Source organism: Diabrotica virgifera, chromosome 5 (genome assembly GCF_917563875.1).
Source record: "Diabrotica virgifera virgifera chromosome 5, PGI_DIABVI_V3a".
Taxonomy (NCBI): domain Eukaryota; kingdom Metazoa; phylum Arthropoda; class Insecta; order Coleoptera; family Chrysomelidae; genus Diabrotica; species Diabrotica virgifera.
In genome coordinates, this window is record NC_065447.1 from 202,904,671 (window position 1) to 203,162,892 (window position 258,222).

At 32.5% G+C, this 258,222-nt stretch overlaps 1 protein-coding gene and 1 long non-coding RNA gene across 7 annotated transcripts; both read left to right on the plus strand.

The window, feature by feature from the left end:
* The first annotated feature begins 33,953 nt into the window (after positions 1 to 33,953).
* On the plus strand, positions 33,954 to 242,764 carry LOC114324193 (uncharacterized). 5 transcript variants are annotated; one of them, XM_028271954.2, is made up of 11 exons: positions 71,347 to 71,370; positions 76,891 to 77,002; positions 179,514 to 179,610; positions 190,193 to 190,349; positions 196,775 to 197,038; positions 218,547 to 219,100; positions 227,611 to 228,066; positions 230,920 to 231,109; positions 235,037 to 235,254; positions 237,330 to 237,543; positions 238,496 to 242,764. In XM_028271954.2, exons 1-11 carry the CDS (start codon positions 71,362 to 71,364, stop codon positions 238,742 to 238,744), a joined length of 2,520 nt encoding a protein of 839 aa, XP_028127755.1. In that variant the 5' UTR covers positions 71,347 to 71,361; the 3' UTR covers positions 238,745 to 242,764. The 5 variants fall into 5 exon arrangements, with proteins under 5 accessions (XP_028127757.1, XP_028127755.1, XP_028127759.1 ...); XM_028271956.2 differs by lacking the exons at positions 71,347 to 71,370; positions 76,891 to 77,002 and adding an exon at positions 33,954 to 34,247; XM_028271958.2 differs by lacking the exons at positions 71,347 to 71,370; positions 76,891 to 77,002 and adding an exon at positions 105,669 to 105,872.
* LOC126884562 (uncharacterized) lies at positions 44,771 to 53,007 on the plus strand. Of its 2 annotated transcripts, none has more exons than XR_007698093.1 (2): positions 44,771 to 45,193; positions 52,002 to 53,007. It is a non-coding gene; the product is annotated as an uncharacterized LOC126884562 (long non-coding RNA). The 2 variants fall into 2 exon arrangements; XR_007698092.1 differs by lacking the exon at positions 44,771 to 45,193 and adding an exon at positions 45,200 to 51,390.
* Positions 242,765 to 258,222: the final 15,458 nt, after the last annotated feature.

A 258,222-nucleotide genomic window follows, 5' to 3' on the forward strand; every position in this document is an offset into this window, starting at 1 on the left:
ATTACTGGACTGGGACCCGCGGGGAGGAAGACTGAGAAGAAGACCTGATGTGAGATGTAAACATAGGAAATGCTATGATAGATAGAGACTTCAGAGATGGTGACTGGAAGAATAGAGTGCTACGGAAAACGAAAACGGAAAACTCATATTGGGAAAATGCCAACAAGAATAAAGTAATTCAGCGAAATAGTACGGCTTAATATAAATAATAAATTGAATAAAATACTTTGCTCTTGGAAAAATAATCATTTTTTTTAATTATAATTATTCGTAACAAACAAACAATATTATTGAGTAATATTCGCGGTCGGACGGACAGACAGCCTAGGCCAAATTTCTCGCCTTTAGTACCATCCTTGGATTATAAGTTTTTATTTGACACCTCATTTGTTATTCTACCTGGTATAATGACGGAGGAGTTAAGTTCACGGACAGACAGACACGGACGAACGGACGGACAGACGGACGTGGATAATTCAACGTTTTCACATTTTTTCAAAATTGGTGAAAACAATGTGTGTGTTTGTGTTTTATTGGCACTGGTTTTAGCAACAAACTAGCCAGTCAATGTGTTTTGAATTCTCTATTTTACAAAATTTCTGCTTAGTATCTACATTAAAACTATTACTACATATTACTAAATTGGTTACCTTGTTTTTTTTATGTCTTTTTATTATATTTTTTACAATTATTTTTGAAGTTATACTTCTTTAGGCGCGATTTCATTGAGGGTGAAATTTTATTAATCTGCGCGCATGCGCACACCGACAGTATGGTATTAGTTGTTATACGGGCTCTGATTGGGAGTTGAAATGATCTGTCAATAATTGTTCAATATGGAGGTTATCGGTAAACAAAAATATTGTATATATTAGTTTTTATCGTTGTGAGGACAGAAATAAAATCAAATTTATAATTATAGTGACTTTTTAAATAGTTTTGAAAAGCCGCAGGTACGTAATTCTAAATGTTTCAGTTGTATTCCAATAAAAAAATATCTTCATACCTATCTATTTGGAAAATATAAAAAAAATAAAGTTACCTATTAGTAGGCAATGCTTTAATTTACATAACCTGATTACGAACAAACTTTCTACAAATCTTCATCTAATATATCGTTTTCTTACTCTGTATTTTGTTGTATTTTAATTCGACAAAAATCAAACTAATAATTTGATTTAAATTCATATAAATAAACAAAATGTCAAAAAGTTTATGATGTAAACGTTTAGTTTGTGTATATTCCCACATGACGTATACGCGATGGTGGTGCAGTAGGAAATCGCTTCGACTTTCGTACGGCGCGATAGACGTGAAGTGGGTTCAAACCCCAAGCAAGTTGTTATTTTTTTATTTTTTTTATTGATTTTATGATTGTAAGTATATTATTATATAATTTTTTTCAGAAAATACGTATTTAATTAAAATTTGTGGCAACAATTATTGTTCAGAAATCATTTGTGGCATTTTTCAATGTGTTTATGTGTGTTTTATTCTTTTATTTTTTTAATTTTTGGTATTGTTTTAATAAAAATTTTTGGAAAGTAGTAGAGAAACTGTTTAAAGTATATTGATTTCGTTGAAATCATATAATAGAAGTATAACTTCTTACATGCGTACAAAGTACACACATTCTTTTTTTTTTATTATGTTTTTGTTAAGTATATTTTTTTATTATTTTTTTAGGTTTTTTTTGTTTTGTTTTGTTTTATGTATTTTTTTGTATATTTTTTTTTATTATGCTAAGACCTAAACCCGATTCAACACTTCAAAGGTTTAGAGCTTCTTATTATTTAGGTGAAAACAATATTAATTCGTACTCGATTTTATTCGTAAGTGTATCATTTCTTTTAATTTTTGGAGAAAACCTCATCCTTTTATTTATTATTTTTAATATTATTTAATTATACAAGAATATATTGATTTATAGCATGTATCAATATCTTCATTCGATGTATCGTATGATACAATATATCGATGTATAATTTGTTTTGCCATCCCTGTTGGGACTTGATTTGGGAATTCCCCGCATGTAAAAGGCCTTACATGTTCGCTAAATTACTTTCGCCTCGGCTAAATTGGTTTAGACTAGGCCATACTAGTTTATCCTGAAGTGTGAATCTTTATTATATCAGGATAAACTGGTTTGGCCTAGGCCAAACTAGTTTGGCCTGAAGTGTGTGTATTTATATCAGGATAAACTAGTTTGCCCTAGGACAAACCGGTTTGGCCTACGCGCGATAGGACAAACTAGTTTATCCTAACGCTCTTCGGAGAAACTAGTTTGGCATAGGCCAAACTAGTTTGTCCTGAAATCGGGTTTGGCCGGTAACACATATATTAATAGTTTACTTTCATCGTTATCGACACTGACTAATATTTCAATATATTTACCAACCCCTCGGTGCGTTTTGATTCAGTTAAGTCTTTTTACGAGCTTCTTTGATGCCGAGTAGACCTATAAACCAGTATCAGAGTGAGTTCTCACTTGGTAGACGTCAGTTGATGGTTGTTTGAGATTTCGGGTATGGTTTCTGCATGTTCCCGGAAGGCACCCACTAACATTGGTTTTAACCCTCGCAGGACCAACCTTTTAGTAGAAACAGCGAGGACCAAGGAGGGTCAATAAATGTCCACACATAAATTAATCAAAAACGTGCTTCTTTATTCAAACTAATTTAAAAAATAACACTTTTATATTATAGTCCAGGGCGCATCTGTTTTGAGATGGACATTGAGAGCTGACTCAATTTTTTTTGCAGAAATTGCTTGAAAATAACTCGTATAATAATATTTGAGTTATCCTCCCACTCAAAATGGTCCGGAACATTGTTCAAATATTCAAAATGTCAAAACATGAAGGAAAAATTCGATTATTTATTGGTTTTTTGATTGTAACTTTAAAACTGTTAATTTCTGAGAAAAGTTGTACTGACATAAAAGTTGCGTAATTAAATTTCCTATAATATAGAATTGGTTAAAAATTTAAAAAATGGTCACTTTTGTTGCAAAATAGCAATAATTGCGAAAAAAACCATACAAAAACAAGTATTCACATTTTACGTTTTTCAACCATTTGTGCTACACTTAAGACCTTCATATTTTACCCAGAAAAACTTTATGATATATTAACACAACTGTAAACTTCATTAAGATTGGTTTAACAGATTTTGCAAAATAAATTTTGCAATCCGTCGTTCGCAAAAAAATTATTTTTTTTAAATGTTGCAGGACTGAAAATAAAGCAGATAGCAAGTTGAATTTTTATTTGCTTATAGAAGTGTACTGTGCCTTTCATTTGCAATTTGCAAAATTAAAATCGATTAATTACCACGGCGTCAGGAAATTTTTTAAATAAACATTAATATTTGGTGCTACGCGCAGGACAGCGGTGTTCGATTCACACAAGTTGATTTCTACCAAAATTTCTTCCAATCTTTATCTAATATATTATTTTCTTGCTCTATATTTTGTTTTATTTTAATATTTTAGTTCCACAAAAATCCAACTAATTTTATTATTGTTTGTGAAATATTGCTTAAACAGTTGCATATGTTTAAAAATTATAAACTTTTATTCTCTAAGTTAAAATATACGAACAAAGAAAGTTTTTGCTAAAAAAAGTGTTATTTCAAAGGATAGAGTATGTGTTTTTATTTTGCAATAAACAAATTTATTTATTTATATCGAAATGTAATAAAAATTAAAATGTATCAATCATTATCAAAGGTCATTGGAATGTACAATCAGAGCAAACTATCCGCTGTCCTGCGCGTAGCACCAATAATTAATGTTTATTTAAAAAAATCCTGATGCCGTGGTAGTTAATCGATTTTAATTTTGCAAATTCTAAATGAAAGGTACAGTACACTCCTATATGCAAAAAAAATTCCACCTTCCTATCTGCTTCATTTTCAGTCTTGTAACATTTTGAAAAAATGAATTTTTTGCGAAAGCTGGATTTCAAAATTTATTTTGCAAAATCTATTTAATCGATCTTAATGAAACTTACAGTATTGTTTTACTGTATCATAAAGTTTTTCTGGGTGAAATATGAAGGTCCTAAGTGTAGCATAAATGGTTGAAAAACGTAAAATGCGAATACTTGTTTTTGTATGGTTTTTTCGCAATTATTGCTATTTTGCAACAAGGGTGACTATTTTTTAAATTTTTAACTCACTCTATATTGTAGGAAATTTAATTGCGCAACTTTTATGTCATACAACTTTTCTCAAAAATGAAAACTTTTAAAGTTAAAATCAAAAAACGAAGAAAAAAATCGAGTTTTTCCTTCATTTTTTGACATTTTGATTATTTAAACAATGTTCCGGACCTTTTTGAGAGGGAGGATAACTCAAATATTATTATTTCTGAATAATTCTATTATTCTGAATCCTATATTTTGAAGAATTTCTAAATATTATTATTCAAACAAGTTCTGCAAAAAAATTTGAGTCACCTCTCAACGTCCAAATGTACTAATATTTTTACAGATGCGCGCTGGTCTATTATTCCTAGACGTTAATGAAACAGTTAAAACATACGAATTTATAATTTACCCGGAGTCTTCGCCTTCAGTGGAATTTACACCATCGTAGGATATAGAAACATTTTTGACTTCTTGCTATGTTTACCGCATACATACTTGCATTTTGAACAAACTGTGGTTGTTTTTACCCACTTATTGGGCTTTTTTCTTTTAGATTTTGCTAATTTGACACATGAATGATATCGTCCCTTTCCATTTTGGGATGGTGTTAAAGGTATTCATGGGGATTATTTATGGTCCGTTGTCAAGTTTTTATAAAAGTATGAGGAAATGAATTAAATTATAGATATGCTAATTATGCCATCTATTAGGGCAGTAGTACGCCAACAACTACTAATTATTTGAGATTTTTAGGAAAAAAGGTATTTAGAAAATCGGATGTAATGCAATGTTGTTAATACTTTTTAACCGTCCTTAGCCTTCTAGGGTTAAGGCTTTAGAATTATTTTACAATTTAAAAATGTAAATTGAATACTATATTTATATTAACCACTGTTTGGTTTTGGGGCTATTTTGCAAGTACATGAGTTCACTGATGATGGACTGATAGGTCCTAAAACGTTCGTTCTGAACACATTTAGTGATCCATTTGGATATTTAAGATTTTTAATTAAATTATACCTACTACTAAGGAGTTTTTTACTTCGATGTTAGAGTTTTTCAACTACATGAGTTGGAGAAAAAAAAATTCAAGAAGCTGGTAATGTATGTACCTAATAACAAGAAATGAGGAACGAGGGGCCAGTAGTTAAGGAACCTAGTAAAATTGAAGTAGTAGAACATATTTACCTAGTTCAATGTTAAGTTCAAGGCAAGTAGCAGTTATAGGTACCTAGAATCAATCGAACTAGCGTCCAAGCCATTTTGAAGGAAAACAAATTCCATCTATGTCTATAAAATACACTTAGTGCAGGAATTGACAATGAGCGCGGTTTATAATTTTGTGAAATGATCAGTGAGGAAGCACAGTTACCGATCCACAGTTTCACTTTAATATTATTTTTTTCGATGAATGCACTTTTTTGATAAATAAAACGTAAGAAAAAGGAGAAGTAGAACATCGAATGGCCTCCTCGGTCACCAGATTTATCTATATAGCTTTTTTGTGGGGACACCTAAAAGTAAAATCTTTCGAAATGCTTCGGAATATGGAAGAACACCAAACAAATCTTTCTCATTGTATGGATACCGAAGGTCACCAGTTTCACCATTTGATCGGCTAAGAAATTATCCGTCAGTTGTTTTGATATAAGTTAAATCGCACTACGACATAAAATGTGTCTAATTAGTAACTAAATAATAAAAAAAGAACATAAAATAAAAACAAAAATAAATAAATAATAATAAAGAATAAAAACAAAAAATGCAGTAGTATGATAACATAATATAGAATAAAAATATTATTAGGGTATCTCTAGTAGTGTAGGAAACAGAGGTTGAACCTCACAAAATGGACACATGGTACTTATTATGAGACTAACTGTTTCTTAAAAAATTTCGTCCCGTAGCCCCCCTTTTCATCTCTTTAAAGGCGGTAATGTGTGGTCTTTGCAAAACGTAGCACTTTCTGTACGTTTTGGAAACATTTTTTTTATAGAAATAAGAAGAGGACCATATTTTCTACTATCTATTTCCCGACAGCATATGTCTATCACCCACCGTTTAGCGGAGGTGATTAGTTTTTAAAAAAGGTGTTTTTAAAAAAAAATTATTTTTCCCTAACTGTAATGGAAATCAAGAAGAAACCCTGCGTCAATGAATCACAATTAGGTGGCTGATTTTTTGGTGTAGGTTTCATTTAAGGGTAATTTTCCATTTTTTAAATACAGGGTGTTACATTTTAGAGAACCCCTTTTTATACCATCTGAACCGCCTACGCTAGAGCAAAAAAACTTTCAGCGATTACACATGTACTGGTGTAATTCACAAATTTGTATCATTCACCCCTTTTTCATCAGCCACCCCAAAAAAAGGAGAATTAATAAAGAAAGTGATTTTCTTGGAATTCTTCACACACCATGCCCTTTATTAAAATGCTTCATATATCATTTTGCGCACGTTCTTATTACCCATGCATGGACACCAAAAGTGATTTCTTGGTGCAACCCCTGTAGCCAAAAAAATAAAATAAAATGGGGGTTTGAAAAAACATTGTTTTTGCTTTTTGGCCCATAGGGGCATATGCTCCATCAATAGGGTTTGTCATAAATATATATGGTTATTACAACATGCCTGCGGAAACTACCCCTATCCCTGAAATTAAACTGCGGAAACTCTACCTATCCCTTGACGAGCATGTTTTTACGATTTTCTCGTTACCTATGCATTTTTTTGAAACAAAATTTATACATAATTAAAGAACCACTATTTTCTCTACAAATAAGGTCCTATGCATTTTTTTTGTATAAGCAACCGTTACGGCACAGTGGCGCCGTAAACCTCAGAAATGCTTTGGCTGGCTCCAGTTTTAATTTTGTTTTTTTTTTTTCGTCACATATTCATTTTATTGATAACGTACGTATGGAAAATAAAAGAACACATTGGCTGCTACACATTATGACCAATGCATATTTTACTTTCTTTGCACAGTAAAGCCATAGTGGTGGCCCAATATCAATTTTTGATTCTTTTCTTTATTAATTCTCTTTTTTGAGGTGGTTCCGGGAAAAAAACTTGGGGGTGTATTATACAAATTTGTAAATAATACTTATACATGAATCCCTAAAAGTTTTTTTACTCTAGCATGAGCGATTCAGATACCTGTTGATCGCTACTGTTTCCTCTTAAAAAGGGTTTTTTTTTAATATAATACCCTGTATTCAAAAAATGAGCAATTGCCCTTAAATGAAACCTATACCAAAAAATCAGCCACTTATTTTTCATAAATTGCCGTAGGGTTTCTTCTTGATTCCCATTACAGTTACGGAAAAATATATTTTTTTTAAATCTTTTTTAAAAACTTGTCAAGTTTTTGGCGCCATCCCCGCTAAACGGTGGGTGATAGACATGCTGTCGGGAAATAAATAGTAGCAAATATAGTCCTCTTTATATTTCTATTAAGGTGATACAGTAGCGATCAACAGGTAGCCAAAACGCGTTCCAAGATTGCGGCTGTAATTTTGAATATTTTTTCGATATATTTGGCACACGTATTCGTAATATAATAAAGAATGGCGGTACAGAGCCCAATTTGAAAAATATATTAATATGTGGAAATTACTCTGTAATTAAATATAATATTAAAAAAACGAGCCTGTACCGCCATTAAGAAGAAGAAAAAAATACACTTTCTTCAAATAAACTTTTTATCCGATGCCTAGATTTTGTGTCATTTTGGAATTACTAATGAAATAAAAAATTTTAGTAGTTCCAAAATGACACAAAATCTAGGCATCGGATAAAAAAGTTTATTTGAAGAAAGTGTATTTTTTTGTTCTTCTTAATGGCGGTACAGGCTCGTTTTTTTAATATTGTATTTAATTACAGAGTAATTTCCACATATTAATATATTTTTCAAATTGGGCTCTGTACCGCCATTCTTTATTATATTACGAATACGTGTGCCAAATATCTCGAAAAAATATTCAAAATTACAGCCGCAATCTTGGAACGCGTTTTCGCTACCTGTTGATCGCTGTTTCCTCTTAAGGAAATTTTTTGCAAAACGTACAGGAAGGGCTACGTTTCGCAAAAGCCACAAATTACCCCCTTTAAAGAGATGAAAAGGGGGGTTTTGTGGCGAAATTTTTTAAGAAAAAATTAGTCTCATAATAATCACGCCTTGATATACCAGAAAAAAAAATAAAACCGGACTTGTGTCCATTTTGCGAGGTTCAACCTCTGTTTCCTATACAATAGTTATAAAATTTCCATGGAATATGGAATGATATATTTTTCATTATAAATGGACCATTTTCTGGTGTATTCATAACAAAATATTATTTATTTGTTATTTACCGATTGTTGATATTAATGTAATTGTTTGATTTTAAAATAAATATTTATAATTTAAAATTTAAATTTCTTCTCCATGAAAATTCATATAACGGTATCTACTGCGTCACCTATCACTCGTAACGCAAAGTACGAGAAGGTAATTGAGCAGCTCCAATATAAAATAGAGTAGCATAAAGTTCCCTAACATAATTGTGGAACATGAGAGATGAGTTTGGTCATCGCTCGGTAGATGGCACAAGATGGATGCGAATCAATTTTTTATTTTTTACCATCGAAAATGTCATCAAAAACTTCCTCAATCTAAATCTCCCGTCCATGCTTTATTTTAAAATGAACAATAAATAATAATTAATCAAAAAAAAATTTGTTTTATTTCTAAAATTCTGCTATCTATTTTTAATATGATGTCATGAAGAAATAGCTATTTGTATAACAAGGGAGGAAAGTGCTACTTTTCCTCCCGAGAATGAAGTTTACTGCCCGACGCGTAGCGGACGGCAGTAATCATTCAAGGGAGGAAAAGGCACTTTACTCCCATGTTATACATATGGTTTTTCCACCTTCCTCAAATAACAAGTCATTTTTTCATTTTTACTTAATTTATTAATGTAACTAACCAACAAAATTTATTAGAACTAAAACTAACAAGTAGGTACAATATAACTGTCAACTGTCAAATATAAGTCAAATTATGAATGTAAACATTGTTAAATTAGAATAACAATTTACTGTTTTTTACCATTCTGCAAAATACAGAGTGTTTTTAAATAAACGTTAAAATGTATAGATACTTACGTAATAGAAAATAGATATTGTACAGGGCGTCAATAAGTTATATTTCATGAATGAAATACCATGACGTCACTTTCACTTTTCCTCCCTAGGGAGGAAAAGTACAACTTTGCTCCCTACAATCAGGTCCGGAAAAGTATACTTTCGGTAGAGGTAGGTGGAAAAATATTTATTCGTTAATATATTATAGCTTCTTAAAACCGTTGATAGATGTATTGTGACCCTCAATACACCAATCAACGTTAAAACGTTCCTCCCTATAGTAAAATTACTATATTATCCAAGACTATTATCCAAGATGTCCTAGTAAAAGTAGGTATGAATGATTCATAAAACTCCCATTTTGTGGTGATCAGAAAAAAAAACGAAAATGATACTTCAATAGAAAACTAACTCAATTTACTAAATGTAATATTTTCTACAGGGTTGTAAAAACAAATTTAAGACTTACAATATATTATTTTCACTTCAGTGTTCAAAGTAAAAAAACTGCTTCGAGCCATTTTACCCACCTTCCAATAACTGGCTTAGGTGGCAAATGGACACCTGAAAATCTTTTTCATATATCTGCAGACTGAATGAAGCCTTTGCGAAAAGTTTTTCATATTTACAAGTCTATTCACCAACTGTAACAGATTTCTTATTTCATTTACAATTCTATGGGCTATGTAGCCCGCATGGGCTACACAAGTGCAATGAATTATGTTAGGATAAAAAATCTTTAAATTTAGAGCAGCTTTTGACATCTATGCCATTGTATTTGAGAGCATTAAAACTATTTTATTTACTGGTATAGGATCATCATTCTCTTTGCCTTATCCCTATGCGGGGTCGGCTTCCCTAATTGCATTTCTCCATACAAATCAATATATCAATATATGAATCCCCTTTACCAACATGTCCTGCCATCGGCTCCTCCCACGTCTTCTTTTGGTCTTCCTCTCCTACTCCTTCCAGGAATCTGCACTTCAACAATTCTTCGTATTGGGTGATTAGCGTCTCGGCGTTGAACATGACCAAACCATCTCAACCTATGCTCTCTCATTTTGGCATCAATTGGTGCCACACCTAGACTTTCCCTAATATACTCATCTTTAATTTTATCCTTTTTTGTCACTCCACTCATCCATCTGAGCATTCTCATTTCCGCCACATGCACTCGTTGTTCCTCTTTCTTTTTCACTGCCCAACATTCACTTCCGTACATCATAGCCGGTCTTATGACTGTTTTATAGAATTATCCCTTCAACTTCATTGGAATTTTCCTGTCACACAGCATACCCCTCGCTTCCTTCGACTTCATCCATCCAGCCCTAATTCTACTGCATGCATCTCCATCTATTTCTGCATTACTCTGTAATTCCGATCCCAGGTACTTAAAACTATTGCTTTTTACAATCAGTTCACCATCCAAAAATACCATTTTATTTGTAGTAACCATCTTTAAATGAACATTGCAAATACTCTGTCTTTGTCCTACTAAGTTTTAAACCTTTTTTCCTACAGAGATTGTCTCCACTGTTCCAGTTTTTGTTTTAAGTCTGGTATTTACTGGTATAGGATATTGGTAAAAATAGGTTTGTTAAACTATCTTGTATAATGTTTTTCTAGTTCTAAAGCTATTTTCTTGTGGCATTTTTGCAACTAACTAGTTTTGATGGGAAGTAAGTCACAATTTTACTAAAAAAATGATTTTATTAACGTTTCGACGCCCAAATCGGGTGTCGTTGTCAAAATACAAAAATATTAATGAATTAAACAAAAATGTTGTTGCTTAGTAAAAAATTCTTCTAATACAGTCAAACCCACTTATTAGAATACCGGTTATAGGAATATCCCGGTTTAAGGAATAGAAATTTGAGACACCGAAACGTTTCTACTAGCCTCCAATGATAGGTTATTAGAATACCTTGGTTATAAGAATACTTTTGCTTGGCACAAAGGCTATTCCAAGAAGAGGGTTGAACTGTAATTTATTTAATCTGACTCATTTATATCGGCCATTCAGACATATATTATACATTTTAAAGTAGAAGACTTTAAAATGATCAATGGGAAAGTCCCCGTAGCTGGCTGTATACCATAGTTAAAAAACCATACTGAAGTAAAAACTTCTTTTGTATATTGGTATAAAAAGTTTTATTAAAAAACATAAAAGTCCTCCAAAAGGATTTGCAAAACGTTTTCAATCTGAATCAGATCATCCTCAGTGCCTAGAACGAAGTATTTCCACGTTAAAATGAATGCAAAAGGTTTAAAATTGTGACTAGGTTAAAGAAAAATGTGGCAATACTTACGTTCTGCTTAATTGCCTATGTTTATTTGCGTTCCTGGGGCGACTTTATTGAAAGATAATTGATTCGTTAATTTTGTAAAATAATTAATATTTTATTAACGTCGAAACGTTAATAAAATCATTTTTTTAGTAAAATTGTAGCTTATTTCCCATCAAAACTAGTTATCTTGTATAAATCTACTCCTAGTTAAATTGTTTGTTGTTTCCAAATTATTTAACGGCAACTAAATAAAGATTTTTAACAAAGTTTTCGTTTAAAATTAAAATTATCAAATTAGTTATATACCTGCCGTATACATATTATATACAGGGTCCATGATTCTTTACCCGTGCGTCTTCATTTAAAGCATACGAAATAAGTCGGAAATCTGTTCCACGCAACAGCTAGCAAGTAACAGAAAGTGGATAGTGCTCCGATCACGAATTATATTACAAAATTTGACATCATCAAATAAATATAATTTAAAATTTTGGTGCAGAATTACAGCTACATTTGAAGTAGCTTAATAAATTCTTTTAACATCATCAGTGATATTAAATATTTGTTATAATATAAATATTTGAAAACGAAGTATTTTCTTTTTGTTATTTATTTCACTTTTACGGAAACTTAAACAAAACCATTCCTTAACTGTGAATGAGGTTAACTTTGTATGTAAAGTAATGGCAAAATAAAATACACTTAGGTACCCTAGAATTTCAAACTCGAGTATAAAATTAGTTATGAAAACAATGGTTTGTTTAATATAAATAATGCAATAACAGGACAGAAAAACAGGAAAAAGTCCAACAAACTCACAATGACGTAAACAAACCAGAAACGTCACAAATTATACTTAAAATTTGAAAACGCCATCAAGCGTGTTTTTTGTACCTATCTCTTTTCGATATACTGAGTGTAGAGCGTTTATAAAAATAACACGTGTGTTTACTTAATAACAGGTGGTAGCTGGTTTTTAGTTTCATGCGTGGAAGACAATTATGCTAGATAAAAAGTATGTGTTTAATCTCTCCAGGTATTAATGACGCACGGGTAAAGAACCCTGGACTCAACTTCCCTAATAACACAAAACATTCCAGGAATGTTCCTAGAAGGTACACACAGGACATTGAAAACATTCCTGGAATGTCCCCAAAAGCACACGAACGTCCCTGGAAAGTCCCAGGAAAGTGCTGTGTCAGCATTTTAAACATTCCTTGAATGTCTTGTTGGACCATTCCATGAATGTCTACGAATGTTCTTTGAACAATCACAGTATATTTTTTAGACTGAATGTCTTGTTGAAACATTCCATGAATGTCTACGAATGTTCTTAGGACATTCAAAGTATATTTTTTAGACATTCTCTGAAATATATCGTCAGTGATGTGACAATATCTCCTATATGTTTTTTCATGAGTTTTGCAGGAGACGAAAAACATTTTTTAAGGTCACCTCCTGTTTTCATGCGTAAGTTTTGACTTGTTTTGTAGTAAATAGATAGTTGAATTTACTACAAAACAAGTCAAAAAATATATGAAAACAGGAGGTGGCCCAAACAAGTTTTTCATCTCCTACAAAATTCATGAAAAAGCATATAGGAGGTATTGTCACATCACCGACGATATACCAGAAGTATATGTGGCCATACCAAATAATACATCCTTGATAAATATAAACATCTTTATTGCACAAAATCTTGTCATATATTTTTTTCCATAATCATCACTACCATGACGATTTATTGTATTGAATTGTACATTACAATTACAATCTGGTCATAACTCTGACCAATGAACAATTTTAATTTAACCTAAATTACTACTGTTCCTTAAAATGAAGAGCTTACCCCATAGCGTCCCTTATCTAATCTAACAGGCACACAAGCACTATGCTTTGCTTTTCTAACCGCACTATTCTAACATACACAGACACACAAGCATTATGCTCTGCTTTTCACTGTCACCTATCACTCAAACTAGTTCAAAAGGCTTTGTCCTCTTCAATATTCTAGTTTTCCCAGTAGTAGGTATCGAGGAGCTGGATTTCCTCAATATTCTTGTAGGTACTTACAAAGTTGTTGCTTGTGACTTCCAACTTTACTCCAAATTTAAAAAGAAATCCAGCTGTAAAATATTTATGTGCCTGAAGGCTTTTGTATGCATTCATCTGCTGCTTAGAGTAGTAGTAACTGTGAGACTCCACCAGATATGTATAAATATCTATAATAGTAATTTGGTGGAATGCACTTTATGGTAAAATCCAATTCTGACTGAATTGTATATGGATCTAAATTCCCAATTATTTTCAGCTTCAATAAATATCTAAAACAATAAAAGAAATAATGTTATTACTTGCAAAATTCATCAAAATTGATAAATATCAGAGAAAAATGAACAGTAAATCAAAATTGTTTCCCCTACCTTTCTCCAAACATCTGGAGTTTCCAATAATAATTTCCTTAAATAATCACTTTGCAGTGTGGTAAAGTTTATAAAGTTCACAAAATACAGCAAACGAAATCCAAATGAATCCAAAATAGACAAAATACGACGATAAACAATGAAATGAAATGATATTTCAAACATAACCTCTGTAACCTCTAACTTTTTGTATGCCAACCAGAACCAGAAGTCACGTGGTTTGGATTGCCTAAATACATATATACACGAGCGGCAAATTTAAAAATGAATGCAAATTGAATAGTAAATGGCCTCTCTTAAAATATAGGACATTGGTAGTATGTTCATAGAATGTCTTGTGGTAACATTCCATCAATAACTTAATCAGATGTTCACCGAATGTTCCTTGAATGTCCAGGACATTCAAACATTATTAGAACTTTGATAGTACATTCCTGGAATGTTTTGTGTTGTTAGGGTTTATGTCATTTTATCCACGATAAATATGCAAGAAATTAACCTCTAACTCCTGCTGCTTAATTTTTGAAATATATTCAACTCCCAAAAAATCAGCCTGTACCTATTTTGCAAATGCCGAAGCCTACTGAATAGGATTCACTGAATAACTGTCAATATTATTAAAAGGGCATTTATCCTTCCATGTATATAAATCCACATTAACCTCAATTACATAAAAAAATTATTTATATAACATTAATACCATTAATAACGTGTACCTACACATAAAATATTTCAAACAACGATTTTGACATGTAAACTAAATTAAACTTATCAGAAAATATTATTTAAAGCAATTAATATCTGTACCTAATATAAATTAGTAGGTATTTATATATCTTTAATATTTGTAAAAGCTAAAAATTATAGTAAATGTTATATTTTATATAGTAGTTAAAACAAGTGGGTCCTTTTCGTTGCACTTGTAAGTACCTATTTGTAAGTATTTTTTGTTTTTATTTAAATTCACATGTCGCGATAACTAAGTAATGGTCATTGACACAGGAAAAACAATGTTTACAATAGGTATAAAGTTTTGGTAATACTATTGTTATGCATACAAAATTGATAAATATTTTATATTAAATTGTATAAGTTGCAGTCTCCCAAAAATTTAATTAAAGAGTTCATTAAACCAGGTAAATTAGTATACAATATAACTAAGAGTGCCACAAATATTATGATGTCATCCGATGGAACTGAAAGTACTGAAAGTACTGCATTCAAGTAGACAATACTCGATAGAAAGGCGTGTGTCGTTACAGCGTTCACAAACTGGTGGATTTCCAGAACTGATCTGATGAGGTAACCATGCATGAATGGAGTGAGGTATATTCTTATTCTTTTGATTGCTTTTTCTCTACGTTTTTCTATAGGCATACAATATGGTGCTCGTATTATTGGTTGTATTTGGTGTTATTTGGATGTGCTTTTACACCATAGATCTTGCCAATTTTTCAATACCAATTGCTTAAAGAGATATTTGAGGCGCTCAGAGCAACAGTGGCCTAACCCACATCCCACAATTTTAGCAAAACGCTTTTATTACATTAAAGTTATCCCTTATTTTAGTATTTTCAGATGCAAATTAGCTGAAGCAATGGTTGCTTGAGCCAATCTGCATCTGAAAATACTGAAGTAATGCATAACTTTAATGTAATAAAAGCGTTTTGATAAAATTGTGTGATGTGGGTTAGGCCACTGTTGCTCTGAGCGCCTCATTTTAGGTCTTGATTTAGCTGTATTCTTTCGACTGGAAGATTGGGACAATTGCTTTGTTCACTGATGATCCACTTTCTCATTACCAGTGACACCTACGTGTGAAGGGACCCAAATTGTGGAGAATGAGGTGCCCGAAATTAATAGCTGGTGACAATTATTGTGTAACTCGTTCATTATAATGTTCGTGAGCACTTTGTAGATCATCAAGTCATAGTAGTCCACCACACGCTACCAAAAATTAATCCATCAAAAAGAGAGTATGCCGGGGTAGAAGTTGAAGCAAGGTACTAAGATATGTACAATCAAATCGAAGTTATTTATAACCTTAAATATCTCAGTAAATATCTCATTACATTACAAAAGAAATAGTAATGAACATTGGACAAGGTACTTCAGAAAGTGTCTATCATGCAATAATTCATTGGAATGCATTGGAAAATAAATAAAAACGCTGGACGGAAGGGCCGCCCGAGAACTTTATCGTACCGGTCTATTATCGTTATCGTACTAGATACTGGCATTCTATAAAAATAACAAAATTACTCGTTATTTTGATATTTTAGAAACACCTTGTATACTTGAAAATATTTTATGGTTCTACGCATTATTAATTCCTGCATTTGAGAAAATGTTCGGGGACACACTATAGATTATTGTATAAATTAATAGAATATTAGTCATACTTTCATTTCAAATTAGTTCATTTTTCTGAGAAATTAATAGTTAACAATATTTGAATTTTACTGCATGGATTTTAATGAAATTTTGGGAGTAGCCCAATCTCCTAATTCAACTATGGCGCTTTTATCATGGGGGCGGTTCCCACCACTTCTCGGGGATAGAACATTTTTATTTTCGAATTGCATGGAGCAAAAGGAAGAATTAAAAAAAAAATTAAAATGCGCTCTATAATTTGATCTTATTTTTTCACCCGCCCAACTTTTTGAAAGTAGAAATAACACTATATTAAGAGGTATGGCAAAAGAAAAACAATGCATTTAAATTCTGGTGGATGAGGGGTTAAATGTATGTACTTCTTATTTTTCCTTAAAATACATTAGTCATATATTTTTTTGCACCATATCTTGCTTAGTTTGAATGTAACCGACATTTAACGGTGCTCGTTTTAAAGGCCTTTTCAAACACTACAAAAGCATGAGCACTTTGAACATGCACCAAAAAACAAACTCTTTTTACCTACCATATCTCTTTTTGTATTATAAATAGAGAATTTACGAAGGAACGAATCTCTTTGTTATTTATAATCTAAAAAAAAATTTATATGGTGTTTTTAGATTGATGCATAGTTTTTAAGGTATTCACAAAAAACCGTCCGAAAACGTGTCATTTTTAAATGAAAATGGCCAATTTTCAACTACGCATAACTCAAAAAGTATTGAGTTCTCAAAAAAAAGTATAGATCAGTTTTTGCTTAAAAATAGGTTCTCTAGCCACTTCCATGCTTATTTTGACCAACAAATTTTCCACCCCCTTGAAGGGGTGGGAATTGCCCCAAGATAAACGCGTCATAGTATATAGGGTAGATATTGTTCCTTGAGCTATTCCCTACTTACTGTGAAAATATCAAGTACATCGATGTAGTAGGATGGAATTCGAAGCCAAATACCCTCATTGACTGCCCTATAATAATGCTCTGCTATGATCGCGTGAGAGAGGACACACACAAGATTCTAGCAAACTTTCTATTTTCTGTAACTTTTCGAGTTTTTGAGTTACAGCAACGAGTTGTATGTCTTTGGAAAGGTAATTTTACATTGTTTCAAAATATGAAAAAATATGCAGGGCGTATCTAAAAAATTAAGATTTTTTTTAATTTCCGGTTCAACCGGAAGCCATATTGTGGCTAACATTTATTGTGCTAATAGATAATAAAGTACTATATATGTCTGCCAAATTTCAAATTTTAGTTTATATCACAGAGGAAGTTACGGGCACTCGAATATTTTTTTATAAAAAATAAATAACTCCCCTCTTATGAGGAGTTAAGAAATCTGACTAACGTTATTCAATTTAACGATAGGATATTAAAAATATTTCAAAAAATAAACAAATTCCTTGGAGCCATTTTTGTGAAAATCTAGTTCAAAGTTATATCAAATTTTGACCCCTTAAATATAGGCAACTCATAACTTTTTCTGAAAAACCATAATATTCTTGTTATAGCCCCATCTTTAGGCTATATAAATGTTTTTTCAAATTAAATTTATCTTAAACAAGTTTTTAGATTGTTAGGGAAATGTCTCGAGTGGACGGTCGGCCATGCTAGCCGCCATTTTGGATTTGGAAATGTAAAATTCCGTATTTCTATTTACCTATCGATGGGCTAACTTTAAGTTAAATTTCATTCGTTTCGGTCAAAATTTGCAAAAATGGGCCCCAAATAACCCCCCTATTTCGGCCCCCCTTTGAGAGGTTTTTTCGACAAAATTCTCTTAAACTTACTCATACCGAATTTCATCGAAATCGGTCCAGTAGTTTTTGCTGGGCGGTGGCGACATACGTACGTACGTACGTACATACTTCCGACATGTTTTTTGTTTTCACCCAATTTTGAAAAAATGTGAAAACTTTGAATTATCTACGTCTGTCTGTCCGTCCGTCTGTCTGTAATCACAACTCCTCCGTCAATATACCAGCTAGAATGACAAATGAGGTGTCAAATGAAAGCTTATAATCCAAGGATGGTACTAAAGGTGAGATATTTGACCTAGGCTGTCTGTCCGACCGCGAATATAACTCCTCCGTCATTATACCAGGTAGAATGACAAATGAGGTGTCAAATGAAAGCTTATAATCCAAGGATGGTACTAAAGGTAAGATATTTGACCTAGGCTGTCTGTCCGTCGGTCTGTCCGACCGCGAATATAACTCCTCCGTCATTATACCAGGTAGAATGACAAATGAGGTGTCAAATGAAAGCTTATAATCCAAGGATGGTACTAAAGGTGAGAAATTTGACCTAGGCTGACTGTCCGTCTGTCCATCCGACAGCGAATATAACTCCTCTGTCATTTTACCAAGTACAGTGACAAATGAGGCGTCAAATGAAAGCTTATAATCCAAAGATGGTACTAAAGGTGATAACTTTGATCTAGGCTGTCTGTCCGTCGGTCTGTCCGACCGCTAATATAACTTCTCCCTCATTATACCAGGTAGAATGACAAATGAGGTGTTAAATGCAAGCTTATAATCCAAGGATGGTACTAAAGGTGATAACTTTGATCTAGTCTGTCTGTCTGTCAGTCTGTCCAACCGCGAATATAACTTCTCCGTCATTATACCAGGTAGAATGACAAATTAGGTGTCAAATGAAAGCTTATAATCCAAGTATGGTACTAAAGGTGATAACTTTGATCTAGGCTGTCTATACGTCGGTCTGTCCGACCGCGAATATAACTCCTCCGTCACTATACCAGGTAGAATGACAAATGAGGTGTCAAATGAAAGCTTATAATCCAAAGATGGTACTAAAGGTGATAACTTTGATCTAGGCTGTCTGTCCGTCGGTCTGTCCGACCGCTAATATAACTCCTCCGTCATTATACCAGGTAGAATGACAAATGAGGTGTCAAATGAAAGCTTATAATCCAAGGATGGTACTAAGGGTGAGGTATTTGACCTAGGCTGTCTGTCCGTCGGTCTGTCCGACCGCGAATATAAATTCTCCGTCATTATACCAGGTAGAATGACAAATGAGGTGTCAAATTAAAGCTTATAATTCAAGGATGGTTCTAAAGGTGATAACTTTGATCTAGGCTGTCTGTCCGTCGGTCTGTCCGACCGCGAATATAACTTCTCCCTCATTATACCAGGTAGAATGACAAATGAGTTGTTAAATGCAAGCTTATAATCCAAGGATGGTACTAAGGGTGAGATATTTGACCTAGGCTGTCTGTCCGTCGGTCTGTCCGACCGCGAATATAACTTCTCCGTCATTATACCAGGTAGAATGACAAATAAGGTGTCAAATGAAAGCTTATAATCCAAGGATGGTACTAAAGGTGATAACTTTGATCTAGGCTGTCTGTCCGTCTGTCCATCCGACCGCGAATATAACTCCTCTGTCATTTTACCAGGTAGAATGACAAATGAGGCGTCAAATGAAAGCTTATAATCCAAGGATGGTACTAAAGGTGATAACTTTGATCTAGACTGTCTGTCCGTCGGTCTGTCCGACCGCGAATATAACTTCTCCGTTATTATACCAGGTAGAATGACAAATGAGGTGTCAAATGAAAGCTTATAATCCAAGGATGGTACTAAAGCTGATAACTTTGATCTAGACTGTCTGTCCGTCGGTCTGTCCAACCGCGAATATAACTTCTCCGTCATTATACCAGGTAGAATGACAAATGAGGTGTCAAATGAAAGCTTATAATCCAAGGATGGTACTAAAGGTCAGATATTTTACCTAGGCTGTCTGTACGTCGGTCGATCCGTCCGACCGCGAATATAACTCCTTTGTCATTATACTAAGTAGAATGACAAATGAAGTGTCAAATGAAAGCATATAATCCAAGTATGGTACTAAAGGTGATAACTTTGATCTAGGCTATCTGTCCGTCGGTCCGTCCGACCGCGAATATAACTCCTCCGTCATTATACCAGGTAGAATGACAAATTAAGTGTCAAATGAAAGCTTATAATGTAAGGATGGTACTAAATCTGCCAAATTTGACCTAGGACTCCCGGTTTTATAAATGCGACCAGAAGTACTGTTTTAAAGTCACCGGAATAGTACACGTGATATATTATTCGACGCTACTTCGCAAGAAGAGAACAAATATATACTTCCGGTTTCATGACTGTCTGTTCTTCTGTCTTTACGTCCGCGAATACAACTCCTCCATTATTAATATAGATAAAATGACAAACGGGGTGTCGAATGAAAGCTTATAACCCAAGGATGGTATTAAAGATGAGAAATTTGACATCGGATTTTCGGTTTTAGAGTTCAGCCGTATGAACCATTCTAAAGTCACCGAAATAGTATAAGCGATATATCATTCGACGTGCCTTAGCAAGATGAGAAAAAATTTTGGTTTTGGTTTTTATATCATTGCCGCTTAAAAAGGTCTATCCAGAAGTGCCGGTATAGTCGCAGAAATAGTACATGTAACACATCAATCGAAGCGTATTGAAAAGTTGAGTTGTAATCTTTAATTCCTGTTTTGAAGTCATTTCTGTTTAAACAATGATGACCAAAAGTTTAGTTAAAATGACTCAAAATTAGTAAAATCGTATATCGATCGACGTAAAGTTACACGAAGCGTTCAAATATCGACTTTCGGTTCTACTTTAGATTACTTTGGGTGAAAACCTAGGACTTACGGAGTACAATTACTTGTTTTTATTTGCTTTATAGACTATTTACGGGGGACTCAAAACGTCTAAAAAAAGTGAAATCTGAAAAAAAAATTTTGCACGATCCTATAACTTTATCTATTATACTCATACTACGCATGTAGTATGAGTATAAAGTAAAAAGAAGCATCCAAAACGAAAGCAGTGAAAAAGACGAACTGTTTGCAAAGTAAAATTAAAAAAAAGTTTTATTATAAATTTAAATGATTTCATTATTTATATACAACCTATAAAATTGTAAAGTCCTTTCTATTTTGTTTTAGTGGTTAAGTATCCCTTTTTATCGTGGACCTGATGATGGGTTCAAATTATAAGGCCCGAAACCGATCATCTAATAGGTTATGATAAAAGCAATTGCTAATGCGGCAAAATAAACAGTACCTACTAGAATTCGTATGCCCCAAATTTGTATGTGTCAAGCGCCTAAACGTACTGAGCGGTTTGCAGACGTCGTTATAGGGTATGTGAATGTCGTGATAATGTTGGTGCTTCAGTCAAAATGGTTCTCAGTTTTGCAGAAAAATTTATGTGGAGTACTTTTTTGGTTATACGGAAAAGGTCATGAAAACGGCCCCAGCTTAAAATCAACAATGGCTTCAGCAGGACGAGTCAACCTGTCACACTGCCAGGGAGTCTCTTCGAATACTGCGCGATCGTTTTGGGAGTTGTCACTCATCAGAACTAACGCCACCGGATGCGTACATATGGGGAATACTGAAGGAGTCAGACCGATTCACCGTCTGCCATTTCGGAATTGTGGACTGGAATTAAAGATTTTTCATGCCAGAGGCAGTGGCGAATCTAGAAATGTGCCTTGGGATGGGAAATTTGCCATAGGGGGAACCTCCAATGAAAAACCAAACAAAAGACATAAAAAATATAAACTCAGATTACCTACATAAAAAATATAAATAATAACTTATAGGAACTAAGTTCCCTTACTTTTCCTAACTAGCGTGTATGTTCGGTTGATTTTTTCTTCTATGGTTTCGGTTTCATGTCAGCTAATATATTTTTATGTTTCAACCATTTTTATTCTTTAATTTTGTACCTTATTAGGGGATATTTCCTCATTTTCTCTCCCCGTAGATCCGCCAATGGACAGAGGGCATCTTTAACATCTCTTTTATGGGAAACGTGCGTCGTCGTGAATAATGTTTGCAAGTCTATATCGTGTATTATAGATATATAAATAATCATAAACACATTTTAACATTCATGTCAGTACTGATTTTTTGCCGCCTACTGTACTATATTTTTTCTTTTTCCTTGTTACCCTTTTTCAATGAAAATGAATTGTTGGCGTATATGTTGCCAAATTGCTAGAAAATGTAGAATCATAAATATTAAAATCAGAGAGCGTTTGGGCATGGACATCTCAAGACAGAGCTCACAAAGAACTAAACGGTGCAACGAAAGATTGATAATAGGTTCGTTCCAAGACGACACATTTGTATGATCCCTTGAACCGTCACGAAATCGATTGGACTGTTTTAGAGAATCGCCCTTGAACGGTTTTATTTCGATTCCGAACCGATTACCGGTACATAACCCTCTTAGAATGTATTTGTGTACCATTTTAAGTTCGAGTTGGGAAGTAATTTTCAGTACGAGTACCACTAGTAGTTTCCCACATAACAATTTTATGTTCTTAGTAGAGTCTTAGAACATACTTTTCAGAAAAAGTATATGCTGAGAATATGCGTAATTACCATTACGAATGTGCAGAGCAGATGCTGAGTATATACTACATTACAGTACTTAAACGTTCTATTTATATACTTAGAATGTACTACCGCACTTCTTTTCAGTATATACCAAGAATATACTTTTTAGAATATTCCAAGGAAGTGCTATAAACTTTCTATTTATATACTTTGAATATACTACTGCACATATTTTTAGTATGTGGGAAAAATATACTTTTAAGATTATTCCAAGCAAATGCTATATTGCTCAGAAGTATGTTTTCAGCATCACCTAATCTTATCCTAGGTTCTACCAGCTATCATATTTACATATTCAAATTGCATACGAGAATGTAATTAGTACATTTTAAAATATTACTTAAAAAGTAAGTAGGTACATACTAATTTTAGTTATTTATATAAATATTATATAGGTAAGTATGTAATTTATACTTACTTAAATTATATTTAGGTATTATGTGCATATCAAAATAAACATGCTGAATTTATAAATATAATACCTAAATATAATTATTTTATAATATTTAGTGAAACTAAACCATAACTAAAATTTATATATTTTGTACTTACCTACTATTTAAGTAATATTGATTTACCAAAATGAATTTAATATTTTCAAGCATCACAAACAAAATAAAGATATTATGTATGTTCCTAGTCCTAGTTCCTATGAACTTTGTCGTTCGTCTTTCTCCTAACAGCATCAAGCATATATTGGATACAAACAAATACAAATAATGCCTGTTCACTGTGCCCTGTGCCTCTTTAATGTTTGTGTTTTCATTTTCATAACACCTTTGTTAATTCCTACGCAGGTAGAATGAGAAGGGTCATTTCCGTTTGCATTATTCCGATCTTTTACGATCTGGTGATGGTGTATTCTTTCCAAACTTTAAGTTCCACCGATGTAAAAATACTCATGGTAAAATCAAAATGAAAACGATATTTTTTTTCTTTAATACAAATTAATTTTTAAACTTTTTTACCATACCTACAATAATTAAACCAATTTTGAGAATTGAATTCGTCTGGGTATCTATGTACATACATTTTTATTAATTATTATAAAAATAATAAGTTGATAATCTATAAGGCTAACATTATTCTTCCTATACATACATATTTTTTTAAGATATTTTAAAAGTACATACGTACAAGTATGTGTAAAGCACATACTTTTAAAGTATATTCGATGAAGGTATATTCCAAAAATGTACTTTTACGAATATTCTGAGATACTAGATACGTACACGAATGTGCTCAGTATATTCAGTACGAGAATATTTTTTAAAGTATATGCAAAGAACATGAAATTTAGAATGTTTTTTATCGTACATGCTACACTCAACGAAAAAGGTACGTAATATCAATAAAAATGTTAATTCAGACAACAAACGCAATACTTAAAATTTGTCCAATTCTTGGTTTTATTGGGACAACAAAACGATGTTCATCAATTCATTATTTTTGTTCGTTGAGCCAATGTATTACGTTTATTGAATGGATGAACATTCATTATGTATACCATAATATCACTTTATTGGTATTACGAACTCTGTTCACTGAGTCAACGAACACTATTTATTGAAACAACAACGTCGTTAATTGACCGACGAAGACTATCCGTTGTGTCAATAACAGTGTTATTTCTCGTAACGTATTTCGTTTATTTCTACAATTATTTCCGTTTATTGTTAAAATTAATTCCGTTCATTCCCACAATAAATACGGTTTTTCTTACAAGCAATTCTATTCATTCTTACAATCAGTTTCGTTCATTCCTACTATGAACGTATTTTATATTAATAATTACTGAATGCAATAGCCCAATGTATGATATTAATTGATTAGTAATAATTTTTTAATCCCCCTTTTTGTCCTTAACCTAAAGGACTTTACACTGTGTGATTTTTCATATGATTTCACTTATACAATGTACTGGAATAAGTGTTACACTCCCCCCACCCCCTTATTAACTTATTTATTTTTAGCACATGAGCAAAACGCTCAGATAGGTCGATTTTTAAAATAATCAAAGTATATTATAACATCAATGTTTCGAACTTTACACGATCCCTCTTCAGGTGACACGCGCGGCGTAACTTTGATTTTTTTTTAATGGGAAAGTACGTCATGTGACAGCTTATTTAAAAGCGTTTGAAATAGTGATTCCAAAAATGTATAACACTTTAATCCTTTTTGAGAGCGCAGGTGCAAAATTTCGATCGAATTCTTTTTAAACGCATTAATTTTTTTTGGAATTCTGAGAAAACTAATAAGTATTTTTGAAAAATTTAAACGCAGAATAAAATATTACTCTATTACCGAGGGCAGAAAGTCCCTTAGAATAAACAAAAAGTTTCTGTTGAATGGTATGCCTATTTGAAATTAAAAATTATACTAAATTTTCTCTTTTTCACCCCTGTGACTTATTAAAATAATCATTATAGAGGTTCTCAGGGACTTCAGACCCTCGATAATACTGTAATATTTTATGTTGCATTTAAATTTTCAAAAATAATAATTAGTTTTCTCAGGATTCGAAAAAAATGAATACATATAAAAAGAATTCGACCGAAATTTCACGATAATAGACACACAAAAACTTCCTTCTACTACGGACTACACTTGAAAACGAAATGCAATTATTATTCGGCACTTCGGTAACACAGAGAAGCTAGGGGTATCACGATAAGGAAAAGCCGTAACTTTCAAATGGTCAAGCAAAACATTTATTGTCTCAACAACTACGATTATTGTCACAATGAACGCATTGATTGTGGGTATTAAATCCAGTAGTATATTGATTAATGCATTCGTTGTCACAACAACCAATTTACATCTATTCAATAATAATATATTACTCTATATTAACAACATTTGTACATTGATTTAATGAAATATGTACGTTGTCACGATAAACCAAGGTAATTGCTTGTCATCTACGAAATCAAGAACGTGAGTTGCTGCCAGAATTAACAGTACAGTAGAACCCCTATTATCCTTGCTCCTCGGGACCGAAGGGTGGCACGGATAATTGAAGAGCACGGATAATCCAAACATGTATTTCTTATGTATAATACATATGTACGAATACACATACATTTGTACCTACCATAAAAAATAACAGAAAAAAATAAATCTTTCATTATGAGTCTCTCTTCCGTCATATAGAGTTTCCGTTAAGCGATTTACGATGACGCTATTTAGATAAAACCTCAAAAACGCAACTTGAGTAATAGAAAATCATAGCACGGATAATCAGCAGCACGGATAGTCCGCACCCGGATAATCGGGGTCCTACTGTATTTATTAAATATACGAAACTAAGTTATTGGCTGAATAAATTGAGTGTTATTGATTAATGTACTCTAGTTATTCTCACAATTATTATTCAATCATTGTGACAATAACCAAATACATTCGTCAATGTCTAAAAGTTCGTTGAAACAACAAATTAAATTGTTGTGACAACGAAACACTATTCAGTAATCACTGTCAATCAATATTACGAACTAAATTTTTTTGAGTGTACGCTTGTACTACGCATGTACTAAAAAGAATATACTCTGTCGAATGTTGGTAGTATATGCTTTGAACATGATGCGAACATCTTTGTTACGTGGGTTGCTAGATGGTTAGAAATTATTATTTCTAACATGTTCATTAAACATCAGTTCAACTTCAAAATCTTCCTCAGAATCGATATCTAACATAAAATCGCTGTCTTCTATGAAAAAAAATAATAATAAACTATTCATATTTTTAAGATTAATTTGAAAAAAAAAAGAATTAATAATTATTTAAACGAAAATCAAGATTCACAGGTACTAATAGCGGGGATTGTGGATTATTCTATTATTGAATCATCAGCTGATCTCATAGCAGTGACCAGTAAAAATGAAAACAATCCTAACTGCGCAAGTCAGTACAAATAGTTTCTGCTTGAAGGCATATATCAAAAGGACCGTTCAGCTACCGATTTCGAAACGGTACAGGGATCGCTTGGAGCAACACAGTGTACGATACGAATCATCGTTCATGTTCGCTTGGAACGCATTTTTTCATGCGCATGACGAGGGCAGTACGAAGGACTGCATGTCACTTGGAACGCGCCTATTATGATGTATGTTCAAGCAGATGCGTTTAAAGCTAATTAGTAACTAGGTTAGATATCTCAAAGCATATATTTACTAATAAGTTGTATGAGATGGCTAAAGTAAATTTCGGAGATGCAGTTTTTAGAATTATTATTTAAGAGGGTAGGCAAATTGTACAGTATGTTAATATGTGGTTATCTACGATCCGTAGTCAGATAGGTTATAAGCGAGACATTTGCGGAGAGTCTTGGTTTGAGACGCAAGTTTGCTACCCACAATTGATAACAAATAAAGGAAATGCTACTTGTTTGGGTAGGAATGCAAAATGTAGATGAATATGTACACTCGAGACATAAAATAAAATATGGCAAAGAAAACCTACCCAAGTAGCAATTTGTCGACGCGACAACGTTGTCTACCGCGTGGCAACGTTTAGAAGACGACCCTATTCTGCACTGATTTGGTGGACGATTTTTGAATTGTCTTGACGTTGCCTAGGCAACCTCCTGTTTAAGCAACATCGTTTCGTAAACGTTGCATAATACAACCGAAGCGACTATAAAAAGCATCTGCGCCTGCAATGGTTGCTCAAGGAGTCAGACTAGTTATGTTTTTTTTACCTATATTTTTAACACCTGAATGGTAAATGCGAATACCAAAAAGTAAACTGTTTTGACATCGTATTGGGTATTTAAATTTATATAAATACATAAAGGACTTATTACCTGATGTGAAATTTATAAACGCATCTCAGATTACCATCAAATATGGATATTTCACCTTTAAAAAACACACGCGCTCCTTTTTTTATGACATTTTTGACAAAAAATATGCAAATTTAAAAAATCAAGTTTTATTATAAAAGTCAATATTTATGTTAAAGATGTTCTGTATAAATTTAATGTATTGATGGTGCTTTTAAAGGTATCAGAAAATGCCTGCATTTTTTATATTCTGTGTTTTCATTTTCTTTACATCCCAAAAATCTCAAGTAAAGTCAAAATGGCGCATTAATCAATATTACCAATATTACTATGGAGACCTACACAGAGGAGAGGAATCGAGATAGGACGACCTTGAAATTTTTGTACACGATTTTGCCTGTTTGCTTGGTTTCTCGCTAGGGCGGCGGTGGCGTAGAGATAGATGCTACTTTTGCATTGGAGTGAATGTGAAAATTTCGAAAATAATTAATTATTCGTAGTTAATATAAGATTATTGGTTTTGGTGGTTAATATTATTTAAATATGAGTGCCAAGAAAGCTTACACTAAAAGAACTTGCTTCGTACCGGGATTTATATCGAGTTATCGTTCCGATAAAAAATTCAAAAGGGAACTTAATGAAGTTAATAAAGACTTTTTATAAATATTTGTCTTTATGTTATTTATAACGTTCATGGATTATACCTATTCGTTTGTATGTTATTTCCTTCGGTGTAAATAAAATTTGTGCCTATTATTGGTTTTTATTTTAACCTGAAAATTATAGTGATAATAGTAGGAGGATCTTGGAAAGTTTTTCTGTCGAAACAATGCATTTTTTGAGACAAAATATTTCACAAAAATTAACATTAATTTTATAAAAGTCAGACTATCGTCTGCGTAGTTTATAGACATATATTTTTATTAACTAAATTTAAACATCTGATAGGTAAGCTTTCAGAATATAGATAAATGATAGTATTCAAAAGAAAAAGCAGTTTAAATTTTGATAAAAAGAATAATAAAAAAAAATTGATCAATAAACTTCAAATTATTTAAATAACTTTTTAAACTTTTTAAAAACAATTACGTACAGTTAAGTCAATTTTTTCAACTAACAAACTTTTTGATATCAGTTATAAAGATATTAAAAAATTAATTTGCAGTTGAAATACCATTGGTATATAAATGTGGCAGTTAGATAATGTGACAAAATATTTCCGCTTCAAAATAAGCTGTCCTACATATTAAAGTAATGACAAATTTAAATTTGATGTCACATCTCCATCTACAATGGTATAAAAAGAATACACTTTTTACCACACGTCGATATGTTATAAGGTTAAAATAATTTATTTTTGGCTTAAAACATATTCAGCTACAATCCACCAATACATTAATGTCTAATTACGCTAAAAACAAAAATAAAATGAGTTAAATATTAAATAAGTCCATAAGAGCTAATGTATTTGTAGCACCTATTCGAACACTTGCGCCTCTAGCGGCGATTGCTGAAAGTTGAATTAGAGGTTGAAAAGTTAGCCCACAAACGATGCATTGCGTTTCCACTCCTTCTTACAGGTCTCCATAAATATTACTAAAAAATACCTTATTACCAACCTTAGACGGATAAGACAACTTAGAAGTCCAATCGCCAACCAAACCCGGCCGCGCCGACTATCAAAACCATTTTATAACGCACCCTCTTATTGGGTGACAGAGGTCATGAGACCAGTGTCAAAAGTGTATCATTCTCCTTAACAGCGTTGCCACATTTAGTAGATTTCTACTTTTTTGGTAGATTTTTGATATTTTTTAAAAAATTCTAGTAGGCAATATTTTTTAGTAGATTTTTGGTATATTTCAACAGAATTTGATCCATTTTTTTTTAATCATGAGGAAACTATAATAGGTATTTTTGAAAAATTTAAACGCAGAATGAGAGACTGCATTATTTAGAAAAACCAAAACGTTTCTTTTGAACGAGATATTTGGAATTAAAAGTCACACTAATTTTTTTCTTTTTTCACCCCTGTAACTCATTAAAAAAAAAACATTATAAAAGTTTTCAGGGACTTTCGGTCCTCGGTAATAAGGTAATCTTTCTTTCTGCGTTTAAATTTTTCCAAAATACTTATTAGTTTTCTAAGGATTCGCAAAAAATGAAAACATTTAATATACATTGAACATTTTAACAGACGACATTTTGCGCCTATCCCCTTAAGTTAGCTGTTGTTTTTATTATAAAAAATCCCAAATATATCCCAAAAATCCTTAAGTATATTTCAGTTTTTGATTTAGTAGATTTTAGCTAAAAAATGGTAATTACCAGTTGGTGGTTTGGAATAATTAGGTTTCCAATTTTGTGGAATTCCTCTTGGGACATTTAGGACGGATGTGCATATCACTGTATTACTGTATTTACATGGCCTAAAAAGAATCTCCTAATTTTGTGAAAACAAAACTACTGAAAGAGTAAAAACTGACGTGGCAACCCTGCCTGCCAAAGCTGATACAAATATTAAAAGGTTATCAAATCTCAAATCTGCTGATAAAACAATGGAATGGAAACCAGCTATTAAAAGAACAAATAAACAGGTTGTTAAATAAATCGAAAATTTCCATCAAAATAAAATATATAATAATAAGAAAAAATAAGGTTATAAAGGAAATTCTTTTTCTCCTCTGGAAGTTGCCGCAAACGTGTCGCACCTCTAGAACAACACCTAGGGCCGTGACGTGACAGACAACTACTCAACTAGAGAGTCGGCCAGGGCGTAAATTAGTTTAGCATTATAACATTTTTAAGTCGTTGCGATTGTTGAACAACCTGAACTGTGCTATGTAGTTGTCACAATGGTAATAAATTAGTTGCCCGTATAACTAAAACTAAAGGTATTACTTAACGTTGTAACATCGTAATGTCAGTCGGGGTAGGGGACGTTGGACGAAACAACTGAAAATACTCTTATACTCTTAAAATACAACGTTGTATACAGTGCATTTGTTTGTACTGACAACCAATGCGTCGAAAAATTGCTACTTGGGCAACTACATAAATAACCAGAAGAACAGGAATATCTTGGATAGCAGTAGGTTAAGTTTTATTATAAAAAAATTCCTGTTAATTTAAAACGAAATGTTTTTGACACATATGTATCCTTCCGGTCATATCTCATAGAATGGAGACGATGTCACTAACTAATTTCTTAAAAGAAAACTCAATGAGCTATTGAGAGGCTTATAATAAATGTAATTTTTAGAGAGCATATGAGAAATGAAGATCTAAGAAGAAGAACCAACCGTAAAAGATGTTCGAAGTTAGGTATCGAAGCTAAATGAGCAAAGAGAATAATACAATGGCGACCAAGAGCACATAAACGAAGCATAAGAAAACCGCAAAATGGATGTTCGATATTAAAGAAAAGGCAGGAAGATACTGGCACTAGATTGTTCAAGACAGGTGAATATGGAAAAAACAAGGCGATGCCTAGCGATGAAAAGTAAAGATGTATCAAGTCAAACTAGTTTCATTTTATTTAACAAACTTGACTTGACTTGAAAACCAAACTTTTTTTGTAAAAAAGTTTGACTTGACTTGAGTTCGATATCTTTAGGTTTGACTTGAAATCAAACTTCTTCAAATAGTTTGAAGTTTGAATATCATATTGCGCAACGTGTTTATTTCCAATTCTAATTGAGAGCGTACCTACTGACTTTTGAACGCGCTGTTCGAACCCCCCTCCCCCTGTATGACGCACCGTAACGTTTTACATGACCCCCTTCCCCAACTTCATCATCATCAGTAGCTCGACAATCCTTTTTGGATCCTGGCTTGTTCTAGGATTTTCCGCCATTCTGTTCTGTTCCTTGCTTTGTTCTTCCAATTGGTAATCTCAAGTGTTTTCAGGTCTTGTTCCACTTGTTCCATGTATCTAAGTTTGGGTCTTGGGTCTTCCCTTTGACTTTCTCCCTACTGGTGTTTGGCTCATTACCTATATGTTTTGGTGTTTCGGTCTCCAACATGGCCCATCCAGCGCCGACGTCCGATCTTTAAGGATGTTATGACGTCGGGTTAGTTGTATGTTGCGTATAGTTCAAAATTATATCTTCTGCGCCATACGTCATTTTTTTTTTCATCCCCTTATAATCGCTTTTCGACAGTGTCCATGTCTCTGATCCATATATAACGACCGGTTTTATCAGGGTTTTGTATATTTTGCATTTGGTTTTCCCCCAACTTCATCATCATCAGTAGCTCGACAACCCCTTTTGGGTCCTGGCTTGTTCTAGGATCTTCCGCCATTCTGTTCTTTTCCTTGCTTTGTTCTTCCAATTGGTAATCTCAAGTGTTTTCAGGTCTTGTTCCACTTGTTCCATGTATCTAAGTTTGGGTCTAGTATCTTCCCTTTGACTTTCTCCCTACTGGTGTTTGGCTCATTACCTATATGTTTTGGTGTTTCGGTCTCCAACATGGCCCATCCAGCGCAGACGTCCGATCTTTAAGGATGTTATGACGTCGGGTTCGTTGTATGTTGCGTATAGTTTAAAATTATATCTTCTGCGCCATACGTCATTTTCTTTCATCCCCTTATAATCGGTTTTCGACAGTGTCCATGTCTCTGATCCATATATAAGGACCGGTTTTATCAGGGTTTTGTATATTTTGCAATTGGTTTTTCTCGTGATGTTGTTAGATCTTAGATGTTTAATTAGTCTATTTACTAACTTGGGTTACCCTCCCCCAACTTGCGTTACGTAATACTTTAAAGCTTCCAAAGTAAATTAAATTACACTTGGTATGATAAAAACTATCCAACAAATTCTTTGTTTTAATCTAGTGACACTCTAATATAAACAAATTATATCGATAAAACGAAACTTACCAGCAAGCAATTCTAAGCATACAGGAATCATTTTCAAAAAATTTACCCTATTTTGATTATAATCGCTTCCTGTATCAAGATACTTTTATGTGGCACTCATTGTATTATTAATTTTCTTATCTTAATTGGCAACGAACATGTCAATCTCGACAAAAAGTATATCTACTAGATAAATTATTTTTCAAACTCTTTCAAACTAGTTTGACAAACAGTTTGAATTTTCAAACTTGTACGATTGACCAGTTTGACTTGACTTGAATTATTTGTCAGAAGGATTGACTTGAGTTTGACTTGAAATAAGTTAAACTCAAGTCAAGTTCAAACATTCAAGTCAAACTTGTGCAACTCTAATGAAAAGCTATGTCCTAAACTGGGCTGGACTGGACCTCAAGAGTTTGCTAAAGAAAGTAGCTGTGTTAGGCACCGAAGTCGAAGTATGATAAAGACACCAAAGTTGGAAATATTAAAACTTGTAGCTACCCGCACGTCGTAAACCATCACGTAGATCATAAAATGACAAAATTGTTACTGGTGTGAGCACATAATTAATATGTTATGAGTATAATAAATAAGACGTCTAATACTCATAATCTTATTGAAGGTGTCTATTTAAAACAGTTTGTGGGCGACTGTTTTAAATAAAGACCTTCAATAAAGCGAGCTCTACACTCTCGCGAAGATCCTCGACGAAGTACTAGGAAAAGTTGTCCGAAGAGCATCTCTACACACTCGTTTAACTTCGAGGAACACATTCACGCAGGGATAAGCTAACTTCGAGTCCTCTAACTCGGTCGTAAAAACCGACACAGAGTGGAGGTAGCCCAAGGAGAAGCGAAGTCGCATGAAGTACCTCTCTACACTCTTGTGCTCGCTGAACTTCGATCAACTTCGCGCGTAGTATAGACGACGCTTAAGATTGTGAGTATTAGACTCATTATACCCTAACTTATAGATCATAAACTTTATAAACAGCTACGGACATGTCAAAAATATATAATAAAAATGTTAAATATCACAAGGAAAAATTCACACTAATGATGGAATATTGATTCCGAAAACGTTTTGTTAAGATACAGCCCTTTTTAGGGATTTTAAATAAGTATAGGTACCTTTTACAAGATAAGGTTTTTATTTTCTTAAATATAGATGTCTTTACCAACTCGGTAATTTGGGAATTCATCAACAGATGGTGCCTGAATCTAAAAAACATATTCTGTTATATAATTTACTAACTTCTTTTAGCATTTAATACGAACATTGTGAAATTTTATTTATTAATAAATTATAAAAAGCGACAAAAGATAAATATTTACTTAAACGTCATTGGAAAAATCTGATTAATTTCTTTTTTAACAGTTTACCTCAAAATCCAATCATGGTTTTTGTTTTCGCTTACACATTTGACGTAGTGTTTTTACATTGTGTCGAGATATTTCAATTTATTTGCTATTAATAATCTCACTGAACCAAAATAAGAAGTAATTTTGATAACGAGGTCATAATGTCGAATTCACCGATCTAAGAGATTTATCGCTGTAGTATTTCATATCGTACCTACAGTACTAGTTATACACTAAAACGACCAAACTGTGCGCTAAATTATTGTTATAGGGACTGTTTGGTTCTAGGTAAAGAGACTTTAAGTAGGTAGTTCCCAAACATGGTACTACAGCGTAAAGATCAGTATGACAGAGCGAAGTACGTTTCCATTTTGAGAAGGGAGCCGACGAAATTTTATCTTCAGCCAGGTGAGTTTCTTTCGTTTTTATAACATACCTTTAACACAAACATATATTTACGAAGACATACGTGTGTTACTATACTATTATAAGTAACATTGTAATGCTAAGCTGCAGCTTACCTAGTACTCCCGGACAATAAGAAAAACGTAAACGTTTTCAGGACATCGCAATGGCCAGAGCAAGCTTTTGACGAGCTTTTTTATTAGTACACACCTACAGTAAACCAACCTGTAGGATATAGGCAGAATTTTAGTGCTAAAAATGCGATTTTTTGAAGTTTCGCTTGCGAATAAAAAAGTATCTACTTATATCTAAATGTTAACATTTTATCTGTTAAGAGATGATGTAATCCAGGTTGTGAGTCAAAAATGTTTCTGATTCGGTTTCATTGCTTATTCCTGTCCAAAAATGTTCCCTTTAAACAATCTGACGGGGCCGGGGTGAAATTTTTAGGCAGAAGTTGTAACCCACAAAAGTATCTAGACACCAAGTATATTTTAATTAAAATAAAAAGTATTAGAAAAACTTCAATTATTCCAATAAATTATTATTATTGTATGTTCAACAATCAACCATGAAATGGAAAACAAATTCCAAAATAACGTTTAGTCCATTGAAATGTTACATTTAGGGTTGCATTTCTTAGAGGAGTCAATTTTATTTTTCCATACACTTCATAGTTTCACAGTGTATGGCACTTACTACTTCATAATATTATAATGTTATTATTATACTTATGACATCCCTCAGATAATTTACTGAGAACAACACATCTTAAATTAGATTAATTTATTACAACAATTTCCTATATGTCATTTCCTATGCTTTGACCTCTGCCCGCATCGTATAACATCTACGAGCTAAGACCATCACATTTGTACAAGAGTCTAGAATAACATTTCATACTTTGCTACAATTAATACGCAACCCCTGGAGCATTGTCTTTCTCCATTCGAACAAAACATCACCCGTTTCACATACGCATCTTCCTTCAGGATCCATTCCAAATTCGAAATCTTACTGTGTTTTAACCTACGTAACATGTCTGTTTACCCTATCACTATCCCAACAAACCAATTAGCATAATTTGGACGTACTAATATGACAACAACTAAGTTGCAACGCAATCCTTGTAACGGCATGTAAGTAGATTAGAACAATATTACTATCTCTTTTATTATTACTACTTTGAATTTGGAAGCATATTTAAGTCAGCTTATGTTTATTTTGTTTTTTAATGGTTAAAAATTTTAATCTCAACAAATTCACAAACTGTATGCACCCATTTGCACATACATGCCTATGAGCATTTTTACTCATAGGTGTGCCTTTGTATATACCAATATTCTGAAATGTCAACATTTGCAAACCTTTATTTCAAAAAATTTTATAAATTTTTTAAAAATATTTAAATTTGGCTTTCTATTAACATCTCTTCAATCAGACACTGTTCTAACACAAGTTTTCTCTTATTGTAGCATTTAACTACTTGTAACGCCGACCTGAAGATGATCTGTATATTGTAGAGATCGAAACCGGTCGTCAAAGTATAATTAAATGATTGTGAGTAGGTCTGTGTTTCATTACTATATTTAATATGGACTCACATATGCAACCCATTCAATATTTTTATTTTTTTAATTTGTAAAGGGGTTCAGTAGAAGCTTAAGTTCAAGTTTTTGGGGTCGTCACCCTTGTCCCCCGGCCGCCATATTGGAAAAAGGGGTGCAAAAGGCTTTCGCACTGTGTCTCCTAAACTAGCAATCCTACAGAAAATTTAATTACACATATAATGTAGCAAATTCAATTTCCTACAATTTTATGTCGATTACTTTTTATCGTCAAGTGACCAACAAAGAAGTTATAAACAAAAATAAGAGAAAATTTTGTAAGAAGTTTCCTTTTGGAGGTTATAACTTTCTTTCCGTTCATTTCGCAATAAAATAACATCATAGCGATATTGTAGAGGATTTTTCAATGAACAATTTTCACTATAAATTTGTTTAATTTTATTTATTATCTAGGTTTTACAGCGCTCCAAACTTGACCAAATTCTCGAATTCTCATAGGAATACAATACTTTTCTATCTATATAATATTAGGCGAGCGGCGTCAACCGTTATGCCGACCACGAAAATCAAATTTAAGGTAAATGACCAATTTTAGTCTATTTTTATGATTTCGAGGTCGCTGAATCCGAATATGAAGTTTATTTTTATCTATAGTTGGTGGAACATGTTCAAAAATCAAATTTTATACAAAAATCAATTTTCATGATTTTTCAAATTTACCTCGCTGTATCTTTGGTCGCTGTAAGTATTTACTTTTGAAAATTTTACTGTATCATCTTTAAAGTATGTAGATAATAATGAAATTTGTCCAAAATGTTTAAACACATTAAAAAGGAGTTGTTAATTTTTAAACATTTTGTCATCATATTTCGTTAGTTTCATGTTTTCTTAAAAAAGTTGAGTAACAAACTTTTTAGTTTATAATTTTAACCAACACAACAATAAAACATAATTCATGAAGAAGTTTTTTGGAAAATTTTAAGTCAAAATATACAATAGGAAAAAAGTTATGTTACTTCATAGACAAGCGGCACACCCCAAAAAAAGCTTATATCTCGAGATCCTGACCACGGTGTGGTGAATGACTAATTTTGATCATACTTTATGATTTTGATATCAAAAATCGATTTTGTGCTCTAAGAATTTTGCATTTTGCGGTTGCGTCATTTTTCTTCTGAGACCGGCGAATTTGTCCTCAAACAACTTCTTGGGCGTTTTCTATAATATGCTTAGGGTTATAAGTTTTATAGTGGGGAGAAAGGTCAAAAACAGATTAATAATAGCATAGGAATGTTAAAATCATAATATATAATATGAATAAAAAATATATATAGATAGAAAAGTAAGCCTAACTTTTGTTTTTATTGTATCCCTATGAGCATTTGAGAATCTGGTCAAGTTTGGAGCGCTGTAAATCCTATATAAATAAATATAATTAAACAACTTTATAATGGAAATTGTTCGCTGGAAAACCCTCTACAAAATTGGTAAAATGTTATTTTATTTTAAAATGAACTGAAAAAAAAGTATAACCTCCTAAAGTAAAAAATTTTTATATATTTTTGTTTATATCTTTTTTGTTTGTCACTTGACTATAAAAAGTGATAGAAACGAAATTGTAGAAAATTTAATTTTCTACATTTTATGTTGAACTATATTTTCCGTAGGGTTGGCAGTTTACGAGATATAGCGCGAAACCCCTTTGCACCCCATTTTCAAGATTGCGGCCGGGGGACAAGGGTAGCGACCCCAAAAACTTGAACTTAAGCTTCTACCGATCCCCGCTACACATAAAAGAAATAAAATTGACTCCTCTAACAAATGCAAGGTACGGCTTAAAAAATGTAACATTTTAATGGAGTAGTTACAAAAAAAAATATTTTTTTTTAGATTAAGATATTTTTCAAATTAAAAGCATTAAATTTTTCGAAAATACGGATAAACAAATCAATTATTTGTTTCTTGAGCTCAAATAACAGCACTCATCCTTTCAGGCATTATGAATCAAAGCAACAATCTCATTCCCTTTCGTATATTAGCGCCTGTTCTAACGCTACCACAGTTTCAAGCTCGCCATGATTTTGTAAAACCACTCGCCCCAAGTTGTCCCTCAATTTCTCTATCAGGTTAAGGTTTGGAATGCTAGGAGACCAGTCTAGTAACGGAATACCAATATCTGTAAAATATTGCATTGTTATCCTAGCTATCTGAGGCCGAGCATTATCCTGCCTTGAGAGAAATTTTCAGCTACAAAATTCATATAAGGTAACATGTTTTTCGAGACAATCCTTAAAGGCGTAGGCGCAAAATTCCGCGCCAATGTGTCTTAAATGCATTCATTTTTTTGGAATCCTGAAAAAATTAATAAATATTTTTGAAAAATTAAACGCAAATTTCAACGAGATAGGAAAGTCCCTTAGAATAACCAAAAATTATCTCTTTTTTCACCCCTGTAACTCGTTAAAATAAACATTATAGAAGTTTTCGGGGACTTTTGGTAATAACACACTCTTTCATTTTGCGTTTAAATTTTTCAAAAATCTTATTAGTTTTCTCTGGATTCGAAAAAAATGAATGCGCCCTAATGAACGTATCAGCATTAGGGTCATCTGCCCCTAGAAGAGCCAGGTCTGTATGTGCCTTCAAAAGAATGACGCTTCATGCCATTATAATACCTCTACCGCCAAACTACTCTAGGAGTTAAGCAAAAGTAAAACGTTCTCGAAGCCTTCTCCACACTCTCTGATAAATTTGATGATAAAGATGATAAATTTTATACTCTTAATGTTCAACGTACGGTGTCAGGTAAAACTATGGTACTATGAACATCTGCCAGTATCCTAGTTAAAAGTGTAGCAGTAACTGTCCAGTTTCTCGAAATCTTTATAAGCATCGGATATTGTACTTCGCGGAACGTGAAGCATATCTTCGATATATCGTATGGAACGCCCATCATTATGAAGATCAACAGCTTGAATCTGGCCTTAGTGAATATTTTGAGCTATTTTTACTCTTACTCATATTTGGTTTCAAAAATACTCTTTTATTGTTTTCAAAAATATTTTGTTACAAAAAAATCTTTTGTTTATGATAAAACATTGTCAAACGATGACGACAGCATGTATGTACATACTTTCAAAACAATACATTATATTCTTTTGTAAGTACTGATATAGATCACAAAGTTAAAACTTATGCAACAATTTTTGGCTTTGCTGTTTATAGCCAAAAAACATAACCAGGTTTTAAAATGATATACCTACAAATTTTCTTGCGGATGTAAATCTTACTAGACTGCCATAAAATTTTAACAATATTGATGTAAACAGTTTCCGTGCAGCATTAAAACCTTAGAGAGATTAAAAATATTTATTTTTACTCATTGTTTGTTATTGGATAATTATGGCAAATCTATTTAAGTTTGCATATTAAAAAAATATATATAAACTGAAGCAGCAATAAAGCAAGGAGTGTGGCAAGGTTATGTATTCATTCCGAAAGCTTTTATATATTACTATACAGTGCACTGCGTATTTAGGGCTATATGTATTATATTTATCTCTTAATATTATGGTTAGCTGCATTTATTTTAGTTTAGATGGTGTTTTTTAATGGATGTCGTTTTTTATGTAGTTGCATTTTATTGAATATTGCATATAAATCAACAATAAGACCGAGAATGACGTACAGCAGAAACAAGAGCAGATACGGCAAAAACAAAAAGACTGCTGGAAACAGCAGAAATGAAAGTCTTACGAAACATAACAAATTAATCTCTAAATAAAAGACAGAGTAAGAAGTGAGGAAATACGAGCGAGATGTGGTATAGAAGAAATAAACATGTGGACCAAAAGATGAAAAATAGAATGGAATCAACACATAGAAAGAATGACAGAAAATAGAATAGTACAAATAGCAAGCGGCAAATCACCAAATGGAAGAAGATCATTGGGACGACCGAGGAAAAGATGGTCAGACAACATCAATTGAGGGTAACAACGGACGTAAAACAGGCATGAGCCTATTTATAAAGTAGGAAGAAAAAGAAAAAGCATTTTATTGACATTTTAATTTGTTGCTACTGCTTACCACAGTTTCTCTAAACGATTTCTTTTTGTTTAGTTATACAGTGTTCTGGAATAAGTGTTACCCCCCCCCCCCCCTTATTAACTTATTTATTTTTAGCACATAAGCAAAACGCTCGGACAGGTCGATTTTTAAAATAATCATAGAATGTTAGAGCGTACATCACGTGACACTTGATTTAAAAGCTTTTGAAATACTGATTACAAAAATTTATAATGCCTTAATCCTACTTGAGAGCGTAGGTGCAAAATTTCGGTTGAATTATTTTTAAATGCATTCATTTTTTTTAATTCTGAGAAAACTAATTAGTATTTTTGAAAAATTTAAACGCAGAATAAAATATTACGGTATTTTCGAGGGTCGAGAGTCCCTAAGAAATTCTATAATGTTCATTTTAATAAGTCACAGTGGTGAAAAAAGGAGAAAATTTAGTCTGATTTTTAATTTCAAATATATCATTCAAAAGAAACCTTTTGTTCAGTCTAAGGGACTTTTAGCCGTCTGTTATAATGTAGTCTTTCATTCTGCGTTTCAATTTTTTAAAAATACTTATTAGTTTTCTCAGAATTCGAAAAACATTAATGTGTTTATAAAGAATTCGACCGAAATTTTGCGCTTACACTCTCAAACACAAGTAAAGTATTAAATACATTTTTGTAATCAGCATTTTAAAAGCTTTTATATATTAAATGAGGTGTCACATGATGTATGTACTTTCCCATTTAAAAGAGTCAAAATTATGCCTGTCACCTGAAGAGGGGTCGCGTAAAGTTCGAAACATTGATGCTATAATATACTATGATTATTTTAATAATCGACCTGTCCGAGCGTTTTGCTTATGTGCTAAAAATAAATAAGTTAATAAGGGGGGTGTAACAGTTATTCCAGCGCTCTGTATTTATGTTATTGCGATTTTGGTTACTTGCTATTGCTTGTTTTGTACTATAATCAGCTATCTCATTTTTGTGGACACTCATATTATATAGAAGGAATAATATAAGCATGATCAATATTTATTTTTAAATATGGTGACAGCAAATGTAATATATCCTTTATACGACGAGATTTTCTAAAAAGTTGTATGGTCCAATAATGGTTTTGAAACATTTTTCTTGTAACAATTTTTACATTAGTAACCCTTAACTACTGACATGGATATTTCAGGACGCAGATTCTGACATGCGGTATGTCATACGGTTGCCTATTCTCCTTTGTTTTCAATAGGAAATTTTCTCATATCACTGTATTTGTTTTTTGCATCAACTAAGAAATGACCCTTCTCACTACTGTAGAATAGAATACTGCTCCAAATTAAATAAATTTTAATTTTTTCAAGAAACTTATGAACGCATACATTATGCATAATATTTAAAAAATGGTGGAAGGTCTTACAAAATCCTTTATAGACTGAATTACAAAAAAATGAGCATTGGTAACTCCAAAATAGCAAAATAGTGCTTTTCACTTGAAGGTAGAAAATCTGGATGAACTTGCTGGCATACTAATAGCGAACGAATACACTGGACTGCTTTTAACTATAGCAACGTAAACACTGACATGCGGTATGTGATACCGCAAAAAAACTTTACGTCAACGTAGCTCAAAAACTAAACCATACTAAAACTCCAAGAGTTGGGGGTAGAGATGGGAAAAACCTACGGGTTATAACCTAAAACCGGTTTTTCCTTTGCAATAATCGGTTTTTCTGGTTGTTTTTTGTCCCGGTTATAACCGGTCGGGCAGTAAACTTCATTCTCGGGAGGAAAAGTAGCACTTTCCTCCCTTGTTATACAAATAGCTATTACAACACTGATGACTGATTTCTATATTTACTGATATGGACTGATATGGATTCGAATGTAGTATCGCAAACTATAGCGTAATGTACATGTAACTTATTTGGTATTGGCTATGACTAAAAAAACCTAACACCGGTTTTTGGAATAACCGGTTTTTTTGACCGGTTAAACTGTAGGTAAAAAAAAAACGGTATAACCGAAAACCGGTGTTTTTGTCAACAACCGCCATCCCTAGTTGGATGCAGGTACAATTACACCACCACTTGAAGGTATACAGATAGTGTTCGAGAAATATTTTATAAAACACGTTTTACAACAAAATAATATTTTCGTCAAGGTATGACATACCACATGGCAGGGGTCAAGGGTTATTGTTCTTCTTTTTCCTCTTCTTCTTCTTCTTCTTCTTCTTCTTCTTCTTCTTCTTCTTAACTCAGGCAAGACTCGTTAATCTCTGGCACTTGGTCATAAGACCTTTGTATCACACCCTGCTCTTCTTCTTAAACTTTAATTAGTACTGTGGCCTCAAGGAAGGCCAACAGTTTTCTTATTGGTAGTTTTAGGATCTCTTCTGGTTCAAACTTCATTTGACTAGTGAAGTCCTGCCTTACATCACCTAGCACACTGCAATGGCATAGTATGTGTATGGCAGCCTCTTCTTCCATTTCGCACTTTCTGCACCATGGTCCATTCACCTTACCTAGTTTGTATAGGTGATTTCTTAAACGGCAATGTTGAGTCACCATTTAAGTGACCGTTTTGATCTCTCGTTTATTGAGGTTCATCAAACTGTTCGAGAGTTTTTTATCATTATTCTTGATTATTTTTTTAGTCTGGATTTGCCCTTGAGCCCCATTTATTTGTGACTCTTTATTAGCCATTTACGAACCTCGCTTTTCGTAGCATCTTTAGTGATGCCACAGAAAGGTTCCGGGCTTTCAAAAATTTTTCTCGAGCCTTGTTTCGCTAACATATCTGCTCGTTCGTTCGTTCCCATGCACCCCTTCATGAGCCAGGTACCCATATTAAAGGTACTTTATTGTCTTTTGCCAGGTTGTTAAAAAGATCTTTGCAGTTTCTCACTAGTTTTTATTTGCTGAGATGGTTCTTTTCAGCCAGAAAAGCCAATTGGCTATCTGTGTAAATGTTGATTATCTTTGCTTTAGAGTGTTCATTAATGATTTCATTAATACAGGCCACCAAAGCAAAAATTTCAGCCTGGAACACAGTTTTATGTTGACCTAGGCTGTAAGATTTATTATAGTTGCATGTTTGCCAAAAGACTCCTGATCCAGTACCATGGGCAGTTTTAGATCCATCAATGAACCATACTGTCCCCATTAATATTTGGGACTTCGACAACTATGTTCCATAATGACGGTGACAATACACCGCCTTGAGGGCATCCCTTAGTTGCCGTTATATGTATGGTATCTTCATACAGTGGCATTACAATTTCTTTAAAGATAAGACTTCTGAGATGCTACGTATTCTCCGTATTATTCTATGGGCTGGAGGCTTGGACATTAAAGAAGGATGTTTCGGACAGATTAGAAGCCTTCGAGTTATGGGCCTACAGAAGAATATTAAGAATAAGTTGGGTGGATAGAGTCACGAATATCGAGGTGTTGAGAAGAATGGGAAAAGAGAAAGAGGTTTTAAATACAATTAAAGTCAGAAAACTGCAATATCTGGGACATGTTATGAGGGGCGAGCGTTATAACTCGTTACAATTAATATTACAAGGCAGAATACAGGGTACAAGGAGTCGCGGAAGAAGAGGCATTTCCTGGTAAAACAATTTAAGAGCTTGGTTTAATTGCACTTCTGCTGATCTTTTTAGAGCAGCGGTATCGAAAGTGCGAATTGCCGTGATGGTTGCCAACCTTCTTAGAGGAGATGGCACATGAAGAAGAAGATCTTCATACGTATCTGTGGATATTATTCTGCTCTGAAGCATCTGAATAATCCACTTGCATGTTGTATTGTTGATTTTGTCGATTGAGGTATTATCAAATGCACTTTCTATATCTGAAAATTCAGCATGAGCGACTTATTTCTGATGCAGACTCCTTTCGAGTTCCGTCAATAGATTGTGCAGGGCGGCTTCACCTGATTTCCCAGCCTGATACGCCCATTGCCGTTGGTGCAGTGGACTTATAGGCCTGTAGGATTTTGCTAAGGTGTAATCTGTTTTTCCTGGTTTGGGAATAAACGCCACCCTTTCCCTTCTCCAAGCTTTGGGAATGTATCCCAGAATATGGCTAGCTCTAAATATTGTGATCAGGGTACCCATAATTATGTATTTCCAGACCCTCCTGGAGAAGCTTAGGAAATATACCATCCGATCCCGCAGTTTTATAAGGTTCAAAAGTTTCAATAGCCCATCTGACCTTGTGAGAATCAAAGATCTCGTCAGAGGTCAGCCAGTCCCTTTTGGTTGGGCTATTGTTTACTTGATGATTGTTATTGCCGATCAATTGCCTCGACCCTGGAAAGTGAACACTTAAAAGATGCTCTACAGCCTCATTTTCTGTGTCCGTATACTTCCCATTGGGCAATTTCATTGACTTTGGTTTGTTAATGTGATCACTTTTGAGATTAAGGGTTATTTTAAAGCAAGGACTTGCTGCCTATAGCTACATTTTTCATGTTTTGGGTTATTGGCTTTAGTGCTAAGATGACTTTTTATAGTATACGGTTCACTTGTATATATTGACGGTTGCTGGTGAAGATCGATTAGTGTAGATAACTCAAAGTACCGGGGTCCTTTAAAAGAACATTGAGGATTCTTGTCTATAATGTCGTTCTAAAACTAGGAGGAGTAATTCAAATTTACCGCGCCGTTATGTTTGTTTGTAATTGGTCCAACCATAGGCAAGTTTACTCCACCAAATTAGTAAATTTTGACAGTATTGACATTAATTAAATTTTGACATTATTGGCATTTAATATTCATAGGTTAAATAAGTTATATCGGCGATTTTTGTGCCTTCTGCGTTATTTTTTAATTTTTAGATTTATATAAAAATCTGCTTTTATATAATAAAACAGTTGTTTTTAGAACTTGTAACGGTCCACCCGTTATATTATCATTTTTAGCGCTGTAATTATTTTTAAAAAGATAATTATTTTCTCTTGACCTCCCATTTAAATTCTTTAATTTATCGTAAAGGACTTCTCATGTGACGTCACACTGTACGGAACATAGTTGTTGAACCGTTCCTTGTCGTTTAATTCGTGTTCCGTGAGAGTTTGACGTTTTCCTCGCTGACTGTGGGAGGAATGAGAGGCACTTGGCCGGTGGCTGCGAGGTTGACAGGTTGGTGTTGGTGGTTAGTACCGTAAATGGCGGTTAATTTCTTCGAAATTAATTTTTATTTCAACTAAGTTTGGAAGTATAGTAAAAAGTTACCACCACTTGTTTCCTGGAGTACGGGTTTCCTGGAGTAAGGATGGGAGTACCATCAGTGGAAGAGGAATAAAAAATTAACCGGTAAATCGTTTTTTCTACTAATGTTTTTTAGTTAACCTTGAATATATGAAATAGTTGGTTCATTGTTAAATGTTCTTAGCCAGTCCCTTAGGTGAAGGATGTAGATTATTTCGATCTTTATATTATCTTTATATCGATCTTTATATTAATGGGGTTTTTGGTTTTACATAACCAAACATTTTTGAAGTCCTCAAATTAATATTGGAAATAATTACCATTTCTCTGTACGTTTTAAACCGATTGAACATCCAATATATCTATAAATTTTCATTTCCAATATATCTATAAATTGTCATGTAACTATCTTTGTCTGGTTCAATACCATTTCATTAAGGTATATAAAATGTATGTAGATGGCTATTACTATCTTAATCTCATGTTATTTCAGATAAGTCATATTTTATATTCCTATTTCAAATGCAATGCCATTATTTGTTCATGTTTTCAAACTCAAAATAGTTCAAGGTTACCTGAGATTAGTTTTTGTTCCATTTTTAATGGTTGTTTTTTTTATGTTATTGCTTCTAAAAAGTTTTCCTCGATTATTTCTTCTTCTCTTTACTTTTGTTTACCGGTTTATATGAGAAATCAAACGAAGTATATGTTTTTAGCCGTTTGGAAGAAAACTAACCCTCATGTGATGTCGTACCCACCTTGACTACCTAGGGAAGCCACCTTGACCTTATTGCAGCTACCGCCAAGTCAAACTGGGAGTATGTTTTGGGAACAAGTTTTTGGGGGACATTCCAGCTCCTTTTCGTCCTGCCACCTGGGCCTACGGGGGGGGCATGGAGGTGCATCATAGTGATGCTCATTTTCTAGGATGCAACCGCAACCTCGTTTGGGAACATTTAGTGAGGAGTTTTAGTAACTATTGGTTTTTTTTATATTTCAGACTATCTGTTAAATACACTATGTTTTTTTTTTCCAGATTTAGGTTACCTCTGTTTTTTTTGACATATGTATTTGTATATTAGATTATTTGGTTCCCAAACTTTGTATCTACGGTAACTTCTTGTGCACAGGAATAAGCCTAGAGAAAATTAGGTTTTTAATACTTTATTATTGCTTTGATATTGGTTTATGTAATTCGGGTAAATTTATTTTGTAACATTACTTGCTTGTTTCCCAAATATTGTATTTATTCGCTTTATTTCGTTTGTTCGGTTACTTCGTCGTTACTTTATTTCATTGCATTTGCTCGGTTAATTTAGGTCATTTTGTCGGTATTTTTCTTAACTTCACTTCTATAACGTTTATTCATTTGTATATTTAATTTTGCTTTATTCAGTATTGTATTTTCTCTTAGTGAGGCTTGGGCCTATTTATTTGTATTATTTTCATCTTCGTCGGTTTCCTTTAGTTGTACGTAGCAGGCGTACTATAACCATTTGGTAGAAGACTTATGTAATTTTGTACCCTATATGTTAGTAAGAGGTACTTATATTTAAGTTTGTAACAGATAACATTATTGTTGTTATCTTTAAAATATATATATATATCTTCTTGTATAACCTATGTCATTTTAGAGTCACAGCATAATATGAACTTGCTTAACTCAGAGATTGTTAAAAATCTGGTAGTTATTTTTAATAAATATGTTTATTTATTTTGTATATCATTTATTTTTATTATTCCTTTATGTTCATTATTACAGGTTTGATATATTTAATATCTGACAGCAGTATAAGATACCTGGGAGAATGATCGAAGATCATTTTCATGGCGCCCATGATTTGTTAGATTTATTTATCTTGTTCGTCTTTAGAAATTATTCATCTTCATTCCTCTTCAGTACATTATTCTTATTTTATTATTTCATATTTTAGTCATTATTACTATCTACATAGAGCTACTGTTCTTCGACAGGCATGCAAACGAGCCGTATCCATCCTTGAGTGTCAAGTTGCTCTCTTGCATCTATAGCTAGCCAACTCTATTCAGTTTGCCTCTGTCTCTTCCCACGTCTACTTATTATCCCTTCTAATTCCCCTTTCTTCAGTACTACTGCAAAGTAGTATTTTTTATTTTTCCTACTTCGGCTCAACCGCTGAAGCCCCTTCATTTTTATTTTCATAAGAGGCCCCAACTAGTTACCTTAGTCTTTTCTTTTCTTCTTTTTTTTCCTTACTTCTGTTGGAGTATATCTTTCTTTTTACTTTCACTCCAACAGAAGTTTTCTTATTTTTGTTACACTGGCTGCCCAATGCGTGGTGCCAACCGTTTTATGGTTCTAAGACAGTAGTTCTTTTAGTTCAATTTTCTTTTATTGGAATTTTCTGTTTTATTAACTTTTTGATATCTTTGTATATATGTTATTTCTGATTTATTTTTGTCTTTAATTTTTATTAATAATAAACAGGTAGACTTATACTGCTTCTTTTGGTTTTGATTAGTTTATTTTCGATACCTCATTTTTAGTTTTAGTGGTACAGCTCATATTTTAGTTTGAATTTTGTATTTTTATTGGAAACTTATTTGTGTATTTAGAATGAGTATACATGACTGACATTATGTTCTATTATTATGGATTTTTAGTCCTTCTACCAATGGTAGTATGTTTGCACGTACAATTAATTATTGACTATATGCATATATTTTTTTCTAGTGTGGTTATATTTTACACCTAACTAGAAATTATTTTCAGTATTTAGGTATTTTATTTACTTTATTGATTTGATTATTTATATATTTTGCTGGCATTTTTGATTTGTTGGTGTGTCGCTAATATTTTCTCCATATGTATCTTTGTCTTACAAACTTTAGATTATATTTTATATTTGTTATTTTGGATATTTGGGTTGTTTGGTAAGACAGGCACACACCACAAAGCACAATCAGTCCACAACATTAGCTTCTACACATGATACGTTGAATTCGCATGGTTCGGATGATTACAGATGGTCATCCAAATTATTTTTCTTTAATTGGTAGTGTTAAACATAACAATTATAATTATTGTATAGTAAAGTAGTTCCATTATCCACCTCAGTTTCTAGTTTTATTATTGTTGATAATAATATTATATCAATGTGGGTACCATAATATAATGCTCATAGAAATCAGATACTTTAGGTTGAGATTTAAATATAAATTCTTTATTAGTTAGGAAACATTGATACTATTTTCCTACTAAGTTTAGAACAATCCTCAGAAGAAGATTAACTTAACGGTGTCGTTCAAGCTAATCTCTTCTTCTGTTTGTCTTTAGCTTAGCTCAATCTTTAGTATGGTTAGAAATTTTAGTCTGATATTTTTTTTTTGTCATCTGATAATGCAGGTACCTACATACATTGCTTGATTTCATCTTTGGCTTTGTTGTTGATGACTTTTAATTTATTACTTATTAATTTAATTATTATGTAGTACTTTATGTATGAGTTTAACTTTTTTTTTGGTATTAGGCATGGTGCATTGTAATTATTATTATGAGTCAATGTTATTAATTGCTAATCCTGTCAGTAGGATTATACAATTAATCAGAACTTCACTTGTATTTTTGTTTAGTTTTTGCACACCTAACCCCTTAAGTTAGAAGGGTTGTTGAATTATTATATATTTATATACTTATTTGGACAGGTAAGCTCATACAAGTACTCTTGTTTAATATGGATATTATTATGGAACTGTATGATATGCACTACTTATCTCAGGTTATGTGTTATATTATTTGGAATATTTGATTACTTACTAATTTTTTTTTTGATCATATTTATATCTTATTATTGAATTTGCCATATTGGAAAGATGTGGTTTTTAATTTGTTATTGGGTTACTCTATTAACATTATTTGTCTCCAATATCTTAAACACTTTATAATAATTTATATCCTTCTATCCTACACAGTATGATTCTGGAATTAGTTTGGAATTTTGATGTAAGTATGTATGAATTCTTGAGTCTTTCATATTTCTTCTTAGAAACTACTTAGTCTGTTGATGCTCAAAGTTGGTGAATACGTGGGTTCGAAATTCAGCAACTGATCACTGCTGTCCGGTTTCGTAATCTATGTCCTCATGGCAGAGTAGGCAGATGTCTTTTCATCATTACATTTCCTAAACATTTTTCTGTAATCAGTTTACTTATTTCAGTTTTTTTACAATTTAATAGGGAAGTATTTAGTTCATATTAGGCCTTTTGCTTCATAGTATGTTTGTACTTTGAGTTGATGAGTAAACATGGATAAATATCTTGCGCACTTGTTTATAAATCAATGCTTAGGCCATCCCTATACATAGTAGGTTCGTTAAGTCAGTATTTGGAGTGTTTAGACAAATGAGTTGTTCATCAGAGTATATTCCCACTTCTTTCCTTAGGCATTAGTTGCTACTCAGATTTTGGAACATTTCCTGAATAATTCCATGTATGTGAGAGCGCATGAATTTGCAGTTTTATTTAAAATTGTGCTCGTTCTCGTCAATTTTTTTCCCTATCACTTATCATATTTTTTTTTCTTCCTATTATTTATCATAGTGCCATAGACCTTGTAAGTTCACCATTCATTCTGTTTTCTTCCTTACTTATTCTTACATTATTGGTACCTTATCTGTGTCTGGTTATTCTCATACATCTGTTGTAGCAACATGCTATAGTTCGCGAATACCAGCATGAATTAAGTTATGTATTTTCTAGAATACTTTAGTCAATACACTTTAGGTATTTATCTTACCTTTGATTTAGTTTGGTTACATCTCTGTTACTTAGTCTGTTAGTAATTTTTTTCTGACTTATTTTGGATTACTTAGTTCAGATAGGTTCATATTACCGGATGAGGGTGTATGTAGACCTAATTTATTTATTTTGTTCAGTATTAGTTACCATTGGATCCAATAATTTAGTTTATTTAGTATTAGTAAGAATTGGTCCATAAATTTGCCTGATCGTTCTTCTTTGGATATACTCCTATATAAATCTGGTGTCCATTGATAGTCCGATTCTGGATAAGTGTCCGATTCTTCATTTATTTTGTGTATTTAGTTGGATAGGTTCGTATTACCGGATGTGGGTGTACATAGACCTGATCTGTTATGTGGTTTAGTATTGGTGTGAATTGGTCCATAAATTTGCCTGGTCGTTCTTCTTTGGATATGCCTTTTATGAATCTGGTGTCCACTGATAGTTCGACTTTGGATTAAGTGTCTGATTCCACATTTATTTTGGTTATTGAGTTTTGAATTCCTTTGGTATGTTTATTATTGGTATTATTTGACATTAGTGAGAATTGTTCCATAAATCTTCCTGATTGTTCTTCTCTGGATATACTATTATGAATCTGGTGTCCATTGTTAGTTCAGTTTTGGATAAAGTGTTCAATTCTTTACCTATTTTAGTTACTGATTTTTTTTATTCACTTTGGTACATTTACTTTTGATATGGTTCGAATTGGCTCACACCTTTTCCTGGTTGTTCCGTTCTTGGATATACCCTTTATAAATCTGATGTCCATGGATAGTTCAATTTTGGTTTTAGTGCCCAATTCGACACTCAGTTATTATTATGAACTTAAGTACAATATTTAGTTTTGTTTTGACTTTTGAGCAATATATGTTAATATTTGGTAGCAGAGAGTAACATAGTAACATTTTAGTATGAGTTTGAGTCATGTATTGATTTATTTTTCCTTGACCATTAGTTTATATTTAGAAGTAATCTTGCGAATCAACGTGGATTGTTAGACTATTGTAAATTTAGTTGTTAATATTTTGAAGTTTAAAAAAAAAAAAAAATTTTTTTTGGTTAAAAAATTTTTTTCCCCGAGTAGGAGGGGATTGTAACGGTCCACCCGTTATATTATCATTTTTAGCGCTGTAATTATTTTTAAAAAGATAATTATTTTCTCTTGACCTCCCATTTAAATTCTTTAATTTATCGTAAAGGACTTCTCATGTGACGTCACACTGTACGGAACATAGTTGTTGAACCGTTCCTTGTCGTTTAATTCGTGTTCCGTGAGAGTTTGACGTTTTCCTCGCTGACTGTGGGAGGAATGAGAGGCACTTGGCCGGTGGCTGCGAGGTTGACAGGTTGGTGTTGGTGGTTAGTACCGTAAATGGCGGTTAATTTCTTCGAAATTAATTTTTATTTCAACTAAGTTTGGAAGTATAGTAAAAAGTTACCACCACTTGTTTCCTGGAGTACGGGTTTCCTGGAGTAAGGATGGGAGTACCATCAGTGGAAGAGGAATAAAAAATTAACCGGTAAATCGTTTTTTCTACTAATGTTTTTTAGTTAACCTTGAATATATGAAATAGTTGGTTCATTGTTAAATGTTCTTAGCCAGTCCCTTAGGTGAAGGATGTAGATTATTTCGATCTTTATATTATCTTTATATCGATCTTTATATTAATGGGGTTTTTGGTTTTACATAACCAAACATTTTTGAAGTCCTCAAATTAATATTGGAAATAATTACCATTTCTCTGTACGTTTTAAACCGATTGAACATCCAATATATCTATAAATTTTCATTTCCAATATATCTATAAATTGTCATGTAACTATCTTTGTCTGGTTCAATACCATTTCATTAAGGTATATAAAATGTATGTAGATGGCTATTACTATCTTAATCTCATGTTATTTCAGATAAGTCATATTTTATATTCCTATTTCAAATGCAATGCCATTATTTGTTCATGTTTTCAAACTCAAAATAGTTCAAGGTTACCTGAGATTAGTTTTTGTTCCATTTTTAATGGTTGTTTTTTTTATGTTATTGCTTCTAAAAAGTTTTCCTCGATTATTTCTTCTTCTCTTTACTTTTGTTTACCGGTTTATATGAGAAATCAAACGAAGTATATGTTTTTAGCCGTTTGGAAGAAAACTAACCCTCATGTGATGTCGTACCCACCTTGACTACCTAGGGAAGCCACCTTGACCTTATTGCAGCTACCGCCAAGTCAAACTGGGAGTATGTTTTGGGAACAAGTTTTTGGGGGACATTCCAGCTCCTTTTCGTCCTGCCACCTGGGCCTACGGGGGGGGGCATGGAGGTGCATCATAGTGATGCTCATTTTCTAGGATGCAACCGCAACCTCGTTTGGGAACATTTAGTGAGGAGTTTTAGTAACTATTGGTTTTTTTTATATTTCAGACTATCTGTTAAATACACTATGTTTTTTTTTTCCAGATTTAGGTTACCTCTGTTTTTTTTGACATATGTATTTGTATATTAGATTATTTGGTTCCCAAACTTTGTATCTACGGTAACTTCTTGTGCACAGGAATAAGCCTAGAGAAAATTAGGTTTTTAATACTTTATTATTGCTTTGATATTGGTTTATGTAATTCGGGTAAATTTATTTTGTAACATTACTTGCTTGTTTCCCAAATATTGTATTTATTCGCTTTATTTCGTTTGTTCGGTTACTTCGTCGTTACTTTATTTCATTGCATTTGCTCGGTTAATTTAGGTCATTTTGTCGGTATTTTTCTTAACTTCACTTCTATAACGTTTATTCATTTGTATATTTAATTTTGCTTTATTCAGTATTGTATTTTCTCTTAGTGAGGCTTGGGCCTATTTATTTGTATTATTTTCATCTTCGTCGGTTTCCTTTAGTTGTACGTAGCAGGCGTACTATAACCATTTGGTAGAAGACTTATGTAATTTTGTACCCTATATGTTAGTAAGAGGTACTTATATTTAAGTTTGTAACAGATAACATTATTGTTGTTATCTTTAAAATATATATATATATCTTCTTGTATAACCTATGTCATTTTAGAGTCACAGCATAATATGAACTTGCTTAACTCAGAGATTGTTAAAAATCTGGTAGTTATTTTTAATAAATATGTTTATTTATTTTGTATATCATTTATTTTTATTATTCCTTTATGTTCATTATTACAGGTTTGATATATTTAATATCTGACAGCAGTATAAGATACCTGGGAGAATGATCGAAGATCATTTTCATGGCGCCCATGATTTGTTAGATTTATTTATCTTGTTCGTCTTTAGAAATTATTCATCTTCATTCCTCTTCAGTACATTATTCTTATTTTATTATTTCATATTTTAGTCATTATTACTATCTACATAGAGCTACTGTTCTTCGACAGGCATGCAAACGAGCCGTATCCATCCTTGAGTGTCAAGTTGCTCTCTTGCATCTATAGCTAGCCAACTCTATTCAGTTTGCCTCTGTCTCTTCCCACGTCTACTTATTATCCCTTCTAATTCCCCTTTCTTCAGTACTACTGCAAAGTAGTATTTTTATTTTTTCCTATTGCGGCTTCTCAACGTAGAAGCCACTTCATCCTTTTCTTTACTACATCCCACTCTGTCTTCATTTTTAGTACCTATATCTTTTTTTTTTCATTACTTCTGTTGGAGTATATCACTCCAACAGAAGTTCATTTTTGTTACAAACTATTATTTAGCGACGTATTAGTATAATATAATATTTATGGATTACTGTCAAAGGCCAATATGATCAACCAAAACAATTAATCTGGTGATTTTTCTAGTGACGTTATTGGTTGTATCGGTCTTTTGAGTTTACTCCTCCTAGTTTAATAACAGGGTATAGTCGTGAATATTCTGGAGCCATGTTTGTTTTTTTAACTTCTCTTCGTCGTTCCATCTTGGCTGTTATCACTGTTCTGAAGATATTTTCTTTCTGTATCTTATAGGCTATTGATTATATTCAAAATAAGATAGCTAAAAGGAACTACAACGTTAACGGGGTTTTATTATTTCATATGGTTAATGGACATCTATATATGAAAAAACCGCGGAGTGCTACCATTTAAAGGGGTGCGTTTTTGAGAAATGGGTGAATTAGTCCCTGGGCACAGGTTACATTAGGGTGAGTTCTATGCACTTTTGGTACAAACATACCTACATAAAAATTGTTCCTGGTTAAATTTCCTATCTACATATCACTTTTTAAAGTCAATGATACTTTTTTTTACAAAAATATATTCAAGAGAAAAAGCACAAAGAAACCCAAAAGAAATAAATTTTGTTTTTTGTCCCATAACTTTGTCCACGAGGATATAGGTATAGACATTGCTTTACAGAAAAAAAAACCTACATATTTCTTCTTTAAAATGTTGTTTAGTAAAGGTAATTAGGATTTATAGTTTTCGAAATATAATTTTTCAAAATTCGTCACTCACAGCAATTTTGGGAATTTTCCTTGTTATTTCGCAAATATTGTTCTGTAACTTTTTTCTAAGTAACTTTAGGTATATGCAATGGTACAGGTAATAGGAATAGAAATAAATTACCTTTAAAATGGTCTATTGTATAAAGTTGTACGACTTTTTCTTTTCGAAAGAGATTATGGTTTTTCAAGGTTTTATACTTTTAACGATTTTTTATAATATAATATAAAAATAAAATAATATTATTATATAATATATTATATATTATATAATATTATATTATATATACTATATATAATATAATATTATATTTTATATTATATAATACCTAATATAAAAAAATATTATTTTTTACATTTTTTACGATTATTTTTGAAATTTCTCATTATAACTTTTTTTCTTCTACATTTAGGTATATATTATATTATATAATAAAAAAAAGCTTATTTTGTTTACTTTAAGTGTATTACAAAAAATTCTAGGATTATTTTTGAATAAGATATTATTTTTCAAAATGTAATAAGTACTTGCAACGATTTTTGATTTTAGGATTATTTTTTAAATTTCTCATTATAACTTTTTTTTCTTGTACATGAATATACTATATATTGCTTAATAAAGAGGGCTTATTTTCTGTTCTTTAAAATGGTGTATCATCTATATTTAAATAATGGAAACCGAGTGATTGTTTGATATTTTTTTTACCTGTAATATTTAAAATTATTTCTTTTACAAAAATTACATAAACATTAGTCTTAGAAAACATCACTTTAGTTAAAATTATTTAAATGTTCACATTTAAAAATTTTTTAAAATCAAAGTCCGTCTCTTTGTTAGCATTAGCTTCAATATATTCCTCTGACACCTCAGTTATCTTAGAGTTCCCACAATTAGTACCCATGCACATGCACCCTTTGCAGAATATTGAACAACTTATTCCTATCTTCCTACAACCGCAGTTTTTTGTACATCCTTTGGTACATTTACATGCTATTTTTTCAAGCAAAGCTTGTGGTGCAGGAGCTTTGTCAGTCCATATTTTGAAGTTTGCCCTGCCGAGTCAAGTGGATCCAAAGTATTAAATATAAAAAAAAAGATTCAATCATAACACACAATCACATAAAAAAGTTGTAATGAGAAATTTAAAAAATAATCCTAAAATCAAAAATCGATGCAAGTACTTATTACATTTTGAAAAACCATATCTTATTCAAAAATAATCCTAGAATTTTTTTATAATACACCATTTTAAAGTAAACAGAATAAGCTTTCTTTTATATTATATAATATATACCTAAATGTAGAAAAAAAAGTTATAATAGGAAATTTAAAAAATAATCGTAAAAAATATAAAAACTCGTTAAAAGTATAAAATCTTGAAAAAGATAACCTCTTTAAAAGAAGTCGTACAACATTATACAGTAGAACGTTTTAAAGGTAATTGATTTCTATTTATTTTACATGTACCATTATATATGCCTAAAGTTGCGTAGAAAAAAGTTACAGAACAATATTTGCGAAATAACAAGGAAAATTGCCCAAAATTGTTGTGAGTGGCAAACTTTGAAAAATCATATTTCGAAAACTGTAAATCCTAATGACCTCTACCAAACACCAGTTTAATGAAAAAATATGTAAGTTTTTTTTCTATGAAGCAATGTCTATACCTATATCCCCGTGGACAAAAGTTATGGGACAAAAAACAAAATTTCTTTCTTTTGGGTTTCTTTGTGCTTTTTCTTTTGAATATATTTTTGTAAAAAGAAGTTTCTTTGACTTTAAAAAGCTATATTTAGGTAGGAAATTTAACCAGGAACAATTTTTATGTAGACGTGTTTGTACCAAAAGTTCATAAAACTCACCCTAATGTAACCTGTGCCCAGGGACTAATTCACCCATTTCTCAAAAACGCACCCCGTTAAATGGTAGCACTCCGCGGTTTTTTCAAAAATAGAGATTCATTGACCATATGAAATAATAAAACCCCGTTAAAGTTTTAGTTCCTTTCTATAGTACATAATCAATAGCCTATTAGTATTAAATTAAAACTGATATTGTGGTAGTTCCCATTTAGATAGTAAATTCTGTTTTATTATTAGTTGTTGAAAGATACCGTAATGAATACCTTGAAGCATGTGACCTAACAAGTAAATTTTTCGACATTTTATAGTTGTTAACGCCTTCTCATAACATATGAAACATACACTGGCGGTTCTTTATTGGTCTCTGCACTGCTCAGGAAGTATCGTATGTGCTAAAAGTGCTTCTCGTGCTCGTGTCCCAAAACTGTTGCGGAAACCAAAATATGGACTGTAGAGTGCTTCTTTGCATTTATTTCTTAGTGAGCGATGTGTAATTCGGAGAAACGCTTTAAACTGTTATAGATTTTATTAGGGTATAACCATAATCTGAACTTTGTGTTTAATGTACGTAGTATTTTAAGGTGGTTCCATACTCATGTTATCCGTACCAGGTACCTATTTGGTTTTAGCTGTATTCATCGCCTATCTTTCTTATGACGGTATAATTTCTGGATCTTTTTCTAACTGATCTACATTTTGTAAGCCTTCCACTCTAGTACTACAAAAATTTAGAGGTACCTACACTGTTTGAATAAAACTGACAATTCTTATGAATAAAAAATGTTCAATGAGTTGCACATGTACATTCTAACCAGTTGTAAAAAGAACAACTATATTCTATTACTGTATTCCTTGGACTGGCATAATTTTAAGTTGACCTTACTGGAGACTTGAAGATGAACAATCAATTATAGTGTCCGAAACCAGTCGTCCTATTGTTCAATAAAACAGGTTCTAAGTGGGTGTGAATTTTATTTCTACAACCCACTCTTATGAAGATATTTCACACAAGATATAATTTTTCTATATGAAAACTAAAAATCTTGCATATCTGTATTACAGACAAAAAATATCCGCTATATTAAGGCTATGGGTACATAATTCGCAAATATTTTACGTGTATCCCTACTTTTTCTGTCTTTACATGGCAAATTACGTGTAGTAAAATTCACACTGGTATGGATATGTAAACATTACTAGAATGTCATTCTACTTGAAAATGTCATCATTAATTTAAAGAGATGGGTTTTGAATGTTCTTGGATAACTGTTATTTTTATAATTGCATATTATTAATTCAGTTAATAAATGTGATAATTTTTTCACTAACTATGTATTCAGTTATTGTAATAATTTATTTGCACAACAAAGACTAATACTCAATCGAGAAAAGAGGAAAAGTGTTAAAGTGATTTTTTAATAATATATTGTTATGGAACTCTTACAATTTTGAACATCTGTATAATATTATAAATAATTCCAGAGACAGTTATTATAGTTCTTTATTAATAGTTAAATAACAATGATCCCGCACAAGAATGAGTAAACAAACGAGTGCCATAAGGCAGTGACTAATCATCCGCCGGACGGTATACGGTATCGGATATGTTCCGAATACCAACATTATAATACATCTCCCCTTTTAAATGACAAAGGTCTTTAACATTAGGAGTAAAATAAAACTGGTTTTAATTCACAAATTAAACCTACTAGGTTTCTTAACCTGTCTACCAGACTAGTTATGACCACAGCTGAAGGCTGAGCCGCTTGATTTAGTGCTACTTCCTTGTTTACATTATCCTTTAAAGGTTGAGCAAACGGTGTGGGAGACAGGATGTTTTGCTCTGCGGATCTATTTATTACAGGTAACGTCTTGGGTGGATTGTTATCAGAAGAAATATCATCTCTTTCAAATTCTTCATGCAAAATGGGGTTCTCCACCCTGAATGTATTGGGTGATGGTCGAAGATCCACACGATTTCTTCTAATAACATTCCCCTCTTTATTTTCTACCAAGAATGACCTAGGTGAATCATGCTTTGCTACAACCCTGCCTGGTTCCCAACATTTCTTTACATGGTTATAAACCGTAATATTATTATTAATATCTAACTCTTTTAAGTCTCTCACATGTTGATTATAATAATCTAAATTCTTTCTTTGCTTAGCGATCAATTTCTCTTTAATATTTTCACATAAACTTGGACGTAGCAACACATTGGAAACCGGCAATTTTGTTTTGCAAATACGGCTTATAAGGAGCTGCGATGGAGAGTAGTCCATATACTTAAGTGGTGTGTTTCTATACTGAAGTAACGCAATATGCATGTCAGTGCCATCATTAAGGCACTTTTTTATCATATTCTTTGCAATGGATACCGCTTTTTCCGCTAATCCATTGGCACGTGGATAATTTGGACTTCTTGTCACAATGATAAAATTCCATTCCTGACCAAAGCTTCGAAAACAAGAGCTATTAAATGGGATGTTATCAGCGACAAGCGTATCAGGAACTCCAAATTTGGAAAACAATGATTTTAGTTTTGATATTATGGTTGGACCAGACTTATCTTTAATATGAATTATCTCTAACCAGTTTGAATATGCGTCCATTACTACTAGATACGATTTATCTGAATAAGATAAAATATCAACTCCTAGCCTTTGCCACGGACGTTCTGGAATATCAAACGGATGTAAACTTTCTTTACAATTTTTTCTACTTTTTACAATGTTTTCACATGTTTTGCATTTTTTTATAAACAATTCTACATCATCACTTAAATTTGGCCAGTAAAAAATTTTCCTTGCACGAGCTTTACATTTTTCGTTTCCTAAGTGCCCCTCGTGAATTAATTTAAGCATCTCTAAATGTAAAGAACTAGGTACTATTAATTTATAATCCAAAAACAAGAAGCCTGACGACATTTTAATTTGTTATTTAAGTTTAAAATAATGACGCAGGTTTTCAGGGATATCAGTTTTACTCAAGGGCCACCCATTTTTAACATAATATAAAAGCTTGTTTAATTGTGAATCATTTTCTGTCTCAATTTTAAACTTATCCTTTTTTTGATCAGACATTGGTAATTCTGTTACTAAAGAATGAATAGCAAAATCAAATTCCTGATCTGATTTTAGCCCGCTGCAATTTAAAAAGGCCCTAGATAAAGTATCTGCAATGTATAAATATTTACCAGCTTTAAATGTCACATTCAAATCATAGTTAAGTAACCTGATTAGCATTCTTTGCAAGCGTGGTGTAACAGAATGTAGATTTTTACGAAAAACTGACTCTAATGGCTTATGATCACTAGAAACTTTAATATTTTTCATGCCATAGAGCCAAAAATGAAATTGTTGTATGGCAAACACGATAGCCAGAGTTTCCTTTTCTATCTGCGCATAATTTTCCTCAGTTTTATTTAGACTTCTAGACACGAAGGACACTGGGTGTCCATTTTGTAACAGGCAAGCGCCCAACCCATTCCTACTAGCATCAGTCTCTATCTCAACAGGTAGATTGGGATTAAAAAAAAATAACACCGGAGCGCTTGTTAGTAGGTGTTGAAGTCTATTTAAGGAATGCTCGTGTTCTGTTGACCAGTGCCACGGGACCTTTAAACTTGTTAATTCTCTCAACGGCGCAGTGATTTTGGACATGTTGGGTACAAACTTACTCAAATATTTAGCCATACCTAGTATTCTGAGAAGATTAGCCTTTGATTTTGGCACAGGCATATCTAGAATTGCTTTTACATTATTATCATTAGGCTCAATTCCCTTACCTGAAAAAATTTGACCCATGTACCTAACACTCTGCTGCTTAAATTGCACTTTTGAAATGTTAAATTTAACATTAAACTTATTAGCTCTTTCAAGTACTATCTTAAGGTTTTGGTCATGCTCAGCCTCAGATGAACCTGCAATAATGAGGTCATCAAAATATACTCCCACTCCGTCCAAATCACCAAATAGTTCATAGTTGTACTTCTGAAAAACTTCCGGGGCGCTACATATTCCAAAAGGCAACCTATCAAATTTAAACCTACCAAAAGGTGTTCCGAAAGTGCAATATTCTGAACTTTTTTCATCCAATTGCACATGAAAATACCCATCTTTTATATCAACAACTCTAAAAATATTTTTACCACCTAGCTTATTTGCAATTTCATCGACTGTGGGGATCAAAAAATGCTCAAAAAAAATAAGTCGGGTCCAAGCATAACCTTAAATCTCTATTTACATTATTCTTTTCAACTATGACAAGAGGGTTTAACCATTTAGTGGGCTTATCAACTTTCGAAATGACACCTTGATCTTCTAATTCTATTAATTTTAATCTAACTCTAGCATATAAAACTCTAGGAACCCTCCTTACACGTTGAACCACTGGTACAACATTTTCTTTTAAAGTTATATGATGTTGACCTGGAAACTTGCCCAACTTTCCATCAAAAACAGTTAAAATTAGCACCCTTATTTTCATAAACCTGTGTACTATTAATTCTTTTAATTAAATTCAAGGTTACACAAGCTTCCAGGCCTAACAGAGGTATCTGATCATTGGCTTTTACAACTTCAAATGTCAAAACATGACCTACATTATTTTTATTATAACAGTTTAATGCAACTTTACCAAGAGATCTAGTTTTAAAATCAATACTACCATATGAAACTAGAGTCACTTTTGACTTAAGCAAACAAGCATCTGGGCACACCAGATTCAGTACATTTAATGGCATTACGCTTACCTCAGCACCAGTGTCTAGTTTGAACTTGATTTTCCGCTCATTTACCTGGAGCTCCTCTGTCCACATGCGGTTGCTGCCCTCATGAACCGCCCCAACATGCCTGCCTAATGAGCTTACATAAAACTCTTCACCTTCGCTGTCAGTCTGTTCATGTTCTTCGACATGATGTACCCTTCGTTTGGACCCACTTGCCTCGTCCGATCCAAGTTTTCCCTTACTTTTGCAAACATTAGCAAAATGATGTCTCCCTTGGCATTTGGCACACGTTTTGTTATACGCCGGACACTTTCTTGGAGGGTGAGAGTACCCACAAAACCTGCATGATTCTCTGTTACCTGAGCTGCTACTGTTACCACTAGCACTATCTGCTTGCTTAGATGGTTTGCGGTCAATTTTCTTAACCTCATTCAACTGTACTACCTCCTGTATCTCTTTTGATACATTTTTGCTGGTTTCTGAAGCACGACAAACGTTTATTGTTTTTTGTAGAGTTAGAGACGGTTCTCTAAGCAATCGTACTTGGGTGCCCTTTTCAAAAATGCCCATGATTATCCTGTCTCTTAACATGTTATCTTGATCCGGGTACTCTGTGGTTTTTATGGCTTTACGAAGTTCCGTCACGAATGAGTCAAAAGACTGACCCTCTTTCTGCACAACGCTATTGAACAAAAATCTTTCAAATATTACACTTTTCTTGGGTGCACAATATGCCTCAAACTTGTCCTTTAATTTTTCAAGAGTCAAACCACCTTCAATGGTAAATGTATTGTACAACTCCAATCCATCATCTCCTACAAGACTTAAATAACAAGCAACTTTCTTTTTCTCAGTTTTCTCGGCTAATCCAGAGGTCTCCGAATAAATTTCAAATTTCTGCCAGAACTTTCTCCAGTTGGCCGAAACATTGCCATCCAAACTTAGAGGCTCAGGTGGTCTAAAAACAAGATTTTCCATTTTCTTCTTAATTGGTCACTTTACCTTTAATCACATGAACACCTGACACCATGTATAATATTATAAATAATGCCAGAGACAGTTATTATAGTTCTTTATTAATAGTTGAACAACAATGATCCCGCACAAGAATGAGTAAACAAACGAGTGCCATAAGGCAGTGACTAATCATCCGCCGGACGGTATACGGTATCGGATATGTTCCGAATACCAACATTATAATACAACATCTTTAACAACAAAATACTTGGACCACAGAATATATTATCCTGATGTATTCTCTGCTTGGATCTTCCACAAATAATACACAATAAATAACTTTTTATTAAGTTCACGTTTTAAATCAATTATTTATCAAATACACTATATATCAATAATATTTAATCAATAACTCAACATATTCCCGATGCAATGTCAAATATTTAAAATTGTCACTGATTGTCAGTGTCTGACTGACAGTATATGCTGACAATATTATATTCGGCTGAGTGCGTTGTAAGACAAAGATAGATTTGGAAAATATTACCACGGCATTGTGTTCATTTTTTTCGAATCGCTTTTAGACGCAGAATGAAAGACTAGATTATTACCGAGGGCCGAAAGTCCTTTAGAATAAATAAAAAGTTTATTTTGATTGATATATTTGAAATTAAAAATCACACTAAATTTTCTCTGAGTTTTTCACCCCTGTAAATTATTAAAATAAACATCATAGAAGTTCTCACGGACTTTCGGCCCTCGCTATTAACGTAATTTTTCATTCTGCGTTTAAATTTTTCAAAAATACTTATTAGTTTTCTCAGGATTCGAAAAAAATGAATCCCCATTTGAATAGCCTTGCAGCCGAAAATACGTACCGATCCTCCTAAGTGAATGTAAATTAATATCTACCAACATAAAACATACCAATCTTAAATCATGTCAATATTGATTTTCGTTATTTTTGCACTATTTTAAATAACTATGTTTCTTCATACAATTTTTTTCTGAAAACCAAAACTATGTTAACCTTGTGTCAAGGAGAGCTGTTATTATTTAAGTCAAAGCCATCTCAACTCTTCGTGATTTAGATTAGACCTGGACGTCAGAAGCAAAGTCTGTCAGTGCACCAAGCGCAAAATTGGTTTTAATTATTTTTAAAACTTTCATTAAGATAACACTATCATTAATAGTATTTAAAAAGTATTTGACTAGTGTTTTGGTATAATTATTTTTAGACTACGTAAAAAAATAAGAAAAATAATAAATCTTTCAATTGTGATTCTCCACAATTAACACACTACCTTTAATTTACTGTAAGTTTGAAGCGATTTTTCTTCTGAACCGTTGATTGGATTTTGATGATTTTTTTTTTCACATTATAGGTATCGCTTCTTCTTAACTCAGGCGAGACTTATTAGTTTATGGCACTTGGTTATAAGACCTTTGTACCATACTTTGTTTTTTTTTTTCTTAAACTCTAATAAGTTCTGTGGCTTCAACGAAGGCCAACAGTTTTGTTATTGGTAGTTTTAGGATCTCTTCCGGTTCAAAACTCATGAATTTCTATCTTACATCACCTAGCACACTGCAATGGCTTAGTCTGTGTATGACAGTCTCTTCTTCCATTTCGCACTTTTTGCACCATGGTTTATTCACCTTATCTAGTTTGTATATGTGACTTCTTAAACGGCAATGTCCAGTCACCATTTCAGTGACCGCTTTGATCTCTCGTTTATTGAGGTTGAGGTTCATCAAACTGTTCAAGAATTACCTAAAGAACCTATTACCTATTACCTAAAGAATGGCTTTTATCAACATTCGTGACTATACCGAAAAAGAGAAACGCCAGACAATGTTGCTAACACCGTACCGTCAGTCTAATGTGCCACATCCTCAAAGTATTTCTAAAGATTATTCATCGTAGAATATACAAAAAGTTAGAACAAAACATTGGACAAACTCAGTTCGGATTTAGAAATGCTCAAGGAACCAGAGAAGCATTATTTGCAGTAAATGTGCTAATACAGAGATGTTTAGATGTAAGCCAGAACATCTATACCTGCTTCCTAGATTATAACAAGGCATTCGATACCGTGAAACATAATCCGTTAATAAAACTACTGAGAACAAAGAACATCGACACACGGGATATAAGAATAATAAATAATCTGTATTATGAACAAGAAGCTGTCATAAGAATAAATAATTTATACACCAATTAAATAAAAATCAAAAGAGGCGTTAGACAGGGCTGTGTCTTGTCGCCATCACTGTTTAATGCATACTCAGAAGAAATATTCAAAAAAGCATTAGAAGATGAAGTAGCAGGCATAAAAATAAATGGCCTACTCATATGTGAAATTAAATACGCCGATGACACAATACTAATAGCAGAAACTATTACAGATCTACAAAGAATTTTAGATAAGGTTGTTGCAACGAGTGAAGAATTTGGTGTGTCACTAAACATAAAGAAAACGAAATCCATGGTTATATCAAAGAAAAATATTAGAAACATAAATCTACACGTTAATAATAAGACGATAGAACGAGTTCAGAATTATAACTATTTAGGGACAAACATTAGTTAAACAAACGATTATACCAAAGAAATCAGAATTAGAGTATAAAAGGCTAGAAGTGCATTCATTACTGTGAAACAAATATTATGTAGTAGAGACCTCAGCCTAAATCTTAGAAATCTTAGAAAGCGAGTACTAAAATGTTATGTATTTTCTGTTCTTTTGTATGGCGTGGAGACATGGACTCTCAATAAATAATGCTTCAATAGATTGGAAGCATTTGAGATGTGGACGTACGAAGAATGCTAAGAATCTCCTGGACAGACAGAATAACCAATGAGGAAGTACTAAGGAGAATGTAGAAGAATGCTGAGAATCTCCTGGACAGACAGAGTAACCAATGAGGAAGTACTATGGAGAATACAGAACAGCAGGGAGATACTGGATTCTATCAAAATAAGAAAACTTCAATACTTGGATCACATAGCACGTGGTGACAGATATGAACTCCTAAAATTAATTATGCAGGGAAAGATTCAAGGAAGGCGCAGCATAGGTAGGAGGAAAATGTCCTGGCTGAGAAATCTCAGAGAATGGTTTGGATGCAGCTCAACTGAACTCTTTCGGGCTGTAGTGTCAAAAGTGAGAATAGCAATGATGATTGCCAACCTTCGTCGCGGAGACGGAACGTAAAGAAGAAGAAGAAGAAGAAGAAACTGTTCAAGAGTTTTTTATCAATATTATTGATTATTTTTTTAGTCTGAATTTGACATAGAGCCCCATTTTTTATGACTCTTTATTAGCCATTTCTGAACCTCGTTTTTCGTAGAATCTTTAGTGATGCCACATAGAAAGGTTCCGGGCTTCCAAAAATTTTTCTCAAGCCTTGTTTCGCTAACATATCTGCTCGTTCATTCCCATGCACCCCTTCATGAGCCAGGTACCCATATTAAAGGTACTTTATTATCTTTTGCCAGGTTGTCAAAACGATCTTTGCAGTTTCTCACTAGTTTTTATTCGTCGAGATGGTTTTTTTCAGCCAGAAAAGCCGATTGGCTATCTGTGTAAATGTTAATTATCTTTGCTTTAGAGTGTTCAAAAATTATTTCATCAATACAGGCCACCAAAGCAAAAACTTCAGCCTGGAACACAGTTTTATGTTGACATAGGCTGTAAGATTTATTATAGTTGCATGTTTGCCCAAAGACTCCTGATCCAGTAGGTACCATGGGCAGTTTTAGATCCATCAGTGAACCATACTAAGTCCCCATTAATATTTGCGACTTTTTGTTCCCTAGATGGTATAATTGTTTTAATCTTCTCAGTGAAGATTAGTTCTGGTGTCACCATACCTGACGTATGATTATAGGTATATTTCTACGGAATTATTATATTATTATTTTCTGAGAAATGTCAGGGGGTTTAGTTTTTTTTTCATTTTATTTAAAAACCCCCTGTAAAATGGATTAGAAACAAATGCTACTTATTATTAATATATTGCGAGATAACTTCGTATTTTCTCAACATTTTTGTAAAAAAATGATCTTGAGATCTCTATTCTCAAAAAATATACAAAACTTTGAATGTAATAGTTATTTATGATATAAGTGTTAAAAGTTCAATTTTAAGGCACACATGTGAAAATTTGCAGAATAAGCGAAGCGAATTCTGCAATTCACATGAGTGCCTTAAAAATGTACTTTTTAACACGTATATTATACAATATTTTTTCTACAAACGTCTTATATATCAACAAAATTATAATTTATTTATTCTCAATTACAGGACAATATCTACAAAAACTTTTACTTGAACTTGGCTGACAGTCCATTTTTATATTTTTCTTGACATTACATCAAAACTGCCTATACTGTCAATACGTAAATCATAACAACTATTCGATAATAGAATAACATCTTACTTTTTTTGTTGTATATTCTAACAAATTTTAATAGTTTTTTTCTACAAACGTGTTAAAAATGCAATAATACAGTTTAAATTAAATTTTAAAAAACCTTTTAAACCACCTTTTTCAAATTGCGCAAGTTGTACCATTAATATTAATGTTAATAAATAAAATATAAATATTTTGACGTTCCACAATTTGACAATTCACTTTTAACTGCAGTGCCTCAAAATTTTTAAAGCACTAGTGCTTTAAAGTAGCATTTTTAACGCTCCTATGGAGTGCTAAAAATTGCATTTTTAACAAGGTTGTAGAAAAAAGTTTTTATGAATATTTAAAGCAAAAATCACTACTTACATAAACTTTATAGACCGCTGAACAACTAAAGTCTAAGTACTAAAACCTAAGAAAATATAACCTAAATAATCTTCAACAAGTTCCCTCTTTCAAAAATACAAAATACTTATTAATTATTACTTTTTTTATAAAATCAAGCAACTTATTTGGTCTTGAACAATAATTGCATCCCACCGACTTCTCTCACCATAACTTCTACATCGTCGTGGTGGTTGTCGGCTATTGAGTTGTCAATCAACAATATCCCACAAATTCTCTATGTGATTTAGATCAGGGCTGCAGGGTGGCTATTGTTTGTATACCAACCTCGTCAAAATAATCATGGACCACACGGACAATTTGCATAATTTGCATATTTCCTATGTAAGGAATAAATGGAACTACACGGTTAGACAAAATGTCTGTAGTAATGCCTTTCACTTGTTAGCGCTTGTTCACAATGGGCGTAAAACGTAATTTACGCATATTGTATCCGTAATTCACTAAGTTGAACATGTAGAAATCAAATGTAAGTATTCACAATGGACAAAAGTAAAATTTATGGTTATGGTTGTCTTACATTTTTTATTAAAAGCAGAGGTCGTGTATGTTTTGGAGGTTTTAAAATCCACGATGAATGAATCAGTGCATTATTGTTAGCGGAATTCTCAGAAAAATACCCGCCAAAGATCATGACCACAGAACATTCTGGAATTGCTGTCAGAAGAACTTAACAAAAATCTAAACACGTCTTTTTTGCCTAATCTGGATCCATAACCTAATATAAGGGGACGACAGTTAAATTAAACACGATTCGTTGAGTTCTATGTACAGACTTAACTTTATATCAATGTTTTATGATGTACGAAACAGAACACAATATTTAGAGTTGGTTAACAATAGATGGTGCTACATGTCACTAGTTATTTCTGGATATTTCAACAGATTCAAGTGACATTTTGGAAACCCTTCTCAAACGATAACAAAAACACAAAGATGGAAATCTTTATTATAGTTGGCTTAGGCAGCTTCTCTTCTTTTACAGTCAAGCTCATTAATTTTCCTTTTCTTTTGTGATAGTTATAATTGCGATTTTGATATGCTATATAACATGGACTAGTATACAGTATTATCTATATAAAAGTTTACTTCAAGCAGCAGCGAGAAGCGGACCTACCTGACTTGACAATGGCAAGTGAGATCTTGCCGAAACGTCGTCAAAATAATGGTTTTTCTCAAAACCAAAATTATTCAACGCGGAGTCAAACCCGGAAAACAACAGAAAGCACATATAGCTCCCGCGGAAACTTCAAGTGTAACATATATATATATATTGCTTATTTCCTGACCGTGAATTTTTAAATAGTTGGTGTTTAATTCCTGGGTTTGCGGTCTGTTATAAATAAAACACTTGATTTTGCTTAGACGTTTCGGCTGTTTGCCATTTTCAATAAGCACTTTTAATTATTAAACATTACACTGTTAACAAACATATTTTATATACAATACACGTAATATTTTGAAAATTTAAAAAAATGCACATCGTGTTTCTCTAAGATGTTATGAGAGAATGCCAGGCATGGGCATTGGCATATGGTAAAAGCACTTCACAACGGTTTTGGATGGTGGTCGTAAAACCAAAACGATAATATACAGGAGATCAAGTTACATAATATACGAAAGAAATAAATGTGACTAATGTTTAACTTTTAATAATGGGAGCAAGATTTTTTGTAGTTATGCTCTGAGTATGTAACTCGAAATATGAATACTGAGGTGCGTATTTTTTTTTGTATTTTATATGGAACAGAGGCTTGAACGCTAAAACAAGGATATTCATTAATGATAGAACATTATAATGGAACACAGTATTTGATATGTGGGCATATAGAAGATTTTTAAAAATAACATTGGTTCAAAAGATTAAGAGACAACCACGTTTGGTAACCGAATGAAATAAAGAAAAATGAGATATTAAATACAATTAAAATAAGAAATTTACATTATTTGGAAACATGTTATGAGAAATGAGATATGTGTTTATGTAGATCGTTATATAGGAAAAGATACTGGACAGAAGAAGCTTAGGACGCTGACATATATCCTGGCTAAACAAAATTGATGTAATGATACAAACTGCATCTCTGTGGAGTTGCTATAAGAGGTAGCACGTAACAAAAAAAAAAAAAAAAATAAAAATGCCGTATTTAAAGTGTACTTAAATTTGCCGTGTATTTAAATGTGTGTATTGTAAAATGCACACAAACATAGTGTACAAACAAACAAAATAAACACCACAGCCTTAGCCAAACATTCAGTAGAAAATAACCATAGTTTTGATTTTGAAAATGTACAGATTCTGGAAAAAGAGCAAAATTATAACAAAAGATGTATATTGGAGATGATCCACATAAAGAAAGACCAAAATTGTATCAATAATAAAACTGATATTAAAGATCTCTCCAATATATATCACAATTTGATAAATTAAGTGTGGTTGTAAGCACACCATTGGTAAACACTTTAAATACGGCATTTTTATTTTTTTTTTTTTTTTTGTTACGTGCTACCTCTTATAGCAACTCCACAGAGATGCAGTTTGTATCATTACATCAATTTTGTTTAGCCAGGATATATGTCAGCGTCCTAAGCTTCTTCTGTCCAGTATCTTTTCCTATATAACGATCTACATAAACACATATCTCATTTCTCATAACATGTTTCCAAATAATGTAAATTTCTTATTTTAATTGTATTTAATATCTCATTTTTCTTTATTTCATTCGGTTACCAAACGTGGTTGTCTCTTAATCTTTTGAACCAATGTTATTTTTAAAAATCTTCTATATGCCCACATATCAAATACTGTGTTCCATTATAATGTTCTATCATTAATGAATATCCTTGTTTTAGCGTTCAAGCCTCTGTTCCATATAAAATACAAAAAAAAAATACGCACCTCAGTATTCATATTTCGAGTTACATACTCAGAGCATAACTACAAAAAATCTTGCTCCCATTATTAAAAGTTAAACATTAGTCACATTTATTTCTTTCGTATATTATGTAACTTGATCTCCTGTATATTATCGTTTTGGTTTTACGACCACCATCCAAAACCGTTGTGAAGTGCTTTTACCATATGCCAATGCCCATGCCTGGCATTCTCTCATAACATCTTAGAGAAACACGATGTGCATTTTTTTAAATTTTCAAAATATTACGTGTATTGTATATAAAATATGTTTGTTAACAGTGTAATGTTTAATAATTAAAAGTGCTTATTGAAAATGGCAAACAGCCGAAACGTCTAAGCAAAATCAAGTGTTTTATTTATAACAGACCGCAAACCCAGGAATTAAACACCAACTATTTATATATATATATATATATATATATATATATATATATATATATAAATATATATATATATATATATATATATATATATATATATATATATATATATATATCTTATATAATATACACTCACCGGCACAAAATTCCGCCACGAAAAATTTTTTATTAAGTTTGACAATCTATAACTTTATTATTTGTACACACATTTTCAAGATTCTTGCATCAGTTTGTATGTACATGTATTGATGTCGTTTGTTATTATTCCGGCAACAAAATTTTCATGCTTAGATGGCATTATACGGGGGTGAATGGAAGCGTTGTTTTTTCTCCTAATTTTAAAAATTGCTCTGGAAAAATTGGAGGGCTGATTTTGTTCATACTCCTTTTGTATTATCCTGAAGGTATTACTAAGGTTTCGTTTCTTCAATTATCCAAATATCTCTTTTCTTGTAAGAGCTGTAATAAAAATGTTGCTTTGAGGGTTTATTTAATTTAAAATATCAAGTGCACTAAAATTAACAAAACAAAACAAAATTAACAGCAAAACAAAACAATTCAATGGCGGGTACGTCCACCTCTTGCAGCAACGACTGTTCGCAATCTGTTTAGCATCGAATAAAGATGTGTTATCCTTGCCTGGGGAATAGCCCGATATTTCTCTACCAGGGCCATAACGGTACCAAATTTTCTGGAGGTTTAGGATGACGGCAAATAGCTTTTTTTAATTCATCCCATAAATGCTCAATAGGCTTGAGATCTGGGTTGCATGCGGGCCATTCTAATCTTATCAATCCAACCTCTATTTTATGAGTCAATCAGTGTTTTTATTTACAAAAAATGGTACAGCTCTTACAAGAAAAGAGATATTCGGATAATTCAAAAAACAAAATTTTAGCGATGCCTCCGGGAGAATATGACAGGACTATGAAACCAAATTAGCTATTCCATTTTTCCACATATTTTTTTAAAGTTAGGAGAAAATATAACGGTTTCATTCAACCCTGTATAATGACATGCAAGCAAAATTTTTTTGTTACCTTAATAATACCAAATAATATCAATACATGTATCTACAAACTGGTGCAAGAATCTTGAAAATCGAAGAACAAATAATAAACTAAATAACCTAATCAAAAATTTTGGGTGGCGAAATTTTGTGCCGGTGTGTGTAGAAACCATTTACTATGATATATATCCTTTATTTGTCAAACTCTCAAATTACTTTAGGTTAGGAAAATAAGTGTCAGTGTCAAAAAATTTAAAAATGTTTTATTGAAATTTTACGTTAGATTTATACCTTTAAAATTAATCAAAAAGTTTATATTTAATTTATAGTATGATTTCCGTTAGAGAAGACACATTTGGTTTTTATAAAAATGGCTGCAGTAAGTAAAAAGTGTTAAATATTTAACATTTTCTGATATTCTCTTATATTTATTGCTGTTGGTTACCTTTTTAAAAAAAATACTCTCTTCAATTTCTCAGCTACGACTATTATTATTACTTATTACATTATTAAAGATTTTTGTTACTACATAAACAACTACACTACAAAATAGGGTATAATATCTTGCTTATCTTCCTTATGGTAATCCAGCTGTATCAGCAACCTTGATGTTGGACATTTAGCACTACCATTTTTTCTTCTTTAGCCCATTTCTATCCAACATTGGACATAGGCCTTCCCCAAAATCTTTCCATTTCCGTCTGTCCTTGGCTGAGCTTTAAAGTTAGTTTCTGCAGCTTTTAAAATATCGTCCTTCCATCGCATCTGAGGTCTTCCTCTTCCTCTTCTTCCTGTCCACGGTCTCCAGTTTTGTATTTCAGCATTCCATCTTTTATCTTCCTGTCTCGCATTGTGGCCCGCAAATCTCCATTTTCACCCAATTATATGTTCAGTTACATTTTTTACTTTTGTTTTCTCTCTTGTCCATTTGTTTGACTTTCTGTGTTGTAGTTATATTATTAAGCACTACAATAATAAGTCATTAATTAATATCAAAGTTTTCTTTCCTATATTTTTACAGCTATATTTTCAATTGTTCGTGATAATCTTACTTACTTACTCCGCGGCGTTACAAGTTCCAACCCTTCGTGGGTTTTAGCCGACTCAACAACATGCCTCCATTCCTCTCAATCTTGAGAAGTCTCTATCCAATTATCCACGCCCACATCTTTTAAGGTCTCCTGGCAGGACTCTCCTGGAGGAGACTCCTGCTATATTATCTAGATACCGGAATCGAGGTCGTCCACGTGATCTCCTTCCATTTAAGACTTCTTCCCATGTCAGCCTTACTGTTCTTTCATCAGAGTGTCTTCTGAGGTGTCCTGTCCCTTGGAGTCTTCTGGACTTTATTTTTACACAAGGACAAGCATACATTTGGGAAATGTACAGATAGAAAGGGTTGATAAATACAAATAGGTACCTATGAACCAGAATTTCAGACAATAATGATCTGACAACAGAAATAAGGACCAGGATAGAAATAGCAAGAAATACCTTTGTAAAAATGAAAACAATTCTCTGCAACAAAGACAGAATTATAAATGAGAGTAAGAGCCTTGAGATGCTACGTGTTTTCGATACTGCAATGTGAACTTGAAAGCTGTACATTGAAGCAAGGACACATAAATATGCTACAGTCATTTGAAATGTAGTGTTACAGAAGGATACTTAAAAGAGCATGAACACAGAAGAAAACGAACACGGAAGCATTGCGACAAAAGAGCAAAGAACACGAAATAATAAACACAATAAAAATAATAAAGTTACAATATCTTCTTTTTCTTCTTCTTCTTCTTGTAATAGGACTATGTCCTGTTTCTTCTGTTAGGGGTCTTCCTATGGGTCGCTTGGTGTTGGGCTTCTGTGTTTTCGCCCAATGCGCCATACGTTCAGGATCCATCCGATCTACGTGGTCTCTCCACATGCGTCGCCGCGCTCTTGTCCATCTCACTACGTCTTGAACGCCTAGCTCTCTCAATGTGTCTTTGTTTCGTATTCTATCTCTGAGTGTGATACCTCTTATGGATTTTAGAGTTTTCATCATTGTTGTTCTCATTATTTGTTTGGTCTTTGTTGTATCGGCCCTTGTCTCAGCTGCGTATGTCAGTACGAGTCTAACACATGTCTTATAAATGCGGACTTTGCTTTCGGTGCTCATATATTTATTCCGCCAGATTATATCCCTCAGGAAACCAGATATTCTCGCTGCTTTCGTTGCCTGCTGTTGTGATTCTTGCCACAGATGCCTGTCGCTAGATATTTCCACACCTAAGTATCTACAATCCATTGCATGTTCGATTATATGGTCGTCCACTACTAATTTACATCTAATTGGGTTCCTGGATATTACCATCGATTGGGTTTTCTCTTTGGATAGTGTCAGGTTATACTTTTCGGCGGTTATTTTGAATTTTTTTAGTAGGCGTTGTAAGTCATCTTCGTTTTCGGCTATTAAGGTGACACAGTAGCGATCAACAGGTAGCCAAAACGCGTTTCATGATTGCGGCTATAATTTTGAATATTTTTTCGAGATATTTGGCATACGTATTCGTAATACGAGTATAATAAAGAATGGCGGTACAGAGCCCAATTTGAAAAATATATTAATATGTGGAAATATTTCTGTAATTAAATACAATATTAAAAAAAACGAGCCTGTACCGCCATTAAGAAGAACAAAAAAATACACTTTCTTCAAATAAACTTTTTTATCCGATGCCTAGATTTTGTGTCATTTTGGAACTACTAATGAAATAAAAAATTTTAGTAGTTCCAAAATGACACAAAATCTAGGCATCGGATAAAAAAGTTTATTTGAAGAAAGTGTATTTTTTGTTCTTCTTAATGGCGGTACAGGCTCGTTTTTTTAATATTGTATTTAATTACAGAGTAATTTCCACATATTAATATATTTTTCAAATTCGGCTCTGTACCGCCATTCTTTATTATATTACGAATACGTGTGCCAAATATCTCGAAAAAATATTTAAAATTACAGCCGCAATCTTGGAACGCGTTTTCGCTACCTGTTGATCGCTACTGTTTCCTCTTAAGATTACATCATCTGCGTAGCAAAGTATTCTCATGGTTCGGTTACCCATTTTGTATCCCTGATTCATTATGTTAACACTACCTATAACTTCATCCATTATTAAATTAAATAGGCATGGACTGAGGCTGTCGCCTTGTCTAATGCCTGCAATGATTTTGATTTCTTCCGTGAGCCCGTGTGTGGTTTTAATTCGTGTTTTGTTGGATCTATTGAGCTCTCTGATTATGTTTCTATACCTCTGACCTATGTTTTTCTTTTCAAGGATAGTGAGCACGTCCTTTAATCGTACTCTGTCGAATGCTTGTTTCAGATCTCCAAAGCATGTGAACATGGGTTTGTCGAATTCTATTGATTTCTCAACTAATTGTCGCATTATGAAAATAGCGTCTATTTTAGATCTGTTTGGGCGAAAACCCTGTTGTTCTTCCGATACACCGGCTTTCTTATATATTTTTTGGGATAGAATTTTTGTCAATAATTTTGATGTAGAATTGAGTAGTGTAATTCCTCGGTAGTTCGTAGGATCTGTCTTTACGCCTTTCTTGTAGATGGGTATTGTTATACTCTCTCTCCATTCCTCTGGTACTGTCATGTTGTTTACAATTTTTTGGAATAATGTTGTTATCTCTTCTATTATTTTTGTACCTCCGTATTTAATTAATTCGTTTGGTATATTATCCGGACCTGGTGATTTTCTATTTTTTGATCTTTTGATTGCTTCGTTTACTTCTTCTTGGGTGATGTTGTCATTCTCTGTTTCTTCTTGGTGAATGTTTTTAGGTCATTTCTTTGTACTTCATTATCATAGTCGTTATCGTCTTTGTATAGATTCTCGAAATGAGTTACCCATTCTTCTGGTTTTATTGCGTTAATTTGTAATTCTTTGGTAACCGGCTTCTTCCTGTTCCTCAACATGTTCCATACCTTCCTTGGACCTCCTCGTAAATCATGTTCCATTTCATTTGAGAATTTTTCCCAATATATTTGTTTGATTCTCGAAATGAGTTACCCATTCTTCTGGTTTTATTGCGTTAATTTGTAATTCTTTGGTAACCGGCTTCTTCCTGTTCCTCAACATGTTGCATACCTTCCTTTGACCTCCTCGTAAATCATGTTCCATTTCATTTGAGAATTTTTCCCAATATATTTGTTTTAGATCTTTGATTCTGTTAGTTGTTCTATTTCTTTCTGATTTATACCTTTGATACTCTTCTGGCGTCCTATTGTTAATATATCTTACGTATGCATCTTTCTTCTCTTTTGCTAAATCTTTGACTTCCTGTGTGAACCATGCTTTTTGGTTTCTGCCGCTGTTTAAGTCAATTGTTTTTTCTCCAATGGCTTCTTTTGCACTACTAGTTATATGATTTTTTATTTTTTCCCATGCTTCGTTTATATTGTCTGTGATTTCAATAGGGCTAAGATTGATCTTTTCCTCGAGTCTTTCCTTGTGTTAGTGAATGTATATTTATGTTGTTCTTTGTGGTCAAAGTATGTATTGTTGATACGCAACTCGTTGTGTGCACATATATCTCTATTAGTGAATCTCCATTATCATTTGTTGGTGCTTCGTTGAACTTGTGCATTATTCCTTGGATGGGTGTATTTCCTATTCTTGAGTTGAAATCTCCCAACAAGAATATTTTTTCTGTTTGTGGCAATATATCTAGGGTCTCTTGAAGTTTTTCGAAAAATTCGTCTCTCTCGTTCTTGGGTTTGTTTACATCTGGTGCATAAATGCTAACAATATGGATTTTTTCATTAGATAACTTCATTATAATATCCATTATATGCTGGTTGGTGTAATTAAATTCTTCGATGTTATTTTCAAATTTCCTGTTTACTAATATGCCAACACCTGCTTGTGCTCTGGTGTTCTTGTCTACTCCGCAGTAGAATATATGATTTCTATATACTGTGTTACCTTTACCCTTTTTCTTTGTCTCTGAGACTGTACATATGTCTATTTTGTGCTTTTCTACTTCTAATATAATTTTTGGTCTTTAGCGTTCCACGCTGTAGTATTCCAGCATGCCAATCGTAGAATATTTCTCTTCAGGTTTTTTTCCACATTCCTTTTTGCCGTTTTCTCGCTAGGTCGTCATCGTTATTCCATCCAGTATCCGAGGCTACTGTTCCAGTTCTTTGAGCATTTTTTTTACGAAGGGTAGGTTGCTAGCCTTGATCTTCAACCCTCCTCCTTTACCCGGGCTTGGGACCGGCAGTGATGGTGACTTCTGAGCTACTCGATTCACCCAGCATCACCACCCCAGGCGGAGTTCGGAGGCGAAGTTACAATATCTGGGACACGTAATGAGGGGACAGCGATACGAAATGCTAAGACTGATAATACAGAGAAAGATAAGAGGAGGAAGCAGTATAGGAAGAAGGAGAGTGACATGGTTGAAGAATTTAAGGGACTGGTTTAAATTCAGTTCTATAGAACTGTTCAGAGCAGCGGTAGATAGAGTAAAGATAGTGATGATGATATCCAACCTCTGATTGGGAGACAACGCGTAAAGAAGAAGAAGGACTGTATTTATTTTATTATGTTAGCGTTTGGATATAGTTCTCCCTGCTCTTTGTTAGTTCTTATCCTAAATTCTCCTGCTGAATCATCAAGCACAGGCGCAAATATCCTCCTTAAGATTTTTCTCTCCTAAATACGTAGTCGCTCTTCATTTGCCTTTGTTGTCGTCCAGATTTCGCTACCTTACATTACCTTACAAATAAGATAATAACTACTATAAAATTATTTTAAAAATACCTTTAGGTCCCTTTGAAGATACTTCTTTCGTTGACTTTTAAATACTTTCCACGATAAAGCAATAATAATTTTAATTTTAGAAGGACATTATTACAACAAGAATAAGTTTGGCACTAGTACATCCAATACCGTCTAAAATAAGGGAAAATGAATTAGTTCGGGATATATACGGACGGATAGTCCTGTCACCGGGTGAGTTTATTATTCTAAATAATTATAGATTAAAAAAAAACAGTAAATAGTCCAAGTAATGAAACTTAAAATATGACAAAACCTCGCAATTTTTACAGAATGGATCGATTTGCTTGAAACTTTGAGAATAAGTAGTGGGTAGTCCAAGGATCAAAATCTATATGATGCCAAAAGGCGCTTTTACCATGGGATGGTTGCCACCCCATCTCGAGGATGGAAATGTTTTATTATATTTTAATCACAAAAGTTGGTTAAAACGTTCATTCTTAGCAAAAAACGTTCTATACATTTTTTTGATAAAATTGACAGGTTTCGAGTTATTCGCTATCGAAAGTGTTAGTTTTATATCGAAAAAATCAATGTTTTTAATCAGTTTTCTGCTAAGAACTCAAAAAGTTTTCGTTTTATCAAAACATCTTTACTTAACAAAAATGTACCTTTTGAACAAATATACAAAACCGTTTTTTTTTTAATTCTCTTTAAGACCAATAGTAATCGAACTATATGTTGGCTCTTTTTCGTCAAATGCTAAATATTGCAGTTTCAAAGTCAGAAGACGGGAAAACTATGCATTTTTCGTGGACAACTTGTTCAAACTAATTTAAAGTATCTATCTCCAGAAATAAAAAAAGTCTCTAACTCAAAAATTAAGTGACTTATAATGAAAAGAATGTCAGTCCCCATTTTTTTCAGCTAAAAAGTGAAAGAAAGCAACCACCTAATCACCACCCTAATTAAAATTAGTCATTAAGCTTATTTGGTCTTTTTTATTTATGTATTATTAATAGGTTCTAGAAGTTTGACCGGCTTAGAATGATTAGTTTTTAAAAAGATGGAGCTAAAAGCGAATAACGAATTTTTGTAGTTTGAAAACAAATGGCATTTTCTTCAGAATAGCAAGATTAGCATCAGAGACACGAAAAAATATTTAAATATGAAATTTTAGATTACAAAATTTCCAAGAACCTGGTTTGCAAATAATTTTTCTACGGCAAAAATTGAGTGAGCTATTGACAATTAAAGCTTGTAATAACATGCAAAAACCACCTTTACCAACCCTTTCAAAGTCACCTCTTTTTGCGACTGCGGATTTTGAAAAGATTTAATATTAATAGACTTATAGATCTTGTAAAAACCTACAAAATTATTTTTTAACAAACTTTCTAAGATAAAAAATAAAAAAGTGACGGTTAAAAAATCAATATATTTTTTTGAAAAAAAGAAGGAGAAATCCAATTGGAAGCATAATAATGTAAGTTAGCGGTGTTTTTAGTCATTGGCCTTAGTCATTCTTATTTATTTATGTATTATTAATAGATTCTAGAAGTTCGACTGGCTTAGAATGATTAGTTTTTTAAAAAACTGGAGTTAAAAGCGAATAACGAATTTTTGTAGTTTGGTAAAAAATGCCATTTTCTTCAGAATACAAAGATTAGCATCAGAGATACGAAAAAATGTTTAGATATAAAATTGTAGGTTATTAAATTCCCAAGAATTTGGTTTAAAAAAAATTTTTCTACAGCAAAAATTGAGTGAATCGTAAATGAGTATATCGAAAAACATTGATTTTTTCTATACAAAACTAACACTTTCGAAAGCGAATAAATCGAAAACTATTAATTTTATCAAAAAATGTATAGAACATTTTTTGCTTAGAATGAATGTTTTTATCAACTTTTGCGATGAAAATATAATAAAAAATTTCCACCCCCGAGATGAGGTGGCAACCACCCCCATGGTAAAAGCGCCTTTTGGCATGATATAGATTTTGATTGTTGGACTATCCACTACTTATTCTCAAATTTTCAAGCAAATCGATCCATTCTGTAAAAATTGCGAGGTGAAAAGCTTCGTTTCCTGGCCTAAAAGTCCTGTATAAAAGGTATATTTAAAATCCCTCAAAAGGGCCACATCAAAATCACATAACTAGTTTTTCGACTGGTTTACCAGTCATCATCAGTGCTTACGTGCAATGACATGCTAACCACCAAGATATTATTTAACAAAAATATGTGGGTCAAAGCCCAGTAGTTCACTTGCCGTCATACTTTCAACATGTAAACAAGTCATATCCACAGCTCAGATGCAGGGCCGCGCCGTCCACGTGTGCAATGTGTGCGGCGCACATAGGCGCCAGAAATTAAGGAGAGCTACTAGAGTTGTTACAAAAATTTTACGCCGGTCAAAATAACACTTACCCAGTTACCGGTCTTGCCACCCTGTATAACTCAACTTCAAAGGTAGGCACATTACGTATTGATTTAGCCAATCTGCATAAACAAAAAAATCATGTAGGTACAGATAAGCAGCCACCAAGCCACCGGTCCAGCAGAATTTATGCTTTAAAACCATTGTACAAAAAATTGGCAGAAACTTATGATGCTTTATGTGATATAACACATTCGGATAAATCTGATTTTGATTCAAAATATCAAGCCAGATACTAAGAAGATAAAATGTCAATATTTACATTCATATGCTCAGTCCATATATTATGATATGGTATGAAGTTCTGATCAAAGTTAACTTCGTTAGCAAAATTTTACAAGCAAAAACAATAAATATGCAGCTGGCCTTAAATGCTTTACAAGAGTTAAAACAATTCTTGCTCGTGTTTCGGACAGATAGCTAATTTAATTTTGTTATTACCATAGCAAATGAAACTGCATAGAAACTGGATGTGGAGCTCAATTTTCAACCAGCCACAGCTACGGCATCGGAATAAAAGCAGACAGTTCGATTACGAACATAAAGACGAACTGATTTTGGATTCTAACATTTCATACAAAGTTCATTTCTTTTATTGTGTTCTCGATCAAGCATTAATTTCACTAAATGTAATATTTTCCATATTGGAAAATCATGTTGATTAAAATTTTTATATAATTGGAACAACATTTCAGAACACTCACAATAGGGATTTTCAACAACAGGCAGTTCAACATACGACAGAAGCTCGAAACAAATGACAATCGATAAAAAGCCCTATTAAAACTTTTTAGAAATATAAAATGAGATTTAATGATCATCTAGATGTAGCCGGAGACGATTTGTTTGAAGAAGTTATACAGCTTCGGCCTTTGTTACAAGAATAAAATATTGATGTTTGTAAAATTTTAAAATTAATAGTTTTAAACGAAATTATGACCCCTTTGAGGCTGACACCTCAGTGGATACAGGAAGTAGCAATAAGGGATGAAAGAGGAAAGTTAGTGTAGTCATTAAAGGTTTTCACCTCCTATTTTGTTAAACCTCCATCGATTTGCATGAAAATTGGTGACTAGTTAGAGCATACCTCAAGAAATAAAACTGATTTGCAGCCAACTTGCCCTTTTACACTGGGGGTGGATACCACCCCTTCTCGTGGGTGAAAACCATTTTATTAAAAATAACCCCACAAATCGATAGACGGACAAATTTTAGGTAGAATTTGTTATATCATGTTATTAAAATAAATTAATACTTTCTGAGTTATTAAAGATCAAAGATTTGTCTATTTAAGAGCACATGCGTGAAGTTACGGATGATAAAAAGAACATATTAATTAATTGTATGTTAGTAAAATATTATTTTTATATTATTTCGATATTTAATTGAATTTTTTCTATCAATATAAACTGAATACGTTCAGAAACTGAGGTTGTCCAATAATGGGTACATTTGACATATTCGAATACACTTTTGCTAAATTTATAATATCGATATAATATAAAAATAATATTTTAGTAACATACAATTAATTAATATCTTCTTTTTATCATCCGTACCTTCACGCATGTGCTCATAAACAGACAAATCTTTTATCTTTAATGACTGAAAAAGTATTGATTTATTTTTATAACATGAGATACTATCGATTTGTGGAGTTATTTTTAATTAAATAGTTTTCACCCCCGAGAAGGAGTGGTATCCACCCCCAGGGTAAAAGTGCAAGTTGGCACCAAATCAGTTTTATTTCTTGAGGTATGCTCTAACTAGTCACCAATTTTCATGCAAATCGATGGAGGTTTAACAAAATAGGAGGTGAAAACCTTTAATGACTACACTAACTTCCCCTTTCATCCCTTCTTGCTACTTGCTGTATCCACTGAGGTCTCAGCCTAAAAGGGGTCATAATTATCAATCCACAGAGAACGGCAGTTCTCACCAGTGGCGCACAACACCCCTACAAGCGACACTATATATACACGAAATTTTCGATTTTCTAAACCTGACTGAATTGAAAATTGGGCCACATCCCATCTTAAAGAATAGGAAAAGACTCGTCCATCCATATGTCATATCTCCATTTTGGTCCAAGGGTGTGGATTTTACGGCCCTTCCCATTTAGAGTCTGTTTTTCGTTCTCGTCCCCAAAACTCCCAAAAATTTCAAAAACTTAAGCCCGACCTTTGCGGCTTCTGATAGCACAGATCATTACCTTTCCAACGCCTGTTTAATTTTGAAAATCGGTTATACCATTCAAAAGTTATCGAGCTCAGAAGTATGACTCAATTTTTATTTAAAAAAGGGAAAATGTTTGTGGATATGTATGTATGTATGTATGTATGTATGTATGTATGTATGTATGTGTGTGGAAAAGTTACACCGATCTGAATTTTTTTTTCTGTGTTTCAAGAGGGTGTGAGGGCCGATTCAGAACCGGTCTAATTTTTGACTTCTGACTACCGGTAAGCCAGCTAGAGGACTAGATAGATACAAAATAGCATATTTTTTGGGCGTATATATCTTGGGTTCAAGGAGAGACAGGAAAACCGCAAATACACCAAATTAATAGGGATGAGTTAAGATTTCAAATGGTGCTTAAGCGATCAACCTGAGACATACACACTGCTCACCATAGCCGAAAAACTGAAAAATTAAACGTTGAAAATTTTGGTTTTTCGACAATTACTCAAAATTTCAACCTACGAATTGCGCCAATAACTGAGCGTTTGTAGGAGGACTCAGGACGCGTCTAACGGTGTATATCTCATATCTGGGAAAATTCGAATTTTTTAGTTATAGGCTTCATAAGTATAATCAAATCTATTTCTTATGGGAAAAACCGTTTTTCAAGCTCAATAATTCCTGTAATACGTTCAGTTATCATACTTGATCTTGGATGCATCAGATAATACTTGTCAATACGTTTTAAACTCATATTTAGTGATCAACATCAGTTCAGCCGTTCAGAAGTTATAGAGCTCCAAAAGTATAATTAGTCCAGGAACTGAAACTTTTCACTTCGCAATTTTTACAGAATGGATCGATTTGCTTGAAAATTTGAGAATAAGTAGTGGAGAGTCTAAGGATCAAAATCTGTATGATTCCGAAAGATGCTTTTACCATGGGGTGGTTGCCACCCCGTCTCGAGGGTGGAAATTTTTTATTATATTTTGACCGCAAATGTTGGTAAAAACATTAATTGTAAGCAAAAAAAGTTTTATATTTTTTTGATAAAATTAATAGTTTTCGATTTATTGGTTATCGAAATTTAGTTTATATCGAAAAAATCAATGTTATTAATCAATCATGGTTTATGTACCTGTAGTGGTTACGATGCTAGTTTGATTGGGCAATCCGAGTTCATTTGCCGGCCATAATTACATAATTATTAGGATGGCTGGGATATGAACTCGGATTGTCTTATCACTGGTGTCGTAAGTTCTAGATCATTTGGGAGAGATTGCGACCAAGGTTCTCGTTCTCAAAACTACCAAAAATTTCAAAAATATTAGTTCGACCTTTGCGGCTTCTGCTAGTACTGATCATTACCTTTCCAACGCACATCTAATTTTGAAAATTACCAGAGAACGACAGTTCTCGCCAGTGGCGCACAACCCCTACATGCGACACTATATATTATATACACGAAATTTTCGATTTTCTAAACCTGACTAAATTGAAAATTGAGCCAAATCCCATCTTAAAGTTTAGGAAAAGACTCCTAGAGCCATATATTACTTCTTCATTTTGGTCCAAGGCTGTGGATTTTACGGCTTTTCCTATTTAGGGTCTGTTTTTCGTTCTCGTCCCCAAAACTCCCAAAAATTTCAAAAACTTAAGTTCGGCCTTTGCGGCTTCTGATAGCATAGATCATGACCTTTCCAACGCATGTTTAATTTTGAAAATCGGTTATACCGTTTAAAAGTTAGCGAGCTCAGAATTAGAACTCAATTTTTATTTAAAAAGGGGAAAATGTTTGTGGATATGTACATATGTATGTATGTATGTATGTATGTATGTATGTATGTATGTGGAAAAGTTACACCGATCTGAATTGTTTTTCTGTGTTTCAAGAGGGTGTGAGGGCCGATTCAGAACCGGTGTAATTTTTGACTTCTGACTACCCGTAAGCCAGCTATAGGGCTAGGTAGATACAAAATGGCAAATTTTTTGGGCGTATATATCTTAGGTTCAAGGAGAGACAGGAAAATCGCAAATAAACCACATCAATAGGGTTGAGTTAGGTTTTCAAACGTTGCCTAAGCGATCAAGCTCAGACGTACACACGGCTCAGTATAGCCAAAAAATTGAAAAACTAAACTTTGAAAATTTTGGTTTTTCGACAATTACTCAAAATTTCAACCTACGAATTGCGCCAATAACTGAGCGTTTGTAGAAGGACTCTAGGCTAATCTAACGTTGTTTACCTCATATCCGGGAAAATTAGAAATTTTAAGTTATACGCTTCATAAGTATGATCAAATCTATTTCCTATGGGGAAAAACAGTTCAAGCTCAATAATTTCTGTAACAACTTTAGTTTTCATACTTGAACTCAGATGCATCAGATACTACTTGTCAATACGTTTCAAACTCATGTTTAGTGATCAAAATCGGTTAAGCCGTTTAGAAGTCTTAAGTTAGAAATGTATAATCCAATTAACTATTATTCCCGAAATGGTTTATGTAGTTGTAGTGGTTACGACGCTAAATTTGATCTGTAACGGATAATCTGAGTTCATTTACCGGCCATCCCAATATTTTTATTTATTCTATTTCGACTAGAAAAAAAATCTAGTATACATTCGATGGTCACTAGATCATTTGGGAGATAATGCGACAAAGGTGACCATTTATAAAGCTTGACGTGTAATCGAGAAAAATTGCATTCAACTTCATACATTTAATTTGTATATAACTTGAAAAACTCCTGATACAAGAATAAAAAACCGCTAAACGCCGTAAAAATGAGTGGCGCATACAATATTCCAGCTACAAAAGATCTGATATGAAAATTACGTGGCGCGAAAATGTATTTTCATTTTGATGCAAAACAAAATTCTAGTTTTATTTTAAAAGATTTTTCCATAATATTTGCTAAATTTGAAGTAAACGCGCCACAAAAGAGTAAATTTGATACAGTTTGAATTTTGAAACTCTTTTGTGGCGCGTTTACTTCAATTTTAGCAAATATTATGGAAAAATCTTTTAAAATAAAACTTGAATTTTGTTTTGCATCAAAATGAAAATACATTTTCGCGCCACGTAATTTTCATATCAGATCTTTTGTAGCTGGAATATTGTATGCGCCACTCATTTTTACGGCGTTTAGCGGTTTTTTATTCTTGTATACAATGGACACATTTCACATGCCAAACTCCATATTACTTATGACGATGATTTTTCGGCTCTAGCTCTTAGACTATTAGTAAAGAGCGATTGACAAATTTATCTATCATTTCTATACAGTCAGTATTAAATGAAAACTCACCATATTATAAAAAGATATTCCGAACTGAAGGCGCAAAAAGTTAATATTTTATAAAATAGCCATTTCATGTTTACATCTTTATTTTATATATCTCTATTTTTTTATGTTGTTACGCCAAAGATTTGTTTTTATTTAATTATTTTATCATACTTTATTTTCCTGTTGAATGTGAGAGAATTTCTAGTTATTTTTGTTTGGTTATAATCAGTAGCGCACCTAGTATTTTGTTCTGGAGGGTGTTGGCTTGGGCACCGAAATTTTTTTGTATTGTTTGTGAAAGACAAGTTACGTTTTCCTACTATTCTTTATATATTTTACATATGCCGTAGAGGGGGTTTAACCCCCAACAACACACCCCTGGGGCGCCACTGGTTACTATAAATAATTGTTAATTTTGGGCGCCGTTAAATGTTTTGCACACAGGCGCTACCACGTGCTGGCGCGGCACTGCTCAGATGTTACCTGGAGCAGATTCGCTAAATATTTTAAACATCCACACTTAATATAGCATTTTAAACCAATGTTTCCGTGACGGATTACTTTTACTGGGCTTTGACCCACATATTTTTGTTAAATAATATCTTGGTGGTTAGCATGTACATTGCACGTAAGCACTGATGATGCCTGGTAAACCAGTCGAAAAACTAGTTATGTGATTTTGATGTGGCCGTTTTGAGGGATTTTAAATATACCTTTTATACAGGATTTTACTGTTTTTTTGTATTACATGGTATACAGCCAACCACAGAAAAACTTTTTCCTTGTGAATTATGAGTTAATTAAGTTACCACTAAACTCAAGAAACTTGTTAATTACCTACTAGTACCTAATTTTTAAGGTAATATTTTTCAGTTGATAGTAGGTACAGGAATGTAAACGTTTTCAGTTAGCTAATTTTTGAAAAAATCAATATTTCCTTACAGCTAGGAGCAAAATTATGGATTAAATTCATTTTTTCGGAATGAACAATGTTGGATAAAAATCTAACATGTCGATTTTCATTTTTTAAATATGAATTTTTGGCTTATAGATCATACTATTGACGTCATCCATCTGAGAGTGATGACGTAATCAATGATATTTTTAAATGAGGGATCGTGTCCTCTCTCATTTGAAAGGTTTTCCAATTCTCTATTCACTAATATAAACATTAACATAATTTTTATACAGAGAGGCCAAAAAAATATTTTTTGGATTAAATTAATTGACACAACAATAAGTATGTATTGTTATATAATTTTTATTGGAAAAATTTAGAAAATTAATTTATGTCAAAGACCACGAGATCATTGATTTTCATCGCCCTGTATATGGCCAAAAATTGTGAATAGTATTAGTCATAAGCAGTGTTTCGTCGAAAGTGAAAATAGTTCAGTATTAATAATTCTATGAACGGACTTATACAATTAATACGGTCGGATTAGAAAGTACATGTATTCGCTTTGAAGTAAACAATAGGATGTTTATAAATGCTTCTTAGAAGGAAAGACAATAAAACACAATCGTTGAGTTTTAGAATATCGGTTTTATTATAGCATGTAGAAACACAAAAGTAATTTTGGGTATCTCCTGGAATTTGACGAAACGGGAAAGTTTTATAAAAAATTAATTTGTTCTAAGAAATGAAAGTACGGAGGTAATGGGTAGAGAGGATGTTTTGTGATTGTCGTGAGAGACGTTTGGAGGGAGAATAGAGTGTTTGAGTCTGGTTTTGAGGAGAAAGAAGGTCACTGTGTAATGAACATCTGGAGAGAGCAGTCCAGTTTTTGAAAAGTAAGAAGTCGGTGTAAAGTGGTGACGTTGGCGGCCGTGTAAGCAGAATCGTGTTGAAAAGAAATCGTTGATCGAGTTGAGAAGTTAAATCTCCTTGTGTCCAAAGAGATTCCTGTTTCTGTCTGGAACGAGTAGCCGGCTGATATCAATTTGCACAAGATATCGAGCAGAGATAAAACTGAGGAGAGTTTTCCAGCGAGTGCTATTGTTTGTTTGTGAAGCAGTTTGGACGAGAAGAATCGTTCGCAGCATTCTAGGAGCACATGTGGGAGAATCGAGGACTACACAATCCATGAGAACAAGTAAAGAAGAGAAAAAAAGGTTAGTCAGATTATTTGTGAAACGGAGAGAGTTGTTTTATATCACATACCATATTTGCTTATTTTTTATTGAACAGTTCTATAGCATAATGTACTCATTCATAAATTCAAAGAAGAAATAAGTAATCTATTCAAAAGGTGAAAAGTAAATTTTGTTGTTTTTTATATAATAGTAAGAACGGTCTAACGAATTATTTAAATGAAAATTTTGTAAAAAAAGGAGATAGCAGAATTAAAGATTAATTTCTTAGATAAGAAATAGTTGCAACAAAATTGACTTTTAGCATACGTTTAAATCTTATATTTATGGTATATTAGATAAATAAATAATATTTATAGAATTTATATGACTTTGAGTATATTTATTTTCCCTGTTTTGTCCTGGATGAAGTAAGCAACTAGAGATACTAGAAGCCACAAACCAAAAGTAATACATTAAAATAAGTTAGCCCTGAGAATAAATTTTATTGAAAAGTTTTATATCATTTTGGTTTTGTTTTCCATAAGTAATAATTAAAATAATTAATTAATTAATCAAAATAAGAATATGCTGATCAATCTCATAACAGAGAGAAAATACAGAGCATAACAGTATGTAATTTATTTAATCTAAATACATCCAGAAACATACATGTTAATGTCACCAAATAAAAAAAGTGTTTACTTAATAAATAAACATTGCTTTTCGCCTAAATTGAATATTTAAACTGCCACCCATCTGCCTCTTGGCAATAATTGAAACGATGACGAGAATGTTCTTGAATATTAATTTGTAATCATTTCTCGAGTTATGTTACGAATTTCCAATATTACTCTATTTTTAAATCTTGTAAATTTTATGTCCGATCTATGATCCAGATCATCCCCATTGATTTCTTAAAATAAATTGAACTTAATGGGAAGCCAATTAGTCCCTAATTTTGTCTATTATTAAAACACTTGAAGAAGTTTATTAATAAATGTACTTATATTCTTTCTATCAGTATGAAAGACAAGAATAAATTCCAATATTAGCCACATAAATAATGAGAACTGAAAAGAACTATAGCAAATAGTCTACTTTTTACAAAACAGGATGGCATGTGTCATACTTAAGTTGTTTGCAATTTCTTATAAGGGCTAGTTTATTGCATGAAATAAATAAATAAGATCCCCATTAACGGAACCGCAAAGAATCGAAGCATAAGTTACAGTTGGAAATGAAGATAAAACCAGAACACAACAAGAAGTACTTATGTAATTTATTAAATATAAAATATCCTAATACGCCTATCATACAGTTTATTGTTAGTAAAATTGGGAAAAAATTTAGAGAAGCTGGATACATGAAACATGTAGCGAATGATGGTCGTGATGGTAATATACACCTTGGTGTATCTATCATTAAGTGTGGCAGAGAATCGTCAAACTAATTCAAGGTAAATTGCAGCTGATCCAAACATTTCTAAGAGGTCCGTTTTACGTGTACTAAAAAAGAGAAATATCATTCGTATAAAATTTCTCATGCCAATGAGGATGATGCAGATTACCGAATGCAGTTTTGCGAAATAATTATTTTGGATATTTGGATGAATGATGGATATTTGTAAGATAACTCCAGAAATGATCCATACCGTCAAGAAGATTATCGTCCTTGGTTCAATTACTGCTAAAAGGCAGGTGAGGGCAATGTTGACATTAAATTTAAGACAATGACAAAGTTTAATTAGTCAAATAAGCATTTTTCTGTTTTCTGACAGCAGTAAAACATTTTTATATTAAATACATTGCATAAGGAATTCAAAAAATATATTTATTTTGTGTACCTTATATAAATAATTATGTTTATATTACTATATAGTCCTGTCGCCAGGGGGGTACAACGGCCTCCTTTATTCAGATGGACTTACCCAAGTTTATTTTATTTATTTTGACCCGTAGAATACGAATTTTTTGGGTAACAGTCGATCCGGATGTCGATAAGATTGTTATACACAAAGAACTTGAGGAATCACATAACAGAGATTTTTCGCAAAACAAAACATTTCTTTGTGTTTTTTGGGGCATTCTAAGCAAAAAATGTTCCTACAAGTTTTTTCGTAGGATTCATAGTTTTCGAGATAACCGCTGTTAAAATTTCAAAAAATCGAAAAATTGCAATTTTTGAACCCGAATAACTTTTGATTTAAATATAAAATAGCAATTCTGCTTACCGTATTTGAAAGTTCAAGTTAAATTATATCGGTTTTGATTATTTACATTGCTGAAAATTTATTTTTTTTTTTTTTATTAGAAAAATATGTCGCATCCACCAAAAGGTTATTAGCGACGGAACAAAATATAAATAACAAAATTAAACAATTACAGATTGTACAAAATGTTTCTGGATCTGAGATAATTAACTATATTATTGTCACAGGAACAGTTTTGACCTAGAGCCTGTGGTAGAGCGTTTGGGATCTTGTAGCGCTGTCTTTCTTGGTCATATTTACTACATATTGTTAAAAAGTGTTCGACTGTTAATCGGACGTTACACTGATCACATATAGGTGGATTTTTCTTTGTGAATAGGTAAGAGTGCGTTAATCTTATATGACCTAGACGTAAACAAACGCGTAACCACAATTTGTTCTCGTCTATTACGTGACGACGGGAGCCACTGAGACACATTATTTTTAATTTTATTTAGCTTGGAATTAGTTTGAAACCACTCATTTCGCCACAAAAACAACACTTTATTTTTAAAATAATATTTTAAGTCACTGGAAACACACTTGTCTATCGGCTCTGAAAAATCACTTAAAATTGCCTCTCGTGCATAACCCATAAAACCCATAAAAATTGGACGCTTCTTCCATGTTCATGAGCTTGGGAAAGCTGGTATTGTAGCAACTTTTCAAAAGGATGTTTCGGAAAAATATGTATTAATGAGTTTAGAGAGCTAAGGGAATCTGTTATGATCAGGGCTTTTGTGAGTGTAAACTCGTTAAGAAGTTTCACAGCGCGGTATATGGCGTAGAGTTCAGCTGAATATGTGTTACATGCTGGGGGTAAACAAGTGAAATGTTTTGAATTGTACAACTGATTGGTCTTTAAGTTTGTCTCCTGTAGACAAATAATATCTGGAGAATATTCAGATAAAAGAAGCTGTAGCATAGGGAGACGATGGAAAAATCTATCAATGTTCCATTGAAGTATCGCGTTGAATGTTGTTAACAGATTCGGAGTTAGATGATACTGAACAATTGTCTACAGAAGAGTCACTGTCTAAGTCAGAAATCTCATTCCCTAAATAGTTGTGTAGTTTCTTTTGAAGTTTTGTAAACTTGGTTTTTGTAGATCTATCATTTGCATATTGATAGCTGCTTTGTAAAAGATAGAGTAAACCAGCCATATCAGTTGTAAATGTTTTAACGACGCTAATAGTGTCGGGGGAGCCTTGGACATTATCAATAAGTAAAGACAATTGGTGGTAATTTAAAACGAATGGTGGGGTATGATTATCAATAAAATTTTCAAGAGTTACCCGTGTAGATGGGACTTTAGATGAGCGCGGTTTTTTTGGTTTAGATGATTTGGGTTTTGCAAACAGATTTTGTGATGAAATTGCTGAGTCTGAAGGAGGCGTATCGATCTCACCAATACTGCGTTTTATGGAAGAACTTGCGTTTTCGCAAGTGCTATTAGAGTTTTCACTTAGATGCTGTGACTTTATTACATTTGGAGGTACTGGAGCAAACTCATTGGTAGTGGCAGAAGTCGAGCTTGAGGTTTTATTTGTAAGATTGGTTGAAATGGTTGTTTCAGAAAATTGTGGTGATGTATCAGTTTTATTAGAGTTTTCTGCAGTTGTATCTAATGGAAAAGGTGCTGATAGATTGGAGGGTCTTGCCTCCGAAGTTTGTGAAAACGGTATTGCCGCTGAATGAGGTTGATTGAAAGTGTTGCTATGAGTAGGAGTATTAGTAATTTCTTGGTCGTGAAGATTTGTAGGTGTAGGTGATATGCTCGGATTTGATAATGGATAACTTGATGACTGCTGAGTGTTTGGTACCTTGTGTAATATACTTGTTGGATCTGTTGGATTTGGTACTTCATTGTTTGACTCAATATGAGTTGATTCCGTTACTGAACTGTTATTGCATTGGGATGATATGTGTCCTGTATTTTTGCAAATAAAGCAGGTGAGTGTACCTTGTGACAAAAATATGCGGTGAGGTGTTTGGTCAAAATTTATTAGAATAGAAACTGGAATTGCTGATGTTATAGGGCTTACATAAACTTGCCTCCGAAAACTCAGTATGTGACTATATTCGGGAAGAGTGGAGCTAATTTTCAGAAATGTTATTGGGGAAATAAGCTTTAAACCGATATTCTGTAATTCTTCAACTAATACTTGATGAGGAATTGACGGGCATACACCAGACAAGACTAGTCTTTCTGCTGGAGAGACAAGTCTCCGTGCTGTTACAACTTCGCCGAGTACTTTTATAGAGCCATGTTGTGTCATGAAATTATCTACTACGGTTTTGTTTGCTAAATACATGCAGATTCTATTATGAGATAATCTAGATGAAAATATAATATTTTTTGGGTTGATGATTGTGCCCAAAGGAATTAAATAATCCTGCAGTTTAGCATTATCGATACAACTAAATACAATTGCTTGGGTCTTACTCGGAAAAGACTGTGAAGCGGCTGAAGCATAACTGTTTGTGATATTTGAACGTTGATTTACTGGACTGGTTAGATCGGAAGGTGTGTTTACATTGTGTGAAGACATTTTAAGCTGCGGTGGCGAAAGCTTAAGTCCGACTCTGGTAAGTGACAAACCAACCGCATGCTAGCTAACCTCACAAAATGATTGTACGTTGGTGTATTTTTCTTATTTGACGTTTCCTTTTCACAATAATAAACTAATAATTACGTATAGATGACTTACGTAGTAGTATCTAGTAGATAAACACTTTAGTTTTAAAAAACTATTTAATAATACCACTTGTTTTTAGTAAAAACTAGGAGTACAATATCACTACAACTTTACCATAACTTGCCAGGGCCGGTCCTGAAAATTTATTTTTTTATTGTTAAACAAAGTTATAAAGACATAGTGTTTCCCGTACCTAATACATGCGTTTTAGAACATCCTACGTAGATATTGCCTCGCTTTCACTAGTACCTATTCTACCTACTTGTTCGATTTTAAATGAGAAATTATTGAAAACATCACTCACGCACTAGGTGTTTATTACTGTTTATAGCTTTGTTTAAGAGTAAAACAATTAATTTTTAGCAATGCAAATAATCAAAACCGATATAATTTGACTTGAACTTTCAAATGCGGTAAGCAGAATTGCTATTTTATTTTTTAATCAAAAGTTATTCTGATTCATAAATTGCAATTTATCGATTTTTTGGAAGTTCAACCGCGCTTATCTCGAAAACTATGTATCCTACGAAAAAACTTGCCAGAACATTTTTTGCTTAGAATGACCCAAAAAATACAAAAAAATATTTTGTTTTGCGCGAAATCGCTGTTATGTAATTCCTCAAATTCTTTGTCTATAACAATCTTATCGACATCCGGATCAACTGTTACCCAAAAAAATCCGTATTGTACGGATCAAAATACATGAAAAAAACTTGGGTAAGTCCATCTGAATTAAGGAGGCCGTTGTACCCCCCCTGGCGACAGGGCTAATACAGCGTGTGTCAGCCAAATGGAATAAATTCAATAGTTCAAATACTAATTGTTTTTTTTGAAAAATGCTGAGACCTGTCGATTAGTATTAGTATTTCAAATCTAAATGTTTTACATACAATCATAATGTATACAGGGTGTCCCTATTTAGAGATATGACGTCATCGTTAATTTTCTTAAATGGCAACACTGTTATTTTAATGGCTATTTAGATAGAGCGTGTAAAGTTATACATAGCTGCAAAATATCAAATTTTTATTTTCTAACATTTACAAGAAAATAAAAAATAAAGTTATGTCTGTAATGTGGAATAAACTTAATAGTTCAAATAATAATTATTGTTTTTCTAATGTTCAGACCATTCGATTAGTATTTCAAATCGAAATTTTTTACATACAAAATAATGTATACAGGGTGTCCCAATTTAGAGATTTAATGTTATGTTTATTATCTTGTAAATGTTGAGGAATAAAAATTTAATATTTTGTAGTTATGTATAACTTTACACACCCTATCAAAATAGCTATCAAAATGACAGTGTTGCCATTTAAGAAAATCAACGATGACGTTATTTCTCTAAATTGGAACACCCTGTATACACGATTATTGTATGAAAAAAATTTCCATTTGAAATACTAATTGACAGGTCTAATCATTTTTCAAAAAAACAATTATTATTTGAACTATTGAATTTATTCCAAATTACATACATAACTTTGTTATTTTTTATTATCTTATAAACGGTATAAGGAATAAAAATTTGATGATTTTCAGTTATGTATAACTTTACACACCCTATCAAAATAGCTATCAAAATGATAGTGTTGCCATTTAAGAAAATCAACGATGACGTCATATCTCTAAATTGGGACACCCTATATACATGATTATTGTATGACAAAAATTTTCATGTGAAATACTAATCGACAGGCTTAAGCATTTTTCAAAAGAACAATTAGTATTTGAACTATTGAATTTATTCCATTTGGCTGACACACGCTGTATGCAGAATTGGATACCGTTTCAAATGAGCTAGCCCAGAAACTCTATTCTCCTTTAAAAAACCATTTATTGCGTTATCACACCCAGATGGATAACGGCACTAGTATGATGTATATTAGGGTGGGTCGAAAATATTGTTTTGCGAATTTCGATTTGTAATAGTCCGGAAAACATGACCTGGGTAGAGACTTAAAAACGTGCATATTTATTTTTTATTTATATTAACATTAATTACCCGCGCATGACGTTTGAAAATTCGGAAAAATTGTTAAAATTACATTTATTTTATCAGAGTTTATTGTATAAATTACATGGCATAAAATGATATTACATTCTTATATTCAGAGATACACGTAATACAAATAATAATCAATCCAAAATATGAGAATAATCGTGCGCATACTGCGGAGGAAGGAGTGGGGAAAGAGGGCGTAAGCGGTCGATCACGCGTCTTTGCCTCAGTGCACCTAATGAGTTCCGGGCGAAAGGTCGCGCGCACTTATCTAATGTTTTCGCGATTTTAAGTAGTTTTTGTTAGCTTTGTGACTTTGTGCATCATGGAGATTTCAAATAATACCCGAAAATCCACAAGTTGTCCCATATTTGGTGCTCCGGAAGAAATTAACGAAAATCAACTACCCACTTACAAACAAGTTATAAAATATTACAATTTAGTAAGACATCAGCTTAAACTGGAGAACAATTAAAAAAAAAAGAGCCATCCATTAATGAAGTATCTGAAATAGTGTCATCTAAAGTTGAATATTTATGGAGAAAAGCGTCTATTCCTACTGTGTCTCATAATCGTGTGATGCAATTGATAAAAAGTTATCACGCGATGTGTAAAAATTTAATAAAATCTTTGAAGCTTTTATCAGAAGAAAAAATTCAAGATTTTCATAGAAATTCGGAAAAACTGTTTGATTTGAGTTCATGTTAAGTGTAAAGATTTAAAGTTATGCAAATGTTCCAAAGACCAAAAGATTCCTAAGGAAGAACGAGCTTTTTTAATAGATCAGAGAACAGAGAGAAATGATTATGGGAACTGTTGATTTATTGAAAAGTAAGAGGAAAAGAAAACTGAGTGATAGAAAAATTAAGCTTAAATCATATTACGATTCTAGCGTTTGTGAACCAGACCCTTCTCACGAAAATCCTAATACCTCAATAACGTCTGGAAGTAGCGATGAAGAACAAACTTTGCCCTCAAGTTCTCACGAAAATCCTAATACTACAATAACGTCTGAAAATAGCGATGAAGAACAAACTTTGCCCTCAAGTTCATCAAAACCAGCATCAAAAAAACGTGAAATAACATCTCTCAAGAATTTATCAACTATCTGTGACCGATACGGGATATCCGATAGAGCAGCTGCTGCTGTCGCTTCTGCTGTTTTGCAAGATGTGAAAATCAACAACGAAGTAATCGATAAGTCGAAATTGCGACGAGCTAGACAAAAATTACGAAAAGAAACCTTATCTCAAAGCCAACTAGATACTATTCCTGCCTTATTTTTTGATGGACGAAAAGATAAGACCCTGAAAATTGTTATGAAAGGGGGAAAAATACCGCTCAACATCTGTGGAAGAACATATTTCAATAATTATAGAACCAGGATCAGTTTTTGTCGGATATGCCGTTCCAAGCCATGGAACTGCAAAAGGATTGGAGTCTGCCATCTTTCAAACAGTAACAGGTTAACTGAATATGTCTCTAGAGGATACTCTTGCCATACGTTGTGATGGGACGGTAACTAATACGGGCAAATACGGCGGAGTCATACGGCTCTTAGAAAAGCGTTTACACCGACCACTTCAATGGATCATATGCCTTTTACACTTAAATGAACTGCCCTTAAGACATTTATTTGCAAAACTTGATGGCACCACAACAGGACCTAATACTTATTCAGGTGCTATCGGAAAGTTATTAGATGATTGCGAGAAGCGCTCTGTTGTCGTGTTTGAAAATATAGAAGATATGTTACCAAATATTTCAAATATAAAAGACCTCAGTTCTGATCAACGTTACCTTTATCATATCACATCTGCCGTCATAAGTGGTAAGTGCCCTTCTGATTTGTCTAATCGCTCTCCGCGAAAAATGTCGCATGCCAGGTGGTTAACAAAGGTAAATAGGATTTTGCGCTTATATGTTTCCACTGAGATACCTACAAACGAACTCAAACAACTCGCTACTTTTGTAGTTAAAGTATATGCTCCTATTTGGTTCGAAATCAAATTAAATCCGACATGTAAAGATGGAGCAAGGCACTTTTGGAAGTTGGTATTTTATTCTCGATATATTCCGCAAGAATTGAAGAGTGTCGTTGATCCTGTAATAAAGCGAAATGCTTAGTTTGCGCACCCAGAGAACTTGCTCTTATCTATGTTATCTGACGAACAAAAACATGTGAGAGAACTTGCTGCTAGACGCATTATAAAGGCAAGGAAACCATCTGAATCCCTTCAGCTTCGAGTCTTTGAAGTGCCTAAGATAGATTTAAACGCTTCGTCTTACATCGATTTGATAGACTGGCAGCAATCTTACTCGCAACCACCTATCTTGATCAATGTTCTGGATGAGACTCTTCATTCCCTAGTTGAGTCAGGTGGTGATGATGAAGTCCTTTTTCTGAGGCTACCATGTCATACTCAAGCTGTGGATCGGGCTGTAAAAACAGTAACAGAGGCATCTATGCAGCTTTGCCACAAAACAGCAAGAGAAGCTTTAATTAAGAATAAAATTATTTCACGAAAGCTTATGCCTAAGTTCGAAAGTAAGAAAGATTTTAACGTGATTTGAAGATTTTTTATTTTGTCATATTATTTGTTTATTTTTCTTTCTTTATAATAAAATTTAGTCCAAAAGCACTTTATTTTATTAGTTTACGTTGTTGTTATTCCTATGAGCCACGATAAATCGATTTTCAAACAATTCACAAAAAAACAAAAATTTCAGTTTTTCAAACTCAATGCGCGGGTAGAAGGAGTTAAACTAGAAAAATTCTTTTTTCATTGTTTTTCATGAATGGATGTGGGTCACGTTTTTTTTTACTATTACAAAACTTATTGGACAATTTTATTTTTTTCCATACAAAAGTGACCCACCCTAATGTATATGCCAAAAACTCGTAATATAAAAATAAAGATTGACTTCTTCGGGGATTTGTCTCCAAAATCTCTCAATCTCAAAAAAAAACGAATTCATTCCATCGTAATTTTGCTCGTCATTATATAGTGAAGGCATAAAGTCTTACCCCCCCCCCCCCTACTCATTTATTTTAAAGATAAAATATCTAACGGTATCAAAGTTTCGGTATTTCCGTGAAGACCCATCAGGTGACAGCCCCCAATTTTTTTATAGCAAAGGGGGCCATGTGAGAAAGGTTATCACCATATAATTCCAAAAATATAATTTAATTTTATATATAATATCTAACACTATAATTTATTTTAATAGAATTTTTGCTTATTTATTAACCGATTAAATAGTAAATATTAATGTTTTTTTATTTTCGCTATCTATAATAAATATCTAAAAAAATAATGTGGGACATTTTTTCCTGTCCTAGTTTCCTATAGGTTTCCTACATTTCCTATTATTTGTTCAATAAAAATGGTTAAAAAATAAAACGAATAATAAATATTTCTTGTAATATAATATATAGGTAACTACATTACTTTTTTTAAGTTTTTGAGTTAAAAATATGAGGAAATTATGATTTTTGGAGATGTTCCCATTAAGAGAGTATTAACTACCACGAGGTAGTAGAGGACATCCACCAACCAGATGGACCGACAATCTGAAGCATGCTATCGGTAACTGGATGTAAGCCGCACAAAACAGAGACAGATGGAAAGAGCTGAGGGATACCTATGTCCAACAGTGGACGCGTACGGGTTGATGATGAGGATGAACTACCACGAAGCTGTAAGAAGTTTTAACCAACGATTTCCTGACTATCAAATTCAGCGTAAATTTGGACAATATTGTACTTATACTCCATACAAAATTATCGCATCCAGAAGCCTTTCACACGAATGAGAAATTTTGATATTACCTCGCATACACTTTATTTTATTTAAATTTAAAAAATACGAAGCGCTTAATGAAAGACCCTACATTAGTAGTGCTTTTCAGCAAAATATATCAATCATGAGAACTTCCGAACGACTGTCTAACATCAATTTTCATAACTATTTAGAAAAAATTTCACCTATTTCCTTTATGATCTTTATCAAACCTTGGTTGAAACGAAATAACATGTGCTTTCGTAATATAACAAAACTATCTATTGGCGGAAAAGTACATACTATATGTAATATCGCACCTTGAAAACCATATGGCAATATCTGCAATTTTTTCATGAAATGACCTTTGAATGCAGTCTAATAGGAAAAAAATATATTTTTTAATGCTATAATATAGCAGCATCTTCAAAAAATTTTTAAGTTCGGCACCAGAAAGATACGTCCCTATGACTTTTGTCAAAAATCGATTCTTCTTTTTAGACTATCAGGCATTATCTGCAGTTGATCCTCTACAGTTCTAAAATTGGAACAAAAACTCAGATCTATATGGCAATATGTGCAAAATGTGACCTACGCTCGTAAAATAAAAGCAATATGTACTGAGGAAAAATGCTTTGAATACAACAAAACATAGAGTGTGTAAGCACAATTTCATTGCAACACTGGAAATAACCGACAAGACTATAATTAGACAAGACAAATTAATATACAACGTCGTACTGCAGATGGGTTTATCCCAAAAGAAAAGCGAGGAACTCATAAGAATGGAAAAAGAATCAACGAAGTCGTGAAACAAAACATGTTGATTTACATCGAGTCCATTCCTAGAGTGGAATCTCACTACTATACCTAAGAAAACAAACTAAATACCAGATAATTCGTCAGCGATGACAAAACTCTTGTTGATATTCATCGCGATTATATAAAATTTTGCAAAGAAAAAGGTTCGGTGTTCGGAAATTACGCTAAGATGATGACCATATTTCACACGGAATTTAATATAGACTTCTTTAAGCCCAAAAATAGCTTTGCTCGCTGTGAGAAAGTTACAGAAACTAACTAGATAAATCGACATTAGAAACAGCCTATAATACTCACCGTCAAGAAGTGAAACTCAATAGGAAAGAGAGATAGGTAAATGACTTAAAATCTGCAAAATCCAACACTTGCATCACTGCTTGTTTTGATTTACAATTATTACTACCGACGCCTTCAGGCGAAGTCTCCTTATTTTATTACAAAAGAAGATGGTCAACATCTAATTTCACAATTTTTTACCTGACCACAAATGCAGGACACTGCTATCTTTGGTTCGAGCGAATTGCTAATTGTGATTGAAATGAAATAGCGTCGTGCCTGTTACAATTTCTGAGGAACCATGCCAGGGACAAAGAAATAATATTACACTCAGATAACTGCAGTGGACAAAATAAGAACAAGTATATTGTCTGTCTTTATCAATAAGAAGTACAGAAATTGAACATACCTAAAATTACCCACAAATTTTTGATAACGGGTCACTCCAAAAATGAGGTAGATAACGTGCATTCTTTAATTGAGAAACAAAAAAAAGACTTTAAAAGAGGACCAATTTACGAGCCTGCGCAATGGGTCACAGTAGTCCAAGCAGCGAAAAAAACAGGCGAACCTTATAAAATTAATGAAATGTGTACATCGGATATATTGGACTTTAAAAAACGATGTAAGGAAATGGGGAACAATTATAACTATAACATTGTTGAAGAAGAAAATCAGGTCGTCTGGAATGACATAAGATGAGCAAGGTGGAGAAGACACTTGAAAATAAGTTTCAGGTTAAGGCAAGTTTCAACGATAAAGAGTACAGAACCATTACTATTAGGCGAAGACAACGAGGAATGGTGGCTATGTGGCTAATATGGAACTAAGTAAAGCATATTCGCATTCACTAGGAATATGCAATCTCAAAAAACAAGATATAAACAGACAGATTATAATATGCAAGACTTTGATTAAGTGTTAACACTAAAAATTTGTAACAAATAAGTACAATCTTAAATAAAAAAACTGTTATTTGATATGCATTTTTACTACATCATTTGCGATAATTGATATATTTTTTAAAGCCATATGGCCGTATGTGCTAAAATACCTATTTCCTGGAGGAAGTTTTAAGTACTTCCTAATTCCTATAAAAATATGCAAAATTAAAGACAATTGTGCCAAATACCAGGTTTGTAGCTTAATTTTTGGAATTGTAATAAATAAAACTAACTATATAAAAACTTAAAATGCTCATAACTCAATATCATAATTTTTGCAGTTACCGCCCTATGGTTTTCAAGGTGCGATATGTATCTCATAAGGAAATTTAAATCCTGAATGCAGAATTTTCTGCAGAACATAATACAATATTTTAACGATTTTGAAAGAACTTATTAAAAACAACTTGTTCGGATTAAGAAAATAAATTGTTTTGAAATTGAAATTTCTTTGAATAAGCTTATGAATAAAAAGCGCATTCTCCAGTATTAAAAGTTTGTCCATTTAGCAGAGTTGCCACGCACGTTGAATAATAGGAGATTTAAAGCAATTCAACTGTTTTAACTTTTATATAATTATTCAAAAAATGTTAAAACGTACCTAAGTGTAAACAAACATTTACCAACTTTCTCTTAAATCTTCTTTCTCCGATCCGTCTCCATAAACAGGATTAGCGACCATATTTCCAAAAATTTTTCTGTCCAGTTCCAAATATTTTTTAGTCATAATCTTTTCTTTCCACCTATTCCCAATTTTTTCATCTACTCTACCTGCATGAGGAACTGTAACAGAATGTATTTTTCAATTCGCAGTTTGTGTTTAAAGTGTGCGGTTTTACGTGTTTACTTATTCTTAACAAATGGTGTTTCACTTATCCTTCTCAGCTTTTCTCAGTTGCTGACTGGCCGACCATGGAATTCTCAGCATTCTCCAGTATATCCAAATTTCAAAGTCTTCGAGTTTCTTAGCTCTTGGCACTTTTAACGTCCATGTTTCTACTGCGTGTAGTAGTTTGGTCAGTCTTAACATTCAACAAACGTCAGTCTCAGCGCAGTATTCAGATTTCTGTCAGATAATAATATCTTGAATTTTAAGAAAGTTGTCTGATCTGCTGTTTTAATTTTCAAGGACGCTTATAACACATGATAAACATTAGTTCTTACAGATAAAAATCATCATATTTAAGAGCGTAGGCGCAAAATCTCGGACCAACGCATTTTAAACGTATTAATTATTTTTCGAATCCTGAAAAAACTAATAAATATTTTTAAAAAATTTAAACGCAGAATGAAAGATTGCATTATTACGAAAAGCCGAAAGTCCCTCAGAATAAACAAAAAGTTTCTTTTGAATGAGATATTTGAAATTAAAAATCACACTAAATTTTCTCTTTTTTTTTTTCACCCCTGTAACTTATTGAAATAAACATTATAGAAGTTTTCAGGGACTCTCGGCCCTCGGTAATAATGTAGTCTTTCATTCTGCGTTTAAATTTTTCAGAAATACTTATTAGTTTTCTCAGGATTCGAAAAAAATGAATACATTTAAAATGCATTGGTCCCAGATTTTGCGCCTATTCCCTTAAGCTATTAGATCAAGGATGCTAGATTATTTTACCTACATTGACTATTTGAGCTTTACATATGACATAGTTTGTTAATAGACAGGTGTCATAGAACCACAGTAAAACAAAAATAATGAGCCAGGAGCAGACAAATATAACAATACAAAACCATATCATACAAAATTTTGAATATTATGTATACCTAGGCAAATCAAGATGCTGACATTAAAAGAACACAACTGGACCACTTTCAGTAAACTAGAATATATCTTGAAAAATACCTCCATTTATATAAATTCAAAGAGAAGGTATATATTATAACCCCTGCATTTTAATAGTTTGTTTCTGCGGCTTGGAGACCGTAGCCCTTACCAGAAAGTCTGCGAAAGAAACTTATAGAGAAGGACAGAGCTGCATTCTTTAAGATGAAGAAACTGTTATGTGAAAACAATATTACTTTGGGTCTGAAAATTAGATTAGTGAGATGTTATGTGTTCTCTTAGGAAACAACGCAACGGGCAATGGAACGAATCATATTTGGGATATCAATAAGAGGCAGAGAGGCAATTTCAGAAGCACCGAGATAAGACGTAGAACGAAAATCAGGGAAATCGTGGAAGATATTAAAAAATAAAATGGCACTCGGCCGGTACATAGTCAGATATGATAATAACAGGAGGACACGAAGAATCCTAGAATTGAGATCAATATAAAGAAAGATAAATGCAATTTATAAGATACTTTCATTCAAGAGTGGATGGGAAATGGCTAACGAACAAGAAGAATATAAGGCTACAGGCTACTATTATTTTGGCATTTACCTACCTACATTTGGGACTTTTCTTAAAATTTCATGAAATTGAAAAACCTGCAAATAGTTATTAAGGTACCAAGGGTATTATAAGGATAGTGGCGACGCGTGACTTTTTCTAAAGTGTTACCAAAACCAGATGCAAAAAATCTTATTTAAAAAAATGAAGATATGGCTAAATGTATATACATATAGCTTCAATAATATCATTTTGTATATCACTTGAAACTCTCGAAAAAACAGTTGATGTTTCTAGATGTTGGCAAAATTTTTGATCTTTTTTGGCAATTAATGTTAACAATTCCCTGTAATTGCCTCGAATGTCAGAGCCGTGGCCCTCAAAATGTTCATACGGTACATATCTATTATAAGTAAGCTAAGGATATACGAGTACCTATCTATTTTTTTAACAAACTCATGTTCAGCAATATTTGCTTTAAATGCTTGGTGAAGAGAACTTTTGATTTTTGTTTTGCCAAACTGAATCAAATTGGGTATACATCTTACATGTAGGTAACGGAGAAATTTCATGTCTCTTTTTTAAAACTCTAAAACTATTTAAATCGTGAACCTGGTCCACCCATTTTTCTGTAAAAACCAGAAGACATGGCCAACAATACAGTCTATTTTTCTTGCAACCACATAACCAAGGATTTTCACTGTACCAAATAAATTTAAAATATCGAGCTAATTTTTTAAATTCCTTTTTTAAATTGTTTAAAATAGGTCTTTCATTTTCAATAATCTCATTTTATTTTTCAATCAGAATTACTTTTCAAGTAGTTGATCGATTACGCAGCGACACTCATCCATGGTGAACTGCACGCACACTTTTTATTATAGGTACTGTTAGCAAATTTAAATTTGGTAACAGCCCTACTGATTAGTGATGTTGATTATAGTTACTTTCGAGTATTCGTTCCAAATCGTTACTTTTGTATAAAGTAATCATTTACAGTATTCGTTACTTTGATTACTATGATTACTTTTGTTACTTTTGTATTTGAGTAGGTACAAACATACCTACTGAGAAATACGATTCTCGATATGATTACCGGTACTCAAAATACAAAAGTAACAAAAGTAAGCATAGTAATCAAATCATTTTTATCTCTTAAAGAGATCGGTGAAGGTCGTTGTTATATCGGAATACCTATACAAAATACGTACCTACCGAGAAATACGATTCTCGGTATGATTACCGGTACTCAAATACAAAAGTAACAAAAGTAATCATAGTAATCAAAGTATCGAATACTGTAAATGATTACTTTATACAAAATACCTTCTTCTTCTTCTTTTGCCCTTTAATTCGTCCAATTCTGAACATAGGCTTCCCCCAGTTTCCTCCATTCGCTTCTGTTTAGTGCTTTCTGTTTCCAGTGCGTTCCTCCTATCTTTTTAATGTCGTCTCCCCATCTCATCTGGGGTCGTCCTCTTGCTCTCTTTCCTGTCCATGGTCTCTATTGTTGTATCGTGCTATTCCACCTATTGTCCGTTTGTCTAGCGTTATGACCTGCGAAGCTCCATTTTAGCCTGGTTATATGTTGACCTGCGTCTTTGACTTTTGTTCTATTTCTGACCCAGTTGTTTTGCTTTTTGTCTGTCAATTTTACTCCTAACATTGCTCCCTCCATGGCTCTTTGTGTCTTTATTATTTTATCCATGTTTGCCTTGGTCAAGGTCCATGTTTGGCATGCGTATGTGAGAATTGGGAGTATGCACTGGGTATGTTATTTTGTATGTTGTATTGTAGTGCATACAAAATACCTACCTACTGAGAAATAAGATTCTCGATATTATTACCGGTACTCAAATACAAAAGTAACAAAAGTAATAATAGTAATCAAAGTAACGAATACTGTAAATGATTACTTTATACAAAATACCTACCTACTGAGAAATACGATTCTCGATATGATTACCGGTACCTATAGGTAATCCGATATAACAACGACCTTCACCAATCTGTTTAAGGGATTAAAATGATTTGATTACTATGATTACTATTGTTACTTTTGCATTTGAGTACCGGTAATCATATCGAGAATCGTATTTCTCAGTAGGTAGGTATTTTGTATAGGTATTCCGATATAATAACGACCTTCACGAAGTACGAAGTAATCAGAGTAATCAAAGTAGATAGAATAGTCGTTACTCGCTTTGTTACGATTGGTACGAAGTAATCAGAGTAATCAAAGTAATCAAAGTAGATATAATAGTCGTTACTCTCTGATACGATTGGTACGAAATAATGAAGTAATCAGAGTAATCAAAGTAGATACAATAGTCATTACTCACTCTAATACGATTGGTATGAAGTAACGAAGTAATCAGAGTAATCAAAGTAATCAAAGTAGATACAATAGTCGTTACTAGCTCTGATGCGATTGGTACGAAGTAAAGAAGTAATCAGAGTAATCAAAGTAACGATTTACCTCTGTGTATAGTAATCGTTACTTTCGGTATTCGTAAGTAACGGGTACTTTGTAACGAATAGTTACTTTTTCAACATCACTACTACTGATATACACAGCGTGCTTACGCCCATCGCTCCTTCAAAATTTTCACACTAGCCGGTCCCGAGCCGCCCGAGCGACAGCGAGATAACCATTCATTGTCACCACAAATGAGACTGGTAACAGAATATAATAAAGTGCAACTGAGTCACATAAACTCGCCAATATTTTCGTGTGTCTGGCTATTTACTGAATTAGGTACTATCAACACATAATATAATAATATATTTCTATTGGTAAAAATAAAATAAAATAATAAATGGAATTATTCATCGTCATAAAATACATATTTATTTGCAAAATTTTTAACTGTTACCAATGGTAACAGTGGTTACATGGACGCTTCGCCAGTGGGATAATAACGCTTGAGGTCAATGGTGTATATACCGAGGTCCTTTGGCCCGAGGGATATACGTTGACCTAAAGCGTTATTATCTATAATACCCGTGGTGCCTTCAACGTTTAATGTCCGACGAAATTATTCTTTATATGCAAAAAATTTGAATGAATTTTGAATTAATTAGTTTTTAAATAAGTACATTTACCAGCAATAGTTGTAACGTAATTGTGGTAACCGTAGTTTCACTTAGGTTGTTATTTGTCAACTTAACAGTATTTAACTAGTTACTTAAATTTAATGCCCTAGGGCATTATATCATACTTAACTGACTTCGAAATCATGTCATTATTTGTCAAATAATATACCAGTCGGACATTAAAAATATATTAATAATAATTTAATATAGGTACCTAAGTGTTCCATTCCTTTATAAAGTAGATACATCACATACTAACTAGTTCCAGTGGTGGATCTAGACATTTACCTTGGGGGAATTTTCCTTGGGGAGGAGAAACTTCCAATAAAACACCAACCAATCGCCATAAAAAAGATAAACTCAAACTACATACATAAAAGACATATAAATAATAACTTGCGTTCCCCTTAATTAATTAATTTTCCTAACTAGCGGGTTTATTGGGTTGATTTTGACTATCTACGTTTTAAGTCTAAGCTAATATATTTTAGACAGCCAATATGTTTTAACAATATTTTCTTTTATTTTGGACCTTCATGAAAACATGAGAACTTTTGAACTTCCCCTATTTCCATCCCCGCCTCCCCTGTACCAGCAGATCCTCTACTGTACGATGTGAGATGAGTTTTATGTGTAACCTACTTTATTATTCGATTGATCTTATTAATGTGCACCCTTCTGACGTACGAACAATGACGTCCCTTCTTTTTCTTTGCACGAGAAACATGGCAACACTGCCTTCCAATCGGGCCAATGTAATATCGTAATATCATTTAGGTGAGCGCCGGTAAACAGTGTCACGTTTAAAGAAATAGTTCAAGTTGCAAGTGTTTTGGCGGTGATTTTTTGAAAAAAAAAATGGGTTTGTGGAGACGGTATCCGCGTGTGCCATCAGTGAATGACTTTAACAGTAAGTTTTTAAGTTAAATTGTGGGGAAAATGTTTGTTTATGTACCTAACCTATCGCAAGCACGACTTATAAATATCGATTGGAGGAAAATTCCACGATTTTGGGGAAGAGACGCCGGTAAACAAAATTGTTATCGCTTGAATAACAAGACAAATTAGCATTATTAATGTGGAATTTTTTATTGAGGACACGGGTAGTTAATTATCTATGCTGTTACTTTAGATAATTCATTAAATATTTTTCTAAACTTTTCTGGGTTCATTAGTTTTATAAGCGGAATTTTTCCCGCTGCTGAACTTAATGAAACCAATAAAGATATAATAAGTAATCAATCAGTACGTTATTGCTTAATGGAATGCAATTGGGAATTGTACAGAGGTGTAAAGTTCAAGTATTATTTCACAAGAATTTTGCTGCATTTCGACAAATGCGTCTAATGATTTTATTGAAACTCCACATCATCTTTAGTAGACAGATTATGCGATATATATTTTTTTCAAAAACACGAGTTGTTGTGTCTTGCTTTGTTTTTCCTGTTAATCAGAAGTGGCCATGGAGCATTTGATATTGTCTTGGTATCCGGTTTTTCGGATCTTCAATATTTGCGATCTTTTTTTTGCAATTTTTTATTACTAAGTTCTTGTGCAATATTTAGGTAGCTTAATCCAATCTGCGAAAAATCAACGACTTCACGTAAAAACCTTAGAGGGCAGTCAATGAGGGTATTTGGCTGCAAATTCCATCCTACTACATCGATTTACTTAATATTTTCGCAGTAAGTAGGGAATAGCTCAAGAAACAAAGTCTACCCTATGCCGATGTGCGCTTTTATCTTGGGGTGGTTCCCACCCCTTCTCGGGGGTGAAAAATGTTTTGGTTAAAAGAGCCACGGAAGAGGCTAGAGAACCTAATTTTAGGCAAACATTTTTCTATGATTATTGTTTGGCCATTGGCCATTTTGGCCAAAACATTGGCCATTTTCATTGAAAAATGACACCTTTTCGGACGGATTTTCGAATACCTTAAAAACTAGGCATCTAACAAAAAAACTATATAAAACATTTCTGTAGGTTATAAAAATACAAAGACATTCGATCCCTCATAAATCTTCTAGTTAAAATACAAAGAGGCATGTGGTAGGTAAGAAGAGTTTGTTTTTTTGTTGCATGCTCAAATCGGTGTATTCAACTTGAAATAACACAGAAACTGTCGATTTAAGGTGTTTAATGATACTAATAACTTTTGTAGTGCTTGAAAAGACCTTTAAAATGAGCAATACTAAATTTTATTACATTCAAACTACGCAAGATATTCTGCAAAAAATTTAATGACTAATTTATTTTAAGAACAAATGAGAAGTATATTTAACCCCTCACCCATCACAATTTAAATACATCGTTTTCCTTCTACAATACTTGTTACTATAGAGTTATTTCTATGTTCAAAACGTTGGACTGGATTCAGATGAATGGTTTTTGAAAAAAAAAAAGATCAAATTATAGAGCTCATTTTTAAATTTTCTTAAAAATCTTCCTTTTCCTCCATGTAACTCGAAAAAGATAAGAGATACGAAAAGAAGATACCACACAAAAATGTAGGGCTTTTTCAGATAAAAATTTCTTTTTTATTTTTCATTACTGTATCTCTTATCATTTTCCAGTTACATGGAGACAAATGAAGATTTTTAAGAAAATTTAAATTTAAGAAAAAGGAAGATTTTTAAGAAAATTTAAAAATGCGCTCTATAATTTGATCTATTCTTTTTCGAAAACCATTCATTTTATACCCGTCCAACTTTTGAACATACAAATAACACTATAATATAAGGTATTGTAGAAGGAAAACGATGCATTTTCATTTTGGTGGATGGGGGGTGCATTTACATTAGTTATCAATTTTGTTTGCAGCATATATCGCTTAGTTTTAATGTAATGGACCTTTATAATAGCTCATTTTAAAGGTCTTCTCAAGCACTACAAAAGATATTAGTAGCATTGTACACCTAAAATCGACCGTTTCTCTGTTATTTCAAGTTGAATACACTAATTTGAGAATGTACCAAAAAACAAACTATTTTCACCTACCATATCTCTTTTTGTATTATAACTAGAAAATTTATGAAGGCAAGTGTCTCTTTGTTTTTTTTTTATAACCTACAAAAATGTTTAATATAGTTTTTTTAGTTAGATGCATAGTTTTTAAAGTATTCGCATAAATCCGTGCGAAAAGGTATTATGTTTCAATGCAAATGGCCAATTTTCAACCACGAATATCTCAAAAAATATTGAGTTTTCAAAAAAAAATTATAGAACAGTTTTTGCTTAGAATTAGGTTCTCTAGCGAATTCCATGGTAATTTTAACCAAAAAATTTTTCATTCCTAAGAAGGGGTGGGAGCCACCCCCAAGATAAAAGCACACATCGGCATAGTGTAGACTTCGAATAAGTAGATAAGTAGAGGCTATTCGCTCCGAGCGTTAACAAAGTGTCAAAGCAAAATCGACCGACCTGCTCATGGTGGCGGTTTTTTGAAATTTTATAAGGACGCTTTGTGTATGTTTAAATGAGACATTTAAAAAAATTTCGTGTCACGCTAGTGATATTATGTATTAATATAAACAGAAAATAAAAACGCACTATAAATTCTTCACTTTCCAATATTGATTATCAGTTTGATTTTGTATGCATAACCTCACTATCGCAGTTTATGTCAATAAATATTTATTAACGAAAAAGAAAATATTTTGTTGCACTATAAATTACAGTATAAATTAATAACTAATGAATTCTAACAATTGTATTCGGTTATTATCACTACAAAATAAAATATTCAAGTTTAACAAAATAATCCCATAAGACTCAATGTTAAAACGTCCTTACAAAATCTGACAGCGTATCACGTGACTGTACGTAGAGGGGAGACGCACGGAGCCAATTCCCAAAATTTCATTAAAATCCATGCAGTAGGATAGAATTCGGAGGTAATATTAATATCCTATTCTTGCTCCCATTGACTGGCGTATTATACAGGTTTTCGAAGGTTCTAAAAAGTATATGCAGGATAGCTGATGGATGACAAATCCTTAAAGAAGTCCAGCTCATTTTACTCTATTGTACTATCGCTCAGCGCAGAGCTACCTCAAATTTTATTATTCTGATCTTTAAGGGGACTAACATTGTTGTAAATGCTATTTCCTACAATATCTTTTTCGCAGAGTTTTTCGTGCGGTCGATATTTTTCAAGTTAAGGGGGAAACAGTGGAAGGGGTGGGAAAGCATAAGTGTTGAATTATTATTATTATAAACTTTACGACATATCTTCAAATTATATTTTATACCACTTTCTTTCTAAAATGAATATTTAAGGTCGTACATATGCGGAAACTACGGTGAAGAAGTGACCAGTGATAATGGAGAAAGACTCATTAGTCTATGCCAACAATTTAACTTAAAAATTTTTAAACGGTTTCTATCCCCACAAGGACATACACAAGTTCACTTGGCATCAAGATACAAGCCAACTACGATCGATTATAGACTATATTATAATAAAACAAAAATCGTAGAAAAAAATAGAGGTGTAGAATGCGGATCTGGCCATTACCTACCAATATCTCGAATCCAAATTTCCTTCAAACATGCAATAAATAAAACGTCGAAAGAGAAAAAAGAAATGATCAAACAATCCAAATTTAAACTAATTAGGCTACGTGACGACAGCACCAGGTTCCTATACCAGAACAGACTGGATCAAAAACTTGATCAAACTCAACATGTTGCACCAATACAATATACGACAAAATAACATTTGCGATAAAGGAAGCAGCCAGTAAAGCACTAAGCATGGAGGAGATAACAAATACTCAGAAAAATAACAATATAATCTGGAGCAATAAAGTTGAACAACAGAAACAAATAAAACAACAGAAATATCATAAATGGTTGAAATCACAAAACACATAGGTGTGATAAAACCCAATACCGCCAAGAATTAACCAAATATAAAAAAATGTTAACAAAAAATGAGAACGATACCTGGGAAAAGAGATGTAACGAAGTGGAATGTCATCTAGGTGGAAGCAGATCCTCATAAGCTTGGAGTTTAATTCTAAATCTAAGAAATGATAGAAATAATACAAACCTTCAAATTATTTATGGATTTAAAGAGATGGAAAACCCACTACAAAGAAGAGCTTCAAGAAAAAAACTGCAAGAACTATCGCTGTATTATTGTAACCAGCACCTTTAGTAGATTATGTGGAAAAACTTTAAAAACTCTAATAGAAAATGAATGTGCACCTTTAGAGATCGAACAACAAGCAGGATCCCGATCAGGAATATCCTGAATCGACCATATCTTCACGCTTAACCAACTCAAAGAAAAAAAAGTAGGCAGAAACAGAGAAATACATTTACTATGCGTCGATCTAACTAAGGCATATATGATACCGTACCACTTTCTGTAAATCATGGCAAGTCCTGAAAAAATCCCCTATTAATATAACTTTAATAAAAGCAGTGCAAAAATTCTATAACAACATCCAAGCAAACATAAAAATCAACAAGAGTTTATCCAATAGCTTCATGGTGAATAAGGGAATACGACAGGGATGCAACTTATCACCAACACAGTTTAAAATCTATATAAATAAGGTCTTGAATAAGTGGCGTAAATTATGTGCTGGAACGGGGATATGGCTAAGCGACGACTCAACACTATACACACTGCATTTTGCCGACGATCAGGTGGTGATTGCCCAGGATAAAGATGATCTAATATTTATGACAAACCGACTGTTTCGAGAATACAAAAAATGGGGCCTATATGTTAATATAGAGAAAACCAAATGTATGTGTATAGGAGGACAGAAAAGTGAGTTACAACTAGAGGATGACATGGTTGTCGAGCCAAGCTCTGATTATGTATACCTCGGAACGAGAATCCAACAAAGTCGAAGGAAAGAATTCGAAATAGAGGAAAGAATTATGAAAGGACAGAAAGTAATAGGAGCTTTGAACTCACTACTTTGGTCAGAAACCATATCAACAGAAAATAAACCACAGCTGTATAATAGCATCTTTAAAAGCGTGGTACTGTATGGATGTAAAACCTGGCAACTGAATAGGCGAACAGAACAAAAGTTGGTCGCACTGAAAATGGACTTCTGGCGAAGATCGGCCTGCATCTCTAGAGTCTCACATATACCGAATGAACGAATACGAAATATTATGAATAGGAAAACAAACATAGAAGAAGTCCAACAAAACAACTTTGTTGGTATGGGCATGTACAAAGAATGGAGCAACATTGACTCTCAAAGCTGATAATGGGATGGTAACATCCGGAAAGAAGGAAAAGGGGCAGACCGATAACTACCTGGATAAGTGGAATCCAGAAAGCAATATCTGAGAGAGCTCTACGACCAGGAGATTGGACAGATCGACGCGGCTGGAAAATAGGAACCAGAAGGCGCAGGACGCTATAAACCGGTGTTATTACATATGCGGTAAGTAAAGGGGCCAGCGTAAGAGCATGCATATATAGAAATGGTTTTTGTTTAATATCTCGTCCATTTTAAACTGTTCGACGAAATGGCATATTATTAAAGTCACGATTGCGATTTCCTACAATTTGTTATTTGCAATTTTTTTTGCGGTCTATATTTTCCGAGTTAAGGGGAAAAATAATCTTCTTCTTTAGGTGTCGTGTCCGTATTCAGGCGTTGGCCGCCATCATGTTTATAATTTCCCAAAACCCTTCTCTACCGGCTGCTGCGCGAAATAATTCTTCTACTGTGGAACCACACCATTGTCTAATATTACGCAACCATGAAAGCTTCTTTTGACCAATCCATCTCTTTCCCTCCACATTTTTGCTTGTGTTATAAGGCGAAGTAGATGGTATTTAGGTCCTCTAATAATATGACCAAAGTATTATGTTTTTCTCCTCTTTATCATGTTTATGAGCAGACGTTCTGAATTCATCATTTGGAGAACATTGTCATTGGAAATGTGCGAAACACGCGATATCTTTAGGATTCGTCGATAGCACCACAATTCGGATGCTTCTAATTTGTTTAACATTGTGGTTTTCAACATCCATGTCTCACAACCATACAATAAGATAGACCACACATAACATTTCAGGACCTTCTTGTGAATATTCATCGACAGGTTTCTGTTACATAAAACTGGTAACTAATTGTAATTATTGAATTATCAAATCTCGTTTACTATTAACTTTACGACATAAATGTACATACAAAAAAATTGTATTTTATACAATTTTGATTTCTTTGATTTTTTTATTACAATCAACGTTTAAGGTCTTACGCCTATAGCATGAACAGGAACGAACCTGTGACCTTAATTTAATAAAAGAAATCAAATATGTAGATCAAAGTTGTATAAGTAATATAATTCTCTCCATTTTTTTATGCTCATTTATGTCAGTAGAGTTAATAATAAACCAGATATTCAATAATAATTATCCTTCCCTCTCCTTCCCCTATTTTATCTTTAGAACTCTAAAAATATCAAGTACACGAAAAATTTGCAAAAAATAATTGTAGGAATAAGAATTTTTATTAAAATCTTTTCTTATTATCTTTATGTTCTCTCTCTGTCGTATTCCATACCCCCTTGTGGAGTATTGGGCGCTTATGCGTTTCTTGGCCAAAAGTGTAAGATTGATGTCTGGCCGGAACAGCGTATCTTCTTTTGTTTTTATTCTCTAAATAAACTGTGTACTAGTTCCTTTCATTCTCTTCTATTTTTTGCTATATTTTGACTTCACCCCATCTTAGTCCAATTTTTTCGTATTCTCTCGTCGTTGTTCTTTTCCAGCTGTTGTCTAGTCTTCCTCTCTTTTTTCCCCCCTCTGGTTGGCATTCAAATTCTTGTCTTGCAATGCTGCCTTGATCTTTTTCCTGAAAGTGTGGCCAATCCATTTCCATTTTTTTGCTTGACTGTAGTAGATATGTTAGTGTGTTTTGTTCTTTGCCAACTCTCTGTATTAGTTCTGTATTAGAGATTTGTTTATGTTAATACAAACTAATTATATGATTTACATAGTTAAATCAATTTTCCCAGATCTAATAACTGTTTAAATTTCAAGTTTCTTGACATCATGAAGTTAAATTTATCGTTCACCTCATTACTCATCGCTGTGTTAATAGAAAAGGTGTTAAATTCTTTTTTCAGGGATATTTTTAGACTGGGATACGATACTGAATAAAAAATTCAACAATAAAATGTTTCCATTGATTCGCCTCACACATGTTAAAAAGTACAGTGTGATTCAACGAGACATCAAAATAATATAAACAAGTTTTAAGTTACTATTAACGAGTTATGGCACATCAATTATTTATAGATACAATCTAAAATATAGGGTGAAATTCACATGCAATCAAATTATTTCTGTCCTTTTGAAAATCTATAAAAAAACCCTGAGACCCGTTGAATTTTATATTATAAATATACATATGTTTTGGAGTTAGTAAAAAAATTTCAGGAAGCTGCTAATGTAGATAATAAAAAACGAGAAAACTGAAGAGTCTGTAGTTAATGAACTTATAGAACAGGGAATTTAGAACCAAAAGCACCGTGGATTTTTAAACACGGCACCTATTGACTTGCAATTTTTTGCATTGTTTTCGAGATGATGATAATGCCAGGAATAGCTATTTGTATAACAAGGGAGGAAAGTGCTACCTTTCCTCCCGAGAATGAAGTTTACTGCCCGACGCGTAGCGGAGGGCAGTAATCATTCAAGGGAGGAAAAGGCACTTTACTCCCATGTTATACATATGGTTTTTCCACCTTCCTCAAATAACAAGTCATTTTTTCATTTCTACTTAATTTATTTACGTAACTAACCAACAAAATTTATTAGAACTAAAACTAACAAGTAGGTACAATATAACTGTCAACTGTCAAATATACGTCAAATTATTAATGTAAACATTGTTAAATCAAAATTACAATTTACTGTTTTTTACCATTCTACAGAATACAGGGGGTTTTATAAATAAACGTTAAAATGTATAGATACTTACGTAATAGAAAATAGATATTGTACAGGGCGTCCATAAGTTGTATTTCATGAATGAAATACCATGACGTCACTTTTACTTTTCCTCCCTAGGGAGGAAAAAATTTTTCCTCCCTAGGGAGGAAAAGTACAACTTTGCTCCCTAAAATCAGGTCCGGAAAAGTATACTTTCGGTAGAGGTAGGTGGAAAAAAAATTTACTATATAAAAATGGGTGGAAATGCATAATTCCATTTTAAAGTGCATAAATCACATTCAAAAGTGCATAAAAAAGTCAAAATCAGTACATTAAGGGCCAGATTTTGTTGCTCGGGTGGTTTTTGGGATCGCTAAACATGAATACGCCATCAGAACCGACTCTCCGAAACACTTGGTAGCCAGGGTCCCTGCTAAGGCACATATTCTAAAGTTTCGAGAGTTTTCAGCACTAAATTAACGCAGACTACTTGGGAGTTTTGAGGGTTACTGAATTCGACTAAGCCATCAGAACCGATCCCCGGAGCACCTGGTGTCCAATGTCAACGCTTACTAACAATAAATTAATGCAAAGAAAGTACATATACATAGCATTCACACTGTACACAATCGAAGGGTCGGTTTTGATATCATATTCGTATTCATCAACCCGAAAAATCCCGAGTAATCTGTTTGCATTAATTTACTGTCAAAACTCTCGAAACTCGGAAAGTAAGAAATAGATAAAAAAATAAAACTAAAGGTACCTATACAATGCACTATTTGTACCAACTTTATTACATGCAAGTGTGACTCGGGTAAACAATGTAAAAATAGACAATACAATAAACGCATCGAAGATGAAGCAGTTGAGAAAAATAGCAGAAATTGAACCGAATAAGAAATAAAGATATTAGAAGAAAATTAAAATGGTATGGACACATTAACAGAATGGACCAGGGAAAATTACCAAAGCAGGTGATGGAATCAAAAAGATATGGTAAAAGAAGAAAAGGGAGGCCAAGGAAAAGATGGATCGATCAGATTATAGAAATTGGACAGGAAACAGGAAAAACATATTAACAAATGAGAGAGATAGAAAACGCCCGCAAGAACTGGAAGAGATAGATACAGAATGAATAAAACTTCCGATGCCCATGAGGGGCATAAGGAGTTTCGAGAAAGAAGAAGAAGAACTTTCTAAACTCCAGAGTTGACGTGTAGTGAACCTGGGCACTAGGTGTTTTGGAGGTTGGTTCTGATGGCGTATTATTCGTATTTGGCAGTCCCAAAAATCACAAATCCTCGAGTAATCTGTTTGCATTAATTAAGTGCCGAAAACCCTCGAAACTCTAGAAGATGGCATGCCTTAGCATTGACCCTAGACACCAGATGCTCCGAGGGTTGGTTCTGGTGCTATATTCGTGATCAGAGACCCTAAAACACCCTGAGTAATCTCTTTGCATCAATTTACTATGGAAAATCCTAGAAACTCCAGATGATATGCCTTAGCAGTAAACCTGGGATCCCGTTACTCTGGGGGACGAGGACAGTCTGATGACGTTCTGGTAACGTTCATATTCAGCGAGGCAAAGAGCAGCTGTAACGAATTACATCCATACACTCATAGTTTGTTAATATTGCAAAAATTGAATGTATCGGCTGGAATTTTTGATTATCGACTGGTAGGAACTGGCAATTTGGAATTTGAACTGACGAATTGTCTGTGCAATTACTGGAAGACTTGAAGGCTTGCCTTGACTGATAGTCTAAGAGCTAGTGAACCCTCCGACTAACGGTCGTCCTGTAAGGCTAGAAATTTTTCTAGTGATAATTCATAGCACACCAAGGCTAAAAACTATGACCTGGCAGGCATCACGTGTATCTACCAGGTGAATCGAAAAGTGCAAATTTAGGGAGTAAAATAAACTTTCTCCTGTAAGATTTAAATTTGAGTATGTGATTGAGTAAGTCATTTAGAAGAAATGTGTACAATGACAGGCGATTCTGAAGATCATAAGACCTTGCCAGGCGAGGGGAAAGATTAGGGGTTTTTCCTAAAATAATTTTGTTTGCATCGAACAAATTTTTTTTTTTGAATCATTCCAAACAGAAAAGGTCTTTAGTGATTTTTCTCTTAAGTTAATAGTTTTTGTTATATAAGCGATTGAAAATTTTGAAAATTGCGAAATCGGCCATTTTTAACCATAAATCGGACATTTAACTAAAAATTTCAAAGTTGCCAAGGTAGGTAGATATTCTTTAAACGTTGATTGATGAAATCCCAAAAAATTTTTTGCAATACGATATCGGAAACCCCTTTGTTTTTTAATTGCTAATCAAGCGGGCGCGGCACTGAAGTATGAGGACGTTTGAGTTGGCATAAATTCATTATCTCGAGAATGGCAAATTTGAAGAGAAATCCTCAGACAGGTCGATTTTTATTTTTAAATTAGGACTTTTTGGCATATATATAATACTAGTGACGTCATCCATCTGAGCGTGATGACGTAATCGATGATTTTTTTAAATGAGAGTAGGGGTTGTGTGATAGCTCATTTGAAAGGTTATTTAATTCTCTATTCACTAATATAAACAATGCCATAATTATTTATACAGGGTGTACAAAAAAAATTTTTTTATTAAATTAACTTTGATTAAATTTGACAAATAGAAGAAAATTTTTTTTTGTACACCCTGTATAAATAATTATGTTAATGTTTATATTACTGAATAGAGAATTAAATAATATTTCAAATGAGCTATCACACAACCCCTACTCTTATTTAAAAAAATCATCGATTACGTCATCACGCCCAGATGGATGATGTCACTAGTATTATATATATGCCAAAAAGTCCTAATTCAAAAATAAAAATCGACCTGTCTGAGGATTTCTCTTGAAATTTTCCCATTCTCAAGATAATGAATTTATGCAAACTTAAACGTCCTCACTTATACTACAGTGTCGCGCCCGCTTGATTAGCAATTAAAAAAAAAAACAAAGGGGTTTTCGATATTTTATTGCAAAAAACTCTTCGGGATTTCATAAATCAATGTTTAAAGAATATCTGTGTACCTTGGCAACATTGAAATTTTTAGATAAATGTCCGATTTAGGGTTAAAAATGGCCGATTTCGCAATTTTCAATCGCTTATATAACAAAAACTGTTAACTTAAGAGAAAAATCGCTAAAGACCTTTTTTGTTTGAAATGATTAAAAAAACCTAAAAAAAATTTGTTCGATGCAAAAAGAAGAGTTTTAGGAAAAACCTCTAATCTTTCCCCTCGCCTGGCAAGGTCTTATGCTCTTCAGAAGCGCCTGTCATTGTACACATTTCTTCTAAATGTCTTACTCAAACACATACTTTAATTTAAACCTTACAGGATAAAGTTTATTTTACCCCCTAAATTTGCACTTATCGATTCACCTGGTAGATACACGTGCACCACTGATGCCTGCCAGGTCATGGTTTTTAGCCTTGGTGTGCTATGAATTATCACTATACAAATTTCTAGCCTTACAGGATGACCGTTAGTCGGAGGGTTCACTAGCTCTTAGACTATGATGTTATTAAAATTATCAACAATATGAGGAAGCTCATTTGATTTTTTAACAGAAAATATGATTAAATTGAGAGTAGAGATAGCATCGAATGGCCTGCTCCCCTGCTCGGCGTGCTCGGTCACCAAATTTGCCTCTTTAATGTTTTTATGGGAACACCTAAAATTCAAAAGCTATAGAACACTATCCGTATGTTTGGAAGATTTACGTCAACGAATTCTCACTGAATGCCTACGAAAAATGGCTCCAATATACCTTTATCATTCTATGGACGCCAGAGAGAGCACGCCGATATTAATCCTAAAATTTATTTCTGTTTATAAATAGAACAAATTACATCACCGAATTAAATACATAGTTTAAAGACGAGGGTAGAGGGCATTGCAAGGGCCTTCAAACGATATCTTATTTGACCCCCATTGCTGTTAAAAATGTTGGGCTGATGCTTACTCTGATTTAGGTGTAAAAGTAAAATATATCGAAAATACCGGAAAAATGTGTCCCTCTTTAATTAAATTTTTTTCTTTCCCTGAGTTTTTAAAAATAATAATAATTGATAATGACTCTGGACCCCGATTTTTGACCCTTCGCTTCGTTATCGAACGTATTCGCTTCGTATCAGGACCTCGATTTTTGACCCTTCGCTTCGTTATCGAACGTATTCGCTTCTTGTCGTTTAGTGTACAGATAGCGAATGATCGGTAACGAAGCGTAGGGTCAAAAATCGGGGTCCTGTTTCCCTATCGTCCGGTCCCCTTGTATAAAAAAACACTTTAAAAATCGTATGTTTAACTGTAAGGACATATAAACATTTGAAACTACCTTCTACACCTAAACATTTCACGTTGTAAATAAACAAATATTCAATAATTGTGATTCCTTCACATAAAACTAAATATTTGAAAATTCGGACTTGCAAAAATTGCTTTATCGCAAATTGTATTATCTTAAATCAATTTGTAAAATATTGTTATCTAGTCTTTAAATTATGTGTCAATATATCCCTGTCGTCTTTATAGAATCTGTTGCAGTTCACGGTTACCCGACATGATTTGAACTTTCCTGTTGGACGCTGTTCAAAATTCAGTAAAGTTTTTCAACACGTATTATTTTATTTATACTTGCACTTCCAAATTATTTTTTTTTATAAATGTCAGGTATTAATTAGTCAGTAATTAATCAGTAAGTAGAATCAACTTTCGTAAACCTCGCTTATCGTTGATAATGATATTGTCAGTTTACATATTTGTTATTGTCAAGAAAAGAGCTAAACGGTGAGATATTGTTTGTCGTGAAATTATCATTGAACTTCCTAAGCTATTTAAATATATAGTGCGCTAAACCGCCTGAATTGTATTTTTCACAAAACGTTAAAAGGACCGTCAAGTCATGCGGATGATACTTAGTAAAGGTGAGTTAAAAAAATTGATTTTTTTTATTTAACTAAAAAACGATGTAAGGCGTTGTAATAACATAGCTATATTCTATTAAAAGTTACATTTAGTGTTGTATTTTTCAGTGAACGTAATCTTATTTTTTTGATATGTAGGGGGGGGGATTGGTATAAGCTAGAATTCAAGTTTGTGGGGCCGCCACCCATGATTCTGGGCCGCTATCTTAGAAAAAAGGTGTGCAAAGGGTTTTTGCTCTGTATCTCGTATACCAGCAACCCTACAGAAAAATTGATGACATTTGTATCAAATTAAATTGCCTACAGCTTTATTCCTACCTATTACTTTTTAGCACAAAATACAAAATAAAAAAGTTATATACAAAAATAACTCAAAATTCTTTAACCAATTTTCTTCTGGGTCTTATGGAATATTTTTAAGTCATTTTACAATAATGACGTTACAGCAATTTTATAGAAGATTCTTCAACGAAAAATTTCCACTAAGAATTTGTTTAATTGTATTAATTCTTCTAAGAAGGATATTTTTTGTTGTAGTCATTTTTAAATATAATTACTTTACAGCAATTTTATAGAAGGTTTTTCAAAGAATAATTTTCACTAGTACTAATTTGTTTAATTTCATTAATTTATCTCTGATTTACAGGGCTTTGAAGTTGACCAGGTTCTTGAATACTTATAAAAATACGATAAAACGAATAATCAAGCTTAGTTTTCTCTTACATATTTTTTATTAATATAATTAATTTTTTATCATTGTCCTAAAATTCGTAAATTATTATTAATTTATTATCGATCCTTTACCCCACCACAAAACTTAGAATTTCATTTGTTTTTACAATAATTTCTAATCAGTGTATGTATACGAGAATCCTAATAGTAGAGGATCCGATATAAGGTCGATTTGCACCGATCTGTTTAATGGATAAAAATAATAAACCCCTCTGTGGCGCAGTGGTAAGAGCGCCTACCTTTGAAACGAAAGGTCGGGAGTTCGAATCCTACCAGGGGCAGAAATTTTTCATTTATTATAAATTAATAAATGAAAAATAGTTTCTGTCCTTGTGGGATCGGTACTCTCCGGAGGGACCGCAGACGTTCGGAAACAATTAGCGTCTCTTTGCAAAGACAATGACGTCGACTTTGTAAAGTAACAAGACACTTACTCAACACACACACTACACATTACTCCCCTGACTTAGTGATAAGTTATACAATTACGTGGCTAAAGGTTCTAATTCTAAACCAAAGCCAGAATCAGAGAAAAAAAAATAATTGGATATGTAATTTAGCATATTAACAATTACAAAAAACAAGGGTTGCCCGATCCAATCTTGTTCTAACTATAATTAATTAATAAAAATTAAAAAATGACATTTTTTATGAATTTAAAAAACAATTTTTCGACCCAGGTAGATATTATTTCAGATTTTTTGGATCATTCTAAACAAAAAAGGTCTTTTTTTAATTTTTCTCTAAATTTGATCGTTTTCGAGTTATGGTGGTAACTGGAAATTTGATCTGCTCTGGTGATGGGATTGATATCAGGAATACACTATATTCTCATAACTACTTTATTTAATTGAAGTAATACCATATAAATGTATTCAGTTGATAAGTGATTACATTATTCTGCTCTAATGGCAGCAACCTCCCAAACCTAACTAACTAATTCGACTGACCCACTAATCCCATCACCAGAGCAGATCAAATTTCCAGTTACCACCATATGGCGATCTAAGACCAGGCGAGAACGTATGGAACGAGGATGGGAGGAAAGTCGTCCAAGGATGAGGTCCAGGAGAATGGAGTGGTGAATAGTAATTTCATCGTTAAAAACAAGGACGTCAAACTGGACATTGAGCTGAAGGTACTGCTCTATATTATCACGGCAGTTCTGATCCTGAAACTGGCATGGTCACTATGGAAAGCACACCGGAGGAACCTCAAGAGGAACATTCATCAAGGACTGGCAAGATCAACAGCGAACATTGACGTGTAAAAGTGGTAAGTCCATATTGTCTATTCCTATGGTATTTCTACGATATTAGTCCTGATTCGTATAATCAATCAAATAAAGTAGTTATGAGTACCTAGTGCGTTCCTGTTAAACAAACCCCGCTTACCACCATAGAGTTATAAACAATTTAAAATTGAAAAAAGAACGAAAGATGACAATTTTCAAGGTTCAAAACACAAGTAAAAAATATAATTAATTTTTGTAATAATCAAGTACATAAATTTAAGTTCAAACCTTCTATCAGGTGTCGATAAGAATTTTAGCCACATTTTATTCTAAAACATATTTTTTTAATTGTTAATGAAGACAGTTTCTTATGGGGAGACGGGCATTAACAATTAAAAAACAATGTTTTAGAATGAAATAAGTCCAAAATACTTATCAAGAACTGATAAAATAAGGTTTGAGCTTGAATTTAGGTACTTCGTAATTTCAAAAATGATATTTTATACTTATGTTTTTGAGCCTTTAAAATAAATCGTCATCTTTCGTTCTTTTTTCAGTTTTAAATTGTTTATATCTAGAAAACGATCAACTTTAGAGAAAAATTACAAAAGACCTTTTTTGTTTAGAATGACCTAAAAAATCTGAAATAATATCTGCCCGGGTCAAAATTTTTTTTTAATTTATGAAAAATGTCATTTTTTAATTATTAATTAATAATTATAGTTAGAACAACATTAGATCGGGCAACCCTTGTTTTTTGTAATTGTTAACATACTAAGGGCCGATTGTTCAATTGGAGATTATCTTCAGAATAAAAATAATTTTCAATTAAACTTAATATTACGTTGTTCAATGCAAGTTTAACACTTAACCATCTGTTAACTAGAGATTATCTTAATCGCTCAAAAACGAAGGATTAACGGTGTTAACTAAATATTTGTAACCTTACTTTCTGGTTTTAAATTAAATATTTTCAAGAAAATTCCAAATTGGAACAACCATAGTTATTGCACTAGCTAGATATGTATGTATTTTGAATTGTTCTTTTTATAAATTTTCAGTCGTAGATAAGATTTGCAGTAATAATGCAGTAATAATCTATTACAATTTCGTGTCTCTAATAATAATGGTTATTTCTCTTTTATTTTGATGACAGAGATATGACAGAGGACGAATATTTCTTAGCTGTTTTTAATATAATTTTTTTGTCTTCAAAAAAATGTGTTTCTTAAAAAATTTATATTAGTACAAAAATAAATTAGATCTCTCAGTGTATAGGTACTTATGCTTTCTACAAATTTATGCATGATAATTATTAATTATTTATAAATACATATTTCCAGAAGTTTCGCTTTTTTCATTATGTGTAAAAATCAGGTAAAAACAAATTGGAAAAACTTTTAATGAAATTTTTGTGAAGGAATAGGAATATTTTTATAAGCTAAAAAATTAACATTACTATTTAAACATGTTTTTCTACAACCGTGTTAAAAATGCAATTTTTAGCACTCCATACGAGCGTTAAAAATGCTACTTAAGGCACTAGTGCTTTAAAATTTTTATGGCACTGCAGTTCGTATTGACCGTATAGACCGTGTATGAGTTTTTAAATCACACATTTTAACTTTTAACTCATAGTAGTTGTAATTTTAATTTTGTATGTATATTAGACACTTATTATTCAATTGTGACAATTTGCTGTAAGTGTGTTGTTTACAATTTTTTTAATAAAAGATATTTTGAATTTGAATTTGAATTTTGATGCAATGTCAAAAAATATAAAAATGGAATATCAGTCAAGTTCAAATAATAGAAAAATATTGTATGATATTCGTGTTACAAAATAAAAATTTTTAAGGCACTCATGTGAATTGCAGAACTCGCTTCGCAAATTCTGCAAACTTTCACATGCGTGCCTTAAATGTGTACTTTTAACACTTATATCATAAATAACTATTTTTTACGCAAAGTTAGCAGTTGTACTTTTAATACTTTCTTCCATTTTAAATATGTTTAATAATGTAAATTAAAATCTCTGTCAGTAGTAGTTGACATGTACTAAACACTACATGTCAAAAATCATTAACTTTATAACACAGAACACATTTTTATGTACAATTTTCATGATAAAGTTTGTTCCAAGTCGTTAATTAATAACTGGCAACGTTGTCGCCGCTTCAGTACTCGGATTTTAGTAAATCCGAAAGTTAACTAACATTGAACAACTTCTTAAAAAATAATCTTTAGATTAAATTTAATTAAAGTTTACTTAATCCATGAGTTAACTACTGATTGAACAACTGGCCCTAAATTGCACATCCAATCATTTTTATCCATTAAACAGATCGGTGCATATCGACCTTATATCGTATCTTAGACTATAAGCTTGAGCTTTTCACTTGTGCTATTACATATTTCTCCATATGCAAGTATATTGAATTGTGAGAAATACTTTGAGTTTTACCTGTGCAATTAAGAATTTTGACTTTAAGGTAAGATCCGTGAAGGCAAAAAAAATTTTCTTGGTCGAGCAAAAGTCAAAAATGATGTGGACAATGAACAATATTTACAAACTGTTTCTGAGAATATTGTAAATATTGCCGAACTATTATTATAGTGTTACTGTTAGTTGAACGGATAATGACGTTCGTCGTCTAAAACGCTGGTTTCCTCGAAAGCGGTGCCGACAAACTGCGACCGTAACACTGCGATGAATGACGTCATAAAAAATTGTACCATACAAAATAAGCGGTGGTTTCCAAGGATGCATTGGAAGCCACCGCTTACTGAGTTTGCACATTCCATTGCCGCAGTGAAGAACCTTGAATTTTTCACCGTAATCGTAACCAGCGCTTAGCAGTTTATACTCTTTAGGATCAGAAATTCTATTATCGTGCACATTTGCTTTATTTACTTAAAAGCACTCCAGGATCAGTCATTTGTGTCAAATACGACAGAGGAGGATTTGTCAAGTACGTAATGAAAGTACAAAAAAAATATTTTGGACCTTATCCATAAAATTTTTGATGACGAATCGCATAGCCAACTTTCTCTGCTTAGTAGATATTGAAGCTAAGTATCACAACGATTGTAACAGGGTGTAAGTCATGTCAATTATCCTGTCATTCAAGTTTTATATATGGTAACGTCATTGCAGAGAACTTTCTGTTTTTCCATGCCGTTTAAGGCTGCGACTCAATATCAGCAGCTTTCAAGATTAGAAAACTTAAAGTCATCCAAATGTTATGGAAACATCCTGAATTAGTTAGCGGAACAGCATTATTTCTCAGTGAGAACGTCGAGCCATTTTTGCTCACTGTCTTTGGCGAACGTTTTTTCGTCTCTTTCTTCTTCCTTAAGTGACATCTCCGCAACGGAAGTATGCAATCATCATAGCTATTCAGATTTTGTAAACGGCTGCTCTGAAAAGTTCATTTGATGTACATCCATACCATTCTCTCAGGTTGCGTAGCCACGATATTCTGCGTCTTCCTATGCGTCTTCTTCCTTGAATATGTCCCTGCATAACGAGTTGGAGCAAGTTGTATCTCTCTCCAGGTGTAATATGTCCGAAATATTACAATCGTCTTGTTTTGATTGTATTATTTAAATCTTCCATTTCTTTATTCTTTCTCAGAACCTCTTTGTTTGTGACGTGTTCTGTCTATGATATTTTCGGAATTCTTCTATACACCTATAACTCAAATGAGTCCAGTTTTTTCATTGACGCCGCATTTAAAGTGCAAGCTTCCATTCCATAAAACAAAGTCAAGAAAACGTAGCACCTACCCAACCTTAGTCTTAGCTCTAACTTTAGATCTCTTGTGTAGAGCACTTTTCTCATTTTTTTTTAAATTCGCTCTAGCCTTTTCTATTGTAATTTTAATCGCTTGGTAGTAATAATTTGTGGAGTTGATCATTATTCCAAGATATGCATATTGGTCTACTCGTTCGATATTGGTACCGTTTATGAGGATAGTCTCATTATTTCTTTGCGTTTTAGATATTCTCATAAATTTTGTCGTCTTCTTGATGTTCATTCTTCTTCTTCTTTGAGTGCCTCTCCTATCGGAGATTGGATATCATTAGGGCGATTCTAATTTTATTTACTGCTGTTTTGAACAATTCGTTAGTGGTACAGCCAAACCACTCTCTCAAATTTCTCATCCAGGACATTCTTCTACGGCCTGGATTTCTTCGTCCTTGGATTTTTCCTTGCATTATATTTTGTAGGAATGTGTACTTTTGTCCTCTCATCAGGTGGCCTAAGTATTCAAGTTTTCTCTTGTTTATACTCCGTAGAACTTCTGGCTCGTTATTTATTCTGCGTATTACTTCTTCGTTTGTAATTTTATCCACCCAACTTATTCGTAGTATACGGCGGTAGCACCACATCTCAAAGCTTTCAAGATTTTTAATATTCCTCTGTTTAAGAGTCCATGACTCAACACCGTAGAGCAAAGTACTGAATACATAGCATTTTAACATTCTAGTTCGTAGATGAATACTAATATCACGATTACAAAATAATTTTTTCATTTTTATAAAAGTAGACCTGGCAATTTCAATACGTCTTTTTATCTCGTGATTTTGGTCACCTGTTTCATTGATAAGGGTTCCCAAGTATTTGTATTCGTTTACTTTTTCAAGTTGTGTACCGTTTATTGTGATACTAGTGTCATTTATTGGATTCTTATTGAAGGTCATATATTTGGTTTTTTTGACGTTCATCCTTATGCCGTAGTTATTACATATCTCATTCATAGTTTCAACTAAATGTTGTAGATCTTCCGCTGTTCTTGCCATTATCACAGTATCGTCAGCATATCGAATGTTATTGATAACTTCTCCATTGACTATTATCCCTTCGTTTGCATATGAGAGAGCTTCTTGGCATATTTGTTCGCTGTAGATATTAAATAAGAGCGGTGACAATATACAACCCTGTCGTACTCCTCTACGTATTTCTATTTCGTCCGATGTTTGTTCTTCTATTTTTATATTAGCTCGCTGATTCCAGTACAGATTTAATATTATTTGTATGTCTCTGGTGTCAATGTTCTTACTCTCCAGGATTTCTTTGAGTTTACTGTGGCGTACTTTGTCAAAGGCCTTTTCAAAGTCTATAAAGCAGGCGTGTACCTCTTGGTTAACATCTAGGCATCTCTGTGTTAGAACGTTCAAGGCAAAGAGAGCATCCCTTGTACCTAATCCTTTTCTGAATCCCATCTGTGTATCGTTAATATCGATGTCTAGTTTTTGATAGATTCGGTTGTGAATGACTCTAAGAAATATTTTAAGCAGGTGACTCATCAAGGAGATTGTTCGATGATCTGAACATTGCATTGCCTTAGTTTTCTTCGGTATGGTGACAAACGTAGACAGCAACCATTCTTGCGGTATTATACCAGTACTGTATATTGTATTGAATATATGCAATATATTCATATGTTCATTATTAGACCGTATTTTTGGTTAAACATCGCTATTCTGTTAACCAGTCTCTGACGATCTTCAATATTTTCGGTTAAGATGACAGTGTCATCCGCATATCTAATATTGTTAATGGGAACTCCGTTCACCTTTATTCCAGCTGTTTCACCCTCAAGAGCTTGTTTTAGGATCTCTTCCGAGTAGGCATTAAAGATAACTGGAGACAATACGCATCCCTGTCTCACCCCACGTCTAATTTCAATTTTCTCTGACAACTGTTCGTTAACACGTACTTTTGCTCGCTGCTTATAGTATAAATTAGATATGATCCTGAGGTCATTGTCGTCTATCTTCTTTATTTCAGAACATTCATTAATTGTTCATGTCGTACTTCGTATCTTTATATGGTAAAAATAAAGATGATTCTCTGGATACCATGAAATAATACATTACAGTGACAGAATTTACATTAACTTGCATCGCTTCCTCAACTCAAGATGCAGCCCGTTTACACAGTCACCAAGTTTATCATCAGGTTCGGTCGTAGCTCGGCAAACACTGTGATCTGAAAGACTGGGACTGGAGAAAACATGAAAAACTTTTGGACAAAATAAAATACGCGCCCAAAACAAACAAAAAAGAAAACTGAGAAAACACCCGAAGTTGATGATGTAGTCGAGGAAGCTGTTAAAGTGGGAAAGGAATTTCTGCTCGAAAAATTTGAAGTCTATTCAACTAATATCTATATGAAAACATATTCCCAAGCCGTTTGGAACAATATTTTAACGATATTAATGGAGATCCTGGTGCAAAAATCGAAAACTATAAGACCTATTATAAGCTTCCTCACCCATTTGTATAAACTTTTTACCAAAAGAGTCATTTGTTCTTTATGCCTTGACATTAGAGTAGTTACCTATGCAGTAGTATGTATAGATTTAGATATTAACATTTCCAAATAAAACAAAAAAGGTAAAGCTGTGTCTAAATTTAGACTTATACACAAATAACAGTGTTATTGATTACAATGAATAAAAAAGTATGTACGTTTGTCCTTGAAGTATTCATATTTTATTAATATTATTACATTAGTGATAGATTAATGATGCAGTTACTTATCAAAGTTGACACCCAAATAAAAAATATTAGCGTGTAGGTATGTACTGGCAAATAGTGATAATCACGCCTTTCTTAGTGGTTTCCTTTTTCTGTCATAATTTGTATAAGTCCTTGAAATAATACCACCCGACTTAAATAAGATTATATCATTTTATTTTGAGATAATATGTACAGCTAAACAATTAATAGAGAGATTGAATATCCTGATGGTTATCTTAATCCTATTTACCGCCGCTTACAAAAACAGTAGATGTTTATAGTGCTGTCAAATTATTAATTTCTTAGTTAATCAATTCACTCAATTCGATACGTACAACCAAGCTATGGAAAGCAATGGAAGACATCGATTTTCCACGAATAATAATAAAAGCAGTAAAAGAACAAGAATAATAAAGTAGCTATCAAAACGGACACTAGAATATGACATATTCAATTTAAGACGACGAAGGAACTACTAGAGGGCTACTTCACATTCCGAACCCTGTTCAAAATATTCCTGGAAAAAAAACCTGAAATCATGGAAAAGAAAGTACAAAGAAATGGGTAAACCAGTAAGAAACGAATATCTACATACGCTAAGTTTTGTTAACGACCAAATAGTGATCTCACAAGACGAGGATCATGATGAGAAAACATCAGTTTCATGATGAGAAAACTGGAACAGAAATATACAAAGAATGGGATGGAAATAAACCTAAAGAAAACTTAATACCTAAACGGAGACTACAGAAATAAAACATCTAGAAATAGACTAAGGTCTTCTTCTTTAAGTACCGTGCCCAAATTTTTAGGCGTGGGTAGCTTCCATAACAATTTGCCGATATCGTTCTCGATCTTGTGCGGCATGTAACAATTGATCTGCTGATAAGCCAGTCCATTGACGAAGGTTTCGGAGCCATGAATATTTCTTTCGACCAATTCCTCTTTTTCCGTCGATCTTTCCATTGAGTATTAACTGCAGCATCCTGTATCTGCTACCTCTCATTATATGCCCCAGATATTCAAGTTTTCTCTTTTTTATCATCTTCATTAAGTCACCTTCGCCTTGACCTACTCTGTTTAAGACTTCTCTGTTTGAAATGCGTTGAACCCAAGATATTCTGAGCATTCTACGATACGACCACATCTCAAAGGCTTCTAATTTGTTCATCATGTTAACCTTCATGATCCAGGTTTCACATCCATATAGTAAAACAGGATACACGTAACATTTTAGGAACTTGATTCTTAGTTGTAAGTTCAGCTGAGAGTTGCTCAGAATAGATCTAAGTTTCATAAATGCTCCTCTTGCAATTTCTATACGAGTTTTAATTTCTTCATCCGGATTTAGTGTCTCGTTTATCCAACATCCTAGGTATTTAAAATGGTTAACTTTTGTTATTGACTCATCACTGACAATTAGTTGCATAGGGCCGACGTCTTGTTTACTAACCACAAGTAACTTTGTCTTTGTTGCATTTATGTTAAGTCCGTTATTGGAGCATTCTCTAGTGACTCGATCAATAAGGAATTGAAGATCTTCGATATTTTCAGCCATGATCGCGGTGTCGTCTGCATATCTGATGTTGTTAATAGTTTCTCCCCCGATTCGAACTCCACATTGTCCTTCAAAGGCTTCATTAAGACTAAGGTAAACAAATAAAAATAAAAAGTAGACTAGGACAAACAAGAGACTGCATACGAAAATTTAACTTGGTACTGTGGGATAAGAATATCAACATAAAAACAAAAAGAAGAATATACAGGGGGGTCTAGGACATTTCGCCGTCGCCGTTTCGCCGTCGCCATTTCGCCGTCGCCGTTTCGCCGTCGAACCATTTCGCCGTCGCCGTTTCGCCGTCGAGCCATTTCGCCGTCGCCATTTCGTTGTTAGCATTCGTACTTATAATTTCGGGATGATCATTACTTGTACTTATATAAGTTTTGATTGGTTTTCGAACGATTATATACTATCACTTATCACTTTTGCATAATGAAGTTTTTTATTTTTGATACAGTAAAAGCAATTGAAATTGAAATCTCAATATTGTTTATTTCCGGGAATTTTCCGGGACATTTAGTATAAAAAAAGTTAGTATGTTATCACGTTATTGTGACATTTAGTATAAAAAAAGTTAGTATGTTATCACGTTCTTGTAAACTTAACCAATGCCGGGATGGCGATGGCGAAACGGCCGACGGCGAACTGGCTCGACGGCGAAACGGCCGACGGCGAAACGGCCGACGGCGAAGTGGCTCGACGGCGACGGCGAAATGGCGACGGCGAAACGGCGACGGCGAAACGTCCCAGTCCGTATACATATATCCGTAATATACATATATTATAATACCATGGCAAGAAGTATCCTGACGTATGATATGGGTGTGAAATTTGGAAAATAAATAAGAAAACAAAAAACAACATAAGAGCAACAGAGATGGAATTTCTAAGTTGAAGCTGCAGAGTAACAAGAAAAGATAGAAGAAATATCATATATAACAAGAAAAGAATGAAAATCAACAAAATAATAGACTACGGGCCGGTTGTTCGAACGCCAATCAAGAAGTTGATTATAATCAATCATTTATTGTAATCAATTTTCTTGATGGGAATCAAATCGCGACATGAAAAATACATGTAAAACACTAATCAGTTATTGATTGTAGGTAAAACAGTAATTAAAATATAGCCGCAGCTCTTAAATTATTAAAAATTGCTTATTATTATTATTGATTTGTAAGTAAAAACAAGAAATTAACATCAGAAAGAGTTTAATTGTGTTTTATTTTAAACTAAAACCAAAATAATAAAATAAATCAGTCAACATAACCTCAAAATGCGACATCTGTCAGAAGTACGCTTAATCAAATATAATTGTAATTAAATATTTAATAATGATCAGTTTTGATTAGCGTTCGAACAACCGGCCCTAAATCGAACATAAGAGATTAACCTTGTACGGACAACGGACATGTTAGAAGAGCAGTCCAAAATCGGGGATAAATAGAATAACAGAGTGGAGCCCGATAGGAAGAATAAAGAGAGGCAGACACCGAAGATTCTTCAGAGATGAAGTGGACGAAGCAATGGAGAGAAGAAGTCTGCAGAAAGGGGACTGGAAAAACAGAAAAAACTGGAGAGAACGGTTGAGTGAAGGAACGGTTGCACTTTACTCGAGGGCTTCAGAAAATCTCATGGGGAGAAACCTTGTACCCTGTTAAGGTACCCCTACCATATGTGGACTCGGTGTGCGGGGTGGGCACATCTTAAACTTAATATATGGGTGTGCGTTGGGAGCAGTCCTTAAAAAAATCTACCCTTAGAAAACTCGATAACGTCAGATTAAGACAAGATAAGTTAAGTACATTTTAATGTTAAAATGGAACTGGGCAGAACACATAGGAAGAATGCAAGACTACCGTTGGACGAAGCGAATTCTCAATTAGCGACGAAGGGCAAGCAAAAGAAACAGAGGAAGGCCTCTAACAAGATGGACTGATGATATTAAGCTAATGGATGGACACAACTGTATGTAAAAAACAGCTATGAATTTACACACCTAAAGGGTCGTTTAAACACAGCGATAAATCAAACAACTTATCAAGGTCAATCGAGTTGTTGCAACTTATCATTGTGTGTAAAGGATCGTTTAAACACAGCGATATATCAAACAACTTATCAAGGTCAATCGAGTTGTTGCAACTTATCATTGTGTGTAAACGGTGCATCGCACGACTTATCAAAGTTGGAGTTGGGTTGAGGTTGGTATCAACTTATCACAAGGATCGAGTTGTTTTAATTTATCGTCGTGTCTAAACGGTACAGCGATTTATCATTGGACTTGGGTCGTATCAATTTAGGAGAATCTTACCGTATTAGAATTTATTTACATATATAATTAAATAATGTACAGGGTGATTGATTAGTGGGGTAAAGCTACGTAGATCCGTTATAGTAATAGATAGCAATAAAAGTTAATAACAAAAATTGTAGCCAACTTTTAGATTCACATTTATAAAATTAATTAGAATGTTACATAGGGTGTTCGATAACATAGTGGCAGAAATCATAGAGCAAAACAGCGAAACCAAACAAGTTTGATTTCTCCGCTCGCACTCTTTGTTATTTTTCCGAAAAATGAATCTCGATGTCCTGATATCTGAAGTGTTTCAAAGAAAGCTGTTTTTGAATCAGTAAGATTCCCTATTCAGATGACGACGATGGCTTTTTAAATTTATAACTTTATGCAATTTTATAATTAAATAAATATTATGTAACTTAATAATTATTATTAGTTCTACGTTCTACAGTGTGGCAAAACCAAATGGAATAAATTCATTATTTCGTAAACCGACGACTAAAAAATCCGGACATATTTTTAAATTATGATTTTTTGGCATTTACATACTAGTGACGTCATCCATCTCGAAGCTGAAATAAAAAATATACATGCGGACCAATGTAAAAAAGGTCATTTCATTGTTGTCTTCTTACCGGCGTGAGAAATACAAAATAAGATTTACTATTTTATTTGGACATAAGTCACAATTCGAGTTTGAAATCAAGTTTACTTGACGTTTCGAGTTTCACTTCGGAAATCGTTATCAGTATATAAAAAAACATTCATAAATTAAAAATTTAACTTTTGTTTCTGGTGAAGCAGCGCAGTTGGAACAAGCAGAATATTATAATTATTGTCACCGGAAAGCGAAAAAGGTAACGCACAACTTGAAAGAACTTATATATTTCTAACTTCGTTTCTGGTGAAGCAACGCAGTTGGAACAAGCAGATATATATTATAGTTGTGTCACCGGAAAGCGAAAAAGGTAACGCACAACTTGGGAGAACCTATAGATTTCCAACTTGGTTTCTGGTGAAGGAACGCAGTTGGAACAAGCAGATATATTATAATTGTGTCACCGGAAAGCGAAAAAGGTAACGAATAACTTGGAAGAGCCTATAGTTTTCTAACTTCGTTTCTGGTGAAGCAACGCAGTTGGAACAATCAGATATATTATAATTGTGTCACCGGAAAGCGAAAAAGGTAGTCCCTGAAAACTATAGGTTTTTCCAAGTTGTGCGTTACCTTTTTCGCTTACCGGTGACACAATTATAATATATCTGCTTGTTCCAACTCGTTGCTTCACCAGAAGCGAAGTTAGAAAACTATAGGGTCTTCCAAGTTGTGAGTTACCTTTTTCACTTTCCGGTGACACAATTATAATATATCTGGTTGTTCCAACCCTGTTGCTTCACCAGAAGCGAAGTTAGAAAACTATAGATTCTTCCAAGTTGTGCGTTACCTTTTTCGCTTTCTGGAGACACAATTATAATATATCTGCTTGTTCCAACTCCATTGCTTCACCAGAAACGAAGTTAGAAAAGTATAGGTTCTTCCAAGTTGTGCGTTACCTTTTTTGCTTCCCGGTGACACAATTATAATATATCTGCTTGTTCGAACTCCGTTGCTTCACCAGAAGCGAAGTTAGAAAAGTATAGGCTCTTCCAAGTTGTGAGTTACCTTTTTCACTTTCCGGTGACACAATTATAATATATCTGGTTGTTCCAACCCTGTTGCTTCACCAGAAGTGAAGTTAGAAAACTATAGGTTCTTCCAGGTTGTGCGTTACCTTTTTCGCTTCCCGGTGACACAATTATAATATATCTGCTTGTTCCAACTCCGTTGCTTCACCAGAAGCGAAGTTAGAAAACTATAGGCTCTTCCAAGTTGTGAGTTACCTTTTTCACTTTCCGGTGACACAATTATAATATATCTGGTTGTTCCAACCCTGTTGCTTCACCAGAAGCGAAGTTAGAAAACTATAGGTTCTTCCAAGTTGTGCGTTACCTTTTTTGCTTTCCGGTGACAATTATAATATTATATCAGCTGCTTTTTCCAACTGTGTTGCTTCACCAGAAACAAAGTTAAATTTTTAATGTATGAATGTTTTTTGTTGATATTTTCAACTCAGGCGCTCCAAAACCAACAAACCACTCGCAAACCCGTCCAAATACGTATTGCGAACCATCAAAGCTTTTGTTGAAAAACCGACAGAAGTTGACGTGCCTGATCCCTTGATCACGCATTTTTAATTACTTTTTCTTTTGCGTAGACAGACGAATAGGGAATGTTGTATACAAATTAAAGTACGGTAATGGTACTTTTTAATAGTGATATAAAATACAGGGTATCCCATTTAAATTTTACTGAAAAAATAATGTACCTACCTACTTGAGTTTTAACTCACCCTTTATTAGATATAAAGTAAATTAGCAATATCAATCATTTTTAAAAATTTTGACAATAAATAAAATATGGCATCAATAAACCATTGCCGTTGTGCTTATTTTTATTTATACAGTGAGTTGAACTTGTTACGATTTTCATATAAAATTGGTTATAACTTTGTAAATACCCTGTATAACATACCCAACCTTTAAACAGGATCTATTTGTTTACGATGAAAACTAGTTATAATTCATTGAAGGGTCTAAAAGGGTCTAATGTACACAATGGTCCCCTCTTCAACTTGTTGTGGTCAACTTATCGCAGCGTCTAAACAGCGTTTCAACCTCAACAAATCACAGCAACTTGTCATCACAACTAGTTGCTGGACTTATCGCTGTGTTTAAACGCCCCTTAAACGGTGCATCGCACAACTTATCAAAGTTGAAGTTGGGTTGAAAGTGGTATCGCATTGAATCGCAGCGTCTAAACAGCGTTTCAACTTGTCATCACAACTAGTTGCTGTGACTTATCGTTGTGTTTAAACGACGCTTAAAGAAGGCTTACATCCGACGATGAATACATTAGTAGCTGATGATGATGATGAAGTTTTGACGATTTGAGTTGGGCGTAAGGAAATGGGCGAGTAACAAGGTTACAAAAAAAGTGAATATTTCGCGAAATAAACAACAGATTGAAAAACTGGAAAATACGTGTTCGATATTTTTCAAAAATCTATCGAACATCACAAAACACGACTCCCCACGAAGGTGGGGTGGGGGTGACTTTAAAATCTTAAATAGGAGTCACCAGTTTTAATTTGGATTCCTTACGTAAAAATAAGTTACTGTTATTCGAGATATTTTTTCGAATTATGGATAGATGGCGCTATAATCGGAAACACGATTTCTGGAAATAGTATAGTATAGTTGATCCAAAAGATGGCATAACCCAGACATCCAAAGTGAAAGTTATCCTTCAACACCACATTGTTCTATATGATCCACACAATGTCCAGAAAAAAGTCACACCATTTTGAGCGTCGGGTTTGGGGGGCGGGAGAGGGGGGAGAAATCGGTAAATTCGTAGTTTTTTTAAGTTTTTCGCCAATATTTCTAAAACTATGTGGTTTGGCATGAACAACCCTCTATACAAAATTGTTCTACATTAAATTTTAAATAAAAAAGGCCCTATGCATAATCTTTTTAAAATGAATGGTTCCAAAGTTACGGAGGTAGTATAGTATACCTGGTCCAAAAAAAGGCCTAACCCAAACATCCAAAGTAAAAGTTTTCCTCCAACACCAAAATGTTCTATATGGTCCACATATTGTTCAGTAAAAAGTTACACTATTTTGAGCGTCCGGTTTGGGAGGGAGATGGGAGAGAAGCCGGTAAATTAGTAGTTTTTTTAAGTTTTTCGTCAATATTTCTAAAACTATGTTTTAGCGTAAACAATGTTATATACAAAAATGTTCTACATGAAATTTAAAACAAAAAATGTTCTATACATAATTGTTATAAAATCAACGGTTCCAGAGTTACGGAGGGTGAAAAGTCGAGGTTTTCGATACTTTTTATATTTTTTGGGTAATATTTATGATATAACTATACCAAAAACCCAGACATTCAAAGTGAAAGTTATCCTCCAACACAAAATTGTTCTATATGGTCCACATAATGTTCAGAAAAAAGTCACACCATTTTGAGCGTCGGGTTTGGGGGGGGGGGGAGAGGGGGGAGAATTCGGTAAATATAAAAAGTATCCGTAACTCTGGAACCGTTGATTTTATAACAATTATGTATAAACTTTTTTGTTTTAAATTTTATGTAGAATATTTTTCTATAGAACATTCTTTACCCTAAGGCATAGTTTTAGAAATATTGACGAAAAACTACTAATTTACCGACTTCCCCCCATCTCCCCCCCTCCCCCCCAAAACGGACGCTCAAACTGGTGTAACTTTTTACTGAACAATATGTGGACCATATAAAACAATTTGGTGTTGAAATTAAATTAAAAAATAGAAAACCATTACGCTTTAGTCAGTGCAAATTTAGCATCCAAGTCTCCCCTACTCACACCCTTTCAATTTTCACACGCAGACAAAATGTTTCACAAAAATGTATTTTCGGTGTCTGTAACTATACAATTTTTTTTAGTTGTCAACAGAAACATTAAAATTAATACCATTACGTTGCTTAAAAACAAATAATCAAGATAAGAATGATACCTTTATTATGAAGGTTTAAGACGAGCTAATCCAATTTGATATTTTTCAGTAGTAGGTATGTGAACAAAAGGTTTTTTGAGTTAATAGTGTTATTTTTTAAGTTTTTAAAATTATGACACTTACTAGAAGGATTAGACAAGTTAGTTTTAGGTTTGGTTTTATTAATGAGGGTACGTTATTTTTACTTTTTTTTTATTTTTTAAATATAAATTTAAGTCGTATTCCACCTGGTCCTTAATTTTTTTGTGTTTTGGGCCTGCCTCTTTTTTTCATTCTATCCCAGCGGTTCTCAAACTGTGGTACATATCATTATTTGTGGTGGTAAGCAATACGCAAAACTCACTTGCAAAACCAGCAGAAGCGCCCATCGGTTTTTTTAATTAGTATTTTGTATAACACCAGCAGAAAAAAGCTCATTTTGGCGCCTTCAAACAGGGGCACCCGCATGCAGTGCGTCCTTTGCAGGCCCGTTATTTCCAGCATATAAATTAGAGTTACTCGGAGAACGGCTCCATATCGTTCATTCTATCGGAGTGGCCTAGCCACTGCATCCTGTTTACTTTGATTTTTTTTTTATTTTTGAACAAAAATAATATTCGGAAATCGGAATATCAAATGAAATTTAGGGTAAAATTGTAGCATATCCCCACTAGAAATACTTGATTGCATTGATTCCACAAGAAAATAGTTTGAGAACAGTATTGAGATCAATTATTGAGAAAACATTAATATAAACAAAATACCAAATGAACAAATAAGAGATCTCTGTAAAATGCAGAATATCGTAAGATGGAAAAGACAGAGGAGACGAGAATACCCAGCATGTTACATAAATGGATAGTAAGACACCAGCCTGAAAGACAAAAGACTTAAAACGAATAGGCACCATACCACACTTAAAAAATAGCGAGATAACTTTAGGTCTAAATCCTGTTCTTCTTCTTAACCTTTAACAACACGCGCTGGCGTATTTTGTACGCCAGATATAAGAATTCTACTGCAAATATATTTAAAAAATTTATTTTTGACCTTGTTTATATCTCTAACCTATCACTGGAATGTGCTTTACAATTTGGTTTTAGTTTCGTTATAATCGGCGTTCTGGGAAGATCGTAATTTACAGTTTATTATTTGTTGTTTCCGGTGGTGGACAATATACGCCACGATTATATTAAAATAAGTAGTAATATAAGTACATATTTCAATTGTTTTTTAGTCATTGTGGCACAAAATATATTTTTCTTTATAAACAATACTTTTTCTCCTGTAAAAAACACATTACAAAAAATTTTTTATTGGTAATTTTATTTATCATGGAATCCAGTTATTCCATGATTTCAGTTATAAATCCCAATTGGCTTACTGAGAAGGAACTCCAGGTATTCACTGATGCCGAATAAGGTTTATAACAAACAACTTGGTGTATTTTTTCAAAAAAAAAAAAAGTAAACAAATCCGCAGTTTTTAAGTGTATTTTCTTATGGCGCATAAAGTACGCCACGCGTGTAGTTATGTTATAATTTGATGCGCGGGTAGTTAAAGGTTAATATTGATATAATATTAAGAGGAAGTATTTTTTTCAACAAGGATTTTTAACAAGATTCTGAAACTGTTTTCTTTTGGCATATCTAATTTTACTATTATGTATGTTTTATATTAATAAAATATTACTTTTGAAGGTGATATTAAATACTACCATAGAGATAACAAATTTTGACTGTTTTTGTTTGGTATTTTTTATTAATTTGTTTGTGTAATCTGTATCGTAGATGTGATTATGTATATTAATTTTTTAATTTTTGTACATGGTTGTGTGTTCGTGTAATGCGTGTTGCATATTTGTATGAGACTTATTCTTCGAGTACTTTTACCCCGCTATTATCGGTATGTTCTTGTTGTTGACTTTTTTTAATATTGGCAACCAAAGCCTGCTGCTGATGGGTTAGCTATACATTTTTCTTTTTTAATTAATTTTCATTTGGCTTTTCTCTTTTTCATGTCTGTTTCTTTCATAATAATTGATGTATTTTTCCATTGTACTCTGTCCTCGTTGTCCCAGGCATATTTGTACATATATCTGGGATCCCTCTAAGTCTGTCTTGGTGTATGATTCACGCTCGTTTACACTGACACTTAGTGACCTTGCAGTTTCTCTGACGTAAAAATTGTTGCATTCACGGGGTATTTTATAGATGCAGTTTTTGGATCTCTCTTGTGATGTTGGCTTTGGTTTTGGTACGATAGATTTTAGATTGTTGGTTGTTTTGATTGCTGTTATGATGTTGTACTTGTTTCCTAACCATTTCAATTTTTCTTATAAGCCCTTTACAAATGGTACTTGTCATCTTTAAATCCCTTCTTGTGAAGTGCTTGTGATGTTTTGTTTCTTTTTTTAATTTTGTGGAATTTGTTGTTTATAAATAATAGCGGGTATCTACAGGGTGATTGATTAGTAGGGTAAAGCTCAATAGCTCCGCTATAGTAATAGATAGCAATAAAAGTTAATTACAAAAATTTTAGCCACCTTTGAGCTTCACATTACAAAATTAGTTAAAATGTTACAGGGTGTTCGATAAAACAGTGGCAGACCTAACTTATGTTTTTTTTAATGGAACACCCCATATTTTATTTTATATTCGAAATCCTGTTAACTTCTCCATCACAAAAATATAAAGGTTTGTAATGTTATACAGGGTATTTACAAAGTTATAAACAATTTTGTATGAAAATCGTAACAAGTTCAACTCCCTGTATAAATAAAAATAAGCGCAACAGCAATGGTTTATTAATGCCATATTTTTTATTTATTGTCAAAATTTTTAAGAATTATTGATATTGCTAATTTTCTTTATATAAAATACAGGGTGAGTCAAAACGCAAGTACATTATTTTCTCAGTAATGTTAAATGGAACACCCTGTATTTTATATCATTATTGAAAAGTAAAATTAACGTACTTTAATTTTTATATAACATTCCCTATGCCCAAATTTATTAGTTTTCGAGATATTTTCATTTTTTTGAGCAAAATATTTTAGGTGTTTAAATTTATCTAAATTTTAAGTTAGCCATGACTGAATTGACAATTCAAGATTACCGATTATCAATGTAACACTGTAAGATTACCGATTATCCGGTAATCAATGTAACACTGTAGCAAATAAAGAAATATAAATAATTTATTAGTAATACATTTTACAAACAAAAACACAACCACTACATGCAACATTTTTGAAACAATTAAAAACTATCTTTTTATGTAAATGCAACAAATAAACAAAGAAAATTAGTAATAAATTTTACAAAAAAAAACACACAAACACAAAATACAATATTTTGTGAAGACAATTAAACACTATAGGTCTGGATCCCGCGTATGAAAAAAAAGTTGATTAATAGCAAGCTGAAAATTTGTTAATAATTTAAGAGTGTCTAGTCGAATAAACTTTGATATATGGGAACACTGGAACAGGGGCAGTTTTAATTGTGGAACAGGTTAAAAATTTGGAACGGTCACATCACGAAAACGACACATTTATTTTGTCCGACACAACAGACTTAAACTCTCCGTACAGAGATTAAACTCTCATGCAAAAATCAGACTGCTATTTATCACCTGTCATAATTCCTGTCATTTGACATATTCTACATGTTCCACTCATTGAAACACCCTTAAGCTATTAACAAATTTTCAGCTTGCTATTAATCATCTTTTTTTTCATACGCGGGATCCAGACCTACTACTTTTATATGTAAATGTAACAATGTAACAAATAAAGAACGAAACATAATTTATCAGTAATACATTTTGCAAAAAAACATGTTTGAAAAAATTAGAAGTTACTTTTAATAAAACGTTTTTAATATTTAATTACATAAGGTGTTCCTAACACATTTATGTACGCCTAAAAACGATCATTGAATGAGCAACTTACTCTACGGAGCATTTGTAAATTAACACACCGAAATACACTTTGTATTCTATTTTCCATCTCATCCCTTGTTGTTTGAGGTATTTTATATACTTCATTATTAACGTAACCCCAAAAAAATCAGTCCAGTTTGTTAAATTCTGGTGATTTGGGTGGCCACGCTACTAGTCCATTGAAAAATGAAAATATCTCGAAAACTAATAAATTTAGACATAGTGAATGTTATCTAAAAATTAAAGTACGGTAATGGTACTTTTCAATAGTGATATAGAATACAGGGTGTTCCTTTGAGTTCCTCTTTACTACATTTGCTTTTGACTTTGCGAATTTGTTTGCTGTTTTTCTCCAGTTCCTTTTTGCATGGTAGGCACTTTACAACTCCTCCTTTCCATGTGTTGGTAGTACAATACAATACAAAATACATGAACACACAACTATGGCAAAAATTAAAAAATTTCATTTACACAATCATAAATACGATACAGATTACATAAACAAATTACACAAAACTATCATAATTTGATACCCCTAGGGTAATACCATAACCTTCAAACAATTTTTCAACCACACATTGCTGTGGTATGTAAGATCTAGGTCGAGTATGTAATTTTTCAAAAGAAATACCTAACCTTAACAAACCAGGTTATAAAATCTTCGCAGAATTTTTCGGAATTTTTTTTTTTTTATTACTAAGACCTTCACCAATAATTGTGGCTCAATCCAATATAAACATAATACTTAAGAATTTTTATTTTTTTGTTATTCAAAATAAGTAATACATTGCCACCACAGTTTATTAATGTTTACGTTCTATAAAATTGGCAGTCATAAAGCTAGTACGACTGATTAGAAACATTTTATTAGCACATGATAATGTAATTTAGATACCAATGGAAAAGTTCAAAAGCGAGGCTATTAGGCGCGTGTTTGTCGATGAAAAAAATTAGAATTAAGTAATCGTGTTATTTTCTCATTTTCGCGTTATCTGTGTAAACAAAACAAACGCTTGTGTATATTTATTTTAATTAACAACTACCAAATATAAAGATTAGCTCTATTTTTACTAAATAGCAATATTGTGTTACCATTTTAGATGGTATGTGTGCGAATCTAAATAACAACAATTTGTAGACATAATATATAGAAATGCTGGCACACGTATTGTTGATTTGCGCAACTAGTTATAACCACTTTAGCACTGTATGAAATTTTGTTACTTATTTATAAGCTTGGATTGACGAGATGTAGTAGGAACTTCATTACTGCCACAGTTTACTGCAAAAGAATCAGTTAGTTCACTCTCGAATTTTGACGATTCCAATTTTGCAATCCACTCCTGAAACAAAATTTTGAATCTTCTTCTTAAGGTGTCTTGTCCGTATTCAGACGTTTGCCATCATCATGTTTACAAGTTCCTGAAACCTCTTTCTATCGGCTGCTGCGTGAAATTATTCTTCTATCGTGGTACCACACTATTGTCTAATATTACGCAACCATGAAAGTTTCTTTTCCTGCATCTGTTTCTATCCATTCTTCCATCCATCCATCCATCCATCTCGTTCCCTACACTTTTCTTTGTATTATAAGGCGAATTAGATGGTATTTAGGTCCTCTAATGGCTGAAGTATTCTGTTTTTCTCCTCTTTATGATGTTTATGAGCAGACGTTCTGAATTTATTATTTCGAGAACATCTTCATTGGAAGTGTGCGAAACCCGCGATATCTTACCACAATTCGAATGCTTCTAATTTATTTATTAGCATTGTGGTTATCAAAATTTTGAATGCGCGACGATAATGGCCAATCACTGCAAATAGAATAGTGCAGTCATTGAAACGTAAAATAGGTTTTTACCTCCGAAATTTTTTACTATGAACCGATTTACATGAGATTTTGGAAATCGGCTTATCTTACCCTTAACTTCAAAAGTAATATTGACCCGAATTCCGTTTTTTATTTTTAAGGGGTGAAAACAACCCCTTAATGGAAAAATAGACATTGAGCCATTTTATCGCCAGAAAACGTGTTTAATAATAAAGACTGACATTGTGAAGTGTTTTCTAACACAATAACCTCATGTGAAACTCATTTTCATCCCCTTGAATACCGTACAACCCTTGCAAACAACACCTAAATCGAAAAAATTTACAAAAAAATAATTTAGTATGACATAAAAAGATTTAAATATAGAGTAAATGATATTTTACGTTTTCTATCATAATTATTTAACTGTTAACCCCTTTCAACCCTTAAAATCAACCCCTCGATTAAAAATTGTATAAAAAAAGAATGTGTGTGTACTTTGTACGCACGTAAGAAGTTATACTTCTGTTATATGATTTAAACGAAATTAATATACTTTTTATTTATATTTTGTTTAAATATTAAACTAATTTATACTTACTACTTCTCAAACATTTTTATTAGAACAGTGCCAAAAATTAAAATAATAAAAGAATAAAACACACACAAACACATTAAACAAGCCACAAATGATGTCTGAACATTAATTGTCGAAAATTTTTTTAACTAAATACGTATTTTCTGAAAATACAATTATATAATAAATATACTTACAATCATAAAATGTATTAAAAAAAAAAACAAAAAGAAAGTTTCTATTGGGACTCGAACCAGCGCTGATAAGAGCGGTTGGTATTTGAATTCATTCGCCTTCTCCGCTTAGCCACGGACACTATGTGTCATTATTTACGAAGATCGACTAACTAAACGGATTAAACTTGTGATATTTTGATATTTTGAAAATTGATCAAATTATTTTAACTTTGAATTGAAATGATTTAGAATTGAAAAAATACAACAAAACATAGAGTAAAAAAACAATATATTAGGTGAATATTGATAGAAATTTTGATGGTAATCAAATTATATAAATAAAAGTATTACATATTACTATGTATTTTGGCAGATCAAATAGGTAGGTTTATACTCATGATACATTAACAATTATTACGTACCTGTTGCTTTTAAAAACTATTTAAAAGTCACTACAATATTATAAACTTTTTTGTTTCTGTCCTCACAACAATAAAACTAATATATTATACATTTGTTTACCTTTACCTTTACCTCCAAACCACAGCTGCCATATCGGATAATTTTTGACATGTCATTTGAACATCCAATCAGAACAAAGTTATAATGCGCATGCGCCGGGCTGATAGGTTTTAACATATAAAAAAATCACGCTCTATCGCCGGTAAAGAAGTATAACTTCAAAAATTTCTTTTGATAAACTACACTTGCGATCATAAAAAGCGGGTCACTCGATGAGTTATTCAAGTTAGATGTCTCGAATTTTCTAAACCTGTTGTCCGATTTGAGTGATTTTTTTAGTATGTTATAGCCTTATTTTTTAGAAATATCGCTATAATAATATTGTTGCTAGACCGGTAAATTGTCATTGTATACCGGGTGTAAAAATCATACTGTGTGTATTCCTAAAAGTTCGGAACACACTGTGGAATGTTTTAGCATAGATAAAATATTAAAATTAAAACTCAATTGTAGCCTTAGGCTCTCTTAACATTTTCTTTTTTGATTTATTTGTTTATGTTGGATAATAAAAAAGTTAAGCACTTTAATAACTAGCCATGTTCTTCATCAGTACAGGGTGTTTCTAAATAAGTGCGACAAACTTTAAGGGGTAATTCTGTATGAAAAAATAATGACAGTTTGCTTTATAAACATATGTCCGCAAATGCTTCGGTTCCGAGATACAGGATGTTGTAATTTTTCTTACAAACTGACGATTTATTTATTGCTCTAAAACCAATAGAGATATGCAAATGAAATTTGGTATTTTTTAAGAGGCAGTTATTGTGGATTTTTTGACATACAATTAATAATTCTATATTCACCATTGGCGTGCATACGGGTATAAACATTTTAGATACATCCCGTTTGCACGCCAATGGTGAATATAAAATTCTTAATTGTATGTCAAAAAATGCGCCATAACTACCTCTTAACATCTATCAAATTTCATTTGCATATCTCAAACGGTTTTAGAGCAATAAATAAATCGTCTGTTTGTAAGAGAAAATTCAACATCCCGTATCTCGAAACCGAAGAATTTGTGGTCATACGTTTATAAAGCAAATGGTCATTATTTTTCATGCAGAATTGCCCCTTAAAGTTTGTCGCACTTAGTTAAAAACACCCTGTATTGATGAATAACATGGTTAGTTGTTAAAGTACCTAACTTTTCTATTATCCAACATAAGCAAATGAATCAAAAAGCATAATGTTAAGAAAGCATAAGGCTACAGTTTATTTTTAATTTGAATATTTTATATATGCCAGAATATTCCACAGGGTGTTCCAAACTTTAAGAAAAAAAAATATCATTATTACACACGGTATACAATGACACTTATCTGTTTAGCAACAATATTGTTACGTCGATATTCTTGAAGAATAAAGCTATAACATACTAAAAAAATCACTCAAATCGGACAACAGGTTTAGAAAATTCGAGACATTTAACTTGAATAATTCATCGAGTGACCCGCTTTTTATGATCGCAAGTGTAAAAAGGATTTAAATATCGTTCCACGTTCTCGACAAAGCTATGCCGGAAAATGCTCTTTAAAAAAGTTCTTTAACGCTTAAAACTAACCCTAAATTAAAACATTGAATATGTATGATTTAGTTTTTGGGCCATGACTACTTCACTTTTGAAGTTATCACAACAAAAACCATTTTGAAGGTAATTAAAAGAGCTACAACTTTTTTCATATAATATGTAGTGAAAAACCTTTTATTTTGAAACGGTGAAGGGTCAAAGGGTTCGAGAGAGACTGTGGTTGCGCTACCGTGTGCTCTATAATCAATCATATCTTCGTCAATTTTTGTGTGATAGGAAAAACAAACAAACTAAAATTTTTGTCAAAAAAAAACAATTTTTTTATTATTACAATTTTTTACGTATCTTTCATTATTTTTGAGATATTATGAAAAGAAGGTATTTTTTTTTTAAATTCGAATTTTTTTTTAAATCGCGATTTATTCAAAAAAGGTGTGTTCCAAAGCAGCGAAACTACTAGAATCCATCAAACTCTTTATATTAAAGTTAATTCTAGACGGAATACGATTAATTTTAATTTTGGGGGAAATGGCACTTATGAAATCCATTGATTTAAAAAAAACATTAGATGTTTCTCTTTTTGAAGTTATACTTCTTTAGGCGTGATTGAGAGTAAAATTTCATAATTCTGCGCGCATGTGCACACAGACAGTATGTACTTAGTTGCAATGAATTGTTCAGAATTAAAAAACGGCTCCGAACTCTGGAGAGGAAACAGATAAGAGGTAGAGCATTGGACTAGAGATCGAGAGGTCGCGGGTTCAAATCCCGGACGATTCACGTTTTTTTTTTAATTTTTGGTAGTTTTAATAAAAAAATTTGAAAGTGGTAGGTAAGAAAGTTAGTTTAATATTTAAATTAAATGCAAATATTAACAGTTAAGTATATTTATGTCGTTGAAATTATATAATAGAAGTATAACTTCTTACGTGCGTTCAAAGTACACACACATTCTTTTTCTTTTTTTCATTACAGCTCACTCATTTTACGTACGAAAGACTTTTAACAGTGCTCATGTTAAAGCTTATTTTAAGCACTAAAAAAAATATTTTCTAATTAGCATGCATAAAATTTATTCGCTCCCCGCTAGATGGCATTGAATACATCGATTTAATTTTATACAAAATAAAAAACGGCTTTGATCTTAAATATCTCGCTTAATATTGCACTTAGAACACTCTTTAGAAACCAATTTGTTCATTTTTTTACCTGCTACAATTTTGTTTAATATAATATTATCGGTAAAATGCATATTTTTTGAGATATTTGCAAAAAACTCTTGAAAATCATGAGAAAATTCCGAATTTTCAATTGCCAATAACTTGAAAAGTATTGGATTTTTGAAAAAACTTTATACAACATTTTTTGCCTAAAATTAGGTCTTCTATCGATATCTGAGGTTATTTTGAAAAAAAAAAAATTCGCCACCGAAATGGGGTGGCAACCACCCCCAGGGTGAAAACGGAGTTCGGGGCAATATCACTTTTGAAGTTAAGGGTAGGATAAGCCTAATTCCAAAATTTCATGTAAATCGGTTCGTAGTAAAAAATTTCTGAGCTAAAAAGCTTCACTGACTGCACTAGAATGCCGTTAGCTGCCATTCGTCTTCGCGAAGGACTAACATTTTTGATACGCCTTCACCTAAATGCAACATAGAGAAGAAGGGATTTATGCGGAGGGACCCTACTGATTTTTTAGCATTGTAGATATTGTTTTACTACCCTATGTAGGTATATAACGTTATCCGATGTTTTCCGACTACCAATCGCCCCTTTGTTCGGTTGTTTCATTCCATAGGTCCTCCTCTATGTTTCTTTCTGTGCTCTTTCTTTCCTCCTCTATGCTCTTTGTCTTTTCCTTCGCTCCATCTTTTCTAGGTCTACCTCGTTTCCTCTTTCTTTCTGGTTGCCATTTTAATATGTCCTTTGGTATTCGTTGTTTATCCATTCTTTGTATTTGTCCGAACCAGATAACTCGTTTTATTTATAAGTTATCCGTGATTATTCTCTAACGCGGTTGTTGGTAATCCTTTCTCTTCAAGATCTTCCTGCTGCTCTTCAAAAATCCATTTCCGTTGCTATGAGTTTTCATGCCTCACAGAGCCTCTAAAGAGTAATACTTACTATGGTCTCCTATATCCTCTTATTTTCTTTGCTGACGGATTGATCCCATAAAATACTGTTTAACAATAGCAGTGTTCGCGCTGTACAAACCGAACGTATTCAGAGTAAGTTCGGGATTAGTTTCCAATGCGCAGGCGTCAACGTAAACTGATCCTGGACATGTTCAAGATTTTTCGCTCCGCGAACAATTTTCGGATTCGTAATGTAATGACGGGTTGCATACATTAAGATTAGAGAAGGAAGCCTTTTCTTGTCCCTTTCTTATTTCGAAATCAACGTCAACAAAAAATGCAAATGCAACAAATTTGTATTTCAACAAAGAAAAAGAGAATAACAGCAACAGGCAAAGGATTAATTTTCTATTCAATGCCTTTCTTAGAAGTTAGAAATCTGATTAGCGTCTTTATTATTTCGACAATATAATTTGGTATTTCCACGCCCGCCACGCCGTAATCCGGTTTAAATTTTTGTAGAGAATAAAAGATTGTTGAGATACTTGGAAATTGCAGCTTGTTGTTTAGATATAAAAATTACCTTTAACTTCTTGGGGGTTGAACATTATCTGAAGGAACGGATAAGTTAGTAAAGCAATCATTTCCAATTTTGATATATTGATTTTGATAGGTTGTGGCATAGTGTTGTGGTTTATTACACCACAAAAATAATGAAATATAACAAGACACAAGAAATGGTTTCAGAATAAGTTTAATGTGTTGTTTATGATTCATTATTCAAGAAGAGACTAATTTGGGCGGAGGTAAATTCCCCACCAACCAGTAAAACCATATATTCCGACAGGTATTTTCCTCACCAAACTTAAGGGTTTGTATTAATCCGGTAGGTATTTTCCTCACCAACTCACTCAGGTAATAAAATTAAAATATAGATGTAATTTAAGAATGATTATTATGAAAGCATCCGAAATCCGAATAAAAGACATATTTCCTTACATTATAATAATAGTTTATAATATAGATAATGTGCAAAACGTATAAATTATTATTTAATATTTACTATAATAAGAGACACACTTTACAAAAGCCATTATAGTCTGATTAGACTGATTATTTCATTCATAGGAGATCCTGACCAAGAGAAAGCTACAAAAATGCAAATTAATATTTTTTTCACAGAGGGATACCCCTCTATTAGTAAAAGACTCGTGGACTCAAGTGTATTTCAGTGTTCGGACACATTTGAATGATTGCATTATACTGGGTGTCCACTTATATTTTCCCCCATTTTAACTGCCTATAACTTCTAAAGGGCTCAAGATAAAAATATGCGGTTTTCACTGAAATGTTTTGTTTTAGTAAAAGTTTTGTCTGAATGGATTGAATTTTTTATATCGCTTTCAAATACGAAATAAAATATGGCGGATTTTTTAAAAAAACGTTGACTTTTTTTTAATGGAACACCCAGTATATTCTTTTGTAAACTGAAAGAAAGGTCATTCACCTATCTAGCGATATAAAGTTTTTCAAAATCGGTTGTCAAATCACTGAGTAATTAATTTTTAAAATGAGAGGTGCAACGTGGATATCACATACCTAAATAACATAACTAACCAAGTTATGTGATTTCCGCATTGCATCTCTCATTTTAAAAATTAATTGCTGTCATTTGACAACCGATTTTAAAAAATTTTATATCGCTGGATAGATAAATGACCGTTTGTTCAAGTTTTTAGGTAAGTGACTATTTTTTATATCGCTTTTAAATAAAAAATGGCGGATTTTTGAAAAAAAAAAAACGTTGACTTTCTTTATTAAAACACCCAGTATATTTTTTTTGTATCTTAAAAAAACGGTCATTTACCTATCCAGCGATATAAAATTTTTTAAAATCGGTTGCCAAATGACTGAGTAATTAATTTTTAAAATGAGAGATGCAATGTGGAAATCACATAACATAATATCATTTTGCTCAGTTATGTTATTTAGGTATGTGATATCCACGTTGCGTCCCTCATTTTAAAAATTAATTACTCAGTGCTTTGACAACCGATTTTGAAAAACTTTATATCGCTGGATAGGTGAATGGTCTTTCTTTCAATCTACAAAAAATATACTGCGTGTTTCATTAAAAAAAAGTCAACAACGTTTTTTCAAAAATTCGCCATTTTTGTTTCGTATTTGAAAGCGATATAAAAAATTCAATCCATTCAGACAAAACTTTTACTAAAATAAAACATTTCAGCGAAAACCGCATATTCCTATCTTAAGCCGTTTAGAAGTTATAGGCAGTTAAAATGGGGGAAAATATAAGTGGACACCCGGTATATAGCCTTTTCAAAATCTACAAGAACTTTACTAGGATTAATAGTCCTGTCGCCAGGGGGTGTACAACGGCCTCCTTAATTCAGATGGACTTACCCAAGTTTATTTTATGTATTTTGACCCGTAGAACACGAATTTTTTGGGTAACAGTCGATCCGGATGTCGATAAGATTGTTATAAACCAAGAACTTAAGGAATCGCATAACGGCGATTTTTCGCAAAACAAAACATTTTTTTGTATTCTTTGCGTAATTCTTAGCAAAAAATAATCCTACAATTTTTGTCGTAGGATGCATAGTTTTTGAGATAAACGCGGTTGAACTTTAAAAAAATCGAAAAAGTGCAATTTTTGAACCCGAATTACTTTTGATTAAAAAATAAAATAGTAATTCTGCTTAATGCATTTGAAAATTCAATTCAAATTCTATCGGTTTTGATTATTTGCGTTGCTAAAAATTAAGTTTTTATTTTTTAAACAAAGCCATAAACACATAGTGTTTCCCGTGCCCAATGCATGCGTTTTAATGTACGTAATCTACGTAGAAATTGTGTGTATGCGCGCCTACTCGTTCGATTTCAAATGAGAAATGCATTGAAAACATCATTCAATTACTACGTATTTATAGCTTTGTTTAACAATAAAAAAATTAATTTTTAGCAATGAAAGTAAACAAAGCAGATAGAATTTGACTTGAACTTTCAAATTCGGTAAGCAGAATTGCTATTTTATTTTTCAATCAAAAGTTATTCGCGTTCAAAAATTGCAATTTTTCGATTTTTTGAAAGTTCAACCGCGTTTATGTCGAAAACTATGCATCCTACGAAAAAACTTGTAAAAACATTTTCTGCTTAGAATGGCCCAAAAAATACAAAAAATGTTTTGTTTTGGGAAAAATCGCTGTTATGCGATTCCTCAAGTTCTTTGTTTATAACAATCTTATCGACATCCGGATCGACTGTTACCAAAAAATTCGTGTTCTACGGGTCAAAATACATAAAAAAAACTTGGGTAAGTCCATCTGAATTAAGGAGGCCGTTGTACCCCCACTGGCGACAGGACTATAAACTCAATTTCGAGAGCTTTAAAAAATTCTGATTTTAACAAATAAAAAGATTGTTTTAAGTTTCTGTTTTTTTGTTTGGCAGTAAACAGTAGGTATAATAAAAAAATATAATGCCCATCAATTAGCCCATGAATAGTGAATAATTACAAATAATATGTGGTTACAGTAATAATTGTGCCATACATAATATATACGAGAGGGGCAAAATTATGGAATGAATTAATTTTCTCTAAAATCGACGATTTTGAGAAAAATCCCGAAACAGGTCGATTTTTATTATTAAATTAAAATTGTTTGGTCTATATTTCATACTAGTGACGTCATCTATCTGGGCGTGATCACGTAATCAATGATTTTTTTAAATGGGAATAGGGGTCGTGTGGCTGCTTATTTGAAAGGGTGTTAAATTCTCTATTCAGTAATATAAACATTAACAATTATTTATACAGGGTGGCCAAAAAAATAATTTTTGGATTAAATTAATTCACGAAAAAAGAAGAATGTATTTAATTTATTTAACTCAAAATACATTCTATTGCTGCCATAAAATAGAAAAAAAAGTTTATTTCGTAAATAAACATTGCTTTTCGCTTACATTTAATGTTCAAACTACCAAGAGACAGGAGAGGAGGCTGTTTGAGATTTAATTTAAGTGAAAAGAAATGTTTATTTGTAAAATAAACATTTTTTTTTTACTTTCTGTCAGCAGTACAATGTATTTTGAGTTAAATAAACTACATACATTCTTTTTTTGCGTCAATTAATTTAATTCAAAAATTATTTTTTGTATTAGTATAAATATTGATTTTAATGTTTATATTACTGAATAGAAAATTAAACATACTTTCAAATGAGCTACTAAACGTCCCCTACTCGCATTTAAAAAAATCATCGATTAGGTACCTACGTCATCACATTCAGATGGATGACGTCACTATTATGAAATATAGATATGCCAAAAAATTGTAATTTAAAAATAAAAATCGACCTGTTTCGGGATTATTTTCCAAAATTGTCCATTTTAGAGAAAATGAATATATTCCACAATTTTGCCCCTCTCTGTATAAAATTCAATGTGGCTAAAAGTCTTATATTTGTTTCACAACTAAATACAGTTATCTCAGTTTTGGCACCGTTTATAAAGAGAAAATGTTCCCCCTTGGTTGTTTTTTGAGCACAGCTCTTCACAAATTCTTGAACCTCATCAATATTGGAAGGAAGTCGACCAGGCATCATTTTTCGTCGATAATTATGTAGATATATTTTTTCTTATGTAACTGACATCAATCGTAGTAATTGTTTCAGGCAAATTAGCTGCAAGCTCTTGGCGAATAATTTTTGCTGATTTTTCAGTATATTATTTATATATATTATTCTCTTTTCTCTTCGGCTTTACGTTTACAAGAGTTAGAAACAATTTTTCGATCTATCTTCTTACGATCTGGTTCATGATTATGTTATAGGCTACTTCTAGTCATTGTGAAATTTGCCCCAATAGTAAACAATTTCGCACTACAAGTTGTTTTAATACCTCCAGAAAACTTCTTCACTTTTTAAAACTTTCACCTTATAAAAAATAAAATTTTCAAATACCAGTAAAGGTTTACCGCGATTACTTTCTATTAAACATGCCATTTTTGTCAAAATTCCAATTATGACTAAAAATAAAATACTATAATTAATTAATTAATTATTATAGTAGATAAACTCTACTCTAATTTTATAGTAGATAAATAATTCCCTTGAATGCCTTTTAGTAAAATCTACATGAAACAACCATTTCAGTTTTGGTGAGGAAAATACCTGTAGGATTATGACATACCCTTCCAAACGCAGGCAACAAATTATTTTGGTGAGGAAATTACACCCGCCGACTAATTTAACTCATAAATTAAACTGAAAAATAAACCAGAAGAATATGTAGGTACTTATAAGCTCATCTAGATAGAAGAAATTAAGTAAAAACAGAGTACCTACAATTTATTGTAATACTACCGTAATAGATAATTATCGAATATCGAATGAAAACTAATAAGATAATAATACTAGAAAAGGTACCTACTTATTTATAAACATACTAAATGGAAAACACTGACAAAAACAACTAAAAAAGTTTTAATATAAAAAATATTAAAATTTGTTTGAAGAATATTGAAATGATACAACACTTTACATAATTTAAAAACTTTAAAAACCAGAATATACATCTACAAGTTGTTTAACAAAACAATATTTTAGGTTAAGAATTGGACGGACTAAGAACAGAATAATGGTCGGAATGTCAAGAAATTCTTCCCAAATATTTTGTGCGCCTGTGCGAACTTAAAATCCGAAACAAAATCCTCGAACGTCGAGAGGGTATCCCTGACACGTTCTTTTTTCTGTACTGCGCGAACACCGAATTAAAAATCCGGAGGGTGTTCAGGGGGAAAAATTCGACCTCCGTGAATGCTCGATTTTGTAATGCGCAGGCGTTCTCCCTCTGGGTACGTTTGGGTTGTCCAGCGCGAACAAAGCTATTGTGATGGACTTCAGTGCATTTCACATTTATTTTGTTATTTATGATTATTTTTTTCACCTGTCAAATTCTGACGTTTTTGCTTTTTCAGCCAATCACCAGGCGTCGTTCTAGCCAATCATTGAGTGTAATACTGATAAAACAGCTTCTTCCTTGATAAAACAGTCTCTTCCCTGATAAAACTTAAGGAATTTCACATAATACGTTACGAACGACATTGGAAAATCTCATATTAGTTATAAAAATTGTGTTTTTAATAATTGTTCATTTTCGATTTTAACAGTTTTTTATGTATTAACAATATAATAAATAAATTGGTTAATTTTTAAATCATAAAATAATTTATCTATAACCTACTTAAGACATTGATCCTAGTTGTCTTAAAAATATTTCACAGATGCCCGTATTTACTAATAATACATATTGGTTCACAAAATAATCTTTTCAAATACCACTCGTCCTCTAAATTTTGCTTGATAAATTTTTTCGTTTTCATACTTAAACTTCTTTATTTAGGGAAAGATCACTCAAACAAACCGAAATGGATAAAATCACTCGTCCTTCGGACTCGTGATTTTATCATTCAGTTTGTTTTCGTAATTTTACCAAATAAAGAAGTTTTCGTGAAAACAAAAAAATGTATCGATAAAATTTAGAGGACTAGTGGTATTACCTTTGATTATAAAAATATAAACGATATAAAATTAATATTATAAAATTATAATATTAATTTCATTTAATACTATATAAAACTAACAAATGTTGAAAATAACTAGAGTCATTGACATTTTTAAAGAAAAAAATTAGGATCTCTTCAATTTCAAAGAACTTTAATGAGATGCTACCACAAAAAAATATTAAAATTCAGTAAGAAGCAGACATAAATTTTAATTAACACAAATAAAGCGCTAAAGATACATTTTTACTTCATTTGGCACTTCCCGAGTGCCACGCGAGCGCCATCTTTTATCTTTGACTCAATTTAAAGCTAATGAATAAAAAATGTATTAGTTTATATCTTGTTTTTTATATAGTTCTTCTATGTCCTCGGAAACCGCATTTCGGAACCGTTTACAGCTCTTCTTATATGAAATTAAATAAGTGAAAAAGTTACTACAAGTTTTAACCCAAAATATAGCAAACTAGAATCAGACCGAACAGAATGGCCATGAATCTTAGAGCAGGATTGTTGAGTTAACTATGAAAATTTTTGAAATGATAAGACAAAATAATCTAAATAAACTATTCAACAATATCATGTATGTTGGGGAAATAAGTGTTCTATTAACAATCCTTTAAATTGGTATTATTGCATTGAAAGAAAGATTGGGCGACCGGTTTCGTTGTTTAGAAGTTACCTATCTGTACAACATCGTCGTGCCCAGAGGAAATTAAGGATATCAGTACCTATAACTTTTAATATAGCTTCATTGAATAATGATAGTGAATGTTGGTGATGTATATTGGTTCAAAAACCTCTGTCTTTTATATAATAGTCAAAAATACAGTAAAACATACGCAAATGCATACACATAATATATGATTGCCAGATGTATGCCACATTACATTCTATTTAATGTGACCCCCATTAATTTTATTTAATGAGATGTCGGTCCCCTTTTTATTTTAACTTTTTAAAAAACTTTAGATCTTTCAGGATGACATGTTATTTTATGTTGTCACGGCTCAAATAGAGGAGATATTTATGAATTCATTATAAATAAAGTGGTGAAATAAGGAGATTCATTATCCATAACATATACCTACAACAATATTTAGTCTAGCTTTAGAATATTGTACTATGAAATATACTTACCTAAACAAAGGGAACTTAAGAATAAAGAATAAGAGGTAGGCCAATAATTGCTTACACAGACGATATCGATATTATTTTAATTACTATTATTAATTATTGTCGTAATGTATTTATCACTGGTTCCTGGCATTTTCTATAAAGTTCGAAGTTGTATCGTTTTCTACACACTCCATTGCTATTTAGCGCTCCATTGATTCTCCTTAGTACTTTTTTTGGAATCACCCCAACATGTTTTCATTACTTTTTGTTAGAGTTTTTTGTACCTTTTCCATTTTTTCAATTTCTTTTGATTTATCTACACTTTTAACGACATATTCATATGGTTTTAATTATATTATTTAAACTGAGACAAAATCACCCAAAATAAAATTTTCCTGATCTTAGAAACAGTTTTTTTCTTTCATTATACATATTCATCAGTAAGATATTAACAATGACATTAAGACCTTTTAAAAATGTGTGAAGACATTGGCTATTTTAAACTTTTTCTTCGGGATGTTTAAATTTTTCTAGACATAGGCCCCAAAATAGCCAATCAGCAGGTTGTAGGATAATGAGAATCATTTTTCTAGAAGATTATCAATTGTACGGAAATGAACTCATTTTTTTATCCGATAGTTTACGATATCAGTATCAATAAACACATTACACTTTTGATAAACTTTATTGACCCTATCTTTGACTTTGTTTTGGGTTCAAAAGTTAAAGAATGTCCCCAGTGCTGGATTTAAAATATTTGAACATAATCACGTATAAGAAAGAGAATAATATTTATTTTGTTAATTCTTTTTATTTTTTATTTCATCATTTATGCGTATTACTATGTATTTGCTCTTAGGTCACATGTACAGGGTGCGCCAAACCTCTGGTTTTGTTTGATTACGGCTAAATTATGGGATATACAAAAACATGTTTTTAACAAAATTAATGTATATTGAAGCCGTCTATAATTTAAAATTATTTTCGATTATACAGGGTGAGTCAGAACGACGGTACGTACCAAAGTTGTGTTTTTTAATGGAACACCCTATATATTAAATCATTTTTAAATATATTTTTTACAAATATTAAGAATTTATATAAGGTATTGTAGGCCTAAAGTTAACAATTTTCGAAAATATGTAGACTTTTATTGAGAAAAATGGTAATATTCAAAGGGCTGTGAATTAGGCTTTCAAGGTAATAAAAATTTAAGTGTCATGTCAAAGTTTTTTTAGTATACTGTTATTTTTAAATAAATTAACATATCTGATGTATAGCCATAAAATATACAGTGTGATCACTATTTGCAAATACAAAATTTTCTCATTTTTTTTTTAAATGGGACACCCTGTATATTAGTATTGCCTTTTATAGTAAATATTACAACCTTTCTTTTGGTATAAGGTTGTATGTACCTAGCATGTTTTGTTTTGTGGATATTTAAAAAAACTAGAGATTTTAAGTTTTTGCGGATTTTTTATTAAAAATTTTTTTCAAAAAAAAAAATATAATCTGGTTTTAGAAACATACAATGAAATATCAAATATGAAAATAAAAACGCAATTATAGATTAAAATAAATCGTATACTAGTACAATTCAAGTATTGATATAATAACTTAAAATTATTTTTCAAAAAATATTTTACCATACTAATGAATGCATAAATTAGTTACTAAATTAAACAAACAACCAAATTTGATATCTACCCTAGTAATTTTTCTACCACAGCAACTTTCCTGTACCAAATTAATTGTTAGTTATATTATTGTATTTACAAGTAAGATCAGTTAAACTTTTAATTTACCTTTTAAATTTACTTACATCTTGAGAACATAATAATTATAAAGTGTGCTTTGAAACAAATGAATGTTAAATGTATCAGCCAAATTATTTATAAATATAAATAGTATTAAATGGTGTCACAATAGCTGGTAATACTTTTGTAGTTGAAATTTTTGTAACAATTTTTTATATTTTAAATTTTAATTTTTCAACCGAACAATTGGTGGATATGACATTTTTGTTTTGGGCGAAACCATTAGAAATTATTACCAGCTTTTGTGACACGACTACATAGATACTATTTGCTTCATAATATACTTCTATAACGTTCATTTGTTTCACAGCATATTTTATACGTTCTCAAGATGGAGGTAAATAAAAAAGTTATTAACTGATCTTACTCATAAATACGATTTAACTAACAAAATTTTGTACAATAAAGTAACTAGGGTAGAAAAAATTCTAGGGTAGATTTTAAAATTGGTTGTTTAATTTAATAATTAATTTATCCATATTAATTACTTATTAGTATGGTAAAATATTGTTTGTAACATAATAATTTTAAAGTTATTAAATTCAATTAAGTTGCACTTGCATACGTTTTATTTTAATCTTTAATTACGTTTTTATTTTCATCTTTGATACTTTAGTGTATGTTTCTAAAATCAGATTATAATTTTTTTTGCAAAAAAAATTAATTAAAACTATCGCGGATATAAAATATCCGCGAAACGTAAAGTCCATAGTTCTTTTTTAAATATTTACAAAACCAAACGTGTTATGTACATACAACCTTATACCAAAAGAAAGGTTGTAATATTTACTACAAAATGAAATACTAATATACAGGGTGTTCCATTTAAAAAAATGAGAAAATTGTGTATTTGCAAATATAGTGATCACACTGTATATTTTATGGCTTTAAGTAAAAGATATTAAATTATTTAAAAATGACACTATATTATAAAAACTTTGACCTACCACTTAAATTTTTATTACGTTGGAAACATAATCCACAGCCCTATAAATATTACCATTTTTCACAATGAAAATGTAAATATTTCGCAAATTATTAACTTTAGGCCTATAAAACCTTACACAAATTTTTCATATTTTTAAAAACTATATTTAAAAATTATCTAAAATATAGGGTGTTCCATTAAAAAAAAAACAAAACTTTGGTTCGTACCGTCGTTCTGACTCACTCTGTATAATCAAAAATAATTTTAAATTATAGACGGTTTTGATATCATTTAGTTTTGTTAAAACATTTTTTTGTATATCCCACAATTAAGCCGTAATCAAAGAAAACCAGAGGTTTGGCGCACCCTGTATGTGTATACGTGGGAAGTTTTTTATTTCAAGCCTGAATATGAATAAATAAAATAAACTTTGGCTCTGCATGTTTTTATATTTAATTAATACAAAACTTCATCAATAGTATCTCAAACTAAATAAAAGCAGCGAGGAATTACAAAAAGAAAAACGTCAAAGAAACAAATATATGAAATTTATATAACAGTCGGGATGTCATTTGAGCTTTCATGGGATGTTACCCCAAATTTTATCTAAAATTTTTAAAACCTTATGGGGGTGTCAATGGTAGTGTAAATTGAAAATTGCGACTATATCCCGCCACTACGTTAGCCGTCATCTTGAATTTAAAGGAGAACAACTGTGTCTGCTCAATATCCCCGCCATTAATTTTCAACTTTTCAACAAAAGTGGTGAGAACTGAAATGATTGCAAATGCAATTTCCTACAATTATTTCTAGTTTGAAAATTTTTTCGTGCAGTCTTTATTTTCTGAGTTAATGCAGAAAATAGTAGCAAAGCATATTTACATATTGAACTTTTTTCTTTTTGAAACTTTATACTTTTACTCTTAACTTTACCACATGAATGTACGGAAGCGAAAGTGTACAGAATTATATTTTATACAATTTTGGTCTCTTTCATTTTTCTGCTTAAATCAATATATTGAAGGTCGTACCACAGTATTCAAAACAAACAGTACTGACACTTTCGTCTGCGCCTTTGAAGTTTTTAAAGTCTCGTTTTGTAGGGGCTTGTAATCTTGTTATCTGTCATCTGAAACGAAAAGTTACGATCGGACTGGCTCAATGAAAAATCTTTCTGGCAATCAGAATTATAGAATTTACAAATCAAACAAATAATGAGGACAACAGAGATGAAAACTTTAATCCATAAGAGGTATAACACTCAGAGACAGGATACGAAACAAAGACACATTGAGAGAGCTAGGCGTTCAACACCTAGTGAGATGGACAAGAGCACGACGACGTATGTGGAGAGACCACGTAGATCTGATGGACCCTGAACGCATGGCTAAATGTGCGAAGACACCGAAGCCCAACACCAAGCGACCCAAAAACCCACTAAGACCCAAAATCGATGGTACGAGAGCTGGAGCTCCCGATCGCAGCAGAGACTGTATCAGAAGAAATAGGACATAGTCCTATTAAAATAAGAAAAAGAAGAACACTTACTAAAAGCTCTATTGTAGGGTTTAGGGTTATAAATGTTGGATGAATTAAATTGGTCAAATAAATTATCAAATCTTTAAACGATCTCGGTAGTTTTAACAGCTTCAAGAGGCAACATATTAAAACGAATGTACAGGGTTAAACCATCAGTAATAATTGTGCTACTACGTACTTGAGTTTGTAGTCAAATCTTCAAGATTGAAAGTGCTCAGAAGCGCAGTGAATTCTGCGACTTTTCGCCGCAATCTGTCTGCGCGGAAAAAATGTGTAACTTCATAAATAATGCGTAACTTCATCAATAGTCCATTAGTTCACGGTTTTTGCTCTAAATTTTAAAGAACCGCTTGGATTGACATGAAATTTGGCATACGCATAGCTTACATGTCAAAGAAAAAAAGTTACATTGTGCCGATGTGTGCTTTTGCCCTGGGAGTGACTTTCACCCCCTCTTGGGGGTGAAAAAATATAAGTCTAAAATAAGTCCGGAAATGGATAAACTAACTAATTTTAAGTAACTTTTGTTCTATAGAGCTTTTTCGCCAAGTCAACACTTTTCGAGTTATTTGTGAGTGAATATGTTCGTTTTTCAACAAAATAACTACATTTTTAGACGGTTTTTCGCAAATAACTCAAAAAGTAAGTATTTTGTCGAAAAAAACGTTCTTAGCAAAAATATAGCCTGTAAGAAAGTAAAAAAAAAATGGTGTACGCGTTAGCTCGCTAGGCCTCGTAAAACCAGAGTTATAGCTAATGAAAAATAGATTCATATTCACCAAATTTCAAATAGAATAATTCGAAGTGAAATATCCAAATAATGAAGCATTCTTGGGGAAAACCCATTATAACTTTTTTAAAGTGTTTAAAAAAAGCTTTATTTCTGTTTTTATAAAAAGTTTCCAGCATTAAATTTAAGCAAGTTACGCTCAAAATAAAATTGGTCGCTTTTGTTTTGGCAAAAAAAAATCGGGAAGACCACCCCGTAATTAGCAACTTAAATGAAATTAATCGTTACCGCTCCAAAAATTATTCTACTTAGGTTGTGTTTATATGATTTTTGTAAGTTTCGTCGATTTAAAGTGCTTATTTTGAAAGAAATTTGGTTTTAAAGTAAAATTTTTAAAAATTTTAATTTTGAAAAATATGCTTTTTTCAAATAACTTAAACATTGTTAGAGATAGCAAAAATCTTGAACAACAAAAAAAATCAGCATTGCTCTTCTGAATATCATATATTTTTTTGTTTTTCTGTTAGACAAAAATTGATTGAGATTTGGTGTTTCTAAATTTGCACACATTCGTGATGAGTGGCGCGTTCTACCCCTTTTAACTACAGCCCCTTCAAAAATAAGGACTTTGAACCGATGAAACTTTCAGATCATATAAACAATACATACACGGGTCAAAAAACTTGTGAAGTCGTAACGATTAAGTTCATTTGAGATACTAATTAGGTTTTTTTACTTACGGTTTAACCTGGCTGTTATAACCGGTGAAAAAACCGGTTATTCCAAAAACCTGTTTTCGGCTTTTTTAATCAATAGCAAATACTTAATAGGTTAAAATGTTATATTTATGTTGCACTTTAGTTTGCTCAATTTTCCTCCCGAAAAATTCCCCAACCATTTCGATTTATAAAAATTTTCCCAGGCGCTTTCTAATTACCCTAAAATTGGGCGAAAGTACCCCAACCTTGCAGTACCCCATCTGATACGTCTCTCGCTTTAAGCGGCGTCTGCGTGTGTTGCTATAAATTTGATAACCCAATTCATCTTTTACTTCTATTACCATCAAAAAAAATTCAGTAGTATCTTTAATATATTTGTATAATACCTTTTAATTCCTAAGAATTATGTATTGTTCAAAAATTACATAATGGACAAAGAGCGGTGCGATACCGACAAAGATCCCTTTGACTCGGACGCGCCAGACCGACAGAGAATGGAAGTAGAACGAAGTGAGGCAAAGTTGCACAAGGTGGCCGTCTACACTCTCGTACTTGTTGAACCTTGATCGACTTCGGAGAGAGTGTGGAGCTCACATTATAGATGATGTTTGGAATATCGTATCCAAGCAGATCACTTACAGTTTTATGTAAATATTATCATCTAAATAACTCTTCCCAAAGTATAATAAACCTTAATTGTTTCGTAAAAGCTGATGTGGCACTTTCGTCCAGTTCTTTATTATTAGTATATAAAATTTGAATTATGGCTGTTTAGGTTAATTACTTCGCATATGGTTGGGATCGAAAATGGATAGAAATCTCTCCATTTTTTCTCTGAAATAATTATTTTTTCCGGAGGTAACTGTAATTCGGTTTTTAACCGGTTATTACTTTAAAAATAAAAAACCGGTTATAACCGGGACAAAAAAACAACCGGTAAAACCGGTTGTTTCGAATTAAAAAAAAACGGTTTTAGGTTATAACCGGTAGGTTTTTCCCATCCCTACTTTGAGCAACGAGACCTTCGCATCTTTCTTGTATTCGATTGGATTATTACCATCTGAAGTCACTCCTGATCCACACAAGAATAATTCTTGTCATTATCTTCTTTTTTTAACTGTTTCTGCCATTCGAGCACTATAACATTAGTTATGGGCCATTCCACGAACATACGCCTGTTTTGGATTACTTCGACAACGAATATTTTACTGTGCAACATAAGAAGTACGAAAGTAAATGGCGCTAATAATTATTCCAATAAACAACAATGTAATTTGCAATTTACTTTCGTTCTTCTTATTTTACACAGTAAAATATTCGTTGTCGAATAATTCAAAACAGGCGTATGTTCGTGGAATAGGGTATACCAGTCAACTAATGGAAGATAGAGGGACTGAAATTAAATGTTATTATTACGCAAGTTCTCAAGTTTTTACTCATGATGATCTCGTAGGACATTAAACGATTTGAAATATTGTAATCCTTTTTAATGGTTTTTATCAAATATACCAATTACTGCAACTTTTTTTACTTCATGTCAAAAGTCATTTTTGTATGTTTTAAAATAAAATGAAAGTACCTATTTTTTTTTTCTAATATATCTTTCTCAATATCGAAATACTATACAATTTTTTTCTAGTTATTAACTAATTTAGTGATGATATAAAGTATTATACGATTTAAAACACGTTGGTAATAGCGAATCTTCTTGATAAAATCCGGTATTGTCTGCTTTCCTGCAAAATTTTTAATTTGCTTTTTAAGTAGACACGTTTTAAGTCCTCCGGTCCCTAGTAGTTGAAATACTTCACCTTGTGTCCACTACTTCTAATAGCAATTTTCATGTTACTCTCTGCTTTAATAAACAATAAACTGATTACTTATCGGACCTAAACAATTCAATTTGATCTAATTGCATGTTTGGTATTGCGTAGACAGGTTGTGTTTGCTTCAGTGATATTACATTAATGGATGTATCGATTCATATAAAAGGTAACATAATATTTTTATATGCCACAATTGATAAATGGATTAAAAGGTCTTTTTAAATGTTTTGTTTTTGTTTAGTGCCCGACCTGTTGAATGTTTATCTAGATAAGTAAAAATAATTTGATAATTACATAAAAAATATTGCTGCATGCATTACAATGCTCCTTAAGGCCATCGGTACATAATTCGCAAGTATTTTACGGCTATCCCTACTTTTTTTGTCTTTACACGGCAAATTACGTGTAGTAAAATTCACACTGGTATGGATATGTAAACATTACTAGAATGCCATTTTACTTGACAATGTCATCATTAACTTTAAAGAGATGGCTTTTGAATGTTCTTGGATAACTGTTATTTGTATAATTGCGAGTTATTAATTCAGTTAATAAATGTGATTATTTCATTCCTAGGAGATTCTGACCAATAGAAAGCTACAGAAATCTAAATTAAATTGATTATTTCATTTCATATTAGATTCTGACCAATAGAAAGCTACATAAATCTAAATTAAATCAATAATTTTTGATAATTTCCCGTCGTCAAGTATATTACGTCAGATGCCCTTCGTTGCTATGAAAAAATACATTCAGTGACATTAACGACAATTAATGTTTTAAAAATTATAAAAGTGATGACTTTCAACCGTAAAATATTCATAACAACTGTGTGTTGGATTGTACTAATTTGTACTTACATAAATAAATTACAATAAAATTTTGGTTTTGAACAGTTTTATTCATGAAATAATCGCAACAAATTGCACTCGATCTCTAAAATTAATATAAAATTTTTGCCCTCGTGACACTTTGACATAATTTCACTCGCCTTCGGCTCGTGAAATTAAAACTGTCAAAGTGTCACTAGGGAAAAATTCAATAATTTTAGAGCTCTTGTGCAATTACTACTGATTATTTCATTCATAGGAGATTCTGACCAATAGAAAGCTACAGAAATCTGAATTAAATCGATAATTTTTGATAATTGCCCGTCGTTAAGTATATTACGTTAGATGCCCTTCGTTGCTACGAAAAAATACATTCAGTGACATTAATGGCAATTAATGTTTTAAAAATTATAAAAGTGATGACGTTCAACCGTAAAATATTTATAACAACTGTGTGTTTAATTGTAGGTACTAATTTGTATTTACATAAATAAATTACAATAAAATTTTGGTTTTGAACAGTTTTATTCATGAAATAATCGCAACAAATTGCACTCGATCTCTAAAATTAATATAAAATTTTTTCCCTCGTGACACTTTGACATAATTTCACTCGCCTTCGGCTCGTGAAATTAAAACTGTCAAAGTGTCACTCGGGAAAAATTAATACTTTTAGAGCTCTTGTGCAATTACTACTGATAATTTTTTCACTAACTATGTATTCAGTGATTGTAATAATTTATATGTACAAAAAAACTAATACTCAATCGAGAAATGAGGAAAACTGTTAAAGTGATTTTTTAATAATATACCTATTGTTACTATGGAACGCTTACAATTATTTTGAACATCTTTAACAACAAAATACTTGGATCACAGAATATAATCCTGATGTATTCTCTGCTTGGTTCTTCCATAAATAATTAACAATAAATGACTTTTAAGTTCACATCTTAAATCAATTATATATCAAATACATTATCAACATTACTTAATCAACAACTTAAAATATTCCCGATGCCATGTCAAATATTTAAAATATTTAAAACTGTCACTGTCTTGTCATCATATTCTAATTTGACTCAGTGCGTCGTATGACAAAGATAGCGAATGTTCGATTTGGAAAATATTACCGCGGACATGGTGTCCATTTTTTTAGAATCCTGAAAAAACTAATAAATGTTTTTAAAAAATTTAAACGCAGAATGAAAGACTAATAGGTCTGGATCCCGCGTATGAAAAGAAAGTTAATTAATAGCAAGCTGAAAATTTGTTAATAGCTTAAGGGTGTCTAGTCGGAAAAACTTTGATATATGGGAACACTGGAACAGTGGAACAGGTTAAAAATTTGTAACGGTCAGACCACGAAAACGACACATGTATTTTGTCCGACAGAACAGACTTAAACTCTCCGAACAGAGATAAAACTCTCATGCAAAAATCAGACTGCTATTTATCACCAAATAGGCGTTATAATGAGTGGAACATGTAGAATATGTGAAATGACAGAAATTATGACAGGTGATATATAGCAGTCTGATTTTTGCATGAGAGTTTAATCTCTGTTCGGAGAGTTTAAGTCTGTTCTGTCGGACAAAATAAATGTGCCGTTTTCGTGGTGTGACCGTTCCAAATTTTTAACCTGTTCCACAATTAAAACTGCCCCTGTTCCAGTGTTCCCATATATCAAAGTTTATCCGACTAGACACCCTTAAGCTATTAACAAATTTTCAGCTTGCTATTAATCAACTTTTTTTTCATACGCGGGATCCAGACCTATAAATTATTATCGAATGCCGAAAGTCCCTTAGAATAAATAAAAAGTTTCTTTTGAATGAGATATTTGAAATTAAAAATCACACTAAATTTTCTCTTAGTTTTTCACCCCTGTAACTTATTAATATAAACATTATAGAAGTTTTCAGGGACTTTCGGCCATCGGAAATAACGTAATCTTTCATTCTGCGTTTAAATTTTTCAAAAATATTTATTAGTTTTCTCAGGATTCGAAAAAAATGAATCCTAAATTTGAATAGCATTGCAGCCGAAAATACGTACCCATCCCCTTAATGTAATTAGCATGTCGTTAATTAGGAAGATACGAACTAACTGTGCAAAATTCTACCAAGAAACAACGAATATTGTCTATGATCACTTTGTAGGTTCTGACTGCTCTATCCACGATGTTCCGATTAGTATACAGTATATTTCACAAATTTGCGGCTGTTTTGTATTATCGCTAGACACTCGGCCGCCAATGCTCCACGCCATAGTACTCCATAAGTACGAAAGTAAATTGCTCTAGTAATGAAAATATAAAACAATTAATTCCTAAATTAAATTAAAAAGATTCCTTAAGTATTATATTTTTTAGAGTATTTTATTTTTTATTTGCTAAGTAACTCGAGAACTATGGTAATTGGTACAAGAACACTAACAGTAGGTAGATACATAATAAATAACGAAAACAAATAATAATAATTATACAGGGTGTCCCGAAAAGATTGGTCATAAATTATGCCACACTATCTGGGGTCAAAAATTACTGGGGTAATTGGGGTATCTGGGGTCTTACCTTAGTACAAAACATATTAGAACATAGAACATATTAAAACAAAATTATAGTGAAATTTGTCCACCCCATAAAAATTTTATGGGGGTTTTGTTCCTTTTAACCCCCCCCCCCCATAATCTTTTGTGTACGTTATTTTTGTGGAACCATTTGTTAAACACAACGTTTTTAAAAAATTTTCCATCTTAGTATTTTTTCGATAAGCCAGTTTTCATCGAGATGCGGCTTCTTTTTTAATATATTTACATACAAATTTTATGGGGGTTTTGTTCCTTTAAACCCCCAAATGTATGTGTACGTTCCAATTAAACTATTATAATAATGGTACCATTACTTATGTATTATGGTAATTATGGTACCATTAGTTAAACACAGTGTTTTTTTTTAATTTTCTGCCTCTATAATAAATTTATATTATAAATTATTTTCTGTCTATAATCGTACTTAACCATATACAAAAATATCATTCCCTCTTTGTGAACACACACACATATACAAAAATATGTGGTGGATTCGAAAATATTCAAAATATCTCGATAAACACTGGCTTATCGAAAAAGTACTAGGAGTCAAAAAAGTTTTAAAAACATTGTGTTTAACTAATAATTTAATAATAGCCACAATAATAATTTAATTGGAACCTACACAAAAGTTTGGGGGGTTTAAAGGAACAAAACCCCCATAAAATTTTTATGGGGTGCACAAATTTTATTTTAATTTTTTTTTAATGTTGCTGACATAAGAATGCCACATATCCATTTTCAATAAAAAATTTCTAATGTCCGGTTGCACCAACAGATCTTAAGCTTAAGTCGAGAATATCATAAGAATTAATATAATATAATTATATTACAATACCATAATATAATAATAGATATAATTGATAATAAGGCAAGAATCTAAAATTATGGTGCAAGGTAAGTGATACTCAAGGAGGCCTTATCTATAAGTAGAGCTTAGGTAAGCTGGAGCTTAAGATCTGTTGGTGCAACAAGGCATAAGAGTTTTCGATATATGAAAAAAAATCTATTTTCATTTTGTAACTTCAAAGGGCTGTAACTTTTTTTGTGTGCACTATTGTATAAAGGTAAGTGAGGTTTAATCAACCTATTTTTGACCCCAGAATCTGTGGTATAATTTATGGCCAATCTTTTTGGGACACCCTGTATAACTTTAACTAATGTCTATTGTATTAAATCTTGTTGTAAAACTGAGCGGTTTTTAAAAACAATATAGTTTTCATTATTTCTGTAGGCTTGTTGAGCATTTATTTAACGGTAGGTTTCATATCCAGTAAACTGTACAGGGTGGTGAATGAATTACAGTTGGTGAGGATATGTTTCACGAATCGATGCTTCCTTTCTAGTAAGAAGGTCCAGGGCAAATGATCAATAAAATGTTTGGAATTCATGTAGACTTGTTTTACTCTGTTGCCATAAGTTTTGCCAGGCATTATATACTGACTTTTTAAAAACTAGTTTGAGATCACTAGCTAGTTGAATTCCAGTATTGTGGTTGGTAGATTCTTTGGCAAATTGATCTGCTGTTTCATTATCAGTAATTCTAGTATTAGAAGGTAGCCATATGAGAGATACTGTTAGGTACATCTTAAGCAGAGAGGTTATGGTAGATGTCATGAATGTTTTGAACCAATGGGTGGTCAGTGAAAATTGTATTGGTTGAATGGATAGATGGAAGAGAATCTGTACAAATGGCAATATGTCTTTTTTGATGGGAGATGCATTTAAATGCCAACAGTAATCTATATGGTTCACCTACGTAAACGTTACATGTCGAGGGTAACCAAGAAGATCTTACAAGTTTATGTTTAGTGGTGACAGCACAGCTAACACCAGTGGTAGTTTTAGAAGCATCGGTATGCAAAATTAAAACATATGATTTTTTTAGTATAATATCTAAAAATGCTTTGTTTATAAGATTGTTGGGAGATTCATGTTTGTTAAATATAGTGAGGGAGATGTCTAGGCGACGATAAAATCCTTCGCAATTCCACTGTATCACACTGAATGTTATTAATTTGGAGAAGAAATAAGAGAAAAGAAATAAACACTATTGAGAAGGAATGCAGGAGTCCATTCACTATTCAGAGCGGTTGTTCGGTGAGTTATAGCTTTATTTTATTTAAAAGGCATGTTATGCGATTTTTAAAGATCTTTCTTAGATTTTGGTATATATTAGAGTGAGGTCTTTCATTAAGGAGGTTACGTCAGTGGTAAATTGCTGGCTTTAGTTAGAGGGTCGTTGGTATTAACGGAGTTTTCAAGAAATGCAGTAAGTTGGGTTACGTGAAGTGAAAATGATTCTGGGACATCTTCGTATAGTTTATTGATAACAGAGAGAGATTTCTGATTAATATTGTAACGGTCATGATTAGTTGATTTGTATTTTTTCGATTTCTTTTTGGCTGGTTTTTGGTTAATAATTGATGAGGACTGAGGTGGAAGCATTGAGTCAGGAATTGGAGGTGGAGTAGTAGTGGTTGATAGACACTGAAGTGAGTCGAAGTTACTTTCATTAGAACGTGGTCTTTTTTCGCTAATTTTTTGATTATTCAGCTCAAGATAGGAGGAAGGTGTAGGTATTTTTTCGGATGATAAGTTAGATTAGAAGAATGTTAAATGCTTGGAAATCGCATCGAAGCCATTAACACAGTCATCATCTTTGGAGACACATGAAGATACAGTGATTATGCGTATTGATCTAATTCTTGATTACACTATAAGATAATAATTTTTTTCTCATTAAGAAAAAATTTTATGGTTATTGCTATTATTTTGTTAGTAAATACTTACCACTACAATTTAAAAGCAATAGAATTTATAATTTTCTTCTATTCTATTTTTTATTTGTATTTTCGCACTAAATTGTGTATTTCTCTAAATGAATGTAAAATACTTTATCAATAAAGCAGTATTCTTGCTTGTCATCGATAGACTTCAAATATTGACTCAAATGCCGTAAGTTTCCGGTTTCAATTGTCAACCCTTTTGGCTTTCTCACGCCTGTTTTTGTGTACATACTTTACTTTTCGACCATGGTAGAGATTGTTTAATATTCGTATCTTATGTCAATATTTTTATTTTTGGGTAATTGCCTCTACGGGTTATGCCGCACTGTGTCAAACGTATTGATATAATTAAGAAAATTAACAACTTAATTATTTAACAATCTTGGCATTGTTGTTTTAAGAAATTCTTCTCCCAAATACGTCATATAATAATTGACCGTGTATACTTTAGGATATAGTAAACTGTTTTATAAATATATTGTGTGATTATAATATTACCAATACCCATTCGATAAAAAAATTAAATAAATTATTGGTCACTTTGTTTGGGTTCGCACGTTTAATAAAAGTTTTTTTTATCTTCCAATGAATTGTTATTGTTAAATATTTATTATAACCAATATTCCTAAGTAATCTAGGAAAAATAAATTGTTGAATTGTCAGGATAAAGTTTATTTTACTGAACTGTAAATAGGTTACTGGTACTTAGCAATATCAAAATACGCTAAATTTTAGTATTGAGTTCTATGTGAATCTGTACAGAAAGGGTTTTTTTTTTTTAATTTTACATTAGTTTATTGCGATTTGCATAAAAAGTTTTGTTATAGTAATATGTAAAAAACAAAATAGGCAAAGGATTAGACGTCATTATTTACTTATAAACAATATTAGGCCTGGATCCCGCGTACCAAAAACAAGTTGATTAATAGCAAGCCGAGAATTTGTTAATAGCTTAACGGTGTCTAGTCGGACAAACTTTGATGTATGGGAACATTGGAACAGGGGAAGTTTTAATTGTGGAACAGTTTAAAAATATGGAACGTCAGATTACGAAAACGTCCCATGTATTTTGTCGGACAGAACATCCAATTATTGATTTGTTACCCTTTCATTAAACCCTCATGCAAAAATCAGACTGCTATTACTAACCAACATGATTCCTTTGACATGTCATTTGACATGTTCTTCGTGTTCCACTCATTAAAATGCCCAGTTGGTGATAAACACCAGTTTCATTTTTGCATGAGAGATCTGTCCGACAAAATACATGAAACGTTTTCGTAGTCTGACGTTCCAAATTGTTAACCTGTTCCACAATTAAAACTTCCCCTGTTCCAGTATTCCCATACATCACAGTTTGTCCGACTAGACACCGTTAAGCTATTAAGAAATTTTCAGCTTGCTATTAATCAACTTTTTTTGGTACGCGGGATCCAGGACTATATACCGATAAATTATAAGGAGATTAAAGAGGTAAGTTATAAGACCATTGTACTGAAAAAGTACAGATATCTTTTAAAATGCGAGTTTCTAAATTTATTTTGTTAATTTGTTGCTTTGTTATTATAGACCAAGAGGCAGCGCTGAAAAATCTCTTTGAATTTACTAAAGCTAGATTTTTCACAGTTGATTACTGTGAGTGTGTAGAGAAACATACTGCGGTCGGTCAAGCGAAACGAAGAACAGGGGTTAGTGAGAGGGTATCAAAGTTGCTTTCCTACGAAGGTAATTATTTCCATTTACTAAGGCTGAAAATCAGTACACACATTCTAAATTCAATATAAATAAAAGTTATTATAGTCGGTCAGCTGTATGACGGGACAGAGCCGGTCGGTCGGCTTTACTTGAAATTTTCACAGAAGGTAGGGAATAGTCCAAGGATCATTTTATGTATCATGCCGCTATCATACGCTAAAACCTTGGGGGTGGGAATTTTTATTACATTTTAATCATGTAATTCGATGTAAAAATTGATTCTAAGAAAAAAATGTTTTTTACATTTTCTTCGTAAAATTAATATTTTTCGAGTTATTCGCGCCTGAAAATAACAGTTTTTCGACGAAAAAATCGACTTTTTTAGAGGGTTTTTTGAGAATACCTTGAAAAATATACATTTAATCAAAAAAAACTGTAGATATTGAAATTGTATCTTTTATGTTGTTCTGAAGCTATTTTCTTGTGGCATTTTTACAATTTTAACTATTTAATGGGAAATAAGCCACAATATTATTAAAAAAATGATTTTTATTACATGATTTAAAAATAAAACAGATCACATGCTATGATTTTTTTGTGACGGATATTCTTGAGTTATGGTTGATTTCAAGTAATCGAATGAACTATCTTTCAGTAAAGTCGTCCCAGGAACGCAACTCATAAATATTGGCAAACATCATTTTAAAGTCTTCTACTTTAAAATGTATCATATGTATCTGAATTGCCGATATAAATGAGTCAAATTAAATAAATTATTAGAAGAATTTTTTTACTAAGCAACAACATTTTTGCTTATGTTAGTAGTATTTTGTATTTTGACAACGGCACCCGATTTGGGCGTCGAAACGTTAATAAAAATCATTTTTTTAATAATATTGTGGCTTATTTCCCATTAAATAGTTAAAATTGTATCTTTTAGTAACACAAACCAAATTCTTTTCCTACAATATCTTTAAGACCAATACAAACCGAGATACGGCATGTTAAAGGTTAGCTTTTTTCGTCAAATGCATAATTTGAAATATTCAAAGCCAAATAATGGGAAAAATTTGCATTTTTTCGAGGAAAACTTAAATAATATTTTTTCAAGTATACAATTAGACCTTTCAAAAAAATAATAAAAAGTTTCTAGCATGAACATTAAGCGACTTATAATCAAAAAAATATCGGTACCTGCTTGCTACGAAAAAATCTGTGAAAACAACCCCCTAACTACCTTTCTAATTCAAAATTGGTCTTTACCTTTCTGTAGTTCCTTTTATATTTATATTATAAATACACCCAAAGGAGTTTGATCTATTTAAATGCCTAATTTTGGAAAAATTTGAGTTTAAAGAAAAATTTATTTTTTGCAATTTGGTATTTTTCACCTTTAACTTCAAAATATCTCCGAAAATACTGAAGATACGAAAAAAATTATAACCTACTAAATTGTAGCTTTTTTAATGACTAAAATTACCCTTTACATAGATTTTTATTACAGTGAATAGTTAGCCAGATATAGCTGTTTAAAACCTCTATTTACCAGACAACACCCCCTTATTCGAGCCCTTTAAACCCGCCCCAATTAAAAACTAAGGGATCTTACGGAATTTAGTTTACACAGTCTTATAGCTCTTTAAAAATCCTACAAAATCATTTTTGAAGAAACTTTTTATCGCCAAAAATATATAGAATATTTTTCGAGGTATTCTCAAAAAACCCTCTAAAAAAGTCGATTTTTTCATCTAAAAACTGTTATTTTCAAGCGCGAATAACTAGAAAAATTATGTTACTAATTACGTAATTAGTTTTACGAAGTAAATATAAAAACCATTTTTTTCTTAGAAACAGTTTTTCCATCGAATTACATGGTTGAAATGTAATAAAAAATTCCCACCCCCGAGATGGGGTGGCAACCACCCTCAAGGTTTTAGCGTATGATAGCGGCATGATATAGAAAATGATCCTTGGAGTATTCCTTACCTTCCGTAAAAATTTTAAGTCAATCCATGCTGGACGAAAAAATGGCGAGCCAAAATGCTTCATTTCATCAATCGACTATTGGGGCCGACCGACCGTCTCTGTCCCGTCGTACAGCTGACCGACTATAATAACTTTTATTTATATTTAATTTAGAATGTGTGTACTGATTTACAATCTTAGTAAATGGAAATAATTACCTTCGTAGGAAAGCAACTTTGATACCCCTCTCAGTAACCCCTGTTCTACGTTTCGCTTGACCGACGGCAGTATGTTTCTCTACACACTCACAGTAATCAACTGTAAAAAATCTAGCTTTAGTAAATTCAAATAGATTTTTTAGCGCTGCCTCTCCGTCTATTACAATTATCCATGCAACGATATACACCATGCAACATACACCAAATTTATCGAGGGCACCTTAACAAAAACTTTTTTCTCATTCACACAAAATGACAAACTTTTAATCTGTTTAACATAACAAACGAATAGATACAAACAACTTATCCTTTCATAAATATATTTAATTATTATACAGGGCGATTCAACAAAATTAAAAGAAGAAAACTATGGCATTTCACGTGGTGTCCGATTACTTTTGCAGGTAAATATAGTAAGTGAAACTTCTTGAAAGTTTTCTAGGTGAATATTATTTGTGATATTGTTCCCCATTCTTACTCAAAATTAATGTTTTTTGTGAATTTTTAGAAAAGTTTTTAATAATTTTTAAAAATTCGACTTTTGAAATGTTTTTGCAATAATTAAATCAACAAATTAACAAAAATAGTTTTAGAAACTCACATTGTCATTTTAAAAGATTTTCTAAGCTTTTCAGTAAAATTGTGCCACTTTTCCATATAATGTACAAGTCTTCGCCTTTAAATGTTAATATTAAATAGCGATCTGACATTGTTTATATTTTATTTATTTGTTTATAATCATTATTTATTATCGTATTGTATATTATATTATATGTAGGTAAAAAATGACGTAATATTTTGCATATTTTGTTTATTACATATTTTATCATTAAAATTTATCAAAAGCAGTTCTTATAGTCCTGTCGCCAGGAGGGGTACAACGACCTCCTTTGGTGAGATGGACTTACCCAAGTTTTTTTATATATTTTGACCGGTAAAACACGAATTTTTTGGGTAACAGTTGATCCGGATGTCCATAAGATTGTTATAAACAAAGAACTTGAGGAATTACATACCAGCGATTTTTCGCAAAACAAAACATGTTTTTGTATTTTTTTGGTCATTGTAAGCAAAAAATGTTTTTACAAGTTTTTTCGTAGGATGCATTGTTTGATAGTTTTCGACATAAACGCGGTTAAACTTTCAAAAAATCGAAAAATTGCAATTTTTGAACCCAAATAACTTTTGATTAAAAATAAAATAGCAATTCTGCTTACCGCGTTTGAAATTTCAAGTCAAATTCTATCGGTTTTGATTATTTTCATTGCTAAATTTTTTTTTTATAGTTAAACAAAGCTATAAACACATAGTGATTGAATGACGTTTCAATGCATTTCACATTTAAAATCGAACGAGTTAGTCCAGACAAATAAGATTTTTCTTGTGACACATCCCCCTCCAGGCCGAAACCAAATTTTTTGAGTAGTATAGACATCTATATTAATAACCTATATGTTTCCTGCAGCCGATTTTGATAATATACATAGTTATAAACAAATAAAAATCAAAAACCGGTAAATTTTCGCTTTTTTCGTCTATTACCAAAACGTTAAGCATTTTAAACAACTTTGAGCGTGAGAAACTCATAAATCGTATAAAAAAACTTCAATATGGCGTTCGCTGAATATGTCTATGCTTATTGGTTGCTTAGAAAATGGCTAAATAAATCATAAATTTTGAGTTTTTATAAATATTCATAACTTATGTAAAAAATAACTTAGAACCTTCTTATTACACGGAATGGCGAGACTTCTGGTGCTTAATACCCTAAATTCGAAAGCAATTGGTCGAATAGTTTAATAGTTATTTATGATATGTGTTAAAAGTAAAATTTTAAGGCACGCATGTGAAAGTTTGCAGAATGAGCGAAGCGAATTCTGCAATTCACATGAGTGCATTAAAAATGTACTTTTTAACACGTATATCACACAATTTTTTCTACAAACGTCTCATATATCAACAATTATAATTTATTCATTCTCAAATAGAGGACAATATCTACAAAAACTTTTACTTGAACTTGACTGACATTCCATTTTTATATTTTTCTTGACATTACATCAAAACTGCTTATACTGTCAATATGTAAATCATAACAACTATAGAATAACATCTTACTGTTATTGTTGTATATTCTAACAAATTTTAATAGTTTTTTTCTACAAACGTGTTAAAAATACAATAATACAGTTTAAATTAAATTTTAAAAAACCTTCTATACCACCTTTTTCAAGTTGCGCAAGTTGTACTATTAATATTAATGTTAATAAATGAAATATAAACATTTTGACGTTTCACAATTTGACGATTCACTTTTAACTGCAGTGCCTTAAAAGTTTTAAAGCACTAGTGCTTTAAAGTAGTATTTTTAACGCTCCTATGGAGTGCTAAAAATTACATTTTTAACACGGTTGTAGAAAAAAGGTATTTAATTTGTTTATCCCAAATTATTTTTTTTGCAACATTATAAATATAATAAATATATGCAATATAATAAATATATGTAATAAGTCAGAAAATGATGAGGTTACAGTAATACTTTTTACAGTTTATGAAAGAAAAACATTTATAGTATTAAGTTAATTTAAAAAAATGACAAAAAATAATTTTAAACAGTGTAAAATATCGATTTTTTGCTTTTTTAATAACAATTAGAATAACTTTTTAACCGTTACCCGTAGAAAAATTATTTTTTCATATTTAGAAAGACTGAATTTTTATACACATTTAGAAAGAAAAATAATAGTCCTAGGAGAATTGGGGACGAAGTTAGCCCCCACTTTTTTAATTCACATGTTCTTGCAAAATAATTTTGCAATATTTAGAATTATTTTTTGTCAGTTTTTATCAATTAAATTAATAGTGTAAATTTTTTTCTTTCCTAAACTATCCAAAGTATTACTGTAACTTCATCATTTTCTGACTTATAGTGTTGCAAAAAAATTAATTTGAGATAAACAAACTAATTAACTTTTAAACTAATTGACCAATTGCTTCATAATTTAGGGTATGATTTAAGCACCAGAAGTCTCAGCATTCTGTGTAATAAGAAGGCTCTAAGTTAATTTTTGCATAAGTTATGAATATTTATATAAACTCAAAATTTATTATTTATTTTGCAATTTTCTAAGCAACCAATAAGGATAGACATATAAAGCGAACGCCATATTGAAGTTTTTTATACGATTTATGAGTTTCTTACTCTTAAAGTTGTTTAAAATGCTTCACTTTTTGGTAATAGACGAAAAAAGCGAAAATGTACCGTTTTTTGATCTTAATTTGTTTATAACTATGTATATCATCAAAATCGGCTGCAGGAAACTAGGTTATTATTATAGATGTCCATACTACTCAAAAAAGTTGGTTTCAGCCTGGAGGGGGTTGTGTCACCAACAGGATATTTTTTTCCTTGTGTATACGTAGATTACGTACATTAAAACGCATGCATTGGTCACGGGAAACACTATGTGTTTATAGCTTAATAAAAAAATTAATTTAATTAGAAGAGGAGGCAAGGATGCTAAATTTGCAGTTACTAAAGCGTTATGGGGACTTATTGGTTTCTAATGATTTAGGTCCTAAAGGTCTTAAAATGATCCTAAAAGACCATTGAAGATTAGGTCCTAAATCAAAAAAGGGAAGTTTTCCATTTTAGTAATTACTTTCCATTTTTTAATTTAATTTTCCATTTCCAATAATCGTTTTTTTTTTCGATTATAGCGCCATCCATCGCCTTTCCATAATTCGAAAAATTGTCTCCAATAAAAGTTACTTATTTTTATGTAAGGAATCCAAATTTGCAATAAAAAATGGGGCCTCTTATTTAAGATCTTAAAGTAGCCCCCATTCCACCCCCATGGAGTGTCGTGTTAGGTGTTATTCGATAGAGTTTTTAAAAATATTGAACACGTATTTCGATCTGACGTTCATTTCGCGAAATATTCGCTTTTTATGTGAAACTTTGTGACTCACCCATTTCCTGACGTCTCGCTCGTCAGGTTTCTAAAATACATATACATACACTGTTCTGCATGTAGTTAACTTACCTTATATTAATCTGACTATTTCACTAAACTGTTTTTAACTGATAAAACGGCATAGCAAAACGGCAAATTTTTAGTGACGGGTTCACGATATTGTCAAAAAAGTTATAAAACAAAAATTAAAAAAAAAATAGGCGCTGATACTTTTACCTTATGTATCTTATGTATATTTATCTGAGGTGCCAAGAAATTGTTCAAAATTTATCAAAACAGTTCCGTAAATTCATTAACAATAAAAAACTCTTAACTTACAACCATTATTTACTGCTAATATTACTTAGCTTGTACATATTACGATTTAGTCTCTATTTACAAAATTATAAAAATAATACTGTTTCATTATTTACATACATGCACAAAGTTGTGTTAATACCACTTTTAAAGTTTACGATACATTCTTCTTGTTTTTTTTTGGTTGCAAAGTTTTCAATGACTTTATTATTAAAATTATTAATACCATTTACAAAATGTTTTTCTGCAGATACCTAAGTCGTTCTTCTTTCATTGTATTTTTAACTAATATTTTAATTCGTTTTAACATCGAAAAACAGCGTTCTGCTTCAGATATTGATATAGGAATGGTAAATAAAATGCTTAGAAGTTAAATAGTTTCTTCCAATGTGCTTCTTAAACCTTCCTCATTTAATAAAACTCATAGCGGAATAGCCCCAGAGGTAGTACCTACTTAATTCGTCTCACTAATACAGTACTTCTAATTCAGTTTTAAACCGAGTTTTGTTTAAAAATTAAAATTGTCTCCATGTTTCATTAAAAAATGATTCGGGGAAACGACGCTTGTAAGCAGAAAACTTCTCCGACATAAATCAATTAGAAGCAACTACATGCCAGGATACGGTAGACCTTTGAAAGATCTGGAACTTTAAATATTATGAACCTTTAAGTCGTTATCTAATTCGGCGCTAAAATTGACCAGTTCCTTAAATATGCCTCTATTTTGTGAATTTTTTTTCGTCGTGACCTCTTTAAGCTAACTCGAAAGCTCCACAAAACCTTATAGAATTTGTAAAGAAAAACCACCAAAAGAGTTTTTTAATATACTAATCTGAATCATTGTCAATTAATAAATTAAACTAATAATCAAAATATTATTTATACTACACCCACGATCATGATGCACTTAAAGTTTAATAATAATATTAATATTATAAATATAAAAGCTTTAGCAGAAAATAGACATAACAAAAGCGACAAGCCAGCACTTAAAGAAACTCAAAATCTTGTGCCAGGCACGAGATTCCCATTTAAAGGTATACTAAATACTCCAATATAGCTCTTTCTCTGTCACTTATATAGGATGCTCGTAAAATCTTTCTCTTTTCAGCCGTGGTAGTACCAATTTTGGCTCAAGATTCTCCAGCCGAATAATCTCCATTGTAAGTGGCAGCGATTGTACTACGCGCACAGTTGCCAGATTTTATATAATTTATGAAGATAAAAAGAAATACACACACAAAATTAACAGACATTAAAAGATTTTAAAAATAAAAATATGCTTCTGCATAGTTAGTAAGGTAGTGCCATGGCTCTATGGCACTACCTCACGGGCCGCCACTGATAGCAACGCTTCGTTTCCTACTGACAAAACTCCTTAACGACGTGAAATCTCAGCGACAAAATTATAACAGATCCGTCACGAAAGTGTCTGGTAATAACAAATAAATAAAGATTATATTTCGTTGATATGGTGCATTAATTGTCTCGTGAAATAGTCTTGTCGAATATCATTCGAGAGAAAATTATTTCCGGCAAAATTTTCTCCTGGTTTCATTCAAGTTCGTTGCCTTTTGGTAATTTTCGCTTATGAAATTTTGACAAAATCACTCGACTGACGTCTCGTGATTTAAGTCAAAATTTAATTCGCGAAAATTGCCAGGCAACAAACTTTCATACCAGTCGAAAATATTGCCGGCAAAATTTTCTCTCTTGTGATATTATATACGACAATTTCGAATTTTTCGATAGGGATAGATTTTTTTTTCGGAGCCGCCTTAACAAACTCCACTGTATTAAGAGCCAATATACAGTGATGAGCGCGCTAATAACCGGCAAAATAGCGCAAAAGATGGAAAATGTATTAAGTTGTGAGATAAAAAGAAATAAAACTACTGGAGGTGGAATTTTATCGGTATTAACTTATAATTTACATTACCATTATGGATAGCTTCCACCTTTATACCTTTAAACGTCAGCTTATTCGTATACAATTTAGAGTTAAACTGCCGACTATTACACAATATGCTTCTACTTCTTCTTCACCTTCTTTGATTAATTGTCAATTTTAGGTTGTCATGGCACAAATAAAACAAAGGTAAAAATTTTGACGTCTAAAATCATTGTAGAAAATAAGTTAATTTTATAATAAAAAATTACTACTAATTAAACTAGTTTTATTTACATTTGCTTCATTGTCTTCAATTGATTTTTACTTTACGCGAAATAAAAAAAAATGTTAATGTCATTTTAACGTCATACGTAGTTGTGAGGAAAGCAAAATATTGGAAATGAATGGATAAAATAATAAATAATTTGAACAATATGTCAAAAATTACATACGACTAGATAATTCAAATCTAGGTAAAATACCAATACAATATTTTGTATAACTTTCTGTAATCAGCTGGGTTCTTCACTTCAAATAACCCGAGGCCACGTTACGGAATCTTGGGAATCTTGTAATGATCTGCAGTTGTCCCAGAGCTAGAAAGGTTTTGCCTTTGTTGTATTTGTCCCATGGCAATTCAAAATTGCCAATTAACCAAAGAACGAGAAGAAGAAGTAGAAGCAGATTGTGTAATGGCAGTTATGTCTGAACGAAAAAAGTTTCCACCTTTGTTGTATTTGTCCGATATCGATATCAACTCTAAATTGTAGGTGAATAAGGGAGTTTTCCTTTATTCCAAGATGATGGACTAACCAAATACCCATGCAGGTAGAGGCCAATAAACCAAAAAAGAAGAAGACATACATAACCATAACCTATTAAAACTAGGTTTGAAAGAACTTCATACGTAGAGCCGAAGTTAATAACCGATAATGCCGATTATGACCGAAGTTAATTAGCTGACGTTTAAAGGTATAAAGCTGGAAAATATCCATAAGGGTAATGTAACTTCTAAGTTAATACCGATAAAATCCCACCTCCAGTAGTTTCATTTCTTTTTATCTCACAACTTAATACATTTTCCATCTTTTGCGCTATTTTGCCGGTTATAAGCGCGCTCATCACTGTATAATAGGGGTACCTTTATAGGGTACAAGGTTTATCTACACGTGATTTTCTGCTTCTTCTCTCGAGTACCTAACTACAAAAACCCTCGCTTGGGCTCCCCTACCATATTATAATAAAATAATTATTTAAAAATATGATAAAGCCGTTACTAATTGAATATCTAGGAAGTAATAAAAAGTGTTAAATATTCGATATATTTAAGCAAGTTTTGCAATATTTTGCAAATTGAACAAACAAAAACATTAAGATAATTTCTTATTTGAACTCTAGTAATATATGAAGCCGGTACTGAACTATAACACATTCTTGATAATACGGCGGTCTCTCCTCCAACAATGAGTAGTTTCTTTTAAAGCCCTATTGATAATATTTGATAAAGTTTAATTGTAATGATCATTAAAGATGTTTCTGATTTTTTCATTGAAATTTTCGTAGATGTGGTTGCCTCGTCAGGATGTATGATAGTGGTGTCCAATCGGTTGCCGTTCGTTCTACAGCGAGATAAGGATGGAGCACTTTTTAGGAAAGCCAGGTGAGTCAATAAAAATTTAACATTATATGCGGCTATCATACGTAGATAGGTATATCAGTTCAGAGAAATAAGGGAAAAAATATCCTTTGGTGACACTACCCCTCCAGGCCGAAACCAAATTTTTGAGTATTTTGGACATCTATAATAATATCCTATATGTTTCCTGCAGCCAATTTTAATGATATACATAGTTAAAAACAAATGAAGATCAAAAAACGGTAAATTTTTGCTTTTTTCGTCTATAACCAAAAAGTTTAGCATTTAAACAAATTTTTGAGTAAGAAACTCATAAATCGTATAAAAACTTCATTGTGGCGGTCGCTGAATATGTCTATCCTTATTGGTTGCGTAGAAAATTGCAAAATAAATAATAAAATTTGAGTTTTTATAAATATTCATAACTTATGTAAAAATTAACTTACCTTCTTCTTCTTCTGAACCTTCTTATTACACGGAATGCTTAGACTTCTGGTGTTTATTAAATCATACTCTAAATTTCAAAGCAATTGGTCAAATAGTTTAAAAGTTATTTAATTTGTTTATCCCAAGTTAATTTTTTTTGCAACACAATAAACCAGAAAATGATGAAGTTACAACACTACTTTGAATAGTTTATGAAAGAAGAAGATTTACACTATTAATTTAATTTAAAAAAAATGACAAAAATAATTCTAAATATTGCAAAATTATTTTGCAAGAACATGTGAATTAAAAAAGGGGGGGGGGTCTAACTTCGTCCCTAATTGTCCTAGGACAATTGTTTTTCTTTCCAAATGTGATGAAAATTCAGTTTTTCTAAATACGAAAAAAATAATTTTTCTACATGTGACGGTTAAAAAGTTATTCTAATTGTTTATAAGTAAGCAAAAAATCAACATGATTTTGCAAAATAATTTTACACTGTTTAAAATTACTTTCTTCTACGACCGTGCAAAAATGTCTACTTTCGCGCACGCATTTTAGTTTAGAAAGTTTTACTTTTCCGCACGCGTGTTACTTTTCCGCACGCGTTTTACTTTTCCGCACGTGTTTTACTTTTCCGCACGCGTTTTACTTTTCCGCACGCGTTTTACTTTTCCGCACGCGTGTTAATTTAGATATGTTAATATGGCCTTAAAGTAATTATAATACATGCAATAAACTAATGTTTAGATATTATTTAGTAATTTATTTCAAATATATCTTATTGTGTTTATGTTTTAATGAAATTAACGCGAGAATTCGATGAAATAAAATAATTTTGAAATATTCGAAAGTCAAATCAGTAGAAACTAACAGTGGTTTTGAATCGTCGTCATGGAAACCAAGATCGTCGTCATGCTAACCAATTATGCTGAAACTTTGGTTTTGACAACCTTGTCAACGAATTAATTTGTGTATGTATTTTCATATTAATTAAATTAATTGACTAAGATTTGGTCATTTTTTAAAGACTCGTAGAAAAAATATTGTGCCTAACGCTTGCAGAAAGTCTCTTTTCCGCACTCGACTGCTTGCCGAACTCCCGCTTCGCGTCGTTCGGCAAACTGCAGTCGCGTGCGGAAAAGTATGATTTTGCACTTGTTAGGAAAATAACTATTTGTCATTTTTTTTTAATTAAGTTAATAGTATAAATGTTCATCTCTCACAAACTGTCCGAAATATTACTGTATCCTCATAATTTTCTGACTTATAGTGTTGCAAAAAAATGCATTTGTAATAAACAAATTAAATAACTTTTAAACTATTTAACGAATTGCTTTGAAATTTAAAATGTACTTTTTTGCACGATTGATCATTTTTGACTGTTTACCGTGACAGATTTTACGTCAGTAGGTGACATTTACTAGCAACTCGACGGTAAGTACTCCAACTCGACGGTAAGTAATTCACTTACCGTCGAGTTAAAAAATCTCTTAATTTTAATTTATTTTTTGAAAGAATAAAGAAAACTAACGAATTATTTATTAATATTGAAACTTATGGTACAATTTGTTAAATTATTTAATGAAATCCCACTTGTTTGGGCTGTGGTTTCACTTCTAACAGAAACTCCTGCAGAATCGCATACATTAGTAGTATCCAACATTTTTTCTCTTCAAATACGCGATCAAAGTTGAAAACTTGGAAATATCAATGCCATCATAAAGAAAAACGGTGGATTTAATCATTGAATATTCCGCCCAGAGGCTTCCAGGAGCTTTCAACTGCATATGTCTTTGAACGAAATATGCCAATAGAGTCTTTTCTTCGATTCTTAAATTCTTGCCTTCGCACCATTTTTTAAAACTTTGGTAGGTATTTTGATAACGGATTTTGGATTTTTCGGGAATAATTGCGGAACACCCTTCTTCCCAAGCCCGTTCAATTTCTTCAAATTCACTTTCGCTCATATTTTAATTTATAATAATCAAAATTGTACTTAAAATTATTGACAACTAAATAAAAACTCAATTCTCCATTGTTGTTATGCACCCTTGTTACTACCTAACAACCAAAGTATCTATCTTGATAAAATGAATGAAAGTAGTCAATATGACGAAAATGTTTAATTTTATAATTTATAATGGTATCAATCGTGCAAAAAACATTATAAGCATGTCGAACGTTAAGGGTAACCGATCTCAGACAATAATTGGAGTCGTCGCCCCGCTCCTCCTCCAAACAATTGTCTTCGATCGGTATAAAACCCTTACCGTTCTCCATACTTAATATACTATTAGCACAAGAAGTTTCAGCATTATGTGTAATAAAAAGGTTCTAACTTAATTTTTACATAAGTTATGAACATTTATAAAATCTCAAATGTTATGACTTATTTTGCCATTTTCTAAGCAACAAATAAGGATAGACATATTCAGCGAACGCCATATTGAAACTTTTTATATGATTTATGAGTTTCTGTTTAGAATGCTTCACTTTTTAGTAATAGACGAAAAAAGCGAAAATTTACAGTTTTTTTATCTTTATTTGTTTATAACTATGTATATCATCGAAAACGGCTGCAGGAAACATATAGGTTATTAATATAGATGTCCATACTACTCACAAAATTTAGTTTTGGCCTGGAGGGGGATGTGTCACGAGAAAAATCTTATTTCTCTGGACTATATAGATGGATTTAATGTCCTTCTGGCCGATTCCATGGCGACCTTCTCATGCCTCCTCTACACATCGGCAGACGCATCCGCGGATGTATCATAACACGCTGACCACACATCTGAAGGGTCGTTCAGTCTTGGCATTGAAATCCTTTGATCTGTGCTGGAGAAACCGACAAGTATCAGCTGTGCTGCAGATGCGTCTGCCGACGTGAAATACATACATCCGCAGACGCATCTGCCGATGTGTAGTGGAGGCATCAGATCTGTTGTGGTCCTCAAGTCCTAGATAACATTCTCTAGCCTGACCCTTTTTAAAAAATCTAATAGCTTTGAGACTAAACTTTACATGTAGCTAATTGCCGGTGGATTTTCTTCTCCAAATGCAAAGAACCGCACATTAGCCAGATTGTCACACTGACATTGAATGTGCTCTGCTGTTTCTTCCACGTGACAGAATCTGCACAGGTCATCATCTGACACAGGAATTCTGGTGAATTCCTCCACCATTTCAAAGATTTCTGCGCTACCCACTTTCTTGTAGCCGTTTTTGTTACTGCCTGTACAACGCCGCAGAAGGGTTTCGATCCAACGAATGGTATTGATGAGCCTTGTTTGGCCATTTCATCTGCTTTTTCATTGCCCTTATGACCCTCGTGCCCCGGTACTCAGGCTACCGTAACCTTGTTACGGTGTCCTAGTGTATTTAGGGCATACACACAATCCCATACTAGCTCAGAATTGACCTCTATAGAATTGAGTGCCTTAAGAGCTGCCTGACTATCTGTGAAGATGGCAACTGAACAGAACGTTCTTTTCTGTCTTTCTATTTCTTTTCTTCTTTCCATGCCGCCTGGAAAATTGTGACATCCATTGATAGACTTACCGTGAAAGTCTTGATCCCTTGTATCCCTTGATTTGTCCCTATTACACTGGCTCCCACACATTCCGGTGTTTTTGAACCATCAGTGTACCAGGTAGCAGCAGCGTGTATAAGTACACCTTCCTTTTAGTCCTCCCTGTCTTGTACATTAATAGACAGGACTTGATAGATTCAGCAGGACTTCCAACGCTGCTGCAGGAGTTGTTTTTATGGCCCCCGTAAAACACAGGCATGCTAGCCTTTGTGTATTACGTAGCAGCCTTAATCCTCCCACTTGCTGCGTCTTTGTCTACCACGTCACCGAGCCATAGGTTATCATGGGTCTAATAATCCCTGTTTATAACTACAATAGTCATTTTGGCTACAATAATTGACAGACTCGATTTCTGAATCAAAGAGCAAAATAACGTTTCCGCACCGTTGTATCTAGTTTTAATAAATCAAGATTTCAACTATTGTACAATAGCAATGCAGGCTTTATAGGCTCCTGGTTACTAAAAACTTGGATTTCTCCTTCCACATTTTCCAGTCCCTTGCATTTTCTCTTCAGTCTCTCAAGACTATTTTATGACAAGTCTTACTTTACTGCTTCCAACCATTTCTTTTTTGGACGTCCTCTTCTTTTCCCCATTTCTTCCTCATTCAGTATTCATTTGTTTTAATATTTTGGTTCTCTGGCATTCTTGTAATGCGACTGAGCCATCTAAATATCCTCAATATTTCTTAATATCCTCTTTACTTCTTTATTTGTTCGTCTTCTCCAAATATTTTCTACTGTCTTTATTCATCCAAAGAGTACCTTTCTTTACCAAATCTTTATTTTCGTTTCGTCCTGGTGGTCCATACTTCCTGCTGGATCCACGTTACGCTGACATACATTGTGCGTCTGGTTACTGACCCGTACACTCGCAGTTTGGCTATTTATGAAATATTTTTTTGCTTTCAGTATTGAATTTAGTGTTTTATCTTCCCTTCGTTAACTTTTATCTATCTCTTTTCCTTATTTTCTCGTATTGCGTTTGGTTCATCATCATCATCCAGCCTTCTGCATCCAAAGTTGAACATAGGTCTCCCCTAATTTCTTCCAATTTTGTCGGTCTTGGGCTTTCTGCAACCAATTCCCAGCAATCCGTTTGACGTCGTCTGTCCATCGTGTAGGTGGTCGGAGGTAGTGGTTGGAGGAAAGTCGTATAGATTATCGGTACTCCAAACTGATAGCGAACATATACAATAATGCAACCATGGCCGTCCGACTACACAAAGATACCAAATCTATAAAAATCAAAAGAGGATTTAGACAGGGAGATACGTTATCTCCCAAACTCTTTACGGCAGTCCTTGAACATGCTTTCAAACAATTGGAGTGGGACGCCAAAGGAATAAATGTCGACGGTGAAAGGCTCTCCCACCTACGATTCGCAGACGACATAGTTCTTATAACAGACAACTTAAAAGAGATTAGAACTATGCTTACTGAGTTAGATGCCGCCTGTAAAAAAGTTGGTTTAAACGTAAATTTTGGAAAGACACAATACATGACAAACCTGGTACCAAGCGAAAATCCAAAAGTCGACGTCAACGAAATAGCATTGGTCCATAAATATAAATACTTAGGGCATGAAATCCAAATTGCCAGGGACAATCAAACTGCTGAATTACAGAGAAGGATTACCTTAGCATGGGCCGCATATGGAGCTCTATCAGACATCTTCAAGAGCAACTTGCCAAATTATTTGAAAAGGAAGACGTTCAACCAATGTGTGCTTCCAGTCATGACTTACGGAGCTGAAACATTATCGTTAACCCAGGCCACAGCAACGAAACTTAGAGTGGCCCAAAGAAGAATGGAACGGTCACTACTTGGACTGACTCTCAGAGACAGGGTCAGAAACGAAGAAATCAGAAGAAGGACAGGCGTCACAGATGTCATAGAGCGAGTAGCATGGCTGAAGTGGAATTGGGCGGGCCATGTAGCCAGATTGAAGGACGGGAGGTGGACCCAAAAAATTATAGTGTGGAGACCAAGAGAAGACAGAAGAAGTAGAGGTAGACCACGTACACGATTGCGTTTGGTTACACTTAAGTATTCAAATTGTGACACTTTTTCAAAACTATACACAGTCTCTGCTCTTTTTATTATTATTGTTATATTTCCTCTCATTTCCATATATTGCGATTTTGTTTGGTTTATTGGGAGTCTAAACCTTTCTTGGTTTTTAATGTTGTTCTGAAGCTATTTTCTTGTGGCATTTTTACAATTTTAACTATTTATAATGGGAAATAAGCCACAATATTATTAAAAAATCAGTAGTATTTTGTATTTTGACAACGGCACCCGATTTGGGCGTCGAAACGTTAATAAAAATCATTTTTTAATAATATTGTGGCTTATTTCCCATTATAAATAGTTAAAACTCTCTTGGTTTTTCTTAAAATTTCTGGAAAACTTTTTCTAGATATTTTCCGTTGTCGCTAGTATCGCCACATCATCCGCGTATGCTAGGCACTGTCTCTTGCTATTCAAAATAGTCCTGTTTGTACTGATATTGTGATCTTCTTACGATATGTTCTAATAATAGGATGAATAAATTCGTTGATAGCCAATATCCTCGTTTTAAACCTCTTTTCACTGTGAACTTCCTTGAAAAGCTTTCTTCAATTGTTAACCCTAGTTCTCATGTTCCAGAGCGTTATTTTGCTAATATAGCAGTTTAAGTTTATGGAGTCGCATCCCTGTTTAAAATCCATTAGTAATATGTATTATGTAATCCCAAGTTTTGTTCGTATCTGCTATTTTGAATTAGTTTTAACATACTTATTTCATCAACAGTTATTTTTTCTAGTCTAAACCCTTTACTACTTGCTGGATTTATATTTCGTATATTTTCTTCTAATAATTTTTGCTTTTTTAAACGCTTTTCTTTAGTTCATAGTCCAAGTAATGAAGCTTAAAATAGGACAAAACCTCGCAATTTTTATAGAATGGATAGATTTGCTTAAAAATTTGAGAAAAAGTAGTGGATAATCTAAAGGTCAAAATCTATATGATGCCGAAAGGCGCTTTTACCATGGTGGTGGTTGTCATCCCATGTCGGGGGTGGTTGCCACCCCATGTTGGGGGGTGGAAATTTTTTATTATATTTGGACAGCAAAAGTTGGTAAAAACATTAATTCTAAGCAAAACACGTTCAATACATGGTTTTGATAAAATTAATAGTTTTCCATTTATTCGCTATGGAAAGTGTTAGTTTTATATCAAAAAATCAATGTTTTTAATCAGTTTTCTGCAAATAACTCAAAAACTTTTCGTTTATCAAAACTACTTTGCTTAACAAAAATTTACCTTGTAAAAAAATAAACAAAACCGTTTTTTAAATTTTCTTTAAGACCAATAGTAATCGAGCTATATTTTATTATATGTTAGCTCTTCTTCGCCAAATGCTAAATATTGTAGTATCAAAGTCAAAAGACGGGAAAACTAATTTGAAGTATTTAAAAATATCTACCTCCAGAAATAAAAAACAAGTCTTTAGCTCAAAAATTAAATAGCTTATAATGAAAATAATGTCAGTCCCTATTTTTGTTTCAGCGAAAAAGTGATCGGAAGCAAACCCCTAATCACCACCCTAATTAAAATTAGTAATTGACCTTATTTCCTGTGCTTTTTAGGACGTATTCCTGTGCTTTTTAGATTACGAGAAAGCTTATATAGACCAAAAAGACATAAGGTGCTTTGAAAACTTGTACTGATATCAGGCAGCACAATTAAAAATAGACAATTCTATATTCAAACCCATACATATAACAAGGGGTATTTGGCAGTGATGTGTGCTTTCCCCTCTTTTATTTAACATTTATTCGGAAGCCATATTTCAAGAGTCTTTGGAAGATGCCGAGATGAAAATAATTTGTAACAACATAGCAGATCTTCAACAACCTGTCACTATAATCGGAGAATAGAGTAAGCGAATGGGATTAGAGATTAATACCAAAAAGACCAAATTCATGATCATCTCCAGAAACTTGGATGCGTTTGAAAACCCCACCATAACACTGAATACTAAGTCCATTGAAAGAGTTAGCAAATTTAAATGCCAGGGAACGTGGCTTTTTGAAGACTGGGCATCGGACAGGGAAGTAAAATGTCGCATTTAAAAAGCTCGACAAGCTTTCGTAAAATTCAGGAAGGTACTGACCTGCTCAGAGTTCGACCTTACACTGAGACTAAGGTTTACTAAATGCTATGTGTGGTCGGTGCTGCTATATGGCATAGAGGGCTGGACACTCAAAACGAGGGATATAAACAGATTAGAAGCCTGCGAAATGTGGCTTTATCACCGTATCCTAAAGATACCATGGACGGCGAAAGTAACAAATATAGATCTCCTTAAAAGAATCAACCAAGATCGCCAGCTTTTCGAAAACATCAAGAAAAGAAAAACGGCGTATTTGAGTCACATCATGCGAAACGAAAAATACCAGTTCCTTCAACTTATAATCCAGGGTAAAATTGAAGGCAAGAGCGGAATAGGACGCAAGAAAATGTCCTGGCTCCGAAACATAAGGCAATGGACAGGGATTAACGACATACAATCTCTGATACGCATTGCAAGAAACAGAGAGTTAATGGAAAATGTGATCGCTAACATCCATTAGTGGATTTGCATTTGAAGAAGAAGAAATTGACCTTATTTGGTTTTCTTTACTTATGTATTATTAATAGGTTCTAGAAGTTTAACCGGCTTAGAATAATTAGTTTTTAAAAAAATGAAGTCAAAAGCGAATAACGAATTTTTGGAGTTTGGTAAAAAATTCCCTTCTTCAGAATAGAAAGATTATCATCGAGATACGAAAAAATGCTTGAATACGAAATTGTAGCTTATTTCATTCCCAAGAACACGTTTTCCAAAAAAATTTTCTACTCTAAAAATTTAGTGAGCTATCGACAATCAAAACTGGTAATAACATGTAAAAACCGATGAGAAAAACGATGAGGCTCCAATAAGAGCCGAAAATCGCGATTCAGAGGACTGGACTGCGCTCCGTATTCTAATTGAAAAGTAAGATTGTTTTGCCCTCGCATTGCAACTGAATAAAAATGGTATACATTTTTATTTTATAGTCGTATTACTCCGTAGAGTAACCAGGTGCATTTTCCGTTGGAACTTTACCAAGCTGCAGACGCGGGATGTGAATTGCATAGTGTAGAATTCCTTCCCTTTGTCTTCACTGCAGCAACCATGTGCTTGCAAATTGTAGAAGCCTTGGAAGTGTCACCAGGAAAGTGTACCAATAAGTTTTCAATTTAAAAATCTTTTAGTAATGTTTTTAATATTTTCAATATTATTAATTTTGCTATTAGGATTGAAAACTGCTTCATCTTTCGATAAGTATTCATTTTATCAAAAAAATGTATAGAACATTTTATGCTTAGAATAAATGTTTTTATCAACTTTTGCAGTCAGAATATAATAAAAAATGTCAACCCCCATGGTAAAAGCGTCTTTTGGCATCATAAGATTTTGATCCTTGGACTATCCACTACTTATTCTCAAATTTTCAAGCAAATCGATCCATTCTGTAAAAATTCGTCAAATATTCGGTTTGGGTCAAATCTTTAGACGTTAATTTGACTGCCTTTTCTTCAATGCAAATTAATGAAAATTTGCAGACATATATGCATTCGCGGGAACAATACACGAATAGTCAATAAAAAAATTTATGTTTATTAATTGTTTAAATAAAAAAAATTTCATGGAAAATGCTTAAATTGTCTTGTTTTTTACGATGAAGAAACTTAGATGGAGGAAATGGAAGGAAGCGAGTGGTAAGTTGCGGTACAGAAAACTTCCAATGAAGCTGAAGGGAAAATTCTATAAAACAGCCATAATACCGGCTGTATTGTACGGAACTGAATGGTGGGCAGTTAAAAAGAAAGAGGAACAACGAATGCATGTGGCAGAAATGATAATGCTTAGATGGGTGAGTGGAGTAGCAAGAAAGCAGAAAATTAGGAATGAGTATATTAGAGGAAGCCTAGGGGTGGCACCAATTGACGCCAAAATGAGAGAGGATAGGTTAAGATGGTTTAAGCATGTTCAACGTCGAGGCGTTACTAGCCCAATACGAAGAAATATTGCTGAACTGTGAATTCCTGGAAGAAGCAGGAGAGGAAGACCAAAAAAGACCTGGGTCAAAAATACGCTTAGGCAGGACATGTCGATAAAGTTGATTGATTTTGATATGACCCAAGATAGAAACTTATGGAAAATTGCAATTAGGGGAGCCGACCCCGAACAGGCATATTGGTGGTGATGATAATACAGGAATCATAAAAACCATAAAAATTAGAAAATTATCTTATTTTTTTTTCTGTAATAAGAGTCCACAAATTTTAGAGTACAAAGAGTACATTTAATGGTACAACAATATAAAATAATGCAATGATAACCTCTTCGATCGACGGATATCGGGGAACTTACAAACTTAAGACATTGGTATGTACAAGCACAAGATCTACCGAATAAGACTCTTGGTACACATTTGTATTGTTCGTATTTTGTTCTTCGTTTGACCGTACATTAAACTTCTTAATAAACTATATTCTTTCTTTTTTTAGTGCCGGTGGTCTGGTTACAGCTGTAGCTCCTGTAGTAATAAATGGAGGGGGATTATGGGTAGGATGGCCAGGTATACATTTAGATGATCCTAATGAACCCATTCCAGAGTCTGACCCTAATGATATTACTCCCACAGCAGGATTAAAATCAGAAAAGGTGCGTTTAGTTTATTTGTAAGTTATCCCCCAATTAGTTAAGATATAGTAACGTCAGTATAACTCAATATTCATGTTAGTTTTTGTTTATGTTTGACAGAATTTATGTAGGTACCTAATGTGGGGTGGGCCAAAGAAATCAGTCCACCTCGATATTTGGCAGTAGTTATTAGATTTTAAGGAAATCACGAATCAGGTCGATTTTTGTTCTAAGGAGGACACATTTTTACGATACATACATCTGTCATTTATCAACCCCCTTCCTGCCAGTTCCCCAAACCCTTATTTTTTAATAGGGAATATACTATGTGCATAGTATAATATTTCTATCATTAGAAAGGTATTAAGATGGAGTATTCAGACAACGATCGTTCACATGTTTTTTTCAATATTTGCACCATCTTTGTAAAAAAACTGTCAATTCATTTGAATTGACAGTTGACAATTCATTTGAATTGACATAACATGTAATTTTTCCTGTCACGTCATATTTACTTTTGATGCACGACTCCCTATCCGAAGAGAGTCTCTAATTCATTGTCGTATCGGCTCCTTCATTCATATCATTCATTCATTCATATCTGCTCCTGTCACATTGTCCCTGCAAGGACCATATATAACTCACAGGATTTTGCGTTCCCATACTAAAAGTTTATTGATTTCTTTCTTTCTTGTCGTCCATTTGCTTCCCATTCTAATTTGTCCAAAGGAGTTGTTTACACACATTCGTCCAATCATGGTCAGCTTCTTTGGTACGCCTAGCTCCACCATTTCACTCCACAGTTTTAAGCGATCTATGGAATCATATACTTGCTTGAAGTCTATGAAGACCTGGTGTACGTCTTGATTATAGTCACAATAGTTTTCTACCATTTGTCTGATAGTAAATATTTGGTCGATTGTTAATCTTTCAGGCCTAGAGCTGCACTGGTAACTGGTAATCTCCAATAATTTCCTTCTGTAGCCAATATCTTATATTGTTGAGCTTCAGAACTAATGTTAGTGATACAAGAAATGTTTTTATGTATAATATCTATCTATATTATGTAAACTGTACCTGTGTCAATGACCATAAGCTGTCAAAACACGTTCATTACAAATAAAAATTTAAGTACAGTAGACTCGCGATTATCCGAGTCTGGGTTATCCGAGCCCCTCGGTTAACCGAGGCAAAAGTCATAACTGGTGAGTTACAACTTTCAACTTTGGCGCAACATCGTTGCCTGAAAACAAGAGGAATGAAGCTTACGCAAAAATCAATCAAAGAATTTTATCTTTTATAGACAGTACAGTATTAGTGCTGTCATTAAAATATCCATATTTATGGTTATTTACGTGTTTTTCTATCAATATAACCAATCTCAGTGTTAACCGAGTTTTTCCGTATCCGAGGTAGTCACGGTCCCAGTTACCTCGGATAATCGCGAGTCTACTGTAATTGAAGTAAATAAAGGAAATTTAAGTAATTGAACCCCAAGTTTTCATAAATTTATCTTTTGCTCTTGTTTTTGCTAATCACAGTTTTATTTTTATCAGCAGTTCATCGTCTGGTACAACGTCCATATTGTTGCATTATCAATTCTTATATTTTTGAAAAGTGTGGCGTAGCTTGACACCGACGTATACAAACGTCTTATGTTATTTGTTTATATTGAAATATGACACACTTTTTGATTTTATCAGCAATTCATGTATCATTTTTGCAAATTCAAATAGATAAATGCGCATACCAAACAAAGTATGTTTCTATCTTGTCTTATTATAATAATTATAATTTGAACCTTGGCTCTTGTTTTTTCTTCGGTTTTTTTGACTTCGAACTTAATCAATTGGCCGATTGGCACGTGTTTAATTAGGTTTTGCTGATTGACCCGGTCTTGGATCCTTTCTTAGTTTCTTTTTAAACGCTTTTGTTTACTTCAATAGTTTGCATCAAATTTTTAGACGTTAATTTGGCTGACTATTCTTCAATGGAAATTAATGAAAATTTGCAGACATATGCATTCGCGGGAACAATACACGAATAGTCAAAAAAAAAAATTTGTTATGTTTATTAATTGTTTAAATAAAAAAAAAACGATTTTAATGAAAATGCTTAAATTCTCTTGTTTTTTACAATGTAGAAACTTGAAACTTTTACGGATTGTAGCTAATGATATGAACTATACATAATTTCACTTTTTACGTTAATTGTTTATGTTATGCTTCATAAATAAACAATAAAGTTTTAAATTTGGAACGCTCATATTATATTTTGTTTATATATAAATCGGCGTTTATTCGTGTCAGATTTCAATACGACACGAAACAATACTTCATCCAAAACTCGAATTCAAAAAATTCGTAGTGTTAGAAAAACCACCGGTTGAGACGTTTTGTGCTACAATTAACATTAGAATTCGTTTTGTCGTATTAATTAATTAAACGCTTTTCTTGAGTTCAATCGTTTGGGTCAAATCTTTGGACATTAATTTGACTGCCTTTTCTTCAATGCAAATGACTAAAAATTTGCAGACATAAATATGCATTCGCGGGAACAATACACGAATAGTCAATAAAATTTTTTTTTGATTATTAATTGTTTAAATAAAAAACGATTTTAACGAAAAATGCTTAAATTCTCTTGTTTTTTAAAATGAAGAAAATTTAAACTTTACAGATTGTAGCTAATTATATGAACTATACATAATTTCACGTTTTGCATTAATTGTTTACGTTATGCTTCATAAATAAACAATAATTCCGACTACTTTTCATGTTTGTACATCATATGATTTATACATATTTTAATAAAAGTGACGATATATTTTAATGTTTTAAAAGTGTAAGACTAAAAAGTAAAAAATAAAAAATATGAAAAAAATATTTTTAAGAAACGCTTTTCTTTAGTTACGAATGACTAAATTTAAACATACCTATAAAAAAATCAACTAAAAAGTAAAAAATAAAAAAAATTGAAAAAATCTAACACATCGTTAAAGAAAAGCGTGGTGCGAAAACCGTTTATTCGATGAAGACGCGCCACGCTTTTCTTTGACGAATGTGTTAGATTTTTTCAATTTTTTTTTATTTTTTGCTTTTTGGTTGATTTTTTTATATGTTTAATTTTAGTCACTCGTAACTAAAAAAAGCGTTTCTTAAAAATATTTTTTCATATTTTTTTATTTTAATTTAATTTTTATTTATGGTTATTGATATGTTTTTGATATTCTGAATTTATCATTAGTATTATTGGAGTTATATCTTTATCTTCCACACCTGTCGGCTGTCGCTCATTGATTTTCCTACTATGCTTTTCTTAATTTTGGCTGTTCTTGTTCACAAGAGTTCTTCACTATTTGAACCTATGTTCCTTTGATGATTTAGCTTTGTTTACTCTACAGTTATTCTATACAGAGTTGGGATAAAGTATGGAATCAACTGAATATCTTTGAAGTTGAACAGATGATATTCAAAAACAACCAAGTACAATAAGACGTAGCGCATTTGCTGCCATATTTTTTTCACTACGCTACTTCCGATTTCACCGGAAATGCCCTCAACTTGTTTAACCGGTTGAGATCAGTAGAACGAGCAGGCGACTGTATGAATTCTCTACATCCATTCCGTCGATTTGTAAAAATCGCATTATAAAAATCTCTAACACAATTTAACTAAAATCTCAGCCGAGATTCATTTTGAGAAATTCAAAGTAGGAAACATGTAACACAAAACTTCCTACCTCACACTATTAACTGCTCAAATCAACTTAATCTTTCATTAAAAAAAGAAGAATTATTGGAAATAGTGGGAGTGTATACTAAACTCTTAAATTTTGTAGAATTTATTTCCTAGAAATATTTTTATTTTGTACAATAAATAATTTTCTCATTTGTTATCAATTCAATACAATGTAAATAAATAATTATTGATTGGCGTAAGGTTTATGTTATTTATGTCTGTTTACTATTAATAATATTGGCTATGAGCAGGTACGTTTGATTGTGTAGTAATTTCCAGTCACGTCTAGCAACCTAACTTCCCAACAAAAATTACTAACATCACTAGGCAGTTGTGTCTCAGATTAGCGAATCCACTATATTAATTACTTGTCATTAGTTAAGCTTCTATCTATGAAAAATGGAGCTATTATGGCTTCTATCTGATAAAATCATAGTTCATAATAACACCTAGGAGCTATGTTCGACCATTACCATCGAAACAATTGAGGGGAAACATGGATCAAATGGGGATTTTCATTTGACCAATACCTAGAGTTATGGTGGTAGATTGTTTTATTTAAACAAAAAAGAATGTGTGTGTACTTTGTACGCACGTAAGAAGTTATACTTCTATTGTATGATTTAAACGAAATTAATATACTTTTTATTTATATTTTGTTTAAATATTAAACTAATTTATACTTACTACTTCTCAAACATTTTTATTAGAACAGTGCCAAAAATTAAAATAATAAAAGAATAAAACACACACAAACACATTAAACAAGCCACAAATGATGTCTGAACATTAATTGTCGAATTTTTTTTAACTAAATACGTATTTTCTGAAAATACAATTATATAATAAATATACTTACAATCATAAAATGTATTAAAAAAAACAAAAAAGAAAGTTTCTACTGGGACTCGAACCAGCGCTGATAAGCGCGGTTGGTATTGGAATTCATTCGCCTTCAACGCTTAGCCACGGACACTATGTGTCATTATTTACGAAGATCGACTAACTAAACGGATTAAACTTGTGATATTTTGATATTTTGAAAATTGATCAAATTATTTTAATTTTGAATTGAAATGATTTAGAATTGAAAAAATACAACAAAACATAGAGTAAGAAAACAATATATTAGGTGAATATTGATAGAAATTTTGATGGTAATCAAATTATATAAATAAAAGTATTACATACTATGTATTTTGGCAGATCAAATAGGAAGGTTTATACCCATGATACATTAACAATTATTACGTACCTGTTGCTTTTAAAAACTATTTAAAAGTCACTACAATATTATAAACTTTTTTGTTTCTGTCCTCACAACAATAAAACTAATATATTATACATTTGTTTACCTTTACCTTTACCTCCAAACCACAGCTGTCCTACTGCTGCCATATCGGATAATTTTTGACATGTCATTTGAACATCCAATCAGAACAAAGTTATAATGCGCATGCGCCGGGCTGATAGGTTTTAACGTATAAAAATTCACCCTCTATCGCCGGTAAAGAAGTATAACTTCAAAAAGTTGACTCGCCGGAAACAACTACATTAACTGAAAAAAGTTCGTTGTCATTACAAATGTCCAAAAGGGGGCTCACAAAATTCTAACCATGGGTCAAAATTATCGTCTTTAAATGACAATCTTTAACCAATCGTATCTTATACAAATAGCACTTTTCAATTTTCAAAATTTTCCTTGCAAAACGCCGACTTATATCATGGTTTAGTGCCAAATCGATTGTGGAAGTTGGAGGTGATTCGTCTCAATCAATTGCAATATTTTCTCTAATAATTTCGTTCGTTGCGGTTCGCGACCTTCCAGTTTTTGGCAAATTTTGGACCGCCACAGTTGCAGTAAAACGTTGCAGTATTTTAGTAACCGTAGAGCGTGATATAAGATTTCTTTTTTTTTATGAGATTTCTTTTAGAATGGGAATCATTAAAAATATTACACACCACTTCGTTCACACGCTCACCATAACCGATCATCATTAATAATTTAAGTGCATTTTTTTTTTCGAATTCTGAAACAACTAATAAATATTTTTGAAAAATTTAAACGCAGACTGAAAGATTATGTTATTACCGAGGGCCGAAAATCCCTTAAAATAAACAAAAAGTTTCTTTTGAATAAGATATTTGAAATTAAAAATCACACTCAATTTTCTCTTTTTTTCGTCCCTGTAAGGCAAGCCGCACACCAAAGAAACATGAAACGAAAAACATGAAACATGTTTCATGGAAATAAAACACTGCTAAACAAATCTCAAAGTCCGCCTACTAATGAAACGAGTGTGATTCATGCTCATGAGACATTTTTATTTTCGGAGAGTTTCATAAATGGCCGGACGTATATTTGTTTAGCAGTGTTTTATTTCCATGAAACGTAATTTACGTTTCATGTTTCTTTGATGTGCGGCCTGCCTAACTTATTAAAATAAACATTATATAAGTTTTCAGGGACTTTCGGTCCTCGGTAATAATATATTCTTTCATTTTGCGTTTAAATTTTTCAAAAATACTTGTACATACTTATTAGTTTTCTCAGGATTCGAAAAAAATGAATGCATTTAAAAAGAATTGACCCGAAATTTGGCGCCTACGCTCTTAAGACAGGAGTTTACATTTTTATTGTTATTAAACTGTGAATTGAAAACAATATGAACATGTCTATTATTATGTGATAATTTTCTGTTTTAGGTAGTTGCTGTGCATGTTGATCCCACAATTTTCGACGCCTACTATAATGGATGCTGTAATGCTACTTTTTGGCCTCTATTCCACTCCATGCCAGACAGAGCGTCGTTTAAAGCTGAATATTGGAGAGCATATTTGAAAGCCAATGAAGCATTTGCGGAATGTACATTAAAAGCATTAAAAACCTTGCCTAAAACTTCGACTGAAATACCATTGATCTGGGTGCACGATTACCATCTCATGTTGGCAGCTAACTGGATAAGACAGGTGAGTCAATATTATTTATCTAAAAATATCATTTCAGAAAAAACTGTATTTCCTTGCAGTATACCAATTCTTACCATCATTACTATATCACTATATAACAGTTCTGGAATATACTCTAACCATTATTATGATACTGGTTGATCCAAAAATCCGCACAACCCAGACATCTAAAGTGAAAGTTATCCTTCAACACCAAATTGTTCTATATGGTCCACATATTGTTCAGTAAAAAGTCACACCATTTTGAGCGTCAGGTTTGGGGGGTAGGTGGGGGAGAAGTCGGTAAATTCTGACTTTTTTACGGTCTTCGTCAATATTTCTAAACCACATTGAGATAGAAATAAAGGGTGTCGTTGCAGATACGGTCGTAGCATTTGCGATCACGGCTATTATCGTTGCATTTGCGGTCATACAAAAATATGTTGATTTTATCGTTGCATGTGCGGTCATTGCCTAATAAACAAATAATATTTTTACCTTTTTCTATCACTATCACATGAATAATTCTATAACCAGATTTTTTTTTTATTTAAATAATATTTATCATAGACGTTGATAAGAGGAGAAAATGCTTACTAATAATTTTATTACGGCAAAAAGTATTTTGATATAAAAAAACTTGCTTCTTTTGAGAGTTTAGTGAGATTATCTGCACTAATTAAAAAAAAATGAAGATAGTTGATTTACTAAACCTTAGTGTCACATAAATAAAATATTAGCGAATTGTTGATTATTTCTATATAAATTGGCTTCCTTACTGTTTGTGTCAAATGTTAAAAAGTATTAAAAATTTAAAAATGGATATCCAGCGTGAAGAGCAGGTTTTCTCTTGGTGGTTTCAATCACTTCAAAATTTTCAATTATTAAAAGTTGTTACTTACTGCAATAAACAATCTCTCAAACTAACAATATACAAATAATATGCATTTGTTTTATATTTAGATTTTGGTAATTTTCCCCCCAACCTTTATAATTAGGCAAATACAAACTTTCCAAAAATCCGTAATGAGGGGATTATTGTGGTTTAGTCATTACTGTTTTCATTACCTATTGTTAGAAATATAGATAAGCGGATTAAAATATTTCAATAGGGTCGACCTGGCCTGCTAATAACTCGGGTGGTTACTAATTTACGACCTTCTTACATTTCTAGCTTTTAAGTAAAATGTCTGATCGCAAGTGCAACGTTACCTGCCAAAATATTTTGGATTGACCGCTTTTGCAACGAAAATTACCTTGACCGCATATGCAACGACCGCATCTGGACCTATTTCGAAATAAAGAGTCTATATTATGATATTACTTCCTGGGGCTGTTCAATTATTATTTGTTGGGTTAGAGGGCATTCTGGAATATTAGGAAATGAAGAAGTCGGCAAATTAGCTAAATCTGTAGCTTTAATCAATCGAAACATAAACAACATACTTCTACCAGTAACCGATATAGATAATAGATAATATCAGTAAAAACCATTGCAAACAAAATTGACAACGTGTATATAACCAAACTACAACGGAAATAAATTTTAAAAATTGCCAACCACTAATTCCCAATGAGAGATGGTTTAAGTATGAATCGAATAGGTTATTTATAAAAACAATAAACAGAATGAGATCAAATCACTCACTAACCCCAGCATACAAACACAGCATAGGTATCAGTGATAACCCATATTGCGCCTGTGGTAGAATTGGAGATCTACAGCACCTCATATTGGAGTGTGGACAGTACAGACAAAATATTAAAGTAATGTATGAAAAATTAATTGATCTAAATTGTCCTTTACCTGTCAATTTAAACGAAATTATTTTTCCAAAAAATAAGCAGACGTTAAAATGTCTTTACCAATATGTAACGTCCTGTAAATTTAAATTTTAAATAGGCTTACATAATAAAATTAAAAATTGTAAACATATCACACGAAATTGAAAAATGTATCCATTAATATATTAACACCCTGTAAATTTAGATTATAAGTAGGCTTAGATATTAAATTAAAAATTATTATTGTAATACCATACAAAAAAAACAAATAGTCTGGCTAATTGGCCATTATGGATGGTGGGGAGGAGAAAATTCGGTAAGTTAATAGTTTTTTTTTTAGATTCTTCGTCAATATTTCTAAACCTAAAAGGTTTAGCGTGAAAAATATTCTATACAAAAATGTTTTGCATTAAATTTGAAACGAAAAAGATCCATGCATAATTGTTCTAAACTAAACGGTTCCGGAGTTACGGAGAGTGTAAAGTGGAGGTTTTCCATATTTTTTACACTGTTTGGATAAATTATAACATTATTACGGAAGAACCTAATTTTTTTAACAGGATTTTGTTTTTTAATTACAATTTGCTATTCCATTGGCCGGTGGTATGTTACTGATAAGCCCTTGAAAGAACGTCAACCTCACCAAGAGGCTTCTACAGGCCTAGGCCATATAAATCTCTGATACGGAGAAACCTAAACTGAACTTTCTATGGACAATATCGCATGAATATCTTTCCAATAGTAAAATTTTTGTTTAAAAAATGTAGAACATTTTTGTATAGAATATTGTTCACGCTAAACCGCTTAGGTTTAGAAATATTGACGAAAACCATAAAAAACTACTAATTTCTCGACTTCTCTCCACCTCCCCCCAAACCTGAAGCTCAAAATGGTGTAATTTTTTACTGAACAATATATGGACGATATAGAACAATTTGGTGTTGGAGGAAAACTTTTATTTTAGATGACGGGGTTAGGCCTTTTTTTGGACCAATTATACCATATTATCTCCGTAACTTTGGAACCGTTCATTTTAGAAGGATTATGCATAGGGCCTTTGCCTTTTTTGTTTAAAATTAAATGTAGAACATTTTTGTATAGAACATTGTTTACGCTAAACCGCATAGTTTTAGAAATATTGACAAAAAAACGTACAAAACTCCCAATTTACCGAGTTCTCCCCCACCTACCCCCCAAACCCGACGCTCAAAATGGTGTGACTTTTAACTGAACAATATATGGACCATATAGAACAATAATTTGGTGTCGAAGGATAACTTTCATTTTGGATGTCTGGGTTGTGCCGTTTTTTGGATCAACTGTATCATATAGAATATGGAATATACATATCTAATAATATATTTATACACAGTCATGATCGCTTTTTTCGTATTATGTGTAACACATGTCACAGATGTTACTGTTTTAAAGTTTCTTCTATAGGGATTTTGTTCAGGTTTCAAGTTTTACAATTTTTGTTTGAATTTCGTCATTTATTTTCTTCTTTCTTCCCCTTGATATATCCTATACCTTATTTTGACCTCTGTACATGTCGTGCTCCATTTCTACTGAGAATCTTTTCCAGTATGTTTGCTTTTGTTTGTTTCTCAAAGTTCATTCTGTTTGTAATTTAATTTCTTATGACTCCGGATTTTGTTACTCATGTGTCTTATGTAGGCATCTTATCTATTAATGCTTAGCTGCTATATTGACTCCATAACATGTAAACCACGGTTTATTGTTTTTTAGTCTGTTTGTATTGATTGTTCTTTGTTTTATTGCATCTGCTACTATTGTAGCTGTAATATTTGCGTTTAGTTTTGCCATGATTTTTCAATGTTGTCTATTTCTCTTATGCAGTTCCGGAATATCTTTTCTTTCATTCGTTTTTGGTAAAGGATTTTGGTGCTCTTTGGATGATTAAATTTTGTAATATAGTTTGGTTCCCTTCTTTTTGTGGTTCTATATGTGATAATTAGAGCTTTGCATAAGACCAAACTATGTTGTGTGATAGTATTTGATGACGTTAGAGTTCTTACGTCAAGTATGTAGTTAGGGTTCAGTCTTCTGCTAGTGATTACAAATGGGAGCACAGGTTTATCAGTTTTTCTCTGTCTCCATTTGTTTGTTCTTCGTTGTAGGCGTGATTGATGAGGTATTTCGACTATTTTGAAGTTTATTTCGATGTGATTATCGAAATTTTAGCATCAATTTCGATAATCACATTGAAATGTTAGATAATAATAAACGCACTATGAACACGACTATCACAATCAATGAAAACATATAACATAAGAAAAAAAATACTAGATTTGTTGTAAAAGGTATATAATAATAATAATAATATCGTATGGCATTTTTGCCGGGGAGATCCTTTCGGACAGTTACGGCGCCATTTACATATTTAACCCTGTTTGAAGTAACTAGTGCCGATGTACACTAGCTCAGGGAACCGACGGCTTAACGTGCTCTCCGAGGCACGGTGAGACGGCTCGTGTCATTATTGGAAATGAAAATGGTTTGTCTTTGGCAGGGCTCGAACCCACGTGCACTGGCGTATAAGACCAGCGAATATGCCGTTACTCCACGGCCGCTCACGTAAAAGGTATATTAAAAATATTAATATCATTTATAATAATATACATTTTACAACAAATCTAGTATTTTTGTGATTTGTTGTATACAGACAGCTACAGGAAGTTTATTTTCCTCGTGGATTAAAAAATAACATAAGGTTAATCATAACACATTATGATTTCTGAATTATGTAATGGAATAAATATGTTATTATCGTTAAACGATGTAAAAGTATTCTAATAGTTGGTCTTATAATTGCCTTTTTGATATCTAATACAGGGTCTAGTCTCTAGTCATATCTAGAGCTCCATTTTCCCGGCCCCTTTTGATTTCCCGTCCCCTTTTGATTTCCCGGGAATCGGGAGTCGGTAATTCGGATTTCCCGGGAATTCCGGGGAATCGGGAAATTTAAAAATAAAAAGAAGAAATTGTTTTTGTTTTAATTTTTTAATGCAATTAGTATAAAAACGTATAAATTTGATTACAAATTAGAAATGTCTACAAAAATTCAAAATTTTTAAGGAAATTTTAAAAATGGAAAATTATAAATTTGTGTTTAATCTGAATTTTCGTTGTTTTTATTATTGAAATATGTTTTAAAAAACAAATTGTTGAGTGTCTGATCTTTCAGGCTGGCTCTTCTATTTTTATACAGAAATTTTCTGAAATTGAAAACACACTTTCTGTTGATGTAGGTCTGATGCTATTTAGTGCAGTAAGTAATTTTTTTAAAGGTCCGGTCAGCTGATTTGCACCAATATAATAACGTATTAAATTTCCTATGTACTAATTCTGCATAAACATAATTCTAATTCAAAATAAATATTTATGTTATAATTCTGGATCCTGCATGCTTCCAAATGAATCAGATCGTTGCATAAACAAAAGAATATTTATGCTAACGGATATGATAGACGTACATCCTGATTTAACACCAAAATTTGAAGGTTTAAAATATAATTGAAAAATAAATATTTTTCGTACTTCCGGGCCTAAAGTGACAACTTCACTCCCTTGTGACAGGTACTAAAGTGTCACATTTAATCCCTCCGGGATTAAATATTGACGAAACTCCCGGAACGATTAAATCACAAACAAACGAATTTAAGGGATATTTTATTGAAAAATATAATTAATTAGAATGGTAATTAACGTTAATATTCAAATTAATATTGTGACAGTTCGTCATATTGACCAGTCTTTCCTGGGTTAATGCAGCAGGTAACTGACGAGTAACAGATAGGTCCTTTTCATATTGAACTGGTGTTTGTTTCGAAGATCCTGCGGAAACAGGAAGCGAGAATGAGGACTGTGGCATAACTATAGTGGACGAATCGGCGACTTGACCAAATATTTTATCTGAAATTTTTTGTTTATTTTTAATAGACGATTCAATATATCCCTCGGCCACGTTGGAGGATTTCCATCCTCCATGTCTCTTCAGCACGTCTATTTATAATGGGATTTATCTCATTATTTAGATCTTTTAGAAATCCTTAAATTAACTAAAGTATTCGTCAGATATTTATTTATGAAACAGTAAACATTACGCATATTTGTTATAATAATTGCAAAGTAGAACACCTTAGTTAAAGTCCACGTTTTGCTTACTCAACAAGGTTGTGATTATTCATTTTGACACACTAACGAGAATATATATAAACATATTTACAAAACGAAGTATTTGATAAATATGGGAACACGATCAGATTTGAGTGATTAGTGGGTCAGTCGAATTAGTTAGTTAGGTTTGAGAGGTTGCTGCCGTTAGAGCAAAATAATGTCACCTATCAACTGAATACATGTATACGGTATTAGTTTAACCAAATAAAGAAGTTATGAGTACATAGTGCCTTCCTGTTAAACAAACCCCATTCCAGTATAGTAAATATCCAGCTACCACCATATATTGTTGCTCCCGAATCAGCTAACAAAGACGCAGATGTGCGTCTAAAACAATGTCCCGTATAAGACGTCGCATTTTCTAATTTCAAGAAAGCTGCTATTTGCCGTGGAATTGTACCAAACATGTTTTTTCCTACTACTCGCGTAGTACATTCTTTGTTGATGTATTGAACAAAAAATTTTGAATGAGTTGTCCCTGTCTTTCGCAATGCCACATATTTCCGAAATATCGCCACAAAACTGATGGCACTGTTTTCTGAATTTTTGATCACAAAATTTCGGTCAATTTTATTTTTGGTGTTTCTAATCGCAATTAGGAAGGAATCGCCCAAATCTCTCACATCGTCGATTTCTAAATCAACCAACTCTTTTCCACGACAAGCTCCCGCAACGCCCAAAATAAGTGCAACCTACAAAAAAATTGATTTCTTAAAATTTCTGAATATAAACAAATTTCCAAATTTACCTTAAGCATTAAATATTTATCATCCGGAGCCTCCCGTAAGAACTGATCTACCTGCTCAGACGTGAGAATTCTTGACTTCTTTGGCTTAAATCCCTCATTTCTTCTCTTCAAAAAAGCTAATAATTTTGGAAATTTACTTATATCAATATCTTCTCTAATGTTAATAACCGATTTCAGCATTGAGTAATGTGCCCAGAGAGTTGAGGCACAAACCGCTTTTGATTTATCATCGAAGTAGACTAACAGCGCATTTTCAGTAGGTTGTCTCACATTTTTTAAGCGGCACCACTTTTTAAAAGCATCGTACTGCTGCTCGTATAGTTTTCTAGATTTCGGTGGTAACAATTCTTCACCTACTTCGGCTGCTCTTTTATCAATATCAGATACACCTTCTTCACTCATGATACCAATAATTATTATCAATAACAATGTTTCTTTACAATGACACTAGTAATGACAATGTTTCTAAATTATAACTGTCACAACGCAATGTTACTATGGTAACTTATTTTAAAGACAGTTTATTAAATGAGTTGAAGAGAGAAAAAACTGATTGAAATTATTGAAATAATTAATAAAATCATACCGGAAGTACGAAAAGTATCGTGACTGAAGTACATTTAATCCTTCAGGTAAATTATGGCCCTCCCTGCGGTCGGGCCATAAACTTTACCTTCAGGATTAAATGTACTACTTCAGTCCCGCGGTATATAATGTACTATTAAGAAGTGGAATAATTTAAAATGATTATTAAGCAGACAGAGATAATAATTGTATCAGAATCATTTATTCATTGTGAGTTAGTAATACTTCCGCTCATAATTTAAAATAAAATATTTAAAAAAATCCCGAGAAATTTGTAAGAATTCTCGGGAATCGGGATTTCGATTTTTTACCGATTTCACGGGAAATTTGTACCGGGAATTTCCCGAGAATACAGCTCTAGTCATATCATTGATTATCTTGTTGAGAATGGAATAGTTTATGACTGGATTTGCACTTAATCAAAAAATACACAGAATCATTTTAAATCATGCGTAAACAACATGGTGGTTTAATAGTATTTTCAATTATATACTGTATACAAAATAAAGTAGGTTTAAACGAAGTAATATAAAGGAAAATTTAAATACCAAGTACAAACAATAATATTCATAAAGATACACTCATTACTCATTACCGTTTGTTTTAGTTTAAGATTTGGATTACCGCTTGTTTATATGATGTCGGTTTGCCAACGTCGACTGCGCGGTTTACTTGTTTTACTTGATCTCACCCTAATGCCGCCTTTGAAGTTTCACCCTAATACCAAGTAAAATAGGGGGAAACAGGTAAACCGCGACGTCGACGTTGGTAAACCGCCTGCATATAAACAAGCCCTTAGAACCTACAATTTTGTGTCAAGGCTGTATGACACTATGCATTTTCTTGTATCATTTCTAATATCGTTTCTGATATGTCAAAAAAATGTATAGTGTCATACACAGATACAAGAAACGATATCAGAAACGATACAAGAATTTGTGTCAGGCACAGATTCTTGTACAATAACTGCGCCAATTTCTGCGCAAAGAGCAAAAACGTAAAACCTGCTGGTAAAACTTCTAAATGTCATAATGGCGGCTGAAAATGAGATCATATTATGATTTATGTCTTAATGAATTTATTTGTGTTTTGTAGGTATTATTTATAAATATTTTATTGATACTTATTATACCGTTTGGTATGGACTACTGTTCTACTAATAACCATATATTTAGAATAACTTTGGGTTTCATATTGCATAATTTTTTAATAGAGGAAAATACAATAGTTCCAATTTGGATCAAACTGAAGATAATTATAATGCAAATATTTTAGCACAAATATCAAAACACAAATAATCAACAGTCAACTAAAAAATTCTAGTTATTATAACATTAAAATATTTGTTTTTAAAAGTTTATAAATTTTATAAAATCCTTAAAATCAGCTGTAGACGCAGTACTACCATACCAATGTAACGTGACAGGGTGACAAACAAAATTTCGACCAATCACGTGCCGAATTTCATACAGTTTTCGATACAAGAACTTGCATAGTGTCATACAGGGCACAAATGTACGTACAAGAAATGATACAAGAAAAGGTATACAAGAAACGATATCAGAAACGATATTAGAAATGATACAAGAAAATGCATAGTATCATACAGCCTTCACGGAGAAGTTCTTGTTCTTCTTGGTAAGAAAATGCATAGTATCATACAGCCTTCACGGAGAAGTTCTTGTTCTTCTTGGTTTAGTGCTTGTTTATATGCAGGCGGTTTGCCAACCTCGACTGGGCGGTTTACCTGTTTTACTTGATTTCACCCTAATGCCACCTTTGAAGTTTCGCCCTAATACCAAGAAAAATAGGGGAAAAACAGGTTAATCGCGACGTTTACGTTGGCAAACCGCCCTATCTGAACAAGGCCTTAGGCGAGATCTCTCAATGAAGACTCTACTAGATACTTGACTTCATTGGTTCTTTCTAGTTCCTTCCAATATGGACAAGAGCTGTATAATATTCTCCCTAACAATTGAGCATAAAAATGCCGTCTACTGAAATACTACATATTCAGAGCTCTGTGCTACAGAATGGACGCATGGTCACTAATTTTGGCAACTCTGAATCGACTTGATGCTTGTGAGATGTGGTGTTATAGGCTTATGCCGAAGTTAGCAATGCGAAAATCCTGCGCACAGTGGGGAAGGAATGTGAAATTTTGATCACGATAGAAACTCAAGAGTTTGGTTATCTGGGGCACATAATGAAAAATCAAAATAATACAGGCTTGGCTTCCAATTGATCATCTAACTAAGGGAAGGTTAATGGTAAGATGGAATCGGGAAGCACGTATCTCCTGATTGAAAAGTTATTTGGATGGATAATATGTAATCCATCTTCTGTATCATAGAGAAAAGAGAAGTCCCCCTATATAGCATAAGGACCGTTGAAAACATCTACCAAAACAACAAAATGGAAGTCAGAATATCGCACCTCCGCTCAAAGAGTGTCATAATTCAAAAAAGCAAAGTTTCGAGAAAACGACGTTTAAAGTTTGTCCTACAACATTTTTGGGTTTAATACAAAAACTATTAAAATTACAATGATTATTTCATTCATAGGAGATTCTGACCAATAGAAAGCTACAGAAATCTGAATTAAATCGATAATTTTTGATAATCTCCCGTCGTTAAGTATATTACGTCAGATGCCCTTCGTTGCTACGAAAAAATACATTCAGTGACATTAATGACAATTAATGTTTTAAAAATTATAAAAGTGATGACTTTCAATCGTCAAATATTTATAAAAACTTTGTGTTTAATGGTACTTACATAAATAAATTACAATACAATTTTGGTTTTGAACAGTTTTATTCATGAAATAATCGCAACAAATTGCACTCGACCTCTGAAATTAATATATAATTTCAGAGCTCTTGTGCAATTACTACTGATTATTTCATTCATAGGAGATTCTGACCAATAGAAAGCTACAGAAATCTGAATTAAATCGATAATGTTTGATAATCTCCCGTCGTTATAGTATATTAAGTATGGAGAACGGTAAGGGTTTTATACCGATCAAAGACAATTGTTTGGAGGAGGAGCGGGGCGACGACTCCAATTATTGTCTGAGATCGGTTACCCTTAACGTTCGACATGCTTATAACGTTTTTTGCACGATTGATACCATTATAAATTATAAAATTAAACATTTTCGTCATATTGACTAGTTTTATTCATTTGATCAAGATAGATACTTTGGTTGTTAGGTAGTAACTAGGGTGCATAACAACAATGGAGAATTGAGTTTTTATTTAGTTGTCAATAATTTGAAGTACAATTTTGATTATTATAAATTAAAATATGACCGAAAGTGAATTTGAAGAAATTGAACAGGCTTGGGAAGAAGGGTGTTCCGCAATTATTCCCGAAAAATCCAAAATCCGTTATCAAAATACCTACCAAAGTTTTAAAAAATGGTGCGAAGGCAAGAATTTAAGAATCGAAGAAAAGACTCTATTGGCATATTTCGTTCAAAGACATATGCAGTTGAAAGCTCCTGGAAGCCTCTGGGCAGAATATTCAATGATTAAATCCACCGTTTTTCTTTATGATGGCATTGATATTTCCAAGTTTTCAACTTTGATCGCGTATTTGAAGAGAAAAAATGTTGGATACTACTAATGTATGCGATTCTGCAGGAGTTTCTGTTAGAAGTGAAACCACAGCCCAAACAAGTGGGATTTCATTAAATAATTCAAGAAATTGTACCATAAGTTTCAATATTAATAAATAATTCGTTAGTTTTCTTTATTCTTTCAAAAAATAAATTAAAATTAAGAGATTTTTTAACTCGACGGTAAGTGAATTACTTACCGTCGAGTTGGATTACTTACCGTCGAGTTGCTAGTAAATGTCACCTACTGACGTAAAATCTGTCACGGTAAACAGTCAAAAATGATCAATCGTGCAAAAAGTATATTACGTCAGATGTCCTTCGTTGCTACGAAAAAATACATTCAGTGACATTAATGACAATTAATGTTTTAAAAATTATAAAAGTGATGACTTTCAATCGTCAAATATTTATAAAAACTGTGTGTTTAATGGTACTTACATAAATAAATTACAATAAAATTTTGGTTTTGAACAGTTTTATTCATGAAATAATCGCAACAAATTGCACTCGACCTCTGAAATTAATATAGAATTTTTGCTCTCGTGACACTTCGTGAAAAGTGTCACTCGGGAAAAATTCAATAATTTCAGAGCTCTTGTGCAATTACTACTAATAACTATTTTAGTCAGATACAATGGTTTTTGAAGCGCTATAAAATAGCGTATTAAGTATATTAAAATTATTAAAAAAAAATTGAGTTGTGACATTATACAGATAAAATAACGAAAAATTTACGAAATATTTTTTATCAAAAGTGACACTTGCAGTACAGAATATAATGTCATTATTATTATCTGGTTAATAGATTTATACTTTTTAACGATGTATTTAAGTACAAGTAACAACACTAAACACAAAATACTGCAAAAAGAAAGATAAATAAGTGATAAATGTGTCACTTTTCTTGAACACATACGCAGATTGTTTTGAATAAAGTAATGGCATATACTATCTTAACTTGACAAACGACGCTTTATACACATCTTAGATGGACAAATGCTTTGCAGAAGTCGATATATGACACTGTTTGTGTTCGTTGCGTCGTTGATTTTGGATAATCGTATAATGACACTAGTGACATCTAACGATAAATACTTGATCCATAGACGTGGCACTTTGTGAGATATAAGTTTATAAATAGTTGAAAGACTGATAAGTTTGTACACACTTGAATGAATAAAGGAAATGAAAAATGTAGTATGTCAAAGTGTGTAAATAATTTATTTCTTTAGCTGAGCGCTTTCGACATAAACGTCATCATCGGAGCTAATGGTCAAATTGTAAAAAAGTACCGCTACAACATTGAGGTGTTATCATTTGCATCTTGTGAATATAAATATGAATTTTGGTTGAAAATGCTTTGTCCTCCGTACAACCCCAAACAGAAAAAAACAGAAAAAACGGCCACATTACACGTTACACAAACACAAAACTTTTTTCATGGCATAAGTATCACCCATCCATTGTTGGCCTAGTAGAAACAGCTGACTAGGTCAGTCAGCTGTTTCCATAGGTATCACCCATCCATTGTTGGCCTAGTAGAAACAGCCGACTGACCTAGTCAGCTGTTTCTACTAGGCCAACAATGGATGGGTGATACATATGCCATGAAAAAAAGAATGTGTGTGTACTTTGTACGCACGTAAGAAGTTATACTTCTATTATATGATTATATGATTATAAACGAAATTAATATACTTTTTATTTATATTTTATTTAAATATTAAATTAATTTATACTTACTACTTCTCAAACATTTTTATTAAAACAGTGCCAAAAATTAAAATAATAAAAAAATAAAACACACACAAACTTATTAAAAATGCCACAAATGATTTCTGAACATTAATTGTCGGAAAATTTTTTAACTAAATACGTATTTTCTGAAAATAAAATTATATAAGAAATATACTTACAATCATAAAATGTATAAAAAAAATAAAAAAATAAAAGTTTCTATTGGGATTCGAACCAACTTACCACGCGGCTGGTATTTGCGTTGTATTGGGATTCACTCGCATTAAAACTTCGCCACAGAGACAGCTTGTCATTATGTGCGAAGATCGTCTAACTAAACAGATTAACCTTTTGACATTTTTAACTTATGTAAATCAAAATATTTTGATTTTGAATTGAAATGATTTAGAATTGAAAAAATACAACAAAACATATAGTAAGAAAACAATATATTAGGTGAATATTGATAAAAATTTTGATGGTAATCAAATTATGTAAATAAAAGTATTACATACTACTTATGTATTTTGGTAGGTTCAAGGTAGGTATCGGAGCCCGTATAACGACTAATAAATTTCGCAATCACTTGCGTCGTGCAAAGTGGCTATATTCAAATATCATAACAAAATTTGATCAACTATTTATAAAACACTTACCAGTGAAAGATTCTTTAGCTTTGAATAAGCGAGATCTGCGGCACTCATTAGTCACAGTTTGATGAGCTTTCACATTGGCATGCAACAATCATCTCTTCTATGTAAATAAGTCCAAAAATATAATATGAAAACTATTTAAAAAGGCATTAACTAACTTTTTGTTTGTTGTTTCTCTTCCTACACATTTTAAAACGCAACAAGCATACATTATAACCAAACCACAGTCCCACAGCTGCCATATTGGATAATTTTTGTCATGCCATTTGAACATCCAATCAGAACAAAGTTATAATGCGCATGCGCCCGGTCGCTAGGTTTTCCATATAAAATTTCACCGTCATTACGCCCGTAAAGAAGTATAACTTCAAAAAGTTGTGTGTTTGTATAACGTGTAATGTGGCCGTTTTTCTATTTTTTCTGTTTGGGGTTGTACGGAGGACAAAGCATTTCCAACCAAAATTCATATTTATATTCACAAGATGCAAATGATAACACCTCAATGTTGTAGCGGTACTTTTTTACAATTTTACCATTAGCTCCGATGATGACGTTTATGTCGAAAGCGCTTAGCTAAAGAAACAAATTATTTACACACTTTGACATACTACATTTTTTATTTCCTTTATAAGTTTATAGTTTTATTAAACTGTTGGTGCAATAAAACCGATTTTAAAATTTTTTGAGTTATGACACTCTTTAAGCGGAGTAGCGATATATGGACAACTACTGACATAACCATAGACATAGGCAGCAGAATAAGAGAGTGAGACAGTTGAGTTCTATGCTCTTCAATTTAATCATGGATTAAAAAATAGTCAAAAGCGTCAACAAAGGAAGAGGATACCGAGTAGGTAACAAAGAAGGAAAAATACTCTGTTACGCAGACGATGCAATATTCATAGCCCAAGATGAAGATACTTTACAAAGATTAATCCACAGATTTAACACAAAAGCAAAAAATTGAATATGACAATTTTATCGCAGAAAACTAAAACAATAGTAATCAGTAAATAACCAACCAAATGTAAAATAGAAATTGATGGTGTCGGTATGAAACAAGTAATTAAAATAAAATACCTTGGAATTACATTGTCAAGCTATGGAGACTTGAACAAAGAAGTGAGAAATCAAGTAGGTACAAAACGCAAGTAGACTGGCAGGTTGTCTTAATAACACTATGTAGTGAAACCGACATATTAACACTAATAATTTATAAAGCCAGAAATAACACTGAAGTCAAGAATTTATAAAGCCAGTGTAGGACCAATAATGACATATGCATCAGAAACAAGACTAGATACAGCCACAACACAAAAACTACTAGAAACGGCAGAGATGAGAGTATCTGAGAAGAATTATAGGAGATACGCTGAGAGATGAAAAGAGGACTGAATAAATTAGAAGACAATGTAACGGACAGTGTATAAACGAATGGACACTAAATAGAAAAAAGAATGGAATAACCACATAGGCAAAATGGGGGAAACACGTGTAGTCAAAATAGTAAGAGATAAATCACCAATCGGTAGAAGTATCGGCCGACCGCGCAAATGGAGTGACGACCTTCCATAGAAGTATCAATCCGCCAATGAACAAGTAGAATTGCTTATAAGGAGGAAGAAGAAAAAGAAGAAAAAAATACGGAAATGGATTAGCACTAAGTTGTTCCGCCCTGCAGCAAACAAAGCATAGATAGAGATGATGATCGCCCACATCTGAAAAAAATAAGAATAGAAATGCCACAAGAGAAAGAACAATTAATTATTTATTTAATTTATATGATATTAATGAAAATTAAATACATGTAAAAATCTGCTTTATAGAAATTAACACCAAGATTGGCAGTTATTTGTCATATACTAAATAAATTACTGACATAATATCTTTGTATTTACTCTGTACCCTCATAACTGCGTATCAATTACCCCTTGATTTGTGTTGTGAATGTTATAAGTTTGTATTATACAGGGTGTCAAGAAACTCTACCGACAAACGAAGACAGGAGATTCCTCAGGTAATTTTAAGACAACCATTTTTAACCAAATTCACCCAGACCAAAAATGCTTCCTAAGGGAGCTAGAGCTCTTTGAAAATGGCGTCTTGTAACTAGTTAGAAAAACAAAAATTTGTAGGCATATTTATCTTCCAGAGATAAATCGATTCCATCCATTGCGAATTTATAGTACCGGTCATAGGCGTCCGTTTTGGTAAGGGTAACGGTTATTTTATCGCATAACTTTTTTATCTTTACATTTTAAGCATCTTTCACTTTGGATTAATAAGTTATGAGGTATGCTAGTACTAAAAGGTACTCTTGATTTAAGTCTGTAGGACACACCGTTTTCTAGAAAAATCGATTTGAAAATTTTTCGCATCTTGAATTTGAAAAAAAGTTGAAAAAAATTTTGGAAAAAAAAACGGCGTATTTTACCAACTTGAAGCAAGAGGAACTTTTACTACTAGAGTACCTCATAATTTAATAATCTAGTGTCGAAATGCTTAAAAATTAAAGACAAAAAATTATGCAATAAAATAACCGTTGACCTACCCAAAACCGACGCATATGACCGATGCTAGAAATTCGCAATTAATGAAATCGATTCATCTCTGGAATATTGAACCTACAAGTTTTCGTTTTTCTAAAGAGTTTTTTTTTTGAAAAATTTTTTTTGAAATTTAAAAAACGAAAAATTTTCAAAACAATTTTTCTAGAAAACGGTGTATCCTATCGACTTAAAGAAGAATACCTTTTAGTATTGTTCAAGCAATCTATATAGTGTAATAGGTAAGATTTGTAGCTTTGGGTTGTTCTTCTTTAATATTAGGCCGGCAGCTGGTGTTTTCTGGTAATTAAATATGTAGTTGAAAATATTTATTTATACCTACTTAGGTAAATACCATAATATTGTATGTGTTAAAATTAATTTTATCAATTTTTTAATAACATTTAACCTCACAGGGACCTCCCTCTTACCGCATGCTTGCAATAATAACTGATGTAGAATAGCTTTTATAATTAATCTTGTTATTGTTAGAATTACTGATACTAAAAGAACTTTATAAAAACACAGTTAGATCTAAAATTACTTTAGGTATACAGTTTAAAACTTTTAAAATTCAGCACAAAATGCAAGCATGTCCCCGCTCTTTTTTATTTATTAAAAATACAAAATCTAAAAATATTTTTTTAACCGAATCTTTTCATTAGTACACTTATGCTTGGAAAATGAATTGCACAACACAACAATTAAAATACTGATACACTTAACTCATTTTCTCCTTCTTCCGTATTTTCTTCGTCACTATCATCGCCCAATTCAATAATAAATTTATTTCCACCATTAATGTGGAAGTGCCCAATCTTCTTATAATATTCTTCCACTTTGATCACTTTGGCGATTCTTTTCTGCCAGTCTACTTTGGTAATATTGGCTACTTCTTTTTTAATTATCTCTTAATAATTACCTTTTTTCAAATTTAGGAAATGTATTTGAACGCCTTATACTTGGTTTTAATTGTCCCCAAATTAACTCAATAGGATTGAAAACACAAAAGTAGGGGGAAAGTCTCAATATAGTGTGTCCATGCTTTTCGGCAATACTCTCTAGAGCGTATAATTTTCTAAATTGCTTCGTGTGTAGAACTTCAATAAGTTGTTTTTTTGTGTAAAAATCTTCGAAATACAAATCATTTTCCATTAAAAAATTTTGCAGGTCAGCTTTCTTTGAAGATGTATTTGGTATTTTAGTGAGCTGTCGGGAATGATAGCAAGCGTTGTCAAGCACTATTACGCTGTTTTTCTCCAAGTTTGGGATCAGCGAGTTTTCAAACCAATCTTCAAAAATGTCAGCTTCCATATTCTTACGGTAGTCAACGTTACAATCTTCCATTTTCTTCCCACATAATTTTAAAGCATTCGGAACCCATCCCTCACTTCCTCCGCAATGTACAATAATTAGCCGCGAGCCTTTATTTGCAAGCATTTCTGGTATGCACATGCTTGAACCATCTGTCCATCCTTTCTTTACTGTATCGTGGGTATCATACCAAGTTTCATCTAAATAATAAATTCTCCTATTTTCTTGCCTATATTTAATTTCTTCTAGGTACATATTACGTCTGTTGATTAGTCTTTGGCTTTCCATAATTATTGCTTGACGTTTATTAGTTTTTTTTTTTTAATTTAAAGCCCATTTTTTATCCAGTTTTAAAGAGTTTTCTCACTGCAGTTCATATTTCGACCGGTTGTTTCCAATTTCTTTCTTATTATTTCTATTGTAGGTATATCATTGCTTTTGTAGCAGTCGTATATTGTGGTTTTCAATAGTTTTACAAGTGAAGGATTTAAAGGTCTTGAAAATTTGTAGTCACATCGTTTCTTGCGATGATAGGGTTCATTTTTAACTATTTTATATACAGTAGAAAGTGGAATTTCTGTTAAACCAGAGGTGGCTTGTGCCAATAGTGTTTCATCGAAGCCGAATTTCGTACGTAGATTTTTGTATACATTCAAACATATTTGCTGTGTTTCAGCATTTAAATGCATTCGAATCTTCTTTACGGGCACTTTTTTTTTAGTAATTACATTCACACTAGCACTGGCAATTTCTACAATATCAGCGTTATCGTACGCGATATTTACATTATCCTACGGGCGCGACATCACTATTCACATTAATTAAATTACAATAATCAACACTTTACACTCTCCAAACGAAATACTAAACCAATATTCAAAATAATTACAGCAAAAACACTCGAATCATTACACTGCTACCGAACTAAAACTACTATCGTTTTGCACGAAACTTGTTAATCGATGGGAGGTCTGGGCGTAAAAACACAGATGCGTTCAAAGGGCCGCTTCTTAAACGTTTGACCTAAATATCTTTATTTGAAGAATATCATATTTCACCGGCTTAAAGCTATTCCACAATATGTTTTACTTGGACAATACAAGAATACCTCACAATTTAATAATCCAGAGTCAAAAATGCTTAAAAGTTAAAGACAAAAAAGTTATGCGATAAAGTAACCGTTGCTCTACCCAAAACGGACGCCTATGATCGGTACTAGAAATTTGCAATGGATGGAATCGATTTATCTCTGGAAGATAAATGCGCATACTAATTTTTGTTTTTCTAAATAGAAGCGTTCCGGAGGTATTTAAGAAAAACTAATTACAAGACGCCATCTTCAAATCTTCAAAATCTTCAAATAGCTCTAGCTCCCTTAGGAGGCATTTTCGGACTAAGTGAATTGGGTTAAATTGTCTTAAAATTATCTGAGGAATCTCCTGTATTCGTTTGTCGGTAGAGTTTCTGGATACCCTGTATAATATCCTTTCTTCTATAGTCTATAGTATTCCCGCATAGCTATATAAAGAAACTACGCCGTCAATATCGTAAATAAAAAATAATGGTTCTTAGTTCAAGGACCAAGGTAAAGTGAATATTGATTTGTCCAGGTCCGGGGAGTTTTTTTAGGAAGAGTTTATCTTCCAGAAGGGAACTTTTTTAGGTCAAATCTGTAAAATTCTTTGACTTTTCTATTATTATTTTCATCGACATACTTCATCTGTTTAGTTAGAAAATGGTGCTGATTTCCTAATGTAGGAAATTTTTCCTATTTTCCCTCATAATTAATTTGAAGCAAATTTTACCGATTTATAAATTGTAGAAGCATTTATCTACAGGGCTTTTCACTATATTTTGACCCCCTGTAAACTGCTTTATTTATAGATTAGAAAAAAATGTAATAAGTATACAAAAGGTACACGATTTTCTATGTAGTTTTCGAAATTGATAGAATAAAAACAAAGAAGGTGAAAACAAAATGGCCGCAGATGTTAACTTTATTAATCTAAATGGTATTAAATGTTAATTTAAATGTTAATTTAAATGTTAGTTTAAATATCTAGTATATAGCTTATTCTTACAGATATACCCATCAAACTCGATATGGAAATGTTCGTTACAGAACATTATATTCAAATGTGTAACCATTAACAGGACGTTCTATTTAAATTAACAAAGTTAACATCTGCGACCATTTTGTTTGCATCTTCTTTGTTTTTCTACTATCATTTTCGAAAATTACATAAAAAATCTTGTAACTTTTGTATTTGACATTTTGTTCTAATTCTGAAAATAAGGCAGTTTAGAGGGGAGTCAAAATATAGTGAATACCCTGTACATATATACAGTATGGTGCAAATGAAAGGAGTAAATTTGTTATTTCGTAAACCGGCGATGTTAAGGAAAAATCCCGAAACAGGTCGATTTTTATTTTTAAATTACAATATTTTGGCATATATACCATATGACTGACGTTATACAGGGTGTCCCGAAAAGATTGGTCATAAATAATACCACACATTCTGGGGACAAAAATAGTTCGATTGAACCTAACTTACCTTAGTATAAATGTGCTCATAAAAAAGTTACAGCCCTTTGAAGTTACAAAATGAAAATCGATTTTTTTCAATATATCGAAAACTATTAGATATTTTTTATTGAAAATGGACATGTATCATAGTGAAGTTTGTCCACCCCATAAAAATTTTATGGGGGTTTTGTTCCCTTAAACCCCCCCCCCCCCCCCACTTTTGTGTACATTCCAAGTAATTCATTATTGTGGTACCGTTAGTTAAATACAACGTTTTTAAATCTTTTTGCCTCCTAATATTTTTTCGATAAGCCAGTTTTTATCGAGATGCGGCTTCTTTTTTAATACATTTACATAAAAATTTTATGAGGGTTTTGTTCCTTTAAACCCCCCAAATGTTTGTGTACGTTCCAATTAAACTATTATTGTGGTACCATTAGTTAAACACAGTGTTTTTAAAAAAATTTTGCCTCTTAGTCTTTTTTTTGACAAGTCACCTTTTATCGAGATGTGGCTTCTTTTTCAAAATATACCTAAAAATGTAAATTATAAATAAATTTTCAGATTATTAACAGGTCTCTATTATCATACTTAACCATATACAAATATGTGGTGGATTGGACAAAAATATTCAAAATATGTCCGATAAACACTGGCTTATCGAAAAAGTACCAAGAGGCAATATTAATTTAATTGGAACGTACACAAAAGTTTGGGGGGGGTTTAAAGGAACAAAACCCACATAAAATTTTTATGGGGTGCACAAATTTCACTTAAATTTTTTTTTGAAAATGTTGCTGTCATAAGAATGACACGTGTCTATTTTCAATAAAAAATCTCTAAGAGTTTTCGATATATGAAAAAAAATCGATTTTCATTTTGTAACTTCAAAGGGCTGTAACTTTTTTTGTGTGCACTATTGTATATAGCTAAGTGAGGTTTCCTTTCGAGACACCCTGTATATCTGAGCGTGATGACGTCATCGATGATTTTTTTAAATGAGAAGAGGGGTCGTGTAATAGCTCATTTGAAAGGCTACTAAATTCTATCTTCAGTAATATAAACACTAACATAAATATTTATACAGGGTGGCCAAAAAAAATTGTTTGATTAAATTAATTGACAAAAAAAGAAGAATGTATGTAATTTATTTAACTCAAAATACATTTTACTGTTGTCAAAAAATAGAAATAAATGTTTATTTCACCAATAAACATTGGTTTTCGCTTAAATTCAATGTCCAAGCCAACCACTTGCCTCTTGGAAGTTTGAACATTTAATTTAAGCGAAAAGCAATATTTATTTGTGAAATAAACATTTTTTTCGGATTTCTGACAGCAGTAAAATGTATTTTGAATTAAATAAATTACATACATTCTTCTTTTTTTGTCAATTAATATAATTCAAAAAAAAATTTTTGGCCACCCTGTATAAACACTTATGCCAATGTTTATATTGCTGAATAGAGAATTTAATACCATTTCAAATGAGCTGTCACACGACCCCTAGTCCTATTTAAAAAAATCATCGATTACGTCATCACGTCCAGACGGATGACGTCACTAATATGAGATATATGCCAAAAAATCAGAATTTAAAAATAAAAATCGACCTGTTTCGGGATTTTTCCTTGAGTCGCCAGATTACGAAATATCGAATATATTCCGTTCATTTGCACCATACTGTATGTACATTTCCTTATGTTATATCATTAGTAAAATTCTTTATTTTAGTCGTAATTGTTAGCAAATTATGACATAGTAAGTGATTAATGTCCTTTTATTAAAATCTAATATTGTTACAGGCAGCTGATGAACAAGAAATAAAAGTGAAATTGGGATTCTTCTTACACATTCCCTTCCCTCCTTGGGATATATACAGACTGTTCCCATGGGCAGACGAAATACTTCAAGGTATGCTCGGCTGTGATCTGGTGGGATTCCATATAACTGACTATTGTATAAATTTTGTTGACTGTTGCCAAAGAAGCTTGGGATGTCGAGTTGACAGGAAGAACCTCTTGGTTGAACATGGTGGCAGAACTGTTCGAGTAAGGCCTCTGCCTATCGGCATTCCTTTCGAGAGGTTCGTTGAATTAGCTGAAAAAGCACCAAAAGTGATCTCAACTAACCAGAAAATTATACTCGGAGTAGATAGATTAGATTACACGAAGGGACTTGTACATAGACTGAAAGCTTTTGAAAAGCTGTTGGAAAATCATCCCGAACATAAAGAAAAGGTATCACTACTTCAAATTTCGGTGCCCTCGCGGACAGACGTAAAAGAATACCAAGATCTTAAAGAAGAAATGGACCAACTTGTAGGAAGAATAAACGGAAGGTTTACGACACCTAACTGGTAAGTTAAATGTCGAATATGAACTTTTTGAAGTTATACTTCTTTAGGCGCGATTGAGAGTCAAATTTCATAATTCTGCGCGCATGCGCACACAGACAGTATGGCGTTTAGTTGCTAAATCTTTCAAGTTATGTACAGTCTGTCTAATTTACTTACCTTTGCACGTCATTATTCACGCCAGAGATCTAAGTTGACTTAGTTGCCAAAGTATAAGAAAATCCTGAATCCATTTTAAATCAAATAGATCACATAATTATTGTAAACGTGGATTATACAACAAAACAAATTAATATTCAATGTAAATAAATGAAAACTTAAGAAATAGAGAACAAGAATTAAGTTATAATTATTTAAGATTTGCAGTGCAAGCGTTTTTGCACTGCATTGTTTAATTATTAAAAAACGGCTCCGAACTCTTGGGAAAAGCCGATAGGTTTCTTTGTACATGTCTACAATAACAACTCCAAGTCGTGATAAAATTAGATGAAATCTATATTTTTATAGTAGAGGATCTTTTTATAGTAACGTAAATAATAAAAACAGTAAATATAATAGAACAGATACTTATAGTAAAGAATATAAACAAATATGAAGTGTCATCACCGCAACTGTCAAATAAATGTTACCAATTTATTCTAAAATGTCACCTTAATTCGATTACAGTTACAGTGTGTTCCGAACAAATGTGCTTCATAAAAACGCTTTATAATCCATTTATACAAATTAAATGAAACATATTATTGTGTATTTCTTTAGGTTAACATTAATAAAAATCTTCAAATATTATTTCTACGCGTATATAATAAAATATGTCTAGTGGCTGTAATTCCAGTGTACTCAGCAAAATGATTCTAAAAAAGAACACACCTACCGCCAAATATTTCGTGTTGGTATCATGCGACGTCACAGGCTATGACGTGGATGACGTGCAACGGTTAGTAAATTAGACGAAGTATATAAATATATTAGTGCAAGAAAAGGCGTGAAAAGAATATATTAGTGTTTTTAGTAAATATATTTATTATAATTTTTGTGTCTTTGGATTTGTCTTCCTCAGGAGTAAGAGGAGTATTATTAAAACATTTTATTGTATATTTATTATACTTCACCTTGTCTGTTTGTTACCGTGAATTGTCATTAGGTACGTCCGAACCGATACAGACACAGTCCTCGTAGCGTATTTGGTATAGCATTCGGCCAGAGATCGAGAGGTCTTGAGTTCGAATCCGGAGCAACCCTATACTTTTTTTTTATTTTTTTGAAAGGGGTAAGCACAAAATTAGTTTGGTGTTTAAAAAAAATTAAAACAAACTGTTTAAAGTATATTTATTTTTAAGAAATCATATAATAGAAGTATAACTTCTTACGTGCGTACAAAGTACACACACATTCTTTTTTACTTTATCGTACTACATACGCAGTATGAGTATAATAGATAAAGTTATAGGATCGTGCAAAAAAAATTTTTTCAGATTTCTTTTTTTTTCGACGTTTTGAGTCCCCCTGAGCCTAAAAAGCAAATTAAAAAAACATGTCGGAAGTATGTACTTATGTACGTACGTACGTATGTACGTATGTCGCCACCGTCCAGCAAAAACTACTGGACCGATTTCGATGAAATTCGGTATGAGTAAGTTTAAGAGAATTTTGTCGAGAAACTAAGCTTTTGAAAAAAACCTCTCAAAGGGGGGCCGAAAGAGGGGGGTTATTTGGGGCCCATTTTTGCAAATTTTGACCGAAACGAATGAAATTTAACTTGAAGTTAGCTCATCGATAGGTAAATAGAAATACGGAATTTGACATTTCCAAATCCAAAATGGCGGCCAGCATGGCCGATCGCCCACCCGATACATTTCCCTACCAATCTAAAAACTTGTTTAAGATAAATTTAATTTGAAAAAACATTTATATAGCCTAAAGATGGGGCTATAACAAGAATATTATCGTTTTTCAGAAAAAGTTACGGGTTGCCTATATTTAAGGGGTCAAAATTTGACATAAATTTTTCGTTTTTCGTTCCTTCGTAAATTTTCTATTTATAATACAAAAAGAGATATGGTAGGTAAAAAGAGTTTGTTTTTTGGTGCATGCTCAAAGTGCTCATGCTTTTGTAGTGTTTGAAAAGGCCTTTAAAACGAGCACGTTAAATATCGGTTACATTCAAACTAAGCGAGATATGGTGCAAAAAAATATATGACTAATGTACTTTAAGGAAAAAATGAGAAGTACATACATTTAACCCCTCATTCACCAGAATTTAAATGCATTGTTTTTCTTTTGCAATACCTCTTAATATAGTGTTATTTCTACTTTTAAAAAGTTGGACGGGTGAAAAAAATAAGATCAAATTATAGAGCGCGTTTTTAAATTCTTCCTTTTGCTCCATGCAATTCGAAAATAAAAATGTTCTATCCCCGAGAAGTGGTGAGAACCGCCCCATGATAAAAGCGCCATAGTATATAGGATAGACTTTGAATTAGGAGATTGGGCTTTGGGCTACTCCCAAAATTTCATTACAATCCATGCAGTAAAATGCAAATATTGTAAACTATTAATTTCTCAGAAAAATGGACTAATTTGAACTGAAAGTATGACTAATATTCTATTGATTTATGCAATAATCTATAGTGTGTCCCCGAACATCCTCTCAAATGCGGGAATTAATGATGCGTAGAACCATAAAATATTTTCGAGTATACAAGGTGTTTCTAAAATATCAAAATAACGAGTAACTTTGTTATTTTTATAGAATGCCAGTATCTAGTACGATAACGATAATAGATCGGTACGATAAAGTTCTCGGGTGGCCCTTCCGTCCAGCGTTTTTGAAAGTGCCTTAAGCTCAGACTTCAGCCATTCTGTTGGTATTTCTCCAGATTTGTATATATGTTGTTGAGTATCTTTGTAAATATTTTTATTGATTCGTTGTCCATTAGTTTGAGTAGTTCTGCTTGTATATTATCGGGACCTGCTGCGTTGCCTTTCATTAACTGTTATTGTAGAACAAACTTCCTACTGTAATATTCTTGATTCATCATTCAACTCTTCTTCTAGCTTAAAGATGTTATCTCTTTGCTCTTCAAATAATTTTTCTGGGTATTCTTTCCACGTTCTTATTTTATTCTGTTTGTCCAAGTTGATGCTTCCGTCAGAATTAGTTAGATTTCCTTTTTCTTCCAAAGATACTTTAATACAATTGAACTTCGATAAGTCGGATTAATCTCGACCGCGGCCGATCCGGGTTATCGAAAATCCGGATTAGCCGGAGAATATGGTGAAAATTAATAAAATACGGTACTTGGCGATAAACTCCATTATAAATGCAAATGTGATGTTATATCTTCTCGATGTTATATCTTCTCAATATTGTATTACGGAGTTGAATCCTGGACACTCACTGAAGCAATGGAGAAAAAACTGGAGATGTACTTGATATTTTCAGTAGTAATAACCCAAGGACATTGATAATTGTTCGAAAAAATTTTATAACAGATTTCGAAAGCTTGTTGCTTGGAAACAGACCGACGCCGTAGGCGGAGGTCTGTTGCCTGTAAGCAACAAGCTTGAGAAAGTTGTTAAAAAATTTTTGAGCATTTATCAATGTTCGAGGGTTATTCGGATAGAAAATTTTTTACTGTAAACAGTATTCTTTGGTATATTTGATTCGATAATTTCGTTAATATTCTCATCAGTATTACAACCAAATCGTGACATTTTGAAATATTGAATATTTGAAATGTCAAAATCGAAATGAAACGAAATGTAGGTATCCATAGCTACATGATTGAGTGAAAACAGCCCATGGGATCTGTTTTCAGTATAATGTTGGTTTTATTGGTTGTATTCAATCAGATGACCACAAATTAATTGATTTCATTGGATTTCTAATTGAGCAAAAAATTTTCACAGTAAGTAGGGAATAGCTCAAGAAACAAAATCTACCCTATATACTATGGCGCTTTTATCTTGGGGCAATTCCCACCCCTTCAAGGGGGTGGAAAATTTATTGGTCAAAATAAGCATGAAAGTGGCTAGAGAACATATTTTTAAGCAAAAACTGATCTATACTTTTTTTTGAGAACTCAATACTTTTTGAGTTTGCGTAGTTGAAAATTGGCCATTTTCATTTAAAAATGACACGTTTTCGGACGGTTTTTTGTGAATACCTTAAAAACTATGCATCAAACTAAAAACACTATATAAAATTTTTTTTTAATTATAAATAACAAAGAGATTCGTTCCTTCGTAAATTTTCTATTTATAATACAAAAAGAGATATGGTAGGTAAAAAGAGTTTGTTTTTTGGTGCATGCTCAAAGTGCTCATGCTTTTGTAGTGTTTGAAAAGGCCTTTAAAACGAGCACGTTCAATGTCGGTTACATTCAAACTAAGCGAGATATGGTGCAAAAAAATATATGACTAACGTACTTTAAGGAAAAATGAGAAGTACATACATTTAACCCCTCATTCACCAGAATTTAAATGCATTGTTTTTCTTTTGCAATACCTCTTAATATAGTGTTATTTCTACTTTCAAAAAGTTGGACGGGTAAAAAAAATAAGATCAAATTATAGAGCGCATTTTTAAATTTTCTTAAAATTCTTCCTTTTGCTCCATGCAATTCGAAAATAAAAATGTTCTATCCCCGAGAAGTGGTGAGAACCGCCCCCATGATAAAAGCGCCATAGTATATAGGATAGACTTTGAATTAGGAGATTGGGCTTTGGGCTACTCCCAAAATTTCATTACAATCCATGCAGTAAAATGCAAATATTGTAAACTATTAATTTCTCAGAAAAATGGACTAATTTGAACTGAAAGTATGACTAATATTCTATTGATTTATGCAATAATCTATAGTGTGTCCCCGAACATCCTCTCAAATGCGGGAATTAATGATGCGTAGAACCATAAAATATTTTCAAGTATACAAGGTGTTTCTAAAATATCAAAATAACGAGTAACTTTGTTATTTTTATAGAATGCCAGTATCTAGTACGATAACGATAATAGATCGGTACGATAAAGTTCTCGGGCGGCCCTTCCGTTCAGCGTTTTTGGAAGTGCCTTAAGCTCAGACTTCAGCCATTCTGTTGGTATTTCTCCAGATTTGTATATATGTTGTTGAGTATCTTTGTAAATATTTTTATTGATTCGTTGTCCATTAGTTTGAGTAGTTCTGCTTGTATATTATCGGGACCTGCTGCGTTGCCTTTCATTAACTGTTATTGTAGAACAAACTTCCTACTGTAATATTCTTGATTCATCATTCAACTCTTCTTCTAGCTTAAAGATGTTATCTCTTTGCTCTTCAAATAATTTTTCTGGGTATTCTTTCCACGTTCTTATTTTATTCTGTTTGTCCAAGTTGATGCTTCCGTCAGAATCAGTTAGATTTCCTTTTTCTTTCAAAGATACTTAATACAATTGAACTTCGATAAGTCGGATTAATCGAGACCGCGGCCGATCCGGGTTATCGAAAATCCGGATTAGCCGGAGAATATGGTGAAAATTAATAAAATACGGTATACTTAGAGATAAACTCCATTATCAATGCAAATGTGATGTTATATCTTCTCGATGTTATATCTTCTCAATATTGTATTACGGAGTTGAATCCTGCAGCTGGATTCCGTGCACTGTAGATATCTACACGTCGCTTTCTATCGATGTCAATTTTCGTAAAAATATTTGAATTTTTAGCTTTAATTGAATTATTTTCTAGTTTTGCTAGGTTATACTCGGCGCGATGTCAATATATTTTAATTTTTAGTTTTAATTCAAATATTTTCTTGTTTTACTAAGTGTCACGTCAGCATCAATTAGAGTATAACGGTTGATTGAGGTATATACTCAATCAACGGTATAACCTAGCAAAACTAGAAAATAATTCAATTAAAGCTAAAAATTCAAATATTTTTACGAAAATTGACATCGACAGAAAGCGACCTGTAGATATCTACAGTGCACGGAATCTAGGCCCTGGACACTCACTGAAGCAATGGAGAAAAAACTTGAAACCTTCGAGATGTGGCTATACAGGCGAATCCTAAGGATATCATAGACGGACAAGATTACCAACGAGACCGTATTACGAAGAGTGGGCAAAGAAAGAGAGGTGATGTATACCATTAAAAGGAGAAAGTTAGAATATCTCGGACACATAATGAGAAACGGCACTAAATACAGATTACTGAAGGTAATCCTTCAAGGTAAAGTATTCGGAAAGCGAGGAATTGGGAGAAGAAGAATACCATGGTTAAAGAACTTGAGGAAATGGTGCTCCACAACAACAACTAATCTATTTAAAGCATCAGTTAATAAAACAATTATAGCCAGAATGATCGCCAATATTCAAAACCAATAGGCACTAAAAGAAGAATAAATGCAAAAACATGAAATACATATTATGCACATACATCGAAATTACGTACAGTTGTATAGAGCAGGGGTGGCCAAGCTCCTTGATAGTCCGAGCCATTTTTTAAAATTTGAAATTTTTCGCGAGCCTCTTAAACAATTTATCTAAAAAGTGTATAAAAGGTATTAAATTTTTCTCTAACCGTTTGGATTTTACGAATTTTAAAGTGAAATAAAGTAAATGGTTCACATCGTTGTTTAAATATGCAAATAATTCTACAAGCAACCTTTACTAATTCAGGATACTTCGATTCTTCATCATCCTTCCATCTTTTTCTGGAATAGCCTATTGATCTTCTATCGCCTCTCAAAAAACACCGTCTTTAATACACCGTCTTCCTCTGATCTACCACATGACCTGCCCATCTTGTCTTAGCTTTTGTATGTCTGACGATGTTTTCAGTATCACTCTCCTGTCGTATTCATCTCTTTGAGTAACAAATATCATTCTGAGGACTTTTCTTGAAAATACCAGCAGCTTATTTATTTCCCAGTGGATTATTTATTTAATTTGTGACATTGTGACAACATAGCCGATCTTCAACAACTTGTCACTATAATCGGAGAATACAGTAAGAGAATGGGATTAGAGATTAATACCAAATAGACCAAATTCATGATCATCTCCAGAAACTCCACCATAACACTGAATACCAAGTCCATCGAAAAAGTGAGCAAATTTAAATACCTGGGAACGTGGCTTTTTGAAGACTGGGCATCGGACAGGGAAGTAAAAGGTCGCATTGAGCAAGCTCGACAAGCTTTCGTAAAATTCAGGAAGGTACTGACCTGTTCAAAGTTCGATCTTCAACTGAGACTAAGGTTTACTAATTGCTACGTATGGTCGGTGCTTCTATATGGCGTAGAGGGCTGGACACTCAAAACGAGGGATATAAACAGATTAGAAGCTTTCGAGATGTGGCTTTATCGCCATATCCTAAAGATATCATGGACAGCGAAAGTCACAAATGTAGATGTCCTTAAAAGAATCAACCAAGAATGCGAACTTTTCGAAACCATCAAGAAAAGGAAAACTGTGTATCAATGTCGCACCATGCGAAATGAAAAATACCAGTTCCTCCAACTTATAATCGAGGGTAAAATTTAAGGCAAGAGAGGAATGGGATGCAAGAAAATGTCCTGGCTCCGAAACATAAAGCAATGGACAGGGATTAACGACAATCAATATCTGATACATTTTTCAAGAAACAGAAAGTTAATGAAAAATGCGATCGCTAACATCCATTAGTCGATTTGCATCTGAAGAAGATTTATTTCCCACTGATGCAGAGTCCAAGTTTTACTTCCATATTTAACAATTGGGCGAATAATTAGCTGTATAGTCTTAATTTAGATTGTCTTTTAGCAGCTTAGATTTTAGTAATGATGATAGGGAGTATAATGCTCTATTCCACGCAGTTATTCTTGGTAAGACCTCTTTTTATAATGTGATTATCATCTGTGATTACCTTTCCTAGATATTTAAACTGTTTTACTACTACGAAATTGAGGTCATTAATTAAAATGTTCTGCCTAACACTTGATCTTAGATTTTTGGTTACTAGCATGTATTTCGTGTTCTCTTCATTTATTCGAATGCCCAGACTACCTTTTTTTTCCTCGAGTTGTGAACACACCTCTCACGTCTCTTGTAGAATGATCGACTGCACCTATATCATCAGCAAAGGCCAACAAGAGTTTTGATCCTTGATTCGCAAATCCTCCTGTCAGCTCAGATGATATTTTACTTATTAGATATTCTAAGGTCCTAAGTCCTGATATTACGCTTAGCCTTTTATGTTTGTTGCCACATTTTGTAACAAAAAAATTAAAGTAAAGGGACATTTATTGAGAGCCACAAATAATCCTTCAAAGAGCCACATGGCCACCCCTGGTATAGAGTATTGTTTATTTCTTGGTAAAAAACTCAATCAAAGTGAAAACATTTTTGTTTTGTCTGATGAAAATCGGTCCGGGTTAGCCGGACTTCCGGGTTATCGGGGGCCGACTTATCGGGGTTCCACTGTACTCAAATTTATTTTATTTTTTACTACATATTATATTTTTAATTATTGTTACGTTGTTATAGGTCACCCATAAGATATATTTACGGCTGTGTAAGCCAAGACGAACTAGCAGCTTTCTACAGGGACGCAGCTGTAGGATTAGTAACACCTCTAAGGGACGGAATGAATCTCGTAGCCAAAGAATTCGTAGCCTGTCAAATAAACATACCACCTGGAGTACTCATCGTATCTCCGTTTGCTGGTGCCGGTGAGACGATGCACGAAGCTCTGATCTCGAATCCGTATGAAATAGACGAAGCTTCAGAAGTCATTCACAGAGCTCTGACCATGCCAGAGGATGAAAGAATATTGCGTATGAACTATTTGCGACGAAGGGAGAAACTGAATGATGTTAATTATTGGACAAAGTCGTTCCTCTCGGCGATGGGCTCGCTTTTGACACAAGAGGACCATGACGATATTGGTTCTACAAATATGCCGGCCGTTACTTTAGATGATTTTGATGAATATTTATCAAAGTAAGACACATTTTAACAATTGTTGATAAAAATAATGTCAATATATAAAAGCGATTATTTTCATTTGTGTATAGGTGCACAAGTAAACTTACTTGCATAGAAATCGGCACACTTAAAAATTTGGTCATTTTTGATGTCTCATATTTCCTAAACCTTTTAGCCGTTTTAAGTGATTTTTTGAACATGTTATACCCTTTCTTTAACAATACCACTGTAATAATATTGTCGCTAAACAGGTAAATTTGCATTGTACATCGGGTGTACCAATCAAACTGTGTTTTTTTCTCAAAGTTCGCATCACCCTGTGGAATATTCTAGCATTTATAAAATACTGAAATTAAAACCCAACTATAGCCTCTGGTTTTCTTAACATTTTGTTTTTTGACTCATTCGTTTATGTTCAATAATTAAAAAGTTAGGTACTTTAACAACTAGACATGTTCTTCATCAATACACGGTGTTTCTAAAGAAGTGCGACAAACTTTAAGGAGTATTTCTGCATGAAAAAGAAATGACAGTTTGCTTTATAAACGTATGTCCGCAAATGTTTCGTTTCCGAGATACGGAATGTTGAATTTTTTTACAAACTGACGATTTATTTATTGTTTTAAAACCAGTCGTGCAAATGAAATTTGGTAGGTTTTAAGAGATAGGTATTGCAGATTTTTTGACATAAAATTGAGAATTTTATATTCACCATTAGCGTGCATACGGGCTATATGATCGGTATCTTACCCGTATGTACGCTAATGGTGAATATAAAATTTTTAATTTTATGTCAAAAAATCTGCAATGACTACCTCTTAAAACCTACCAAATTTCATTTGCATATCTCGACCGGTCTTAAAGAAATAAATAAATTGTCAGTTTGTAAGAGAAAATTCAACATCCCGTATCTCGGAAATAAAACATTTGCAAACATACGTTTATCAAGTAAACTGTCATTTCTTTTTTATGCAGAATTACCCCTTAAAGTTTGTCACACTTATTTAGAAATACCGTGTATTGATGAAGAACATGTCTAGATGTTAAAGCACCTAACTTTTGTATTATCCAACATAAGCGAATGCATCAAAAAACAAAATGTTAAGAAAATGTGAGGCTACAGTTGGATTTTAATTTCAGTATTTTATAAATGCTAGATGCAATTGCCCAAGCAAGTGCTACGATGGGCACCAAAAGGACGGCGGAAAAGAGGAAGACCTAGGAAAAGCTGGATAGAAGGAATCCATAGGGAAATCAGAGAAAGAGGCTTGAACGAAGACATGTGCTACGATCGAGAGCAATGGCGATTGGGAATCGGAAGACGTCGTAGAACGTTATGAACCGATTATATATATATATATATATATATATATATATATATATATATATATATATATATATATATATATATATATATATATATATATATATATATATATATATATACAGCGTGTCTACTTAACTTGGAAACATATGGGAAACTTTTTTATTATTAATTTTACGAAAAAAACTTATTCTTTATAAAAAGTTCTGCATGCCCCAAAACCTAAGATTCATTCATCAGATATCAAATTTTCTCAATAATATACGAGGTATGTCAAAAAATATGAATTTCGGTCAAGGGTAAAGTACCCTTATTTCTCTCAATATCGAAAATTCTTATGATAAAAAGTTGTTTGGAATTAAATACTAAGATCAAATATGCAATTACATGCTTCTAATTGAAAAAAAAAATTTTCAAATTTATGGATACCCAAAATCGTTTTTAATTACTACAAATATGATAACTCGTTTATTATTCATTTTACGAAAAAAAGTTATTATTCATAAAAAGCTTTGCATGGTCTAAAATCTAAGACACAACCATGATATATCAACTTTTATTAATTTTATACGGAGTGTGTCAAAAAATATGAAATTCGCTCAAGATTATAGTACCTTTATATTTCACATTATTTCAATTAGAAGGATGTAATTGCATATTGAAACACAGTTTTTAATTCTAAACAACTTTTTTATTAACTTTTTTCAATATTGTGAAAAATAAAGGTACTTTACTCTTTAGTGAAATTCTAATTTTTTGACATACCTCGTATATAATTAATAAAATGTGATATCTGATGGTTGCATCTTCGGTCTTAGGACATACAGAGCTTTTTATAGAGAATACCTTTTTTTCGTAAAAGTAATAATAAAAGAGTTATCGTATGTGTAATAAATAAAAACGAAGTTAGTATCAATAAATTTGAGAAAAATTTGGAAAATATTTTTTCCAATTAGAAGCATGTAATTGCATATTTAATCTTAGTTTTTATTTCCAAACAACTTTTCATAATAAGAATTTTCGATATTGAGAGAAATAAAGGTACTTTACTCTTGAACGAAGTTCATATTTTTTGACATACCTGGTATAATATTGACAAAATTTGATATCTGATGATTGAATCTTAGGTTTTAGAGCATGTAGAATTTTTTATAAAGAATAACTTTTTTTCGTAAAATGAATAACAAAAAAGTTTGCCATATGTTTCCAACTTAAGTAGACACGCTGTACATAATATATATATTAGAGTATTCCACAGGGTGTTGCCAACTTTGAAAAAAAAACACTGTTTGATTCGTACACCTAGTATACAATGAAAATTTACCTGTTGAGCAACAATATTATTACAGCGATATTGCTAAAGAATAGGGCTATAACATATTAAAAAATTACTTAAATCGGACAACAGGTTTAGGAGATACGAGACATCAAAAATGACCAATTTTTTGGGTTGCCTGTTTTCTCTGACGCGCAGTGTATAATAAAAAGCAAATTAGACTTTTCTTTTGAGTTTTACTTTAAATCATTTGTGATGTGTTTTGCAGATACATTGGAAACACGCATAAACTGGCATTACTCCTCGATTACGATGGTACACTTGCCCCAATAGCACCACATCCTGATCTCGCTATTATTCCTGCCGAAACGAAAAATGTTTTGCAAAGATTATCAAATATGTCGGACTGCTACATCGCCATTGTCAGTGGAAGAAATGTTAACAACGTAAGAGATATGGTAAGTCATGTAGTTTACTTTATACAAGCAAATATTTTCGACTTTATTATGATTTAATATATTTGTCTGAACCATGGAAAGTTTATTTATTCTTCACTATCTTTAACAATTAATATACTCGGGCGTGAATCATATTTAATATCATATATCTTCCGTCTTAAAACTCTTAAGCGATTTAAAAACATATGCATGCCATACCCTTCTTTCTTAAGTAGCAGTTTTTTAAAATTTACGACAATTTTGAAATCTTGATTAACATTAGCACCAACTAGCTTGCTGGTCTTGTTAAATATAAAATTTTTAATTTTAAAGTAGAGCTAGAACATTTAAAATGAACCACCACTTATAAGTGCTACAGTTGAGTTATATATATATTTTTTTTTCTTCTTTGGTCCTGTCTGATCCAAAAGAACTCCGTTATCATTGAAGCTTAAGCTTATTGTATTTGCTGCCAATTGTTGTTTCCTACGTTCAGTCTAGAACGTGTGTACACAGTAGTGGTTTGTAGAGGTCTTTTGCTTGGCTTAACCTATTACATTATATACAGGGTGGTGAATTGGAAAACGGGCCATAGGGAACTCAATGTAAAATTCTAAACTGTTGAATTCCTGCTTCCCTAATTATTCTACATCAAAAGACATGGGAAACTATTTGTAGAGGATTGAAATCTTTATTTAAAACAATTATTGTGAAAATTGTTTTACGAATTAAACACATTCCAAAATTTTGTAAAATATAAAATTTTTTATCAAAGTATTTGCCAAATTTAGGCCACATACAGTGCAATTGCCTTCGGTCACAATGAAATTATTATTAACAATATTTTGAACTGTCAGTATTTTTATTTTATCGTTTTTATTGAATAAAAAACAATAATGTCGAAAAGATGTCCTCAGTTAAGGAGAAAGTAGTAATAAAGATGTTTTATTCAGTCAATAGTTTGCGTACTGTCATAAATAGTAACGTGTGGCCTTACTTTTACGCACTTACTTAGGTATGGCAAGTGTATTCTATTTTTCAAAATTTTGGACTCTGCTTAAATCGTAGAACAATTTTAACTTTTGTTTTTAATACAGATTTTAATCTTTTACAAATAGTTTCTTATGACTTTTGATGTAAAATAATTAGGGAAGCATGAATTCAACAATTTAGAATTTTACATTGAGTTTCCTATGGCCCGTTTTCCAATTCACCACCCGGTATATCTCTTCTTGTGTCTCCTCTTCTTTGCCCATATAGTTTTTGTCTTTTGCGGTCCAGCATTTCGCAATTACACAAAACATATTTTACAGTTCCTGGTTCTTATAGGAGAGCCATTCGTTTTCCATTGTAAATGTCAATTTCTACTACTCGTGCATTACCGCTCAACATTTCTGTTACTGTTCTCAGTTTGTTTCTGCCCATATGTAGCAATTTCTCTGTTCTTTTTGTTCATGGTCCACCAATGAAGATATTTCCATGTATAAGTTGTGGAATTCTGTTCCAATATCTCGGATGATCCAGTCCTCTATAGCCCTACCTATTGCAGCCTTTGGTACTCCTAGAGTCACAGCCGATCCGTTTGATCATTTCGATCCAATTTTAGCAAGTTGATCTTCATTTTCATTGCTGTCTTTATATGCTTATATTGTTTACTGATAACTGTTGGCCAATAAGTGATATTGCTTGGGTAGTCGTCCGGTATATATCGCTATACTCGTTTCATCTAGTATTAGGGATTGCGAAGATCAGTCTCATATGTCAAAGATACTACCTCCGGAAACTACCTTAATCCCATAATAATATTTCTTAAACGTACTACAGTAGTAAATCTTCTTCTTCTTCTTCTTCTTCTTCTTTTTGTATAGACATGACTCTGTCTGTTTTTTCAATGTGCCTCTAGTAAGTTGTCGTTCCATCGTTTTCGTGGTCTTCCCACTGATCGTCTTGCTATTGGAGAACCGTCTCTCGCTGTCCTGACTATCCTATTTGTTGTCATTCGGCTTATGTGGTCATTCCATTCTATTTTTCTGTTTCTTACCCAGTTATTAATGTTGTCCACCTTGCATCTTCGTCGTATATCTGTACTTCTAGCTCTGTCCCATAGAGTCTTACCATCGATTTTTCGAAGTTTTTTCATCTCGGCTGTTTCGATCAATCTTTTTGTCCTTTCTGTGTCGGGTCGTGTTTCTGTCGCGTATGTCATTATTGGTCTGATGACTGTTTTGTAAATTCTGCCTTTCATTTCTTTTCCGATATTTTTATTTCTCCATATTGTGTCATTCAGGCAACCTGCGCCTCTGTTTGCTCTATTCACTTGATCTTCCACTTCTGTTTCGAGCCTTCCGTAGCTAGTGTGATGCCTAGGTATTTAAACTCCATCACTTGTTCTATTATCTAACCTTCCAGCTCCAATTTACATCTTATTGGATCTGCTGTTATAACCATGCATTTTGTCTTTTGTGAGAAAATTAACAATTTTCTGGCGATTATGTTGAATTGGTGCAGCATACGTTGTAAATCATCTTCACTTTGAGAGATTATTATTGCATCTTTCGCATAGCAGATTATTTTAAGTTGTTTTTCTCCCATTTTTTAGTTCTTATTTTTTTTATTATTTCGTCCATGATCAGGTTGAACAATAAAGGACTCAAGGAATCCCCCTGTCTTATTCCATTGCCGCCTTCAATTGGGTCAGTTAATTCATCGTCCACTTTTACGTTTATTGTGTTGTTCTGGTAGATGTTTTCGATCGTTTTAATTATTCCTAGAGGTACCTCTCTCGAGTATAACAAATGGATAATGTCCTTTAATGTGACCCTGTAAAATGCTTTCTTAAGGTCCACGAAACATAAATATGCCGGTTTGTTGTTTTCCAACGATTTCTCTTGAACTTGCCTCATAAATATAGCGTCAGTGCATGACCTTCCCGACCTAAAACCTTGTTGTCCTTCTGCTAATGTTATAATTTCATTCAATTTGTTTGTTATCACTTTGGTTGTTAATTTTAATGTTGTGTTTCTTAAGTTAATTCCTCTGTAATTCTCCGGGTCCGATTTGTCTCCTTTTTTGAAGAGAGGTATTAGGATACTTGATCTCCATTCTTGTGGTATTCTGTTGTGTTCTACTATTTTTTGTATTAACTTTAATAGTTGTTTAGTTATATCTTGTCCTCCGTACTTTAGCAGTTCGTTGGATATTCTGTCCTCTCCTAGAGATTTTCTATTTTTGAATTTTCTTAATGCTTCCTTTACTTCTCCCTCATCGATGTTTATTTCTTCGTTTGTTGTAACTTCAGGTGTTGGTGGTTCATTATCGTCGCATTTAGCAAATAGAGATCGGAAGTAGTCTGCCCATGTTTCCTTCTGAATGTGTTTCGCTTTTATTAATTCGTTCATCTCCTTTCTTTGCCCTCTGATCAATATCCATACTTCTTTTTGTGTTCCGTAGAAGTCATGTTCCATCTGTTTTGAGAAACTCGGCCAGTGCTCCCTTTTTATTGGCCTCATCAAAGTATTCGTTTCGTTTCTGATTCGTTTGGAGTGGTTGTATGCCTGTTGTGTTTGTTTCGTTCTGTATTGTAAAAAGGCTTTCTTCTTTTCTTCGCATTTTGTTTTAACTTCCTCTCTAAACCACGGGGTTTTCTTCTTTAATATGTGAGTATTCGTTACTTTTCTCTCTCCAAGTGATTCTGTTGCAGCGTTGATGATGTTATCTTTGAGTTTTTGCCAGCTTTCATCGATGTTATCGTTTTCTAATATTCCATTCTCAGCAATCTTCTCTGATATCTTTTCCTGTATAAGTATTCCGTGGATTCCGTATGTAGTCGTTCGACTTTAATTTTTGTTTGTGTTGGTGCTGCCCTCTTGGGTGTGAAATATTTCATAATGATTCCATTTTACATAATACTAAGCTAAGTAGTAAATCTATTATAATATATACTTGTAGGTTGGAATCGATGGTATTACTTACGCCGGAAACCACGGTTTAGAGATTTTACATCCAGATGGAACGAAGTTCGTACACCCGATGCCAACCGAGTTTCACGATAAAGTAGGGGATCTAATGCGACAGTTACAAGAAAAGGTGTGCAGAGAAGGGGCTTGGGTCGAAAATAAAGGAGCATTACTGACTTTCCATTTCAGAGAAACTCCAGTGCAAATAAGGTAAGCAAAGAGACAGATAATAGATAAGTAGATTTTTAATGCTAAAGTTATGCCAAAAAGTTATCTAGCATATCCAACTAATTTCCCCTATCCAGAGTATAAAAGGTTTCGAAACCCCCTAAACACAGAGTACAGCCGCTCCTCGGCATCAGCCAGGCTTAAAATGCAACAGTAGAAGTGTGATAGATTGCTTGGACTAACAAGAAGGCGGAAAATTCTAACAAAACTTCCTAAAAAAATCCAACATCACTCTCACCTAAAAATCAATCAAGGTAATGCGAATCTTTCAAAAATACATTCCAACCTCCAAAAAACCCCAATTTTGATCAACGCTTCCGAGAGGACACCGAGCAGAAAATTAATTATTTACTTCATAATCCTCACTCATACAGGAAGACATCATCTTCCTGCTGCTAATCAAAATCATCAGTGATCCAGCCTTTGCCTGGAAAATTTTCCTACCTTCTGGGAAATATCAAGCATAATCATGTTCCATAAACTACAGACACCCCACACCAACCTTGAAATCTACAGACATATTTCTCTATTATGCACTCTAGGTAAGATCTACCAGATTTAGAGCTGGTCACTCCATACATAATGCACGGAGAAGCAACAACCTTCATACCTCAGGCAATAAAAAATAATATATAGATACGCATCAGCACCTTTTTAGATGTCCAGAAAGCATTTGATCAAGTCTGGTACAGTCGCCTGAAAGAAAAACACCATCAGAGAGCACCATAGAGCCTATAAAGAGGTCTTCATAACCTCTTCGATCGATCACTTTTAATCCTTAATGTGTTCGTTTCGTTTACAAAATTTTTCGTTTACGAAGTGTTTGAGATAATCGACCTCAAAGTCTAAAATGTGACGTCAAAATCGGTTTATTTTCTACCGACACACTACACGTCCAGCTGAAATCGTTGCTATTAGTAGGCTAGTTTTTAAATCTCGATTTGTTAAGCAAAGCATAGGTTATTTACATTTGAGTTTGACACTTCGTGAAAGTCAAACTAAATTTTAAATTAAGTATTAATAAAACATCAATGACATTTGATAGTGAATTTAATTATTATCTATATAAAATAAATAAGATGTTCAAAAATACAATTTGAGTATAATATTTTAAAAGCAATAATTTATTAACAGCTTTAAAAAGGTTTATACCAGTATACGGCCTCCCCTTTATGATAAATGGACTGTTCCATTTGCTATGAAATTAAAATATACCTAGTCGGTTCGCTAAACTCGACACAACTGGCTAGTGATTTTAGTAGGTAATTTTTTTGTTTTTTGAAAATTTTGTCGAAATTGGCAAAATTACTAATTATTTAGTAATTCTTAACTATTTAGAAATTATTTTTTGGTCGAATTGGCAAAATTATTGACTAAAATCACTAGCCAGTTGTGTCTGAGTTTAGCGAACCGACAATATATGAAATAATATTGTTTGGTATAAAAAATTATGGTCTAATATGTGCAATTACATCCTTCTAATGGAAAAAATATTTGAAGATTTTTCTCAAATTATGGATACCAACAACATTTTCATTTATAACTCTTTTATTTTTAATTTGACAAAGAAAAGTTATTCTTCATAAAAAGCTCTTCTTGTTCTAAGATTTATGATGCAACCATCATATATATAAAATTTTATTAATTTTATATGAGGTATATGTATAAAAATATTAATTTCGATCAAGAGTAAACTACCTTTTTAGTTCATAACATTTAAATTAGAATGATATAATAATTGCACATTAAAACATAATTATTAATTTTCTAAACTACTTTTCATAATAGCAATTTTCCATATTATGAATTAAAATACGTAAATATACAAAGTTTTCGTTATGATAATTCTCGCTTTTTCAGCTTGTTTATTATTTCTGCAGTCACGCCTTGTTCTAATTCTTTCAATGCTATTTTTATCTTTCATTTGTTTTATTAAATTGTTTTCAGTTAAATTCTATATTTGTTTTGCGATCTAATTTTTTATAACTTATTAAGACGCGTGGTTTGTGTATTATTCACGTAACAAAAAATTAAAAAGTTTGTTATTTTGTTTAAAGAGCATCATTGGAAAAAGAAGCTAAAATATTAATTGAATCTGCTGGATTCATCGCTGATCACGTACATTGCGCCATTGAGGCAAGGCCCCCTGTACAATGGAACAAAGGTAGAGCCTCAATATACATACTCAGGACCGCTTTTGGAGTCGATTGGAGTGAAAGAATCAGAATCATATACGTCGGTGATGATCAAACTGATGAAGATGCTATGCAGGTAAAATAAATATTACTTACTCTAAAATAAATATTAATATTATTCAATTTTTTACCGTTAAGTGCAAGAGTTTAACTGTGCAGGATATTTTATTTTTCATCCAAAGGGTAATCTAGAAGGGTAACAATACCTATTTATTCGTTTTTCATAATCCAGTATAGTTTTCATTCTGAGGTATGACAATAAATAAGGTTGTGTGTTTTTATCAGTTTATAGATTTTATAAAATGGTGGGTCTTACCCCACGTTGGGCGCCAATTGTGTTATTAACGGCGCTAGGCTCAACTTGTTTAGCAGATTGACAAGCTCTCTCAGGTCTAGGATAATTATTGCAATTAATATTATTACTAATATATTCTGATAGGTTAAATGGCTTTCAAATCAAATGGAATTGATACTGTAGTGCACGAAGTGCAATTGCGTAAAGTTTCAGTCATTTTCTTGACCTGCGAAGAAATTCAGAAGGTACGCAAATATAGAATTTATTATTTTATCGTGTTTTATAATTTTATTACTTAATGTTATTCTGTCTTAATTGTTTTGTCATTAGTGCTCCACAATATTTCAGTAATTTGTTTGGTATCTTTACCTGCAGCTATCCTGTTTTTTAGCTTTTTAAGTGTTTATATTTTGTTACTTTGTGGTACTTTCTTATGTTTCCGATTCTAGCGCCATTTGATTTTCCTCTACATGGATCTTTTTTATATAATCAATCAATGTACCCTTTTCGGTTTTTTGGTTCTATCACTCAGTATATGTTGCTATCAAAAAAAATCTTAGTCAAATTCGTTTTTGACAAGGAGTTATTGAGTAAAATTTTTAGTTTATAGAAACGAAAATTAAAAAATATATGATTAAAAATTTGACGTTACTTCCAAAACCTTTCAACATTTGAAACAAATAATAAAATTACTTAAATTAGTCAATATTAATTTTATATAATTTATTTCTAGGCTCTGAAAGGTATGGCAGCTACATTTAGAGTAACATCCTCCCAAATAACGAAAACATCAGCTGAACGTCGTCTGCCATCCACAGACGCGGTCTTAACGATGTTAAAATGGGTGGAAAGACATCTAGGAAGAAGGAAGCCAAGTTTGGACGGGGGCTATGTAAGAAGAAACTCTGCACAGATTCAGCACACCATACAAATGGAATTGCCCTTAGGGCAGCAGTCTAACAATTCGACAAAAGACCATTAAAATCTAGCCAAATTATTGTGATGTTATATGTAAATATAAAAATAGGAGTTAAGTTTTCGTTGTGAAAGTGTTTTCTTGTATTAAAGGTACTTGTTAATATAATAGCCCAATAAATGACCGTTTTGGAGTATTATTTTCAGGGTCAACTCCGAATTGCATCAAAATTTGGTTTTAGGTTCTACTTACCCTCCACTTCAAAGTTTATCTTGTGCCGTTGGTTGCTTTTACTTGGGGGTGACAGTCAACCCTTCTTGGGGGTGAAAAAAGCACGTTTAAAATAAGTCCGCAAATGGATAAATTGACTAATTCTAAGCAACTTTCATTCTACAGATTTTTTTATTTAGGTCAATACTTTTCAAGTTGTTGTTGTTTATTTTTCGCCAGAAAAATCACGTTTTCAGGCGGTTTTTCGCAAATAATTCAAAAAGTAAATATTTTATCGACAAAAATTGTCTTAGAAAAATGTAGCTTATAAAAAATCGAAAAAAATGGAGTATTAATAAATTCTATAAACCCAGTAAAAGTTGTAGCTCATGAAATATACATTATTTTTCGTCAAATTTCACATCGAATACTTGAACGTCAAATAACCAAAAAAGTTTGACCGGTTCGAAGTGCTTATTTTTGAAAAAAAAAAAAATGGTTTTATAGTTAAAAAAAATTATAGTTTTCTAAAAATTTTGGAAAATGTTGTTTTTTTTTTATCAAAATAACTTAAAAGTATTAGTGATACGAAAAATGTAGGTTTTACTTTTATAAATATGCTAGTTTCATTCCTTCTTTTTTTTCAAATAAAAATTTGTTAAGATATGGCCTTTCAAAGTTTGCATTCACTCGTGATTAGTAACTCGTCCAAGTCTTTTCATCTATACCTCTTTCCAAAATAAGCACTTTAAACTAGTGAAGCTTGCAAATTATATAAAAATTACATAAGTAAAGTAAATTCTTTGTAAAGCGGTAACGGTTAATTTCATTTAGAGTGCTAAATAGGGGGAGATTTTCACGATTTTTTTTTACCAAAAAAAGGGGTCAACTTTATTTTGAGCATAACTCGCTTAGTTTTAATGCTAGAAACTTGGAAAAAATAAAAATATCGCTTTTTTAGACACTTTAAAAATTTGTAATGGGTTTTTCCCAAAAACTGATTCATTATTTGGTTATTTTGGTGTACCTTGAAATATTCTATTTGGAATTTGACGAATAAAAACGTATTTTTCATGAGCTACAACTTTGATTTTGCTGGGTGTATATCTTTTACGAATACACAACTTTTTTTCATTTTTTCTATGGTACATTTTGGCTAAGAATATTTTTTTTAATATAACAACTATATTTTAGTGGTTGAGTTGTTTGCGAAAAACCGCCTGAAATCTTGTTTTTTTTTTGTCGAAAAATAAACATTTTCAATCTCAAATAATTCGAAAACTGTTGACTTACTTAAAAAACTCTATGGAACGAAAGTTGCCTAGAATTAGTCAATTTGTTCATTTCCGGACTTATTTAAACACGTGTTTTTTCTCCCACGAGAAGGGGTGACCGTCCACCCACAAGTAAAAGCAATTAATGGCACAAGTTCAACTTTGAAGTGGAAGGTAAGTAGAACCTAATGCCAAATTTTCATGCAATTCGGAGTTGACCCTGAAAATTACAAGGTATTTCGCGTTCATTTACTGGGCTATAAACAAACTACTAATGTTGGCAGCGCACAGGGTAAATAGCAACTGATAAAATTTGACATAGTTTACAGATATTTTGAAAAAAATTTACAATACAATACAATAAAAGAAATATTATAAAATATACGTAATAATATTTAAATATTTTTTTTCAATAGAATTCAAAATCCTTTAGTTCTATTTTATTGTTAGAATACATCACTGCCCATTTTTTGCCTTCGATATTTTTTTCTATCTGTGTAAATACTGTTTCCTAAATAAACGTTAGATATTTCCTTTTATTATAGGTCTGGATCCCGCGTATGAAAAAAAAGTTGATTAATAGCAAGCTGAAAATTTGTTAATAGCTTAAGGGTGTCTAGTCGAATAAACTTTGATATATGGGAACACTGAAACAGGGGCAGTTTTAATTGTGGAACAGGTTAAAAATTTGGAACGGTCACAGCACGAAAACGGCACATTTATTTTGTCCGACAGAACAGACTTAAACTCTCCGAACAGAGATTAAACTCTCATGAAAAAATCAGACTGCTATTTATTACCTGTCATAATTCCTGTCATTTGACATATTCTACATGTTCCACTCATTAAAACGCCCATTTGGTGATAAATAGCAGTCTGATTTTTGCATGAGAGTTTAATCTCTGTTCGAAGAGTTTAAGTCTGTTCTGTCGGACAAAATAAATGTGCCGTTTTCGTGCTGTGACCGTTCCAAATTTTTAACCTGTTCCACAATTAAAACTGCCCCTGTTCCAGTGTTCACACATATCAAAGTTTATTCGACTAGACACCCTTAAGCTATTAACAAATTTTCAGCTTGCTATTAATCAACTTTCTTTTCATACGCGGGATCCAGACCTATTATGGTCTAAGTAATGTCATATCTAACTGATATAAATTTAAGTCGTCGAAAGAACAATTGTTTTTTTATCAAACCATTTTATAAGAATTTACACTATAATATACTGACTATATATAGACATTTTTCTCCAAAAGATCAGTTGCAGTGGATTGTTTAGCTGTCACTAACAAAGAGCGTTGATAAAATTTGAGAAAAAACTTTGAAAATACTCAAAATTAAACAAATTACTCACACTAAGGGTTTTGTAAAAATATAAATAGTAAGGTCTACTATGTCATTTTTGTTTACAGTTTTGGTTTGTTTGCGCATTTTCTTAATTATTTCTTACGAAACTAAAAATTTTATTGTATAAAAACAGGTAGGACCAATTATGTTTCCTTTGATGCCTAAACCTGGCATGTTTATCTTTTTTCCTTCCTCAATAGCGTTACAGGTGCCACTTGTCAGTTCTGATTCCCGTCAGGATTGCACGTCCTTAATCATCTTTTTTTTTCTATCGTTGCCCCTGTAAAGCTTTCTACACCATATTCTATTGTCTACTGCTTCTATTGGCAACCTGTCCTAACCCGTCTTCACTATACAGCCAAGCGATTTAAATTTGTTGGGACTAGCTAATTTTGAGATGTTTCTTTGAACAGTTCCTAAAAGCTATATTATATCCCTTGTATGTGTCTGGATCTCCTTAACCTATTTTCGTTGGTTCAGCCAAATATCTGCACGATTTTGCTTTAAAACATTTATTTATATATTATAATTACTTTTTATTTGTCTTTATCGCTTATATCTGGCATCCATAATCTATTGATCTTCTAATGTATTGTGATGCCATCTGTTTTCATTATTATTTTTTGAGTTTCTGCTTCTTCTGTTTTCTCTAATTGTATGTATTTTTTAGATTTGTGAAAGTTTTTACTGCTTCAGCATTATCTACTAGTACTCTAATTTGGTTTCTATTCGCCCTTGATCTTTTTCGTGTTACTATTTTCGCCTTTGGTATGCTTATTTTTTGATCAATATACTCGGCCTTTCTTTTCAGTAAGTGTATATTTTTTTCAATTTTTGCTTGTCTTATAGCATATTCAAGACCCAGGTTAAACAGTGTTACGGCATTGTTTTAACTTTCATTTTATTAGATACTCTTGTACAAATTAATTAATTTATTAAATTAATCAATTATATTTTTTTATTTTTAGTAATATACTTACACATTTTATCACCTGTAGATTCGTTTACTGCATAAATTCTTAGTGTAGTTTTTATAAGTAGGTTGTTTCTTGAAGAAGTCTTGCAACAGAGCTTTTAAGAAGAATATTGTAAAATTATTGTACCTATATGTTTCGTATTTATTTAAATATACATGATTCTGGCGAAGCCAAAACTATTTTTACTATTATTAATACATTTTCTTTGTATTTATGTTATTTGTTTTAATTTTTAGTGTTATTTTACTATTAAAATAAATATAAATTTGTATCAAATTCATTTAACCGGTCTTTATTGTGCCCTGTGCTAATTACCATAATATTTTAAGGATTTCAGTACATTTCTTTAATCAAGACAGTGTTTCCAATATATACAGAAAACTTGATAAAAATAATAAACTTAAAGATAAAACCCATAACTAAATTAAAATTCATGGTGACGTTTCAATTATTACTTTAATCATCGTCAGAATAATAAGTTTCTTGAGCGGATGCTTTAAAATAATTTTAAAGGAACAAACAATAATTAATGAAAACGTAAAAATGACATTGACAATCATTGGGTTAAGTCAATAATTTCAAACATGCCATGTCTTGTTGCGTGTTTAAGGGTGGCTTCAAAAGAAATATGGATAATGCCTCCTTGATGCTGAGTTCCGTTGGAGAACTTGCATGATCAATGATTGAGAAGTCCTTACGACTAATAGGGTGGTCAGAATCAGTCATATGTTGGAATACCGCTGAATTTGGAATTGTTCTTGATCGTCTTCCTAAGTGAGGAGTGACACCTAAGTGTTCGCAACATCTGACATTAATGTGACGTCGACTCTTCCCGACGTACGTAGCTGCACAGCTACTACATTTGATGTATATATGATATATGATATATATGATATATGATATATATATATATATATATATATATATATATATATATATATATATATATATATATATATATATATATATATATATCAAACAGATGAAATAGAGAATGTGGAAAAATCCCCTTACGAACAATTCACACATCCACCATTTCGGGTTGGGAAATATACGAGTGGTCGTCAAACCATTAACCTTGGATCTTTTGATCACTGAGTGTGTTTCAAGGATCTACATCTCATGTTTTTAAATATATATATATATATATATATATATATATATATATATATATATATATATATATATATATATATATATATATGATATATGATATGTATGATATAATTGATATATATGATATATATGATATATGATATGATATATCATATATACATCAAATGTAGTAGCTGTGCAGCTACGTACGTCGGGAAGACTCGACGTCACTTTAATGTCAGATGTTGCGAACACTTAGGTGTCACTCCTCACTTTGGAAGACGATCAAGAACAATTCCAAATTCAGCGGTATTCCAACATATGACTGATTCTGGCCACCCTATTAGTCGTAAGGACTTCTCAATCATTGGTCATGCAAGTTCTCCAAGGGAACTCAGCATCAAGGAGGCATTATCCATATTTCTTTCGAAGCCACCCTTAAACACGCAACAAGACATGGCGTGTTTGAAATTATTGACTTAACTCAATGACTTAACCCAATGATTGTCAATGTAATTTTTACGTTTTCATTAATTATTGTTTGTTCCTTTAAAATTATTTTAAAGCATTCGCTCCAGAAACTTATTATTCTGACGATGATTAAAGTAATAATTGAAACCTCACCATAAATTTTAATTTAGTTATGGGTTTTATCTTTAAGTTTATTATTTTTATCAAGTTTAATGGTATGTCCTTATCTACATATATACAGAAAACGTGAATTATGATAAAGTTTCAAAGCACGTACAGTCTGTAAATTTGACCCCCCCCCCCCAGTAACTCCGAAACCAAGAGCTTCTTCAAAGTGTAAAAAAACACGTAAATTTATAATGGGAGGGGGCCGAATTTTCATGCAAAATTCATGTCCTCAAATGTAAGCCCCTACTGCCCCTCATCAACCACCACTTTTTTTAAATAGCAAGTGTGGTCGACTGGCACATGATTTGAAAGGTAATTTTTTCTCTACACGACGCTATATATTTTTTTATTTACTTAATAAGTTTAAAGATAATTTTGGACTTAACAAATGTATTATAAATTAATTATATCCAAAATTGTCTTTAAAGTTATTCTGCAAATTAAAAATAAAAAAATATGAAAAAAATATTTTTAAGAAACGCTTTTCTTTAGTTACGAGTGACTAAAAGTAAACATATTATAAAAAAATCAACCAAAAAGCAAAAAATAAAAAAAATCGAAAAAATCTAACACATTCGTCAAAGAAAAGCGTGGCGCGCCTTCATCGAATAAACGGTTTTCGCACCACGCTTTTCTTTAACGAATGTGTTAGATTTTTTTTATTTTTTGCTTTTTGGTTGATTTTTTTATATGTTTAACTTTAGTCACTCGTAACTAAAGAAAAGCGTTTCTTAAAAATATTTTTTTCATATTTTTTTATTTTTTACTTTTTAGTCTTACACTTTTCAAACTTTAAAATATATCGTCATAATATTTATTAAAATATGTATAAAACATAATATGATGTACAAACATGAAAAGTAGTCGGAATCGGCAAAAAATTTGAAACTTTATTGTTTATTTATGAAGGATAACGTAAAAAATTAACGTAAAAAGTGAAATTATGTATAGTTCATATAATTAGCTACAATCTGTAAAAGTTTCAAGTTTCTTCATTGTTAAAAACGAGAGAATTTAAGCATTTTCCGTTAAAATAATTTTTTATTTTAACAATTAATAAACAAAAAAAATTTTTATTGACTATTCGTGTATTGTTCCCGCGAATGCGTATGTCTGCAAATTTTTAGTCATTTTCATTAAAGAAAAGGCAGTCAAATTAACGTCCAAAGATTTGACCCAAACGATTGAACTAAAGAAACGCGTTTAAAAATTAGAGGGTCGTGTACAGAAAAAAATACCTTTTAAATTATGTGCAACTCGACTACACTTGTTATTTAACAAAAAAGTGGGGACAGGGACGCGCCGTCCATATGGGCAAGGTCGTGCGGCGCACGACGGCGCCAAGGCGTTAAAGGCGCCCTTTGACTCGGTAAGTTAAATAAATATCCAATTCAAACCAAAATATTTTTGAGGCAAAAAAAACATTGCAAAAAATAACTTAGTCCACTCATTCCCAAACTATACCGATTTCTGTAGCTTCAGCCGAGAGATCATTTTCTAAACTAAAACTAATTAAGAATTACTTAAGAGCTAGAATGGGTCAATGGGTCAGAAGCGGCTAGAAAATCTTGTTATTATTTCTACAGAATCTGAGTTTTTAAAGCACCTGAATATTGTAGTCTAATTAATGAATTTGCCAAAGGTAAACCAAGAAGAGTTCAATTTCTATAAGAAATATCCGTTGGTTTTCATCGTAATAAGTGTATTTGTTTAAAAAAATCGCAATATAAATATGTTTTATTTTTTCATCTTCAGTTTTTTAATAATTTTAAGTAATGTTTATAATAACTTTTTCATAGTTTTTATTCTGTTCTGTTTTATTGTGCAATATAGTGTTTTATACAGGGTGTAACAAAAATACAGGTCATAAATTAAATCACATATCCTGGAACCAAAAATAGTTCGAATGAACCTAACTTACCTTAGTACAAATATACACATAAAAAAAAGTTACAGCCCTTTGAAATTACAAAATGAAAATCGATTTTTTCGAATATATCGCAAACTATTAGAGATTTTTTATTGAAATGGACATGTGGCATTCTTATGGTAGGAATATCTTAAAGAAAAAATTATAGTGAAATTTGTGCACCCCATAAAAAGTTTATGGGGGTTTTGTTCCCTTAAACCCCCCTAAACTTTTGTGTATGTTAGAATTAAATTATCATTGTGGTACGATTAGTTAAATTCGATATTTTTAAAACTTTTTTGGCTCTTAGTATTTTTTCGATAAAACAGTTTTTATCTAGTTGCGGCTTCTTTTTTAATATGTTTACATAAAAATTTTATGGGGGTTTTGTTCCTTTAAACCCCCAAATGTATGTGTACGTTCCAATTAAACTATTACTGCGATACCATTAGTTAAACACAGTATTTTTAAAACTTTTTTGCCTCTTTGTATTTTGTCGATGAGGCACCTTTTATACAGATGTGGCTTTTTTTAATAGGTTCAAAATATACCTAAAAATGTAAATCATAAATAAATTTTCATATTACCAAGTCTCCATAATCGTACTTAGCTATATACAAATATGTGGTGGATTTGACAAATTAATATTCAAAATATCTCGATAAAAACTAGACGTTTCGAAAAAGTACTAAGAGGCTAAGTAATAAAAGTACTAAAAAAAGTTTTTAAAACATTGTGTGTAACTAATGGTACTACAATAATAATTAATTTGGAACGTACACAAAAGTTTGGGGGGGTTTAAAGGAACAAAACCCCCATAAAATTTTTATGGGGTGTCTAAATTTCACTATAATTTTTTCTTAAGATACTACTGCCATAATAATGCCACATGTCCATTTTCAATAAAATATCTCTAATAGTTTTCGATATATTGGAAAAAATCGATTTTCATTTTGTAACTTCAAAATGTAACTTTTTTTACGTGCACATTTGTACTAAGGTAAGTTAAGTTCAATGGAACTATTTTTGGTCCCAGAATAAGTGATTAAATTTATTACCTCTATTTTTGTTACACCCTGTATATTATTTTTAATAACTATTAGACTACTAGAAACAACAGAGTTGAAAATACTTCGACGAATATCAGAGAAAAGTCTGTTGGATGGGGAGAGAAGCGAAAACATAAGAAAATAATTTAAGAAGATATAAATGGATGGGTGATAAAACGGAAACAGGAGTGGAACGAACACATTAGTAGAATGGTAGAAGATAGGATAGTACGAATAGCACAACGAACACATTAGTAGAATGGTAGAAGATAGGATAGTACGAATAGCACGAGATAAGTCACCAAATGGACGAAGAACTATTGGCAGACCAAGTAAAGGATGGTGCGATAATCTAAACAATTTAAGAGGCTAATATTGAATGAAGAAACAAGCTTGAAGCCTACATACAAGAAGGAAGAAGAAGAATATATTATTTTTTATAAGTGTACTGTGTACGTATTGTTTCCTTAAAAAAATCTAAGTAGATGTAGAAAAAATTTCATAGTTTTCCACGTTGAAATGAATGTGAAGGAGTGATTGATTATAATATTTTTATCCTGGTAATTTTGATAAAGGCGCTTATCAATATTTTGCACGACGGCGCCGAAGTTACTGGGCGCGTCCCTGAGTGGGGGCAGTAGGGGGTTACATTTGAGGGCATGAATTTTGCATGAAAATTTGTCCCCCTTCCAATACAAATTGACATGTTTTTTTAAATTGTGAAGAAACTCTTCGTTTCTGAATTTCTGGGGAAGGGGGCAAATTTTCATTGGAACATACTGTATTTATGTTAGATTTATCAATTTTAGTGGCCCCGATTGAAAGAATGAAACAGTGGGGGTCTAAGTTTGTGTAAATAGCATGCAATACTAGCACTTGGAAGTAATAAATACTTCTCATATATGCCATCCAGTGAAAGCTGAGGTCCGATCAGTGCCGGTTTAACCACTGGGCGCATGGGGCGGGCGCCCAGGGGCCCGGGCCCCGGAGGGGCCCGTTCCTTTTAATTATAAAAAAATAAAGTCGCTAAATAATCTACATATTTTCCGAAAATAATATCATACGCAGATACGCCAATACACTGCAAACGCCTATGTTCTATTGTTACATCTCTTCACGCCTATACACAGTGGCGTAGCCTAGCCCCACAGGGCCCCGTGTCAATGTTTGTGGCGGGGTCCTTTTCCAAAAGCTACAGAAAGTTGTCAGAAAGATGTCTCGAATTGTAGTGAATTTTGCATGTGAATCCAGCTTGGAAGCAACTAGTTATTTCAGAACTGTTCAAAGTATCTACACGTTTTTTTCGGCTTCTCCTCAAATGTGGAATTTACTGAAAGAAAGCAGAAAATGTGTAAAAAGAATAATTTAGACTAGATGGTCCGCCCGATTTGACGCTGTTAATGCATTATTTAAAAACTACGGATCCATCAAACATATTTTTTCCAGTTAAGCAATAATAGAGATGAAAAATCAGCAGATAGAAGTGAAGCCAAGGCACTGTACAATAAAATGGATACCTTTGAGACAGCTCTATTGACACTAATTTGGGCAAGAATTTTGGAACGAGCGAATGCAACAAGCAAAACGTTAGAAACTGTGGACTTAACGTAGAGCGTGTCAATTGGGGTAGAATTAATGGCGCATCTCTTTTGAGCTTTGTTGGAGACGTAAGAAATAAGTTTGGCGAAATTGAACAAGAAGCAAAAATTTTATTTTGAGAAGGCTAGGATATCTCAAACATCTACTATACAACTAACTTTCAAAGAAAAAATAAAAACATTTTTCGAAGAAGCAGGTGAAAGTCAAATCATTTTAAAGGGGCAAGAGATATTCAGAATTGAAGTATTTACTATTTAATGTTATATGCGACAAGATTACTCCAGATCTTTTAAAGAGAATTGGCTACAAGGATGTAACATCAGCTTTTAGATGTTCTTTTACGCTAGATAAAGAAGAAGTCAAGACGTCAGTAATTAATACTTTATACGAGAAATATAAAAAAGATGTTGATGAAACCAAAGAGAACTTGCATAATGAAATTACCCATTTTGTAACGTTATGCCAAAATTTAAATAAACATACATTTTATGAAAAATTTGATGTCATCCAGGATGTAAAGGCAACTTTTCCCAATAGTTTAACTGCAAATTTATTTGACGATACTAATTTCTAATGCGTCATGCGAGCGGCCTTTTTCGGCTTTAAAATGAATAAAAACATATTTAAGGTCAAATTTGGGTCAAGAAAACCTAGACGCATTATCACTATTGTATATAGAGAATGAAGAACTGGATAAACTGAATTGTGATAATATTATATGGCAGTTTGCGAATGCCAGGTCAAAAAAAAGTGATCTAATTTTTGTCTTCATGAATTTTTTAGAATATGGTTTTTGTTTGTCATGTGTTGTTTTGTGAAACTTTCTGTTTTTGATTTATGTTTTAAAATGTATTTTTGGATTATTTTTTATAATAATAGTCTCCCGTTTTATACCGCTGACGCGACGCGGCTTTGGGATTATATCAGGGTAGTCTGCTATATCTAGCGCCTACGGTATACAAGGAGGGTAACAGGGTCAGTGCTACGCTTCAACGGCCTAATATTACCCCGGGTTTTACCCAAGGTACTCATTTTATTCAGACTGAGTCGACCTGGGGCCTATAGACATTTTAAAATTGTCTAGTTTTTCTTACCGACACTGGGATTTGAACCCCGGCATACCAGCACGCGAGTCAAGCATACTACCGCCTGAGCTACGCCGCGCCGGCCGGAGATTATTTTTTAGGTTTGATATTTTTCTTGCTTGTTTAAAAAAAAATTATTTTATGGATTTTACAATAAATCTTTATAGTTAATGTATGTGTTTTCTTGTTAAAAAACTGACAACGAATAGCAATGAATGGGGCCCCTAAACCTCCAGCGCCCAGGGCCCGAAGTTAGGTTAAACCGGCACTGGGTCCGATTGATTTGCCGGTGGAGGAAGTCCTGCTATTAATAGTGAAACTACACTATTCTTAATACAATACACTATTAAAATATAGTTTTACTTCTCAACTTTTTTTACAAGAAAGTAAAGCCGGGGATACACATGCCTGTAACTAGCTCAATTACATACCAGTACCTCGCAAGCCCCAGCTACTGTCCCCAAACTGGTAAGTGTGTACGTTAACTGGTATGCTAGTTCCTCGCATGCTAGTTAATCGCAAACAATTTGATTTTTTGTGCTAGTAGCGTGACGTGGGGTACAATGCGCATGCCTCGGAATGCCAGAAGGTAGCAGAGAGTTGGTGTAGAGATGGTGTAGAGTGTAGACCAGATCTGTTGTTTTGGTAATACCATTGGTCAAATTTATCACCCAAATTTTACTCTTTTTTAGTTCCGCTTTAGAATCATTAAACTTCTAACATATCCGTGGCCATCAGAAACATTTGCTTGGTGAATTCATTCCGAATATCTTCCATCGATCGTCTATTTTTGTTGGAAGCTCAAAAACTTAACTTACAAACAAGTACTTTAATACCTTTCAAATGAAAACCACTTGATTTGTACTAGCACTGTCATGTGTAAAAATCTACTCTTGGACCTTGTTAGACCATCTTTTTAAGATGGTCCTATAATATGGTCTTACAATAAAATTACTTTTCGTTCCGAAAACACCGGTTAAATTATCTTGCACGTCGATGATGCTAACCATGGTTTCTTTGCGGCTGGAGAACCACTACTCTCACTGGTTATTGACGTAAAACAGTAACTTTTGTTTCTCATAAAAGATGGCAAGAACTCGCCATCATGGAAAGTATCATGGGTATGTGTTTGTAATACCGGTGAGCACACCTGGAATAGCACTTACCCTTATCTTTTTATACTTTCCCAACGAAAGATACATTAAACAAAAAAAATACAGAAATATTATTTTTCTCGTTGATTTTTATACATTAAACACTTTTTCGGGATTATACCTTCATAGTATAGTGTGTGGAATTCAACTGAACTTTGGAGATAATTACCGCTATTCGAATATTGCCTATGACCTTTCTAAAAACTACTCATCCCAAACAATGACCTCATGTTCTTCAATCAAGAAGTTCTGCGGCGATCTTGAAACTTTGTATCTGGAGTCTTAGAAGACTTGAAGACCGCTCAAATTTCTTTGTATACTTTTTATAACTACTAAATAAGTATTGAGAATGTAGTACAACAAAATAAGTACCCAAAAGACAGAATGTAAAGATATTATACCTCAATATATCCCTATGTAGTTTATTTTTTGGATACCAAATTGCTGGCTCAGAGTAATACAATTGAACAAACTTGAAAGACTCTTTTCATTATTTCGCTCCTACGTTACGTCACGATTCCTTTGAAATGTACCCGAAAATATGTAGACAACATTTTTTAATTTCCGCATCATAATCCATGTCATTACCCACTTCTAATAATATACTGATTGCATAATAGTTTATTATTATGCATAATAGTTGAAGACCTTGGTATAGTAAATGTGAAAACATTTAATTATCCACGTCCGTCTGTCCGTCCGTTCGTCTGTCCGTACACACAACTTCTCCGTCATTATATCGGATAGAATGACAAATGAGGTATCGAATGAAAGCTTATAACCCAAGGATGGTACTTGTACTTAAGGTCCAAAATTTGACGTTGGACTTCCAGTTTTAGAAATGCAACCCGTAGTACTATTATAAAGTCGCCGGAATAGTACACGCGATATATTATTTAACGCACCTTAATAATACGAGAAAAAATGTACATATGCTTCCGGTTTCATTAATGTCTGTCCCCTTGTCCACGAATATAACTCGTCCGTTATTAATACAGATAGAATGACAAATGATATGTCAAATGAAAGCTTATTATCCAAGGATGGTGTTAAAGATGTTAAACTTGACCTTGGACCTCCGGTTTTAGAGTTGTCATCAGAAGAACCGTTTTAGTCACCGAAATAGTATAAGCGATATATTATTCGACGTGCCTTAGCCAGATGAGAACAAATGTTTACTTTTGGTTTTTATAATATAATTTCCGGTAAAAAAGTTATAACCGGAAGTGCCATATTATAGTCACAAAAATAGTACATGTGACATATCAGTCGAAGCGTATTGTAAAGTCAAGCTTGAATCTTTAGTTCCGGTTTTGAAGTCATTTCAGTTTAAACAGTTATGGCCAAAAGTTTACTAAAAATTAGTGAAATCGTATATCAATCGACGCAAAGTTTCAGGAAGAGTTCAAATATCGACTTCCGGTTCTACTTTCGGTCACTTTGGGTGAAAACCTAGAACTTGACGAAGTCCAAATACTTGTATTTATTTAGCAGTATATCTGAAGAAGTATTTCAAACTTCTTTTTTCATGCTGTGAATGATTTTTTTTTTAGTAGTTATTTTATTACTTTTGTAGGTACTTATAGAAATTCAAGGCAGATGAATACAAAATTTAAGGGTACACTGATATTGCGGTTCCATAGTTCCTATAATCTCCATTTTCACCAAAGCTCCTTGAGATTATTCCATTGGGATATTATCCCTTGTGTGCTGTTCCAATTTTAATTTAAGTGTGCAACCCAAATACCTGACTTGCTGAACTTATAAGGATTTTCCATCTCTTTGCAGAATACCAACATCAAGCAATGTTGCTATTTACGACGCTTATTATACTTTTGTAAATCAATTCAAAAAATACATTCAAAAATAGACTGTAAAACTTCCAAATAAAGAAAAGGGTGTACTGAATTTTTATGACTACGTCATATACAATCGATTACTAAATTACAGATGTACCTAATTGTAAACGTGTTAGAGCTAAATGTTGAAAATTAAAAGGAACATATTCTTATCTGTCTGCGATTTAATATAGTTCCTGCTAATAGTAGGGGAGCAAAGTATGCTAAATGTGCAGTCACTCGAGCGCTTTGGGGACCTATTGGGTTATGAAGAGTAGGTCCTAAAACCAAAAAAAGTTTTTGATTTTTAGTGGGGCTTGCCATTTTTTAATTTTCCATTTCCAACAATCGTTTTTTCAGAGTATAGCGCCATCTATCCATAATTCGAAAAAATGTTTCAAATAAAAGTTGCTTATTTTTACGTAAAGAATCCAAATCTGGAATAAAAATTTGGGGCTCCTATTTAAGATTTTAAAGTAACTCCCCATCCCACCTCCGTGGGGGGTCGTGTTTGGTACCATTCGATAGATTTTTCAAAATATTGATTAAGTGTATTTTGCAGTTATTCGACCTAATATTTATTTTGCGAAATATCGCGGAATTTGTATTTAAAATTTTAAATCTACCCCCACCCCTCTCCGTGGGGGGTCATGTTTGATATCATTCGATAGATTTTTGAAAAATATTGAACACTAATTTTTTAGTTTTTCGATTAACGTTCATTTCGCGAATTATTCGCTTTTTTGTGAAACTTTTTAACTCGCCCATTTCCTTACGCCCCGCTCAAATCGTCACATTTTTTAAATATACACTCTTTTGCATGTACCTTACCTTATGTTAATCTGACAATTTCGAGTATTTTTAGGGATATATTTTTTTCGGGTCCCCCTTAACGAACTCCCCTGTGTGAAGAGCCAATATATGGTAGAGGTTCACCTACAGGGTACCAGGTTTCTCCCCATATGATAATCTGACGCTCTCGAGTAACTGCAAAAATCCCCGCTTGGGCTCCCCTACGATAAGAATGAATCTTCTCAAATAAAGATATTTTTTTAATAATAGTTCGGGAAGGAATATAATAATAATAATAAAATGGCTAAATACCCCAGATGGGGTTGAGCCGCTAAAAAGCTATTTAAATCCTTCTTTTTCGGGGGATCAGTCCCAGTCTGCTACTTGATACTATTTACTATGTTTTTCTATTTCTTTTTATCCACTGTCTTTCGCTGCCAGTCTCTAATTCCTGTCCTATGTAAATCTTCCTTTACTTCTTGTAACCATTTTATTCCGAGTCTTCCGCGTCTTCTTCTAACTCAGGGTTCCCATTGTAAAATTGAGTGGATGGTTGTTGCGCTACTTGCTCTCTATATAATATGCCCCTTCCGTCTAACTCTCTACTGTTTAATTTTTTAATTATATCTCTATCTTTCAGCTCTTTTCTAACAAGTGCCAGTATAGCTCTTATCACTTTCCTCTCCAATATTCTCAAGTCCTCCTCCTTTTTTTTGTCATAGTGAGTGTTTCCGCAGCATACAATAGGTCTAATTATTGTATTATAAATGGTAATTTTTGACTTCTTCGTAATTATTTTGCTTTTGAGTAATTTTTGGTTTGCATAGAAAGCCCTGTTAGCTGTAATAAGCTTCTCTTCGATTTCACATCTTCTATCTCCTATATTGGAAATCGTTACCCCAAGATATTTAAATTTTTTCACTTCTTCAAACTTATTTGTGCAGATTGTGATGACACCGCTTTTCGGTTTATTTCCAAATCATATTTTTTGTCTTTTGTTTATATAGCTTTAATCCTATTTTGTCTCCTTGTTCTAGTATTTCATTCAGCATGTTTTCCATTATTTTTCTTGTTTTTGTGATTAGTACTATGTCACCCGCGTATGCAATAACTTGACCACCACCCGTCCTTAGATTTCCTTTATTGATTTTTCTCATAGTATGTTCTAATGCTAAGTTAAATAAAGTAGTTGATAACGCCACTTATTATAGGAATATAACAAAAAATAATAATAATAAAGAATTTTAACTATTTATAATGGGAAATAAGCCACAATATTATTAAAAAATGATTTTTATTAACGTTTCGACGCCCAAATCGGGTGCCGTTGTCAAAATACAAAATACTACTAACATAAACAAAAATGTTGTTGCTTAGTAAAAAAATTCTTCTAATAATTTATTTAATTTGACTCATTTATATCGGCAATTCAGATACATAATATTATGATACATTTTAAAGTAGAAAACTTTAAAATGATATTGCCAATATTTATGAGTTGCGTTCCTGGGACGACTTTACTGAAAGATAGTTCATTCGACTACATGAAATCAACCCCAACTCAAGAATATCCGTCACAAAAAAATCATAGCATGTGATCTGTCTTTAAAAAGACAACCACATGCAACGGTGACATTAAAATTCTCGCGTTATAGATCTGATAGTAAATCACGAGGGAAAACCAGGATAAAACTCGTGGTACTATCCCGACATCGTAAGTATTTGGTCTTACATTTAATTTAATCTCAAAATTAATACCAAATTCTGACTTTACTATAATTTTGTTTAAATTATAAATAATATCAATAATACATGGATATATAAGTAATACTAAAATATAAAATATGTACTAACTTGACTATTGACTTACTAATTGTGGTATTTTCTTTCTATTGACTTCCTCTTTCAGTATGGGTATCCACATCCTACTGCATTCCACCGAGGAATTTGCGACACAATTGGTTTCGTTTAGCATAATTAGAGGCGCTTCTTTGATTTTTCTCTTTTTACTATCTGTTTCTTTCAGGACTATACTTGAATCTCTCCACTGAACTCTATGTTCATTATCCCATGCGTGTTGACATATTTGAGATCTATCAAATTCTCTATTTTTAATATAAGATTGATGTTCACTTATTCTAACGTTTAATGGTCTTGATGGTTCACCTATATAAAACTGTTCGCATTCACAAGGTATTTTATAAATACAATTCTTTGTCCTTTCTTGTTCATTGTTAGGTTTAGTTTTAGATAGAATAGATCTCAATGTGTTGGTTGTTTTGAATGTTGTTGAAATGTTGAATTTATTTCCTATTGTTTTAAGTTTCTCGGATAGTCCTTTTATGTATGGTATTGATATTTTCCTCGTATTATTTCTTGTGAATGTTGTAGGATCCCGTTCTATGTTGTTCTGTTCCATTCGATCCAATCTTGACAATTCCTTATTTATAAACGATAAAGGATAATCATTTTTTAATAAAACAGATGTTAAGAATTGTTTTTCTTCAAAAAATGAATTTTCGTTAGAACAAGTAATTTTGGCTCTATCATATAAGGATTTTATGATTCCCTTTTTATATATATTCCCAGGAATATAAATACTTGGGTCTTAAAATTACACAAGATGGAACGTTGGACAAGAATATCCAAGAAAGGTGCACACAATGAAGGAAAGCTATCGCATTATTGAACAAAATGCTATGGGACCAAAGTATCTCCAAAGAAAATAAACGTAACATCTATAACAGCATTGTTAAGAGCATTATAACATACAGCAGCCAAGTTTGGCCACTTAAAGAAAAATCCGAAAATATGCTCAGAACAACTGAAATGGACTTCTGGAGAAGATCTGCTGGTATATCAAGAATACAAAAAATCAGAAATACAAGAATATTGGAGATAATGGATGTAAAGCATACAATAATGGACGATATAAAAACAAAGCAACTAAGATGGTTTGGCCACGTACAACGTATGGAAGAAGACAGATTACCCAAGCAAGTGCTACGATGGGCACCAAAAGGACGGCGGAAAAGAGGAAGACCTAGGAAAAGCTGGATAGAAGGAATCCATAGGGAAATCTGAGAAAGAGGCTTGAACGAAGACATGTGCTACGATCGAGAGCAATGGCGATTGGGAATCGGAAGACGTCGTAGAACGTTATGAACCGATTATATATATATATATATATATATATATATATATATATATATATATATATATATATATATATATATATATATATATATATATATATATATATATATATATATATTATATATATATATATATATATATATATATATATATATATATATATATATATGAAAGGAAACGGCAATTGCATTTTATTTCACTTCGACCACCACCGATATTCTACACGACGTGTTTCGAGCTCATGTCAAGCTCTCGTCAGGAACATCTAGGTGGATGGTCGAGGTGTAAGAAAATGCTTTTGGCCTTTCTGGTAATAATAAAATAGTGAAAATAATAATAAAATAGTGAATAAAAAAGTGAAATAAAATGCAATTGCCGTTTCCTTTCATATCACGGTTCTTCTCCGTTATTGACGAATGTGTAGCGAATAACGTGGCTTTGTAGACAAATCTGTGACACAAAGAGGTGTCTTTTGTCGTTCATCGTCTTTTATGAAGACTTTGAAATTTACATTTTCGCGTCCGCTACGGAAAAGATTTCTTCTGTATACCAGAGAAATCTTTTCGTTTAATTAATATATATATATATATATATATATATATATATATATATATATATATATATATATATATATATATATATATATATATATATGATTCCCTTTTTAACGTTGATGTTGTGATTTGATTTATAATATTCAGGACTGTATCCAACAATTCTGATCTATGAGGCCATATTGAAAACACATCATCTACATATCTCCACCATACAGTGGGTTTTAAATTTTGTTTAGAAATGATATTAGTTTCGAAATCCTATATAAATATATTAGCCAATAATGGAGATAAAGAGGAGCCCATTGCTAGACCAAAATTTTGTTTATAAAATTCATTATTTAGTTGAAAATAGGTATTATTAGTACATAATGTCAATAACTCCATTATAGCTGATACATTTAGTCTTGTCCTAGTTGTCAATGTATCATCATTCTCTAATTTCGTTTTGATTATCTTTAAAGTTTTATCTAATGGCACATTTGTAAATAAACTGTTTATGTCAAAACTTACTAAAATATTATTTTGATTAAACTCAATAGTTGATAATTTGTTTAAAAAATGTTTTGTATTTTTTATAAATGTGTCATCATTATTAGCAAATGGTTTTGTGATGTTTAATAAAAATTTTGATAGTTCACTACAAGGAGAACTGATGGTACTACAAATGGGTCTAAGTGGTATGTTCGCTTTATGCATTTTCGGCACTCCATAAAAATGTGGTGACTTACTGTAATGAGGTGTCATTAATTTTCTTTGATAGTATGTTAGATCATTTTTAAATTTGAATAAAGTTCTATAGACTTTGTTTTCCAGTGTTTTCGTTGGATCCTTCGTTAATTTGGTATAAGGTCCATTTGTAATTAGA

What these genes read in the sequence shown, in the direction of transcription:
- LOC114324193 (XM_028271954.2), top strand. An exon ending in ACGGATAGTCCTGTCACCGG is followed by an intron (nt 77,003 to 179,513) that starts GTGAGTTTATTA and finishes AAATTTTCGTAG; the next exon opens with ATGTGGTTGCCTCGTCAGGA. An exon ending in CAGGATTAAAATCAGAAAAG is followed by an intron (nt 190,350 to 196,774) that starts GTGCGTTTAGTT and finishes TTTCTGTTTTAG; the next exon opens with GTAGTTGCTGTGCATGTTGA.